General features: G+C 41.8%; 4 protein-coding genes across 7 annotated transcripts in view; all 4 read right to left on the bottom strand.

Annotated features, from left to right (window-relative positions):
- Positions 1–62,709, bottom strand: part of JHY (junctional cadherin complex regulator) — a 65,697-nt gene extending 2,988 nt beyond the window's left edge. The window contains exons 1-8 of one of the 4 annotated variants that reach the window (XM_079104504.1): positions 62,607–62,709; positions 59,949–60,363; positions 45,823–46,342; positions 31,186–31,299; positions 18,497–19,155; positions 10,300–10,594; positions 2,254–2,334; positions 1,464–1,592 (exon numbers count right to left, since the gene is read on the bottom strand). In XM_079104504.1, coding sequence (XP_078960630.1) covers positions 1,464–1,592; positions 2,254–2,334; positions 10,300–10,594; positions 18,497–19,155; positions 31,186–31,299; positions 45,823–46,342; positions 59,949–60,283 — 2,133 coding nt within the window. In that variant the 5' untranslated portion in view covers positions 60,284–60,363; positions 62,607–62,709. Of the gene's footprint in view, positions 1–1,463; positions 1,593–2,253; positions 2,335–10,299; positions 10,595–18,496; positions 19,156–31,185; positions 31,300–45,822; positions 46,343–59,948; positions 60,364–62,606 lie in introns of those variants that run through there. The other 3 variants (XM_079104505.1, XM_079104506.1, XM_079104507.1) reach the window with 3 other exon arrangements.
- A 22,328-nt stretch (positions 62,710–85,037) lies between these two features.
- Positions 85,038–117,864, bottom strand: CRTAM (cytotoxic and regulatory T cell molecule). The gene is made up of 10 exons (XM_079104515.1): positions 117,387–117,864; positions 106,204–106,350; positions 103,877–104,029; positions 101,947–102,090; positions 98,919–99,080; positions 94,618–94,698; positions 91,273–91,356; positions 89,219–89,365; positions 87,359–87,445; positions 85,038–85,531 (listed from the first exon to the last, which is right to left on the bottom strand). Exons 1-10 carry the CDS (start codon positions 117,430–117,432, stop codon positions 85,401–85,403), a joined length of 1,182 nt encoding a protein of 393 aa, XP_078960641.1. The 5' UTR covers positions 117,433–117,864; the 3' UTR covers positions 85,038–85,400.
- A 9,832-nt stretch (positions 117,865–127,696) lies between these two features.
- LOC306640306 (engulfment and cell motility protein 2-like) lies at positions 127,697–131,376 on the bottom strand. The gene is given in 4 exon segments (XM_079104486.1): positions 127,697–129,826; positions 129,828–130,587; positions 130,590–130,770; positions 131,206–131,376. Coding segments are annotated over 3 exon segments (1,794 nt in total). The 5' UTR covers positions 130,750–130,770; positions 131,206–131,376; the 3' UTR covers positions 127,697–128,952.
- A 4,587-nt stretch (positions 131,377–135,963) lies between these two features.
- Positions 135,964–279,382, bottom strand: UBASH3B (ubiquitin associated and SH3 domain containing B). The gene is made up of 14 exons (XM_079104508.1): positions 279,085–279,382; positions 172,890–172,943; positions 171,971–172,157; positions 169,660–169,858; positions 165,603–165,772; positions 160,330–160,538; positions 155,912–156,044; positions 154,141–154,261; positions 152,731–152,853; positions 151,385–151,477; positions 150,184–150,328; positions 144,761–144,867; positions 141,912–142,021; positions 135,964–140,352 (listed from the first exon to the last, which is right to left on the bottom strand). Exons 1-14 carry the CDS (start codon positions 279,243–279,245, stop codon positions 140,215–140,217), a joined length of 1,950 nt encoding a protein of 649 aa, XP_078960634.1. The 5' UTR covers positions 279,246–279,382; the 3' UTR covers positions 135,964–140,214.
- Positions 279,383–288,358: the final 8,976 nt, after the last annotated feature.

Genomic DNA, 288,358 nt, shown 5'->3' with positions numbered 1-288,358 from the left:
AGCCACACAACATTATGGTATGGGGGGAAGTTGAATAATGATGAGTACAGCTGTTGTGTCTTCTGGGTATTTTCTTCACAAAACTGTGTTTCTTCAAGTGTTTGAAACTAGGTCTCTCATATGTTGGATCTACTTAGTCTCTGGCAATCTTATGAAAATCTAGCTTCTGGTAGGGATATCTTAGCAGAACTTTATACCTAAAGAGGACTAGTTATAGCTTGAGACCAAAGATATCTCTGTAGCTGATGTAAAACTGAGCTTCCTTTATTAGACCAATTATTCTTATTCTAAGGTTCTTAGAACTCTAAAAAGCATTAGAGGCTGATTTCTTTTCTTTCTGTAGTATATCAATAGAAATCTAGATGCTGGAAAAAAATGCAGTCTTTTTTTTTTCTCAATGATGTCAGTTTGACCTAGTGTTATGATAAAAATGAGACTACTAAATATGATTTCTAAATCTGACTTTGTATCACTTTTGTATTTTAATAGGCATTTATGCACTGAAATGTGAACAAATAGGTCCTAGGAGGGGAAAAAAATTCTAAAACACAGAAAAAAAAAAAAGTCCAGACGTCTCAGTGTATGTGGGTGGAATATACAGGAATTTCTAATTATAGATTTGTTGCCTTGAAGCTCTTCATGAAAATATGATGGATTGACGAGAAAAGAAAAAGTGGCACCATGGAAACTCAGTTGAGAGGTTTGAGGTCTTCAAGGTCTGGGGAGGTCTATGAAAGAGAACATGAAGTCCACATTCCTGCAGACTGAACAAGATCACTTAGCTCTCGTGCAAAGGTTGCCTGTCCTTCCTGGGACTGGGCCCATCAACTGAGGTACAGACCTGCCCTGCAGAGCTCTGTGACTCTACAGCACACACTTCACTCACATCACGACTCCTGGTTGGATGACATCTGAGAGGAAGAACATTCTGTATTTCTTGAAATAATTTTCTTTCACTAGAGGAACCTACACATTGCAATTCCTATGGAAAAGTGTAGGGTCATGAACTTGAGAGAAATGAGGAAGGAGTTTTCTTTGACACATGAATAGTAAGAGACATTAATTCCTTTGAGACTTATTTAATGATAGAGAATGGAACTGACAATTAGGATTGCGAGTTTCTTCTAAGAAATCATCTTATTAATTTTTATGCACAACAAACTTAATATTCTATACTTGGCAGAAAAGATGTGGAGACAATGAACTTTAGGAAAATCAAAGGGTTTTCCTTACAGCACTGAGTGTGAGTGCATGCACATTTGTGCATATGTGTGTGTGCACATGCATGGACTGTATAGATATCACATCAGTATCTATGGATGATGGGCAGCTGCAGGAATGGCAGCTGCTAAAATAGATTCTGCATGCCAAACACATGGGGAACCTTTTTTAAGTTAAGAAGTAACAAAAGCTTCCTTTTAATTTTGATTGAAAAAATAAATGTCTTGATGAGAATTTCTTACCTTCTGCCGAGGAATGGCTGATGTATTTTCAGTTTTTGCTGTTTGTGGTTTGGACAGAACAGATAGTGTCTTCATGTTGTACTCCTTAACTTGTTTTGCATATTCCTTTTGCTGTATTAATTTTTGCATCTGTGCAGAGAGACAGGGTTATGACGAATCACAGGTCCAGCTGATATTTCTCCGAGAGAGCCTCTGCCATGAGCAACATCACTGCAATAGCTCAGTGTTCCCTTAAAAGTGGCTAAATCACATTCAGTCCCTTCTTTGTTGCATTTACCCAATTTGTTTTCATTTTTGCTTCCAACTTTGAACTATACTCTCTTTTTATGCCTGAGTGCAACCGCAGTTAAAGCACATTAAATGAAGATCTCCTTTCACTAGAGGAAAAAGAATAAAATGGATGCACTTCTCAGGGGCCAGGGAAGTTGTGCCTAAGTGTCTTCTTTGTAGCCACTTTTCAAAATTATCCAGATAACTCTTTCTGGAAAGACCAACAACCATAGAACATACACATCCCTTTTCACATGCATGTGTGCTACTTATCTGTGCAGACCTTCCAAACAAACTGAAGGGCAGTGGGTGTATAAAACAATCTGGATAAATATTTTCATATGATCGTAAAAAGTGTGTCTGGGCTTCTCTTTTATTACCCATGCTATTTCTACAGGGTCTCCATTCAGTGTGAGACATTGCATAGGGGTTCGATTCTGGGGAGCATCTTTATGCAGTTTTGTGAAAAGACAGACCAGTGGAGTCAGGTCTGAAAACACTGTGTGCACATCTCACTCACTTTCTCTCTGACGGATTCTAAGTCAGGTCCCAGGCCTCCAAGCTTCACGTCTCTCTTTTGATAACCTTTCAGCTTTGAACTCTAAAAACAACCACAGAAACAGTTTCTTTTAAGAAATTGTGCTCTTTTAAGCAATGATAAGCACATAAGGGAAGAAGGAAAATGAAGAATGGAAGCTTGCGTGGATGGGGGCGTTTCTTGATAATTTTTCCATTTTAATGGTAGTAAATTGGTAATAGTCTCTTAGGGAATCCGTGGCTGGTTAGCTAATGTGTTTTGACTTTCCACGTCTGCAATAAGGGAAATTGAAATTCTGAAAATTATAAATAAAAAATTTCAAGCTAGTAATATGTCATTTTGTTGTTGTTATTATTTTGGTACTGGGGATTGACCCAGAAGCACTTAACCACTGGAACTTTACTATAGCCCTTTTAATTTTTTGTTTTGAGACAGGGTCTTATGAAGTTGCTGAGCCTGGCCTCGAACCTCCAATACTCCTGTCTCAGCCTCCTGAGTTTGCTGAGCCAAATGACTTCCCTGAATGAGGCAATCTAAACACATCAGATGAGCGCATTGCTTCAAAAAGAGAGAACCTGTCCAATGAATTTATAGTACTGCATGTTACAGATAAGATAGAAGACAAGCAAAGAAAGTAGGAAATTTTAAATTTTGCTATTGATTGTTGGGAAAAAAGATAATTTTAAGGAAAAAAAAATAATTACGATTCATTCATAATACTCAAAAGAAAGTCATTATTTAAGAATCTTGGCAAGGACCACTTAGAAATTCATTTTGTTCAGTTAGTATGATTTTGGATATTTTGAAGAACACAAAGAATTTTACATTGTAATTCTTACAGTATTACACACCTAACAAGACTGAGCAACAGCAGGAAGCAACTTAACTTAATTCTTAGATTATGAGCACAATGGTAAGCAGGGAAAGCCCCAGGTTTCTCTGGACCACAGGATGAAGGAAGATATACTCAAAACTGCAGCTGTCCACTTTAAAACTGAAGTTTAGACTCACTACTTCTCCTTGCGGGGAAACCAAATCCTTTTATTTTTTTAATTCATTAATTAACTTGGTTTCCTTTTCTGGGAGGGGCAGGAAAAACAGTATCAGAGATGATTTATATGACAGGGATGGTTTTAGGGTGCATCTAAATTTGTGCTTAGAATAGATAAAAAATAGCCATAGCAAAGAAGATATGTTCTATGCTGACTGTGCATATTGTCAGTGTCAGGCACAGCATCTTCCTAAAAGTTGAATGTTCCTGTTAATTATGACATGAAAACCTATGAAAGACATTATCTAGTGAGCCCTTTTCTAAGATAGAATTTGACAGAGATAGTTCAAATGACAGAAAACATTTTACCATATGTGATAAAATTTCTTCATAAAACTCCACAATCTTAAGAAGAAACTGATGTATACATGTGATACCAACCATTATAAAAATGTGTCCTACTCACAGCAATCTAGTGTTCACCCAGACAGCATTTCAGTTAGCTTCCTCATCACCACTCCCACTTTAGAGACTCAAAAGCCAAGTACAGTTGTACCTCAATGTCCAAGGGAAACCAGTTCTAGGACACTTTGCAGATAACAAAATCCAAAGATACTCAATCTCTTACATTAGGTGGTATGGTATTTGCATATAACCTATACCCATCCTCCTAGTTTGCTTACGATACCTAACACAATGTAAATGCTAGGTAAAGACCTGTTGCATTGTATGGTTTAGGGGATGACAAGAAAACAGTCTGTAAATGTTCAATACAGATGTGATTTTTAAAAGGAATTTTCAATGAGTGGTGAGAGGACATTTCAAAATCATGAATCTTCTTTAAGAAAAGAGAAGCCACTACTAGGCAAAACTACTACGGCTGCTTCCTTCCATTTTATCTGTCTGTTTGTACTTTTGTAAAATTGTCCACATGTGCTGGGTATGGTGGTGGACTCCTATAATCCCAGTGACTCAGGAGGCTGAGGCAAGAGGATTGCAAGTTCAAGAACAGCCTCCACAACTTAGTGAGAGCCTGTCTGGGAAAAAAAAAATCACAAAGGGCTGGGCATGTATCTCAGTGCCAAAGTGCTTCTAGGTTCAATTCCCAGTAACTAATAAAATAAAATTGTCCACACACTACATATTATCTTAGTTTTTTTCACTAAGCATTTCAGCAGTACACTGTATTTTCCACTAAAACTGGTCTTCAAAAATGTGACTTGTAGGCATAATATTCTATAGTCTAGTTATAGTTAATTGTTAAACTACTTCTCTAGATGTCTAACATTTATGATGTCCTGGGGGTTTGTGGGATACTCTATTTCTTTGAGTAAATTAATAGAACTGTAATTATTAAGACAAAATGAGCATGTTTAAGACCATAGTTAGCATTTCCACTAGCAATGGAGTAATTAGATAGCTCTTTTTGTCCAAACCTTTAAAAACCTTAAAAACCTTTAGTAATTTTTAATTGGTGAGTGAACTCAGAAAACTAATACTTGCATCTGTGAATTTGTTCTTCTTGCATATGCCATCTGCATCATTGTTTTGCAATCACCTAATCACTATTTGCCAGAGTCAACCAATAATGAAAAGGAAGAGAAAAAAAATCCCACTCATCTCCAAGTCATAAATCCAATTTGTCCAAAGATGATGAGAAAGAAATGATCAGCGCCCAGAAATCTCATCCTTAGTCTGAAGCAGCTTAACTTTTAATCATTCCGCTGACTCACAAAAGACACACTATGAACCATGAATAATTGCTCACTGACCTCCAGCCACAGTTCTTACCATCACCTCAAATAACATCTTGGTTAGCACAGAAAACCAGAGCCTAGGGCCCAGCACTGCACATACATATCACATGGAGGGAGAGCGTGTGGCCCAAAGGGGCTGTCCCTCAGTGCTGTCAATCCCTTTACAAGACGAAGTGCCCCTAGCAAAGAGACATTTCTCAAGGGACCACGGTGGTCCCTCCTAACGAAGCTTGTTCTGGATGACTGGCAATGAAAATCCTGGATTTGCTTAAGTTTGGCGCAAGTAATCTTGAACTGGTTCTCAGCACTGCGATTTTGTTTGATCTCTCTCCATCTAAGTCTTTTTTAACAGCTTTATTGAAAAATAATTCACATGCTACAAAATTCATCCACTTGAAGTTGTACCATTCAATGGTTTGTAGTTTGTTCACCAAGTTGCATGAAACATCACCTCAATCCAGTTTTAGAACATCTTCATCACCTTAAAGAGAAACTCTTATACCAAATAGCACTCACTCCCTTCCCCCTCCCCCTCTACTCCTAGGCAACCACTAATCTACTTTCTGTCTCTTCAAAAGTCTGTTATAGAAAATAATCCCCAGAATTCACTTTGATTTACCTCTCTTTGGCTTTTTACTAAGACTAAAAGGTCAGAGTAGCACAATGCCAAAATAATCAACATCATCATCATCATCATCATCACCCAGCACTGATAGCCCCATTAAGTCTCTGAACACAGGGGGATAAATTAGAAAATACCGGCAAGCTCTCGACAAACCCTTGACTGCTGCTCGTCTTTGCATAAGACACACAGCTGACACGGACCCACCCCTGCCCCATCCCTCAAACCAGCCCCGCTCCTCTGAACCGATGTTCACAGTTCATGGCTCCAGCAGTGGAAAAGGGCTTTTCTGATGGAAGGTTTCTACCAGTAATTAAGGGCAACTCTTCTCTAGCCAGACCAGTGGTTTTTATTGTAAACTCGGAACACAGTGAGCCTGAAATGGGGATGACATTGACTTCCATGAGGACTTGTTTCAACTCTGAAATGTACCCTGCTGTGGGGGACACTGCAGGGCTATTCTCCAGAAAATTCCTCGGATGTGTAAGTGTGAGAAAGTTACTGAAAAACGGGACACAAGACAATGCCTCAAATACTCGGTAACAGCAAGTGAAGGAAATTTGCTCTGTGGTTGCTAAACTTAATCCAAATAAACCTCTTCTTCAAAGCAGCCAAGCAGCAATGCCCAGATTGTCTGTGATGACAAACACGTGAGTTAATTACTGCAGCTCGACAGTCAGCTGCTGGAGAATGCTATAAGCAGTTATTTTGTGGTAGGCTGTGACACCACAAGTATAGTTTTATACTGTTTGTCATCTCTTGCACTATGTTAATCTCTTAGTGGCTGATGTCTGGATTGAATGGCAGGGACAATAGCTGGTATTCATAAGTCAGTCACAACAGACTTGCCAAAAGAAGAAGGGGGCTTGGGCCTATTATCTTTACAAATCCTCAAATTTTTAATGTGATTCAGGGTGATTCCCTTGGAAACCACGAGATTTGATGTGACTAATAAATGGGCATGACCTGGATAATGACTCCTTCTGTCTGGTGCCCTGGCTACCTGCTGTCCTATACAAATAGCTCAGTTCTAAGTCATTTTAGCTTTTGGAATAGCTTAAAGCACAAAGAAAGCTTCTGTGTATTTGTCAGATGCAGGTTGAAGGTATTGACTGAGAAAATGGATACATAGGGATTGCAGAATTCCAGACAGAAAGCAGGAAGGAAGGGATTTGCCCAGTTGGAAAGAGTGTTTGGGAAGCAGTAACTGGAAATCCTCCTTCCTCTTCCCTACCTTCCCATGCTCTTAGATTTCTGATGATGCGCACTGTTACCAAGGTACTTTCTTCTACCTTTTCTCAGTAAAACATGAATTCAAATTAGCAAGAGAAGGAGGAGACTAAGAAACTAAGAAAAAGAAACTAACATTTGGCTGATGTCTATTCTTTGCTAGGAAATAAGCTTTTAATATATTATTTCACTTATCACTCTGAATCTACAAAAAGAAAGAGTAATTCTGATTATGTATTTAAGGAATCAGGGGTTCAAGTAAATTAGTAACTTGCCAAACATTAGGAATATTAGGTAATAGAGCTGAGACAGAACTTAGCAATGACTGAGCCCATGACTGCCATTAAGTCCTCTCACTGAGAACTGAGTTTAAAAGTGCATCTTCAACAACAGTGCAATGCTGGACTTTGAACTAACCAGGAAAGAAGTCTAGGGTAGTGTGTTTGAGCTGCATTTTAGGCCCTGGTAATTTATGGCTCTGGAGGAAACAGGCTACCTTCACCTTGACTGTGTGTTTGTTCCAAGTCTCTGAATGCTTTTCCCCATAGAAATAATAATATGATGATGTCCAGCTTCCTAGTCTAGTCTACAAAACCATATGAAATACTTGAAAACAGTACTAATGGTGCCTTAGAACCTAACTGCTGAGTAATGATGTTTCTGTGGGAAAACAAGTAACTGCAGTGCCAGAAACACATGTCTCCTTACTTACAGTGCAACTGGGGATTCTCTTAACTTCACACTAGCTTCAAACTGGGGATTCTCCAGCTCCATCCCTGGGCAGGGAGTGGGGACCCCAGAAGAACAGAGAATGTGGGGGGATGCAGTTTAGACAGGGAGTTCAAAGAACCTTTGAGTGTGGGTGCATGAAGGAGCTGGGCTGAGTACCCTAGGAGTGGGCTGAAGACCCAGATGGAGAACAGAGGGCTCCAAGGCAGGAGCTGCAGGCATGAGCTGCCTCATCTCCCAGTACCAAGCCATTCTGCTTTTCTTCTCTAACAATATGATGGCTGTTCACTTTCAACCAGCTTCCCCCTTTTTCTCTTTGAGACCACCCCTTTTCTTTTTCTCTGAGAAACCACATAATAGCTCTGTTGACTTCATAATCCTGTAACTTCTCAGTATGTCTTGCACCTGCCCTGCACACTGTAGCTCAAGAGATCTTTCTAAAATACAAATCTGACCATGCTTAAAATTCCTCAGTGGTCCAACTCTGGTCTTCAGAATAAGGCCCTTCTCCTTTGAATTAAAGCAGAATCCTCTAAGACTTGCCCCTACCTAAGTCTCTGCCTGCATCTCTCCACACCCAGTGCTTCTCAGCTTCAGTCCCAGCAACGTGAAGTGCATCTTCCTTCCCGGCATGCACCATGCTCTCGCAGCCCAAGGAGCAGTGGTCCAGCCAGTGCCCTGCCTGAAACGCTCTTTCGTCTTTCTTCTTGCTCTTGACTATCTTGTAAGACTCAGCTTGGAACTGAAGTCAGAGCTTTGTGTGACCTGCAGGTCAGGACATGTACGCTCCTTGTGTCCCTTGGTGTTCCTTACGAATCTTCATTTGTCGTTTACGTGACTCTTTCCCAGATCCACGTAATCCAAAGCTGCTTTTGGGGGAGGGCCATAGCTTGTTCATCTCTACATTCCAGCACCTGCCACAGTTCCTAGCAGGATTTAACGACTAGATATTGAATTTGGTTGAGGAATCGTTTTCTTCACCTCCCCCACCCCCAAAATTTGATGCCTTTCTGGACTGGGGCACTCAGTGACCCAGCTGCTGGGAGGGCTGCCTACTGATGGCTCACAGTTGAGTCTCTCCCTGAGCACTGCCTGCAGCCAAATGGAGCTGCTGTGCCCAAAGACACAACCCTTTCTCAGGGTGGTCACTATTCAATGTCTGGTTGATGAAGGGGAGCGAAAGTCTGGGTCCCTTGCCTTTGAATGACCATCCGAATTCAGAGTCCTCTCAGAACCTTGCCTGAGGCTTCTGTCGCATCTACCCCACTGCCTACTTCCTCCCTCTGCTCAGTCTTCCTCCTGCACTCCCTTATAAGATGGTTCCTGAGGGCACACTCAATAAACCCCCTGTACTCAAATCGTCATGCAGAGTTTTCTCCCAGGAAACCTGACTCATCACAGGCCTTATGTTTCCAACCAGGCCTTTGCCAGTTGACCTGTAAATCAGAATATATCTTCCAGCTGCTTCTTTACTACTTATTATGATTGGATATGGTTTAATGGTGTCTCTAAGGGCTCATTTTGAGTCCCAGTCCTTAGTATGACAGTGTTGGGAGGTGCTATCACCTTTAAGAGGCAGAGTCTAGTGGGAGGTTGTTGGATCATTGTGAGCTCTACCCTCAGAAGGAAGTCAGGTAGTTCTCTTATGAGAGTGAGTTGCTACAAAAATGATCCTGATCCCTGAATCTCTCTGGCTTCCTGTCTTATAATATGCTCTCTCCCTCTTGCACAGATTCCCACCATAAGGACCTCACCACAGCCAAGCTGATGCTGGTACCATGTATTTGAGCCTCCAGAACTGTGAGCTTAATAAACCTATTTTTAAAATAAAGCAGGCTGCCTCAGGTATTTTGTTACAGTAATAAATAACAAACTAATACACTATGATACTAGAACCAAGTCATCTTTCCTGAGGTGTTTTTATTGTTTTTCACAGTGGAGAAATATATAGGACATAAAAAGATTTGAGTACACAAAGATACTAGTGATGTCAAATCTTACTGTAGACAAAGAATTCTGTAAATGTCAGTTAACATTTTGGAGAAAAGGTCAGTCATTGACTAGCCTAGGTATTTATTTCCTTGTAAAGCTGAGGTGAGATGAGGGCCAGAAAAAGTTCTCAGGGGTGAGGAGTTAGTATGGGGTGGTAGGAGAAATGCAGTGGCAACAGGGACTTTCACCCACCTCGATCCTACTTTTTCTTCTTTTTTTTTTTGGCGGTGCTGGGGATTGAACCCAGGGCCTTGTGCATCCAAGGCAAGCACTCTACCGACTGAGCTATATCTCCAGTCCATAGTTTTTCTTCTTTTAAGAAATGAAAATATACATAGACTTAGCTTAGAATAGGGGTTGGGGTGGGGGGGGGGAGCTTTTTGGAGGAAGTGATGTTTAACCTGGGGATTAAAGGAGATCATTGCCTCTCTATAAATGCAGACCCCTTCCCTGAGATGACCTGAAACAGAGGTGGAAATGGACATCCCTGGCAACAACAACTTCTAGAAAGAAGGGGAAGGAAATTCCAGGGAGAAACACAGGCCAGAGGAATGACATTCCTGGGACCCTGGGTCACCTAGTTGTGGCAGCATTTCAGTAATAACCATCCCTATTCTAGGGCTATAATTCAGGGAGACAAAAAAGTCCAGGTCCATCAGTATTATCAAAATTAAAAAGTTACTTGGTAACAACCAGTGCTTTCTCACCTTGACGCTGTCCCTTTTCCTATGTTTCTTTCCTTTCTCCAGTTGAAACAGATAGCCTTCAGAATTGCTACGGATGATTTTCATTTGGTTTCTTTGGCTTCTCTCTGAACTGAGTTGGGATTCACTTTCTACTCTTGACAAGATGGGGGGGAGCATGACACTGGAAGAGGACCCTTCACTGGGCTGCACGTCAGTCAGCTGCACCAAGGCTTGCTGATGCTGCTCCATTATCTGAGTGAGCCGTGAATCTGGGGAAGCTCCAACAGGTTGGCTGTCCGAGGAAGAATGGAATTTCCTTTGGAAAAGAACACACATTGTAAATAAAACTTCACCTAAGACCTCTAACAGTAAAGTTATGAACCATTAACTTGATGTATTTATCATTCCCCAACTCAAATTAATTAACTTTTGACCTAATTCATTTCATTAATATATTAATTTCTTATCTTAAAATCTTCTTTTTCTTTAGGATATTCTAACTCTTCTTGGAACTTTCACTTAGTGCATTCAGAATAGAAATATATCATTTTCAAAAGTCAAAGAGCTTCTCACTACAAAATACCAAGAAATACTGGATTAAATGAAACCAATATCCTTTAAGTACACAGTTGAATGTATGAGAGGCAGAAAATCTCCAGGGAGGAAAACCAAAATGAACTAAAACCAAAGAAGATTTTGGATGAGCTGAAGTTATGGCTTTCTTTGTGGGCTGTTTGGGTCTAAGGGCTTCAGTTTTAACAGTAAATATGGTACAGGATATGTGAGATTTGGAGTCAGTGTGAACATAAGTTCATCATCCAAAAACCTAGTACATAAGAGGAAATGATCTACCAAGTATGAGGGTCAGCAGACCACACACACACACACACACACACACACACAAATAGCAGTAGTAGACTTTTGCAAACTTTAGATAATAGAATACAATAGCCAGCAGTCATAATGTATAAAATGATTAGAAACATAAGAGAAGAAAGGAAAATTCTGAGAAATACATTTTTAAAAACTTATTTTGAACAAAGAAGAGAGAGGTTTTACTCATAACCAGTAGAAATTCTAGACATGAAAAATACCATTATCAAATTTTAAAACCCAATGAACAAATTAGAAAGTATATTGGACACAGTTGAAAAGGAAGTTATTATGCTGAAATACCTACCTGAGGAAATCTCTCAGAAAGAAGCATAGAGACAACATGTAAAATAAGAAACAGAGTTAAAACACACAAAGCCTAGAATAAAAGAAAAATAGAGCCAATTTGGGAGACATAATATTCATAGGAAAATGGGTGATAATTATTCAAAATTTGTGAAAAGAGATGGATCTTCAGATTTAAGAATCACAGAAGAGATTCAAGTAGAACTACAAATTTCATTCCTATATACATCATAGTGAAACTTCTGAACACCAAAAACAAAGAAGAGGTTTAAAAGACAGAGAAATAAAGATAAAGTGAAAACAAAAGGAATGATAATTACATTGACAAAAACTTTCAAGACAACACAGAAATGAAAAGACAGAAAAATAATGCTTTTAAAAAGGTGAACTGTATACCAGATTAAACTATAATTCAAGATTATAAAAGAAAGAAATTTCAGATAAATTCCAGAGACATACACTTGCCGAAGACAGAATAAAAATAAAGAAAGAATGTGAGGCAAAGAAATTAATAATTTGGTTAAATCTAAAATGCCATTAACTCTATATAATAATAAAAACAATGACTAATTTTTGAGATATAAAGTGCTGGACAAGTTGCTAGACCAAGCAGTATGTGTGACAGGAAAGGAGACTGTATTTTTAATGTAATGATTCTGAACATGTCTAGAGAAGGGCAGAAATATTAATTTAACACGAGATTAGTTAAATATGTAAGTTGTGTGTATGTGTGTGTGTGTGTGTGTGTTTTAATAGAATAGATCTGGGTGTGGTGGCATAAGCCTGTAATCTAGTGACTCTGTAGGCCTAAGCAGGAGGATTGCGAGTTAGAGACCAGCCAGGGCAACTTAGTGAGACCCTGTCTCAAAATAAAAAAGAAAAGGACTGGGGATGTAGCTCAGTGGTAGAGCATCCCTGTTTTCTATCCCCAGTACCCTGCCCGCCACCACACAAGAGTATTTGCAAATAAGTAGAAGAAAAAAGAAACAAAGAGAATTCTATCAGTTTAATAGAAGGTATAAAGTAAAAAGAAGCATGGCAAAAGTAGGTAATTAGAGTGCTCAAATTAAGGTGGTAGAAATAAATCCACAATGAATGTAAGTAAAGCCAGTAGATACAAGTGAGGTTAAGATTGAATAAAGAAACAAATTACAACAACACACTGTTTTTAAAAGACAGATTTAAAATATAAAGATACTGAAAATTTTGAAGATGATAGAAAAAATGTACTAGACCCAACACTAATCATAAGAAAGTGAACAAAGCTATATTAATATCAGACAACATAAACTTTAATCAAATAGCATTACTGGAAATAAAACTAATCATTATATCATGATTAAAAGAAGAATCCACCAGGAAAATATGCAATTATTCACCTGCATAATAAAACTCAAAATACATAAAATGAAACTAATAGAATTATGAGGCGACATTAACAATTCTTTTTTTTTTTTTTTTTCTTAAAGCACAGGATTGAACCCAAGGCCTCACACATGCTAAGAAACACTCTACTATTGAGTTATGTCTCCAGTCTTTTTTTTTTTTTTTTTGTTTAGAGACAGGGGCTCTCTAAGTTGCCCAGGTTGGTCTCAGACTTGTGTTCCTCCTGAGAGGAACCTCCTGAGTTGCTGGGATTATAGGCATGTGTCACCACACCCTGTGACAATTCTTAAATATAGGGAAATGCCAATTCACCATTGTCAATAACTAACATATCAAACATGGAAACCCATTTGGGCTTCAGAAGATTTAAATGACATGTTTAACAAGCTTACCCTAATTTAAGTTGTAGTCATATGCTGCATAACAAGGTGTTGGTCAACAACAAACTACATGTACAGAGATGGTCCCAGAAGATTATGTCACCGGGTGACAGCATAGTCATTTTAGTTTGCATAAGGACACTCCGATGTTTGTACAATGATGAAATTGCCTAAAGACACATTTCTCAGAATATATCCCCACTGTTAAGTGGTAAATGAATGTATACAGAATGATGTGCCCTGCAACTGCAGAAAATACTTTCTGGGTATTTTGGAGCCAATACCAATGGTTTGGGAACAATGACCAAAAATTAGACCAAAAAGCAAGTATCAACAAATCTTTAAAAGACTCATAAACTGTAAGTGCTGTTGATGGTGAAAGTCTATGTCAGAGTTATTTAAATAAGAATTGGTTGAACTTCTGCTTAAGAAGCAGGCACCCCTCTAGATTTTCTCCCCTTTCTGTACAGTGAGGCAACTATCGCTTCTCCATCTGCACAGCATGCTGAGAAATGGGGAATAACTTAAACAAACCCTCTCACTTCACGTATTCTTTGTCAACTTAAAAATCACTAATTTTGGAGGTCACACATCTGGATAACACATTATTAGTTTCCCTCTAGCTTTGCTGTAGGTAACACCTTGGACATGTTGGTCACGATGGTAGTAGTTGCCTCGGTTACTCTCCAGGGAATTGAAGGCCACTTTTGCTAAAAATCCTCACTCTTCACTTGAGTCTAGAGATGTTGAATGGGTGACTGGGATAGCATGAAATGGCTTGGCCTCTTTGTCTTCATATTGTGCCTGTCCCCTTTGCTGCCTTAACTTTTGAGTCAAATTCTACTCAGCTCTGCATGCAAGCATTACTCATGGAGCTGGTATGACTTTTCTTCTGCTCTACCCTGTACTCTTCCAGGAGTTGTAGCAGGCCAAGGACCTAAAGTCCTTCACTCTGTCAAAAGGCCCAGACTGAACCACAATGCCAAGATGTTTGCACACAGGATGATGAGACCAGTTGTAAGAACAACTCAGAAGTTCCTAGGACAAGTTGACCATTACCACTGGTGGTCCAAATCCCATGCAAGGAGAAACCTTGCCTCTGGCCAGTGGAAAATTACTGGACTTTGGCCTACTCTAGCAAATCAATAAAAAGCTGTTACCTCCCTTTCTTCAGAGAGTAGCCTGGTCCCCTCTCTATCAGTGCTGTCTCCCTTCAACTGAAGCCACATTTAAAAACTCTACTTGTGTGTTTGCAATACTTGGCTTGGTCTTTTCTCTACTGTTTCTATGCCAAAAGATCCTTCCTCCAGTAACAAGAGCATAGGAAGGCTGGAAGCTAGAATTGAGAAACTCTTACAGAAAGTAGAGCAAAATGACAAAGAAATGAACAAGAGAGGAAAGAGCATTGTAAGAACAGTCCTAGAAAAACACCTGTGAATAACAGGGAAGAGGAGAGCTGGAAGGAGTGACCCAGGAGAGGATTCATGACCTTTCCCAGAATGAAAAGACACACATATCCAAGCTAAAAGGCCCAGAACAATCTATGAAAATAGAACTAAACCAAGGCATGTTATTATGAATTCTCATTTTACTGGAGAAAAAGAGAAGATCTTATAGCTTCTAAAGAAAAAATAAACAGGTCAAATATAACAATACTGGAAGCAAGAAGACAATTGTAAGGGGAAATGATTTTCAATCTAGAATTCTACAACAACCTGCCAGCTATCAGTTGGGAGCAAGGGCAGAACAAAGTCAATTTCAATCATCCGCGGTCTCAATACATTACCTCCTAAGCAGTAAAGGATGTTCTCTACCAGAATGAGAAAGGAAGCTAAGAAAGGGAAAGAGAGTAGATGGAGAAAACAGGAGGGTCAACAATGGGGAAAAATGAAGGGCATCCCCATGATGAAAGGAGGTCTGCAAGGACAACATGGGCACTGTCACAGCAGACGGCCATGTGGAAAGGAAGCGCTACACAGGACACTGGCATGCTGAGAACTGCCCATCACCCCATGTTTCTAATAGGAAGAAAATACCACAGGATGTGCTCAAACAAAACAAGGAAAATCTGTGATCCTGAAAAAGGGATTCTGGTCATAAGAAAGGCAAAGGGAATTCTTAAAACAGTTTTGTAGTAGGTCTAGCAAGATGAAGAATTTAAAGGTGTGTTAAAAGGCTGTCTCCAAGAAAGAAGAATCGGAAGTGTTTGTCCTTGTGAAAAATCTGTTTTGAGAGGCCACTGGAAAGTGTGGGAACAATTAGCCACATGTACAAAGAAAAGTAATCCAAAGTAAGCAAGCAAACAAACAAATCAAGGCAATTATGAACTTTTGGAAAAAGATTAAAAATGAAGCATAGTCATAGAATCTCCAAAGCCAGATCATGCATTATAGATGCATTGGCATAATAACAAAAGCACTCAATATTGGACCAACCAAAAATTGCAATGTAACTACTATTTTTGCAGGATGGTTGAAGGGAAGCAGACAATGATGGGGATGTCAGGAAGCTCTATCATAATAGAAAATCAATCAAAATATCTAAAACTGAAGAAGCAAAATGTAACAATAAATAAATATAACTGAGAATAGTGGCAAATACTAGAGGAAGCAATAAAAGTCAAAAGGGGTTGCTGATAGTCAGGATTTTCATTATTATACCAATGCAAATATTATTCATAGCCAAGCACTGTGGAGGGGATCCTTGGGGAGAGAAAGCAGTGTACTGCCAACTGACCTAAGTGCTATCTGATTTTTTAGTATATGTACATGTGCTATCTTGGTTGGAAAGCTAATTTAAAAAACAAGAAAGGAGATGTATTGGAAATAAAAAGAGGGATATTATTACAGATGTAGGAGGTTGAATAATACGAAAGTTATGTAAAATACTGTAAAGAGCTCTATGACAGTACATTTTTATTGAATAGGTTTTTAATTTTTAAATGCCTTAAAATGCATTCTGACATAATATTTGAATTTAAAAGTTAATGAAGTAAAACAATACCCCCTCCCCCACCCCTGGGTATGTTGAAGATGCACCAATATTCTCCTTGGGTGTGCTCCTGAGGACTGTATTCCACTTCCTTTCTGTACGCAGCTGCAGGACATTCAGTAAAGCCCCCAGGCTCTGTTGTTGAACTCATGCACTGTGCTTCACTGTATGTAGACCTATTCTGTGGACTAAATCTCACCAGGGCTAAAAACACAAATAGGGGGAAAATCACCTTGTGTAGCTGGTAGAGGAAGCTCAGCCTCATTAATTTCCAGGGGTACTGGGTCTCACACAGGAGCTATGAGAAACACAGCTGAGTCTACAGGTGCAGTATTGCACCATGAGATCTGGTAGAGCTCAAAATAGCCCAAGTATGCCTCAAGTCACCCACACTGAGGATATGACAGTAATTTTAAGCTTAGCAGAAGTTGAAGTTTGGGGCTGGGGATATAGCTCAGTTGGTAGAGTGCTTGCCTCCGAAGCACTGTGAAAAAAAGGTGAAACATTTTTTCTAGAAAATATATTTATCAGATGATCAAAGAAAAAACAGAAAACTTGTAAAGACCTATAGTCATCATAGTAAATGAATCAGGAGTTTAACACAGCCAACAATCATAAGAACAAAGTCAAATAAAAAAAACACCCATGTTCCCAGTAGTTTTACAGGAAAGTTCTATCAAACCCTCAAGTAACAGATCATCCCAATAGTGTATGAAGTGTCCCAAATGATGTACAAAAAAGGGCATAGTCCTTAACTCATTTCATAAGACTGGCCTAATCTTGATAATACATCAAGGCCCATGGCAGATAGGAAAATTATGGCCAATCTCACTTCATGCAGTGAATGTTAAATCCTAAACAAAGTGTTAGCAAATCAAATCAAGAAACTTATTAAAAGTACATTATGATAAGTTAACCCCAGAAACAAAACAATGGTGTAACATTAGAAAATCTGTTACTATATTTCATTACTTTAAAGGATTAATGGAGAACATTTTTCAACTGATGCAGAAAAAGTATTTGATAAAATTAAATTCTACTTATGACAAAAGTTCTTTGCAAAGAAAAATGAGAACAGGCATAGGAAGGAGTTTTCTATTTACCAAAACCTAAATATTTTTCACACAAAAACCATTAGAAGTAATCTTTCTGAAGCTAGAGAAAAAAAGAGATGGATGCTGTCTCTTGCAGAAAGCTAACTTGGAACCTTACTAAATGTATATTCCATGCCACCAAGTGTAGTACTTAAATGTCCTCTGATCAACTCAGATGTATGAAACTGTCCCATTTTGGTGAGCTCCTTGAGGATGCCTCATGCATCAAACTTTTGTACTTTCTACAGCATTTTAGCTTTATATTCAGTCCATGTTAGGTATACAGAAAGCATATTTGATTAAAGAATATCAAGAAATATCAAGAGTGACTTAAAAAATAACTTTCCTTTTCTTGTCTATAGAAGTAACACATCTACATTGTAGGGAACTTGTGCAATTTCACAAAATATAAAGGAGAAATTAAAAACAACCTCAATCTTTCTTGCCTGAGATACAACTATTGACATTTTGGAACATTTTTCTTCGGTGTACATTTTAACCCAGTACAGCTTATACTCCTTAGGCATAATTTTTTTTAAATTTATTTTTTAGTTGTAGGTGGACACAATACCTTTATTTTATGTGGTACTGAGGATCAAACCCAGGACCTCAGGCATGCTAGGTGAGCGCTCTACCACTGAGCCACAACCCCACCCCCCCTTGGACATAATTTTATATTTTACTAGTTACTTTTTATAGAAACATTTCCTCCTAGCCAGAATTTTAAATTATGATATTAAATATCATAATTTACCTAAATATGTCCCCACTGTTGGATTCTTAGGTTGTTTTTATAAGTGGTGGTATTTTTGTGCATACATTTTTCTGTGTTTTAGATTACTTTCTTAGGAAAGGCCATTACAGTGCTGGAGATAATTGGTTTTCTCCAAATATTATTTATATCCTTCAAACATAATGATTTGTTTTGACTGGGTGCCTGTATCCTTTTAAATTCTAGTTTAACTAGAGTGAAAAAAGTAGAGGAGACAGGGAAGAGGAAAAGAAAGACATCCAGTGTGGACTGTGTTGGACAGGAGTCAGAGTCAGGGAAGCTGTTACCTGAATTTTCCCCTCTCACCTGACCATTCCCAGGGACTCCCCCATCCATCTCCTTCTCTCTCACCTGTCTTTCTCCAGCAGTCTCTTATTTCTTCTCTAGGAAACCACTAGAGAAAAGAGAATTCTTACCATAACATTTCTAAGTTCTTATATTTTGTCTCTGTATAAGGTTGTTTGGGTTGCTTCTTTTTTTCAGCCGATCTTTGAACAGTCACGTCATAAACAGACTGAGACTCTTTTTGGCTCAGGAACATGTGTCTCTTAGAAAGTTCATTAAAGTTCAAATCTGAATTAGAAAGAGGGTAGATGGGTAGCTGCTGATATGGAAATCTTCTCTCCTCTTCATCTCTGTGTTGTCCCCTTTCTTTATTAACATTCATCAAGTGATATCCAGTAGAGTTTTTATATAATACACTGTCGAAAGCCTGCTTTGGTGGAGCAAATTTATTGGAGGTCACTTTGGAATCCTGGATCCTAAGTGCTCTTGAGTCTTGTAAATCATTGTTAGAGGCATACATGAGCACAGTTGATCCATGCTTTATTGAAGGATCAATAGGTTGATTTTGGTTTTGTTGCTGTCTAGAAAGGTCATTCTGGTTTCCTTGACTGACAATGAGTTCTTTGGTCATGAAAGACTTAAGGCCAATCTGGCGTCTATGCTGTCGCCGAGCCTTGGGCTTGGCTGGTCTTCTGGATGGTTGCTGGTTGTTGGCTATTTCAGAGGATTGACTTCTTGGTACATTGCTTGATTTTGTACCTTCATATTGAGACCAGTGTTCCTGGTAAATCTAAAAAGATATTTTTGATTAATGTAAAAGTGTAAGATCGGCACTCTTTATACATTTTAAACCAGTGTTTTTAACTGGGAATTGAGACTTTTTTTTTGGTACTAGGGATTGAACCTAGGGGTGCTTAACCACTGGGCCACAACCCCAGACCTTTTTATTTTTTTTTTTTGGAGACAGGATCTTGCTAAGTTGCTTAGGGCCTCTCTAGGTTGCTGAAGCTAGCTTTGAACTTGTTATCCTCTGCCTCCTGAGCTGCTGGAATTACAGATGTGTACCACCATGCCCAGCAGGAACTGAGATTTCTAAGAAGGTGACCACAAAATTGAAAACAGATAAAAGAGTACCAGAGGATCCTTTCCTAATTTCAGGCAACTAAAGGTGAACAGGAGTGATTTGTTCAGAAAAAAATTAGATCATGAGCCTAGAAGGAGATCAAGAACTTAGAACGGGCTTTGTAATAAGGACAAATCTTTGACCTAAAAACTCTACAGGGAAGTGTTACCAAAACTGGGCTTGAGGTGGGAAGAAACTTTAGGGCTAAAGAGTTTTACAGGAAAAGAGGAGCAATCTACCTTAAAGTGGGTAAGTTTATTTTAACTAAATGAATATTTCAAAAATCCTAACGGGAAAAACATCAATGATTTGCTTTATTAACCAAGTTCAAGTTTAATGCGAAACACTGGATTATCAGTTCTTTCTCATACAGGTCAGAAGCGAGAAATGACCTCTTCACCAGATGAAACAAATTAGATTTTATTCAGAAGATTATAAAAGAGTCTGAGCTGTGACAGGACATCTGTGAAACCACAAGGGTTGTTTTGCTTCTGTTCCTTAATATAGCCTGTACTTAGGCAATCAAACATCTGGGGGGAAAGATTTCAATTTCAGAATAGTCTTTATGCTTTTGAAAGCCTGACAACAACAAAATGTACTCCCAGTATAATAGATACACTATGCAACTATACTGTGCTATAGCCATTTAGGAATATTTCCCAAGGAATAGAGCACTCATTACTTTGTGAAAAATTGGCTGAGTTAAGAGGCCTTTGGAAGGAATGATTAAATGCTTACTGAAAACAATAAGATGACCATATGCATCAATGTGTTGTACAACTGCAATTTATTTCTCCCTTTCTGAACACATATTTTAAAAACCTCTGTGTCCTGTATCTATGCAACGTTAATTGAAAAAGAAACAGTTAACTAGATCACTGGAGAAAAAAACATATGGAAGTGAGTAAAGCATGCTTTTTGTTCAAACTGTTCAGCTTGCTACAGAAGCATAATCACATTATTGTGCTAAGGATTCAGTTCTTATTTCACTTTTCTGATCTAGCCCCTAAGACTCATCCTGTTCCTTTATAATATTAAGTAGTGTTTAATGTGTAATGAAATCACCCTCAAGCTAATGATAAGCTAATGATAAATTTAAAACGGGAATATGTACTATTGTTATTTCAGATTTTTAAGTAAGAATAACTTCTAATTGAAAATTTAGAGGATAGTCTCTTTGGAATTTGGGCTTTCTGGGGGGTGGGACTGGCTATACTCTGATTATTTCCTATAAGCTTTTAGTTTTTATCTGTGGTGTTCCATAAAAAGAAAATAATTGCTCCTGTATTCAGGTAAGTAAAGGTTCTTTCTTCCACACAGTACACTGAGCTACATGGGGAAACATGGGCAAAATGGCTCTGTACCCACAACCCAAGAGCATCCTTCCTTGCCCTGGATCCAGAGGAAAACCACTGTTTTACAATCTTATGGGAGTGTTTGTGAAATACACTGCTCTTTTCAGGCTGTCATCGCTGTTTACGGAGGTCAGGACAGTCCCCGCTTTGCTATGATCTCTAAATACTAATTGATGTTGATAACGCCATTCTTTTCAATATTTGCTCGGCCTTTGGCTCAGTAGAGAAATAAGTGCCTAGGAACTCTTTTTCTGTTTCCATCTGACTGTAAATCTCCCAGTCTTCCCTCCCCATCCCCACCAAGGAAAAAAACCTACCAGAAATTTCTTCCCTTGGCTGCCAGGTCCCGAATCCTGGGTTGTCACTTGACTTTGACTTTAATCATGTCATTACCTTTGCTGCTAATGACTTGGATCACAATCGCACTCTTCACAGGGTGCTTTGTCAACAAGGCCAAGGACTCCTCATTTTATGAAACTTCAATTGTCTCAAGTGTTAAATCCTCTGCTCAAGTAAATATAAGTGCTCAGAGATGGCATTTCAGTCTCCAGAAAAGAAGACATTTATGGGCTTGATATGATTTCTCTCACCTTCCAAGCTGCCTACTTGAGATCTGCAGTTTACTGAAGATTTATTACTCTACAATTGAGGCCTCAGGTGTCACTCTTTAGGTGGCAAGACCTGAGCTCCCTGAAGTTAATATACAAATCCATTCTCAGGCTATTTAATCTCCATCAGCACTGAGATCCTCTATTTCATCCAGCTCTCACTGGGGTTCTTTTGTTACCCACATTTGCGATCGGTACATCCTATATGCACTCAGAGTAACTGCTTAATGGCACTGGGTTTTCACAGCACACACGGAGTGTCAGCACTGGGAAATCTCCATGTCTAATGCTGGAAGGGTTATTTCTTGGTGAGACCCATCCTTAATCATTAGCGTTTATTCATGCTGCACCATTCGAGGGAAGCCTGCCTCCAACCCTGTGCAGACAGTGTCTGTCCTAAGTAGAAAAAAAGAATGTATGCTCTGATCCTAACCAGAAAGTTTGTCTGCTTTAACACAAAAGCCACTCTTGCTCTGGGTCACCGTGTCTCAACCCTAGGGTCCCGAGAGTTGTACCTGAGCTCCTAGATCAGCTCTTATGTACAGAAACTCTTACTGTGTTTGTTTTTCTGTTGTGTTCATTAACTATGAAACTCAAGTCCTTGGAGCTTTAGTTATAAATTCTACCTGATAATATTAAGAAAATTTTGAGCACAGATATTAATTGGCTCTAATTTTCATTGTCAGTAAGAAAGAACTCTCAATTGAATGGAAGAAGCATAGAACTATTTTTTCCATTTGCTCATTATAGTTAAGTACAGATTGGTAGTTTAACCAATTCCCTGATAATACTGTTATTTCCTCTTATTCTATCTCATATCTTATTTTTGTAGTGCATATTAATACTTCATATATTTTAAATCTCCAAGGTTTTGCTTTTATTGGTTTGCAATACAACCTTTGTTTTATTTATCAATATATTTATGCTTCCTGCTCTTTATTCCTCCTATATTAGTGTTTCTATCTCACAACATTTTTCTTCTGTCTAAAAAACCATTTGGTATTTCTTTCAGTGAAGCTCTGCTGATATGTTCCTTTTAGTTTGTTCTAGTCCAACTCTCTTCTCATCTAAAGATTCCAATTTGATTGTTCTTTACTTTTTCTCCTATAATTGGGATTAAACTAGGCCCTCATGCATGCTAGGTAAGCACTCTACCACTGAACTATATCCCCAGACTTTTTAAATTTTATTTTGAAACAAGGTCTAAATTGCCCAGGCTGGCCTCAAACTTTCAATCCTCCTGTCTCGACCTCCTGAGTTGATGGGATTATAGTTGTGTGCCACCCCACCTAGGTCCCTTGATATAGATCTGTTGGAAGTGCTGGAGGCAAAACTGAATTAACAGTTCTTTGGAAAGGTGGGAAATTACTTGGAAGTGATTAAAGGACCTTGATTTTAACCAGTGAATGGTCCTACAGGCTTTTAAACCTTTTTTTTTTTTTTTTTTTTTGGTACCGGGAATTGAACTCAGGGGTGCCTGAGCCACATCCCCAGAACTTTTTACTTTTTATTTTGAGACAGGGTCTTTGCTAAGTGCTTAGGGCCTTGATAAATTGCTGAGGCTGACTTTGAATGTGAGATCCTCCTGCCTCAGCCTCCCAAGCTGCTGGGATTACGGCTATGTGCCACTGTGCCCAGCCTTTCATACTTTCTTTACCTTTTCCCTATCTGCAGCTGAGAATTATTTTAGAATTGTAAGAAAGAAAAATCCGATTTCAGCCTTTTGAACGCTTTACCAAGTTGGGAAAGTTTCTACTTTTTCTCCTGACAACATGTTCTTCACCTGGTGTTATAGTTTGAATGTCTGTGTCTCCTCCAAAATTCATGTTAAATCCTAACTGACAAGACAATGGCATTAAAAATGGGAGGTGATTGGTTATGAGGGCAGTGCCTTCCTAGTGGGTCAGGGCCCTTATGAAAGAGGCCCAAGGGAGCTCTTTCAACCTTTTCTGCCAGGTGTAGACACTGCAAAAAGGGACCCAGGGGTGAACCAGGAAGCCCTCACCAGAGGAACCTGATGGCTCTTGATCTTGGACTTCCCAGCCTCCCAAACTGCAAGAAATAAATTTCTGTTGCTTATAAGTTGCACAGTCTATGGTTTTTAAATAGTAGCCAGAACTCAGAAACCTAGGAAGGATCTCCTGCCAGTGGGAGAGTGCTTCCTTGTATTGCCTGGCATGGGTCATGAGCAAACTGCTGTGTTCAGTCTGGGCACACCACTGAAATGGGGCTGGCAAATTCTGTGACAAATCACAGAAACCAGGTGCAGTGGCACATGCCTATAATCCCAGTCACAGGGAGGTTGAGGCAGGAGGATTTCAAGTTTTAGGTCAGCTTTGGTGACTGAGTGAGACCCTTTCTCCAAATAAAAATAAAAATGGGCTGGGGATGTAGAACACGGTAGAGCAACCCTAGCTCATTCCCCAGTACTGCAAAAAAAGAAAAAAAAAAAAAAAAAAAAAAATTCCAGGAAGCACAGAATAATTCTGGACAATAAGAGGTGGAAGAGTTAAATGATAAGAGATTACTTGGCTTGAAGTAAAGATTTCAGTCATATACAAGAATCTCCCCCCCAAAATGATGGTTTTTTATTTGCAATATTTGCAGATAATATTTTTTATTTATTTTTTTATTTTTGCAGTGCCATTGATTGATCCCAGGATCTTGAGCATGTTAGGCAAGTGCTGTACCACTGAGCTGCAACCCCAGCCCTATTTTTAGTATTTTAAAAGTGAAAACACATGGACTTAAGTCTCAGGCATGTCTTCTGTCTCTCCTCACCCTATCTCTAGTGTCTTAAATTTTTTCCAGCATGTAAATGTGTTTAATCTTGACTCTGAAAAAAGTAAAAGGAATCTCACACAAACCCATTCTCCGGTTAAACTATTCTTGAACTCACATTCAAGTATCTTGATAGTGCAGGCTGTGCTGGTCGCCAGCCCACCTGTCACTGGGGACCTCTGCGCCCTGCAACGGAGCGTTCACTCTTGCTGTGTTCTCACCACCCACAGAAACAGCTCTACTCAGGCCACTACTGTCCTCTTAGTGACTAAGCCCTTTGGCATTAGTTTTCTACTTTGAAATCATTTGAAACTTACAGAAAGATTGCAGGCAGAGCACAGAAACTCAAAGATCCTTACCCAGATTTGTGAATTTTAACACTTTGCCACAGTTCATCATTCGCTGTAACTCCAAACATAGAAAACACACAGATATGCATATACATGCACATGTAACTTACAGTGTTGTTTGCATTATTGCTCTTTTCCCCGAATCCTGAACCTTGAACATGGACGAGTTGCATATACAATGCCCCACTCATGACACTTTTCTTTATTTGTCTTCTCTGCTGTGCTCAAGTCTGTTTACTAACTCCTCTTGCTTGAAATTTTCATGGCTCAGGCTCCCTGATACTGTTTTATCTACTTAGCTTTCTACCTCTCTGGCGAGCCCTTCTGAGACTTTTACCTTCTGTCTCCTTCCTCTACCACTGCCCACCCTTAACACTGTACTGAGGGGCCCGTTCTCGTTCTCCACACTTTCTCCCACTCCACACAATGCCTGGGTCATCTCAACAATCCCTAGAGGTTCAGTCCACCAGAAAGAGCTCATGATGCAAGTGAACGTGTCTGATTCAGATGACCCTCCTGACTTCCATGACCAGATCACATGTCCTTTTTCCTGTAGGCATCACCAAACTCAACATCAGCCACCTTCCTGTCCTCACACCTTTCTCCCTTTATCTCCAGCACTCCAATCCCTCCTCTTCTTCCTCAGTGGTACCAGTACACCCCCCTGCTGACTCTCTTACCTCCTGTTTAAGCAATTACTGTTTGTGGATTCTACTTCCCCATCACCTCTGTTCAGGGGCTGAGGGACCAGGTGCCGCCCTGACCTATAAGAAGTTCACCTGAGTGGGTAGAGTGACCACCACCACACATAAAGTTAGCTAACTGCACATGGAGTGGATGACAAAGAGCCAGTGTGACCACCATTCCATGTCCTGCAGAAACCACAGCAAAAGCCATCTTCCTGGCTTGGCCATCTCTCTAGTCTTATTCCTTTCCATTCTCAGACCACAGACAAAGTGAATTTTCTAACACACAAGTCTGATTTGTTATTAGCTTGCTCAAAATGTGCCAGTGGCTACCTACCTCCTGTCCACAGAGTAAAAATCTAAAACTTTTTGATCGACATGAAAGTCATTCAGAATCTGGCCCCTGCTAACCTGTCCAGCCCCATATCACACAACTCTCCTCCCTTGTCTTCTCTCCCTTAGTGACTGAACTGTCTGGAATTTTCTGCACACACCATACTATCTTCTCTCCCACCCCCTTACCTGCACACTCTGTCTGCCTGGCACCCTGCGCTGCATCCTTCTGGGTCATCTCAGATGCTGTCGTTTCTGGCAAGGCTTCTTAGTCTTCTTATGGCAAAATTAGGTGCTCTTTTAGTTATGCGCATTTTGTATTTACTTGCATATTATTGTACTAGGATGATTACATGACTGTATGCCCACTAAAGTTCTGAATGCCTAGAGGGGAGGGGACCATTCAGAAAAAAATCTTTCTTTATATTTTAACCATTTATTTTTTGAAGAGTTTTTTTTTTTTTAAACTGGTTATTTGATTGGTTATAAAATTGCCTATCCCAGGCAGAATCAATATTATCAAAATGATCATACTGCCAAAAGTACTATCCAGATTTAATGCAAATCCCATAAAGATCCCAATGATGTTATTAATAGAAATAGAAAAAGCAATTGTGAAATGCATTTGGAAAAATAAGAGACCCAGAATAGCCAAAACAATCCGTGGCACGAAAAGTGATGCAGGAGGCATCACAATATCAGACCTTAAATTATATTACAGAGCTATAGTCACAAAAATGGCATGGTATTGGCACCAAAATAGACATGTAGGCCAATGGAACAGAATAGAGACACAGAGACACACCCACATAAACATAGTTATCTCATTCTAGACAAAGGTACCATAAACATACATTGGAGAAAAGATAGCCTCTTCAACAAATGGTGCTGAGAAAACTGGAAACCCATATGTAATAGAATGAAAAACCCCTGCACAAAAACTCAACTCTAAGTGGATCAAAGACCTAGGCATTAGACCAGAGACCCTGCAATTACTAGAAGAAAAAATAGGCCCAACTCTCCAACATGTTGGCTTGGGAACCAAATTCCTCAACAAGCCTTCTAAAGCACAAGAAGTAAAACCAAGAATCAATTAATGGTATGGTGTCAAACTGAAAAGCTTCTTCACAGCAAAGGAAGCAATCAAGAATGTGTAAGAGGTCCTACAGATTGGGAAAAAATCTTTACCACCAGTACCTGAGATAAGATATTAATTTTCCAAATATACAAGGAACTCAAAAATCTAACAGCAGAAAAATAAATAACCCAATCAATAAATGGGCAAAGGAACTGAATGAACACTTCACAGAAGAAGAAATACGAATGGTCAAAAATATATGAAAAAATGTTCAACAACTCTAACAATTAGAGAAAGTAACAATAAATGTTGGTGATGATGTGGGGAGAAAGGTACTCTCATACATTGTTGGTGGAACTGCAAATTGGTGTACCACTATGGAAAGCAGTATGGAGATTCCTTAGAAAACTTAGAATGGAACCACCATTTGACCCAGTTATCCCATTCCTCAGTCTATACCCAAAGGACTTAAAAACAGCATACTACAGTGATGCAGTCACATCCATGTTTACAGCAGTTCAACTCACAATAGCCAAGCTATGAAAACAAATTAAGTGTCCTTCAGTGGATGAATGGATAAATAAAATGTGATATATGTACACACAATGGAATATTACTCATCCATAAAGAAGAATAAAATTATGGCATTTGCCTGTAAATGAATGGAACTGGAGAATATCATGCTAAGTGAAATAAGCCAATCCCCAAAAACCAAAGGTCAAATGTTCTCTCTAATTTGTGGATGCTAAACCAAAACAAGGGAAGTTGGGGAGAGGAATAATAGAAATCCGCTGAACTAAACAAAGAGAAATGAAGAAAAGGGAGGTGGAAGGGAATAGGAAAGACAATTAATTGGACATAACTTTCTTAGCCTTATATTTATATACACGACCAAGGTAACTCCACATCATGTACGACCACAAGAGTAGGAACCTAAATAGAATACATTACATATTATGTATGTCAAAGCCCTGGGTTCGATCTGCAGTCCCCTGCCCCCCAAAAAGCAAAAACAAAAACAAAAATAAATGCAGAAAATAAGGAGCTTCTAGTATGGTTGATAAAATAAAGCAGGCAGCAAGTATTGAGACATGGCAACTATGATCAGCCCTCAGTAAGCAGTACAGACATCAGGTTCCAGAGGAGCTGAGGCTGGCAGAGCAGAGGGTAGGGGAGCTGGGAGGCCTTGCAGAAGACTTGAGGCCTTGCTGGACACATGAGAGAAGACAACAACGAAGGCACTGAGCTTGGATAGTTGAAGAGGAAAGAGAAAGGCAGCCAGAGTGTTTGCATGGAGGGTGCCCAGCCAGCATGCAGGCCACAGAGGGCGGGTAACAGACCTTTCTAAATAAAGGGCAACTTCCACTCTGTGTTCTGTCATTTTATGTCTAACAATCTTTAGACGTTTTTCTCTACTTTGTCTTCATCCAGGAGTGGGTTATAAGCACATTAATTACAGCATACACAGGGAATAGAAAGCATTTTTCTGGCTTTCTTCAGACTGACTTCCATACAAAGCTTTTTATTGCCTCTGTCTAGAGTTGTGCCATGAATCAAGCACTGTCATTTTACCTTGATTATTTTATCATTGGCAGAGAATCCTGTCATCTTCCTTAGTGACAATTATCAAAGCTATGTGTTGCAATAATCTTAAGTACTTCAAATATGTTTTCTATAATAATTTAAATAACTAGAAATAAATGGTCTCAGAATCATAGCATTTTGTAGCTAGAATGGACCATAAAGGTCATTTATTCCAACTCTTCATTTCATAATGAAAAACAAGGCTTGCAGGGAAAGTTGAGCAAATGACAGGTCAAGGACCAGACATTCATATCTCTGACCCAGTCCACTGCCCATAATGCAGGACATGCCTTAAGTGCTTCCTCTGTTCCCTGGATCCTGCTGGTCAAGTTCCCCTGGCCAGCTCTCTATCAAGTCTGCTGGTAGATCCAACTATCCCCCATTCCACTGCCAGGAGATAGTTCAGTCCCCAAGCCCCCAACTTCTGGGTATGGCCCCCGGCATTAGTTTTCAGGAAGCTCTGGGAGACTTACAACATGTTTGATCAATTGATTTACTTCATTATGAGCAGCCTGGAGGCCATAGGGAGGAAAAGACAAGACTTGGGCTGCCCCTCTTTTCTATCTTCTTTGAACTGGGATGAACTTCATTATTTTTATTATTACTATTTGTAATGATTAATTTTAATTGTCAACTTGATTGGATTAAGTGATGCTGATGATTAAGAGGCTTCTGGGTGTGTCACATCAATGAGGGAGTGTCTAGGAATGACTAGAATGTGGGATAGTGGAATGAAGTGGAGCCCCTCCATAAGCATGGGCAGCACCCTCCATTAGGATGGCAGCTTGGATGAAATAAAAGTTGGAAGAAAACGAAGTAGCATCAGATGCAAGCATGACTCTTCTTGAGCAGCTTCTTGATTGCTGCTTCCATCGTCTGAGGATATTGAACTCTCACTTCTTCCCTCTTCCATAGTGGACTCTGCCAGTGATTCTCCAGGAGTTTCCAAAAGCCTTGGTCTTGGACGAGGGTAGCACTGTTGATCCCTCTGGTTCTGGGGCTTCCACCTCTTGGACTGCACAGCTGCTGGTTCTTCCACCACTCCAGCCTGCAGACGGCCAGCGTGCCAGCTTCTGGTTGTGTAAGCCAATCTAATAAATCCCCTTTTTATAATCATACTACCTGTCGATTCTGTTCCTCGAGAGAGAGAACCCTAACATACCATTACTACATATATAGTTTTAACTGATGATGTCAACAGGTTTTATAGGCTCCATGATTTCAAAGGGCTCATCCCTTCTTAACTGGGGATAAAACCTGATCCAAGAGTGACTCCACATAGTTCCATAAGTTAGTTCAGGAAAAAAAAAAAAAACAGCTGCTACTACTTTTTTTGTTTATTCTAGAGAAATAGTCAGTAGGCACAGCTGCAAAAAAAAAAAAAAAAAAAAAAAAAAAAAAAAAAAGTTCCCCAAAATCACACTTACGATTTTAAAGCAGAGCTGTGCCCTGCTCTGTTACTCCATGATGTATAGAACAACAGTTTTCAGGCTGTGCAGAGACCTTTCCTGCTCCATTTTGTAAAGCAGTAGTTTGTCATAAGCTACTCCATTTTGAATTTAAGTGCTGAGGTGGAATGATTCTACACCTTGTTTGTATAGGTAAACAACCACCACCTGCCTGGCACAACCATAAGGAATAAACTGATAAACTAATAGTGCTAATGAGAATGATCACCTGCATTCTTATCAAATTCGTCAGAAGCACATGGATGCATGGGCACACAAAACTCACTGGAAAAGCCAAGTCCACAAGCCTGTCGAACACACCAGATCACTAGATGATGCAGTGCCCTTCCTTGAGACCCATAAAAGGAGAAGCACCCTGAGACTGGACACGGCAGCACCCTGTCCCTGTCACCTAGTCGCTTGTCAGGAGCCTCGCCCAGGAAAACTGCCACAGAAACAACCCCTGAATCTCTGTCCTTGGGCTTTAGCACAGTGTGATCTCTCCTGCCAGTGATGATCATGCAGGGCCCACTCCAAGCTGACATCTCAAGCTGACACTGTGATGGGCCTGACCTAGAATAGGTTCCTGCATTTTGACAGCTCTGCACCCTGAACAAGTTCTTTGGCTGATTCGTAATCTTATCTGACCACCTACAGTGACTTTTTGCATCCATATCTTTTCTCTGCCTTTGCCCTTCGTTCAGCCTTGAACACCTATGTCCGCCTTAAACCTTCCTCAGCCTTCTCATGACTTACATATATTAATTGTCAAGTGTGATATATGACTTTGGTGTTAGAGATATCAGAAATCATCTATAATTGGAATTGTTGAAATAAAAGAACCTGTGATTGACTGGCTTATAATTACCAGTGACCCACAAATATTCAGTGAACTTCCACTGATAAAAGTGGTGTAGACTGTGAATTTATTATTATTCAATAAATTCTGACGTTGTGGAAAGGCATAAACGTGTTTTATCTGTTAGTGACAGCTACTCACCACAAAACCCATGGCTTAAAAAGATATCCACATGCTAAATGACAAGCTGGTAAGCTTTCACATTCTGCAAATGAGGGTCTGTAAGGCTCTGAAGACTCCCATACACCTCAATCACCTAGGGATAATGGGTGACTGCCAATTCCCAAAGGAACCAGACACGGGGGCAGCACAGAACTGGACGACACTTTGGAACTACGATTTCCTGATTTTTTTCTGCATTTCCCCCTGCATTTCCTTCTGTGAGAGGCTTTAGTTCTATGTTTAAAGAGTGATATGATGATCTTCTGAGAAAAAGAATCTGTGGTAAAACAGGTAGAGTTGGCTGGCTGACCAACCATGGCTCCCCAGTCTCCCCCATAAAGGATGGTGGTGCACTAACTATTCTCAGGCATAAAAATAAGCTTTCAAGAACTCAGTGACTTATATTTAGCAGTATCGCCTGAAACACACTTAACATGCAGTCTAGCCAGTAACCTTTAACTGTTGTGCTCTTTGATGCCACTTGTTCTCAGGATCGATGGCAGCGTTTTCAATCTCTTTGGCATTCTGATCAGACGTCTTGCCAGTTACTCTGATGGGGTAGGAGATCTGAGAGGGTAAAACATATATAGTATGTTAACTGGGTTCATTTTAGAGTCATGAGACTCAAGTCTGAATTCTAGAAGGGATGCACGGAGCTGGATTTTCTATTTTCAGTTTATTTCAAGGATTCCTCTGCAGTCTTTAGGAACCTGGATTATTTCCAAGACAAATGGGACTAAACAATGTTTTCTCTTGCAGGCATTAAGGGAGAACTGGTGCTTTGAGGTCAAACTACTCCTTACTTTAAATGCCCCATGCATACTCAGGGGACCCAATTTTAGACTAGATATACAAACAGGTTACTGCAAGAAACATTTGATCATGTCAACAGATCTGTGATGGAATAACACTACACAAATGCTCCTTGACTTACAATGGGGGTGTGTCCTGAAAGCCTGTCATAAATTAAAAAGGTATTTAATGTACCTCACCTACTGAACATCACAGTTTAATTTTGCCTACCCATAAACATGCTCAGAATACTTACATTAGCCTATAGTTGGTCAAAATCATCTAACAAAGCCCATGTTATAACAAAGTGTTGAATATCTCAACTAATTTTTGGAATATTGTGCTGAACGTGAAAAACAGAATGGCTGTGTGTGTATACTTCTGCACTGTCATAAATTTTGTCAGGACATCTATACTCCAAGTTGATGATAATAACTACAGAAATAACAATATCTAATATACATACAGAAGATTCATGGTATGGAAGCACTTGTCTTAAGCCCTTAGCATAGGATGTATCAGTTAATCCTCTTAGCAACCTTATCAGGCAAATCCTATAATTACTATTTTTGTTTTTTTGTGGTACTGGGGATTGAACCCAGGGGGCTTTATACATGCTAGTCAAGTGCTCTCTCACTGAGCTATATCCCCACTACTTTTGTTTGAGATGGGGACCTCCTAACTTGTCCAGGCTAGCCTCCCACTTGAGACCCTCCTGACTCAGCCTCCTGAGTTGCCAGGATTACAGGTGTGCACCATCACCCCTGGCAAGAATATACTATTATTATTCTCCTTTTTGAAAGTGAAAAAACTAACAGAGAGAGTAAGTAAACAGCCCAGGACCAATAATTAGAAAGGAGAATATTCAAAGTCTGAATTTAACCATTCTGTTAAACTAACTCACTTATTAGAGATATCATCCCAGACCTGCAGAATTTATACTTTTACCACAGTGAATTGGAATGATGTAGAACAGTGGTCTCTTAAAGTCAACTTTAGTTAGATATTAGAAAAACTTAGGGTGTGTTTAAAAAGTACTAATGCCCTGTTCCCTCCACCCCAAACTAATTAAACTGGAAGTTCTGGGGGTGGCTTCAGAGACCAGTGAAGAAACCATTTATTGGAATTCAACAGCTTAATCTTGTTTTAGAAATTAACTTTTTCTTAACCAAATGAATTTAAGAAAGCAGGCCAAGCGTGGTGGCACATGCCTATAATCCCAGTAATTTGGGAGGCTGTGACAGTAGGATTGCACCGGTACCAAACATGAAAATTCAATTTGAGGAGGTTTCTCCTGAAGTCCATCAGTGCAATACACAAAGAAGTCCAATTTGTTTATTTGTTTGTTTGCTTAACATTTTCATTTGTTGGTTTACTATAACATATTTAATTTTGAAAAATAATACAGATTTACAAAAAAATTTGGAAAAATAGTGCAGAAAGTTACCATATATCCTCTTCCCAGCTTCCGTGGCATTAACATCTCACACAGCCATACTCCAGATTGCCATAACTAAGACATTAGCGCGGCCGGGCCCATGCCTGTAATCCCAGTGGCTCCAGAGGCTGAAGCAGGAGGATTGTGAGTTCAAAGCCAGCCCCAGCAACTTAGTGGGGCCCCAAGAACTCAGCAAGACCCTGTCTCTAAATAAAATTTTAAAAAGGGCTGGGGATGTGGCTCAGAGGCCAAGCGCCCCTGGTTTTAATCCCTGGTATCAAAAAAAAAAAAAAAAAAAAAAAGAAGTTGTTAAGTTGTTAGCATGGGCTGGCTTTATAGCCAGTAATTCAACTGTGGACTGTGTTGGATTGTACCAGATGTCCCTGCCCAATGTCCTTTTTCTATACAGGAGCCAATTCAGACCCAACACAGAAGCCCAGTTTTTTTATAGTAGCTATCTGCTTCTTCATACTGTTTGTCTCATGTAATCAAAAGCAGTGTATTTTTAAGTTTTCCTATGTATTATTTTAAAAAGTAACAAATGGTCTCCAAGTCTGTCTAATCTGTAGTCAGATTTAGGAATAACAGATTGAAGGCAGCAGATACATGGGGTTTCAGATTCCAGATTATTCAATGACAAGGCCCTACACTGCCTCCATTGGCTACCTGTTTTAAAACAAGAAAAAAGGCTCTGTACCATGTGAATTCTAACCATCGAGATATAATTAAGAAAGCAAATTTTCTTTTTTCCTTTTCTTTCTTTTTTGAGATGAGGTTTTTCTATAGAAGTTGCCCCTACCGGTCTTGAACTCACAGGCTTAAATGATCCTTCTGCTTCAGCTGCCTGAATAGCTGGGAATCTAGACACAGGTCACTGCACCAACCCCGGTAGATGTCATCCGCTCTTTGCCTGAACACATGCCTGATCTCCTGGTGGGCATTACCCACTTGTCATGACTAGGACATGTTTAAAAAATCAGCCTAGGAAAAGAAAGGGACCTCTGCTTTTTGCATGATGAACACAGTGTTCCATAACTAAGCCACCCAGAGGCCAGCTCTTCCTTACACAAGCTAAACTAACACCTTCCCATTCCTGTCCCTCTGTTCCCTGGAGAAGCACAGACTACCATAGAGTGGCCACTCTTTGGTCCCTCAACTGTAAATGTCGACAAGTCTTTGCTTTTCTGGACTGAGGTAGTTAATTTTTAAGTTTGGCTCCAGGCTCTGACACTGTTCTGTTACACTTCTCTGGAGGGCTGCGTAGCAGAAGTGGCCGGGTGAGAGACTGGAAAGAGCATGGGATTTGGAGTCTGTCATGCTTGTGTTCACATGTGCCCCCTGCAGCTTGCTTTCACTTCATGCTTACACAGTCTAGCACTCAACACAGAAGAGGTAAAAATATGTTAAATATTAAATGAAAGTAAATACTTGTCAGTGAAGATAACCTCATTCCTGACCACTCTATGTGGCCTCCATGGCACAAGGGCCAACATCTTATTTCTTCTGAGTGTGACCTCTTCTATCCCTGAACTCTCTCTACTAAATCCATTAAATAGACATCACAATTACTGTGCTTATATCCATACTGTAAATAGGTAAAGTGGTTAGGTGGTACGGATGGTTAGACACTCAAAGGTAGATCTGAAAGTGGGAAAACACGAGGAAAAAAATTTTGCTTGAATTTTCATTCCTAAAATAGGCAACAAAAATGTACTATTTGGTTGTGGAATTCTGATTACAAGTGAAAGTAAAATGTTTTCATTTTTCCCACTTTTAAATCAACCTTTAGGTATTTAAACATCCACACCATCCACCTGCCTTATCTATTTACCAATCTATATGCAAGTATTGGTTTGAATGATTAACCTCCTTTGCAAATGGAAAACTTCACATCAAGGAAAAGTTTAATTTGGACCAGGTGCGGTGGCCTACAATCGTAAACCCAGTGAATCGGGAGGCTGAGGCAGGAGGATTGTGAGTTCAAAGCCAGCCTCAGCAAAAGTGAGGTGCTAAGTAACTCAGTAAGAGCCTGTCTCTAAATAAAAGACAAAATAGGGCTGGGGATGTGACTCAGTGGTCGAGTGCCCCTGAGAAGTTCAATCCCCGATACCAAAAAGAAAAAGAAAAAGAAAAAGCTTAATTTGTACTGAAATGAAAAGTTTAGGACAATAAATGCTGCTGCTCAAGGTCAGAAGGTCAGATACCATTTCTCAAGTTTCCATCTTGGTTCCTCTCACCGTGTGGGTTCACCTGATGACAGGGAAAGATTAGTTTTTACAATATTTGTTGGTGCTCTTGCAAAGGTTTCCATCCCTTAGTACCATGGTGTTAAATAGAAAAGTCACTCATTTAAGAAAGAAAAATCAACTGTGTCCTGGAGGAGAAATGAAGATCAAGAGAGTGAAAAATCTAACCAGGCTGATTAAGTAGGCGAGAAAGTTGGCAATGAACTGTCTCTAGAGGCTGGGAGAAAGAAGCTGACACTGGGAGAAAGATCTGTCACTAGGTTGCCAATTCCCAGATTTGTATAAATGCCTAAGATACAAAGGGACCTTGGGCTTAGTTAATTCAGCTTATCACTAGCTGATATTAATTGCTCTATAGACAATGATGGGCTCTCTTATGCAGTTCTGATGAAAAGTCTGCCTGATAAAAATATAGTGTCTGCTGCTTCCTTTCCCAGAGAAGGGAGGATGTGCAATCAATATTCCCTTCCATAGGCTCTTTTGGTGGAACTCAGTGGCTGAATCACCCCAGCAAGACTCACCGGGCAAGTAAAGCATACTTCTACATTATCTCTTTGAAAGTGGAATGGGACACAACCTCTGCCAGCTATTTTTTTTTTTTTTTTTTTGTGAACCATTCTATTAATACCAATCAAATCGAGAAAATGATCAAATGAAATTGCATTTTGAGCATCATAAGCTGTGTAATGCCTATTCTGTTAAATTGGGGCCTATAATTGCTTCTCTACTGAAAAGATACAACAAAGACAGCAATCATGGCATGTCATTATCCCAGACTAGAAAACCGGCCTTTGCAGGGAGGACTTCAAAGGCTTGTGGTTCTCGAATTGCATTTGGCTGCTATTGTTGAAGCGCAGGCAATCTTGATTAGGTGTTTACACTGAGGTAAGGCGCAGAGCAGAGAGTCTGAGTGCCTGGGTCTAGAGCCATTAAAAAATTGTACATTATGTTCCTTGCTTTGAAGTGAGGGTTTGTAGGTAGGAAAGCAACTGAGATTGAGTACAGCTGAGCTAGACTGGGCTGCTACTTCTCTCTCAAAGAAACTCTTCAGGTTCTTAGAGAATCAGACAGTGCCACAGAAAACAAAGTTGATGCTTTACCCGGAGCTGTATGTGAATTAGTGATCTGCATAGACACACACTGAAACAAGCGTCAATAAGCATATTAATTCTGCTGTCACTGGGAGCTTTGCCCCTTGGTCCCCTTTTTATTCTGTTTTATTATTGATCTTACGTTTACACGAAGTGAGGAGCCCCACGTTAATTTATTAGGTTCTTTGTTATGCTCATTCCGTATGGACAATTAGCATATGTCCAAATTAAATAAGCCCAAGTGTCTGATTTTTAAAAGTGGTATTTGCTTACCATCATTCCAACACATTCTTCTCTTGGAGCACTATCACCAGATTCAGGGACCATTTCCTTGTTAACCTGGCTAATGCGTGATCTCAAGTATTTATTTCTCTGTCCTATTTCTAAGGCATTTTGCTATCTGTCAGTTTGTGCCTGCTAACATGGGCACTGCTACCTCCTGTATTTATACATGACCCGTAAAACAGGTGGAGGCACCACGACATTTATCATTTCTCCCATTTATCAGGCTGCCTCGCTGCTCTTAGCACGGCTGCGTTGATTCTCAAGGGATTTGTACTATTCAGCTATTTACAGACAACACAATGAAATATTTGGGCTCTTCTTTGGCCACGTTATCCATTCCTGTAGGACATTCCTGATGTGTTTAGCACGTGCATATTCAACAAGAATTTGATGGCAGTGAAATCATTGATCATATTATTTTTTACATTCTTTTTTTAGTGTAAGATACTTGAGCTTTAGAATCCCCAAATTAATTGTCAGTCACCTGCTTAAAAACACTGCAATTCTTTCTCATGTCCTGAATCTTCACAGGTGTACAAGGCTGGGTGGCCACAGGCTCCCAACTATCACAGGTGTACAAGGCTGGGTGGCCACAGGCTCCCAACTACTGTCTTTGCTCCCCTGCTCTGCTACTTTTCAGTCACAAGAGCCACAGGTACCACCATCTCTGAGTCTATGCATACACCATTTCTTACTTGGAAATTTCCTTTACTTCACTCATCCTATTCACCATTCCAGACTTAACTGAAGTGTAAATTCTTCCAGGGAGTCTTCCCCAATCCCAGAGGAAGCTGTGTACATGCATCCAAGCTTGTGGCCTTGAACTACACTTTTCCTTTTGTAATAAGTTTCACCCTGGTATCCACATTGGATTTCCTTACTGGACTTGAAATTCCATGAAGGCAGGACTATTTGCAGGACTTCCATGCTGTACAGCTCCGGGGAGCTGCTCACCCACCCGACCTGGTGGCTCTGAATATGCCTGGCATTTAGATGCTCAATAAATATGACTGAAAGACAAGTTCAATACACATTGCTCACTGAACTTCCCATCTCCATCAGAATACATATAATCAGCTCTGCACATACACAGATTCCACAGTCCAGGATCCAATCAATGAGGGGCTTAAAATATTTCGGGGAAAATTAGGTCTGTGTTGAACGTGTCCAGACTTATTTATTATTCCCTAAACAATACAGTATAACAACTATTTACATAGCGTTTACACTGCATTAGGTATCACAAGTAATATAAAGATGATTTAAAGAGTATGTAAGGATATGTGAAGGTTATATGCACTATTTTATACATGGGACTTGAACATTTTAAATTTTGCTATCTCTGAGGGGTTCTGGAATGAATTCTCCATGGATACATTGGACAACTGTACATCTGCTTATTTTTATCTTGTTAGATTTGTGATTTATATTAAATGTGGGCAGCCAACTGTCAATAAAATAAGGTAGAAATGAAGACCTGGTCTTTCGTTCTTCTCCCCCTCACTGACTAAACCCCAAGCCCACTGGCCTGTCAGCTCCTCAACTTTACATTTGTTGTCCCCTCTTCCAGGAACCCACTTTTCCCAAATACTTGATGGTACACTCTTTTACCTCCTCTATAGCCTTTCAGGAGGGATATATAATAAGCTCTCAATAAATACATATTAAAGGAGTAATTGGTCATTTCAAGAACACAAAAGAAATATGTAAAAATATCCCATGTAACTTATAGCAAGGTTGATTACCCATCAGTCTGAACCCGCCTGAACAAACCAAGAATATGTTCAGTGTGACTTATGGATGGTCAAGGTAGAGAGTTAAAAAAAAAAAATCATTTACTATACAGCCTACACACTGCACTCAAATTTCTCCCTTACTAAAATCCTTCAATGATTGCATATCAATCAGAGGCAAGGATTAACTCTTTAGTACAGAGGTTCTAAAGCTTAAGCACTTATCAGAATCACTTGGAAAACTTGCTAAAACACATTACTTGGCCTTGCCCTGAGTTTCTGACTCAGGAGGTCTGGAATGGGGCCAAGAATTTGTACTGCTGATACATCCCAGGTGACTTTGGTGTGGTGGGTCTGGGGAACTCATTTTCAAAGCTTCTCCTTTAAAATGACATACAAGGATCTATGTCAAAAGTACCAGTAAATTTCTCTACTCTAAATGCCTGCATTCCCCATCTTCACAATCTGGTCCTATAGAGCTACAGCAGTATCCACTTTCTCCTTAACCAACTCATGGGATTAGGAACTTTCCCATCTTTCTTGGAGCTATCCCAACCAGAGCCCGTGGCTCATGGGCAGTGGGCTCCCTTAAGGTTGCCTTAGAACCTCTGCTTCCACTAGTTGAGTTGTTCATTTGCCAAGAGTCTTACATTTGTTCCCAATGTATTATGTACTTGTGTTCCTATTGTGCTTGTTACTAAAATTATGAAATTTATGTAAAGATTAGGTAATCTGGAGAAATCTGAATATGAACACAGAGGTGTGATTTTCATGAAAATTAAGTCAAATGATCTAGAATGACCCAATAAAAGCAAATGGCAAAATAACATGTAGGGAGGAAATAAAACTAAAAGATTAGGGGAAACATTCATACAAATCCAGAGAAACTAGGTTCTTGGATTGTTCCTAAAGGTTTCCTAAATTTGTGCTTTGCTTTTACGAAATCAAAACTGGAAAACACAGATATTCTCAAATTGATACAAAAAGATGGAAAACTCCAATCAGTAGAATCGACATTGACAGAAAAGGTCTTTGGCTCCTCCATAAAACATGGCAATTCAGCTGGGCATAGTGGCTCATGCCTATAATCCCAGTGACTCAGAAGACTGAGGAAGGAGGACCTCGAGTTCAAAGTCAGACTCAGACAAAGCGAGGCACTAAGCAATTGAGTAAGACCCTGTCTCTAAATAAAAGACAAAATAGGGCTGGGGATGTGGTTCAGTGGTTGACTGCCCCAGAGTTCAATCCCCTGTGCCCCCAAAACAAATAAATAAAACAAATAAATTAAAAAGGACTTGGGTTGTGGCTCAGCATTTAAGCACCCCTTGGTTCAATCCCTGTACCAAGAAAAAATTAGCAATTCAACATGTATATTTATATAGTTTGAGTGAACACTCAATAGTTAAGGTATGTAGTTAACATTTTCCATGTTAATTTATTTGATATAATTAAACAGCTACTAGTTTCTGAGTAGCAGGACAGAGCGTCCTATGGCACTGGCAGTTTTCCACTTAAACAATGTTCTTTCACAACTTTAGACCACTGCACATGCTCCCATTACCTGTAGTTCCTCTATTGCCACCTTCATTGTTAATAACTACTTCTCTATTAAGACTCGGTTCCATGATTGCCTCTTCTGGGAATTCTCTGATTTCCTTGAACAGAGATGGACACTTTTTCTTCTGGGTTCCTTACGTTTCTCACAAATTTATTTATGTTTCCCATACCACCTTATACCTATGGCCTAAAGGTAATTTTATGCAATATTTTTAGTGCACCTACTTTTTGACTCTGACACATCACATGAAGTATGGAATTTTCCACCTGTGGTATCTTGCAAATGCTCAAAGGTTGGATTTTGGAGCATTTCAGATTTTGTAGTTTTGGATTGGGGGTGTTCAACCTGTATAGCAATTTTCACTTTGTACTGACTTTACATTTTTGCTTCCCACAGGGTCAAAAGCTCCTTAAGAACAGATACACTGACAAAGCATAAAATGGTCATGGATTCATGGCAGTCTGGGTTATTTAAGAGGCAGAGAATCATTCATATCACCACAGCTTCTGACCTCACTACAGGACAGTGCAATATGCCCTGGGTGAGACAGCTCAGAATTGCTAGGTATACTAGATACACTTTGAAAGCTTAAAAATGATTAATCCTTAAAAATGAATAATTATGTTAAATTTCCAATTTTCAAAAGGGCTTTAGTTACATGGGAAGTTTTCTTTTTATGGATCCCTCCTCAGTAATGTGAAATTAATGAAGTATCACTCTATAGGTCATAGAAATTGGTAGTTTAAGCAACTAAGTGCTGAATAGCACACACAAGAAAGATGCCTTAAGAAATGTCTTTATTGAAAAAACCATAAAGTTCAATTGAAATTATACTTCCCTAAGTAAGTGCTCTTGTGTGCTACGCAGGGCAAAAGAAGAAAATCTGTCAATCAGCAAACATCTACAGAGTTCATACTCTGTAGAAGAATCATTTCTACAAGTGTAACAGGAGAGATGGAACTCAAAAGCTATACCAAACTAAGCTTTCTATAAAAAGAAAAGAGTTCTATGTTTCTAACCAAATATAATCACCAAAATGATCCCAATTTAAGTAAAGATAAGGCTTAGTCCTTAGGGACAACCCAAAGTTCGACTAAATTCAAAATGGGAAAGAAGAACAGTATAGCACTTAGACAGTAATCTTATCCAGTAAGAGACTGTAAATTCAAACCAAATGTTCAATAATAAATGTAACATATATATGTTTGTAAAAAGCTTTCACATACAGTTTCTCATCCGATCGTTCCAATAATTCTGAATCTATAGTAGAAAGCAAACATTTATAAGTTCACATCAATGAAGAAAAATAAGGCTTAGCAGGATTTTTGATTTGCCAAAGGTAATAAATGGCTCCAATAATAATGGGGTTTGAATCAAGTCTTTTGACTTCAAATTCCAGGTTAAGTCAACAACGCAAGACTTTTTTTTTTTTTCATTTTAAAAACATTCAAAATTTTGCCAGCATAGTGAGTGGCATATGCCTGTAATCCCACCGGCTCTGGAGGCTGAAGCAGGAGGATCACGAGTTCAAAGCCAGCCTCAGCAAAAGTGAGGCACTAAGCAAATCAGTGAGACCCTGTCTTTTAAAAAAAAGAAGAAGAAAAAGAAGGAGGAGGAGGAGGAGGAGGAGGAGGAGGAGGAGGAGGAGGAGGAGGAGGAGGAGGAGGAGGAGAAGAAGAAGAAGAAGAAGAAGAAGAAGAAGAATTTCAAAATTACATTTCTTCATCAAATATTTAAATAGTGCCTATTAAAATGCTCTGGAGTCAGAGATGAACTGGGCCATGACTTTAAAGACATACAAATGCACACAGGAAACTGTGCAGTGTGGTGTTGTGGGTTCTACCGTAGATGCTTGGGTGCAAGAGACATTTGAGCTGAATCTCAAAAGGAAGGTAAGATTTTCTGAGGGAAACAAGCCAGGGAAGAGTGAGCCTGCACTTGAAGAAAGGTTATGCCAGCCCTGGGAACTGTGAACGCTCAGAGAATGGCGGGAGCACAGGATGCAAGGGAAGGAGTGATAAAGGATGGGACTAATCAGGACTCACATCTAGTTTGTTGAATTCTGAATCCAGTGACATTTCCGTTATAAACCATAATTGTCTTTCACAGGAATCAAAGAATTTTTAAGAGCAGTATTGAAATAACTATGTGTTATCTTTCTTGGACAGGAGGGAAAGTAAAAATGTCCCTGAATATAATGTTTTCATCATATTGTTCCTAAAAACTGATTCAATGAGTATATGTTAATATCAGCACTAGGGCTTAAGAGTAGCAGGGTGATTTTTTAAAGTAAACTATGAAGCTATAAAAAGAAAAAGGATGAAGTTAAGGATGTAGGTATGGCTCAGTTATAAAGCACCTTTCTATCACTCCAAGAGTTTGAATTTTACCTTGAATGTTACATAAAGTCACATTAAGCAGTATATAGATATGATCAGAGTTGTATCCAAGATGACCATTGGGAAGGCAGAGAAGCCAGAATGGAGGAGGAGGTGTTGAAAGAATTATGATATAAAACCATACTTAAAGCCAATGTACTAGACACTAGATAGATAGAAGTTATTCAGAAGTAATTTATCATGAAGTATCAATATATGACACCGTATCTGAGCAATCAGCAAAGAAATATGCCAATTAGTTGGCTATGAGATCATAGAGTTCTGTAATCCATGGGACAGTGTTTGATTGACTGGGGACCCTCAGGAGACAGACAGCACAGCAAGTGAGAGGTGTGCCTAGACAGATCCCCTTTGCAGATAATTTTTGAGGAGCCACACCATATGAGGGGCTACTGAAAAATATACAAATGCTATCCTTTTTTTTTTTGACATAAGCTACATTTTGTCTTTATTCTATTTGAAGATATAACTTTTATTTCAAGGTAGTGTAGCCTGAAAAAAGAAAAAGCTGTTTAGAAGGACCTATGCACGGGGTCCTTCCTTTTCCTTTTCCATGCCTAAGGAATGCCCAGCTTCCATTCACTGAGGGTCTGCTGTCATCCTTCAAAGAGCATTGCAAGGAGGAAACTGACACCTTGCAATAGATGAGGAAGGTGGGGTTTACAGAGTTACTTGCTCAAATATAGAGTAAGGGCTAGGGGCTGGGGAGATAGCTCAGTTGGTAAGAGTATTTGCCTTGCAAGCACAAGGCCCTGGGTTCAATCCCCAGCACCACTTTAAAAAAAAAAAAAATCAGGTAACTCACTGCACAGTTACTATAGTAAGGGCTAATCTGACAACCTAGAATTTAATCCTTGATTTCTGATACCCCAGAGAATGGTGGGAGCACAGTACTTTTGTTTTGGTTTTACTCCCCCACAACACACGCAATTGGGTTGCTCCCTATGGTCTCAGTGGGGCAAACCACACCTCTTCTCAGATCGTTCATGCTTTTCCATTTCTCCTCCTTCCACACCTCAACCTGAATGAGGTGTCCACAGAGAAACCTTCCCCACACACCTAGCTAAATATTCCTAGATTACATTCCCCACATTACTTTATTAAATAACGTTTATTCAGTTGCCTTGGAAGTATTATCAGTACCTGAAACTATTTGATTATGCATTGCCTGGAATGTAAGCTACTGTAAGGAGTGCTGCATGCCCTATTTTCTGTAATATCCCTAGCACTCAGAAGAGAACCTTGCACAAAGCTGGTGCTCAGTAAATATCTGATGACTGATTGACCTGCTGTCTTAGTAACAGCCACAAAGGTGTGTTGATCGGCAGAATGGATAGTGGATCTGGATAACAGATTCTATTTATGGCTTTATATTGTCTTGAAGACTATAGGTGATTGAATAACCTTTCTATATTAACATTTGTAAAATATCTGTAATTTCCAAGAAATTACTAGGAAAGAGCCAAATAACATGTATAAAGCACTTACAACTCCTCTGAACCCATACTAAATTTCACCTTCATCTTCAAAGTCATATTAGAATGAAGATAGAAGGGTGGTTCATTTTTCAAAAACACAATTTCCTTTAATGGTAGATCACAAATTGACTCAGACACTAATGAGTTTCAGACAAATAACTTTTGGCTACTGAACAAATCATGAATAAAAGCAAGCACGGAATATTCGCCAGCAAAGTTATTGCCTGACCATGATGCTCAGGTGCCCTCTAGTGTGTGCTGGTTTTCATATCAGCTCCTTGCCTCACACATTGTGTGATGGAGATCTTGTCATGTATTCAAAGTGCATTTTATTTATTCATTTTTATTATAGTTATTAATATCAAAGTGCATTTTAGTTTATAATCAAGAGATCTATGAAAACAGCAAAAAGACTATAAAGCAATTGAATTTAAAGGTCAGTTGTACTCTGAGCTCTTATGTATAAGCAAAAATACAAGTTAGGTGGACCCCATGCAGTCAGGGGATGTGATGGTATTTGGGTTACTACAAAATGCATATTGTAAAGGTCTCCTCCCCCATTTTTACTGCTATTTTTCTATTTAAGTTTTAAAAGTTAGCACACAGATATGGCTCAAAAATAATAGATTTGAAAGTTATAAGTTGAAAAGCTGCGCTCCCAGGAAGTCCCACTCCACCCATTGCAATTAGCCATCTATTGATATGGTCTTCGACAAGTTGTTATGCATATCAAGCAAATATGACATATATTTTTATTTTCCAATTTTAAATACTGTGCACATGCTGGGGAGTGATATTGGCCAAATTATATTGTTATATTGTGTGCATGTACAAATAAATAACAAATCCCACCAATGTGTACAACTATAATGCACCAACAAAAAATGTGGAAAAAAAAGTGCTGCACATACTGTTTACACCTTGAATTCTTCTTAATAATAAATCCTGTTATCTATAAGAGTTGATGGAAGATAACCTTATTTTTTGTCAGCTGCAGTATACCTTGTTGTATGGATATATGATAAGTTATTTAACTACTCTCCAACTGGCAGATAATTGAGTGACTTTCAATCTTTTGCTATTACAAATTAAGTAGAAATGAATGATCTTGTACAGGTGTGATATGTAACAATCAAATAAGGGTAATTGGCATATCTCTGATATTTATATCTTTATATTGGAAACAGTGTTAGCTTTCTGTTGCTGTAACAAAATACCTGAGATAATCAACTTATAAAGAGGAAAAGCTGACTTTTGCTCACAGTTTCTGAGGTTTCAGTCCATGATGGATGGACCCTGTTGCACAGCATGACATAGGGCATGTGGTAGAACAAGGTTGCTCTTCTCATGGTGGCCAGGACGCAAGAGACAAAGAATAAAGGGCGGGGACTGTTCCTGTAAAGACTATGTCCCCCAGTGACCAGGAAACCTCCCACTAGGCCTCAGCTAGTTTCTGCTTTCTCCCAGTAGAGTCAAGCTGGAAACTGAACATTTTGGGCCTTGGGGGCACATTTCCGAGCCAAACTATAGCAGGAACATTCAAAATCCTTTCTGCCAGCTATTTTGAAATATTTAACTGTTGTCAATCTTAATTATCTTACTGTGATGCAGCAGCAATCTGCTTTAACAGGCTAGTATTTGGGAGCCACACTGCTCTAGATCAGATTCTCAGTCTTGGCTAAACATTAGGACCACCTGGGAGTGTTGACAGAGCCCCACCTAGGGAGTGCTAGAGCAGCGCAGCACTCCCTAGGATTTCAGTTGTTAGCCTAGGAATCAGTATTTGAAAGTACTCCAGGTGATTCCTATGTGAAGTCAAGGCTGAGAACCACCACCCTCCTCTGTAAACCACTTATGGCTTTGTTTTGCTTTTAAGAATCTGCAGAATAAGTCCCCTCACTCCAGGAGCACAGGCTACATACAAAAGTTTGTTTACTATGGAAGGTTTGTTTACCCCCAAATGGGTACAATGACCTCATCATCCCCAAAGAGAGGACAGTCACTGAAAACAAATGCAAATTCCAGTTTGGTGTTTCCAGAAGAGAAGCTTAAGTTGTCACCACTACGTACCTGTTCTAGGTGAGTTTCCCCCCTTTTTCTATTGTGAAGTTGAAGATAAGAGTCTGTTTTAGGAGAGGGTAATCCCAAAGTCAGCTTGTTCTTTTCCACAAAATATTGCTTGGACTTCCTTCGCCGAGGGCCACGTGATCCCGGCAGGAAAACCTCGCTATGTGAACTTGAACTCTTCAGGTATTGAGAGAGGTTGCTCGACTTCTCCTCCACATCACTGCTGCTCAGCTCTGAACGTGGCCCTCTGTGATGGGCACCAGGCTCATAGTTTGGGCTTAAAAATTCACTTCCAAGTAATGAAGTTACGCTCTGAGAGTTCTTTCTCTGTTTGCCTTTTCCCTCTGAGAGTTCCATTGAAGTCTCCTTGGAAGGGTACAGTGGATTCAAGGGCAGATTTTCTGAAGAACTGGCAGCAGACCCTGGCAAAGTTTCCACCGTCAACAACTGCCCTTCCTCCTTCTTATTCTTCCAGTTTGGGTCATAGCGGAGGTCTGAATATTTGTCTTCTATAGGTTTTTGGCTGCCCAAAGCAGAAAGAAATGGCAAGTCCTTAGTCAAAATAAATTCACTCACTGTATTCAGTTGATCATTTCACTTGAAATCAATCTCAATCTTTCTCCTCTAATTTCCTTATTACTCTCTATATGTTAAAGATGTATCTCAAGCTCAGATTAGAACCATGCACTACACATAAGCACAAAAAGTTCTTACTTCAATTTCATTGAAATAAGGAATAAAAATGAAAGCCAATTAAATTCTAAATGCCTGAAAACAAAATTTCTACTACATTAAGCCAATGAATCACTATTGTTCAGAGAACACTATCACTTGTGCACACAAAAGTGATCTAGTATTTCAGCTAGTGAAAATAAAATCAAAATCATACTTTAGCTGATAATACACATATTTGACTATTTCTCTAGGGAGGGAAATATGGATTGTTGCCTAGACAATATTTGTCTTAGCTTGCACCCTCTGGGAGGAAAGTCAGATTTTATCCCAATTTAATATCTACCTAGGTTTATCCTTCTTTTCAGTAATTTTGCTTTTCATATCATTTCATCTTGGGGATTTCATCAAATGTATTACAGAAAGAGCCCCATGGCTTAGAATTGGACTGTGGCTCACTGAAAGGTTCATAGTTTCTCGCTTATCAGGTCTGTTCCCACAAAACTCAGTAGACATGTCAGTGTGCACTTGATGCTATAGGACAGTCCTATTTGAATAAAAGGTTAAGCATATGGTCCTGTCGGTGGGAAGAACTAGTTCATAATGAGTGCAGATGACCCCAAATAAAGTCCTCCCTTTTCTCCATGACAATCTCAATCTGTAAAGTATCCTCTAGTCTTAACCAAAAAAGAAAAAAAAAATGCTGGTAATATGGCATATTTAATGGCCTCTTTGATCTTCAAAAGCTAAATGGGAGAGATTTTCCTTCCTTGAGTACAGTGGATGCAATCCTGTAATCAAAAAGAAAATGTAAATCACTCCGGCTTTTTATGCTATTTGATATTCCCGTTTACAGAGGATGTAATTTTATGCTGGGTAAACAAACTAATGGTCCTCCTAACACTAATTTACTCTTCTTAATGTGAACCTAGATTTCTTTGATTTGATGGAAAGCAAAAGATGGAAGAAAAGCCAAAACTCCCATGTCTTGCTAAATTGCCACTTTGAATTTTTTGGTTTGCATATTAAGATGGAAAACTTTTCAAAATAGTCCTCCAGCAAAATGCTTGAGAGGGAATGATCCATTTGCCAGGAAATGGGATGTCAAACTGTATTCCACTACTTCCTGAGCATGAGAATGACCTGCCTCCAGGCTTTGATGGGGAGGTTTCTCTTGGGTACCATTTCTATGAACTCACAGTATTTCTTGGCCTGGCTTGTCACCTGGCTATTTAAGAGTCATGGCACATGCACATGGGACAAGCAGAGCATGGACCAGCAGAGCACAGACTAGACATGAGTGGCTCAAGTTCTGGATGTGCCACTACCTGTTATGTGTCAGTTGCCAAATCATGTCATCTCTGAGTCAGTTTCTTTGATCTCTAAGTAGAGGTAAGTTATATTTATTTTGTTTTGTTTATTTCTTAAGACTGAATAAGGATCAACAGTGTATCTTACAGTGCTCTGAATTGGTTCTTATATCTGGTAATCTTGTCTCCTTACCTAAAGGAAGATCAGGGCAGCAGGGCCTATGGATTACCTTCCTTCCCTAGCCTCTGCCCCCATGTGCAGCACCATGCTATGGACATAAGAATTCTAGAATAAATAACTGCATCTCTTAAAATACACTAGTCAGCACAAATAAATATTAGATACTTATTTTTTAAAACCAATAGTAATAAATTAGTATCTAAACATGCAGGAGCTTCTTGCATTGGACCAAATTAGTGAATGACTTTAGAACTTAATTTTGTACTGACTGAAACACAAAGTTCAACTGTGGCTGTTTAGCAGATGTGAGGGTGATCTGGCTCTAACACCTATCGCTCCACTGATTAGCAAGGTTGATTTGGCCGAGCTGCTGTGGGGGTATCCCCTTCCTTTCTCTCCACTCCAGGTGCAGCCCTCCCAAAGGTGTGCTCCTCCCAATAGAGGAGGCCAATTCTTTTGTCAACGGCACATGAACCCTGCTAGAACCTCCAAATAGGCTCTCACCGTGGTCGTTTAGGTGCAGAAGAAAGCTCAATTATTATCTTCAAGTAAATCAAAAAATTAATAAAGAAATGTGCTGATTTCTCATATCCATACTATAATTAAAGGAATAACTGAATTTAACTTTATTCTTGATTCATTAGGTCACTCTTTAATTCAGTAAGTACTAATTTATTAAGCACTTGCTAAGCCAGGGGGATATGGTGGTAAAAGGCACAGTGCTGGACTCAGTCTAGAGGGGGTAGAGACAAGCTAAAAAGCAGGAAGATGTCTGCTCTTCTGATGAGAGACATGGGGCCATCAGGTCGCAGCAGGAACTCCACTCCTGTCTTGGGAGGTTGGGGAGAGCTTTCTGGAGGAAGTGATGGCATTGTTGAGACCTAAGGCTAAAGAAGCATGTGCCAGACTGAGGGAACAATGTGTAAAAAGGAATGGAGGGGCTGGGCACAGTGGCACATGCCTGTAATCTCAGCAGCGCAGGAGGCTGAGCCAGGAGGATCGTGAATTCGAAGCCAGCCTCAGCAACAGCGAGGCACTAAGCAACTCAGTGAGACCCTGCCTCTAAATTAAAAATACAAAATAGGGCTGGGGATGTGGCTCAGTGGTTGAGTGCCTCTGAGTTCAATCCCTGGCATCCCCACCCTCAAAAAGAGGAATGGAAGGGTGAGGAAATGTGTTTTCCAAGAATAAATTCTGAATGAATAAAATGGAGGGTGATAGGAAGGAAGGCTCAAGGTCAGGCAAAGTTCAGATCTTTAATGACTTTGCAAACTCTATGAAAGCATCTGGGCTCTATAAATTAATCTGCACGTTTAATTGGAGAGAAAAGATTTTAGCAAACATTTCTGGACAGCCAAAGTACTGAGTTTCTGGTCTACCCAGGCTATAAGTCTTTGGGGGGAAAGTTCAGAACAGGTAGTCCTCTAGTTTAGAGCGGGATGGCCACCTCTCACTATTCTACCACTCAGTAGGGAGTGAGATATAGAAAGACAGCACATTTCATTCTATGTTGATCTAAGGAATGCTTGCAGTGAATTTTTAATTTTTGCCTTAAAAAAATTCTAGGGAATTATAGTACTATTATTATCCCCATTTAACTGATGAGGAAACTAAGCCTAACAGAGCTTATGTAAGTCTCCCAAGGTCACAGAGCAAATGACTGATGAAGCCAGGATACAGACCCTGGCAGTCTGCTCTGGCTCCTGGCTCCTGTCCAATAAGTTGCGATGAATCCCACAGCTGTTCCCATAGGTGGTCATGAAGCTAACCTGGTGCAGTGTCTGCCTAAGGTGAGAGAATTGCTCAGTAGGCCAGCAATTGATATGTACGGAGCAACTCCCTGTGTACAGGCAGAATGTTAGGCACAGAAGATAAAAAGATAAAGCAGTACATTAAAGAGAAGCAGGCTAATGAATCCTCCCCTTCAGTGAGGAGGTTTATGCACCAGGTGTAATGAATGAGATGAGTGAAGATTTAAACAGGATATTGTAGTTATTTAAAATAGGAAGTCAGGGCTGGGTGCCTAGCTTAGTGGTAGAACACCTGCTTAGCATACATGAAGCCCTGGGTTCTATCTGCAGTAATACAACAACAATAATAATAAATAAAAATAAAATAAGAGGACATAACCTTGTTTATCACTGAAATTGTTAACCTCTTATTTCCAGATTCAACAACTAGATGATATCTCAAAAGTCCATTCCAACTCCATTGTTCTATAATTCTATGACAGACTCAAAAGACAGTAACTGATAATGCCCACTTTTCTTTCAAAAAGTACTTGCTATAGTGTGAATTATAAAGTGCCCCTCAAAGGCTCATTTGATAAAGGCTTGGTTGCCCTCCTGTGACACTAATGGAAGGTGGCAGAACCTATAAGAGGTGTGTCCTAGAGGAAGGAAGTTAGGTCACTGGGTGTGTGCTCTAGTAGGGAATATTGGGACCATGCTCCTTCCCCTTGCTCTTTGCTTCCTGGCTGCCATGATATGAACAGGGATCCTCCACCACATGCTCCTTCCATGATGCTCTGTCCCTCCACAGGGCCAAAGCGCCAAAGCAACAGGGCCAAATGACTGTGAAGTCTCTAAAAATATGAGTCAGGGTAAATCTTGCCTCCTTATAAGTTACTTATGTCAGGTATTTTGTCACAGGTATTTTGTTAGTCACAAGCTGACTAACAGTAACTTTCAATGGTCAAAGAAAATAGATTTCTGATTTCCATGTCTGCAGTTACACCAAAAAAACTAGTATACTGAAACTGGTCATCATATTTCACCAGTGTCAGCAGAAAATGGCATCATGTCTGCAGACATAGCTAAGACTTCCTTCAGTCACATGCAAGAATCGTGGTGCTTTGTTTCTATGAATGATGACATGGAGTATTTGTAGTTCTGAACTATGGCACAGCAGAGTATCTAAGGGTAAGTGTCCTAGAATCACACTGCCTGCACCAAATTCCTGGTGCCACCATTTGCTTTGTGAACATGGGAAAGTTATTTAACTTCCGTGTCTTGCACTGAGTCAGGGTCAGTAAGAGCTAGCTATGAAAGCACATGTCAGTGAGCTGTTACTGGTCTCTACTAGCTGTGTGACATTCAGACACCATGGCACGATTTTGTTGTTGTGTACTGTGCTTCCTGCTGATGGATCTCAAGGGATCCTTCTCTCCCCAAGGCTTCATGTGTTTTCAGGGTATGAAGCTATCTTGTGATGCTGTAAGTGGTACTCTCGTGACCTGAAAGAATTAACACCCATCTTTTAAAAATCCAATTTTCAGTTCTGATTTAGGCACTGTGGAGAATGTCTGAATCATAATTTAGGACATGGGATTGAGAAATGTCAGTGTTTCCATGCGACAAAACATTTTGACAACTGCTGTAAGATAATGAAGAAGATAAAACTGGGAGAATTATTTTAGAATTTCCACAAATGTTGTAGTCTCTAGCCTCAACAAATTTCCTCTCTCAAGTGGCTACAGAAGCAACATCACATGCTACAGAAGACTGATGTTTTAAGTGGAACCTGGAAAATGCAGAGGGTTTGGAAACAAACCAGAGACAATAAGTCGCCCTGGCTGAGGAACATGTTTTTTGAACCAGGGTTTCTGAAGAGAAACCCTAAAAAATGTGTACAAGTAAGTGTAGTGTTTGAAGAAGTGGTTTATATGAAAGCTTTAGCCACACTGTTTATACCTGCAAGACCTATCTTAAAACCTCCCCTTCTGCCTTTCTAGATGGAAAACCTATGTTGAAACAAATAGGAGGTAATGTTTTGCAAAATCATGAGCACTGAAAGCTGTAATGCTTCCCAGAAACAAATGTAATGGTTGAAATAGAACATGATACTAAAGAACCCCATTGTACTGAGCTTGTGTGCTGAGAAGTCCCATTGTGTTTTGTGGTCCAGGTCAACACACTGGGACAAAATGGGTGTGAAGTGCCCTTTCATCAGTAATCATCTGCACACAAAATATGCACCCCTTTCCTCCTCATTTGGTAGAAAGGTTACACAGACAATGAGTACACAACTCTTTTGTTACCGCTCAGACAACAGATGCCGGGTCTCCTCTTCAGAGGACTGGGTTAGAAATGGATGCAGAGAGGGGGCGGGGGCGGGCTCACATGCATGCGCCAGGATATTTGCTGGCTTTAATAGACCATATTTGAGTACTCACTGTGATAACTTCAAACAAAATAAAATCAAGACTCCATTTAATGAAGAGCTTCATATTCAGTTTTGTATTCAATCAAAAAATTACTAAAATTAGAGCATGTTTCTAGTACAATTAACATCCTTTGCACTCACAATAAAATATTCAATAACTGGCCATTTTGCCTGTTGAGGAGGTGAATAAAAGCATTGCTATTAATCATTTAGCTGTTATTTATTTGCCACTTTATTTTAAGTAGGCAGTTAAATTGAAACTGCACATGTTATTATTGATTTAGGTTTAATTTAATCCTTTTAAACAGAACAATTATTCCCAATTTATATGCCATTAAATCTTTTATGCATATGAGCAGTAAATTCAATTTTTGTTTAAGTGTAAAGTTTTTAATGTTTCTTTAAGAAACTATAAAAATAACAATTGTTTCCAAGGATTTCTGAATTCTATGCTCATCTTAATCTTCTTATCAATGGCTTTGAAGTAAATGGAGTGAAATAAATCCAAAAGATTAAAAATTCACTTTTGCAAGTCAGTTTTTTTTTTTTTTTTTTTTTTTTTTTTTTTTTTTTTTTGGGTACTGGAGATCAAACCAAGGGCCATAAGTGGACTAGGCAAATGTTCTACCACTGAGCTATCTCCTCACCCCCACTTTTCCAAGTAGGAGATAAAATGGTTCCATAAATATACTGAAGTGTTTTGTGGAGATTATTTGCAATCCAGAAAATTTCATTCAATGAAGGAACTTTTTGATTTTAAAAAAAGATGGTTTAATGAAATAAAGGTCAAACACTGTCTACAGAAACACACTAAAGTGAAGGGGCTGAATTGTTAGTGAATTCTGTTTACAGTAATTATATAATTTGGTAATTCCAACCAAAGTCCCCTTTTTTCTTCAACAACAGATTTGTGGCCAAAAATCAACCAAATATTTATTCCAAGTTGTTATTAGTACTGATTTTGATTCAAGGACAATCTGTGAATTAAAAAAAAAATTATCTAAAGAGGTATTTTAGTAATGGCAATGTAAAATTCTAGTGCCTCTTTCTATTAAGATTAAGCTATGTGATGCCAAGGCTGCCTCTTCACAAGGGACATGCTGAATGACACAGCAGAAACACAGTTCCTCTCAGTGAGCCCACCATGCTAGTAGCAGGCGTTTTGCATGGAGCCTCCAGTATTCCTTTTATTCTCCCAAAGCAATGGCTAAGAGAGTACAGACCTAGATTTATGAAATTTCCAGGTGCTTATACTTACTTTAGATAGAGTTTCTTATATTTCAAATGTCAGACTGATAGCACTGGAATTTTAGCTGTGACATCATGGGAAAAGCAATGGACCTGAGTGCAGGCTTTGCCAGTGACTGGCAGTGTGAACTTGGGAGAGTCTCCTCACCCCTCTAGGTCTCAGGATCCTCCTTTGTACAACAGGGAGTAGTTTGACCTTCCTGGACCCTATAAGCCCTAAGAATCCATCCTTTTATTAGTTGGATTGGGCCTGCTATGCAGAAAATGCCATGATGTTATTAGTACTGGGGGAAAAAAAATTTAGTTTAAATTTCATACAGTAAAAATACTAACTAGTCAAAGTTTCATAGATATCCATACTAATCAAATTACATACATTAAAATACACTAAGCAAACTATATTTGCAAACTTGTCAGGGAGGGGAAATTACTGTAGATGGAAAGGTCATAAATTAAACTATCCCTTTAGTAACTTGGTTACAATCTTCTTGATTTTGTTGATAGACTCACAGGATTGTAGGTTACATAAATTTAAATACATTTTGTGAGGTTTCAACCTATTTGCTTATTTCAACACAACAATGCATCCTAGTTTTGAAATAGACAAGAAAGAAACTAGTGGCTGTCTCTGAGGGCAACAAACCCCAGGAGTCACCATGGTTTTAGCATTTCTGGCGGGGACTCTGCCTTTAATAGACATGATTCATGCCCATGCACACGCTTTACTTCCTTCTGTGACTGCTCAGCTGTCACGGTGGCACGGTGCCTGCTCTGAGAAGCACATCAGGGCTTAACTAAGGCACAGTTTGTGAGTAAATGAATGAAACTAAAATAGAAATAACTAATACTTATGACAAAAAGTCACTTCTCTGATAAATCTATTTCCACGTCATCTGAAATAAATAACTAAAATGCTAGTAGCTATTTCTCAAATACTGTGTGGAAACCCCTGGAAACATCACACTGGAAGGCAGAGTAATGTATCTGGAAGAGGTTGACCAACCAATGCCTTAAGGTGGAAATCTACCAAGAAGAGACAATAGAAATCAACATGATGAATGTTGCTAGATATCAACAGGAATGAAAGTGACTCCTGGAGGCTTCTGGAATGTTCTCCATAGTCCTAGAATATTAGAACCAGCCTTGAATGTCTGCTTTACACTCCCAAACAGTGCAAAAACATCTACAACAACTGTAAGAGACAGTATTCCAGCCTCACCTTAAATATTTACAAAGAGTTCTATAAAACAGCTTGAGAAGTCTGGGAAAAAATGAAAATCCTGTTTTGGTCTTACCAAGTCTCCCATTATCCACCAGTATCTGTTTTGGTCTTCAGGCTGCAGAACTCATTACTAAGTACTTCTCATGATTCTTGCATTATTAGCCAGAAACAATACACATTAAAACAACAGAGAGAAAAATTATATACCACAACACAATCAAGATGCAGACTGCTATGATAAGTTCCTTTGGATTTTCAGGCAATTCTGAATACTTAATTTAACTAGTAATTTTTTGTTATGCCTATCTGCCTCCTGTTAATAACACAAGTGATTTATTAGACAGGATCTGGCCCTCTATAGATACTATGGTTCCCAGGTGATGAGAGAGTTAAACTCCTGCAGAGCTTACCGAATGGAAGCAGTCTGTTTCCCAGAGGAGATGATGAAGTATAAAGGCTACTATGATACCACTGTTCAAGGTAAAATGCAATCAATATTTATTTATTCTGAGGGTAGAACATCCTTTAAAAAGTTTTATTACTTTACTAAAGTTTATAATTTTATATGCATATTTACTGTGGCCTCAGTTTAGTCCATACTGGAACCATTTCCTCTTTAATTTTTGCTAAATAGTAAGGCAGAATCCTTCATCAGTTCAATCCATGATCAGCTATTCAGATATTCATAATTAAAGGCTTAGGTTTTGGAATTAGGAGAGACTTCAATTTGATGTCTAGTTTTTCCACTTAACAACCTATACACCTACAAAAGTCTTAGAGGCTTATCTGTGAAATGAAGAAAATAATGACCAGGGGTTGGAGTGTTGCTCAGTGGTACAGTGTGCACCTTGCATAACCAGGCCCTGAGTTCAGTCCCCAGCACCAAATAAATAAATAAATAAATAAAGCCTACCCAAGCAGATCTTGTATGGATAATGAGATAGTATGTATAAAGTAAATAGTTCCATAAATGGTAGTGATTATATAAGTATTATTGTAAGCAAGACTTTATAAAACACATATACTGGGTACTAAATTGCTGCTGCTTTCTGACTTTTTTTTTTTTTTTTTAACATAAGACTTCAGAAGTATCCCTGACTTAAGAGGTTATTTCTAATGCTCTGGGCATTACATTGATCTCTTTCTTCATGAGTGCCGAGTGTCATAAGGCTCGTTCTGGAGTGGGGTTTAAGGACCGTCACATGAAGATCCTCTCTCCACTCTTGATTCATTCACTACAGTCAATATTGCTCCAATTTCTATTAAGTAAAAGGTTTTCTCTAATCCATATACACTCAGCTATGCTTGACTTTGGTGAGATACAGGGGAGTAATTGCTTTGAGAAGGTTCTAGTAACATCAAAACACAAGAGTAGGGCTAAGTGATTTGTCAGGCAGTTTTTAAAATTATTCATTATAAAAGCAAGAAGAAAGAGATTTGCTTTGGTTTAAGGCAAGGCTTTGACTAATTTTTTGAACTACAATTCCCAGAATGCCACCTACCTTACAGAAATGAAAGTCTACTTGCATTTCATATTGAGAATCTAAGATGAATTTATTTCTGTATGTCACGGTTCATAACAACTCAAATATGAGCAACAATACACCTCAGAGAGGTTTCTAAGATGAATGTGAGGCAGAGAAAGGAATAAATAACTAAACTGCCCCTGAATAACATTTTTGAAGCATTATTTAACTAACTGCCTCAGTTCTGTTTTCCTTTACAGTGTGAAACCGGTCCTCCTATGTTCAATGAATGAACTATGTTCTGACAATTACAGAGTTATAACCCATTTCCAATCCGGCCCCATGTTCATAGTCTGTCACTCACCATTTCCAAGGCAAGTCAATCTGAGCAAAACAGAATTTTATTTAAAGAAATCTGAATCAGAAGGCTAAAAATCTAATCATAATTTTGATTTGATTTTTGTAAGCATTATTCTTTACCACTTCAAATATATTAAGCAGTATTTGGCTTCGGTTAAAAAAAAGAAAGAAGGAAAACAGGGTTAAAGTCAGGTCCTCCAGCATCAGAAAAAAGGAGGAAAAACTCAACAATTGGGAGAGAAGGACGCCACTTCATGGATTCTTGCCTTTTTTTTTTTTTTTTTTTTTTTTTTTAATCTTAAAAGTACAGACAAGGACACGTTGTACAAGGCAAAAGATTTTTCCTTTCTGATGCCCTCATCTCTGTAAATAAAACTACTACCATTTACTATCTAAGAGACTATGAATCTCTTAGACTAGAGTCAGGATAAAAACATGGTTTAGGACAGAGCAAGAATGCCTGAGCTTTCTGCTCCAGTACTCACTAGTCCCCATGAATGGTATAATAGAACCTCCTAAAAACTCATTTACGACCTTCAAGACGTGATCATTACAGTATCTACTTATCAGGGCTGCCACAGGGTTTAAACGAGGTGATGCATGTAAAGTGTTTAGCACAGTATGGGCTTTCGTTTAGCATTCTCTATATGCCAGCTATTATTACATTTACTCTGTGACTGCTCTTGTTCCTTCAAATTCCATATCTAAGCTGTACCAATCTCTGTGAGTTATTTCACATAACTTTCAAATAAAACATTGTTTTAAAAAAAAACCAAAAACCTGAGAACATCCCATGTCCTACATGTGATCAGATAATTATGCCATGGCATCTCTAGATACTGGAATACTGTGTAGCATGAGGTAAATTACAACTACAAATACAGAAAAATACTCAATACTCATGACATTTAAATTAAATAAACTGGTTGCCGAAGAGTATGTCTAAATTGATCTCCTTTGGCTGAAAACATGCTCACACGTCATCAGGTAAAGTAGTTTAAATTCATAAAAAGAATTTTATAAACTGTCAGAGTGGTAAAAGATAGACGAGGCAACTGTGAGAACTGAGGACTTGCAGGTACTGTGGGTAAAGTTAAAGATATTCATTCTCCTTCAAAGCAGCAATCCCACTTCTGGATATTTACCCTAAGGAAATTCTTACACACAGACACAAAGATGTGCACAGAGTGTTATGTTAAATAAGGAAAACTGAAAACAACCTAAAGGCTCATCAATAGGTAAGAGGTAAATTGTATGTTCATACAGTGAAACTTATTGAGAAATTTCAAGATAAGTGAGCACAGGCCTTAATTTAAAAATATAATGATAAAAATGTCAAGAAAATGATGTGGACTGAACAGGGATATAAATACAATACACCCATACCTACTAATTACTGATTACTTTGAACAAAATGAAGATTGGAAGAGTGCAAACACACATAAGTGCATTTTGGGTTACCTCTGAGGAGGAAGATAGGGAATGGGTTTGAGAAGGGGTAAAGGAAACTATATCTGTAATGTTTTATGACATTAAGAAATCTGAAACAAATATGGCAATCAGGGTTATGTCATCTTTTCTCCTGCTCTTTTCTGTAGGCTAGAAGTTTTTCATATTTACAAAAAATGATATTAATAACAAAACAGGTATGCCTACAGAGCACTATGTCCTCAGACCAGCTATTTCACCTCTGTTAGCCTCACTTTTCCTCTCTGGAAAGTGGAGCTAGCAACACTTTCCCTGCAAGGTCACCGTGAAGAGCTGAGTGAAACTATAGATGGGCCTTTAAAAAGTGGCATCTTTACTGTGACACTCTCATTACCATCTGGGAGTCTCTCTCTCTCTCTCTTTTTTAGGAATAAAAGAAAATTTATTTAATGCAGTGAGTAACTTAATAGCATTGTTAGTAGTATATTTTTCTATCACAATATAGTTTACAAATCCTTCATCTCAACCTCACAAGAGCCCATCTGGGAGTCTCTTTGCCCACTGAGTCTTTATTCTGTAATTCAAAATGCACCACCTTGCAGAATAACTTCCTTGAACACTGCTTCATCTCGCTGCCCTCCCCAGAACCTGTCCTCTTTCCTCCTGGCTGGCCCAATTCAGTTCCAGTCAAGGGTGTCTGTCTCACTGAAATCACCCTGGAGCACCTCTATGGCAGCATTTATCACTTACACTATCTTTTGAGATCCCCTAAGATGCATATGAGATTCACTTCACTTGATATCCCCAGTAAAAGGAAGAGGAGGGGAAGAAAAAAGGAAGAAAATGACTTAGGATTGAGCTCCAATTTTGGCTCCCACAGGAGTCCTCACCGTTAACTGCATCCCTAGGATGAATCCTTTGAGTTCTGTGGTGTGGAGCGACTACACTTAATGACCTGTAAATCTGTCTTCCAGTATTAGTGGTGCTTTCTCCAGGCCCCTATTTTCAGGCTCCTACTCAATCAATTTTCCCTATGCTATAAGCAAATTAGGTGTAATCCCAGTCGATTCCCTAATGTGCCACAAACATGTCATTCTAATTGTCATCTATTATCCAAAACTTGACTTCAAAATGATGCCCAAGTTCTAGGCCTTTCAATAAACTTTCCTTAATATATTTGACCCCTCATTGAAAAACAATATGATTTACAAAGAGCAATTTACTGTATATATTATTTTAGATTCATGATAATTCTGTAACTATTGTTATTATGCCCTTTTTACTGATGAGGAAACAGAGGCACAAAAAGCATTAAATGGACTTGGCCAACATTGTACAGCTAGTAAGTGGCAGAACCAGTATTTGAACCCAAGTGGTCTGTCTGCTTTATATTCTATGAACTTGTCCACCATACTAAAACTCCTACTTAATAACTTCTTCTGTAATGAAACTGTAATCATATAATTTACAGCTTCATTAAAATGGATTACTCTTATTCCCTTACATTTTTTAGTAGCTCAAAGCATAAAGTTAGATCCCATAAGTACTGATTATTAGATGAAATCTGTATGTGATCATACAGACCCTGGGAGGTTAACCTCTATTAGCTCTGAAGAAAGGGGCCAGATAGGATTCTACCACCAATTATTTGTATTTTATTGACATTCATAGCAATTCTGTGAGAAAAGCAGTCTAGATCAATTAACAGAGGAGAAAAAGCGGGCTAGAAAAATTAAGTAACTTACTTCAAGTGTGACACTAAACAGCACACTTAGACCAAATTAAGGCCATTAGACTTCAACTTATGCACTTTTCTATATCAGGATTTCCAGGATTTCTCTAAGGTGAGGTCATAGCAATAAGGAGTATAAGAAATGCAAAGGCCCTTTTAAAATGCCTATTGCATTTTTTTTTAATTAAAAAAATAAATAAATGTGGCAAAAAAAGCAAAGAGCCATGCTGTCCTTAGTGGCTTGGAGACCTGTCTCACATACATTATAAGGTGTGCTCCAGGAAAGCCTGTCTCTACTGGTACAGGATTATTTCACATTAAGACTGTATACAAGTCAATTCCTTACCTGTTGTTCGTGCCATTGTCCTGGGCCTGGAGGTCTCCCTCAATGGCCAGCTGAGCTACTTTTCGGCTTGCTTCCCCTTCTGTTTCACTCAAGCTTTCCTCCTGAGGACTGTCCTCTAAGCTGTCAGGCTCCACATCTTCCTGGATTTGGTCCTCAAGTTCAGACTGGGACTTGAAATCTTGACTGAGACTTTCTGAATCTGATTCCAAGGAGTCTTCTGAAATCTGGTTTAAGTCTTCTTTCTTAAAGAGTGGGTCTGAGGACTGGACATTTAAGTTGGTATGATGGACAGGAGACTGAATGGAAAGCTTGGGAATTAGTTTACTCTTACTCATTTTGAGAAATTCAGAAATCAAGAGGAGATCGTCTTGATAGGAACAGTTGGCTGATAAGTTCTGGTTCACAAAATCATTACCTAAAAAATTTACATTTATGTTACTCTGTGACTACCGCAAACTCCTTAATGCCAATGTTTATCAAAAATTTCAGCGAGTAAGAGAACCTTGTTATATTATCTGCAGGCTTTTATATGTAGCAATATCTATTGGAAAAACAATTGTGTTTCCTCTCTTACACAAACACATCTGATTTAGAGCTCATAAACAGCCCCAGTATCGAATGCTGTTTCACTGAGGAAATCTAATGGTTGTTTGAAATCAAATTCCCTTTTCCAGCTTCCAAGGGCTTGCTACAGACAAGCCAGCACAAAGCCAATGTTAATTATGGACAGTACCTTGATGGTACTTTATTTCATTATGAACAGTACCTTATTTCAAATGGCCCAGTCAACAATATATTTATGTCCTGTTCAGCAGTACTCATGGGTAGGGTAAAACAGGTTCAGAGTCTACCTTTTGGAAAGTAAAGGACGGAGAAAGAAGAGTGTGGTTTCCACAGGTGGAGGTTGTTTTGTTCCTAGACCTATTTTGGCCAGCTACATCATTTGGAAAAGACTTTTTGATACCCTGGCTGCCACAGAGAGAAATACCTAATTTAGGTCCTTATAAGGAAATCAACCTCATTATACAATGAACAGTATAATAATAAATAAAAATATAATAATAATGATTAAAATTATTCAACAAAATATTTGATGGCCTCGTGAATCCTCCCACTGAGCCATTCAAGGCAGAGGGTGGAAGTCACCCAACTGAAAGGGATGCTGTCCTGAGGATAGTTGGGTGGGTGGGAGACTGACCTGAATCACTGCTAGGAATTAGTTGGAGTCCCATCCAACTTGCCTAGAGTGTGATTCCAAGTGAACCCTCACTGTCTCAAAGGGCTCTTACAGTGACCCATGAGATGGTTTATGGAAAGGGTGCTTTGAGTTCATATAGGATTGAAAGGAGATGATGTTTTTGGATTGTGTGCTTCCTTTCATCTTTATCTAGCATTTCTATTTTGGTTGATCTTGTATCTTACTACTGCCTTTATGCCATTTTTTTCCCTGTAAGTCACATAACAAAAATCTTCACCACTAGAGAGTACTGTAAAATTCGTTTTACTGGCTTGCTTGTGTTCTTGTGGAAAATCCTAATTTTAATTAAATAACATAACCTCAATCACCTTATTCCTATTCTGGGATTACTTATTATGTTGACCTTGTTGCTAAGGCTTCCATGGAACAGCAACTCCTTGGAGGAAAGTATCTTAACAAACATAACAGACAAAAGATAATGTTTATACTTAAATACACATGAAATAATTTTCTATTTAACTCAAAGTTCCCCCTGTTGGTAGACTAACATCATTGCCTAATTTTACAAACTGATTTGCTGTATTGTTTCTTATTTTAAAGACGAAAATTTCATCCTGCCATATTATTTTAATAATGTCAAGCAGATTGTTGCTTTGTAGGGCGTTTTTAGAAAGCAGCAAATCCAGCAGATACTAATGTATTTAAACTAAAAGTTTGTATAAACATTGGTTCCACCGTAGGAGTTAAGATCACAGTATTGGGATCTCAAAGAACAAGCATAAAATAATCATTATAGTTCCATTCTAAATTGTGCTTTCTCAGTTCCTACAATTCTGAAATGAGAGGCCAGGGTTTTTTGTAATTAATAGTAATAAAAGCTGGGTATGCTGGAGACCTGATCTTTCAAAAGCAAGGGATTATATGAAAGGAAAGGCTGACAACTCGAACAAATCAATAAGTGGGCGTTTGGCATTTAATGAATGTGGCTCTCTAGCACCAAGAAGTGAAAAACACTGTGGCACTAACATTTCTGACCAAGAGAGGCTGACCGGCCAGTCAAAATTCCTCTAAGTAAACACGAAATAGGGGGACATAGCTCCTAGTATCTAGGGACTAAGAAATGCCAGCTGCCTAGTCCTGGGACAAACGAATTCCATTTACAGATGAATGGCAAAGAAAAAGTTGCCCTAGCGTGGAGCAGGGCGGAAGCTGGGGTTTTCTCTCTGTGCCAGTTTCTAGGGGCACGACCCGCCACAGGGGGCGTTTGAAGGTCGGGTGCCCTGGGCGGCCTCGACTGGCGGAACAGGCGGCCGGGAGCCCCTCCGCGCCGCGGCCCGCGGCCTCCTGGCTCCCGAAGCCTCGCGCCGGGCTGGGCTCGCCCGCCCGCAGCCCGCTCGCTAAGGCGCCTTCCGCGGCCCTCCCGGGCCAGCCCGCCCTGCCCTCCCCGGCGCGCCGCCCACCTCGCTCCGGGAGGCAGCTGCCCGTCGCCGGCCCGGAGCGCCTCGGCGGCCGCGACCCCGGCGCCCCGCATCCTCCGCGCCGTCGCCGCCGGCTCCCGCGGGGCTCCCGCGGGGCTCCCGGGCCCCCGCCCGCCGCGCTGCCTGGAGACCGGGGCCAACACAGGCCGCCCGCGCCGCGCGCTCCCGAACGCACCTGCCGCCCTGCCCGGGTGGGGGCGGCGGCAAACGGCCCCGCCGCCCTGACAGTCCCACGCTGCAGGCCCAAGGAAAGGAGACCGTGTGACACGTGAGACTGCCAGGACACCCGAAGAACCCCGACAAGCCGGGGAGCAAAGAGCCCCGTCAGTGAATGAGTCCATGACTGCACCGGGTATTTAAAGAAAAGAAGAAGAAGAAAAAAAAATCCAGATGACCAATAAATACCTGCTGTTTTTATTTTTTTATAGGTATTAAAGTGACTTTTATTTTTTTGATACCAGGGATTGAACCCAGGGGTGCTTAACCACTGAGAAACATCCCTGCCCTTTTTACTTTGTAGTTTGAGACAGGGTCTCACTAAGTTGCTGAGGCTGACTTTGAACTCGTAATCCTCCTGCCTTAGCCTCCCCCAGCCACTAGAATTATAGGCATGTGCCACTGTGCCCATCTTTTTTTTTTTTTCTTTCTTTTTTTTTTTTTTTTATTGTAAACAAATGGGATACATGTTGTTTCTCTGTTTGTACATGGAGTAACAGCTACCATTTGTGTAATCATAAATTTACATAGGGCAATGTTGTTTGATTCATTGTTATTTTTTCCCTTCCCCCACCCCTCCCACCCCTCTTTTCCCTCTATACAGTCCTTCCTTCCTCCATTCTTGCCCCCTCCCTAACCCTAACTCTAACCCTAACAGTAACCCCTCCCACACCTGCTGTTTTTAATTCATTAATAAACTGAAAAGGCAAAATTAAAATCACACCGGAGACAAAAGTCATCAGACAGGCATAAGTTGAAATGTTAAGGAGGGCATGAGGCAAAAGAACCCTCATTTACTGCTGGGGAAAGTATGAATTGGCACAACCGCTTTGAAACATGGTTTGGTCTTATCTGGGGTATGTATACCTTAGGATCCAGCAATTTCACTTTCAGGTATTTGCTCCAAAGAAGTGTGTCTTGGAATATGCTTCCAAACTGGAGAAAAATAAAATGTCCATCAACAACAGAATGGTTCATTAAATTGTGATATTCCATACACTGGCATACTATGTAGCAGTCCGTGCAAAGGAATGAAATACAGCAAAGATGAACCAGGAATGAAATATGCAACAACATGGAAGTATTGAGCAATAATTAAAATTGGAATACCGAGCAATAATTAAAACCATTAAGACTCAGAAGAGTATATTCTGTATTATTTTGTATATGAAAACTAAAGGCAGGCTAAAGAAAACTGCACTATCTTTATAGATGCGTACTTAGTGGAGAAAACTGTGGAAGGAAAAAAGCCAAGTAGGGATTCCCATGAAAACAGGATTGTAGCAGGTAAGGTGAGGGTCGTAGAGAAGAGTGCTTTTAAGATTGTATTTCCAGACCTTAATGGTGGTTACGTAGGCATTCATTTTATAACACTTCATTAAGATGTACATTTATATATGTGCAGAATTTTTCACTATCAAAAAAGATTTCAAAGAAGAGTAAAGAAAAGGAATGTAGGGAATTATATTCTCATTAAAATAGCATTAAAATCTCAAGTTGATCTGAGGAACAGTCTTCAAAGAGGCAAGAATGCTTTAATACATTTGCTGCCTCAATAATAGAAAGCATAAGGAATTGGAAAATGCCCTTACCACCTAGTTTTGCATTTTTATTCTGCTTTTTTATTACAGTTGGATTTTTTTAAACTTTTTTTTGTTTTACAGTATGGAACTTGTCTTATGAGTGTATGGTTTGACCTCAATGTTCTTTTGAAGAAATAAAAGTGAAGTAGCTGAAAGTATTAGTGTTATTCTGCCCTGTGTGTTATATAAATTATTATAACAACTGCAAGCATGCAAATAAATCCTAAGCAAACAAATCCAAAGAAATTGCCTCTCATGGCTGCTTCCAGAATGTTATTCCATGGAATCAATGTGGAGTCATTCACCCTCGTCCACTCTCTCATCCGCTGATCAGTGGAAATTGATGCTGTGTTTCCTCAGGTCCTTCAAGTTCTTTCTGCATCATCCAGAAAACATTTTATTGTGTTTTTCTGAAAATGAGTGATTCTCACATGGTTCAGGAGTCTATCAACCTGGCAGCTACTGTCAGAGACTAGTCCACACGCAGAACATGGGAACCCGGAGTTTGATTTGCCTCTCTCCCTCCTCTGTGTGGCTGTTCTGATTATTATATAAAGTGAGTAAAGGCTGGAGTAATAGGCTCAGGGTCCATCAGAGGACAAAAACCATGCTAGGTATTTTAACAGAAATAATCTAGTATGAAGATTTAAAGCTGAAAAGGGAACACAAACAGCCTGGTACAGTAACTACGGGAAACAGCTTCCATCCCTGTGACTTGGGGAACACAGGATGAACCTGGACTTATTAACACTTAGAAGCTCAGAACCCACACAGTTGGGTCCAGGCCTCTCAGGAGGATGACGTCCTAAGCTGGTGGGCCTAATGAAGCTGGTTTGGGGACTATAATGAAAACTGGAATCAATCTCTTATACTGAAACAAACTGAGCTGCTGGGGTAAAGAAACATTGTTCCAAAGGGGAGCAGGAAGCAAGGGAAGGAGCAATCCCTTTTCTCCCTGCCTTGATCCTTGACCTCTCCCTCTACTGCCCTCTACTGGACCAGTCAAAAAGAGGGATCTGGCCAAGGAGAAAAGAGGTATGCAGAGGTTGCCCGAACTTCCTAATTGAAGAGTCTGAGTGTTTTTGAAGCTGAGAGACAATCGTTTAATAAACAGTGCAATAATACTCTATTCTTCAGAATTCTTGAGGATCACAGAGTGCATACAAGCAAAACAAAGCTATAAAGTGCATTGTTTCCAGTTGATGTTATGGTAATAATAGATAATTTACATATGAATAGCACTTCCTGGGATTTGCAGAGTGCTTTTGCATTTATTATCTGTTCAGAATTCAGCTGTCAGCCTGAAACTGAACTAACCAAAACACAAAGAAGAATGGGAAAAACAAGCCAGAAAACAATCAGATTGCATAGGTTAGCAATACTGAACTGATTTGACTACTTTCCCACTGCAGTCCCTATTCCCTGTCTGGCTTTCCTGTGCTATTACCCAAGCTCTGGTAGCCAAGTCCTTTCCTCTACCCCATTTCCCTTCTTGGTCTTCCTGCTACTCAATCTTTCAGCATCATCTCCTCCAGGAAGAATTTTCAGACAGCCTCCCTTCCCTGTCATGTCCCCTCACCAACCCTGCCTGGTTCTTAGACTGGGTAATTCTCACAGAGGCATTTTTTTGTTCTCCAAGAGATATTTGACAATGTCTGCAGACATTTCTTCTTGTCTTAACTTGAGGGAGTACTACTGGCATCTAGTGGGTGGAGGTTGGAAATGCTGTTAAGCATCCTACAGCAACAAATATTATACAGTCCAGAATGCCAGTAATATGAGATTGACATGCCAGGTGCTAGGCTAATGGCCCTTGCTCTGTGGTCCCAAGGCACACAAGTTCCTGTTTCTAACCTTAGACATGTTTATACAGTATAGCATCAAAATCATCTGTGTGCCTCTTTCACATTCTTAACTATACTACAATTCTTGGAAAACAAGGACTAGCATTGTGGTATATACTTAATAGCTGCTCAATAAACATTAAGGAAAAGCCGTACTTCCTTACACTTTAGTCTTTAAGTGGAAAGTAGGTAAAGGTAGCACACCAGGCCGCTTAACAACTGATGATTGTGGCCCATCATGCCCTTTAATTGGGATAGTCACTTTTTTGGGCATATAACTATTATTAAAATTCAGAATACATTCAACAATTTCAAAGGGGGTGCTATTAATTGATTATACCAGAAAAATACGTAAAAGCTGAAAATGTCCTGGGTAACCAAGAAGTGTGGTCTTTTTATATTTAATTGCACAAGTTAAATTGCCTGGTTCCTTCACTCATGTGTTAACTTACCATTAGAAATCGGTTGGGAACTTAGTACTAAAATAAAGAAGGAAGGAAAGAAGGAACAAAGGAAGGAAAGAAAGAAAAAAAAAGAGGGAAGGGAAAGAGAAAAGGAAAAGAAAAAGGAAAGGAAGGAAAGAGGATAGGTTTGGGGAGAAAAAAGGGGCAGTACCAGAAAGCAAAGGGACAGAAATATCACAAAAAAGAAGAGATCTTCAAACAAACACAGCAACGTGGGATCTTTTGGTGTAAGCAAAAACAACCTTATACTTGCATATCTTGTTTGAGAATCACAGTAATACAGCAAACTAATAGATTAATTTTCATAATGATTAATTTTTTAAAACCTATGTAGAATAAATGTCTGCCTGAATAGACGGGCAAAAATAATGTCACACATTACACAAGTTTTTTTTTTAATCCAAAATACTAAAATATTTAAAATCTCAAAGAGTAAACACTGAATCATACAAAAAAGTACATTTACTTAGAATATCTCAGCCTCCAGGATTTTGGAGGGCAAAGTGTCTACATATATGTTGATACAGATGATGCAACTCAACAGACAGAAATATGAGTAACTGATACCCTTCTTGAAGGATGAGCCAAGAGTAACCCAGAGGAAGGCTGGGGGACTGTGGCTTAGCTGGAATCATAGGTTGTAGGGAAGCAATGACCTGGAAGGATAGCTCTGATGGATACAAATTAACAAATTATCAATGTCAGTCTTTCAAATTATTTTTTATTCACTTCCTTAAAAACCACTTTAAAACATTTTTATTACAGAAATTTAAAAAGGTATTTGCGTAGGTAGAGAAGTATAATGAATGAGCATGTTGCCCTCACCCAACTTCAACAAAGAGCAACCTGCAGCCAGTGCTGTTTCTATACAGTGTGCTCCTCTCACCGAATTATTTAAAAGCAAATCCCAGTCATCACGTGGTTTAATATTTAAGTGCTTAGGATTGTGCATCTAAGAGATCATATTTAAATAACCACAGTGCCATTACCATGTCTAAAACTAATAACTCCTTAATATCATTTACTACTCTGTGCTCAGAATATAGATCATCTCTATATTCTATAGCTGTCACTATGGAATATCTCCATTTTGGGGAGATAATCTCGTTATATGTGGTTGGTTTGAGTCAGGATCCAAATAAGTTCTACAAAGTGATTTTTTTTTTAAATGTCAGCTTTACTGAGGTGTAATTCACATAGTACGCAATTCGCCCTTTTCAAGTTTACAGTTCAGCAGTTGCTAGTATCTTCACAGAGTTGTGCAACCATCACTACTAATTTCAGATTCTCTTCCCCAAGGACACCTGCATCCATTAGCAGCCTCTCCTCCTTGCCCACTTCCCCTCAGCACTTGGAAAACATGATGTGCTTCTGTGGATTTGCCTGTTCTAGACATTTTGTGCAAATTAAATTATATAAGTTGTGTGTATATGTATATTTTCTCTCTCTCTCTCTCTCTCTCTCTCTCTCTCTCTCTCTCTCTCTCTCTCTCTCTCTCTCTCTCTCTCTCTCTGGTACCAGGGATTGAACCCAGGGGTGCTTAACCACTAAGCCACAGCCACAGCCCTTTTTCTATTTTATTTAGAGACAGGGTGTCACTAAGTTGCTTGGGGCCTCGCTAAACTGCTGAGGCTGGCTTTGAACTTGTGATCCTCCTGCCTCAGCCTCTCCAGCTGCTGGAATTATAGGTGTGCACTGCTACACCTGGCTGTGTGTATATTCCCTCTCTTAACATAAAATTTTCAAACTTCATCCATGTTGTAGGATGTATTAGTACTCCATTCTGTTTTATTGCCAAATAGCATTTCACTATACATATACCACATTTTATTTACCCATATATCAGTTGATGGACATTTGGATTTTCACCTTTTAACTATTATGCAGAATGATACTATGAATTCTCATGTATAACTTTTTTGATGGAGGTGCGTTCCATGTCTCTCGAATATATTACTAGGAGTGGAATTGCTGAGCATATGATAATTCTTGATTTAACTTTTTGAAGAACTCCCAGACTGTTTTCCAAAGTGGTTGAACCATTTTACATCCCCACTAGCAATGTACGAAGGTTCCCATTTCTCCATATCCACTCCAAAACTCATTATCTGTCTTTTTTTAATCATAGTTATTCTTGTCAGTGTGAAGTGGTATCTCATTGTGGTTTTGACTTGCATCCCTTATGGCGAGCATGTTAGTCAGCCGTCCATTGCTGTAACAAATACCTGAGATAAATCAACTTCTAAGGAGAAAAAGTTCACTTTGATTCAGAGTGTCAGAGGTTTCAGTCCATGGTTGCTTAATCCTGTACTTTTGGGCCTATTGTGGCACAGTACATCTTGATAGGGGTGCATGGTAGAGGAAGCCTGTTCTCCTCATGGCAACCAGGAAGCAAAGAGAGAGGAGAGAGGAGAGAGAAGAGAGAGAGAGAGAGAGAGAGAGAGAGAGAGAGAGAGAGAGAGAGAGAGAGAGAGAGAGAGAGAGTGCCAATAGTTCCTCTAGGCATGTTTCCTAACAGTTCCACTACTTCCCAGTATCACCCAAGGCTGGTGACCAAGCCTTTAACACTTACCCAAACTAAAGCAATGCGTGAGCATCTTTTTATGTGCTCATGGCCATTTGTATTACACAGTGACTTTAATGAGACATTCCAAATGTCATTTTTATTTTTATTTTTTTATTTTTTTAATGCATCATAACTGATTTTTTTTATTGTAAACAAATGGGATACATGTTGTTTCTGATTGTACATGGAGTAACAGCGTACCATTTGTGTAATCATACATTTACATAGGGTAATGATGTTTGATTCATTCTGTTATTTTTTCCTTCCGCCCACCCCTCCCACCCCTCTTTTCCCTCTATGCAGTCCCTCCTTCCTCCATTCTTGCCCCCCTCCCACCCCTCATTATGTGTCATCATCCGCTTATCAGTGAGATCATTCGCCTTTTGGATTTTTGAGATTGGCTTATCTCACTTAGCATGATGTTCTCCAATTTCATCCATTTGCCTGCAAATGCCATAATTTTATGATTCTTTATAGCTGAGTAATATTCCATTGTGTATATATACCACAGTTTCTTTATCCATTTATCAATTGAAGGACATCTAGGTTGGTTCCACAATCTGGCTATTGTGAATTGAGCAGCTATGAACATTGATGTGGCTGTATCTCTGTAGTATGCTGATTTTAAGTCCTTTGGGTATAGGCCAAGGAGTGGGATAGCTGGGTCAAATGGTGGGTCCATTTCAAGTTTTCTAAGGAATCTCCACACTGCTTTCCAGAGTGGCTGCACTAATTTGCAGCCCCACCAGCAATGTATGAGTGTACCTTTTTCCCCACATCCTCTCCAACACCTATTGTTGCTTGTATTCTTGATAATCGCCATTCTAATTGGGGTGAGATGGAATCTTAGTGTGGTTTTGTTTTGCGTCAAATGTCATTTTTAAAGAGTTGATGTCTGAGCAATCTTTAAAGGTTATCATTGCATCTTAAAAATATCATATGATTCTTGAGCTTTAATATATTTAACATGTTCCAGGTGATTGATGAATTTGTGCTACTATGAATTCATAGTTTTAATTTATTTAATATGTCTTTGTTCTTTTTTGTTCTCCAGTTGGCCTGTCGCAGGCTAGTGGAAGTATACGTAGATTGGCTCCTGGGCCCTTTAACGTAGAGGCCCCAGAAGAATCCTTGATAGCTTCCTTGGTTTCTGTTATAAAATATTCTGAACTCATGTGGTACATTTCTTTTCCAAACCTGGAATTAGCCATTTCCCCAAGGAGTCTGGGTCATTTATTGGTAATAATAATACTTACAGACCACACTGTGGCTGCTAAGGCTGTTTTTGCTTATTGCTTATGGCTACAGGAAAGGTTATTGTCTCTAGGCCTTAGGCCTTTTCAGTGGAAAAAGCTAGAAAATTCTTTTTGTTTGTTTGTTTCTTTCTTTCTTTCTTTTTTTTTTAAGAGAAAAATAAATTTTGAGTGCATACTTTTGTTTCCAATTTAGATTTGGGGGTGGGTACTGGGGATTGAACTCAGGGGCACTTAACAACTGAGTCACATCCCCAGCTGGCTTTTGTTTTGTTTTGGGTATTTTATTTAGAGACAGGGTCTCACTGAGTTACTTAGTGCCTTGATGTTGCTGAGGTTGGCTTTGAACTTGCAATCCTCCTGCTGCAAGCCTCCCAAGCTGGCGGAATTACAGATGTGTACCACTGTGCTTGGATTCTATGCTAGTATTGTGACATATGACTACTGAAAACAGTTTAGGATTCATTTGCCCTCCTTTTTGTCATTAGGATATACCTTACTGATTGTTTTAGTCAGTTTTTTTGCTGCTGTGACTAAAAGACCTGACAAGAACAATTTTAGAGGAGGAAAAGTTTATTTGGGGGCTCACAGTTTCAAAGATCTCAGTCCACAGACAACTGGCTCTATTCCTTGTTGCTCAAGGTGAGGCAGAACATCACGGCAGAAGGGTATGGCAGAGGGAAGTGGCTCACATGATGATAAGGGAGCAGAGAGAGACTCCACTTACCAGATTCGAAATATATCCCTCAAAGGCACACCCCCAGGACCCACCTCCTCCAGCCATACCCTATCTGCCTTCAGTTACCATTGGGTTAATCCCCATCAGGGGATTAATTCCCTGATTAGGTTAAGACTCTCATAACCCAATCCATTCACCTCTAAATTTTCTTGCATTGTCTCCACATGAGCTTTTGGGGAACTACTAATATTTAAACCTTAACACTGGTATATGCAGTCAGTCTCTTTTAAAAAGTAACTTGAACTAATTCTTCCCTGAATTTTAGGATTTTTAAAAAGAATTTTAAATTTTGATTTATTTTTATTTAATTTTCATGTAAATAATTCACATTGTTGCAAATTTAGAATGACAAAGACAGGTAAATTTAGAGAAGTCAAACTTCCATCCTCATTCCCTCTACACAGTTCTTTCTGTTTATATAGGTCATGATTTTTGCTAGCCTTTAGTTTAGTGTTGCATTTAAAAAAGTATATCCCAATATGTATCCTTTTCTCAGGATAAAGGAAATCTAATACATACTTGCTTTTTTTCACCCAATAATATATCCTGAAGATCACTCCATAGACTTGAAATTAACTCCCTCATCATTCCTTCATGGCTGTATAATACTCCATCATGTGGCCACCCAGGACCCCATAGGGATAGATACTTGAGTTGTTGTAGATGATACTAGAATGAATAGCCCTCTGCACATGTCAGATTACAGTTTTATTGTTTACCTTTGGTATAGATTCCCAAAAGTGGAATGACTGGGTCAAAAGTAAGTGCTGAGGTACTTTTGCTGGATGTTGACAAATTCTTAATAGATGTTCTACTATTTTATATTCCTAACAACAATACAAACACGAGAGTGCTTGTTTTCCTATAAACTTCTTTACAAAGCATGTTGTGAAATGATCATTTATTACTTTTTTTTTTTTTTGCTATGGGAAGGCATTTATTTTAATGTAGTCAAATTCATTAATCATTTCTCCCCTTTTGCTGCTGAATTTTTGAGTCATTATTAGGGAAGTAGATCCCACTTCCAGGATATAAAGCTGTTAACTTGTTTTCTTATTGTTATTTCTATGGTTTCATTTTATACATTTAAATCTTGCATGCTTTGGATTTTATTTCTGTCTTACAATACGAACAATAGATCCAAGTTTACTTTTTTATAATGGCTACTAAAGACGTTTCTGGGACTTCTGTGTCAAAGGACCCAGAAGCCAATCTGTGTATACTCTTTGGGAACTTCCACTGGCCAGTCAAGAAACAGTTGCTCTGTTCCTCACAGATTTAAGAAATCACCTTTAACATAAACATTTTTAAAAAATTTTGTGGGATCATTATTGAAACATATTCCTATAGCTGTTAGTGAGATCATGATGAAATGATATGATCAAGTTCATTAAAAGGTTTTAGTCCCATTGAGTACTCCTATAAAATCCTTAATAGCACTGTCTACTTACCCTAGTGGTTTTGAAGTTAAAATTCAGTCAATTCAATAATCAGGGTTTTCTCAGGAAATAAAGTTAGTAGCCTGGAGACTGCTGTTTTAGATTAGTTCAGGAGAAAACAGTCAATCTTAGGTGGAGAAAGAAAGTGTATTCATCACACACTTACTCATAATTAATACTGGCCTGCATTATATTATCTCACTTAACCCTCATACTAATCCTGTGTGTCAAGGGTTGTCATCTCCATTCTACAGATGAGAAAACTGGGGCTACAAGAGAGGTTATTCCATGAACAAATCCAAATGGTCACAATTTGGGAGTAAGAAATTATGGGGAAACAAAAGAGAGAGCACCCCCTCATTATAAATAGCATGTTTAAAAACTCATTTTATGTTGGTCTGGATAACTGAGTCTTACTAATCTTCCTCAAGTCACAAGTCACAGAGTTCCAATTATCTTCTTAAGGAATTTTTGTTTTCCTAAGAAGCAACTTTTTGTTCCACAGGGATTTTTTTTCCAAAGAGGTTTTCCTGGCTTAATTAAAGATTGTGACCTATTGTTTCTTGGAGTGGGAAAACAACCTGGCAGAATTATTTTCTTTTTAAATATCAATACATAAGTCCTACCAAAGTTAGGTCTCCCTACAATCAGTCAAGATAGATTTTTAAAAAAAATAAAATAAACTGCGAAACATGTTTTGTGTTTACTTGCTGCCTTAGTTTTGGTTCTGTCTGAAAATGAGACAGAGAGCAGAAAAGGTAAGAAAAATCAGCATATTTTTGCTGGTCTACAGTAATGATCAGAGATGAAGAATTTGCTCAGGAATGCATTATAGGAAGGATGGGGACTTCTCCCTTAGGAGATGCAACACTGTACAAATAGAACCACATTTCATCTGGATCAAAACCCGTTATAAGTATAGCAAATTACCATGACTTCAACCTGGGAAGTAACAGGAGATTATGCCATCAGCATAGATTAGCAGGTTCATTCATGACCAGCAGTTCAAACCACTTCCTCATCCACAGGAGGCCACACAGCTTGGTGGGTGCCCCGGTTGTCAGCAGTTATCATCTCTCTCTGTTGTTTTGAGTTGACGCTTGAAGTCAGAAAGTTCTTTTTCTTTTTCCTTTTTTTGTTATGTGAGAAAAAGTAATACAAGCATCCTTTGACCTAGTCCCTAAAAGGCAGCACGGAGAGGCTCATTAACTAGAGGTTCATCAGTTGTTCTTGGTTCCACCTGGCGATGAGCAAGAGCGCGCTTGCAACGCTCTCCCGCTCGCTTGCAACCCTCTCCCGCTCGCTTGCAACGCTCTCCCGCTCGCTTGCAACCCTCTCCCGCTGGCTTGCAACGCTCTCCCGGATGCACTCTGCTTGGAAGAACAGAGGCACGCTCCTGCTTAGGAGCCAGGGCACCACCGTCCTGTTCCCACCGGTTTGCTCCCTCGTCGTGTGGTCTGCGGTGGGTGACTCAACTTCCTTGGGACTCTACTCTTTCAGTCATGAAACAGAAAATTTGCTCCAGATTCCAATGGTGTTCTGAGAGGATGTTTCTGGAACAATGATTTTCCGCAAAACAACTGATTTGTAGTTTAAAGGGGCTCCATTTGGGAATTGAAAGTAATGGAAATCCCCGCTCACCTGGCTTATATAATAATTAGCTCACTTCCCAAGAAGTTCTGAATTATTCTCCAGCTTAACAAAATCATCAAGGACTGAGGTTCACAGAGTCTCTTTCTTATGGTGTCCTTATGGCAGCAGTTCAGACCCCTGTTGTGATAAAATGCTAGGTCTGGGCATGGTTGGCGGTTATGACAACATTTTAGGGGGAGGAGGATGTTTTGGTTCTGAGTGTCTCTTTTTATCATTAAGGAAAAAATTTTTTCTAGAAGCCCCCTAAGATCTTCCACTCCTGTCTCAATGGCAGCATTGCTCGATGTGCCCAGGCCTCAGCTGACCATCGGCAAGGGGAACAGGACCACTGTGACGTCTCAGAAGATTTCTGTTTTTGGTTGGGGACAGGATTGCTTCCCCTGGAGCACATGACTACACAATGTGGGAGGATACTGGAAGAAAACCATTGGTTCATTAGAAAGGAGGAAGGTACTCAATAGGTGCACTTCACAAATTGCTGCACAGTTGGTCCTCCACATCCCTGAGTCTCACACACATCTATGGATTTGACCAGTCTCCGATGGAAAATACTTTGGGAAAAAAAAATCTTTCTCAATGAACATGTATAGACATTTTTCTTCTCATCATTACATCAACAATACAGTTTAACAGTTATTCATGTAGCCTTAACATTGTATTATGTATTACAAGTAAGTTGGAAATGATTTATAGTAATGCAGGATTGCTTAGGTTCCACGCAAATATGCCATCATTTTACACAATTCTCATGATTTGAGAATTCGGTATCATGGAGGAGGGATGGGGGGTCCTAAAACCAGCTCCCCACAGTAACTGAGGGATGACTCTATATAGCCAAGTAGTCTGAGCAGTGTGGTGTTAAACAAAGCAAAACAGATTCCTTAATGAGATGATTGTTAATGTGCAATACCTTTATAAGGAGATATAATGTTCATTTTTCAAACTTATTTGAGCCCAGAAAGCTTTTCTTTCCCCAATAGAGTACCTAGTAATATTTGTAGGCTATTAGCGTTCCTCAAAATGCATTTTGGGAAATACTTGACACAAATTCTTAGTCCGTTCTAATTATAATGTCTATGATTACCTATAAAATTAGATTCTAGTTTTGTTGGGGTGCAAGAAATCTGTAAATGTAGTAGTTTTCCTGGTCAGGATCTCTGCAGGTCACAGATGATACTGTAAGGCCCCCCAAAAAAGGAAACCCCAACTCTGTCCCATGGATGGACGGCAACCCCAATCAACCGCAGGAGGCGTCACTTGATGCAAACCGCAAGAGGTGTTTATTCCAGCGCGCTGGGACCCAACTCCAGGAGTCGAGTCCCTAGCAGAAAATCTTGTAGGTTTATAAAGGCAGAAACCACACATCGGGAGGGGTCACACATGAAAGGGGGAAAAGGGGGACAAAGCTGCCAGGAAGTTTCAAAGGGGGTCTGGGTTTGCTGACAACATGTTTCACAATGTTTTACAACAGGCTGTAGATTCTGGTCAATAGTTTCTGGTAATCCTACTGTTTGAGCACTATCTAGCTATCTGGCTCAATTTACTCTTTTACTCTCTGTTTGGGAACAGAGAACAGCTTTAAGGGCTTTGTTCCCATTACTGGGAGGGAAACCTTAGGGAGTTGAGATAAAACAGACAGCTTAAAAAAATGTCCATTCTTTCATTTCCCCATTTTCTTTTCTGGTAAGTTCTAATCATGGAACTTCTGTCTCTATATACTCTTCTCCAAAGCTATTTCCATGGCAGAGGGACTGTATTATTGCCTGAGCATTAGTACCTATACAGCACTTACTCTTTCCCTGATGAAGGTGACTAGGCGATTTCAGGCAGGCAAGAGCCGAGGGGGCGGGCCACCAATTAGCAGCCCCTTGTTTGCAGTCCTTGGTAAACAGTCCTTGATAAAGGCAGGTAAATTTGGTAATCAATGGGCTCCGGAGATCCTTGACATTCCATTCTTCCAGGGGCAGTCTCCAACTTCCAGAGGCAGATGATTTCATGGCCATTTCCTCAATTTGACCTGATCCCCTATTTCTACACTAACTACCTGTTCCCAATTCAGGCTTCATTCCCCCCTCTAATCTCAGGAACTCCATGCTGCTGGGGAAGGAGGTCGATGACCGCTCTAGCTTCTTCGAGCTGGAAGTGGGTGGCGTGGGGCAAGCAGCTTGGAGTTCCTTTTCTAAAAATCGGGTCAATCAAGGGGTCCCAGGAAGAAGCCTGGTTGGGGAAGAGCAGGTTGTAAAGTCATCTGGGGGCGGCTGCTTCTATGATAGAAGAACAAAAAGACATGAGTACTGAAATGAGATTAGCACAAAGTAAATGTTGCAGCATCTGAAACATGCCACTGAGTATCATGAAAATGGCAGAAGTTAATCTCTCACCAGGAGGTGGAAGAACTGAGAAATTGTTCCCATAACTAGGCCTAGCAAAGGCTGGAGAGAACAAGGCCTTTATTTGGGGACTTTAACATTGTCATAGATGTCCCCAGAAAATATAGTTAAGCTACTTAATGTCATCTGATTTTGTAAAATATCCCTTTATTGGTATAACTTGTGTTTACTAGAGATCTCTATACTTCTGTTACTTAGGAATAGATAATCATACTGGCAAACATAGATTAAGTCTACCTGTGTAGCTTAGGAAGGTCTTAAACTGACTAAAAACTTCTGACTCTGGCAGTTTCTCTTGATAGTTATCAGGCACATTTGCTGAAGAATCTTTCTTTCATTTGTAGCTTCCAGCCTTTATTCTAGTGGGCTAATACAAGTGTACATCTTAAGTTACATTTAATTATTATTTCCTTTAAATGCCCAAGAATGGCTATATTTTGGTTTTAACTGTTTTGCTGGGTATCTAAGATCAAGCTGGTCAAATTGACCTGGTTCCTGTCTTGTTAAAGAGTCAGCTGAGTTCCCACAGGGGTCACTCGTACAGAACTTAAGAGCGGCTCCTTAGCTCCACCAGTGACTTTGGTTAGGCAGGGTCTCTTGATGGGGTGACTTCCTTTAGAAACATCAAGGGATGTTTCCCCTTTTCCATGACCCTCCTCTGCAGCAGATGCACTGGATGATTTTTCATCCTTTAGTCTCAACAATCTCCTTGATCAGGAGGTTGTGTGACCCAGAGTTGCAACGCTCCTTAGAGAAGTTCTCTTATTCCCTGGGTTCAGGCTAACGTTGAGGGCAAGACCCAAATATGGACTTTTCTTGACCTCTGTATTTAACTCCAATTTCTAAGTTTGATCTTAATTATCCAGCAAGCCAGTCTCACCAGTCATAAATTAAGAGTAATGGGCTTTAACTTTAATGTCCATAACTTTACAGTTATTTACCCTTTTATCTAACTGGAGTCTGCATTAGTACTGGAAGTTACCACTATCTATTCTATAGGTGATGGCTTATTATCACAAGTTACCTAGGTTGTTTGTTCTTGGAGCAGCTACTTCTGCAAAACATTAACAGGTAACAGTTTTACAAAATGAAATTAGCAAGAGTAAAAATATATTCAGCTTGTATAATAGCTATCTTGAATTTTGATTGAGAACTACATTCTATCCCCTATTTGAGATCACAGTACTTTTACAACAAGAACCAATCTTTTGACTATAACTTTAAATAAGCTGAAGTCTGGCTTATTTTGGAGTCACTCTAACATGCAGTAAGGTGGGAGGCAGAGCCTTATCTCAGGTAAGGCAGGGCTCTTTACAGATCTTAAGTGTTCTAATTCTGATGTTGATCTTTGCTTCTTTTCCTTAAATACCATTAAGTAGTTTACATATACTGTTTCCTGAGTCTATATAAACTTTATAATTAACACAATTTAACATAGTATCTAAAACATGAATCAAAGAAAGGCTGAGAGAGCTTTTGTTATTTCCACAATCTGAGAGTGCTGGGACTCAAACCCAGGCCTCCCGCTTGAGAGTCAGGAACTCTACGACATGAGCTAAATGGCCTGCACTGAGAGAGCTTTTAACTTTCCTTTTGTGATTAAATGGCAAAATGTTTTCATGTTTCTTTCATATTTCACAATATCAACCTTTAAACAAATCAGACTCTAATGTTTAGAAATACATTTACATTTGAAATTCTTTATCTCAGTGTAAAAAGTAACAAATTTTACACATACCCTATTGATAGCAGGTCCTATAATAGAACATTAAATGATAGAAATAAATCCCCAATAAAATTTACCCTTTATAAGTTTAAGATTACCATTACAGACAAGTTTAATCTGGAGGATAGCAGAGCTTAATAAATTCCTTGCTTTAAAAACTTGTGGTCCTGAAAAATATGAACACATTTAATATACAACTAGTGACCATTTCACAAATACCTTGACACTTTTATCTTACCAAATTGAGTTTTTAAAGAGAAATGTATACTCTGTAACAAAGTACAGTACTCTATAATAGTTGTTTAACCATAATTGTATCCACCCCAATTTTTAAGACTAATTGTTCTAAAGAATAAACTTAATAGACACAAAATTAAGAGTAAATTAGTGTTTCAAATCCTTGTCATTTTACCATGTCATTCTACCATATAGATTAAACTTTGGTTTATATCAGAACGTTAGTATTTCACCTTAGGAAAAACCTTCAATAGTTTTAGCTGTCTCACATACATATAACCAACTTAGTTACACACAAACTTGTTGAAACTTGCCCTTTACTTACACAGACTTTCTTAGCACTTACTTAGACCCTCATGTATTTCATCACACAAGCACTTTCTTACCCAGAAACATTTCCTTTTTCCTTTTACTAAATATATTTCCATACCCAGAACCTTTTATTTTCTCTTTCCTATTCGTTGTCCCCTTTTTGTTCACATTCTGAAACAACTCTTATGAAATTTCTGAATTTAGATAAATTACTCTATTTTAATAAGATTAAATATTCTGTTGTTTATAGTACTCTAATTGAAACACAGTTGAAACTTTTGGGACCCTTTGTATATAGAATTGCACTTGTTAGGACATAACTCTTAGTAACCTTGTTTTTAGTTTAGTGATGACACAAAGCAAGTTTAAACCCTTTTATTTACCAACCTATGAAAACACCAATAATGTTTAAGTATGATACCCCATGGAATTTAAGGAGTTAAAAGTACTCGATGTTATTTAACAATTAGCATTTTAACTTTGTAAATTAATCAGATGTCTCTACAAACACATTAGAGTAATCCCATACATGTTAACTCTAATTCACTTATTCTGTAAAAAACCAAGATATCAGACAAGTGTCCTGAACAGTATTTGCTGTCTCTTCCCTGTTGAAGAAAAGTCCTAGAAACAATTGATATTAGACATTTTATTAACATCAATATTTTATTAGCTTGACCACCTAGAGACTTGCAAGTTATTTTCAAAGACATTTTACTCTTATTAGTTTACCCAATTTGAACCTTTTTTAAATCACGTGAATTAAAAGTATCTGGATCCATTTTTAAATTTTAATTTTAGGAGCGCTCAGTTTTGATACAGACAAAACATGACATCAGACAGCACAACATACAAATAACACAAAATCAAGCCCTTGTAACTTTATAGGTGAATCTCCATTGCAGTGTAACAGATGTTCAAAAACTCTAGTTGAATAAGAAATAGAACTGATCAAAAAATCATGAGCTCAAAAAAACATATAATTAAAAATATAGCATTTACTTTGCTGGAGTTTTAAAGACTCTTTTTACCTTTTCTTTCCCTGGGTTTGAGACCGGTCTCCTACTGAGCCTTTAGGCTTCTTTTATTTATATTTCAATGTAAGCCTTGACTGAGATCTGGAAGGATCTAACAGGTTTTAACAGAAACTCTGTGTCTAAGGCATTTTAGCCATCTCATCCAGACAGGTTGGATGTTAAAATTATGAGACCTTATTTTTCATTACTTTTGAGACTGAAGCTACTTTGCTAAGTTACCCTTCAGGGCTGTTCGGAGCGGGAGTCCAGAGAAGGAACCTTTGGGGTCCACCCGAGAGTAGCCCGGGCCGAGAACCCCCCAGTTGTTCCAACCCTTCCTCCACCTCCGCCACAAACACACAACAGAACCAGAACCAGATACAGACGGGCGCCAATCTCTGATCCACCAATTGAACCCCATCAGCGCCCTTACCGACGGAGACTACCAGGCGTCCCTGGCTCTCCTTCCACCCTTAGGGCGTCCCCCAGGGCTGCAACCTGTGGCCCCCCAGGCACGTCTGCCGGCCACTGTTCAGCCACTCTCACGAGTCACTGAACGGCTGCCACCGAAACCGAAAGCGCGCTCACAGAACCAGACCAACTAACAAAACACAAGACAAAGACAGACAACTTCGGGGTACCCCTTCTTACCTCCAAGGTCGACTCCGCGGATGAGGGGGGGCCATCTTATCCCGGACGAGCCCCCAAATGTAAGGCCCCCCAAAAAAGGAAACCCCAACTCTGTCCCATGGATGGACGGCAACCCCAATCAACCGCAGGAGGCGTCACTTGATGCAAACCGCAAGAGGTGTTTATTCCAGCGCGCTGGGACCCAACTCCAGGAGTCGAGTCCCTAGCAGAAAATCTTGTAGGTTTATAAAGGCAGAAACCACACATCGGGAGGGGTCACACATGAAAGGGGGAAAAGGGGGACAAAGCTGCCAGGAAGTTTCAAAGGGGGTCTGGGTTTGCTGACAACATGTTTCACAATGTTTTACAACAGGCTGTAGATTCTGGTCAATAGTTTCTGGTAATCCTACTGTTTGAGCACTATCTAGCTATCTGGCTCAATTTACTCTTTTACTCTCTGTTTGGGAACAGAGAACAGCTTTAAGGGCTTTGTTCCCATTACTGGGAGGGAAACCTTAGGGAGTTGAGATAAAACAGACAGCTTAAAAAAATGTCCATTCTTTCAATACCCTTAAATCTGGCAGTTTGAGGTAATTTAATAACCATAAGATTCAAAATTTGGGTGTACTATAAAAGTGAGCTTAGAATCCTCTTTTGCCTGATGAGGTGAAGGAAGCAGGTAGGTTCTGGAATCAGAGATGGAGAGGACTGTCTAACCTGAGTGGTGACCTCCAGTTGGGGCACAGTCAGTATCAGCAACCCTGAGCCTCAGGTGTGCCCTGCTCACCTGCTGGTACTCCACATTCCCCAACTGACATCAGAGAGAGGGCAAGTGAGCCCAGTGATGAGACCCAAAGTGTCAGTCTCCCAGGACAAATGGAAGATATTAGCACAGCTCTCTAACATCTCACTCCATCTAAAATGTTCTCCTGGAGTCTCATTTCAACATAGTAGATGGGTCACAACATGGAAGCCAGACACACCTGGATCAGCATCTGTTTCCACCCTTACTTATATAATTTTGGAATTCTTCTAAGTCATTTTGTAGAGTTTAAAGCATCTCTTATGTGTCAAATGTGTGCTTTAAGACCTACCATGCAGGATTGTTATGAGGATTAAATTAGAATGCCCACTAAAAATCACGTGACTCATAGGAGGTCTTCCAACAATTGTCATTTTTCTTTTCCTGTCTTCCCTCTGCTCTTTGCCAAACATGAATGGAGACACTAACATGGGTTTTTATTCACAGAATGTGTTTCACTTGTTTTTTGGGATATCGTTCCACATTAGGTAGGACTGTATGACACTGATGTTGTTCTTTCTGTCTCCGGACACTATGAACCCCTTACAATGATCACTGGTAAATGATGGTCACCTTAAAAATAACATTGATGAATCTATGCTTTGAAAAGTTTTGGTTAGTGCTACGCATGCCAGGGTTCCCCAGCTTGTTGGAATTATTCAAGAATTTTTTAGAAAATGCAGATTCTAAAACTTCACCTCAGGTCTCCTGAGACCAATCACTGGGAACGAACCTGGGGACCCCTCTTGTAGGAAATCCTCTTGGGCAATTCTGACAACTGACTGACTCTGATTACCTCTGCCTTGCATGTTACTGAAATGTTGGCACATTAGTCTGGTCTCTTGAGTTGGAACTGGAGAAATGGAAGCAGTCACATTTAACATCCTTTGGGAGGATTCTTTGCAAACATAGACTCAGAGTCTGCCAATACAATAGCAAGGTTTAATCAGCCATGACAAGCACCATCTCTGAAGTGGAAGTGTTCTTCCCTCTGGGTTGTTCATAGAATACTGATAGTATTGTGAATGATTTCTGACTCAGAGCCACTACAAAACTATATAAATGGCATGCCTGACCTTGATGTCTTTACACATTAAAACTCCGTTGAAAAGCAAGACATCTGCCTCATTCCCCATCTCCCAACTCCTTTACTTCTTTTACCAAACAATTCAGCCCTAAAGTCTTTAGATAGGGTGGAGCAAAGCAGGAATCCATGGTGGTGGTGGCAGTAGAAAAACTATAGAGGCAGTGCCCCTGGGTGAGCTGCCCAGCATGCTATACCTGAGCCTGAGTGGGTGAGAAGGGTTGACATGCAGCAGTGTGTGTGCATGCATGTGTGTTTGTATGTGCAGATGCACCAAGGTTTCCATACAGCAGAGCCACCTGATGTGGGTGTCAGGGCCCAAGCATGGTGAGCAGAGCATCCACATGGTGGGGGTGGAGAGAGGAACACAAAATGGAAAGTCAGAGGCTGGGAAGTAAGAGGAAGACTTCTTGAGGAGAACAGGATGATAGCAGAGGTGAGAGATGACCTTCATTTGGGGTGTTGATCAAATAAGAAATTATTATGGATAATAAAAGCCAGATTCTCAGAGAAGGGTGTTAGAAATACATAAAGGGAGAAAACTAGAATAAATTTGTGGTTTTCAATAGATAGGCATAAATATAAACAAGTATATACACATGTATATATGTACATACATACAACTACACACACCCCTATGTAATTTATCATCTATTCTGCTGCTCTTGAGAAGTCTTGAGAACAATGACAGTCCAAAAGCAATGAGTACACCTAGCCCTGATCTTGGCTTCTCAATACCATTTGCCACTGAATGGAACCAGAAATTCTAGGAGAAATGGCTGATTCCAGAGCCAGGCAGGAAATGTTTTAAGATTAACCTGAAAAATCTGATATCAGAAAACAAGAAAGTGCTTAAAGATTGAGGAGGATATTTTGGACAGACATAGAAGGCAGCTTCTACAGCTCCATATGAAATTAGCAATGGACTAACTTGATAGTAGCAGATTATAACGGGTGGAATATCAGAGGAAACTGTGAATTCATACACACATAGGCAAATAGATGACTAACTTTAAAGTTCGATGTGGAACAAAATATTTGCATAGTTTCACAGTATCTCCCCACAAAACACTGACTTTCAAAGGAGAAGAAAGTATCTTTACAAGTGGAGGAATTTGGCAGACACTGTATGAAACAAATGATCAGAATGAGTGCCATCAATAGAATGGAATAAATAAAATGCAATAAAATAACGTGGCTTCTTGACAATCCAATGAAAGTTGTATAACTTGAATTTTATCATGCAGAAATATCAGACAACGCCAAACTAAGAGATGATCTACAAGATACTTAGCTTGTATCCTGCAAAAATATCTAGGTCACAAAAATAAAGAGAAGATGGAGGAACTGTTCCAGAATGAATTAGGTAAAGATGAAGTGTGAATCTGAGCTGGGTCCTTTGGGACAATTGGGATAATCAGAGAAACTTGAATGGCGTCTGAAGACTATTAGCAGAAACATAACAATGTTAATTTCCTGATTTTGATGGTTGCATTTGTGGTCACAGAGGAGAGCATCCTTGTTTGTAGGAAGCACACACTGAGGTATTTGACAGCCGGGTGGTGGGCATTGTGTCAACTCACTCTTAAGTAGAGTGAGTTGTGCTTTGTGCTATCTTTAGGCTTTTCTGAAATTCTGTGTTTGTTAAAAAGTTTTGAAAATCAGCACAGTGGGATCTGTCCCCTGTAACAAATTACAAACTCGTATATGGGTGTGCTTGTGTGTTATTTTAAAATTGGTTTATTCAGATCCAAACACTGAGAAATATTCTACATAATGCCAGTTCACCGTGCCTTAAATAAAATAATAGGAAACAAAATAAGAAGACACGTCACTTTTATATGTGAAAACAGGAAGTGCAACTTGGATCACAATCATTAGGAAAACAAGTATACATTCTTCTCTTTATTAAATAATTTTTAAAAATGTTTAATTTTTGGCACTGGGGATTGAACTCAGGGGTCCACTGAGCTACGTTCCCAGCCCTTCTTATTTTTTTTATTTAGAAACAGGGTCTTGTTAAGTTGCTTAGGGCCTCGCTAAGTTGCTGAGGCTGGCTTTGAACTTATGATCCTTCCATCTCAGCCTCCTCACTGCTGGCATTACAGGCATGTGCCTCTGTGCTTGGCTTAAAGAATTTTTAAAAACCATTCATTAGGTCAACAATCAGTCAATTGAACTTATTACCTTCTCTTATACATGGAAACACCAGGTTAGACCCTTTGTCTATCAGGTCAGCTCAAGTAATTTAGGAATAAAGTCTAAGAAATTCTAATCCTTGGGCCTTTCTTGAGCTCACTGCTTGTGTCTTGGGCTTTTGTGTCCATCCTGGATTCATTCATAGTGATGCACGACTCCTCCCTGTCGCTCATGTGTTGGTTATATCTTCTTAAAGTCCATCTAGAAAGTAACCTCTTAGGATCAGAGATCTTCTTTAGGTACTTCTCATCTCAAAGATGACCAGAAGAAAAGATATTTTAAAGAATTATTTTTTAAAAGTAGTTCTACTGGAGCCCAGTATCTAAAAACTCCTGTTCTCTTCAAGGTAAGATATTAGCTGGTCACATTGACCCTGATCCACAGGCTCAGGAGCTCTGAAGTAGTATCAGGAATAATAGGTTCTTGCTTGCTTGCTTTCTTTTCTTTAAACTATGAGCTTTCTGTCCATGGTTTGGTCCCCATGTTGCTGCCCTGACTCAGAAGACCCCGCCTCACACTGCACTCAAAGGATACTTTTCATGTCACGGTAATGATGCTCCTTCCCACAGGCTGCTCTGCTGATGGCACGGCTGACTGGAAATCATCTCCTATTTCAGGGAGCACTACACAATGCTCTCTGGGATATGAGTGTGCTTTCCTTCTAATTTTGAGTGTTCTGCATTTTCCTTCCTCTTTGTTTTTGCTTCTGAGTACAACCGCGTGATGTAATTCATGCAGCGCTTAGAGTGAGAAGCTGAAAAAAAAAGGATAGAAAAACATTTCTGCTGAACCACTGTGCACCCATTTATTGAAACGCTTTGAGGGATCTTCATGTTTTTAAGGTCCATATGTTAATGTTTTATGAAACTGAAGATTCCCTGAGACACATAAATGGTCTGAACGCATTGTTATGCCTTAATTTTAAGTCTTGTTACCTAAACAACATACTACAAAACCTGAAATGAAATATATCGACATTTATGCTGTAATATAACATGTGTGTTGCTGAAAAAAGCACATTGCTTTTCAGCACAATTGCATATTAAAAATAACAAGGCTTATGGAAAATATAGGGCTGGAGGAAGACCCCTCAAAGCCTATGCAACCGGATGTGGAGGCTAGAGACAACTGTAGAGATGTCTTTTAAATGTGCAAAAAAATACAGCGAAAACACTGGAGGCAGGGAGGATGAAGAAAGAGATCTGAACCCAAAAGAAAGCCCAAACTCCTATGAACTTGGTGAATCCCAGGGATATCCCTGTCCGTGCAGGTCCTCATTTTAAAATTTCCTTTAAGTTGAACTGCAAGGGGTTCTGCTTTTCAGCAGCCGAGCTGAGGGATATTTTTTTTTCCTGCTAAAGGGCATAGTTCTCTTCCCGCTGTTTGGTTTCCCTCACCTAGGAAAGCGACCCAGTTTACACATCATACTAACATCATTCTCCATGCTTTGTCACCTATTGTCAGTCAGATGTAGTTTACACACATTTTTTCCTCCCTCCCCCACCATTCTCACAGAGTCAATTCACTGTGTCTCTCTTTTTGCTAGCACATCTCTTCTGTCTTTCCATTTGCACTCTACTAGGTCAAAACAAAAGGAAAGGCAGAGGTGTTACAAAAGACTAGCTTGCTACAAAAACCTCAGTTAAACCAAGAGAATCTGGAGACAAAGCTCACTGCATTTCTTGCAACTTCTGGAAGGCAGATTAAAGTAATTTGCATGGAGGACATAAAATAGTTGAAAAGTTATACAATTCTCACTCTTTTCCCTAGAAGTAGCCTACTGAATCTTCATCGAATTCCACCCCCATTTTCCCCACTGCCCTCCTTCCCATTAAGATTCTTTTCATTTTCTCTACTTATTTTGCCTAAAGAATCACAATGAAGCTACCCCAAAGGACCTGAAACATTTCTGCTTGAATTAGTTAAAGCTGGTATTCATTTATTCAATACAACTTTACCAAGCATTGCATTTGTGCGAGGCCCTGTGCTAGGATCCAAGGATACCAATAAATTCAGTTACTCAAAAGATGAAAGAATATTGTGGTAGTAAATCAAATCACCAGAAATCACAGTATGGTCTAGGAAGTGCCTCATTAACAAAGGTGTATGTAGTACACTCTGGGGCACAGGAAGGGCACACAGCACCCCAGTGTGTGACAGGAGCCAGCATGAAATATCTTCCATAACAGGACCTTATCTTCTGATTGGTTTTTGTTTTGATACCAGGGATTGAACCCAGGGGCACTTAATCACTGAGTCATATCCCCAGTCCACCACCGCCCCCCTTTTTAATTTTTATTTTGAGACAGGGTCTTGCCAAGAGGCTTAGGGTCTCCCTAAGCTGCTGACTTTGAACTTGTGATCCTCCTGCCTTAGCCTCCCCATCTCTGGGATTACAGGTGTGCACCACTGCACCTGGCCTGATTGTTTTTTTATGATGCACTTCCTTAAATCTTCAAAGTGATTTGAGACATTGATTTTCTAGTGCTGAAGATTAAGCTTTGATATTCCCTCCTTCTCCTTAAAGGGAACTGACAAATGAATCTCATTTTTCTAATATCAGTTTACCCAGTTGACTTACTTTGTCCATTTTTCTCTTGGGAAGATGTTTCTTCATTATTTGACCTTGATCTGTAACTTTCTATGGTGTGTTCTGAAATCTCCTTTTCTGCAAGAAACAAAAATTGAGTTGTTAATATCTGGCACCTTGGACATGTTTCGTATGCAGAAATGTTTATTTGAATAAGCTGATGCCTTGGTAACAGATCAATAACTGTCTTATGTCCCTGCTGTACTCGTTCTCATTAACTCAATATGTGACTTTTAGTCTTTACTAGGATTCCTATAGACCCTGTACAAGGCACTATAAGAATTCAGTGACTGCAGAATAGAAGCAAATACTGTCCTTCAGAGAGGAACAAATGTAGGAGCCCAAAAGAAAGATGGGGGTGAATAGTAAATGGGGAATTCTGAGATGATACTATGACCTTGGCCTACTGGGCAGGCCCAGGTACAATGAAAAGTGAGGTCCTACCTCCAGGCTTACTTATAATGAGCATATTAGTGTATTAACAGTCCAGAGAATATATTAAACTAGCAAAAAGCCAGAGCTCTTCAAAGTTGTAGTATTTTGCTTCGGGGCATACGCACTTCTCTGTTGCTGGAGGTGTTTGGGCCGAACGTGGCTAGATCAGCACTGTTCAGTAGCACTGTAGAAGCCACACATGAAATTTAAATAATTCCACTAGCCACATTCAAGAAGTAAAAAGAAGCAGGTAAAATTGATTTGATAACATATTATTTGACTAGAACATCCACGATATTATTGTTAGGTATATTATATTCCTGGTTGAGTGTACAAGCCTGTGTACTGAGTCTTCAGAACTGGGTGTGTATTTTATCCTTACAGCACATCTCCTTGGGGACTAGTCACACCTCAAGTCCTCAATAGCCATCTTATGGCTCCTGTACTGGATGGCACAGGTGTAGATAATCCCTTGGAAAGAAAGGATTGAATCCTGCTCCATGTGTATGGAATAAATTGAATAGACAATTATTCTGAATAATTTCTAGGGTTTCTTTTAACTCTGATATGTGTTGAATCTATGTATTTTATAACTTATTTATTTACTTATTTTATTTTTATTTTTTTTGGTACTGGGGATGGAACCCAGGGGTACTTTGCTACCCAGCTACATCTGCAGCCCATTTTTATTTTTTATTTTGTGACAGGATCTAAGCTGCTGAAGGTCTCTCCAAATTGCCAAGACTGGCCTTGAACTTGCAATCCTCCTATCTCAGCCTCCCAAATTACTGGAATTACAGGCCAGAGTGTGCCACTCTGCCTGGCCAGAGTCTATGTGTTTTAATAGGTATCTCCCATACTAGCAAAATAATGTTTTTTGCTTTCAGTAGTTTTTTAATTAGTACAATTAAGGGAAAATTACTAATATATTATAGTTGAGGGAGGATGAATGCATTCATACAAAGTAGCAATGGGACCAAAACAGTCTATTACATTCAACCCTCATCTGCAACTAGAATATAAGCTCCTTGAGAGCAGGGACCTGTTCTGTCTTGTTGACAAATGTGTCCTTAGTGCCTAGAACAGTACCTGGCACACAGCAGGTGCTCAATGAATGTTTATTGAATGAATGAATGTATTAGCTCTCCATTTTGCATCCTTTTGTGAATAGAAGTATGTGTAGTTTAATGCCATCCCCAGAGCAACTCCAGCTTCTGTTGGTCATGTGCTCTCAGACTGAAGTCACGGAGATTCATAAGCCATAATTACTGGAAAACAAACATTTGCTTATTCGAGTCCTCATTTATCAACTAGATTGTGCAAGAACTCACAGGAGAGCTTTAATTGACAGAATTTCTTTTTTCTAGCGGATCGTTTGGGCATCTTGTACCTCCATCAGTTTCTCTGCCCACTCACCCTTCTTCCATATCACGTGTGCTTTCCGCAGCTTCATAATGAAGAGCTGCACTATGATGAAGAGGATGAAGATGAGGAAGGACACCAGCGTGAGCAGCAGAATGCCGCTTTTCTTCCTCGTCAATCCCATATACTGAGGATTTGCTTCTACAAGGGAAATGAGATGATTTTAAGCATTGTTCTTTTTGTCGCCCTTCAATTATTGAGGGATATATACGATACTTCCACAATGTCATATAGGCTAAACAAAGAGATGGGGCAGAGCTCACTCCTGAAGGTAAAGAGCACACTTTATTCACGTTCTGCAAACAAAGCAATTCAACAAAGCAATCCTGTAGGATGATTTGAAAATTTTTTTAAAAAGTAACATAGAAATATTTGTTTTTCATTTCTAGAGGAAAGCAAGTAAGAATATTGACTTATTGTCAGGGGATTCAAATTAGCTATAAGAAATGGCTTTTAGCAAAATGAAGTCAGGTAGCAAAAGGGATTGTTAAGAAGATTGGAGAACTAACTAAATCAAATGGAAATTCACTTATTTTGGCTGGGTTAAATATGGCTCTTCATGAAGGCATTTGGGGATAAACTACATGAGCCCTAAAAAGTGTTTCTAAACCTAGAATTCTGATTCTATGGGCTATAATTTTGCTCAGTGTTCTACATCTCACCCAATAAGTAATTCAGGAGTGCCAGCCATGTGGAGGATATCATGCTTGGAGCTTCTAAGACACGATTCCTATAATTGAGGAGGTAGTTTTCTCTATATGTAAATAAAGTAATTAATTAATAAAAACAAACAAAAGTAAGATATCTTTTGCAAAATTCTAGGTCTACATGTGTTATTTCCACAATCCCACAGTGCTGGGGACTCGAACCTGGGCCTCGATCATGCGAGGCAGGCACTCTACATGATGGGCTATATCGCCAGCACAACATGTGTTGATATAATAATGTGTTCTGGGATTCAGAGTCAAGAGTGGTTGCTGAGGGCTGAATTGGTCAGGAACGTTTTCAGGGAAGATACTGGCCTTGCAGGAGAAGCAAGGATAATAAGGATGCAGTTTCTCCTTCCAATCAGGGCTGTTAGGATAAACGAGGGGAGTGTGACGAACACGATATTTTCAGAGAAACGTGTGCCTCTCGCAGGGATTCTTTAGAGGTAGGACTGCAGAGGTAGGACGGGGTGCACCTTACAGGATGGGGGAGCTCAACTCTGTGTTGTAGACTTTGGGAAGCCATAAAGGTTTTCAGAACACAGGTGTGCAGAGTGCAAAGGGATGTTTTGACATCCAGTGCCAAACATGGACCAGAGAATGAGAAACTAATGTTATAATATTGCATACAAGAGATTTTAAGGTTCTAAATCCAGGGGCGGCAGTGATAATGACAACATACCTGAAAGAGAAAAGACTCAAAACTCCTTGGAAACAGGCTGTTTTTATATAAGCTGGGGAGTGGATATGCACAAATGTATGTGTTTGAATCTGTACAATGAACCCACAATTATAAAGGATAACACAGATTTGGGGCTCTACTTTGGACAAGTTGAGGAAAAAGGTGTGGGAAAAGTTGCTATTTGGTTTTTAGCGATATTGAAGAGATGAAAGAAAATTAGGTTAGAGATAGATAGAAAATGAATCGGGGACTAATGCTCAGAAGAATGTTCTGGAAATACAGGTATGGAAACCTTCCTCCTACAGGCAACAGGAACAATCACAAGAATGGGGGTGGGGTGGGTTAAACTCTTTAAGAATTAAGAACAAAACATGAAGCAGTAAAATCAGAAGTATACCCACATTTAAGAAGTCAGGAGGAAATGGAGTTAGCTAATGAATATAGAAAAACTGGGGTTAGCAAAAAATAATAGGACCAGGCAAAGATGTCAAGGAAGGCAGGAGACAATGAAGTCAAGAAGGGACAAGAGAGTGATTAGTTCATTGTGTCATAAAGGGCAGAAGGGTCAAGAAAATGAGGACTGGAGAAGGCCATTGAATTTTTCTACTAAGAGGTTACAATGTCAAGTATTTCTTCTAAATGCAGTGGGTGATACTTACCAGTGGTCACGTCAAGGTACTGAGTAGTTTGCTCTTTCTCTTCCATGTCAATCTCTGATATACTAGAATTTTCCATGATTGAGACTATGGTGAAAGAAAGTAAGAAATGTTTTATACCTGTAGCTTCGATTCATGATTCTTGCCTATAACTGCTAGGGCTTGAATGCCTGTCCCCTCCCAAACTCATATTGAAATGCAGTTGCCACCGCAGTGTAAGGAGGTGAGACCTTCAAAAGGTGTTTGAATGGTGGAGACTCCACCCTCATGAATGCACTGAGGCCATTAGTGCAAGGGAATGAGTGGGTTTGCCCTTCTTGCTCTCTCTCTCTTGCACTCTCTTGGCTACAGCAAGAAGGTGCTCATCAGATGTGGCCCTTCATTGTTGGACTTCCCAGCCTCCCAATCTGTGAGCCAATCAGTTTCTGTTCATTTTAAATAATCAGTCTATGGCATTCGGTTTTAGCAGCATAAAAAGAACTGTGAGCTGGGTTCAGTGGTGCATGCCTATAATCCCAGCAGCTCCGAAGGCTGAGGCAGGAGGACGAGGCTATTCAAAGCCAGCCTCAGCGAAAACGAGGTGCTAAGCAACTCAGTGGGATCCTGTCTCTCAATTATTTACAAGATAGGGCTGGGGGTGTGGCTCAGTGGTCAAGTGCCCCTGAGTTCAATCCCTGGCACCAAAATAAATAAATAATAAATAAATAAATAAAGACTGTAACTATATATACTCTGGCCAAAGCAGTTTGAGAGCCAAATTAAGTGGTCCTCATTTTTAAAAAAATGAGCTCATTTTTGAAAAACTAATTTAAATTTTTTAAATTTTCTTTTTAAATAACATAATAATTATACATTTTTATAGGACAGTGTATAATGACCAAATCACGGGAGCGTTTCCATCTCATCATTTCTTTGTTTGAAACCTTCACACTCCTCTCCTCTAGTTCTTCATAAAATACATAATAGTTTAATATAAACCATGGTTATCGTACTGTGCTGTGAAACACTAGAACTTCTTCCTACTATCTAACTGTATTTTGGTGCCTGCAATCAAACCTACATCTAGCCCCATTCCTAGCCTCTAGTATTTGTTATTCTATTCTCTTTTACTTTTGGATCAATTTTTTGGGGGTGTGCTGGGGATTGAACCCAGGGCCTTGTGCTTGCGAGGCCAGCACTCTACCAACTGAGCTATATGCCCAGCCCTGATCAAATTTTTAAGCTATTACACACGAGAGAGAACTAGTAGCATTTGCCTTTCTGTGTCTGACTTATTTCACTTGGAACTACTATTTCTTGCAAAAATAGTTGCAAATGGCTAGGTTCCCTTTGCCTTATTTTTATTTTTTAGGCAAAAGTTTATTTTTATTTTACTTATTTATTTTGCAGCATTGGGGATGGAACCCAGGGCATTTCTCCTCTGAGCTATTTCTCCAGCCCTTTTTATTTTTTGGCAGGGCCTTGCTAAGTTTCCAAGGTTGGCCTCAAACTTGCGATCCTCCTGCCTCAGTCTTCTAAGTTGCTAGGGCTAAAAGTGTACCACTGCACCTGGCAAGGCAGACGTTTATTGGAGACTTACCACATACCAGGGCCTGAACTGAGTGCTTGGTATCTTTTATTTCTCACTACAATAAGGTTTTGGGAAATTAGTACATCCCCTAAGGTCCTGCAGCAAATAAGTGGCAGAGCCAATATCAAAATGGTATGTGGAACCCTAGAACCCCAAATTTACACCACGATCTCATACTTTCTTCCTGACCAGGAATATTAGGAAGAAGGTCCTTAGGATGATTCAAAATAATCACAAAACACGGGGCAATGGCATCCCAAGCTTTTGAATAAGAACCTACAATCCAAAAAATGCAAAAAACAATGCTTTTTTTTGTTGTTGAAATAAAAGCCTTAGTTGTCCTTCAAGCCTTAGAAATAAGAAGTGCTATGGCGACATTGCCTGATAAGACAAATCATAAAAATAAAAGATGGCTTTTTCAGATTTTGTTGCATATTTTTGCAATTTTTCACTTTCCCTGCTTCTTTTTCTTTTCGAAGTCTTTTTAGCCCATTGCACAGCGCCACCGTGTGGACCTCTAGGGGAATGAAGCCTTCCATGCCCCTGAACGTGGGAGTTATTAGCAGTAATAAAATCACAGAAATTGGAAGCTGAAAGGAATTTAGAGACCATATTTCTTAAATCCTATGTTGTATAAGAAAACGCAGAGCAGGAAATTGAGTTGCTCAGTAGAAGTGCAAGCCAATTTAAAGACAACTAGATTCTAAACACGTTTAAAAATATTGCCTTATTTAAGCAAGTGATGTGGCTGCTCCACTTCATAATATTTTCAATTTCCATTGCCTTGGAAAAACTCTATGGTACATGTTGTATTTACCAGTGTTTAAAACTCCCAAACATTTGCTTTTAAATATTATTCAAGATACACATTCTTAAAAATGTGATCTGATACTCAGAACTATGAACATGATAATGATCTGAAAGCACTTATCTTACCAAATGAAATTATTATAGAGACACCACAAGAAATAGAAAGGGATCATGGAGGAATTTGTAACCTCCTGAATGAGGCTGTCTTGCTCAAAACACCAAAACAAATTATCCATCCATCCATCCATCCATCCATTAAATAGCATTCATTCATTCTGCATTTTCTGAGCACCTGCTATTTAGCCAGAGACTATACTGAGAAAAATACAATGCTAAATTAAATATATGATTATTGCCCCAATTTAAACATCTAGTGGATTCACTGTCTAAAAATCTGGAAATTAAAAAAAATAAATAAAAACTGTAGTTGTGATCCAGGCTATCTAAATTCTTATTATAGCTCAATGCTGTCATAAAAAAAATGACCTAAGTTTTTGACAACCAAGTAATTGATGTGTCTTCAAAGGTGATTTCGTTATTCTGTGACAACACCAGATCCTAGCTCCTACTTCTGGGCTCTGTGTTGAATGAAATCAAATCTGTGTTTTGTGTTTGCTCTGTTCTAGGTGGGGAAAACAAAGAATGAGTCTCCTCATAAATGAATTCAACCTTGTCATTTACCCCAGAGGAAATTCAAGTTCATTATCGCATGTGCAATTGTGTGTGTGTGTGCATGACATCTCAAGCAAAATAGGACTGAATTGTCAAAGCATCCTGTGGCCCTCTGGTCCTCCATTAAGTCAGCCCTCCTGACGTAGCCCTATTTCAGGACAACACAAAACTGGAGCCAGTGGGAGGGGTCTTGTGTAGTCTTATTAAAAATTAAAATAAAAATATTCCTAAAACTTAATATGACCTTCCCAAGCAGGCACAATCTTTTGTCACGTTTCATTGATTTTGACACTTACCAGTACTCGTGGGCTGCTGAGGGTCTTGAGAGGAGAGTGAGCTTTTCTCCGGAGCATCTGAGGCTGTCTCTTGATCAGTAACTACGAACGGGGAAAAACAAAATTCTGCCACTACAGAGAGCAATTTTACCCACATGGTGCTCAGAAGAACAGAATGTGTTTGCCTGCTACCTGCTTGTGGAGGTTTTCAGGAACCTCAGAGCTGTGTGTTCCACAGCTCTTGCTCTGTTTTTTGAATCTGTACCCTGCTGGTCGCCCATCTGTTAACCTGACCAGCTTGCAAATACAGCATGCTGGACTTCTGTGTGTTGATGCACTTGGCAGTAGTGGGTAAAGGGTGTTCACTGCCTCTGTCTGTATCCATCTACCTATCTCTCATTCCCTCTACCTTTTTGTCCATCCGTCTACCCAGCCACACATCTATCTTCCTATTTATCACTTAGGTGGCTCTGGAGTCCCCCTAAGCCTGGGTTGAATTCCAATGCTGCTATTTGCTGGACAAGATGCTTAATTTATGTAACACTTGGTTTTTTTTTTTTTTTTCTTTCTTCTTCTTCTTCTCTGAGTAGCGGAAATCCTGCAGCACTTACCTCTTTGGGTATTTTTATAAGAATTAAGAAGCTCATTCAACAACCTAGTACAATGTCTTGCTGTTTATGGAGCACAGTGCTTACTAAATATTATTGTATAATATTAAGAATTACTGTGAGATATTTCCAAAGGTTCAGTTTAGGATGGATTTCACCCATCAGTGAACAGGCCCATATCCAGGAAGTATGTAACAACTACCTGTCAAATTACTAATATGTGACAAGTGGGTAATATCTCCATGAAATTTGTGTGCTTCTCAGTGTTTATTTAATCGAGGAATTTTCTGTGGTTTTGAAAATGTACCTTATTAATCACATATGTCTAATTTTTTGGAAAGTATAAAAGCCTGAGTTATGCCTAAGAACTCTGGGAAAAGAAAGAATTACTGAGGAAATGTTAGAGAACTGGTATTACATGTCCCCCCTTATCCATTGGGGATGTGCTCCAAGACCACCAGTGGATGAAACTGTGGATATTACCAAACCCTGTATGTACTGTGGCTTTTCCTACACACACATACCTATGACAAAGTTTAATTTATAAATTAGTCACAGGAAGATATTAATTGCGATAAATAATAGTAAAAAAGGACAATTATAACAATATATTATAATAAAAGTTATGTGAATACAGTTTCTCTCTACATATCTTATTTACTGTACTCAGCCTTCTTGCTGAACCACTGGTAATGGAAACTATAGGAAGCAGAACCACAGACAAGAGACTGTTGTACACACTATAAGTCTAAAAGAAGAGGGCTGTTGACAATGGAAAGAAGCAAAAGCTTGAAATCTAGTCAAACAGAAATGCTGGAAAGATATGATAAGAGTGGCATCCTGTGGGAAGTACTGGGGACACGTAGAACACAATTTATCAAGAATCATGGAAGTCTTCTAACATAGTAATTACTATGTGAATTCAGATAATTATATGTTTGTGTGCATGTTATATATGTATAACTTGCATATGTGTATATTTGAACTATTGATATATATTTAAAACTAAAGTGTCTGCTGGACAGTTGTATTTAGACTGTTGTTTTAATTATAGCCACATTTACCTCCCTAGTGGGCCAGAATGTCATACACCTCTGCTCTGCACTGTGGTATCCATGAACTGCACCTTCTTTTAAAATTTTAATTAATTAAAGTTAAATAGTACTTAAAATGTTGTTCCTCAGTTGCTTTAGCTGCTTTTCAAGTTAGAATTCTGTACAACTCATGTCTGCTACTGTGAACTTGGCAGCTTTCAAATACTGGGAGGCTTCTGATGAGATCAGTGACAGTATTATGGAACATGATTTTGATATTGAAATGTGGCAATGTTTGAAAGAACTGTATAACTCTGTAATTTAGTATTTTCCAAATGACCAAGGCATAATGCTATGAAAATCATGCCCAGGTAAAAGATTCATTCAAAATGCAAAATAATTCAAAGAATTTTAATATAACAGAGTATGAAAGTTCATTTATAGGGTCCCGGGTCAACATAGCAAATAACCTTTAAGAAGCTACATCTTGTTGAGTTTTGGTATAACCTCAGAGAAGAATATCCACAATCATAAAAATAATAAAGCCTATTAAATGCGCTTCTCTTTCCAATTATATATTTGTGTAAAGTTGAATTATGTGTAGTTCAAGCAAAACACCATATTGAATGCAAAAGTTAAAAGAACCTAATTGTTTTTATCAAGTCAGACATGAGATTTTCAAAATGTAAAACAATGCCATTTAAACTAATTTTTGGTATTACAAAATACTGTTTTTAAAATAAAAACATGTCATTTCTGTTAACATATAGTGGATTTATTATTTTTAAATAAATGAATACATATTTTGGATCCCTCAGCTTTACTTTTTTTTTTTTTTTTTTTTTTTTTGTGGTGCTAGGGATTGAACCCAGGGCCTTGTGCTTGCAAGGCAAGCACTTTACCAACTAAGCTATCTTCCCAGTCCTCAGCTTTACTTTCTGATAGGTAAACATCAACAGATAGAATTTAAATAAGTAAAAGTTCTTTGAGGACCTCAATTATTTTTAAGCGTGTAGAGGGGTGCTAAAGTAAAAAGTTTGAAAACTGTTCAATTTTTTAAAAATCCACAGATAAGTAACAGGAAATTAAAATTCCTCACTTGGAATATTAAGAAGATGAAATAAGTGGTTCTGAAGAGTCTAATTGACTCCAGAGTTCTTCTTGGCTAGCGTGGCACCTGGAGGACATGGTGAGGGTGCCATTTTCATTTCCCCAGGGGTCCCACCCCCAGAAAGGGCAGAGATGAAAGGGTCAGAACTCTAACTTGCAAATGTGTTTTAAAGCATCCTCATCTCGTAAATGTTTTAACCTCATTGGATGAACAAAATATTTGCTACATCAATATGTCAACCTAGACGTAATTCACCAAAGAAAGAAGGTGATCAACAAATGAAAACCACCCACAGCCGCCACTGATAGCCCTCTTTGAGATCTGACTATGGTGCTAGATAGTCAATAGATCACAAATAAAAGTCATCTTAGCCTATTATCATAAATATTTATAGATGTGATTTTGAGACATATAGAACTATAGTAGAAAAGGAAGAAAGAAATTTTGTAGGTGGCTTCAACCACTGCTGAAAAGTAGAAATATGGTCCCACCCAACATTGCTGGCTCTCTTATTTAAGAATCTGAACGTCTATAAGAAGCGTGTACCTTGATAGTCTCATATGCTGTATTCCAATTCCACTGGCGGAGGGGATGTGGGGGCAGGAGTCATCAAGGGGTAGGAGAATGTGCACAAGATTACAGTGAAATCCAGTCTGTGGGTCCTTGAGTCTTCTACTGCAGCTTCCTCAATAAACTGCTTTCAGTTTGGTAAGAAAGGGGCCCACGGAAGCATGTGGCAGTTTGAAGGAGTGTTAATCACAGCAACAGCCCACATGGACGAGCATGGCAGCCTTCCTTAGAAGGCTCTCCTAAGCAACATTGCCCTGAACAAATGCCTTTTGTTATAAATTATTTCATTTAATAAAAGAGATTTTTCACTGAGGTATCCTCATCCTACATTTTCCTCTTCCATTTATGTAATTCCTTATACTCAGGAATCTCTTTTTCCAGCAAGAAGTACCTTGTAAAACAAAGAAGCTCAGAGTTCCACTACTGACTGGCCTGTGATTCCCTGCAGCTTCTTACAGGATCTTTGGCTTGAAGAGTTGTTTGGGGGTTTTTAATGATTTCTTGGACTTTGGGGGAATCTTTAAAACAGCCACAGCAAAGTAAATATAAAGAGCAATCATCTCAATGTAACAGTGCAAGTATTTTGTAAGAACATAAAATGATATTGGCAGATTTAGATAAATTTCAATTCATATCTCCTTCTGGGTCAAGTACAAAGATGCAATATGCTTCACAGGGTCTCTCCAACAATGCAACTGCAATAAAACTACCTGTAGTCAAGTTATGTTAGCTATCATTATCAAACAGCAAGAATGGTGCTATTTGCATATGGCTCTCTGCTAGGCCTCATGCCCAGCTGGAATTCTTTTGGGCACTGGAAAACTTACAGTCCTGACCTCAGCTGGAGAAATTTCAATCATTGCAGAAACATGCTATTAAGGGGAGCTTTGTTGACAGTAATCTCACTCTGAAGGACTTTGCCCACTCCATTTCATTTTGTTTGAGAGTGCAATATGAAGGTGAATTTAAAAATGATTGAAGACAATCATTCACCCTTACCCAAATTTTCAAACCAGAAGGATGCAACCAGTTTCCTCCCTTGCAGGCCCTCGTGTCGGATAACGCAGCCCACCGTTGAGTTTTTGCCATATGTGTGCACTACGAGGAGGCTGGTCGTGTTGCACTTCTTCCCATCAGTTTCAAATTCATGGTGGGTTCTGCCTACGTAGAAAATTAAAGAGGGATAAAAAGCATGGTTATTTAATGCTATTGGATGGATTTGGTCAATGGCTTAGACTTTGTGGCAAACATGTTAAATTTCTGAAATCCATCTAACCTCTGCCAGCTGCCTTGTGTGGGGGTCTCTGGTCAAGAGGAGAACAGGTGAACAAGAGAAAATGGGCGTCTATTAAACCTTCACTGCCAGGGAAAAAAACTCAAAACTTACAGTGATTTCACAAGGATACAAGGATCAGGAGCTTATTCAGGTTGTATGAATAAGGCAAATAAAAGGATAAGCCGTATTGATAAAGTAGAATTGGTACTGGACTGGGAATCAGATCTGGGCTTTAGGTCTTTTCTCTCTAAAACTCTATTTGACCTTCAGCATTTTCAGCTGTGTGGGGTCCTCACAGTTCTCAAGGATGTATGATTACTTAGCTTTGAAAGGCAATGTATATCGAAATGTAAGCAAATTGTAAGTAGTTCCCATAATATAAAGCTGCAATCATTTACCGCTGCCCTGACCTTTTGCTACAGCTATTCCACCCCTCCCATCTTACAGTTAGGGCTGGCACCCTTAGTTGACCTTATCTGACGGGTGGGTCCCCGATCTTTATGGTGGAGAATCTCTCTCTCTGGATTGAGGTTCACTTTCTCTCTTGAAACTCCTGACGTCAGGTCCTCAACTCTCTGGGCTTTTGCTCAGCACACACTGATGGTCGGGTGACGACCCCATCACTGTGCTACCTCCTCATCTTCAGCCAACTAGTCTATGACCTCAGGATGCTTTGAACACTGACTTGGCTGCTTCTTAGTCTCCACTGTGGAATCTAGGTCTTCACAGGCAGATTCACCCTTGGGATGTTTACTAGAAAATCTTAAATCATTTCACCTGATCCCTGACCTAGAGCCATCAAAACTTATTTGCTTGTGTAATGTTTGGCCACATTATCCTTTAGATAATCAATCAGAATGGCCAACTAATGGTACCCTGGACCCCAGGACTTATACAACTTCTGTGAGCGAGCAAGCAAGGAGAAAGAGAGTATTTATCTTCAAGTCTTTTCTTTCTTGTGCACTAATTGTTCTTTGCTCTTCCGGCAAACCTGAACACCTTCTTTTGGAAGTTCCCCCACCATTCTCTCTCTCTCTCTCTATCTCTCTCTTTCTCTCTCTCCCCAGGGCAGACACTCTGCTTGTCTGCCTAATAAAATCTTTTGCGTGAGTTCCCGCATCCGGAGTGGTTGTTGTGGGTGCTTTTCAGTTCCCAACACCACAGTGTTAATGTTAGCCTGTTTCAGTTAAAGGTCCAAAGTTTAGATTCTTTGTTCTCATAATATTTTTAATCTGTCATTGTGAGTGTGACTTGGTACTACATTATATAAGGAAGATCTTATTTGTTCCAAATACAGACAGTCTTTGACTTATGATGGCTTGACTTAAGATTTTTCATGTTTGCAATGATTGAAAGCATACCATATGGCCATTCTGTTTTTTCCACTTTTAGTAGAATATTTATCAAATTACACAAGATATTCAGCACTTATTATAAAAGGGTCTTTGTATTGGATTTTTTTTTCATGTGTAGGCTAATGTAAGTGTTCAAAGTATGATTAATGTTTGGTAGGTTAGGTGTATTAAATGCATTTTTAGTTTAAGATAATTTTAATTTATGGTGGAAGTATTGAGACGCAACTCCAATGGTAAGTTAAGGAGCATCCATATATGTATTTTATTATTTTATTTTTTAGTTTGAATTTATTTTTAAAATTTTTACCATTTTAATTATTGCATTAATAATTAAACATATAGTGGGATTCATGCCATATTCATACCCGAAAACAACATAATTTGATCAATCTCATTTCCCAGTAACTTCCCTTTCCCTCCCCTCCTCCCTTTCCTAATCTGCTGGCTCTACTGACCTTCCTTCTAGTAGTTATCGTTATTTAATTAGTGTATTCTAATCATAGACATATGTGATTATATATATTATATATGATTATTTGTGGTACATTCATATAAGGAGCATAATTTGGTAGATTTATTTCCCTAGTATGTTCTCATGCCCTCTCCTCCTCCCTCCCTCTTGATACCTTTCTCTACTCTATTGGTTTTCCTTCGATTTTTGGAGATCCTCCCTTTTTTTAAATGTTCTTTTTTTCCCTCATCTCTCTCTATCTCCCTCTAGCTTCTGTATATGAAAGAAAACATTTGACCCCTGACTTTCTGATGTGCTCTAATACCATCCATTTACCTGCAAATAACATGATTTAATTCTTTACGACTGATTAAAACTCCATTGTCTACATGTACCACATTTTCTTCATCCCTTCATTTCTTGATGGACACCTATTCTGGTTCAATAACTTGACTATTGTGAATTGTGCTGTTATAAACATTGGTATGTATGTATCATTATAGAATGCTGATTTTCAACAGTGGAATAGCTGGGTCATACAATGGTTCTACTTCTAGTCTTTCAAGGAATCTCCATACTGCTCATGTACGTCATTTATAAAATATATTTTCAACTTTAGGCCTGCAAAAAACTTTCTGTTCAGAAACAATAGCTATATTACACCCCTTACCTTAGGAACTGTTGTCAAATTTTAGGAATATTATAAATATTCCGCTTTATTTCTACCTTGTTTTAAGCAAAAGCATTTTTATTATCTGCGATTAGCCTTTCAGCATCAAGACAACACTGGTTTGGTTATAAGAATAATTTCTCTGGGAACAGAATAGATAAATTATTGAACGGTATCTTTTGACACCTCCTGCCACCAGAGGGCGCCAGAACATTTAAAAATTTCACCGAAAATCTAAGTAGGAAGGAAAACAAAGAACCTGTTTTTCTCCTTACCGTGTATCTCCATGCTGTTTCCCATTAGCCAAGTTATCTGTGGAGGGGGCTTGCTTCTCACAGTGGAGCATTTAAGTATGACATGGTCTTCTCTATTCAACCTTCTGATAACTGAAGCTTCCAGGGTTGGCTTCACAGGAGTTGCTAGAAGGAAATTGATTTTTCTATGCTTAGTTGGTCATCATATCTCAGCAAAGCACAGAGCCTAAGATTCTGTAGGGATTGTTGTAGGACACAGTGCAATGCATGGGCACATTTTTCACTTTATCTTTCGCTATATCCAACCATGTTGAAGGGCTGTTATGTGCTTGCCAAGTTCCTTTAGCTAAAGTCAGAATGTTTGTCACTCAGGATGTAATTAGTCCCCGAAAATTCCCAAACAGATGATTTTACAACAGCAATTCAAATGTGATATACTACTGTATTTGGTTGGTAGACACCAGGTGAGGGAGAGATCTGGATTTTAGACCTGCCTCTATCACTGGCTGGTTGTAAGAACTTTGGTAAGTCCCCCAGCTTTTTGACACATCAGTGTTTTCTCACCTGTGACAGGAAGGAGTTAGCTAATGAGATGGCTCCTTCGGCTCTAAATTTTCCTGAGCCTATGATTTACCTCAAAGTCAGTTACTTCTGTCCCCTCCTGATATCAAAGGCACATCTCTCTCATAAAGGACCCATTGGTCCTTTTTCTCTATGCTTTTGTTTTGAAAATACTTTTTAGTTAGACTTACTTCTTCCTCTTTTCTATCCCACTCTACTTTGGTCCAGAACTGTGCTCTTCTACCTTTATTTAACTTATCTATCTGCCATCTAAGCACTGTAAAGGCACTTATGGGCTCCAAGCATGCGCTGGATGTGTAACATTCTGGCAACACAAAGATGAAAAAGATAGGGCCTTCTGAGGATCTAACAGTCTGGTGGTGCGCTGAGCCCCTAAACTCTTAATTAAAGGATCATGTGTTGTAGCTCAGTGGTAGAGCAGGTGCTTAGTGTGTGTGAGGCCATGATTCAATTCCCAGCTCCATAAAACTAAAAAAAAAAAAGATTATGTATTGAGGGCTATGATAACAAAGTTTTGAAAGCCCAGATGTCACGTGACCAGCCTGAACCAGGCTGGCACCACAGGTGGCCAGTCACACAGGGAGAAGACACTGAGCTGAGTCACATTGATTCTCCAGGCACTCAGAGAGTTACTCCTTCTGTTACTTACCCACCATACCTTTCCCTTATGACAGGCTTCGCCCTGTAATTCAACAAGAGAGGTCTGGGGAATTCTTTTATGTGAGTTGTGGTATTATGTCATTTAGAGATCTATATGAAGCAATGGTTTTTAATTGACCTGTTCTGCCACCAAAAGGCAGTAAGACATATCCTGGCTACAACTGACCATCTGCAAGACTGAGCTAGTCCTTGATGATCAGGAGATCGTCACTTCCTGTACACACCCCCCCAACAGAAAAGAGGAATTGTTTTGGGAGAGGATGTGAGCAGATTATCCAGTGCAACTATACATGACTCCATCCTATCTTAGGATTCGCTGTCACCAGGTTCTACTTTATTTACACTGTTTACCTTCCTAAGTAGAGTGCAAACCCTATGGGCAGAGGCTGCACCTAATTCCTCTTGAATCCCCTAGAATCTCACTTGGCACCCAGGGCATAGCCATAGCTCATCCAGTTTTAATTGTTTTTCCTTTTAGTTTCCTGGAAAGAAAATTCAGTTGATGCCAAAGGCAAATAAATTCACAAGTTCACAGTTTAATCTAGAGCTTGCCACTCAAAATGCTCTATTTTGTTTTCTTTTAACAAAAGATAGCAGAGGTGTCCCAGAAAATGTTTTCTTATTAGGAATCCTTTTTAAACGAAAATGTCAAGTTTTAACAATGGTAACGGTATCACCCCTGCCTGGGTTTACTTGCTGGGGTACCCACCTAACACAACCACTTTCACTTCCTTTGTGCTCACGGAGTCGCTGTACCGCAAACACTTGTATGTTCCTTCATCTTGCAGGGTTATGTTGGGCACGCTGATGGAAAGCTGGGTGGCAGAGTGATGAAGAAGCTGGTATTTGGAATTTTTTAAAGCTGTACAAGAAGAAAATAGAGCTGTTATGAGAAAAGGTGTCAGATGAATACAGATTGATCATTCACAGGAATAGCTTTTGATTTTCACACTTTAAAGGAACAAACGTCTTTGTTTGAGCTGCCCTCCAAATTCTAGTGTGATCAGCTGGGTGCTTCTCAAAGATAGTTTAGGAAATAAAATATTTTGATAGTGAATCTGTGAAATAAACAAATTGCTTTGTTTGTGCTTGTAGGAAATTAAGGATTAGGAAAGATTCAGATCGCAGGAGGATTCTATTGTTTTTCTAAGGCAAGTGCTCCACTGATTTGCCTCTTTGAAATTTGATTCATTGGAGGTCATATTGTCACAGTGAATTCAAGAATGGAGATGTATGCTCTGATAAATGCACCAGCTAAGTGTTTTCTTAAAGCTATGTGTTTTTTTTTTATTTAGAAATGTTCATTATTGTTTGAAGATTCCCATAGATTATGATTTAGTTCTTCCAGGTGTTTAGTCAATGGCAAAAAAGGAAGCCCTAAGAAGTTCCAACTGATTACAAGCTCTCTTCATGACTATGAGTGACCTGGGGTTTCCATCTGAAGTCAGATCCCTTAATAAACAGAGACTATGGAAATGAGTGTTTTTTGTTTTTGTTTTCGTTTTTTTTTTTTTTTTAACTGTTGAGATACATAACATGAACAAGCCTAAAATAGTTGAACCTTGAATAGCTGAAGAAAGATATTGTTTACCTGGAGCAATGGTAATGGTCATGTGTCCTAGGATGCTGATATTATTTGAACTAGAATTCTGGGATTCTCAATCTCTACTCTGTTGATATTTCAGTGAATAATTCTTTGTGATGAATGCTATACTGTGCATAGTAGGATGTTCAGCAGCATCCTGGGTCTCCACCTGTTCGATGCCAAAAGCAACCCCCTGCCCTTTTTCTAACAACCAAAACCGTCTCCAAACATTGTCCAGTCTGCTGGAGGGCACGACCATTCCAGGTGTAGGACCATGGAGACAGATCAAGACCTTATGCAGCAGAAATCCCAGAACAGCCATCCTCTCCCAGTTTCCCAAAAGGAAAATCAAACCAGACACCAGAAAGCATTATTTAACAGAAGCATCTCTACTTAAAGTTTATTTTTTTAGAACTTTTAACAATTAGTACTTTCTGGGCTGGGGAGATAACTCGGTTGGTAGAGTGCTTGCCTTGCAAGCACAAGGCCCTGGGTTTGATTCCCAGCACCACAAAAAAAAAAAAATAATAATAAAATAAAAAACAGTTAGTACTTTCTTATTCTATTGGAATCTGGTATTAATAGTTGGTTTAGCTTGAAATGATATATTTGGTTATTTTATATTTAATGTATCAATATTTCACGTTTTCAAAGCATATGTATTTTTGAAGGCCTCTGCTTTGTGAGCAAGAATGGCATTTGCTGTCTTAGACACTATTTCAAGTATCTGGCAATTAGGAATATTAAATGAGACATAAGATGGTCTCATGATGAAGGGAAGGCTTTAGTAAAATCTTGTCTGAAGTCCAAGAGATGATTAAAATAGAGTTTTGAGATTTGCTTTTCATTCCAGGCATCTAGTGCTCATTGAATGTGTGCTTGGGAAGAGAGGAATGGCTGTCGATTTCTACTGCTTAGAAGTCTTGATTTTATGTTCAGACCAACAGGAGGAAAAAGAGATCTCTGAAAGGGGGCTTTGTAATGTGACTTTGGATTGCTCAGATGGATAACAAAGCAGCTGGCTTCAGATGTGGGGTGATCATGTGGGCTACGTGAGGCCTAGGACCCCTCAAGTCAACCCACTGCCTGTTTCTCACTTGGCTGTGGGTGTTTTATGGTCACCAAGAGTCAAAAAGTGATGTGGGGGTGAGGTGGGGATACGGAAAGGCGCTTTGTAATTTGAGCCCCCTTTAACAACCATTCTGGTGGGGTTTCCATTTCAGACTTCCTGCGCCCAGAAAAGCAGCCATGTGTCATATGATGGGCTTCAGAGTTGTGATTCACGTGTGTGGTAGGTGGGCTGAGCTCACCCTTAGGGTGACTCATGAAGCTTTCTGTCCCACTAACCTGCCAGGCTGGAAAATCCCTTAGGTCAAGGTCTGGTGAGATATATATATATATATATATATATTTTTTTTTTTTTTTTTTTTTTTTTTCTTTCATTTGCTTACCAGGATGTTCATTTAAAAAGATGGTGAAGCCTGAGGGGGCCAGCCACTGGAGGGAGGCGTTCTTCCCCAGAGAACTGACACACTTCAGAGTGAGCGTCTGGCCTTCCTCCAAGGCGATGGTTTCCGTGTGGTTCGTCAGAAAGGCGTCTGGGGAGGAAGAGACTCTAGATGGTCAAGTTGTCAGTGCCTGGCCACACCATGCGGAGGCAGGGATTTCGTCTCGACACAACCACTCTCAGTCATTCAGTCATTTTTTGCATGTTCTTGTAGAAATGGAAATACAAGCAAATACCCACAAGTGTGAGGAGAGAGCCAGCACCGTGTGGGGGAAGAGTAGAGACGCCTGGCGGAGGAGGGGTGATGCAGTGGGGTCAGAACAGAGGAGGAATTGGGTTTTAACAGGAAGAAAGGGAAGTTAGATGACTGTTTTTGGGCACTTGCTCTGTCACAGACTGGGAACCGTGCCTGTTTATAGTGCCAAAACATAATATTCAAACTAATCCTATAAAGGAAGAATTGTTTTGCTCACTTTACAGATGAGGTATGAGAAGTTCAAGGTCACAGAGGTCATGGAACTGGACTTTGTACCCAGGGCTGCGGATATCAAAATACATGTATCTATAACTAAGTCGTTCTTTCTAAGCGATGAGACCCAAAAAGATTCAGCTTCCTTGGCCTCAGTTTATAAAATGGGTAACTGTCACATTTTTTAGAGTTCTATGAACAAATGCTGGGGTTGGGGTGTAGCTCCACGGCAGTACAGCTTGCCTAAAATGGGCAGGGCACTGGCCTGCACTGGCAGGGCACTGGATCCCCAGTGCTGTTGTGAATCATGGAGCTGCCCTTCACTGACAGTAGGCAAACTGCCAGGGGGGTTCTACCCAGAGGAAGGGTGTTCTGAGATCTCCAATTCAATATGCTACAGCAGCACTTTCTACAGGTAAACCCGAGAGTCCAATTTCTCTGAATCACACCCCCCAGAAAATAATTAACAATTAGTGCTAAGTAGCTGCAAACTTATCCCCCCAGAAAGAAAATGACGGCGAAATAAGCTGACTTTACTGATCATATAATACATATATTTCCTCTCATTTTTTCTTTTTTTCTTCTTTTTTTGGTACAAGGAGTTGGCCCCAGAGGGGCTTTAGGCACTGTATCGCATTCCCAGCCTACCCCCTTCATTTTGAGACAGGATCTCACTAAGTTGCTTAGGGCCTCACTAAGTGTCAGAGGCTGGCCTTGAACTTGTGATCCTCCTGCCTCCCCCTCCTGAGTCCTTGGGATTATAGGCATGCAGTGGCACCGGGCTCGCCTTTAATTATTTCTTCACATATTAAATTAAGAACACTTTTTTTCTGAGAACTGTTCTTATCAGTGAAGGTATAAAACATTTTCATAAGCTGAAGAATACCATAGGATTATAAACGATGAATAACAAATATAACATATTTTACTGCATTATCTTAAATCCCCAAAGAGAAAAAGAAACAAGAAGGGAGTTTATTGCCTTGTGATAGATTTTAAGTATAGGAAAAGTGCTTTGGGGAGCTCTGGAAATTAATTGGTGCAGCCCTTTTGAGTGTTCCATTCCTAGGTCATGAATTTCCATCTCATCTAGCCTCCAGCGGTAATAACCGGGAATTACTCTGTTGTATTCATGTTGACTTTCATGAGAAAACAGTTTCCTTGAGTCCTAATGGAAAAATATCTATAATGCCAGCCAATACTATAGTGAACAATGAATCAATGAAAAGATATTTATGGGGATGCGGGTGAAGCCTGCTTAACATGCCAGAGGCCCTGGGTTCTATTCCTAGGGTGTGTAGAATTGAGGGGAGGGGTGGGGGGGGAGGAATGAATTGTGTTTTCAAAAAAGCCATTGAGGCCTCAAATCAAATTCTGCTTAGGTTTGGTCATTGGTTATTTGGAAATATTCTCATTTATAAAATCAACCCATAATTGAGTAATAAAGATAATATTCATAGAGATGTTTTGAAATGATAGTGGAATTTCACCGAAGGGAGTTTTGTTGATAATAAAAATTTGGGAAGTCATATGTACTTAGTACTATAGTACTATTCTAGGTTTTTCACATGTCACTTGAAAAATCTCAGCATCTCTATGAGATGAAATATATATATATATATATGTATGTATGTATGTATGTGTGTGTGTGTGTGTGTGTATTTATGTTAAGAAAACCAAGACACACTCTTTGCCCAAGTTCTTACTGTTAGTGGAAGAGCCAGGATTCCAAACCAGGCAATTTGGCTGAGAATTTGTGTTTGCTTTTTGTTTTTGTTTTAGTTTTTTCAGTGCTAGGGATTAAACCCAGGCCTCACACATGCCAGGCAAGCACTCTGCCAATGAGTTGCACACCCGCCCCCCACCTGAGTATGTGTCTTAACCATGTCAGCATGTCATTCATGTTAAAGATAGAGATATGAATATAATATCAACGAAGGAAAAGTGGGCAAAGGAAGACCCTGGTCTTGAAGTCAACTACCCCTTAAGACAGAATTGGGGTTGGAGTGGGGTAGGTGGTAGTACCAAGAAGCTGAACCTGTCATTTTATGACTTTACACTTTAATCTTGGTTCCTTCTGTCCTCTGAAGACAAACTTGTCTACTGGCTTTTCCATGGCATGACCAAATAGTTAAAGAAGATAAGTCTTTAGTTTCTCTATCATTTCTTTACCTTTCCCCATCTGCCACACCTAACTATACCATGGTTTGTCAATGTGTCCCCCCCAAATATTACTCTATGTTTGCAGGAGTGGACTCAGATGTCCTCTGAGCTGGCCAGAGCCCAGGGGGACTTTCACTTGCCACACCATGGAACGCTTGGTCTCCCTTTTACTATTAAGCCCAGTGCTTTGCCCTTAAGTTTAACACCTTGCCAGTCTCATGCCAAGTCTGTGGTCATCAAAAACACTCAGATTTCTTTCAGAGAACTTGTGGTCACAGCAAATTTCTCTCAGCAGTGTTGATACATTTCACTTCGGAAGCAAATTCCAGATTTTGCGTTCTCCCTAAGTCAGGTTTATTTGGTTACTTTGGACTGAGAGTTCAAACTTTCTGAGAGCATTTTGGCTCTTGATACTCTTATCTATCATTGGTCCCCTAGGTTTGGTCCCCTGGCTTCTCCACTAACGGTATGAACTTGGGCAAGTTGTTTCTTACCATTAAAAATATATATATTATTCATCTCATAGAGTTGTAGAGATTTTCAAGTGATGTGTAAAGAAAATAGAATGGTTCTGAGAGCATAGTATGCATCATGTACTTCTTTTATTTTGTAGGTAGTTCCCAATAAGTAGTAGAGGAGCTAAGGTGACCCTCGACTCTTGCTTTAAAAAGAAGAATTGAAAAGGTCAGTGTCAAAAGACAAAGCCTTGTAGCTCTGCAGCTCTTCACCTGAGACCTCCTTCTCAAATGTTTCAGGATTGTTCCTTCCTACACACTCTGGAGTCCTCTGTAGATGTTAAAAGAAGTCATTAGAGTGACAATATGTTTGCTGTAACTGGATCAGCTCAGGAAGATTAAGGATTTTGAGGATCATATAGTGATATGATATCATTCAATGCATGGCAAACTATCATAATTTGATGGAGAAAAAGAGGGAAAGGTGTGTGTGTGTGTGAAAGAGAGAGAGAGAGAGAGAAAACATTATTAGAACTCTGAAATAATCAAATCATGAAATTCCCTTCCAATTCTCTCCTCTTTTCATCACATACATTTTTGCTGTGGAAACACTAAAATGTATTTGCAGATTTGTGTGCCAACATTGCTCTAAAAATGTGCTGCTCACCAAAGGAACCTCTGTTTGCTCCCACTACCAAATCAAATCCAAAAATTTTAGACTGCGCATTCCACTTGCCTTGTCACTGGGGGTCTGGGGAGGACTGGCCGAGATCCTGCACTTGGGCATGGCCTCTATCCCTCTTTGTTTGCTGAAGGCTTACCCTCCTGCGTGGCCCCACCTCTCCTCTGTATCATCAGTTTTTTTCTCTAGAATTGTACCCTTCTCATCAGCACACGAAGAAGCTTTCTCTTCCATATGAAAAAGCAAAACCAAAATGCTATGCCACCTGTCTCTCCAGCTACTGCCCTATTTCCCTCTCTTTTATTAAAACGTTTTCTGAAGAATTACCTACAGTGTTCATTCTATTCTTCCCTTTCTGATCAGGCCCACTAGTCCACTGAAGCTGCTCTTTCACGGTCACCAGAGTACTTCTTTTCGCCCAAATCAACCATTCATTAGCAGAACTTACCTTTCCAACCTCTTCTGTGCCTTTGCTGTAACTGACCACTCGCTGCTCCCTAGGACAGTATTGGGTCCTAGATCTCGGAGTCCCTATTCTCCTTCTAACTTACTGCTCTTTCTGTTTCTCAGTCTCCATTTCTGGGGTCTCCTCATCCATCTGCCCTGTCCACACAGAGGTCAAATCTCAGATTTCTTCTCCATCTTACACTTACTCCCTAGATCAATCATCTCATCTGGCCTCATTATGTTGCTAGTGACTCCATTTAGATTTCTAAAAGGTGTTTCAAGCCTAACAAGTAAAAATTAAACTCTCTCTCCCTCTTCCTCTCTCTCTCTCTCTCTCTCTCTCTCTCTCTCTTCTCTTCTATTCCTGTGGTGCTAGAGATCAAACCCAGAGTCTAGTATATGCTAGGCAAGTACTCTACCACTGAACTACACTCCCAAAGCAAACTCTTGAATTTCTTCCCTGAAATGTGTTCTAGATTTCACCAATCAACAAATAGCTAGTCCAAAAACAAATACTCAAGCCAAAAACCAATAACTCTGGAGAAAGTGTCATTATTCCCAATTTAGAGATCAGGAAATAAAAATTCAGGCTGGGGAGATAGCTCAGTCGGTAGAGTGCTTGACTTGCAAGCACAAGGCCCTGGGTTCGATCCCCAGCACCGCAAAAAAAAAAAAAAAAAAAAAAAAAAAAAAAAAAAAATCTGAAGCTAAGCAGCTTCCCAGACAAGATTTGAATTTAGAACTAACTTCCATTACATTATGACGGTTATGGTGATTCTTGTGCACAGTTCTTGTTTATGGTTTTGCTTCCCAGAAACACACTGAAGTATTTGTTTTTTTATGAATGTTTTATATTTCTCTAAAATTAGTTCCTTGCAGAAACTACTATAGTGTAGCTTGAAAAGTAATGTCAGTTTTCATCATGTCACTATAATGCAGGCAATGCACAAATTTTTGTCTTCTTGTGTTAATAAGAACACTGAGAAACACATGAAATCAAAAGTGTCCAGTAGAGTAGAGAAAAGGGACTGGGGGACGTAGGAGGAGAGGGAAATGGGAGGTATTAGGGGATGAAATTGACCAAAATATGTTAGGTGCATGTACAAATATGTCACATGTATCTCACTGTTATGTATAATTATAATGCTCCAATTAAAAGTGAATTTAAAAAAGAATACTGACAAACAGGCAAGTTCCTGGAAGAAAGTTACACATTGAATTAACAATAGAATTAAAACTGGGGTTAAGAAACATGCACTAATTTAATCCTTTGGGTCTAGAAGTAGGTACTTAGAACTTTTGCCAATGTTACCTTTGATAAAATGTGCACGCAGAAATTCTGCACTTGGTATGAGAGTGGTGTAATTTATAGGTGCCTGTTTAGGAATAAATGTCTTCCAGGTTAAAGATGTCTGTATTATTAGTCTTTCTGTTAGGATGCATACTTAGGAATTAAATTGTGTGTGTGTGTGTGTGTGTGTGTGTGTGTGTGTGTGTGTGTATGAGCGATTGAACTCAGGGGTGCTTAACCACTGAACCACATCCCCCAACCCGCCCCCCCCCCCCGCCCTTTTTAATGTATATTTTACTTACTGACAGGTCTCACTAAGTTGCTTGGACCTCACTAAGTTGCTGAGGCTGGCTTTGAACTCCTGAGCTGCTGGGATTATAGGCATGTGCCACTGCGCCTGGCTTTTCTTGACTCTTGAAAATTGTGAAACGCAGTCTGACATTTTAGCATACTCTGAAGTGCAGTATATCCTAGGATTAATATTTGCTCTTGCTGTTGAGAATTTAGTCTCAGGTCGCCAAGGAGACTGCACACATCAATGGATACCTGTGCTGCACATGGAAGGGGCTGGGTTTGGAGCAGAGAATATTACAGGTTTCCTCAACACCTTGCTGCAAGGCTTGCTTTTGGCTATACAGGCCTATATACTTACAGTCTTATCATGTAGACCCTGTGTTTGATTTAGCGACAGGAAATCATTGTAGAAAGAAAGAATAGCCTCACCGAGAAGCCACAGGCCCACCCAACTTTCCTTTAACTGGAGTGTTTAAAAATATTGTTCAGTGTGCGCAGGTATTGTTGAGGGGTGGGAGAGGAGTGTGCTGTGCTCATGTCTGGTCAACTCCTCTTCTGAGTGCCCATGTTTCTCTCATTACCTTTGGAGACTAAATTATAACTTGTCTTTTTAGTTTTCTTTCACTTAAGTTTGGAGTCCAACTTTCACCTTTTTTGGGGTGTGAGGTATTTTTTGTGTACACCACTTCCTCCTCTGTAACTCTAGAGCTTTGTACAGTATCCTGATTCACCCTGAGCCTTTCTGTTGTAGTCCCTGAGTGCCACGCACCTACTTCCTGGTCTTCTCTACCTGAGCTTCAGAGCTCCTACCTGCAAATTTTCCATACATGGTTCCACACAGAACTTGATAATGAATAATGTGGAGTCTCTCCTGTGAGGTCACCACCTCTTACTGGTAGGTCATGTTGACCGGGTGGATTATTGGCTTTGGGGCTTGGTTGTTATTTCTATGACTGGGTGCATTCAGCCTTGCACGGCCATGTGTTGGGAGGCTTCTATTTGAGCTTGGAGTTATAGATTGTTATTGGTTTCTACTGTCATGTATTGTTTAACACAGGGATACATTCTGAGAAAAGAATCAGGAGATTTCATTATAGTGCAAATATCATAGAGTGTGCTCACACAAACCTTGGTGGAATAGCTACTACACACCTAGGCTATGTTCTAATCTTATAAAGCCATGATTACATATGTTATAGACCAAAACATCATTATGGGATGCATAACTCAATATAGACATGGAAGCTGTGACCTTCACCATCATCTCTGCACCCAGTCTCACCTATAAGTGGATGACTTCATGCCAAAGCACAAGTGACCAGCTCTCAAGCAAAAGGGCAAGCAACAGTCACAGCCACCTTCCAAAGCACACACAGACAAAACCAGCACACTCTGAAGAGTCCTTGGTCTTTCCCAAGATTTTGGGAGTTGTTGTGTGTGATCTTTACCTCTATGATAGGTCATCATAGTAGATTGAAAAAAGAATAAAATATTCTTTTTACATTGCCTTAATAGTACGATTATTGCATGTAGTAAATTTAAAAACCATTGCAGAGAAACATTTCCAATTGGAACTCATTCTGTCTCTTGGCCCCTGTGTTCTCCCATACCTGATAAAAATATATCACCTGCTCTGTCCCAGTGGTCCCTTATATGATGTCATCACCAATGGCTGCAAAACAGATATTTGGCAGGCACCCTCACCTCTTGTCTCTCCCAAACATCTCTTTAATCCATGTATTCCCCTTTTTCCCACGACCGTTGCTGTCTTAGTTTGGGCTGCCATCACTGGGCCATCACGACAACTTTTTAACTCTCTCCTCCCTAGCATTCATCATCCTTATCTGCTTCTAGAATTACATTTTAAAATCATAAAGTTGATGATGTTTCTTTCTTCATTAAAATATTTGCCATAGTTCCCATTGCCTATAGGAATCAGGACAAAATTCCCAATGACTTTTCTCCTGTGATCTCCTCCAGTATCATCTGCAGATATTTTCTTCCAGATATTCTAATCATATGGTCACTTACTGTGTCCATATGATTTCAGGCTCCAAAGATAGTTTACCTTTGTCTGTTTTGTTTTCCTAGCCTAGAATGCCTTTCTTATCTCCTCCAAGACTCAGCTTGAAGAATGAACTCACATTACACCACTTTTATCAGAACTTCCAACCAGCCCTTGGCTTCCCTCCTCCTCACCATGTCTTATTCTCTCCTTTGGATGCTGAAAGACTTTGCATATACTTCTATTACAGCACTTGGCACATTACTTTATATTAATTTGATTACAGGTACATCTCTGGATAGATTACAAACTTCTCTTTGAAAATTTGTTTGCTACCCATCCATTTTATATCATAGGGCTGAACACAAAATAAGATTTTAGATATTAGTTGAGTGTATGGGTAAAAATAAGTGGATATCTTCAGAAGTAAATATTTTACTAGGATACTAATTTTTTTTAAAGCACATGCTCTTTATATCTTTGTTGTTGTTGTTGTAGTAGATGGACAAATACCTTTATTTTATTTATTTTTTTTAATGTGGTGCTGAGGATCGAACCCAGTGCCTCACACGTGCAAGGCAAATGCTCTACCATTGAGCCACAACCCCAGCCCTAGGGTGCTAATTTTGTTCTGTAATTATTATACCAAATAATAGACACTAGAACTAAATTCAAACCAGGAATACACAAGGAGTTAACTCTTAAACCAGAATCTTATTTACATGACTGTTATGAAGTATTAAGCAAACATGTACTTCAATTCAGATCATTACAAAAAGAAATTGTTATTATTTTCAGATGGAATCAATAGAGAAAACTATAAGTGTGGAAAAAAATGAGACTTTTCAAAATCAAATTATTTCCAGTATGGCTTGAAAGAAGCTGTCTCAACCACAAAAGAACAAAATAACTGTTCCATTTTGCAATTTTTCTTTACATTTCCTGCAGCCTACCTTACACTAAGTAGCCAGAATAGACTGATGAAAATTGGATGCATTTGATATTTTCATTGTCTACAATGCAAGTAAGTGAAATTAATTTTGAAAGCTTTGTTCTTATTGTGTTTTGTCCATCCTAGATATTATTATTCTGGGAGTAGCTTTGATAAGAAGGCAGGGTTCAAGATTATGGGACTTTTTTTGGTCTAAAAATTCTTGGCAGTCATAGAATTTGTGCAGTAGAAACAGCCATGGTGATCTTCCTATCACTTAATTTGCTGAAATAGGCTGACAATGGGTAGCTTTGCCAAAATTGATGATTTGCTGACAAGAAAGCATGGTTGGTGACTTCCCTATCTGGGACTCTGATGGACATGACTGAGTTTAGGGTGAACCATAAGTGTTCAGATGCATTGAGCCTCCATGCCTCAGGGTGATCACTTGAATGACTCTTCAAACTGGGATATTTTTCAGTATTGAATCTTTCAAATTGTACAAGTAGGAAGCTTTCAAACTTTCAATCCACATTAAAGAGCACGTTTTTCTCTTGCAACACAACACACACACACATGCGCACACATACACACACGCCTTAAAATGTCATGAGATAACATGTTTACTATGAGCTTTACAGGTTGATATTTATGTTACTATTCACTGGCCATGAAAACTTGGGCAGGTTATTTAACTTCTTTTAACCTCAATTTCCCCATTTGTAAAGTGGGGAAACACCTACCTCAGTATTTTTGCTAGGTTAAATGTAATTAATACCATGTGCCTAGCACTGTGTGTGACATACAAATTTTTTTCCTCTTCATATAAAAAGTATTTGGATAGCTTATATTCTAGAAAACTTGTCCCAGATTTAGTTTAATACACCATTTTTGCTGTTTATTTAAAAACTTACTTTTATGGGGTAATTTTTTTTAAATTAAAAATCATAAATTTACATAGGGCAATATTGTTTGATTCATTCTGTAATTTTTTTCCCTTCCTCCCCACCCCTCCCACCCCTCTTTAAAGTAAGAGGTGAGAGGATGGAGTGTTGGGAGGCTCCGATTTGGTCTTGTTTGCTTGTTTGTAATTTCTGTAATCTAACAGTGCTGGGGTCTCGAACCCTGGTCTGGAGCATGGGAGGCAGGCTCTCTACATGATGGGCTATATTGCCAGCACTGGGGTAATTTTTAAATGAGGCAATTACTTGAAGCCTGAAAAAGTTAAGATCAATTAAAGACCATTAAACTTTGGAATAATTGAAATCATTCTAATTTTAGCTGTCTAAATGTACTCTCTCTAAATCTGTCAGTTCTTCTTAATTCCACTTATTGAAGAAACTAATATTATTCGTTACTAAACTGAATCCTTGTTTAGTGCCTCAGGGTAAAGGGACCAAAAAAGAAGGCACTAAATTGAAGTGCATAAAACAGGGAATTGAAATGCTATGTAAAATAGGGAATCTAGTTTTTTGAAACAGCATCTTTCAGATGCCATTCTGCAGTGAATGCAAATTTAGGAAGGTAAGTGTGTTTCATAAACAGAACGACAGATTCAATATTTGGAAACAAACACATAAACATAAAATGATGGATTAATAAGGGGTTTCCTCTGCATGCATCTGATACAAGGTACAGTCAGGCTCAGGGTCACCAGGAGCCATGCCCTATATCTTTGGCTCCACTTTTGGGGAGGAATAATTTGACCCTAGCTGAAAAGGTAACTGTGTTACTCTTTTTCAAACAGCCTGTACTATCTATTTTTAAACAGTGTTCTCTACAGGCACAGGTGTCCTATGGAGTACGTCAATTAATTTTCATAGTGCTACATTAAAATTAAACTCAAAAAACAAACTTATATTAACACGGGCTCATTATTATCTATAAAGTAAATATAAGTTATGTAGTCCTTTACCAAAGTGCTTTCACATTTGAAATTTAATCCTTATGACAATCCAGGGAATTTGATAGATCAAACATCATTATCATCTTCATTTCAAGATGCAGAAACTGAGTTTTAGAGACATTAAATTATTTTACTAGGACTTATATAGTCAGGAAGTCTTTAAAACCAAAATGAATGCTCTCTCACTGGTAAGCCCTTTAAAAACAGAGCTTAGTAAGCTTGTTAAATTTTATCATGACAGATCCCAGAGAGACACACACTAACATGTTCTTTTCTGTCCACATTAGCAATTGAACAAGAGATTCAACAAATGTAATAATATTCCTTGGGTTTGTGATTCGGGTGTGGCTTGAAAAGCCTTAGCAAAGTCACTTACTTGTCTTTCACACTAGATGCCTGATTCACGCAGTTGACAGACTGATAGGTAGATTTGGCAAAATATTAAGTCAGCTGAGCAATAAAAGCATTCACTCTAAGTCCTTACCTTGCAAGTGGAACCAAGACAGCAAGCTGAGGACTCTCCACCACATATCGTGCCTGTGCCGTGCTGCTGTAACACTTTGTCAGCTTCCTCTAGATTCTGAAGTAAAGCAGGAGAGTAGTTTCTTTTGAAGGGGGAGAGGTAATATCTCTGTGACCTCATGGTGTCAAGTCCTTTGTCTTCTCTAGGAGCCCCCTCCTAGTTCGCTGCCCCCAAACACCTCCTGGTGGAACCTTTTGGGGACCACATTTGTCATCCTGATTGTGGAGAGGTGTGAGTGATGTGTTGGTGATTAAAATTATTCTACCACAAGTGGGTAGTACTGGTAAGTTCACTAACTGCAAGACTTCAGGGGCTGGAGGTGTGTGTGTGTGGGGAGATATTAAAATGTCCCTGTGTAATGATATCACCCTTATTTTTACTTTTCTAATTCATTAGATATTATAGTTAGGTTATTTTTACTCAATCTTTGTAAATAATTTATATTTCTAAATATGGCATCAATTTCAAATGGTTATCAGGAGACAAATTCATTCACGTATTTACTTATTTTTGAAATCTGCATAATTATCCATTCATCCACCCACCCATCCACCCATCCATCCATCCATTCATCCATCCATCCATCCATCCATCCATCCATCCATCCATCCACCCATCTGTCTGTCCATCCATCCATCTCTCCATCCATCCACCCATCCATCCATCCATCCTCTCATCCATTTTCCATCCACTATCTACCATCTGCCATCCATCCATCCATTCATCTGTCTGTCCATCCATTTCTCAACTTATTCAGTCAGCTAGCATGCACCTAAGACATGATCAAATATGAAAGATTAACATCCTTGTTTTTTAGAAATAAGGATTTTATGATCTGGTGAGTGAGAAAATAAATACAATTTTGGTGCTCATTTAATTCGACTTTCTCCCTTTTTTCATTTGAAATGGGGTGTCAGAGTGAGTGAATGAAAGAATGAATGGACTTGCCTTTTCTTTTCTTTCTTTTTTTTTTTTTTTCTTTTGCAGTGCTGGGGATTGAACCCAGGGCCTTGTGCTTGCAAGGCAAGCACTCTACCAACTGAGCTATCTCCCCGGCCCTGGACTTGCCTTTTGAGAAGTATACACTACTCTTTTTGTTCTGAATTCTAAAAAGTTGTTTGATTTATCATTTTTCCAGAACATTAAAGAAGATCTTACTTTAAATTGTATTTTGGTCAATGGTGAGTGTAACTCATTCACCTACAGGTATGATATTCAACTGGTTGAAAACCTTAACTAAAGCCACAATAGTCCATTGAACTGACATTAAAAGCAGACCCTGGGGAAGTGCTGCAAGGCACTTGTGGTTTGCACAGTCCTTCCTACTCTCATTAAACTCGGTTAGCCTGCAGCCCACAGTGCGTTCAACGGGGGAGGACAGCAGATTGTGGCTGCCCAGAGGTGGAGAGAAAAGATGAGGTTGGAGCACAGTGGTCAGAGAATGACCTATTTTCTAATGGAACAGTGTCTACTGACCACCTTGTAGGTGGGAGTCCTCATAACTCTGTAGGGAAAGAAAAAACAATTTTCCCTTTATCTTTATGAATTCTTAGCTGGGACCTCAATAACAATAGGTAGAGTAATAAGAGAAAAAGTGAACAATAAGTTTATTATCATGTATATTTCATCTATGCATGGGAGATACCCAGAGAGTGAATAATTCTTAAGGAAATGGCTTAGAACTCTGGTCTATGGGGACGAGACCAGAGTTTGGGGAAGGCAAATATGTTGGGAAATTCTTGGTCCAAAAGGGCTGATTAGTAAAGCTTGCTATGAAGGTTTCTCTGGTGCCCTGTCCAGACTAATAAAGGTCTAAAATCAACTCCAGTAATCCTTGGTACCAAATTGTCCTTGGTAGAGAGGGGAGGAAGAACACCTTGGTAAATACACATCTTTTTTTCTTTTTCTTTTTTTTTTTTGTTTTTTACAAGTGGCATATTCTGCTACCCTTCAACTGACTGCCAAGTTGTCATTTGATCCCTATTCCATGAGATTCTTTTTTTTTTTTTTTTATTGTAAACAAATGGGATACATGTTGTTTCTCTGTTTGTACATGGCGTAAAGGCATACCATTTGTGTAATCATAAATTTACATAGAGCAATGTTGTTTGATTCATTCTGTTATTTTTTCCCTTCCCCCCACCCCTCCCACCCCTCTTTACCCTCTATACAGTAGTTCCTTCCTCCATACTTGCCCCCCTCCCTAACCCTAACTCTAACCCTTCCCTCCCCCCCATTATGTGTCATCCTCCACTTATCAGCGATATCATTCGTCCTTTGGCTTTTTGAGATCGGCCTATCTCACTTAGCATGATATTCTCCAATTTCATCCATTTGCCTGCAAATGTCATAATTTTATCATTCTTTATGGCTGAGTAATATTCCATTGTATATATATACCACAGTTTCTTTATCCACTCATCAATTGAAGGGCATCTAGGTTGGTTCCACAGTCTGGCTATTGTGAATTGAGCAGCTATGAACATTGATGTGGCTGTATCTCTGTAGTATGCTGATTTTAAGTCCTTTGGGTATAGGCCAAGGAGTGGGATAGCTGGGTCAAATGGTGGTTCCATTCCGGTTCCATTCCAAGTTTTCTAAGGAATCTCCACACTGCTTTCCAGAGTGGCTGCACTAATTTGCAGCCCCACCAGCAGTGTATGAGTGTACCTTTCTCCCCACATCCTCGCCAACACCTGTTGTTGCTCGTATTCTTGATAATCGCCATTCTAATTGGGGTGAGATGGAATCTTAGGGTGGTTTTGATTTGCATTTCTCTTATTACTAGAGATGTTGAACATTTTTCCATATGTTTGTTGATTGCTTGTAGATCTTCTTCTGTGAAGTGTCTATTCATTTCCTTAGCCCATTTGTTGACTGGACTATTTGAATTCTTGGAGTAGAGTTTTTTGAGTTCTTTATAGATTCTGGAGATTAATGCTCTATCTGAAGTATGATTGGCAAAGATATTCTCCCACTCTGTAGGCTCTTTCTTCGCATTGCTGATAGTTTCCTTTGCTGAGAGAAAGCTTTTTAGTTTGAATCTATCCCAGTGGTTGATTCTAGCTTTTATTTCTTGTGCTATGGGTGTCCTGTTAAGGAAGTCTGGTCCTAGACCAACAAGGTGAAGATTTGGACCTACTTTTTCTTCTATAATCTGCAGGGTCTCTGGTCTGATTCCGAGGTCCTTAATCCATTTTGAGTTTAGTTTCGTGCATGGTGAGAGATATGGGTTTAGTTTCATTCTGTTGCATATGGATTTCCAATTCTCCCAGCACCATTTGTTGAAGAGGCTATCTTCTCCATTGCATATTTTTGGCCCCTTTGTCTAGTATGAGAAAATTGTATTTATTTGGGTTTGTGTCCGTGTCCTCTATTCTGTACCATTGATCTACCTTTCTATTTTGGTACCAATACCATGCCGTTTTTGTTACTATTGCTTTGTAGTAGAGTTGAAGATCTGGTATTGCAATACCCCCTGTTTCACTCTTCCTGCTAAGGATTGCTTTAGCTATTCTGGGTTTCTTATTCTTCCAGATGAATTTCATAATTGCCTGCTCTATTTCTGTAAGGTACGTCATTGGGATTTTAATTGGAATTGCATTGAATTTGTATAGCACTTTAGGTAGTATGGCCATTTTGACAATATTAATTCTTCCTATCCAAGAACATGGAAGATCTTTCCATCTTCTAAGGTGTTCTTTAATTTCTTTCTTTAGTGTTGGATAGTTCTCATTGTAGAGGTCTTTCACCTCTTTTGTGAGATTGATTCCCAAGTATTTTATTTTTTTCGAGGCTATTGTGAATGGGGTAGTTTTCCTAATTTCTCTTTCTGAAGATTCATCACTTATGTATAAAAATGCATTGGATTTATGGGCATTGATCTTGTAACCTGCTACTTTACTGAAATCACTTATGAGTTCTAAGAGTTTTCTGGTGGAATTTCCAGGTTCCTCTAAATATATAATCATGTCATCAGCGAACAGGGATAGTTTGAGTTCTTCTTTTCCAATTCGTATCCCTTTAATTTCTTTGGTTTGTCTAATTGCTCTGGCCAGAGTCTCAAGAACGATGTTGAATAGAAGTGGTGAAAGAGGGCATCCCTGCCTTGTTCCAGTTTTTAGGGGGAATGCTTTCAGTTTTTCACCATTTAGAATGATATTAGCCATGGGCTTAGCATAAATGGCCTTTACAATGTTAAGGAATGTTCCCACTATCCCTATTTTTTCTAGTGTTTTGAGCATGAAGGGGTGCTGTATTTTATCAAATGCTTTTTCTGCATCTATTGAAATAATCATGTGATTCTTGACTTTAAGTCTATTAATATGGTGAATTACGTTTATTGATTTCCTGATGTTGAACCAACCTTGCATCCCTGGGATGAAACCCACTTGATCATGGTGTACTATCTTTTTAATATGTTTTTGTATGCGATTTGCTAAAATTTTGTTGAGAATTTTTGCGTCGATGTTCATTAAGGATATTGGTCTGAAATTTTCTTTCCTTGATGAGTCTCTGTCTGGTTTAGGTATCAGTGTGATATTGGCTTCATAGAATGAGTTTGGGAGGGTTCCCTCCTCTTCTATTTTATGGAATACTTTGAGAAGTATTGGAATGAGCTCTTCCTTAAAGGTTTTGTAGAACTCGGCTGAGAACCCATCTGGTCCCGGACTTTTCTTTGTTGGTAGGCTTTTGATGACTTCTTCTATTTCAGTACTTGAAATTGGTCTATTTAAATTGTTTATGTCCTCTTCATTCAGTTTAGGCAATTCATATGTCTCTAGAAACCTGTTGATGTCTTCGAAATTTTCTATTTTGTTGGAGTATAGATTTTCAAAATAGCTTCTAATTATGTTTTGTATTTCCATCCTGTCTGTTGTGATATTTCCTTGTTCATTCCGAATTTTAGTGATTTGGGTTTTCTCTCGTCTTCTCTTTGTTAGTGTGGCTAAAGGTTTATCAATTTTGTTTATTTTTTCGAAGAACCAACTATTTATTTTGTCAATTTTTTGTATTGTTTCTTTTGTTTCAATTTCATTGATTTCAGCTCTGAGTTTAACAATTTCCTGTCTTCTACTACTTTTGGTGCTGTTCTGTTCTTCTTTTTCTAGGGCTTTGAGCTGTAGTGTTAGGTTGTTTATTTGTTGAGTTTTACTTCTTTTATTAAATGCGCTCCATGAAATAAATTTCCCTCTAAGTACTGCTTTCATAGTGTCCCAGAGATTTTGATATGATGTTTCTTTGTTCTCATTTACCTCTAAGAATTTTTTAATTTCCTTCCTAATATCTTCTGTTATCCATTCATCATATAATAGCATATTGTTTAATCTCCAGATGTTGGAATAGTTTCTGTGTTTTACTCTTTCATTTATTTCTAACTTCAATCCATTATGATCTGATAGAATACATGCTAGTGTCTCTATCTTCTTGTATTTGCTAACATTAGCTTTGTGGCATAATATATGGTCTATTTTAGAGAAGGATCCATGTGCTGCTGAGAAGAAAGTGTATTCACTCTTGGTTGGATGGTATATTCTATAAATGTCCATTAAGTCTAAATTATTGATTGTGTTATTGAGATCTATGGTTTCTTTGTTCAATTTTTGTCTGGAAGATCTGTCCAGTGGTGAGAGAGGCGTGTTAAAATCACCTAGTATTATTGTGTTGTGGTCTATTTGGTTTCTGAAATTGAGAAGGATTTGTTTGACATACATAGATGAGCCACTGTTTGGGGCATAGATGTTTATGATTGTTATATCTTGCTGATTTATGCTTCCCTTAAGCAGTATGAAATGACCTTCTTTATCCCTTCTGACTAACTTTGGCTTGAAGTCCACATTATCGGAAATGAGGATGGATACTCCAGCTTTTTTGCTGAGTCCATGTGCATGGTATGTTTTTCCCCATCCTTTCACCTTTAATCTATGGGTATCTTTTTCTATGAGGTGAGTCTCTTGCAGGCAACATATTGTTGGATCTTTCTTTTTAATCCAGTCTGCCAGTCTATGTCTTTTGATTGATGAATTCAGGCCATTAACGTTCAGGGTTATTATAGAGAAATGATTTGGTTTCCCGGTCATTTGGTTCATTTTTAAAATTTTGTTTATTTATTTGTTTGACACAACTTGTTTCCTCCTTTATTTGACAATTCCTTTAGGATAATTCCTCCCTTTGCTGATTTGCTTCTTTGTTTTTCATCTCTTCCTCATGGAATATTTTGTTGAGAATGTTCTGTAATGCTGGCTTTCTTTTTGTAAATTCTTTTAGCTTTTGTTTATCATGGAAGGATTTTATTTCATCGTCAAATTTGAAGGTAAGTTTTGCTGGGTATAAGATTCTTGGTTGGCATCCATTTTCTTTCAGGGCTTGAAAAATGTTGTTCCAGGACCTTCTAGCTTTTAGGGTCTGGATTGAAAAATCTGCTGATATGCGTATTGGTTTCCCCCTGAATGTAATTTGGTTCTTTTCTCTCACAGCCTTTAAAATTCTGTCTTTATTTTGTATGTTACGTATTTTCATTATAATGTGCCTTGGTGTGGGTCTGTTGTCATTTTGTGTATTTGGAGTCCTGTAAGCCTCTTGAACTTGATTTTCCATTTCATTCTTCAGATTTGGGAAATTTTCTGATATTATTTCATTGAATAGGTTGTTCATTCCTTTGGCTTGTTTCTCTAGACCTTCCTCAATCCCAATAATTCTTAAATTTGGCCTTTTCATGATATCCCATAGTTCTTGTAGATTCTGTTCATGATTTCTTACCATCTTCTCTGTTTGTTCAACTTTGTTTTCAAGGTTAAATATTTTGTCTTCAATGTCTGAGGTTCTGTCTTCCAGGTGTTCTATCCTATTGGATATGCTTTCTATGGAGTTCTTAATTTGGTTTATTGTTTCCTTCATGTCAAGGATTTCTGTTTGTTTTTTTTTCAATATCTCTAACTCTTTATTGAAATGATCTTTTGCTTCCTGTATTTGCTCTTTTAACTGTCGATTGGTGCGATCATTCAATGCTTGCATTTGCTCTTTCATCTCATCGTTTGCTTCTCTGATCATTTTAATTATGTACATTCTGAACTCCTTTTCTGTCATTTCTTCTGCCATGCTGTCATTGGGTTTTATTGATGTAACATCTAGATTTGTTTGCATCATTTTCTTTCCTTGTTTTCTCATATTGTTCAGGTATCAGTGGACCGCTGAGATATTGCAGATTTCCTCTGTTGATTTACAATGTCCCTGAAGATTTCTATATATATCCCCTCTTAGCCTTCAGTAGGCTGAAGTCTTGGAGGAAGTTGATAATGCGGTGCTCCACAAGGAAGCTGCCTCTCTAGGAGTGGTGGCCTTCAGGTGGGGTATATTCCCTGCTAGTGGGCAGAGGTGCCTCCACTTGTTGACCAATGGTCATCCAAAGGGGACCTAGGCTGTGGGCTGAGGCAAGGCCTGTTTGGGCCTGTGTCTCTGGTTTTACCGTCCTTGTGGGGAAACCTCACCAGGCAGGGAAGACTCACCCAGTGGGGAGGTCTCGCTGGTCAGTTTCCTCCTAGAGGTTCCCCTCAATTTACAGCTACTGCCTGGGCTGGGCTGCCTTCCTCTGCAAAGTTTCCAGGGGCTCGGCCCTACCTCCTGGGCCTGGGAGCCTCACCCTTCACAGATGAATCTCCTTAGGCTGCCCCTCCTCAGAGAATTTGCCCACAGGCCTGGAACCTTCGCTCCGCCCTAAGCCAGTCTCTGTGCGGCTCTTCCACCCAGAAGCCTCCTAGATCCTGGGACCCTGCTCTGCACCTAATCGCCTGGCTGCGTGGCCCCTCCTCTGAGCAGCCACCTGTGGCCCCGAACAATCGCTCTGAGTCCCAGAGACCCGCCACAGGCCTCTTCCTCCAGACAGCCGCCCAGTATGCCGGTGCGGTCACTAGGAGTCCAAGAAACTCACTTCGTGCCTCCTCCTCCCACCAACCACCCGTAGCCCGGGGCAATCAATCACTTCGAGTCGAAGTGACCCTCCCCGTTCCTCCTCCTTCTCCAGATAACCCCCGGGGTGTTCAGGAGCAGTCCCTCTGAGTGGCTCTGAATCCAGGTGACCCGCTGCACGGGTCCTCTGGGCACCGCCCAGAGCTCAGGTGCGGCCACTCAAGACCAAGCGTCCCACCACGCTTCTCCTCCAGGCAGCCCCCCTGTGTTCAGGAGCTGTCACTTTAAGACCAAACAACTCACCACTCGCCTTCTCCTCTGAGCAGCCGCCTGGAGCGCTAATGCAGTCACTGCGAGTCCAAAGGACCCGCCGCGCTCCTCCTCCTCCTTCTCCTACTCCTCCGGGCAGGCCCCGGGGTTCAGAAGTGGTCAGAGTCCAAACAGCTCGCCACGCAGCCCCTTCTCTGGCAACCGCCTGTAGCTCTGGTGTAGTCACCCGAATCCAAGCGGCCGCTCCTCTTCCTCCTCGTCCTCAGGGCAGGCCCCGGGGTTCAGAAGCGTCGTTCTGATTCCAAACAGCTCGCCGCGCAGCTTCTCCTCTGGCAACCGCCTGCAGCTCTGGTGCCGTCTCTCCGAATCCAAGTGGCCACGCTCCTCTCCTCCTCCTCAGGGCAGGCCCCGGTGTCCTGAGTCCACGCAGTTCTCCTCGCCACTCTTCCCCTGGGCAGCCGCCGGAGCCCCAGTGGCTGCTCCGAGTCCCAGCGCTGTGCCGAGCCTCCATGAGATTCTTATGTTTCTTTTACCAACAGGAAATATCAGTTGGTTGTTGGTAGAAGAAGGTCATGTTTTAGAGAAAGAAGCAAATGTCCTATTTCCCATGGTCACTCTGGTCCACCTGGGTTACCAGAGGGGAAAAACTGAAAAAGGAGATACTTATTAAATAGGCTAGAGATGCACGGTTTTAAGGGTCAGAACAAATAGGGGATTTCCCCATGTGTGGAAGCCACTGGGGTTTTTGTTGTAATTACAAGAGGGGTCTCAACTTTCTTCTTGACCTTTCATGGCTCTTGTGGAGAATCATGGCCTTTCCCAAGGTCGGGGAGAGAGATGGACTCACCTCATTTCCCAGCACATGCTGCTGCTAATTTGCACCTGGGGTGGGACTCCTTGAGCACTGTTTTAAAACTTACAATGGAGTTTCTAAGCTAGACCAGCAGCTTTTGAAATTAGTTATTGATTCAGAAAAAAATTTTTTCCTAGGAGCAGCAAAATAGTGGGATAAATGTGGGTGTGGGAAGCAGAGATGGGCTGGTCAACTGGGCTTTGTCTCTCATAGCTGTGTAGCTTAGCACATCACTTAATTCTTGGAATTATCTTCCTCATCTACAAAATAGGTAGACAGCCTAAGGTGACTGGGAGATTTGAATTTAATACAGTCCAGAGCACCCTGCTGTGTGGTACATACAGGAGCCTACATAAATCTATAGACCTAGGTGGCTGGGTAGCATCTCAGCCCTGCAGGATCCATGCTAGGTTGGATTTTTCTGAAAAAGGAAAGAGACAACTAAAGTTTTTGCTCTTAAAGCTTCTGCCTAAAAATCCAACAATTGTGAACCTGGGATTTTGTGGAAGAGGGAAACTGTAATCTAATCAAATGGATCATTCTGGAAACAATTTGGGCAAGAAATGACCTGAGACCCTTCACCAAATAGAAGAAAAAGTAGGCCCAAATCTTCATCATGTTGGCTTAGGACCAGACTTCCTTAGCAAGACTCCCAAAGCTCAAGAAATCAAAACAAGAATCAGTAAATGGGATGGATTCAAACTACGAAGATTTTTCTCAGCAAAGGAAACAACACTGTGAAAAGAGAGCCTACAGAGTGAAAGAAAATCTTTTCCATATACACTTCAGATAGAGCACTAATCTCCAAAATTTATAAAGAACTTAAAAAACTTTACACCAAAAATACAAAGAACTGAATCAATAAATGGGTTAAGGAACTGGGCAGACACTTCACAGAAGATATAGAGGCAATCAACAAATATATGAAAAAGTGCTCATCATCTCTAGTAATTAGAGAAATACAAATCAAAACCACCTTAAGATTTTATCTAACTCCAATTAGAATGGCTATTATGAAGCAATAATAAGTGTTGGCATGGATGTGGGGAAAAAGACACACTCATACATTGCTGGTAGAGTTGCAAATTTGTGCAGCCACTCTGGAAAGCAGTGTGGAGATTCCTCAGAAAACTTGGAATGGACCCACATTTTGACCCAGTTATTCCACTCCTTGGTCTATACCCAAAGGACTTAAAATTACCACAGTGACCCAGCCACATCAATGTTTTTTTTTTTTTTTTTTTTTACATCAAAGAGTATTTATTGAAAACCTGGTTACTGACAGGAAGCTCCTGGCTGTTCTCTGGTTGCTCTTGGCTCATGATTGGGAGTGTTACTTTTTTCCCATTTTACTGCCCTGCAAACATTCTGTCCTAGGATAGGTAGATCTTATATAAATATATATACATGTTCTGTATAAGTATGGCCTATAGTAAAGAAAATATATAGTACGCTCTTCATTGGGTAGTACCTACCATGCTGGGTTATCAATACTGAATGCCACTGTGTTAACAGGCCCAGGGGGAGAGGATGTGCATGTGGTTCAAGTGCTGAAGCACCAGGGAAGCCCCATGGCACAGCTGTGGCCTTGGCTGACCCCAGCCAGCTCCCTGAAATCATGGCCAATGGCAGAAACCACAGCACTAGGAAGGAGAGAAGGAAAGGCAAACTTCCTACAGTCTGGAAGGCCAAGGGAAAACAAACTGGAGGGGCTGCAGCTCAAGCCAATGGGAGATTTCCCCAGGAAGGAAAAGATACAAATGTAGGGGTGACCAGGTGGAATCTTGTGACATCACCACAGTCTAGGCCTAGGCCTTAATGGGGCTTTCCCTGCAGTGTTCCTGGAGAGTAAGAGGGCAGGACTTGGCTTGGAGGTCTCTGCCTGGCCAGGATGAGACTGAGAGCTTGTATGGAGAAACTTCCATCTGTCCTGATGCCTGCATGGACAAGAGAGATCTGATAGCTCTGGAGATCAGAGATGTCAGAGCCAAACCTCAGAAGCAGCAGCATCTTGGCACCGGATGAGGCTGGAGTGAGCCCTTGTGAAGACAAAGCGAAGGCCCAAGGCCCACATTCAAATCCACCCACAGGGACTCCAAGGCTCTCAACGTGCCCTGTTCACCTGTCCTCTGCAGGCAGCTTTTCCTGAGCCGTCGCTGGCTCATATGGGATCCTGCCAACAAGAGCAGGCTCAGGAAGGAAAGGTGGGTGGCTGCTGTTAAGCCCAGTTCAAGACACAGTTTCTAGGCTGGAAGGCAAGGGCACCTATCATTCATTCCTCATGGCCCAATCCCAGGCTTCGTGATGATGGGAAGGCAAAGCACCCGGTCTCCATGACTCCTATGGACAGGGACCAGGAGGAAGCTCTGGGTGGTCTGAGGTGAGTTTACTGGCCACCACCGTCACTGTAGTTTCTGTACAAGCAAAAGACAAGGCACCAGAGCTGAGTGTCTCTCGTGGGCCCAAATCCCTCCTGGGTACTGTTGTCTGGCTCCAGGCTCAGCCGTAATGATAGACGAAGTCATAGCTGCTGGGCTCTTTGGGGATTGGTGGCGGTGCTTCAGGAATCTGGATGTTTTCCAGGTCCAGGAGCCGCAGCTTCATTTCCATGCTCAGCAGGGTATCCAGGTCACTTTTGGTCAGCTCACTGGACATGTCCTTACCCAGAAGGGCACTGAGGCCATCAATCCAGATGCAGTACTCATATTTATTAGGAGCGATGAAGTTCAAGGTCTCATCAGGGTCATACAAGATGGAGAAGGCCAGTTCCAACACCTCCTTGTTCTGTTTCAGAGCACTTTTCTCTTTCATGTGCAGACAATCTTTCCCAGTGACGATGGCCTTAATGTCTGCAACAGGAATTTTCTCCTGCAGGGATTCAAATGTCACCTCTCCTTGAGGGTTGTCATCCAAGTCACCATAGTGCAGGACCTTGTGGTTCAGTGCTAAATGGCAGTACCAGAACCGTTCTTGCCTTCGGCGGTTCCCGATTTTTCGGAAGCTGCTGCCCTCACAGAGCCTGTTCAGGCGCTGCTGCTTGATCAGCTCAAGGATCTCAGGCTGGATCTTCTCCCTCAGCTCCACAATCGGTGGGGACTGGAAGTCATCCTGACTCATCCTCTCAGACTGGCGCAGCCTTAGGATCTCAGAGTAGCTTAGGCTACGCAGTTTGCTCTTGAACTGATCCAAGGAGTTGGGTTTGGAGGGCAAAGCTCGAGTGATCTGCTCTCGGACCACTTGCATAACCTTGTTGAAGTCCTCTGCTATTGCCCTCATCTCTTTCCAGGTCTTGTTCAACAGCTGGATGCAAATTCCAAAGAGCTCTTCAAATGCTCGGTCATGGGTAAAGAACATCGGGTGATAGTCATTGCGCCTCATTTGGCAGTTCCCCAACCTGCAGGATTTCACAGAGCATTTTGGTGAGTTCAATAGCACTACGGCCAAAGGGGCATTCATGTTTGTCTTCTCGGCTGCTGTTCTCCAAGACGATCCGGATGTAGGTGTCCTGGTGAACTTTAGCCAAGTACAGCATGTAGTCCAAGGCCAGCATTCCAGGTGGAGTCTGGGTAAAGTCCAAGGCTGGGTTGATATGGTTAGTAAATCCCAACATTTTGTAGTCCTTGGTGTACATGGCTTTGCGTTTTTCGGTCCCACTCCCAGGAACACTGCTAGGGTCAGACTCAGCATCGAAGGCTATCCTCCTTAGTTCGAATATAATATCTCTTTGAGCCTGGTCATTAGGGTCCATCTTGGTCATCATCCTTTCTTCCAGAAGGTTAAAGGTCAGGACTTGAAGGACATAGAGCTGATGGGCCATCTCCGTTTTGATTGGGCGGTTCCCTCGGATCACATGATTCAGGATTATGGATCGAAGGTGCTTCTGCGCAAATGCATTGGCCATATCCTGTTGTTTGTCCTCAGGAGCCTTCAGAAAAAGTGCATTAATCAGTGCGATGGCGTAGGTCTGAATCTCCTGGTTGGAGACCTGCAGGTGCGAGATGAGTTGTCCAACGGTGATTTCCTCAGCTATCTTCTGGTACAGACTCTGGCTGTTCAAGACCATGCTCTCCAGGATGGCCAGGGACCTCTGAAGGATTGACACGTCCACCATGGGCTGGCTCACATACCCTGCAATTGAGACAAGAGCTTGGTCCCACTTTCCACAAGCCTCGTCAGCACAACGATGCCATCCATGTTGATGAACTCAGTAGCAAAAGTCACATCAGCTGAGAGCTTGGCCAGTTCCTTCATGGCATCCAGTCGGGTCTCCATGTTGGATGACTGGGTCCTCTCCATCAGCTGGCGTGCAGCCCGGGACTTTAAAGGGCTGCTCTTGCAGAAGTCAGGATTAGGGTCAGGGTTAAGGTCAGGGGTCATCTTGGATTCTCCCTTTGCCGTCTACATCCAGTTCTTCACCAAAGTCATCAAGGTTGTTTCCTAAGGATTTCTCAGGTCCATCCTTTCATGTCCAGTGGCCTTCACTGGGACGCTGAAGCTCCTCACCAGCCTCTGAGGCACTCCTTCTTCCACCAGCCTTCCTTCTTTTAGCCCATCTTCCACACTCTGCACCTTTGACATCCTGATTTCTCTGCTCGGAAACTTTCATTTTCTTCTTTCTCTAGCAATTCTAGCTTATCCTTTAGCATCTCAGCTGTGTCCCATTCTCTGGGAAGGCTTTCTGGAAACCCTCAGGCTGAGAAGATGGTCCTTCTCTGAGTTCCCACAGGTCCCTAAACAACTCCCTCTCGAGACCAGGGATATAGCCAATTGTAAGATTGTCCCATTCTTAATGTCACTGCGAGTCTGTTCCGTGATGTAGAGCTGGGGACCATCTGCATATCGCAGGGTGTAGTACTCTGGGTTTGGCAAAGACCACCCATCACAGACCTCCTTAATGATGGATGCTAGGGGCCGTTTCTTCCTTGGAGGGGCCAGGCCCAAAGCTCAGCCTTCCTGTTGCTGTCCTTACTCTTCATGCCTAAAGACATCCTCTGCCATGCACCCCTAGATCCCTTTTCTTTCAGGGCTGCTTCTCATTTCTGGAGCATACCTGTAATCCCACCTACGAGGGAGGCTGAGACAGGAGGATCACATGTTTGAGGCCAGCCTCAGCAACTCAGCAAGACCCAGGGCGCAGACCAAGGCCCAGCTCCCGCGCCCGGGTCCCGCCACCGCGGCTCCTTCAGCCTCCGCCAGTCCACATCAATGTTTATAGCAGCTTAGTTCACAATAGCTAGATTGTGGAACCAACCTAGATGCCCTTCAACAGAGGAATGGATAAAGAAACTGTGGTATATATACACAATGGAATACTACCCAGCCATAAAGAAGAATAAAATTATGGCATTTTCTGGTAAATGGATGGAGTTGGAGAAAAGTGAAATAAGCCAATTCCAAAAAACCAAAGGCTGAATGTTTCTTTGATAAGTGGATGATGATGATACATAATGGGGTGGGGTCTGCGGGGGTAAGAGAAGGGAGGCACTTTGTATTGTGTAGAGGAAAATGAGGCAAGAGAGGTGGGGGAAGGAAAGATGGTGGACTGAGACAGACATTATTACCCTATGTACATGTATGATTACACAAATGGTGTGAATCTATATGGTGTACAACCATAGAAATGAAAAGTTGTGTCCCATTTGTGTACAATGAATCAAAATGCAGTCTGTAAAAATAAAAAAAAAAAAGATTTAAAAATAAATAAAATATTTAGGGATTTAAAAAAATGATTTCAGAAGGAAGTTGTGGTTCAGGTGACTGTATCAGAGAACAGCAAAGGCCACCTTTGGGTACCAGCTCATGGAGCTCTGTCTGGAGAGGTGGCCAACCTTAGTGGCTTTCTCTGTAAGTGAGGGGGTTTGAAGAAAGTTGGGTTTCATACCTGTGTTCTAAAAACCCAAGCATTTCCCAGATGCTTCAGTCTTTTGCAATATTTTTATATATTTGCAATATTTTTATATATTCATATATATATAATACATATATATATTATATATATATATGTTCCAGGGATTGAACCCTGGGCACTCAACCACTGAGCCACATCCCTAGCCTTTATTTAATTTTAGTTTTGAGACAGGGCAGGGCCCTGTTGCTTAGGGCCTCACTATATTGCTGAGGCTAGCTTTGAACTTGCATCCTCCTGTCACAGCCTCCCTAGCCACTGGGATTACAGGCGTGCACCACCATAGACAGCTTCTTTTAAAAATATTTTAAACTTCTACTTCAGGCTCTGGAACCAGGTCAATGAATTGGTGTCTCAGTTCCAATATTTCTTAGTCATGAGATTCTGAGCAAGTTATCGAATTTTTCTAAGACTCAGTTTCTTCTTTCATAAATCAGGAACTAGTATCAACTGAATAGGGTTGTCAAGAAGATCAAAGTTTACACATGCAAAGTACTTAAGTATCTGATAAATACAAGTGCTCCAAAGTGCTAGCTGTCACTGTGCTAGTCCCTAGACACCCGCAGTCTATGAATTTGTTATGCCAGGTAAGCTGGTTTGTGTCCAGATTCTGTGGCTGTAGACTAAAATCCAAATGTTTGACCGTAGTCTGCGTTAGATTCTTTCTGTAAAGGGTGAAGTAGTAAATATTTTAAATATTTCTAATACTGAACTATGTCTTTGTATCGTCATAGCAGACACAGGCAGTGTGGCCATAAGTGAAGAAGGTTGCATCCCAACAAAACCACCCTAGAATTCAAATGTTATATAATTATCATGGCATGAATACTCTTGTTCTTTTGTTCCATTCTTAGCCTGTGGGCTGTACAAAGACGGGCTATAGGCCAGATTCTGCTCCGGGGTGAGATTCAATTTACTGCCCCTGGTCTGTAGGGCTGCATGTCGTTGGATCAGCCCACCTGTCTAGTCTTGTCTCCCCCCGACTTGCTGTCATGCTCACTAAGCTTCAGGTCCCCAACCGCTTCTGTTCTAACCCAGTCTGTTCTTCAGACTGGGGAGTTTCTGCACTCATAATTTCCTGAAACCCTTCTTGTATAGTTTGCCATGACTAGCTCCTGCTCAGCTGGTTTGATGGTCACCTCTCAGGGACCCCATTCCTGACCATCCTCTCCCAAGGAGTTCCCCCTGCCCCATCCCTTTCAAAGTTACTCTCTATCATGTACCCATTTACTTCCTAAACAGCATCTATGAAAGTCTATGATTATATGGTTCATTTATATATCATGTCTCTACTCCATAAGAGCAAGCACCCTGCTTTCTTCTTTGCCACTGTAGCTCCAGTCCCCTGCCTGCTAAGATACAGCATCCAATAAAGATCACAGAAGGATGAACAAGTCCACTGCCTCAATATCTTAGTTTCTTTTATAGAATGAGTTAATAATACCTGGTCTTCTTACCTTGTAAAGTTGTTATGAGGATCAAATGAACAATTTGTTTTTTAAATTAAAAAGAGTTATACAAAAGGAAGGCTAATCAGTCAGCTTGCTTTCTAAACAAACCACAGATTTCAGCCCACACACACCATTCTTCTCTTACTACAGAAACTCATTTAAGCGAAAAAGAGTAAAGCAATAACCATATAAAAGAAACCGTTTTTATTTCTTGTCCCTGATATTCCCCATAGCTGAATGGAATGGCTCCATGTGAGATCCTATCTTGACCTTAGCAAAGACTTGAATTACTTATAAGTATGTAGTCTTTTATTAGTATTAGCATGTAGTACTAGGTATTTAATATTCATTATCCCACTTGAGTCTCACAACCACACTGGCAAAAAAAAAAAAAATATTGTGCCCATTTTACAGGTGAAATGAGTGGAAGGCATGTACTAAGCAGCCAATCCGGGATCACAGCCCAGCTCTGTGACTTGGGAGTGGTTCTCTCACTACAACATGGTGTTCTTCTCCAGAGACACACAGCCCTGTGGATTGCCCTAAGAAGACAATGGCAGCCAGAAAGCTAAGTAAGCAATGACATCTCTCCATGGTCAGAGGCAAGTTATCTGCATTCCACATGTGCAGTTCTGGTAAATTGAAGTATTCTGTTTCTTCAGGGGAAACATATATATATATATATATTTTTTTTTTTCTTTGTCTTCAAACAACTCTCCAGAACAATAACACAACACATTTTGCTACTTTAAGCTTAAACAAATTCAAAGTACATCGACTGATTTTTCTCCGGATGTGTAAGTAGCCTTTACGTACATTACAAAAGGGTGAAATGAGTTTGGGAATCCATCAAGCAGAGAATGACTGAGAACTAGCCAGAAGGCTAAACACGGTCTGGTCTTTTGTCAGACACCAGCATTAGCTGTTATGTTTCCTCAGGAAGCAAACCCTGCCAGGGCAGTAGATGGTTGTAATGACAATGAAAATCTGTATTCATGTCCCTGATAAAAATTTGCATTCCAGGCTTATTTTAAAATCTTATTAACTCTACATATTATTACGTTGATTATGGGGTCTATGGATCATAGTGGTGTAGAACAAAATTTGAGTTGGATTTGCCCTCTCTCTTACCCAAATTCTTGCTCTATGAATCAGACCTTGAAGTGGCTGTTGGAGCGGAATGAAGATTCCCATGGGATTCAGGATACGCTACCCCAAAATATGGCACCTAGGTATAGTGTATATTTAAAGTTGAAATAATTTGACACAATGGCAAGAAACAGGAAGGTCCCTTTGACACCCCCTTAACCCACTCCTGTTTTCTCCCCTGAAGCAGATCATAAGACCCTCAAGTAAGAGGTGTCCTCCCTATACCTGGCTGAAAGACGCACACTTATCTCCTGAGACAAAAGGTCACTGGGAGGAATCCAAACAGGCATTACTGTTTTTCCAAGTTTGTTACCATTAGATCATGTTCTTTATCATGTTTCTTCATGGTCACCCATTCTTCATCAAACAGCATAAAAATATTCAAGCTTAACAATTTCTTTGGGTCTTCATTTCCTCATAAAGTTTCCAGATTGTTGAAAACATAAACCTGTATGTTTTTCTCTTGTTAATTTGCCTTTTGCTTAAGGGTCCTCGACCATGAACCTAGGATGGTAGAAGGGAAGATATTCGGAGGCCATAGAAGAAGCACACTGGAGTTTGCTTTTTCATTAATGGCTGGGTTTTCACCTCGCCAGTCTGGATGACTCAGAGACTCAAGGCCTGACCAAAAGGGACCTGAGACCTCAGAGCTGCTGGAGCATGTTCACCCTTCAGTCAGTTAGCAGCAAGTGTCCCCAAGGCCCTGTGAGAGAAGAATCACGCTCTTAATGGGCACTTTTGAAATAATAATGACCACAATAACATCTGAGAATAGGATAGGAATAGACACCACTCAGAATTTAATGTGAGATTGCTCTGGATTGACTGAGGACACAGTTTCTTTTTATTAAATCATCTATGAACCATTTCAACGGAGATGCTCCTGGAATAGAAAGAACTAATTACAACAGTGCCATAGCTGTATCAAGAGGGGACAGCTCTCAGCCAGCAAAGCAGGTGTGCCATGGGTAGTGGACAAGAAAGTTGGCAATACAGTTAAATATGTGTTTTTTTTTTTTTTTTTTTTTTAATAAGTACAAACCTTTTTTCAAATAAATACACCTGAATCACATAAAAAAAAAAAAGATACAATAGTTTTATAAATGAGAAAGAACTCAAATGCCTCCCCCAAATAGCAGGTTTAGGATGGACTATGCATTGACCAAAAGGCTTTGTGATGTTGTTCCCATCTTGAGTGGCAATCAGAGAAAGAACCAGTACACATTTTTCATTATACATATGTATCCTGTACAGAGTCCATGAATAGTTGAACAGCTGCAAAATTCTGATTTTTGTGTGAGTAATGGCAGCTAAGTGGTACCAGATAAAATATTTGTAAGGAATTACTGTATATTACGTTTGACTACTCATCACTATAATTTTAAGCCTACTTACACCAAACCTAATATTACATGTATTTAAAATCAAGCTATTTTCTTTGTATTTAGAGGAAATCTTTTCCCCCTTTCCTTGAATTTTTATTATAGCTAGTCACTTTCCAAGGAAAATTCAGTATATTGAAATAGTAAAGAGAAGTAAATCCAATTTTAATCCTACATTTTAATCCTACATTTAAAAATGGAAACCATCTGCCATCACCTCCCAAAATATCCCCATCACCTTTGTAACATGAACGTTAACCTAAAGAGATGTTAAATCGCTCTTTTTCCTGCCCTCCTCCGCCTGTCTCCCCTCCCCTTTAGCAGCCTTGTCAGCTGAGTGCCTCTTCTTTCTCACACATGTGCTGGATTACAATTTAAATGCAAATCATCCCAGCCTCATTATCTAACTTCGTGCAGATTCGGTACAGTTGACTGTGCTGATTTCTGTGAAAATTAAACGGAGGTTCATCTGTATTCCAACACATGCATTACTCAGAGTAAATTCAAAAGAGCAATTCATCACTGCTTTTAAATTAAACACTGGCGTCGCCAAGTGCCTAGGTTACGGAGGAACGTTTTCCTTTTACCACACAGGCAAGCCTTTCTACAAAGGCAACAGATAGGAACTTCTCTTCCTGTAGCTGTTCAATTAGTTCTCAGTGACACTAGGTAATTGAAATAAGAAACTTCATTTTAATACGAATACAGCTAGTTAAGTGGAAAAGATACATTTATGGTAATGCTATGCACAACGGGATGACAATCTACATGCGTCTGGAACACTACAGACAAGAAAATGATCAATGATGACTTACCAAACTGATATCACTCCAGAAGGTATATTTTTTATTTTTTATTTTTTGCAAAATCATCTTTCAAATATAAGATAACTTTAAAACAATTCTTTGGTTAAAAGTATAATTAAAATAAAAAGTAGAAACTCCTCCAAGCCTTTTACTACAGGGTGAAAAATACCCCCCTCTTTCAGCCATCAGCTGGCTATTTAATCGGCCATTCAGATTCCACGAATCTAAATGTAATGAGCAACACTGTAATCTCAACTCGGTACTGGGGCCAGGCAAGAGGCTCCTCACTAGGACAGCAGTGACGGTGGAGAGGGCCTGGGAAAACGGAGCCCTCAGTTTATGCATTAAAATGTGCCAATTATTCTAGTCCATGGAGGAAGAGATGTGGCATTTTAAAATCACAGAAAACAAAGTCCTACCTATGAATAATCCTGGGGCATTAGCAGATTGATGTGACACATTTGTAGAAGCAGGAAACTGTTTCAGACTTGCAATCCCAGATTAAATCCTTTACTTAATTCATTTCCCCTAGTTTATTTCAAATAGCTTTCTACATTAAAAAAAAAATTGTTTTCCCTCTGTGTAAGAAATCCATTTGATTCTTCTTTTCTGGCATATCCTTTCCTTTTTTCTATTTATCTTTCCCTCACAGGTCATTAATTTTAATAAACATCAACCTGAGATCAAAAAGAACCAGCTTCAACTGTAGTTTGTAATGTCAACTTAGAACTTTTGTACAAATATGAAATCTGCTAATACGTTGTTTCTTTTCTTACACATAGATTCAATATGATTTCCAAAGAATTCCTAAGTTGGAGTCCACAGTTAAAATTTTTAATAGGTTACTGTGCAAAGAGAATTTAATGTGAATTCAGATCATTCAGCCATTTTGATAAGCAATTTGGATAATTAAAGTAGAGGAATAAACGCTTGTACTCAGGGTTCTCTATCTAAATTATTCAGAAAATTGTTTTAGATCTCTGCTTTCTTTGGCTCACGTAGGTAGTTGCCTAAGGCTGTGTCTGTATTGGACTAATGACATTGGAATGCAGCCCAGTCAAACTGATTTATCAGGACATTATGGGACTAAGACAACTGAGAGAGATGGAGAGGATAACCTATCCTGAACTCAATTTTACACAAGTGCAGACACTGTCTAGAACACACTTCAAAGTGTCAAGGAAATCTGACGTGAAGTGTTCAAGTACTATTCTGAACACTCAAGGCCAGGAAAACTTATGGTGAATTCAATAAACATTACAGATCTGATTAAATGGTGGATTTGCTTCATTACAAATACCAGAAGAATGAATGGCAGGGACATTACATTAGCTCTAGTGTGACTTTTCTTTTAAGACCTGTAATGGGATATGTCCCTCCCAGATGTTTTAAGGTTAAAATACACTAATATGTCAGCAAAGGGTTATTTTTATGTCTCAAAGTTCAATAGGCATTTGTGCAGTGCTGAAAGAAACCACAATCCGTTTCTTCAAATGTAGAATTCATGACATATTTCTCTAAGTGTCTTTTAAAAATACAACCTTAACCCTTTCCCTGATTAACACATATAGTTAGCAACTTTTCACTTCCTCTTCTTTCCAGGGGTCATCGAATTTCAATTTTAATTACCAGCCTAGGTCTATTTTTACATACCATATGTTTGATGTGTCTGGGTTTTAAAACTTATTCTACAACATATATAGATTTGCTTTACACTAATGGTCCCTTCAAATGCCTGGGATTTCATTTTGTACACAAATTCTACACAATCGACTATGTCATACCAGATCATTGTCTGCAGCCCTAACAGCCAGCTATTCACACAATTAAATAGACATTGATAATTGATGTTTTGGTTTGATTGTCATTTATTTTTGTTTTAAATATAGGAAGTAGGTGTAATGAGAAACCACAGGATGTGGCTCTTCAATTTTCTTCAAGTGGGTCTACCTCCTATAGGTTTTAAATTACCATAGAAAAACAAAAAGAGGGCAGCACAAGCAGCAGTGCATTGTGACTGTCAGCATTTAAATTAGTTCCCTGACTTCATTATACATCCCTGGTATAACTGGTTATTTGCCACATTATAGTTAAAGTGTACTCTAAGTGTCCAACAACCTGACCCTTGGTATGGTTTATAAAGATGTTCATATTGCACAGAATGAGCTTCTTGCTTATTCGAATAATTTATTGAACATACATTCTTTCAAAATGTCAACATCCTTAACTAGTTAGCACAGTCTAAAGTCTAGGGGCAAAGACTAGCAAGTCTTGTGATTTAGAAGTGCTGTGGTTCGTTAGGCTATGGTATGGGAATTCCAATTCGCTTTATATATTGCAAGCTTTCTGCACCTACCATTGAATATGTCACACATTTTATTTATCTTTCACCTGAAATAAAAGCACTTTGAGAGCAAAAATGCTTTGTTTCCCCATTTCATAGATAGACGCAAGAAGGTCCAGCTGCCCTGGGGAAAAGGTGGCAGTACCAGGGTAAACGTTAGAGTCCTCCAGCAGGTGTCTTGAGCCGGCAACGCTTTGCATCGAATCTGCTGGGGGTGGAATTTGATGTGTGACCTAAGGACCATTCTGTGGGGCATGTTTTTTAAATAACCTTAAAAGGATTCCTCAGCTTGGCTTTGCCTATCTTGAAAATGAAGTTCCAAAGAAAATCCCATCCCCAGACTGCATCCTTGACATACTCCTTCCTCTTGCATCCTTCCAGAGAGCAGGCTGGCAGCTCCTTCGGGGAGGAGTGAGGCTCCTTAGCCATGCATAGGCGGAAGGGGGACAAGGGCATCTGCTGCAGTGAGTGCCCCAATTTAGGAAGACAGTTCTCCAAAGCCTTGTTAGCTGGGCAAGAGTCCAGGGAGAATGGATTTTTTTTTTCTCCCTGAATCATGTCTTTCTTTCATTTACACGGTTTCATCATTAGAACCTTAAGCATGAAAGGAAATACGCTAGATTATTCTGAGCTGTCCATTTAGAATGCGGTGTGGAGTTTTCTACTGTTACTAAACACCTCAAAGACTTATCCAGAAGGCCTTTTCTTCACTTGCTCATGTGGCTTACTCTTGAAGTAAGGTCTCTCTCCAGTTGAAGCCTCCAGTTGGTCCATGGGTAAGGGGAAGGATGGGGGGATCGGTCAGCTGCCATATTCCAGTTTCTCCTAGTTCTTCACAGGAGCAAAAGCCTAGGTATGGGATCTGAAGTAAAAGTAGTAAAAAAAGGAAAAAGAGAGGATAGAAGGTCGATGCTTAAATTTTCACCTAGACACAAAGATATGCAGGTGGCTCTAGAATAGGGGCTTTGTAGAAATACATCCTCTTTGAAAGTCGATAAATATGAATAGAACTGATAAATGAGAGGGAAGAGTATTTACAGTGCAGCAGGATTCATCAGAAGGATCTATCATACAGTGAATTCCCCTGCTGTAAGTAATTGTTCATAGATTGCTGCTTGATAGGGTGGGAGACAAGAGAACAAAATGTATACAGTAGTTCCCCACCCCCACCTTATCCACTGTGGATATATTCCAAAACCCCTAGTGGATGCCTGGAACCTTAGATAATACTAAACCCTCTCTATACTGTTTTTTTTTTTTCCTATATGTACATATAGATAATAAGGTTAGATTTATAAATTAGGCACAGTAAGGGATTAACAACAGTATAAAGAAAATAGAAGAACAATACACGGTAATAAAAGTTATATGAATGTGGTCCTTTTCTTTCTCAAAATATCTTACTGTGCAGTATTGTATTTTAGGATTGTGTTTGGTCACAGGTAACTGCAACTTCAGAAAGTGAAACTTGGGATAAGTGGGGGCAACCAGAAGGCTGAGGTGCCAGGAGTTAATCCTTAATTTACACATCAATCCCCAATCACACTGTCAAGTTAAAAAGGCACCTTGAACATTTCTTTTTTCTTTTTTATATGAACATTTTTGAAATCGTACTTGAACACAATGGGAAAGATCATTTAAGTTTTAATAATTTGTTCCACCCTTGCTTTATCTGTTTTTTTTTTTTTGTTGGGGAGGGGCACACATATCCATTCAAAGCAAAAGTTCTACCCTTGCTATTACCAGTTGTTATGGCAATTTTAAAATTTATTTTCATATTATATGTCCAGAGCTACATTTATAAGAATTCCTGCCCTCCAGCAGCTTAAAGACTAATAGGAAGGACAGATGCGTAAGTAACCTGTTTAAAAATGAGAAGAGAATGCAATTGAATTTGAACTAGATCTCTGGTGGCACAGAAAGGAAGTAGCTGCCTTGTGTGGGAGCGGACTGACCAAAAACCCTTTCTATAAGATGAAAAGGAAGAATCCAGACATGAAGGTCAACCTCCTGGGGTTTTGCCTCCTTGCTGGGCTTGCCTCGCAGCCTGATCACTGTCACTTGCTGCTTTCCTTGGCCTGCTGGCTTGCCAGAAACACCATCTAGCTAAGCTGTCAGTTGTTCTGGAGTCGCCTCTCCTTATCCACTCTGAGGTCCCTCATTGCTTGTGACTCTCAGCTGCTTCCTAAATTTTAGCTTAGAGAAGCTGGAACTGTCGTTAAAACATCTTTTTCTCTCACGCAAGGTCTAATAAAGTGCCTTGCAGAGTCCACTCAATACATCTTGGCTGAGTAAATCAATAAGTGAATCTTCCTGGCATAGCATAAATACATGCTTCAAATAAATGAGCTATCGGCCAGTCACCAAACTGCTATTAAAATACTAGGCACCATGGGTCCCATAAGTTCAAGATTGAATTACCTTTCGGACCATTTGCACGAAGTCCTTGGAATTCTGAGGTGACAGGCCCTGAAGCTGGCAGGTACATGCTTCAAGGGAAGAGGCATGGGCCACAATCAGAATGTTATTTCCTGGGGACAAAAGCAAAGAATGGGAAGACCATTTCTATAAAGATATATTAAACTTTGTAAATTCTAGAAGATTCATGTTCTGAGGAGGGAAACATTCTCAAAAAGAAGACAAAGCCAGGCATGGTGGAGCAAGCCTGGCTGCTTGGTGTAATTACATGGTGGTGTAATTCCAGGGATTCAGGAGGCTGGGGCAGGAGGATTGCAACTTAGCCAGATCCTCAGCAAGTTAACTCAGCAAGACCCTATCTCAAAATAAAAGAGATTGGGGATGTAGCTCAGTGGTAAAGCACCCCGAGTTCAATCCTCAGCACTGAAAAAAATTTTAAAAAGGCCATTTGCCCAACCAAGCGATAGTTTGAAACTTTTTCATTAATAAGGAAATCTATTAAAACACACACACACACACACACACACACACACACACACACACACAACAACTTTTTGTCTTTAAATAATTTTATGCAACACAGGGACTGGGGAGATAGTTCAGTTGATAGAGTGCTTGCCTTAAAAGCACAAGGCCCTGGGTTCAATTCCCAGCACCCCCCCCCAAAAAAAAAGAAAGAAAAAAAATTGTATGCAATACAAAAAAATGGCAAATGTTTAAGGAGAGGGGAAAAGTTAATTACAATGATTAAATCATCGTACATTGTATACACATATTGAAATATCATATTATAACCCATAAAAATACAATTAAATGTCAATTTTAAAAAATTTTAAAAGGGACTGGGAAGGTAGCTCTTTTGCAGAATACTTGCCTAGTGTGCACATAACTCTGGGTTTGATTCCCAGTACCAAATAAATTAACTAATTAATAAATAAGTTAAATAAAAGAAGGATAAACAAGAAAAAGTATTATAGAATTATAGATGCATCCACAGGAGGTTACACATATATACAAATATACATACATACAGATGGAGGTCTCCTGAAGCCCTCCCTAGTGCTTACATCTTTCATAATCATGCTATGCTATCAAAACCAGGAGGCAGACACTGTTACAATCTGCTTGGCTTATTCTGTCTCAACAGGCTGAGAAGCACTCACAGTGTATGAGTACATTGTTCTGTGTAGCTTTCCCACGTGTGTGACTTTGTATAACCACCACCACAATCAAGAAGATCTTTCAAAATGTATAAATGCATTCTACTGTCATGTACAACCAATTAGAACAAATAAAGTAAAAAAAATTAAAAAAAAAAGAAAAAAGAAAAAAAGGCAGTGCTCGTCTACATCCACAGGGCCCCTGCTGCCAACCCTTCTAATGCTGAGTTAAATGTTGCCACTAGAGAACTGTGAGCACTGGAGACCTCTTGGCTGTTAGCACAAGCTAACATGGTAGTGAGCAGCTGATAAGTGACAACTGGAACGGTAGATGGACAACCCATCCACTGTTGCTCAGGGCTATCTACTATCGACATTTTTTTTTTAAATTTTATTTTATAGTAAACAAATGGGATACATGTTGTTTCTCTGTACATGAGGTAGAGGCGTACCATTTGTGTAATCATACATTTACATAGGGTAATGGTGTTTGATTCATTCTGTTATTTTTCCTTTCCCCCACCCCTCCCACCCCTCTTTTCCCTCTATACAGTCCCTCCTTCCTCCATTCTTGCCCCCCTCCCACCCCCCATTATGTGTCATCATCTGCTTATCAGTGAGATCATTCATCCTTTGGTTTTTTGGGATTGGCTTATCTCACTTCGCATGATATTCTCCAATTTCATCCATGTGCCTGCAAATGCCATAATTTTATGATTCTTTATGGCTGAGTAATATTCTATTGTGTGTGTATATATATATATATATATATATACACACACACACACACACACACACCACGGTTTCTTTATCCATTCGTCAACTGAGGGGCATCTAGGTTGGTTCCACAATCTGGCTATTGTGAATTGAGCAGCTATGAACATTGATGTGGCTACTATCAACATTTTTTGTGCACATAACTATAGTTTTTGCTCTATGACTATAAATGTATTAACTTAAGTTTATAGCCAAGAGTCAGTTTGAAATATCATTAAATATTTGAGCCCAATCTTTGGAAAACATAATAACAAATGGACATGAGCCTTACATACCCTTCTTGGTTGGTGGCAGCATGGCTAGTATGTGTGAAGATTTTTTTTTTTTTTTTTTTTTTTTTGGGTACCAGGGATTGAACATAGGGGTGCTTTACTATTGAGCAACATCTCCAGCCCTTTTTAATATTTTATTTAGAGACAGGATCTTGTTGAGTTGCTTAGGGCCTCACTAATTTGCTGAGACTAGATTTGAACTTGTGATCCTCCTCCCCCAGCCTTCTGAGCCACTGGCATTACAGGCGTGTGCCACTACGCCCAGCTTGTGTAGATGGTTTTATGTGTGGATGTCCATGCTCTCAGATCAATTGTAGGCAAACAGTGTTATTCTAGAGACCTTTTGGAAATCACAATAGGGAGTCCTCTTCATAGGGTGCAAGATGACTAGCTACAGTGCAGAATATAAGTTATTAAGTATTAGTAATTAAATCTAGTGTGCTCCCTGGAATTCCGACCATTTTAGGTACTCAGACAATGTTACAAATTCAATGTCAAAGAATCTAAAAGAAAGTCAGAAATATATTTCTTTCCTATTGAGCAAGTCTGTCAAAGCAACTGTAAGCATCTTGATTAGCCCTATTAACCATGATGGAGAAATGGTGATATATTTAAATATGGAGTCCAAAGTAATACCACCTACCTTTACTTTTACATTCACTTATAATTTCTTTTGTTACTTGGAAACTTCTATTGATATAAGTGTCATAGGATTCTGAAACCACTAATTTGCTGACTGGAATGTGAGGTCTGAAACAAAAGAATGAACAAAAGAAATGAAAACATTTGGATCTTGGGATGAAGCAATTGATATCATTCTAAATCATTTTTTCAAGACCCTTCTAAAGTTCCCATATATCTATCCATGACCCTAGAAAGAAGGGAGGTAAAGAGAAGAGTATTTCCACTATAAGGTCATGGGGTTGAAATGTACAGAAACAAAAACTGTCTGTATGGTGTCACAGTGACCTGTTGAAAAGTGAGATATTTAGTTCATGCTTCATGCACAGGATGACATACCCACAGTTAGATTACTTTTACTGATTATTGGCCATTAATGGACCTAATTATATACCTTATAGGAAGCAAGGTGAGATTAGATTTTACTACCTATTCGGATCACTAGGATGCCCCATGCCTCTCTTTAGGAGACTTATACACAATTAGCTGCAAGGACAGGTTTTAAAAGCAGATGTTTAGTCCATCTGATTTGTGACCTCATAAAAATTTCCACCAGCCTTTTCCTTCTCTTTGCTTCTTATTTTAAGACGTAGATCATACACCTGGCACTAGGAGAAGCCCAGAAGACACAAAGATGAGGAAAGCTCAATTTCTGGGCTTGAGGATCTCTCTGTGTGGACTAGGTGGGAAGGCTATTGATGCAAATAATAACTATGATGTAATCTACAAAGGCATTTAAAAGAAAGATCAAAGTGCCTGACCTGGTGACCCAGTCATCCAATGCCCTTGGGGCCCACCTCCACCTGCTCCTACCTCCCTTTACTATTCAGAGTTTCTGGTCCATGGTCTTGTTCTTGAATATGACCATGTCCTTTATTTTTTCTCTGTTCTTGTTTTGTTTTTCACCGATGGGTGTTTTGTACCTAGTACAGACGGTGGTAGCTCTCAAAGTGAAGTCACGTGGCATTTCCTTTTCTTTCCTCCCTCCCTTGCGCCCTCCCTTCTCCTGGGCATTGAAGCAGAGCCTCACAAATGCTGGGCAAGTGCTCTATCACCGAGCTACTTTTGCAACCCCCGTATGGCATCTTGATCTGAATTACAACCATTAGTACGACACGTATATCCTGAGGGGTTCCAGGGGTCAGGCTCTGCAAGCGCCCTGCCTGTATTTTTCAGTATAATCTTCCCAGTAATGCTTTTTGTAAATCCAAGTTTCTGGATGACAAAACCAAGGCTCAAAAAGGCCACAGATGACTTGCTCAGACTGTTAACAACTCTTAGAACCTAGACTTCAACCTGGGTCTCAGACCTGGTCTGTGAGCATATTCTCCACACTGGAGACCTTCCGACAGTGTCCTTGTCAAGGTGGCCCTTCTGTGCACCAGGTCTTATTGTCAGGGCTGGTGTGTTTCCATCTGAAGGAAACCTGCCCCTATGGAATCATCTTCCAGCATGTAGCAATCTCACCCTACCCTGGGCAATTGGCAGAGACACAAATCACCACTGACAGGGCTAGACCTGCTTATTCTGGAACCATCTCTCCTCCTCTTCCTCCCTAACCCCACCTCTCATTCAGTTCCACTACCATTCACATCATTGGTTCTCCTAGGAGCTGCTTTCTTCCCCTCATTGGGACAACAGGCCACTTCATGCGGCCCAAGGAGTCACTTCAAGGGTTATATCACGTTGTGACGTGTGAGATTTATGTGAGTGAAGGCCAGGATAGATGCTGGGATCTAGTTTCTCCTGATCAGTTCTTGCCTGTGGTCTCTCCCAGCACCTTGAAGTAGAACCTTTGAATGGCTGCACTCTCTGATCCGTCGGGTTGGGTATGGGAAGACTTCTCATTCCTGTCAGCAGGACCTATCATGCTGTTTGCCACACCTGCAGGGTCCTGAACTCATGGCTTCTAACCATCCAGTGGACCTGGAACTCAGTGCTCCAGGTTCTTGGGTGGCATCTTTGGAACAGCATTCTCCCTCATCAACTCTCCACTTCCCTGCTGCTCTGATCCAGTCTGTAGAGCAGGCTTCTACCTTGGGCCCCACCAAATCTTGATTTGCTGCCTCTCTAGCACTCCAGATTCATGTCCTCTTCCAATCCCATTTTCCGGGTGTCAGGGCCCTGTTCCCTGCTCTGAACCTGCTCAGTTGGTATGTGTTTTGTTTTTCCTGCATTGCTGCTCTGGCCCAGCTTGCTAAGACGGGGACTGCTTGCCACCCCCACCTTCTAGGCTGCTCTTGCTGCCCAGGGATGAAGCTTAAGTATGACTCACCAGTCTAGTATGTTCCCCTAACTTGACTTCCAGTTCCCCTCCCTCCTGTTCGCTGCTGGCCCCTGTTGCAAGGTGACAGGGCTTTTTGCTGAGTGCTCTCGGCTTATACTACCCTGACTCCCAGGGAGGGCTTCTCTTCTTGTCACGGTGTCTTCAGTCCCTTGGGTTCCACTTACTTGCTTCAAAAGGCCTGTTCAATTTGGCATCATTAATCTCCCGGGGAGTTTAACTTGAGGGTTGTGTCTTTCACATATTATAATTTTGGCTTTCTCAAACAACTGAGAATTAGAGGCTTCATCTCCCTCCCCCCATGACAAACAGAAAATGGTTGACTTGAACTTTGATTTGCTGAAAAGGGAAAAAAAAAAAAAAATCCGGAATAGGGACCATGTCCTGATTTCCCAATTCTTGGCATTCATCCTACTTGCACTGCTGATGGGGCTGTGTTGTCTGTGGGTGCATAGAAGGCTCAGCTAGAGTGACCTTGGAGAACTCTGCAGGTCAGCTTGAGAAGCACTGCAGAACACACCAAAGGGGAAACAGAGGACACGATGGCCCAAAGAAGCCAGGCTGGGGCTGGATGGAGTGTGACAAAAATCACTTCGCCAGTGTTGGCAGCAACTCAAAGTTTCTTTTCTGACCAGGTGGATGATGGCTGTTGACGTAGAGACAAAGGCTTGCAATAGCCCCTGCTGCCCGAAGGATAGAAAAATAGTGACCAGAGAGGGGACAGAACAAAATGTCAAGTATGCTAGGGGAGCAGACTGTTGATTTAATTTTTGTTATTTATTTATGTATTTATATAGTACCAGAGATTGAATCCAGTGGTGCTTAACCACTGAGTCACATTCCCAGCCCTTTTTATTAATTTTTTAAAAATTTTGAGAAAGGTTCACACTGAGTTGCTGAGGCTGGCTTTGAATTCGTGATCCTCCTGCCTCAGCCTCCCAGGTTGCTGGGATTCTAGGGATGCACCATTGCACCTGGCACCTTTTGTTTTGAGAAAGGGTCTAAGTTGCTGAGGGCCTCACAAAGTTGCCCAGGATAGCTTTGAACTTGCCATCTTCCTGCCTCAGCCTCCTAAGGTTTTGGGATTACAAGTGTATACCAGGGCTCCTGGTGGAACTTTATTTTTGAGGACTACTAATTCTTTTAAGGCAAGAAGTATCATACAGTTAAAGAAGGGGTTGTCTGACATCTTAGCTGCAGAGTAAAAATATTAGTGTGGAAAAAGGATAACCTCTCCCACCTAGCCAGAAAAACTCACATTGCTTCATTGGTGGTTTGGGTAGGTATTTGAAATGAAAGTGCAACAGATATCTCAGGGAAGAGAGCTGGCATTAATATTGGTCACTTGTTCCAAATTCTGCTCTAAGAAATATGAGTTTAATTTCCCATTATCATGGTTGTGCCTTTTGTCCTTCCTCAAAGAGAGTTTATATAGCTTGAGTGAATTTTTAATAGTCAATGTAACTATACTCTCATTGGTTGATTCTTTTTTCTTTCTTTTTTTTTGTACCAGGGATTGAACCCAGGGGCAATTAGCCACTGAGCCACATCTCCAGCCCTTTTTTATATTTTATTTAGAGTCAGGGTCTCACAAAGTTGCTTAGGGCCTCATTAAATTGCTGAGGCTGGCTTTGAACTCATGATCCTCCTGCCTTAGCCTCCTGAGCTACTGGGATTACAGGCGTGTGCCACCATGCCTGACTCACTGATTGATTCTTAAGTGTACATGTGAATTATCAGCTGGAAACAGTCTATACTTTAAAGAAAAAAAAATCCAGTACAGCCAGACTAATGGCAAAAGCAACAGAATAGGAATAAGAATGACTGTAAAGAGTACATAGTACTTGGTATGTAGAATTTCATCAGTAAATTTTAGTTGTCATTATTATTTTTATGTGTGGCCAGTCACTATATACATAACTTTAGGTAAGCCACTTGAACTCTTTCATATGTGAGTGGCTTGCTGGGCTCAGGATGTAGTTCAATGGTGGAGGGTTTGCCTAGCATGTGTGAAGGTCTAGATTCCTTCCATTTCCAAAACTGTAAAAAATAGGAAAGAAAAGAAAAGAAAAAAGTGACTTGCTAACCTTCTAGGGTGATATCCCTAACAAGTGAACATAAGAGGGAGAATAATAAATGCTTTGGAAAATTAAAAGTGAAAATCCAAGGTGGGACATTGTCACCTCCCTTATTTTCCAACAACCTTCTGAATTGCATTCCATTAGCTGGTACATGTTCCTGGAATGCAAAATGGTTTTGTTATTATACTGAAATAAGCATAATAAAGTCAGGAAAATCTAACATGGGTTGGGATGAAGAATATAATTCACACTATCCTAATGTTAGTGGTTTGAATCTTTTTTTTTTTTCAAATACTCTTTAAGTTATCAATCAACCTTTAGTTTATTTATTCATATGCTGTGCTGAGAAATCAAACCCGATGTCTCACAAACACCAGGCAAGCGCTCTACCACTGAGCCACAACCCCAGCACAATGGTTTGAATTAATGTCCTTAGAAAAGCTCCTCTTAATAGAGGCAATGCAGAAATATTCAGAGATGCAATGATGAGATTATGACTTGCAACCTCATCAGTGGATTAATCCATTGAATGGACTACTGGGCGGTAACTGTAGGAAGGTGGGCATGACTGGAGGCAGCAGGTCACTGGGGCATGGTCTGGACTATATCTGTCTAAGGTCCCTTCCTCTCTCTCAGCTTCTTGGTTTCCATGAACTGAACAGCTCTCCTTCACCACACCCTTCTGCCATGATATGCCTCACCTAGGGCCCAGGGTGATGGAACTGGCCAACCATGGATTAAACCTCTGAAACCACAAGCTCAAAATAAACTTCCTCTTCTAAGTTGTTCTTGTCAGGTATTTAAATCCCAGTGATAAGAAAATTACGAACATACCTAATGCAAGGGAATGCTGGCTTTTCTCCAGATTTGTTTTCTCAAATCACAGCTTAGTCTTCCCCATTATGGACAAACTACCTGCAGGCTATGCCTGCCCTTCATCTGCTTGATTAGCCTGGTCTGGTGATAGCATGGAAAGTGTTTCCACACTGGCTCCAGGAAGCAGCAGTTTTAGAGGTTTACCTGTAGGTTGTATCAACACTCAGGTTGGCTGCAGCTAACTCTGAAGGAGGTATCCATGCAGGTAACGTGTTCCCAGCAACCCATTTTGTCCACTCAAATAAACCGGGCTCGACGCGAATCTTCAAGTGATTCTCTTGTTGTAAACCTTGGAGGTAAAATAAAATGAAGATGAAGGAAGTACTATTATGTTCTCAGTGGAAAAATAAGTTCTAGGCCAAATTATCACACAATTCTGTTAAAGCAGCTATTCTTTTCCCCAGAAGCTACAGGTAGCTGAAGGAAGTGGAAGCCTGTGGGTTTAGGCAAGGCCTATAATTTTTGTGTTCTACTGACACATGAGTTTAATGCTCTGGCTGCACCTCCAGAACGTATGCTGGCTTTAAGGATGTATGGTGTCTGATTTCAGGACAAAAACCACAAGCCATTATCCATGTAATTTGTTCAATTCTGTGACTACTGTAATTCCTCTTTCCAAAATAAATTCCATGATTGTGTTACTAAAAAACTTCAGATATTCTTTTAGCATCCACTACTATACAATAGCTTCCACTGAATTTGAAGATCATGTAAATTATTCATTTTTCCTATCAGAAAATCTAATATTGAATATTTAAAAGTACCTGTGCACAAGTCTTGGATTTTACTGTAGTGTGATTACTCTCAGGAATTGTCCCTATTAGCTTAGCTCTCTTTATACTACATTTAGTCCAGTTTTTCTATGCAAACTTAATATATAAATGCTTCATGGTAGTGCAGGGAAGGGGTAGGTTAAAGAATTAAAGACTCAAATATAGTGTCAAATTCTTTGTTGGCTTGTCCATTTATGGTTCATTTGTTTGTTTAGTTTAAGTATACAGTCCATTCTGTCTCTAAATATAAAAAGTGTGGGGATGTGGTTCAGCGTCCCTGAGTTCAATCCCTGGTACCAAAAACCAAACCAAAACAACAACAACAACAACAAAAGAGCTTTAAATTCTCAGGGAAAACATTTTTGGTAAACTTTGTTTCATCTGGTTTATGCTGTCCCAGTTTGATTTTGTGATTTGTGCAAGATCAGTCATCTCGTGAAAGAATCTTTGCTAAAAATTTCAGATTCAAAGCTTATATTTGGTGAATATCCCATAATGATAATTATCCTCTGATAATTAGGTGCTTAGAGATAGAAGGATGGACTAGTTGACTTTCAACCTCAGAGTCTTACCTTTCAAGATATTATGTGCGGTCTGAACGCAGCGTAGGGATGGGGAGCAATAGACATGATCAATAATGGTGTTACTTTCTAATAAGGCTTCACCTGCAAAGAAAATCCGAGGAGAATCAGCCTGACAGAGTCACTTGGCTTTCACTTGGTTGCTAGGACGACTCCAGAGAGCTCTCTTTCCTAGTGGGGGTTCACGAAGATCCAGGAGAGTCATCCTTGTTTCCAACAAACCCCCTCATCAGTGTTTGTGTGGAAGAGGCCAAGCAACAGGCTGTCCCCTTCTTGGCCTTTCCTTTCCTTCTCCCTCATGCCAGCAAGTTGTAAAATGTTTCCCTTGGAGAGACCTATGAACAGGATGGTGCTCTAACCTCTACCTTGTGATAGAAGGGGGAGGACTGCCCTTGCTTCTGTGTCACTCTGTGTTAACCAGTCTCTCCACTGGTCATGTTCTTGCACACCACGGATAAAGCACATCTGATGCTTTAACTCTTTCCTCATGAAAACCACCTCTTTTCTCTTTTAGGCAAACTCTAGACACTTTAATACAGTGGTCAAAGTCTTCTGTGAACTTGTCTTTATTAATCTTGCCAGTCCACTTCTTGTCCTGCCTCTCAGTTTATGCTCTGGAAACAAGACAGCTTGTTTCCCCCACACTCTGGATGCTATTAATCTCTGGGACTTTGTTTACATTGTCCTGGCTACCAAGAATGTCCTTCTCTTCCTCCTGCTGATTCTTTACTCGGCTACTTCCACTTTATAGCATAGCTTACTTCTTTTATGTCTTTTGTGTGTGTGTGTGAGCTCCCACAATACTTGATGTATAGCTTATCCATATATGTTGGTTTCCCTTAGAGTGAGGGACACATGGGTCACCAACACCTAGCTCATTAAATAATAAATGTCTGTTAAAGGAAAGAAGGGAACACAGCATTGCCTTTGCATAGTAAGTACAGAATAGGCCTGCAAAGAGCCTTCAAAGCATCAAATGGCCCCTATAAATTCAGCAACCCCAAGGTTCCCTCCTCACCATTACCCTGTTTTTATAGCTAAGTTGGCAAATGCTGCTGTCTTAAACTAGAATCTGCCCTTTCTGCCACACCAGTGATGTAAGTAAGTAAAGCAAGCTTGACCTTTCCTATTATGCTCCTCAGTAAGGACCATGTCTTGTTCACTTTGGTAAATCAAGCCAGAATCCTGAGTTATGTAATAAATCCCTTTTGAACTGAGGAAAGAGATCACATACAGGGAAGTTACAGAAAATCCCAGGAAGTGTCCTGGTATATAGTTTGTACTAGTCTTTGAAAGAAGGGGTCAGGAAATACTATGTATTGCCCCAGGACTCTTACCTACTAATCTTGCTTGCATGCAGCCAAACACAGTGATGGGAGCATCTTTCTCATAGTCCCGGAAGCCACCACTCCTCTGAGGTACGCTATGAGGCATGTTTAGGTTGGTGCGTATGTAGCGGCCTGGGGAAAATAAGAAGGTCAAATAAAGGCTACATGAGTTTACTGTTTCTTGAGGACTTCCCTTGTTGATCTTGGTACATCCTCCTAAGTCAAAGACTCTGAATTCTCTGGAGCTGAAGGAAAACATTGACACTTTCTCTTCATTAAACTGGCTTGGAACCCACTCTTCCATTCTGTTAACAGAAGTGACAAGAGATAGTTTCTAAGTGATGATAACAACTAGACATTCTAAGTAGGTGGACTTTTCTGACAGGCAAGTCTCTATCTCAAAATGTCACTCAAATGAAAATGGAAACAGAAGAGAGAGACCTACTTTGCACTTTGCAGAGTTTAATGGAGGAAACTCTGGCCACGGAATCACTATGTTTCTTGAACAGACATTGCCATGTGACCATGGGCAAGTCATTTACTCTTTAGAACTCTTGTCTCCGTTTATAGAGCAGAGACAAGAACACTTACCTCTTTCCTAAAATTCAAGAATCAGGAAGGACTTATGGATAACATGCATTTTTCAATAGTATCCAAACCCATAAATAACTCCATATACATAAATTACATAGCTTGACTGTGCCCCCTAGAGGCCGTGATAGGTATACCAATGCTAAGCAGGCCAACCAACTACATAGAGCAAAGTCTACCTTATAGGCAAGAGATGTTAGAAGACCCCCAGGGGATGCTTGAAATCACAGATAGTACTGAATCCTATGCATCCTATGTTATGTCCTTCACAAACGTGCCTAGGATAAAGTTTAATTCATAAATCAGGCACAAGAAGAGATCAACAATAACTAATAATAAAGTAGAATACTTGTAAAAATATACTGTGAACAAAGTTACATGAATGTGGTTTCTCCTAAAATATTATACTGTATTGTATTCATCCTTCTTATAATGTGAAATGGTACAATAGCTGTGTGATGAGGTAAAGTGAGGTGAAAGATGTGGCCGTTGAGACTTAGCATCAGGCTAGTAGGTAAGAAATGCTCAAACATAAGCACTATGATACTATGACAATAGATTTTGAAAATCAAGCCAGTTACTAGGTGACTAACAGGCGGGTAGCATATATACTGTGTATACACTGAACAAAGGATAATTCAGCAGGCAGGATGGAACTGGACACTGGGATTTCATTATACTATTCAGAATGCAGTGTAATTTAAATTCTATGTCTTGTTTATTTCTGGAATTTCCAGCTTGATCTTTTCAGACCATGGTTGACTGTGCTCAACTAAAACCAAAGAAAGAGAAACTCTGGAGAAAGGGGAGTGGAATCAATGGGCTCACCTTTGGCGTCAAAGCACTGGGACAGCCAGTACTTTCCAAACACAACATCCATCCTCTCCCCGTGCCGACACACAAAGAGGCATCGTTTTTGAGGTCCAGGCTGGCTGTTGACCCGCAGGGGCTGCAGAGGAAGAGAAGTGAACAGTGAGGAAACATAGCACAGTACTGAGTATATGGAGTCAGCTGCGCTGAGCTCCAGGACAAGTCTGGTAACACATAACTTGGACAAGCCTCTTAACTGCCTTGGATTTAGGTTGGTCTGACTGTAAAATGGGGATAGTAAGACTCATTCTGTATACCTCACAAGTTATTTTGAGGCTCAAATGAAAGAAATTGCAGGTGCTTTGTGAGATAAGAAGGGTTATGAAAGTGGAATTTTCATGGCGCTGGTGCTATTTTTAGTGGGAGTAGCATTTGGCAGCTACTGAAACATCAAGGTCACTTCAGTTATAGCTTAGAGGTGAAACTAGCCATTAATGAAGAGCCAGGACAACTTTCTCCCCAAAAGGGATGCTTCATCAGCTTCTTCAGGGAGCAAAGACTTCTGTTGTCACAAATGTGCCCATCTCACCTCTAAAATGTGTGGTGACCACATTGTCCCATAGGAAAAAGGAATAGTCCTAATGCTAATGCCAGTTTTACAGTCAGTGCTCTGTGCTCCAGCAGGGAATTCCTGTTTTATCTATTCCAGTAATCACGTGGGCTCTGGTCTGACCATGTGGGTAATCTGGTGTTCTCAGAAATGGCTCAGGGGGGACAGTTGTCACTTCTCAATGATGAAATAGACAAGTCTCATCAATGGCATGTCCAAGTGACTTTGGTTTGTATAAATGCTGGTGGATCCTTCTAGATATTTCTATACTCTTTCTTTCTGATATCATCAGCTGTTCCCAGTTTCCTCAGTGCTGCCAGGTTCACATTAGCCAGCACTTTTCATTAGCTTCTAGTTGGTCTAACAAGGTTAATATGTGAATTGGAGATGAAGACTTCCCCATCTCTTTTCCTATTCTTCCCTCTTTCCTCAAACTCTGGGCTCTAGTGTAAGTGCTCTACTGTCTTGATCTCTTTTAAGATCAAATAAAAACTGCAGAGGTCAGCAAGCTCGACCTTTCCACTGGACTCTGTCTGTAATACTGAATGACAACTCTTGTTTTCCTGTCACCTCCAAACTTTCTTGGAAAACTTCCCATATTTTAAGCACTCATTATATGCCAATTATGGTGCTAAGAGTCTTATTTTATTATTTCCTTTGGTCTTCATGTCAATCTACAAAGCTAATACAACTTGGGTATTATTCCTGTATTAGGGATAAAATCTCCTCTCTATAGGCCAGACTCACATGCTGATGGTCACTGTTAGCATCACTCATCTGACTCTTTCAGCCTTGAATTGCTGAATATATTTTATAATCTTTTTTGTTTGTTTGGTTTTGGTACCAGAAATTGAACCCAGAGTGCTTAACCACTGAGCCATATCCCCAGTCCTTTTTATCTTTTTTATTTTGAGACAGTTTCACTAAATTGCTTAGGATCTCATCAGGTTGATGAGTTTGGCCTCAAACTTACGATCCTTTTGCCTCAGCCTCCCGAATTGCTGGGATTACAGATGCATGCCACCACACCTGGCCATATTTTATAATCTTGTGCACCTGCTTCTCCTCAAGAGATTAGGGACCCTTTGGGGGCAGCAAGAGCTATGCTCATACTTAATAAACAGGTTCTCAGTGTATACTGATTAGCCGGGAGGATGTAACCATAACTACTGGCCTTACCTGCATGGGTTGACAGATGATGGTAAGAGGTGTGGTCTCCCCCAGTCCCTGGTCTTCATACTGCCGCCTCTCTAACACTCCATCACCAAAGGTGAGTGAGTTTGACGATGATGTATTTAAGATGGAATAAGAACTGCAAAGGAAGATGAGGAAGATATTGACTACTTTGGCCAGGAATCATTGGCCCTTGACCTGGGGACCTACCAAAAGTGGGAATTAGCACATCACACTCTGGGTAGGACAGTGGCTGGGGAACATGAGCACAGGGCCCCCGTCCCTGGGGAGGAGTTCTTTTTTTTTTTTTTTTTTAAATACTGAAGTCCTGCGGTTAATAAATTTGTAGCAGATGGACTTTTGTGCCCAGAACAAATGCATCCCATCCTCCTGGTGAGGGATGGGGTCCAGTGATTTTGTGCTTATCAGGATGCCACAGGCATGCTTGGCACCAAAGGCATGTTAAACAATAATGAGTATCAATTATGTACCACTGTTTCCAGCTATTTTTCTAGTTCAAATGAAATAAACAATTCCCATTGCCCTTCATCTTTTCCATGGCAATTTTCATCTGAAGGAAAGAATGAGAAATTTTCGAAAAATTGTTTAAAAAGTTTTAACCATCTCCACCACTTTGCCAGTGGCTCTTTAGGGTCAATGAAACTTTATGGCCATTATCCTCTACTATTCTAACTTCTTCAGTCTCCAACCCTATTCCCACCTCAAATGACAAGATGATTAAGGATCGTTGTATTTCAGAGGAGACCACTCTCACCAGATGTTTAGAACTGTGAGCCAAGAACTTTCCTTTCTGCATGTACCACTGTAACTACAGAGGCCCAAAAGAGATCTTGCTAAAGGGAAACCTGTCAAAACACGCAGCATTTAAATTACTGTGCTAGTAAGACTCCAAAAGCTTTAGCTAATAAACACTATTATTTAGGTATGGTTAGGCAAATCCAACAAACATCTCCCTCTGTTTCATGGGGTAGTGTTAAGGAGGAGCATTTAAATCAGATTTCTCACATCTTTACAATGTGTATGGCAATATGTCCCCCTGTGTCCAGTAGACTCCTGATTGATGCCTGTGGACCCAGTAATCTGTGCAGGTTTGTACCTGTTCAGGATTATTCATTTTTAGCATAGCATTACTATTAAAATTTTATTTTTGAAAAGGACTTGTTATATTCCCCAATATCATTAAGCTAACCAGGTGTTAAGTCAATTTTATTTTTCAAAAAATTATAAAATTTAAATATTTTGGGACTCCTTTTACTCTGAGAAGTGGTCCTTTGCAGACCAGGAATGATAGATTCATTCTATTTAAAAGCAAAGGTCTCAGAAACCTCACGCCCTGAAGAAGTAATTTTCAGACCTTTTGCATAACAGAATCACCAGGGGACCGTGAAAAAGTATTCCTGCCCCCACCTGGGTCCTACTCCTCACAGATTGTGACTTGACTTGGTGGGCGTGGGGTGGGAACCAGGAACCTATAGTTTAACAAAGTTGTATCAGTAAGACTGATGTGCAGTCAAAAGAAACCTGTTATGGGGAAACTTAAGTAACTGTAGCTCAAGGATATCTTGTGCCATTCACACAGTCTAATAGGCCAGCTGCTCTCCTGTATTTTAAATGGAGACTCTCCTGAACATTATGCAGTTGAAGAAAATTCAGTTTTCCTATCTGGTTCATCAAAGCTTCAGGGCCTGAAATGTCTGGCTCTCTGGAATCATGCTGACATCTCGCCTGTCCCAGTCTCTAATTACTGTACCTAGGAAGACATGGACAGGATCCCTTCTCTCCCAAGGAAAATGCAGCCTTCTTCCCTTCTTAATTGTCACTGGAACCAAAGGACCTGACTCTCTCTGAGATGGGCGTGGGGCTGTCAATTCCAAAAGAATAATAGAAGCTTTATATTAAGAACAGGGTAGAGAGGGGGCTGAGCATGACACCTGGTACCTCTTCTGAAGCACCAGGGAACTCTGGCTCCTCTCTAGAATACACTAGGCCTGCGGCAGCTGGCCCCACTGTAGAAGATACCCTGGTGCTTCATCAACTGGAAAATCCCTAGGGGGACTCAGAACCATGTAAGACAGTCCCACAACAGGAGTGAGAAAACATTTCCTTAGGAGGGACCCAGAGAACTGAGAAGCATGGGGTGGGGATGGGTGAGAAAGATAGTGATGCCAACTCTCCAGCTGCTGCCTGGATCCCCTCTGCAACCTCCCACCAACCAGCCAGGTTGTGCTGCAGCCTCCACTTTGTGGCTCCACCTCCTCCAATCTGTCTTTGGTTAGGAGCCAGGGAAGGCCTATCTTAGAATGGATCTCTGTCTCCTTGAGTCATTTCCACCTCTGGAGTTAAATAGCAAAGAGAAGTTTGTGTCTAGAGGATCACCTTTGTGGAAGAGGCATTAGATTTGATAAGTATCTTAAACATAAGACAGAAAAAAGACTAATCATAACTCTCATGGCTATTTTATATTCAGTGCTGATCTGTATAAAGCTAAGTGCTTTTCACTCTCCACAACAACCCCATGAGGTAAGTGTGATTATTATCCCCATGGTATAGGTGAGCAGACAGAGGCTCAGAGAGGTAAGGTAACAGAGCCAAGGTCACAGAGCTAGTAAGAGGGAGTCCAAGACTATTGGAATTAAAACCAGAATTCTTAATTACAGTGTTTCTGTGCCTAACATTAATATTTCTCCACTCTGGCAGGATTGGCTGTGGATGATGATTGGTGACCTTCAGACACAGTTCCTAGGAAATAATATCACTAGTAACTTTTAAAATAAAAGGAGATGATGACATGGATGTTGGTGTGACCCACTGCCTGAAGTCACCTGGGTTCACCTGGGCTTTGGCCTGAGCTCTAATGGGGGAAAAATGGGTTTGAATGGAGGGATCTTAAACAGGTTAGCAGATCTTCTCACATACACTCTTTTCCCACACACAGCCCTACTGTGAAGAAAGAGACCTGGGAACTGTGCTTCATCAAGCAAATAATCTCTCAGTTCCAAGTTTATTCATCTATAAGGCCAAGTGTCACTGGATGCATTCTGAGAAATGTGTCCTTGGGTGACTTGGTCTCTGTGCAGCATCACAGGGTGTATTTAAACGAAGCAGCCTACAGTGTCACTGAACAAGCTGTATAACTTTATAGGACCAAGGTCATATTTGCAGACCATTATTAGCTGAAACATGATGTGGTGCCCGACTCTATTTTACCTTCCCTGTTTTTATAGAGATGGTGACTCTAGAAACCCAACTCATGTATTTTGATCTTCAGAAACATTTCTGAAAAAGCAAATGTTTGGGGAACATGAGGCAACTTTGACCTTCTAAGGCTGGATGTTCATGGGCTGGGGTGGAAGAAAAGAATGTAAGGCAGAGGAAGGAATTGCTGGGTGGGGATTATTGAGGAAGAAAATGTTCTTTCTCATCTTTGGGTTTGTGGTTTGTCTGGCTGTTGCTCACCAGGGTAGGGCGCCTTCTTTTCTTTTCTCCCTCCAGGCAAAACACTTGGAGAAATCACCCTTCTCTACCTTTTTTTTTTTTTTTTTTTTTTTTAAATGGCAGTAATAATAGTGTTAGCCACCAGGCAGCTGGTGCTCAGGGCTTCCGCTTCTCAGCCCATGTTACCACACAGCAAAAACAACACAGAAGAACAACAAACCAGCATGCACACTCTGGCTGGGTGCCCAGGCATGCCAGGGAAGGGCTGCCTTTGAGCTGCTTGGGTTAACAAAGAGAAGGTAACTTTTGTTCCTTTTTTTTTTTTCCCTATTAGGACAAAGCTGGCCGTACAACACAGGCCACTTGGAACGTGGGACCAGTATGGGGGAGGGGCAGTAGTGAGCGATGGGTAGAAGTCATCACTATAAAGAAGAATGGGCTAGGCAGCCAATGTGCCCTTTTTCAGTTCTCTGCTGTCTAGGTAATGCATGTGCCAAGTCTGAGAACTTGCTCAGGGTCACCTAGGAAGTAAGAAGCATAGTTAGGGCTCCAGACCCTTGAAACCCCTTCCACTACTGATCTGGTAGGCATAGTAGGAATCTACCCGGCTGCCACTGGTATAGTCTGGGTAATGACTCAGGACAAGGAGACAGAGCAAATGAATGAAGCAATGAAGACATAGCACTAGGATTAGCTAGAGAGATGAATCCCTAGGCAGACTGAGATTCATCGGCATCAAAAGGGGAAGGAGAGTGAGCATAGCAATCCGCTTCTCCATTTTCTCATGTCCCGTGTCAGCTCCTTTCCTGGAAATGTGGAACAAATGAGTCTTTTTCCCCAAGGGCACCATTTGCTCTTACTGCCACCCTATGGGTCCAAGGTCAAGTCCATTTCCCTGCCACTACCTAGAGTCTGCCATAGCAATGTTCTTCAAGAAACAGCAGGCTGAGGTCCTGGAGTCTGCTTACCCATGAAATATCCAGGTGCTGCATTCATCAGCCTTGGTGATGTAGTTCTCGGGCAGGAGGCCAGAGCAGCCAGTGGTTAGGGAGGTGCCGTAGATCCAGCCCTCGCTGGTGCTGGTCTGCTCCATGGGAGACATGAAGATGAAGTCTCCAGGGACCAGCTCCAGCTCGTCGTCATTCTGTGGGGTGTAGGGGTAGATCACCTGTAATGTCTGAAAGAGAAAGAGAGGGTGTGTGAGACCCATGTCTCCCCACTATCTGAGTGTCTGGAGGGCAAGCCTGAGCATTCTGTATAAACAGCACCCGAGGTGTGGATATGTCCAGGAGACCCTGGGGACGGGCTGGCTCTGAGTAGACCTAGATTCTAATCAGAAAGCACTTCATCAAAACGATTTTGGCACTTTGTGCTCCTATATGGTTCCAGACTTTCCTTCAGGCATGTCTTCACTTCTCATCAGAATTCAGACATGGTTTCTGGAAATATATCTGAAGGTTGGAAGGCTCTCCAGTCAACGGCTGTACCAATGGACTTGGACCCGGTTTCCCCTGCCCCATCTGCTGTGGGATACACTAGAGCAGATGTGAAACTCAGCTCATAGAAAGCAAGGGGGATCACAGAAGGGCTGGATGGGGAATTGCTCCTATCGGAAGGACTTGGGAGCGAAGGGTTCCCTGACTCAGCTGTTCAAACAAGACCTGGTTCCTGCCTTCAAGGAGCTTTCTTTAAACCTACATTTTTAACAAAGACCCTGGAAGGAAACTATTCTTCATAGACATCAGTGTGTGGCTTGGCGTGTAACCAGTTGTCATCATGGAGCAGCTGGAGACCACATGTTCCTTCTCTGAGCACAGAGAAAGCCTCCAGCACCCAGCACAAGGCCATGCCACTTGGCTGGCTGACTCTATTTTAGGGGCCTTCCTTTCCTGCCATATTAACATCATAGGGATAGGCCTGAAGGTACTTTAGAAAACATTAGTGATTTTTTAAATTAACAGCAGGAGACCTCAATAGTAAGGAAAACATCCTCTAACCTATTTGTTTCACAGGGAATGGCAAGATGGTAAATGCTTTCCCACCTTCCCTCCAGTGGTCCCAACACTGTTGGTGATAGACCACGTATTCTAGTTCCCATTTAACTCTGGTCTTGGTTTTCTCATCTATAAAATAATACCAGGACTATAAAAGTTAAATGAGATAATCTAAAAAAATGCCTTAGGATGGAGCCTTGTACACAGAAGGGGCCTAATTGTTTCTACTAGACCATGAGCCTGATCTTCCAAGTAATACCCTTCCTTGCAGCCTACCCTGGCCCCTGGGCCCTAACTGGGTAGGCCTGTGAGCTGATTAGCTCAGTGGTACAAGAGTCACTGGAACAAGTACCACAGAAAGATTTTTCTATTGGAAATCTCCAGTAGAAAGAGCCAGTAAAGTGATTTGTCTCCGAGGATGAAGGGAACTTGTTTGCACCACTGCCTTCTTCATAAGGCACCTGTTACCCTAAGTATCATTCTAGCTTCTTTTGGGGCTAGATCTTCCATCTAGATTGCCTCCTTTCTCCTTCTCCTGCTTCCTCTGCCTTATATATATTCAAGCCGCTTTTCCAAACAAACCAGGAAGGTTTCTGCTGGGCTATTTATTTATTTATTTTAAAGCCAGGCATAGAGGTGCACAGCCTGTAATCCTAGTGACTCAAAAGGCTGAGGCAGGATGATCTCAAGTCTGAGGTCAGACTCAGCAAGTTAGTGAGATCCTATCTCAAAATAAAAATAAGAAAGACTGGAGATAAGAAATAATAAGAAAGCTCAGCGGTAAAGAGCTCCTGGGTTCAATTGCCAGTACTAGGGGGAAGAAAAAAGGAAGAAGAATTTATAAGGAATCTCTTAAATCAAATCTCAAAGTTGGGCATGTGAGGCCCCACAGAAAGCAACATTCCTTTTCCTGGAACATGGTGGAGAGAGGTGGCAAGTCATAGTGAGACAAGTCTAAACTCAGCCTCTCTTGTTTCAGCATAGCACAGGCATGGCTAGCAATCCTTTTAGCCCAGCAGCACCTTTCCTTTGAAAAGCTTGAAGCAACTCAGAGAACTCCTTTGTCCCATCAGGAAGAGGGCTGAGTGTTCTACCTGTAGGATTCCTCAGAAAAATCAAGGCGCAGGAAAGGTTGGAGACAATACAGCCGGAGCGTATAGTAGCTGAACAATAACAGCTTTGGTTTATGGAATGAACGAAATAAGAATTAAGGTACTGCAGCAAATCTAAAATTTTAACTGTGGAGCTAGGAATGTAGCTCAGTGGTAGAATGTGTGCTTAACGAGCTAGCTCCACCTCCAGCACCACCACCACCATCATCATTATCATCAAATTAAAAAATAAAATAACAACTGGGACCCGTATCCCCCTGCCCTTTCCCACTTTCCAAAAGCACACAAAAACAGTCTAAATGTAAGATATTAGGACACATGCCTAGCTTGTACCACATTATACTAATTCTTTTATGCTTCACATCTGCTTCTGAGAATTCTACAGTCCATCTTGGGTATGTTTTTCTTTCCTTGCTGAAATTAAACCCCAAGTTTGCTGACTGAAGGGCCATCACCGCTCCATGTGACAGTAACAACTGAACAGCATTGCCTTTGGAGTTCTTTTCATTTTTAGGAACAATAATAGCTGCAGCACTTTCTTTGTTGCATCTGCCCTGTGTTAGATATTACCTTAGGGTCTTTCCATACATCCTCTTATTTAGTTCTTGAAATAGTTCAGCAAAACATTATCACCATTTTACAGATGAGAAAACCAAGGTCTGGAGGGTTATATAAGTTGTCAAAGTGAATCTAACCACTGATGAAATGAGGGAGTCAGGTTTGAAGCCAGGGATGCTAGGCTCTAAAATTAACGCATTTATAAAACCCTGTCCTTCCTCTAGATTTCTGTTACGTGGCGCATATAAGTTGTATGGTCCAATGTCATCACAAATGAAGAAGAGCCCACGTGAAGTACAAACGGGTATTTGTAAGACTAAATCAGTTGAAAATCTAAAATAGCAGAGGGATGAGACCTTGCAAGTTTCCTAAGCATCACTGTGCCTTGCCAGTGTCCTCGCTAAGCTGATCGCCTTCTTTAGGCATCTGTTTGCTCATTGGAACAGTCAGTCAAATCTGCTTCTTGGAGACAGAGTGAAGGAAGAAGAAGGCAAGAGCTTTGCATACACAGAAAGGCACAGGTAAGTCTGCAGGTAAAACGGAAAGATTTCAGAGGGAGGGTCCAGTCCAAGGAGACCAGGAGTGTTTTATCAGAAGGAACAGTAATAAATGAGCTTTTACAAATAAGAGATAAAAGAGGCCAAGTTATTTTTAGAAAATAATTCATGTGGGCGCTTGCTGCCTCTTTCTTTTCATGCCAATTGGGCAGAATGTGGGTCAGGCAGAAAAGCAATTACCCTTTGAGCTAACTGGAGGCAGTGTTGATTAGAGGATGTGCCTTGTAAAATTCCATTGTCACCTTCTCCTCTCAGGAAGGTGACTTCTCAGAGGCCATCACAGGCAACCCTTGACTTTTTTTTGTCTTTGGGAAGTCTCCAATCAGCCACACCTTTCTCTTCATCTTTAGGGCCGATCTTAAGTGATCCCAAGAGATGTCAGAATTCTTAAAGAGGATCAGACCTAGTCTGCTTAATTCATCTTTACAGAAACTTGCATCAAGTGACTGGAAAGGAGGACATGACATTCTGATCAGCAAAGTCAGGCAGAACTTCGAGTCCCTGACACTCATGGGCCACCACACCCTGCCCTGAAGCTTTGATTCAAGGATCAGGCTCTTCCCAATACTTCCAAAACAAAGAGGTTGCCTGGTTTCAACATTGACGTTTTGTTTCTCATGTTTTTTTTTTTTTAAAGCCTAAGAGATGTTAAAAGTTTGTGTAAAGTAACAAAAGCCTCAGTTCTTTTTGATCTTGAAAAATTGGGAGACAAATGTAAATACCGCTTAATAAATGTTAAATTGGAAGACAAATATTTCATCTAACTAGAGTTAGATGAATCCCCCATTATTCATGGGGGATTCATTCCAACACCCCCAGTGGATGCCTGAAATTTCAAATAGTACCAAACTTGATGTCAACTATATTTTTTCTTATACTTACATAGCTGTGGTAAAGTTCAATTCATAGCTTAGAACAGTAAGAGATCAATACTTGTAACTAATCATGAAATCGAACAACTATAACAATACGCTGTAAGCTGGGCATGCTGGCCTGCAACCATATTCCTGCTACTTAGGAAGATGAGGCCAAGGACTGTGTGAGCCTAGGAGTTTGAGACTAGCCTGGACAACATGGCAAGACCCTGTCACAAAAACTAAAACAAAACCAAACCACAAGCAATATGCTGTCATAAAAGTAATTTAAAACACATTGTTTAATTCTGGAATTTTCCATTTGATGACTTCAGACTGCGAATGATCTCAGGTAACTGAAACCAAAGAAAAGGAAACAGAGGATGAAGGGGGACTACGGTGTGTAGCATCTTTTCTGGATGGGTTGCCTATTTTTATTGGGCTCTGAAGTCAGCTCTGGTTCTCAATTGCTCCTTAGCTTTGAATCAGAAACTTAATCTGTACGTTGTGTTCTCCTTCAGGACATAAAGGATAATATGATTCTTCTACATGGCACATGTCTAAGTGGAAAGCAATGCTGATTCCTCAGGAGAAGGATGCTAGGATCTGTTTATAATAGAAATCAGCTGCCCCACTTTCACTGCCCATTGCTCCACACACAAATGCTCCTACAACTTTTTTTTTTTAATTATTATTTCATATTTGTCTGTCTTTCTTTACCCTGTGAATTCAAAGCTCCTTGAGGGCAGGACTATATTTAAAAGTCTGGTATGTTCCATGATACCTTGCAGGCCATAGACATCAGCAAACAACTGTTCATTTTGTCTTCTATCAAAATCAAGAATTTATATATAAAACTAAAATTTTTTCCAAATCTTCCTTCTTTTCTCTATTTTACTTCTATATTCCTCCAATATGTTTGGCAAAGCAGAAAGAACCCTGAGAATGTTACTTGGATGAACCACTTAGGACCTCCAGGGGAGGGCTGCATCCAAAAGCCTCCCAAGGAGTCTGCAGAGCCTGGACAAAATCCGAGGTCAACTGGTTGCTTGCTTCCTGTTCCCCTTTGGCTCCCAGCTCCCTGAAGTAGCCAGCAGCAAGCACGGTGCCTGGTTCTGATCAGAATCCTGTACCCAGCAGCATCAGGAGCCACAGTGAGACATTACCTCATGATTAGCAAACCGGATGTCCCGAGAGAATATGGTAGCTACCCAGTCGCAACCCAACTTGACATCAATGTTCTGTGCTAGTTTCTCCAGAGTGGATAGGTGGCTCGCCTGGAAGTGGTAAGCCAGGGTCACGTGTAGCTGCTTCTTATGAGGTTCCACATGTACTTCTGGAAAAATGAGGAAAAAGGTCAGTGAGGAGAATGTGGGGATCCTAGCAATGGTCAAGAACAAAGAAAGAACAAGGACGAGTACCCTGATGAATTCTGCTTCCCAAATAATGGAGCGTCCCTTGGTGAGAAGAAAGCCATTTTTTCCCTTTCCTTCAAAACACCAGAGTAAATGGGAAAGGGGTCACAGACTGAATCGACCCATTAATCAAGAGGTACGGGTTTTCTGCAGGAGCTATGGATTGGCTCAGGGGCCAATCCTTTTGGCTGGTTTCTCCTCACAATTCCAGCTGATTATCACCAGCCCTGCCATTCTGATGAGGAAATGGAGAGCTAAAGGGATACAATAATTTATGTAGAAATACAGAGCATGCTTTGTAATTGTGCGATTCCCAGGGTGGTATTGCCTTCACTTTGGGATCAAGTCTCTTAGCTTCTGAGTGAGTCTTGTGGAGAACTGAGGGGGAAAGGAGGAGGATACCTCTACAGTTTAAGGCTGGGTTTCTCTAGCATTTTGAGTAGAATAATTTTTTGTCTTAGGGGGCATCCTGTGTATTACAGTGTTTTACATCTACCCACTAGATGCCAGTAGCACCTGAGTTGAACTGAAAATGACTCCACACATGGCCAATTGTCCTCAGGGGGGCAAAATCACCCCTGGTTGATAAACCACTAATTTAAAGTATGTCTCATTTTAAGACACCCTAAAAACAAAACAAGCCTACATACATGTGGGAATGGCTTTAATTAATTTTTGTACTTTAATTGAGGGAGATACATCTACTTTCCAAGTTTAATAATGAAGAAGATGCAACTGGAAGAAATTAGGGAATTGGAGAAATAAGGGGCTAGGTCAAGTCACACAGAGAATTCATAGCTAAGGTAGAAATAGAGGTTGTCTTTAGGTTTTATGTGCTTTTCCTGTTATACTGCATGGCATTTTTTACTTTTTTTTGGTACAGAGAATTGAACCTAGGGGCACTTAGCCACTGAGCCACATCCTCAGCCCTTTCAAAAAAGAATTTATTTATAGACCGCTAAGTCACTTAGGGCCTGGCTAAGTTGATGAGGCTGGCATTGAACTTGCAATTCTCATGCCTCAGCCTCCCGAGACACTGGGGTTACAGGCATGCAGCACCATGTCTGGCCTGCATGATATTTCTGTGAAGTAAACCCCATGAGACAAGGTGTTTTGCCTCTTGTCCACTCTGTATTTCCACTGGCTGTACTATCCACCTTCTCAGTACCTGTTAGTGAGCCTCCCTAAGTTACCCAGAGTGCAGAATGACAATCTATTGGCTGAAGGAATCTAGGTGTGCCAACAACTCTAGGATGCCAAGTTGTTGGGCAAAGACATGATGACCTGCTTTCCAGAGACCAGTTATTAAAGATCAGGACCAGCCATGTGGGGCAGGGACATGCAGTTCCCCCAATCACCACCAGGAGGCCTCACAAGGGCAGAGAAATGAAGGGGGCCAAGTTCTTAGAGAGACAGCAGATTCTTGGAGAGGGACTGCGCTCCCTATTCCCATGTGGAAAGTGAGGGCCTTGACTGCCTCTCATTCCACATGTACTCTAAGAATTTGCCACAGGCCTGGCTGAAGCCCGCTTTTCTGAAGGATTAAAGTTTTGTGGTACAACATTAGTTTAGGTTTTTGTGGGGATTTAGTGGTTCTGACAATAGCTACTGTGGGATTAAAAAAAAAAAAAAAAGACATTTCCTTGAGGTCAAGGGAAAAAGCAGGAAATAATTTGCCTCCCTGTTATGCTGTTTCTCTGAAATATCCAGCTTTTGTGAAATGTCAGGCATTGAAGTTAGAAATTCAAGGCTGGTCCCTGGGAGGAAAGGAGTGCCTGAGGGAAGGTCGGGGTAGCCTAAGGAACCCAGGGCCTCATTCATGCTAGCCAAATGCCCTACCACTGAGCCCTGAGAAAGTGTCTTAAGGCCTGGAGCTGCTTCTGATAGCAGAGACGTACTGAGATCCTGCAGGGACCCCTGACCACACTCTTTCCAGGGTCCAAGCCCCATGTAGGGCTTTTGTGGTAAAGAGGGACACCAAGCAAGAGGGCCCAAGTTGGTGATGAAAATAAGCATCAAGGAACAGTGGCCGGTGAGGATGGTACAGGGTTGAGGCTGACACTTGGTGGCTTTGCTGAGCCCTTTTCCTCCAGGCCCTCCATAGGATGAGGGAGCTGGCAAGCTCTGGTCTCTCCAGCTTGCCTTCAACATGAGGATTCAGCTGTGCCATTTACACCCTCCCTACTCTGCTCCCTTCACCCTTCTTCTTGCCAGCCCTTAGACCACCTGCCCCCTGGAAGGGCCCTTCCTTCACTTTCCTGATCAACATCTTCCCAGCTCCCTTTCTTCTCTGAAGACGGAACCATTCTTCTGCAGTGCCGCTCTCTCCTCAGTGCCCAGGTATCGAATAGTGCCTGAATCGGGTTTCCTGACTGGGCCTCTTTCAGGGAAACCACTTTTTGTCGGGGGTTGGGGGGAGTACTGGGGATTGAACTGAGTACTTTACCACTAAGCTACACCCCCCAGATCTTTTTAAAATTTTTACGTAGGGGATCACTAAGTTGCTTCGGGCCTTGCTAAGTTGCTGAGGCTGGCCACAAACTTGTGATCCTCCTGCCTCAGCCTCCTGAGTCACTGGGATTGGCAGGTGCTACTGCTTCTGGCTAGGGAAAACCACTACTTATTCTCTTCTCTGTTGCATAAACACACATGCCCAATAAAAATCTGCTGACTGTGATTTCATTCTGGGGGGAGCCAAGAGCCCCCTCCCACTGTGGATTGTCTGTTCATCCTCTACTGCAAAAGGCTGTCTTTGGCTAAAAGAGTCTGTCTGCCTCTGCAGTCAGACGGGAGAACTTTGCAAACTTCTCCCTCTTGTCCATAAACACCCTGAGTACTCCTAGAAGATAAATCTTTTCACAGGAAACCAATTGGCTTTAACTTGGAGCTTCCATGAAAAGAGCAGGGAACATCTTGAAGGGGTTACAGTTTTGGACAGACTTTTGAGGTCCAGGGGCTCCTTCAACAGGTTTCACCCTGTTGATGGGTATTGGCTCAGTGGACTTTATTATGGTATACTATGAAGTGAGTCTACTCTATCCCCTATGCTACGGAGTGAATGGTGAGATCCAGATTAACACCTGGAGGGGAGAGGAGTTTGGGAGCAAGAAAGGAAGTTTCCTTACTTCCGAACCGGGAAGAGGTGGTGGAGAGTACAGAAGTATGATTTGTAGTTCAGTATTGAGTAGTCACTTGTGCACCTTCAACCTGGGTGTTCAGGAGTAAGCATTGGACGATCTCTCCAGGAGGTTAGCAGACTGAAGTAGACATTTTTACAAGGGAACAAAGGGTTGTGGGGTAGTCTTTGCCATGTGTGACCATTCCTGAACAGCCTTCCCCTTCCTAATTCCAGCCTGCTTCTCTATGACTATTATGGTTTGGATCTTAAATGTGCCCCAAAGGTCATATGTTGAAGGCTTGGTCCCCATCTTTTGGGAAGTGGTGGACCCTTTAAGCGGCAGAGCCTAGTAGGAGGTTTTAGATCAAGGAGCATGTTGAAGGGGATAGAGGGACTCTGGTCATCCCTCTCCCTCTGCCTCCTGGCTGCCATTGAATGGACAGCTTTACTCTATCATGTGCTCCCTGCCATAATGTTCTGTCTTGCCACAGGTCCAAAAGCAACACAGCTAACCAACCATGGACAGCAGCCTCTGAAATCATGAATCAAAATGAATCTTTCCTCCTTTTAAATTGATTTCTCAGGTATTTTGTGACAGCAAGGAAAACCTAATAATCATTTCCCATCCCTATCCTTCCCAACTCTGAATATCAGGAGCCAGGGCTGGGCTGTCAGTCGGTGTGTGCTCACCAGTTTTGGAAGCAGCCTCTGCAGCAAAATCGGCAGCAAACTTTTTGAGGACCTCTGCACTGTCTTCCTTCACGAAGAGGCCAATGAAGTTGGAGGAGGTATAGAGCTCCAAGGGTAAGGGGGCTGAGAACTTGCACTTCCAGCGGCTGACAGTGTTCTGCAGGGCTTCCCCCAGGGCGTCCACCTTGCTGTCCTCACACTGGAAGGGGAAAACAAGCAGGCTTCATTTAGAGTCTAGGGGACAGAGAGGGCTGCTGCCACTTGCTGGTGGATATCCTTTTTCCAGAGATGGGAGGCTGATAAAGCAATCAACCATACTCTTTTCTGTGTGGCAGAACAAGAACTGCAGCCTCCCAATGATCTGGACACAGATTATCCAGCAAGTTAAGCTGGGGAGGGTGTGACCTCTATCCTCATTCCTTTGCTTTGTACCTGACACTGTCAACTCTACCAAAATGCAGCAGGACTGGTCAAGCAGAGAGCAAGAATGAGGGTCAGTATTGGAGAAATTTTGGCCAAAGGACACTAAATTTCATTTGGATGCAAAGAATAAAATCAAGAGAGCTTTTGTACAGCATGGTGATTGTGGTTATTAACAATGTAGTGTATACTTGGAAATTGTTAAGAGAGTAGATTTTGGGGCTGGGTGTAGCTCAGTGTTAGAGCACTTGACAGGCGTGCACAAAGCCCTGGGTTTGATTCCCAGCACAGCAAGGAAAAAAAAAAAAGAAAGAAAAAAAGACATAGGGAGCAGATTTTAAGTGCTTCACCACAATAGTAAGTACGTGAGGTAACACATATATTAATTAGCTTGATTTAACTATTTATTGCACAATGTACACATATATCAAGCCACTGTGCCATATTCCATGAATATATTCAACTTTTATTTGTCAACTAAAAGGAAAGTTTTCTGTTGAGTGTGGTGGCATACTCCAGAAACTTGGGAGGCTGAGGCAGAAGGATCATAAGTTCAAGGCCAGCCAACTTAGCAAGGCTCTAAGCAACTTTGTTAGACCCTATCTCAAAAATAAAAAATAAAATGGGCTGTGGAATGTGGCTCAGTGGTTAAGTGTCCCTAGGTTCAATCTCCAGTACCATAAATAAATAAATAAACAAATAAGTAAATAAAAGGGGTTGGGGACTTAGCTCAGAGGTAGAGAGTCCCTAGGTTCAATCCCTGGTACCTAGTACCAAAAACAAGTTTACTTTGCTCAAAAGCAAAAATAAAAAAAAATAAAACAAATAAAACCCCAAACCAAAACAACAACAACAAAGAACCCAGGAGGAACATCACAGGAAAGTGTACAGCATCCCAGGATAAATTGTATATTTGTACTCTTTTGTATCATCTGTACCTTTTCCGTTCCTTTTAGATGATCAAAGTAGTCCTCTCCCTCCACCCCCATGGTAGTTGGAAGAGCGAGGCTCTGAGGACTGTGACATCATCCTCCTACCCTCTTCAGAGCATTGGAAGGAAGAATGAGTGTCTCTGCAACTCTGAATGTTTTCAAGAAAGATCCTGGGATGACTAAGAGGAAGTGATAATTACTTTAATTTTCAGAGTAAATGGTAAAAGGGAAGGTGTTAGGAACATGTTTTTTACCTAAGAGAGAGAAAGAGAATATCTGGAAGAAACAAAGCAAAATATATTTTCTAAAAATTGTCTTGAAACGCTCCCATTCTGCTTTGTCTTGAATATATGTGTACGAGTTAACTGCTCTCCATTGCCCTGGAAAGCTGAAGTAGATACGTGTATTTAATGTCTATCACAGTAATGGGGATTTAATGAATCATTGAATAAGCTTCTTGATGGTTAGGATTATGGACTAGGTCCGCTGGCAGGTGAAAGCTATCTTTGATTTCTCTAGAAAGACAGAGTGAAAAAAACCCAGTGGCAGTGCCCACGAGGCTGAAATGGCTTTGCCTGTCTGTGGACAACACTTCTTGTTCCCTGCTCTGTGTCCTTGTCATGGGAGGCAGAGGGTTGACAAGGAGCAAGAGTGAAGCAGTATCAGTGACTGCTCCGGCTTCCAGGCCAGTGTGTCATCCACAGAGTGCCAGGCTTGTCCCTAGGGTCTTGAGGAGCCACTCCAAACCCAGGGTACTCCTGGGCCTCAGCAGATGTAAGTGAAGAGGAACGGGGCGAGACCCTGGCGGTGGGCCCCACTGATCCCTGGGGGCTCCACCCTGTGCAGGAGGCCAGGACTATTTCCAATCTTCCTGAGCAACTCCTACTTTTTCTTCAAGTCCTCAAGGGCTGGCTGGGAAACTGGGAGCCAGGCTCCCCCAGGGAGGAGGGGCAGCTCACCATAAAGAACTGGCAGAGGGTGATGTGGGGGAAGATGTTGTGCGCCTTGTTCTTCCCACAGATCTGCTTCGACTGCTGCCAGAAGTCAGAAAGCTTCTGAGCCAGGGGGCCTGTGGGGCGGAGGTAGAGGACGTACTCCCGGGGCAGGGGGTCATCCAGGAAGGGGTCACCGACGTGGGAGAACAACCTGGAAGAGAGAAGAAAGCCCAGGAGGCCTCACCCGAGAATAATGGAAGGGAAGAAAGAGCTGAGACAGATCCCCCCTCCACGGTGCTCCCCACCCTGGGCACCACAAGGAGAAGGATTTTCATTTGTGCTGTGAAAAAACACTTCTCGAATCTCACGCTGACCAACTCTTAGATGCATCAACTTCTGTTCTCCTGCATGTTACCCCACAACTCCCTAAAAAAACCCTAAAGCTGCTCTTTCAGGAAGCTTTCTCGCATTAACACCAAATCTTTTCCCCCTCCACCAGTACCATTCCAACGCATCCTGTCTCTCAGTCTCTGATTAAGCCCACAGTGCCTCACAGGAACAAGGAAGCTGCCAGGAGGGTCACCTTGTAGGGTCTTCCCTGGGAAATGATATCCTGAAGGTAAGAAGGATATTTTTCTAAATTTATTTGCCCAGCATCTATGCACCAAAAGTGAATCTTTAAGTGGCTGGAGGAGGGCAGATGTTGGGAGAGGGGACTAACTTGGAAAGACTTTGAATGTCTTTAAACAGCTCCAAGGAGAATCACACCCTGAGGCCAGGGCAGAGGAGGCAACTAACTTGATAAATGGGCTTGTCACACAGCATTCTGGTTCATTTCCCCCCTGGAAGGGTCTTTTAGAGAAAGCCTGCACATCTCCACTCATCCACATACACTAAGAGCTAATTATATGCTATTTTCTCAATTTATTTATTTCATACCGACCAGTCACATGCCGCCTGAACGCTTCTTCCTCCCGTGGATGCCAAGGCTTTTTGTCTGGAAGAAGAAATCAAATAGCTATTGTTAGTATTTTTAGCAACCTCTCAGTTTTCCTCAATGCAGTGACAAGAGCAGATGAAGGAGGCCACATCAAAGCCCACGTCCCACTCCATCCTCTGGTGTGCAGGAGACACCTGCAGCAGGTTTTCCCCAAGGGTCACATCAAGGCCCATGGAAGTTAGGACTTGTCACTAATTTCCATGTAATTAGCATTGGATTTGCATGCAGCCTGACACCCAAGCAGTCTATTTTCGGCAGTCTCCACATTAGAGTTTTATTTTTGCTTCCTAAAAGTTGTCATGTCTTGGTTTTTCCTCCTCCCTTTTCACCCACTCATTTTTTTACTGACCCAAATCCCCTACAGAGCAGATCCTTATTTGCAGTCCATTGGCAGAATGGGTTAGAAGGTTATTCAGACATTGGGCTATGCCAGGCTTGGTGGTAGACGCTTGTAATCCCAGCTACTTGGGAGGCTGAGGCAGGAGGATCACAAGTTTGAGATCAGCCTTGGCAACCCAGTGAGACCCTGTCTCCATACTTTAAAAAACATTTTTAAAAAGGGCTGGGGTTGTAGCTCTGTGGTAGAGCTCCCCTGGGATCAATCCCTAGTATGGGGGTGGGGCTAAATGCCTACCAGGACAATTGGGTTGGATAAAGTCATTATCCACTTTCATCCCTCTCCTACCACCATCACCACCACAAGCCTGATCCATCTCCTTTGACTATTTTACAGACATTTTTGGAAACAGCACTGGGTGTAAGAAAACCCACGAAAACCACGCAGGACACGGGAAATCACATAAGGGAGTTTATTAAGCAAATAGTGTCTCCCTGCAAGGTAAGAGAGAAAATGAGAGGAAAAGAGAAAGGAAAGAGAAAGGGCAGAGCGCTAGAGAGAGTGGAAAAGCGAGGAGGAGAAAGAAAGTGAGTCAGGGGAGAGAAAGCATGAGAAAAGATGGCGGGATAGCTACTCTGAAGCAGTTGAATTCTGCCGGGCTAACAGGGGACCAATAACGGAGAAGGATACTTGCAAGCTGACTGATGAACCAATAGCTAGCTAGGATGTTCACAGACTGACAAGTGGTTGGGAGGCGGGGAAAATGGGTGCACCGGAAAGGGCGGGGAGAGCAGCTTTCAGACTGACAAGCTAGGTTGTGATCCAACGGAAAGGGCGGCGGAGAAGCTTTGTATTACACTGGGGAAGAGTGTGGACAAAGCAACACTGACATTCCCACGTTGGGAGGAAGAACGAAAAGCCCTACTACCACCAGTAGGTGGGTCAGTAGTCACAAGATGGTTGTAATAGTGAGGCCCTTGTGCACAAGCTTACAAATGGAGTCTTCTGAAATTTTAGACATTTCTGCAGGAGTCAGGTATTAGGGTTCAGATCCAGTTTTGCTCTTCCTCCATCCTAGCCTCAACTGTTTTTGTGGGGACAATATTGGGTGCTAGGAATACAATAAGGAACGGGACTTATATGGTATCTACCCTCATGAAGATTTTAGTTGAGTAGGCATGAGACATTCATTGTATGGTTAATTGTTTAATAACGTGAGAGGTAAATGCAATGGAGGGGAAGCACCGAGAGCCATGGGGAGATCTTGTCTCATCTCTGGTTGGGGAAGGTGGCTTTGAGGAAGTGGCATTTCAAATGAGACCTGAAGGATGTAGACTCATCTGAGTGAGGGTGGGTGGGGTTGCTTCCTGGTTGTGATGGTGGAAGACACCTAGTACATCTACCCGATGGTGAGACAGAAAGTTGAAACAAGCTAATGGATGTGGAGCTTTGGAGTGACCACATGCCGCGGGTGATTGGCAAACATCATTCTTGCCCCCTTACACTCTACTGACCCAGGGTCCTCAGGAGGGAGACAGCAGGGAGTGAATCCAAATTAAACTGACACTCCTTCGGAGCCTCCTTTTCCCATTTGGCTCCAGAACTCAACCCTCCTTCCTTTGCATACCCTTTAGGGAGCAATTAGAATGGCTGAGGTTGCCAAGACCTCCGGGTCAGGCGGGAAGGACCTCAGAGATCATCTATGAGTCCAGCTTCTTCATTTCACACAAGGAAAAACTCAGGTGGAAAGAAGTGAAGAAACTTGCTGAAAAGCAGCCTGGGTAAGTGACAGTTGGGTGAAGGCCAGGCTCTGCAGCTCCACTCCACAGCTGAAAGTCATTCAAAGACCTTCCTTCGCCCCCATGAAAATCTGAGCAAATACCCAGAGATCAGGATAAAGACATCTGGACAGTGAGTTTGAACAGCATTGTAAAAGGCAAGCTTACTCACAGTAAGATGAAGTTATGCAAAAGCAAGACAGACCCTGGAACAGCAGCACAGTGACCCCCACTCTCACTCCCCCACCTTGACAAGGTGCTTCATTGCAGCCCAGCTGCACCAGCCAGAGGCCAGGGACCTCGTTTCTGTCAATAGAGAAGCCACATACCCACAAAGGCAGGCCAACTACAATCTGTTAAAGGTTAGAATCTCCGCCGGATTAAATTCACCTAAAAAAAGGACCCATTGTTTAAAAAACAATTGGGAAAAGCAAAACTCATTTGTGGCACAGGCAATGTGCTATTTATATAAACCATACGATTTCTTTTTCCTACGCCCTTTCCTCAATGAAATATATCTGACTGAAATTTAATTTATTTCTTCTGAGGAACTAGGAGAATCCTCTTGAAATGAAAGATCTAATTAAGTTATGAGCTTTGTAACTCAAAAGACATGTTTTTGGAGAGGGTTCAAAGAAAAAAATTGAGAGATAATTAAAGGTTTAGGTGTGATAAGGCCGTGGTAAAAGGTTAAGGAAATCCAAATTCTTTCTAAAGAAGACAAGTCTGAAAGGGCCTTAATTTTGTGGAGAGTTATCTTATCCGATGAACCCTCTCTAGTGAGGATCAGCCAAAATAAAATAAGTGTTGGCTAGGACAAAGGGCTCGAGTTAGCTATCAGAAAGAACTTTCTGGAACTCATATGCTTGAATGTTTCTGAGTGTATACGTAAATTTCTAGAAAGTAGTTACCAATCTGAAATAAGAGAATAAAATTTCCTAGACAGGATGCAAGAAGGGTAAAATTTCCTTCTCCCTCGAGCCCTAGGCAGACCCTGTAGCCTCTTCATCCACCATCGGGTTGGCGAGGATTTGGGTTGTTTGTTCCCAGAGCTCTGCCCACAGAACAGACCCAACACTGGAATCAGTAGTACAAGTCTCCTCCTCTCCACCCAGCTGAAGAAAGACTGTTGCCATAGAGCGCCACCTCCACGGACATCCACTGGGGCCATGCCGAGAGGAGTGGGAGTGTGTGGGGTGGACCCCAGACCCTAAGCCGAGCCAGAACATCTGCTACCCTCTGAGTGACTCAGAAATTGGCTGAGGATTCTTTTCAGAGACTGTCTGAGACCTCAAGCAGATAAAAGATTCTTTCTCGTTTGGTACTGAACCCAGGGGTGCTTAACCACTGAGCCCCATCTGCAGCCTGCTTTTTATTTTTTATTTTGAGATAGGGTCTTGCTAAGTTGCTCAGGGCCTCTCAAGGTTTCTGAGGCTGGCTTTGAACTTGCAAACCTCTTGCTTCCACCTCCTAAACCACTGGAATTACTGTCATGCACTACCTCACCTAGCCATCCGCAACACTATTTATTTTTTATTTTGAGATAGTGTCTTGGTAAATTCCCCAGGCTTCAAACTTGGAATTCTTCTGCCTCCGTCTTTCCAGTCAGCAGGATTACAAGCATATGTCAGTGAGTCTAGCTAGAAGGACATCTCTTTAAACTGGGATACCAGGAGCCCTGCTATCAGATTACAGCAAGGGATTAAAGTAATGGACAATTTCAATGGGATCTCCTTGGTTAAGATCAGTGGGCTGTGTGAAACATGTAAATTCTTTGACATGCAATGCAAATTTGACTTCTGATTCTGGTCCTAACTTTCTCAGTTATGTCTAGGGTTCATTTGTAGCAGACTATGAAGAAAATAATACAAACTTTCATGTCTACCAGGGATGGGAAAAACAGCACAAAAAAGACAAAAACAATGGCTAGTCAAAAAATCAGGCATGTAACTAAGGAAATTAGCCAAACGGGGAGGAACCAGCCACACGTATGGATGGCCTTGTTGGCTTCGATGGGGTTCCTCCCACTATGCTCTCTCAGCTCCAGTGATCTTAGTACTGGAGGTAGGTCTTGTCCCAGGGTCACACAGATGATCCTGTGCCTTTGAACACAGCTTGGAAAGAACAAATCCCTTTCCCCTGAGTTTGCCAGAGATAAATAGCATCCCTTCCTCCAATCCTTCTCCCTCCCTTTCTTTCTCTCCCTTCTATTTTTCTTTCCTTCCTTCTTCTTCCTCCTTTTTTCCTTCCTTTTTTCATTTACTCTTAAGAAACTCTTAACAGGAAACCAAATGAAAGCCTAAAACCAAATCATGAGTTCGTCCTGTTGCACTCTGATTGGCTGGCACACTTCAGAGACAAGAGCCACTGTCTTTGCCTGAGTTAGGCTGCTGCTATTTCCAGGTCCAGCAGGATTCTCTTCTCCATCAGAACCACAGATTTTGAGCTTGACAGAATCACCTGTTTAACTCTCATGTAGGATGAGTCCCTCCGAGCCACCCTGGTTCTCTGGCATTCCACTGTGGCTCTGGCCCTCCTGCTGGTTGAGTTCCTGTCTGTTAGACACCAGCCATGCATACAAAGAGGACAGCTTGGGCCTTGCTCAGAGAGGGTCCACATAGAGGAAGAGACACATGAGCAGCTACTTATAATGCAGTATGTGAAGGGCCAGGTCAGCTGCACAAGGGCCCAGAGAGCCCAGAATAGGGGGTATAACTCCATGGTAGAGAGTTTCTAAGTCTGGGCTTCTCATATTTTATCCAATGCTCCCTCTGCCAGGACGACAAGGCAAACACAAAGAGGTGCCTTCAGGTCTTTTCAATATATATATATATATTTTTTTTCCCTGGAGTTTTGAAATACTGAGCCACATTCCTAGCCCTTTATAAATATTTTATTTAGAGACAGGGTCTCGCTGAGTTGCTTAGGGCCTCACTAATTTGCCGAGGCTAATTTTGAACTCAAGATCCCCCTGCTTCAGCCTCCCGAGTTGCTGGGATTACAGGCATGCACCACCGTGCTCCACAGATCTTTTCAATTTTTGAGGTAACAATGCAATAGTCACCATCCACTGGAACCAGCTCAAATTTCAATATTTGATTGTGTTACATTCCTCTTGATTTCCTATTTTGTGAAACTAGGGTTTTGGTAATTGCAGTAGTGAATGTGACAACAAATTCCACTATAATGTATATTTAATATATATATGTACAAATATATGTATACACACATATATATTTATATATTATATATATAAAGCAGCAATTACTCAACAAAAATCCATGTGATACAGAAAGTGAGAGTGGCAGTGGTTTGAGCAGTTGTACAGTGCCCAACAGATACACCCATCCCATTAATAAATAGTGGCGGTTATTAAAGAATAAAAAATTCTATTTTTTTCAATGTATGTGTTATTTTTTTCAAATGGCTCCTCTTATGTTATTCGGACATAAATACTTGCTAAGGTGTTTGAGTTTACTAAATAAATAGAACCATTAGGTATTTATGTTGGACCGCAGGCTCTGTGTAAAAATTACTGATACATGAAAGGTGCTGTGACCTGAGAGTTCTGGAATTTGTCCTAGAACAAATGATGCAGCTAGCTTGATAGAGGGAAAGAAGAGAGACTCTGAAGGAGCAAGAATGCTGTAAGCAAATGAAGGAAGGTCAGAGACAGTACTGTATGGAGAGGGAAATCAGAATTAGGTGATGCTAGGGCAAAACTGAAACACTGGAAGCGGGTAAAGATGAAGCTGAAGAGGTAGGCTGGGGTCAGCTCACAAAGGTCTCGCGTGCTCTGTTAGAGAGCTCCACCTGATTGCATCTGCAGTGGGCAATGGAGAAGGATGTTCAGCCCGAGTGGCAAGCTTGGATTTGCACTGAGGGATAAATTTAAGGGAGATAAGCTCCCTGAAGCCCCGTCTGTGTGGCGGGAGACTGGAGAAGGCCTGACTACAGATCAGAAGGGCGCCTGGAGGGCGTGCACTAGAGCAGTGGAGGTGGGGACGTTGGAATGATGTCTGGATTATGGATGGAGTGACGTTTACAGGCTTTCCTGGGACTGCAGCTTGGCTATCTGTGTGGATGGTGAAGTTCTGGGTTTTGGAACATTTCAGAGGAGGAAGAGTGCAGGTTTGGGCAGGTTTGGGCGGCTGATGGTAGTTATTGCTCCAGGTGTGACGAATAGATCCACCTTGTTGCTAGGCATCTCCTTCCTGGGATGTTATCTTGACTATGAATCTTTGTCCCATTCTTTTTGGGATCCAGACATTTCTTTTGGGCCACTATTGAGTTCCTACGTTCTGTCTAAGGAATCTGCTCCCAACTCATTTAATATTGAGACCAATAAATACTCAAGACATCCCTGACACAGGTGGGTATGACCCCTGCTTTTCTAGCATGAACCTTCGTGTGCCTTCAGAAGGAGAGTCCTTCCCTTATATTATTGCCATTTGACAAAATTTCAATGTCTGATACCTGTAGTAAAAAATAATAGGCTATATAAAAAAAAATATATATATATATGGAAATGGACATATATTCTCTCAGAACAGCGAGACCTTGATTCAATTAAGTAGAAAACTAATTTTTTTAAGCTTTCCAATTACAGGATGAGTATCCCTTATTCAAAGCACTCGGGACCAGAAGCGTTTCAGATTTTGAAGATTTGGGGTTTTGGAATATTTGCATATACTTTACCTCTTGGGCAACCCTACTCTGAAAATCTGAAGCCTGACACAGTTGAAAATGAAAGACATCATGGTGTCAAAAAGTTGTTTTGTTTTTTTGTTTTTTTTGTGTGCTGGGGATTGAACCCAGGGCCTTGTGCTTGCAAGGCAAGCACTCTACCGACTGAGCCATCTCCCCAGCCCCTATCTTTGGTTTTGAATTGGCAGATGCTAACTCCTGGCCTCTGGCATGCCATCTGCTCTATGCACTGGTTCCCTGTGACCAAGGAGCTATTTGTGAGGAAAAGAGAATACATAGGGTCAAGTACGTGATCCTCCAAGTGGATAAAACTCCCTATGAAACCAAAATTTAAATTATGTATTTCCTTTATGTAGCCAAGACCATCACAAAATTTTGAATTTCTAATACTAACTATAGGACTTAAAAAAAAAAAACAAAAAACACCTCAACCTTCAGGGTGCCAGTTGTGCAATTTTCCACACCTAACACTTTTAATTCAATTTTAAAATGGCCTAATTAATGAGATGACTCATTTTCTTCCCTCAAAATCGGCTCTTAACAGGACGAAATGGACTGGGGGATGGGAGACTTAGATAGAACCCAACTCCTGTTTTTCATGGTGGGCACATCCAGCTACACAAAAAGGTCACTGGTATCATGAAGGAAAATCGAGGGATTCTTTTAGGGTATACTTGAAAAACAATGCTTTTTTGTAAGGTAATTTTAGATAGAAATGTCAGAGGTTTTCCTGTGCTTTCTGAATTGCCTGCTCAGTATAGACCATCTTCATAGGCTGATCTGCACCATCTTGAGGCTATAGCCACCTGAGCATCAAGGACAAACATGTAACCCTCCATATATTTGTTTCTCTAGGAGGAGAAAAATGGAGACATTGATAGTGATGAAAATATTATGTACCCTGGACTTCACAGATATTAAACCCTCATCACAAACTTGGAAGCCCATACTGTTAGGCCTGACTGCACCTGGGTGGTTTGGCCCCAAGAGCCAGAGGCCCAGGCATCTATATCTGTGACTGTCCCATTCCAAAGGTTGGTTCTGGAGGTATAACTAAAAGTCATGAATCAGCAAAAAAAAAAAAAAAAAAAAAAGACAGTCACCCCCTCCCTTCCCCCACGGGGGAGGCTCCCCCAGATTGGGAGCTCAGTTATACCAACTCCAGAACCAGATTCTTGCCACCACAGCACAGGCAGGTCTTCTCTTCAGCAGACCATCTTTGACGCCCAATGAGACCTGACTGCAGTCACAGCTTTGAAAATCTCATTCTCCATCCTTCTGTGTTGCATGACTTGGGGAAAGTTATTTGCTTCTCTATTGTCAAGTTCTACCACCTCACCCAAACTGCCTTGAAATGTAAAGAAAGCATAAGGATCCTGGGGCTTTGAACAAAGCTCTTAGCATCTGTCAAGTAATAAAGCTGTGGGGGAAGGATATTTCCTAATTTGTTTTAAAATTATTTCTGCCAAAGATTACTAGAAGTCTCTGCTCTTCCATACTCACATTTGACTCTGACCCTGGACTACCATCAGAATTGTTTCAGGGAAGGGGTTGGGGACATGGGTTGAGGGTGGGGAGAGTAGAAGCATGATTGAGTCCAGAGGGGATTAAAATAATCCCATGCAAATGCATGCCAGCTCCAATTAAAAACATCCTATTACTATATGCTATTTATATCACTCATGTTTCTTCTGACTCCTGCTTCTATATCCATGGCAGACCAGGATCCACAGTTCATGATAGCTCTTGACTTCTGAGGCCACAGTGTCACTCAGAGATGCTTCTTGTCCTCTCAGTTCTGCTGAGAAGGACCCTAGACACCCTATGCAAACCTACCACTCTCTATGAAAGGTGCTACTTTCACTTTTCTCTTTTGCCACAGGAGACAGGAAGTCTCAGCGAGAGGCCATCACCTCCCACAGTGTACCAGCCACATGGGGTGCTTAATACGGGAGTCTTCACTCTGCAGATAAAGCCTTATCTGCTATGGTTCTAAATGGAGAAGGAGAAGATGTCTAGTGTGGTGACGAACGATGACATGCGAGTGAGGTGACCTTGTGAGAAGCCGAATGAAGTGAGGGTAAAGACACTGATGCCACATACTAGCCCAGAAGCAGCCTGGGTGCAAGATCCTGGACTTAAACATATGTGAGCTCCCACAGTTTCCAAATGACTCAGACCTTGGAGATAAGGTCTACAGATGAAGAATGCTGTAATTCAATGGGCTGCCATATCAAACAGGGGTCACCAAAGTGGTTAGTTAATTATCAAACACTTCTAGTCTGATAAACTTCCTCCTCTAAAGTGGAAAAGTTGTCATTTCTCTTCCAAAATAAAGATCGAATATCCCTTATCCAAAATGCTTGGGACCAGAATATTTCACATTTATTTATTTATTTTTTAGGTTTTTGAAATATTTGCATAGATATTACATTTGTAGCTAGCCTCATGGTTATCTTTGCTTGAAAAAGCCTTTTCCTCCCTGAGTATGCAATCTTGTTTATCATCTAAACTAGCAGCATAAAGTTGATTTATGTGAAACTTTTCTAGTCTCATTCCTTCTACTTCAAGACTGATGTAAGTCAACAGACTGTCAGTTACCAGGTTTCATCAATCATTTCCTCCTACAGGTAAAAGAAGCTTAAAAGTTGTGCTAAGATGGTCTTTTAGGACAGCATTCCACCATCTTCTGGGTCTTGCTGGCTTACTAAACTTTTTTCCTTGCAGGAAACTATGTTACCTTGATTCATTAGGGTCTTTTATAGCAGCAAGTAAGTGAACTTGGGTTTGGTAACAGGTCGAGCATCTGAATCTGAATTTCTGAAATCCCAAATGCTGCAAAACTCCTCAAATTTTGAGTGTTGTGGATAGCTCAGAAAGTTTCTGACTTGGGGAGCTTTTCATGTTTTCAAATTTTGGATTAGGAACACTCAATCTGGATATGCTGAGTCCTGGAATCTTGGAGTCATGAGCAAGTAGTCCCACTAATTTTCTCCTCCCTTTTGTCCCTTAAAGGACTTGGATGATTGTACACAATGTATATTCACGCCATCGATGTAATCGTACATATATATGTTTCATTCTACTGTTTTTTGTACAACCATAGAAATGAAAAGTTGTACCCCATTTGTGTACAATGAATCAAAATGTGTCTGTAAAAATAAAAATATTTTAATAAAAAAAAAGGACTTGGATGAGCTGGCATCCTTGAGTCTCCATGCAAGAGCCCCACTTACCAGTGTGGAAGGACGGAGCCCAAACCCTAGGAAGTGTCTTGGCTAATGTACTCCCAGTTCTCCCTTCTCTGGAAACCCAGGGGAGAGATGGTCAATAAATTTTTTATTGTGTGTGATCATGGGGACCTACTTCAGACTCCTGGGGTGACTTCCAGGTAGGATCAGGGTTTCTTGGCAACAGAGGGATGGGGATGTGGAGAACTTTGGTGTTGGCTGGTCTGTAAGCTGGTGCCCCACACTTATCTCAGTCATAGCAGAAGAGGCCTTCTCTCTTATCTTCCAAAAGATTGGGTAAAACCAAACCTATTCTCTGTAAAAGCAAGTCTAGACAGGAAAAAGGCTTTTATGACTAAAACCCAAACAAACTCTGCTAATCTAAAAGGGAGAAGATCTCGTTACCATTTTTTCTATGAATTGGAATTAACTTGCTTCTCTGGCTTTTGTTTCATGCCCATTCTTCCTGGATTTTACCTTCGTCCTTAGATGAAGGTTTAGTACCACCCAAAACTATATTCAGCATGCTTCCTTTTTCTTTCTTGTTGGTTTAGGTCGGTTCCAGGAATGGCACTTCCCCTATGTGCAGAGCAACTGTTTATGAGAAAGGGCAAGTGCATATGAGATACAGAGCCAATGTGATCACATGCACTCCAGTGGCCAAAGCTAGGAGAAGCCTGTTGTTTTAGTCAACTTTTTCACCACTGTGACCAAGATCTGACAAGAACAATTAAAAGAGGAGAAATCTATTTTGTGGCTCATGGTTCTAGAGGTCTTAGTTCAAAGATGGCCGACTCCATTCTTTGGGGCCAGAGGTGAGGCAGAACATCATGGTGGAAGAAGCAGAAGTAAGCAATTGACATCATACCAGGAAGCAGAGAAAGAGACTCCCTTCACCATGGACAAAATATAAACTCCAAGAGCATGCCCCCATCAACCCATCTCCTCCAGCCACACCCTATCTGCCTACAGTTCCCACCCAGTTAATCCTTATTAGAGGATTAATGCATTGCTTAGATTAAGGCTCTCAAACCCCAATCATTTCACCTCTAAGCTTTCTTGCACTGCCTCACACGTGAGCTTTTGGGGGACACCTAGTATCCAAACCATAACACTTGCCAAGTAGCCAACTTAATTCCTTAACTTCAAGCTCTTCAGCTCCTCTCATCTATTAATGCCCATTCATTGAGAATTCAGTTTCTGATATGGTCACCCTCAGCTGCCAGTGGCCAATAAGATTCTGTTCCACTTTTAATTAATGATAAGAGTGTGGGAGAAGCATTTAAGGATGAGCTAAGAGCCACACAAACCAAGGAGAGCAGCAGTGGTCATTTAGCCAAAACAGTCCCAGTAAAATCTGGGATTGGTAAAATACTGTGGCCCTAGCAGGTCCTTCCAGGTGTAGAACATGAACACTGGTTTTCAGGTGCCCTTTCTCCAAAGGAAAGGTTTGTTCGTCATCAGAGAAGAGGTGATGAACAAGGGAGGTTGAGAAAGAAAGATATAACATCTATAAAGTGTTTTGACGTCCTTGGAAGGAATCTTAAATGACAGACAGCAATTCCTTGACTACAAAGTATCTTGAGACAATCCTTCCCATCCCTCCTTATGGCCAGACAAAATTGTATTTAAGACCATCCTAGATTTTTGAAGGAAACCTCTGCTCTTCTTACAGAAGAAACCTCTGCAGAAACCTCTGCTCTTGAGAGAAGGAGACCCAACAAAGGGTTTTGATCACTGAATGGCTCTCACACTCAGAAAATTCTGCCAATGGGTCCAAATTCCTTCCAAGTGTACTCAAATTCTTGCCACCATTTTCTATACTGATGTCATAAAAACAATTTATTCTATCACTTTCACACAAGGAATTCTAGCTACAATTTGCCACCAAGGCCAGTAAAATAGGCTTGCCAAGAGTCCAAGCGGTTCATTTTAACTACCTTATTTCCCACATTTTGCTCCCATCCCCAGCCTTCTCCCCATGAGGCAGAGAGACAGCCATGGAGAAGCCTGTCAATAAGCATCCACCATAATGGTCCTACCCATTTCCTTTGGAGGAAATGAACCTAATGGAGAAAGATATATTGATCCTAAAGTCCCAGTTTCAGAATCAGTCTCCTGGCGGTGAACCCTTTCAGTGAGTTGGGGTTAATGGCCTCTGCTTTCAGCCGTTGTGGCCTGTTTGAGATCTGCACATCTAACAATCAATGGAATAGCAAGCCTGCCGGGGCCGCTACCCCTAAGGCTAGCCAACAGGAAGGAAAATGCACTTTAGAAAGCTAATCAGAGAAGAAAAAATTACCGAGCTATTTGGGGGCTTAAGCAGGCCTTCCAGATGAAGAACTCCAACCTGCAGCCACCCCCATCCCTATCAACAAGACTCTCTCTTCCAACCATAAAGGGCCTATTAAGCAGATCTCCTCAGGGGGTGGTTAGCAGGGAAAATGCTGTTTAGGTTCCCTGATGTTTTTATGTGGTGGGGCCCAGCAGCCCATATGGGAGGCCTTGTTTAGTTCTTGCTAAAAAGGGGCTGGAGCTCTGGCCTCTGCTACAGGGAGGCAGCAGTTTGTAATTGGGAAACCAGCCATTAGACCATGGGTGGTGACATAATAAAACACATTTCTCTTTGCCTCGGTTGTAAGTCTCTCTCAGATCTAGACAATTCTTTTCCTCCTCACAAGATCAATGTGTTTTTGCACAGAGGCACAGGTGGGAGTGTTGCAGCGTAAAAAAAGTACATTCTTTGGAGCCAAATTCTAACGGTAGAGCTGTGGACAAATTAATTATCCTAAGACTTGTTTGCCCAATCTCTTAATTGGGGATAATACACCTACCTTGCAAGGTAGAATGATGGTTAATAGCAGACAATGTATTTGAAGGGCTCAGCTCAGCACAGTGTCAGGCATACATTAGGCACTGAACAGAATATTGTACATATACCTATGCACATGACCTAGTCAATCTTTGCAGTTTTCCTAGAATAAACACAAGTTCCATGCTAACAAATATTTTTCAAGACTGGACAGTGAGTGACGCAGATTCCTTCTCTGTTAAAGCCATCCAAGGCCATCTGGGAAGGTCTTGAGGAGTGTTTAGGATTTGGGGAGAGAAGAAAAGCTCTCCAGATAAGGCAATTACACAAGGGAAGGCTCAGAGGTGGAAACTAGTCAGTGAAGGGTGACTGCAGCACAGGAAGTCTACTTGGAGGAAGGCAGATGACACAGATTATTGGGAACTAGGCAGGGAAATTAAGATTGGGTCAGGAAGAAAGTAGGGAGAGACTGAAGAGCTGCAAGCAGCAGGGGAAGGACAACAGGACCATGGCCATAGTCATCCAGGCTGCCACTGGAGGATATGAATTTCTGCCCAGCAAAGGATCCAAAGAGAGGCACCAGGGCTGTGAGCTGGGGGGCTACGGTCATCAGGCAATGGGGAAAGTCTTGCTAGGGCTGCCTCTCCTCCCAAAAATCTTAGATCCTAAGTTACTAGAGTTCCCTGCAGGACCTTTATTCTGTGCAGAGTTCACTTCCCAAGGGAACAGCAGAATAGCACACAGGTTTCAAAAGTTCAATCGATCGTACACGTTGAAGTAGTATTGTTGCCTGAGCAACTGAGGGTCAGAAGCTGCCTCTGTCTTGCCCAAAGACACCAGCAAGGCAGGGACATGGTGGGCCCAGGATGAGATCATGGATGTTTTCTCATAGAACAGTCTCCTGCCCATGACAGGAGCTCAATAAATATGGCCATGGCTCATATTCTTAGGTGTATCCTCTCCAGGACTGTACCAGTTCTTTTCTTTTTTTTTTTTTTTTTTGCGGTACTGGGGATTGAACTCAGGGCCTTGTGCTTTTGAGACAAGCACTCTACCAGCTGAGCTATCTCCCCAGCCCCCAGGACTGTACCATTTCTGCAGGCTTTCCTGGGAGATCTCTGAGAGCAGAACGTGGGTTAGTCCTCTAACAAGTCACTGGGTTCAATTTTACGTTTAAGGCATCAGGTCTGACTCCTTGTCAGTCCAGAAGATTCTGTTTCTAGGTTACAGGTTCTGTAGAACCATGGAAATCAGGCCCCCTGAAGCAACAGCATCTGTTGTGCAGAGTCGCTGCAACTTCCCGGAGGACAGCCCAGCTAGTTTGGGGGCAAAGGTGTCCCTGTGGGGCACTATGGAGGGTGGGAGGTTAATGCAGAGCCATGGAAATCCCAGACACCTTCCAAGGCCAGCAGCTCAATGGGGGAAAGGCTCAGGGATGCAAAGGTGGCAAATGTTCTGGGGGAAGAAGAACACCAGGAAAGCAGTAGCTGCCCCGAGGGAGGAGAAGCATGGTGCTCACTCATGAGCAAGTGCCACGCCAGTGCTGTGGTAGTGTGGGAGCTGCACTAAAGACATTTATATAATCACTCCTGTGACTCCTCAGAACAGCCCCGAGAGCTGTAGAGCATTGCGGGTATTTTCATTGCACAGAAGAGAAAAAAGTGGCAAGAGAGAGGTGAAGAGACTTGCTCAGTCTTTCTCCGTGTAGGACAAGCGTGTGCCTGAATTCTGTTCCCTCATGTCCAGAGTCTGAGATCTGACTAGGCTGAAGGCACAGGGCTCCAGGGAGTCACATGAAATTAACCTCAACACCAACCATCAATTGGCAAGGGGGATTGAAAAGGGGAGAGGGAACAGCCCCCACCTCACTCCACCCCACCAAAAAATAAAAAATAAAAAATAAATAAAAGGATCTGAGAGAAACACATGATCATGAGGAGTCACTTCAGGTTGCAGATGACAATAGAGACTAATTTTTTTTTCTTCTCCCGTCTCCACCCCATCACTCTCTGAACCACTAGAATCAGCTAAAAATACTTAAACATGGATCATTTTTTTAGTGCTTCTGAACTGGGTTCAGCCCAGAGTGGCAGAAGAGGTTCTGTCTAACTCACAGCTTTAGTGGGTCAGAGAAAAGCACACAGACCAGATGGAGCCACTGTCCTGCTCCTGGAATTCTACCCAATAAATAAGGCACCGTACCTCTTGCATCACACAGCTAACACGTCTGGAGTTTACTAGGCCAGGCGTTGTATGAAACACTCAGTGCTCTGAGAAGGTGCCATTATTTCCCTCAGTCAGTGAACTCTTAAGGAAAGTGAGGCCTAGAGAGATTATGTATGACCTGGTCAGGTGGCGCAGCTCAAGAGAGAAGACTAGGGGTGGGGCTGGGGATGTAGCTCAGTGGTAGAGCACTTGCCTAGCATGCATGAGGCCCTGGGTTCCATCCCCAATTCTGGGAAAAAAAAAAAAAAAAAAAAAATGAGGAGGATATACTCTCTTATATGTGCTGAGCCACTGGGCACTGGGCCACATTTCCTCCAGAGACAGGGGGCCAGATAAATGTCAGTACTGGCAGAGGTTGCTTTGTTTCTGAATGGTGATAACATTAGGTGAAGAGATGCTCTTCTATTGCACTTTCTATAAAACATGATGGTGCTGCCTCTCAGTCCACCACTAGCTCGTCCAATCACCCATTCATTCAACTACACATTCCTTGGACAAGCATGTATTGAACTAAGGTCTTTTGCCAGACACTGTGTTAAGGGCTGCAAATGTATAGACAAGGGAAATGTGGCTCTTGCCCCTTAAGGGAAATCATCATACACCACTTAAACAGGTCAAGGAAGGAAGAGGAGCCGACGTTAATGAGATGACTGCTGTGTGCTGGGCCACTTATGGGTATTGTCTCAATTCTTAAACCAGTTTTGTGGCGTAGGTATTACTGCCTTCGTTTTACACATGATGCAAACTGGGTAACAGATCAAGAACACTGTCCAAGGCAATGTCTTTAGTCAGCGAGGGATCTGGGGTCAAACCAGATCTGGCTTTTCAACCCACGTTCTTGTCAGGCACACCCACTCGGACCCGCCTTTCTTTACAGAATGATTGAAGTCAATGTGAGTAAGTAAAAGTGAGTCTGGGGTAGAGGAAAAGTGGGTGAGTAGAGTAGAGGAAGAGGAAGAGGCCGGCGAGAAGGAAAAGGGGAGGGGCACCAGAGACCGAAATGGCATAAGTAAAATTCTATGCCTGTACAATTATGTCAAAACGAAGCCAACTATTATGTATAACCAGAACACACAAATAAAAGCAAAAGAAGATACAGTAATTTGAAAAAAAAAAAATGAACTTGAATTTGAGAATTAAGATGAGGAGTTTCTAGCAGGAGGTTGAGCTACAGTCCTGAGATTCTTGGGTGAGCCTTCAAGGACAGTGGAGATGCCACTGAAGAGAGGCCATCCACCACCGCTTCAATCCTGCCAAGTGACACTCTGGAAAAGATTGAAACTATTCCAAATCAAACTGTAAGTCCAATTCTGCCAGAGAAAATACTGACTGGCATGGCAAAAACTCTTGTACAGTCAATCCCACTCTCCGCTCATCATTTATCTCAAAAGTTAATGATAGAGAATAAAACCCAGGCTAGGCAAAAAAAAAAAAAAAAGGGAAAGTCATTGAGTTCCCAGTAGGAAAGATGACCAGAAGAGTTATGAGTGGGTATGAGGGAGCAAAAAAGAGGAAGTCATGTTGCAAGGATTCAAAGTAAAGCAGACAGGCTGGTTTAGACACCTGCTGCCATCCAGGATTCAACAGCAAGCATCAAGTCCTTTTTTGGGGACTCAAGCGGGGTAGTCTACTGGAGATTGAACCCAAGGACACATTACTACTGAGCTATATCCTGATCCCTTTTTTGGGGGGAGGGTACCAGGGATTAAACCCAGGGGAACTTAACCAGTGAGTCACATCTCAGCCCATTTTGAGACAGGTTCTTGCTAAATTGCTTAGGGCCTCACTAAGTTGTTGAGGCTGGCCTTGAACTTGTGATCCTCCTGCCTCAGCCTCCCAAGATGCTGAGGGATTATAGGCATGTGCCACCATGCCCAGCTTCTTAGCCCTTTTTAAAAATTTTATTTGAGACGGGGTCTGCAAGTTGCCTAAGATAGTCTCAAATTTGTGATCCTCCTGTCTCAGCCTTTGAAATGCTAGGATCACAGGTGTGTTCCCTGGCTCAGCAGATCCTATTTTTGAAGTCTGTCACCTCTGGAAACATGTATAAACTCCTCATAATGGCACACTGAGCCCTCCATGACCTTACTCCAGTCTATCTCTTTAGCTTCACCCTCAAGCCTTCTGCCCCTAGGCTTTGTCTTATACGGAAAACCTTTCTCCTCTTGATTCCTTTTTTTGCAAGATCAACTCACCTGGCCAGTTCCTGTCCATCCTGGAATATTTACTTGGGTCTTATCCCTTCTAGGAAGCTGTTCCTGATTGATCTGGGTGCTCCAGTCACCCTGTTGTATCCTAGCCCCTTCCAAAAGCTATTAAAATGATGTCTTCTGCAATGGGTTGTTAAAGGGATAAGGAAAATGCTGAAGATCTTCCCTGTTCGTGTGCCTGCCGTGACCTTTGCACATCCTTGATGGATCATTAAAGAATGCTGACTTCTCAGTGGATTTGGCTCACTCAGGAGAACTCAGTCATCTACTTATCTCAAGGCCATCACTAAGTCACACTGGTTGTTAGAACAGAGCTTTCTTTGTTCTAACTTGTATTTAAGGAACCCCACGGAGACTTCGGAGTCTCACTCATGGAGAGGAGAGGATGCTCTGACCGGGTCTTCCCAGTTGGGACCCTGGAAAGCTGCTCCAAGATTCCCCAGCTTCATGACTTCAGGTGTTGTGTTTCCCCTGATCTAGTGATATATTTTTTTCTCTTTCTTTCTCACCTATCATTTATGCTTTTGCTCTTTCCTTCCCTAGTATTACTAAAATAAATGCTATCTTACATAAAGAGAATGTCTTTACTGTCTATAGGAACTGACCTGCCAAATTCAGTAGCTGCACCCATATGTAATGTTTTAATGTTACAGTTGTGAACTAGTTGAAGAAGAGATCATTGCTTATTTTCTTTGTAGTTCTAGTAGTTGGCACAGGATTGGGTAGGTTGTAGGTGATAGCTTTAAGAAATGTGACCTTCACAAAGATGTTAAAGGTTTATGTATCCAGCGTGACAAACAGACCCCTAAGGTGGAACCCTTGTAATTCTGCCTTCTGGCACTCATGACTTCCTGTGATTCCTGTCTTCTGGAGCATAGGTAAGACCATGAGTTACTTCTATGCAACAGAATATAGCAAAGGTGATGGCAGGTCTGTGAGTCCATTAGAAGACACGCGTGAGGCTCTAAGTGACTGATGTTCCTGCTGGCCTTGCAGCAGCAGCACATTGTGTACTGTCTCTGCAGAGACGCACGTGGCAGGCTCTAGGTGGCCTGTAGGACCCAAGAGAAGCTTCGAGGCAACATTAAGCAAAAAGCTGGGACCTAAAAGGAAATTAATCCTAATCATCGAGTAGCTTGAAAATGGATCCTAATCAAGCTTCCAGGTGAGAACACAGTTGACAGACACCTTGATTAGGACTTTGGGAGATTGCAGGCAGAGACCTCAGCCATGCCTGGACTCGGCCTAAGCACCTATGAAATAATAAATGGGTTTGTTCTTAGCAACTAAGTTTAGTGCTGAGTAATAGAAAATGTATATACACCTAGAGTTTCAGGCAGGAGAAATGGGCAGAAAAAGAACATTTGATTGATCCTTGGCTGGTATGAGCTGGTATGACCAAGCTCAACATTATAGGAAAATTAGGCACTTAATGCAGGATCCGAAAAGTCCCATCCCCAGACCCAATGCAAAGCACTGTACCACTGAGCTGTACATCCCCCAGTCCTTTCACTTTTATCCCTAACAGCTCTTTTTACTTTCATTTTAAGACAGGGTCTCACCACGTTGCTGAGCCTGCCCTTGAACTTCTGATCCACCTGTCTTGGCATCCTAGGTTCCTGGGATTAGTGGCATGTGACACCGTGCTTGGTTCGTATGGAAATTGCTGCTTTGATTTATTCATCATGAACTCTTTTCATCCCATTCCCGCTACCAGTGAAAACTTGATGTAGGTCATTCTAGGCCAAGAGTTACAGTTTGGTGACTTAAGAGGAGAGAGTAGAGTGGCTAGGACACAGGCTTCAGAATTATACACCTACCTTCTCTATGCTAGGTGCCCACAGGTATGCACTAAGGCTGAGGACAGTGTCATGGTTCTGTGGAATGCAGTAAGGAGGTGCTAGCTCAGAGCCTAGCACAGGGCCTGTGTTCTACAGACCCCAGGTGCCCCCCAGCCCACCACTGCCCTCCGCAACTTTCCAGACTAAGATTATGCCTGCTTTGGGACAATCCTGGATGAAACCCTTTAGCAAAATAGTTATTTTTTTCCCACACTTTTTTTATTGGTGCATTAACAGAATAGTTCTTAATGAATGCTTTGGAGGTTTATTCTCCAGCTGAAACCCTAGGAAATTCTACGTGGCCTCTTTTAACACTGCTGAGCTAAGGGAGGTCAGCCTCAATTTCCTGAAATGATGTGCAGTTTCCCCCTTTATGGGGGCACTTAGTATTGATCAGCAGGACCTTATCAAACACATCAGGAAATAAGAGGGGTCCAAACCCTCCATGCAGCCATTTGTTGGCCAGCCCAGTGGACTATATCCCACCCCCCCTCGCTTACCACAACCTCTCCTTCCTTCTGGGACCCAGGCATCTTGAGCTCTAGTGTGTGGTAAACACACTAATGTCCTTTGCAGACTGGGGGCTCTGAGGAATGGCTGAGTTTTTATTTACGTCTTGTCTTTCCATTGGGATAAAACACACAGCCTGGAAGGGCTGCCTTCCACTTGCTGACTGTTCACTTCTCCTTATATCCTCTCTTGGTGGAAGGAGGGTGAGGGAGTTCTCTAGAGTCTTTTATAAGGACGCTGATCCACCCTCACATTCTAATCACTTCCCAAAGGCCCCACCTTCAAATTCTATCCCAATGGGGGTCAGGATCTCAATATTTGAGTTTGTGGAGGGGCACATTTAGACTATGACATCTATGAAGGCCCAGTATCCTGAATGTGAGTGTGTGTGTGTGTGTGTGTATGTGTGTGTAGGCCAAGATATTTAGGATCTGATAATAGTAAATGTGTTAAGATATTTAGGATACAACGCTCACAAAATTTTAGGCCTTGGAGACTAAGTTCAATCCTTAGTTCAATTATCTCGTGTTACAGATAAGAAACTAAGATCCATAGAAGTAAGTGGACTAACAAGGTCTCCCAACTCCCTGAACTGGGCTCTCTGTGAATGACAGAGCTGTCTCTCTGTCTTTTCCTCTTGGACCATGCTGCTTCATTTCCTTTTGATTTAGTTGCAACCTCTTGAGCTCCTGAGCAAGTGCTAATTTAGTGACAGGCCTTGGGACCCCCTTCATAAGGAACAGCAAGAGACCCCTCAGCTCCCCGTGTGGTCGTGGCTGGGCAGATGGATAGTTCCTTCTTCAGAGATAGCACTTCCGCCTGGGATCCAACTTCCTCCTTTGACTTCCTCCATGTTGTTGGCTCCCTAGGCCCTACCAGAGCCCTCCACAGTGGGGCACCATAACCTTTCAGAGCAGCTAGGACCATCTAGGATGTGAAGGGATCTGAGTCTGCAAGGAGCAAAAATGACCCTTTTCCTGGCTTTAAGAACAAGACACTGAACATAAATGGGGTGCAGAGAGGAAAGGACAGTCTGAGATTAAGGAAACAGCCCTACTTCCTCCCCTTGGTGGGTAGAAGGAGAAGAGAATTTCAGCACAAAGAAACACAGGGACATTAGAACTGAAATGGACCCTTGCGATTTCATGTAAGTGGCCCCTTTCCATTTTCCAGGATCCCTAGAAGGATGGGAGAAAAAAGTGAGGGAGACATTGTGGGCACTTTTGTTCTTGTAATAATATCTGATTTAATTCTGCTGCCAGAGCTTTGAGGTGATTTTTAAAGAGAAGGAAATAGGCATTGAGAGGAAGAGAGAAAGAGAGAGAGAGAGCGAGAGAGAGAGAGAGAGAGAGAGAGAGAGGAGAAGAGAGAGAGAGAGAGAGAGAGAGAGAGAGAGAAAGAGAGAGAGAGAGAGAGAGAGAGAGAGGCAGGCAGTACTGGACTTCAATTTACAAAGGTACATGCTTCACAATCCAACCTAGCCTCTGACTTTAATTATGGAAACAAGGTCCCACATTTCTGGAGTACAAAGAGAACCTGACTCAGCTCTAGATGACTTTGTGTGGGTTTCAAGGCAAGAAGCTCTTGAGAATTTTCCACACAGTTCATTCTTATTGCTGCATTCAAATGCCACCCCTCAATGCAGTGGGCCTTGATTCCGGTTAGACCAACACGTGGTGGTGCGTATGCCTGTTTCAATTAATTGACTCTCTTCTTTAGTCAGTACATGAGTTACCCAGGAACACCTGGGCCCAGTGCCCTTCATGATAAAGCAGAAAGAGGGTACTGCAATGTTTAGATACAAAACTGCTGTAATGAGCTCCAAGCTCCAGGAAACAGACAATCAAATTAACTAGTGAGGACCAGAAGCAAAGCAGATTATAACTGACCTGTGTTTCTACCACGTTTGTCTTTACCCAGGAGATTTTTCCAGAAGCACTTTCTGGTTTGTCTTCATTTATTTCTCTCCCTCTCTTTATCTCTCTCTCTTTCTCTTCCCATCCCCGCAACCCCCCAGTACTGGGAATTGAACCCTGAGGCACTTCACCGCTGAGCCACTTCCCCAGCCCTTTTTTTTAGTTTACTTTTTATTTTGAGACAAGGTTTCACTAAGTTACTTAGGGCCTCTCTTAGTTGCTGAGGCTGGCCTTGAACTTGAAATCTTCTTGCCTCAGCCTCTCAGGTTGCTAGAATTAGAGGCGTGTACCACTATGCCTGGCTTGTTTTCTTTTCTAAATATAAATCCAGTCTGACAATTATAGGACCTTGGGCCTGAGTTGAGTTCTGCCCAAGTTGAGTTCTGTCCCTAGTTCAGAGGAGGATCCTAATGACTCACTTCCTCCCGCCTCACTTCCTCTTGGCTGATAAAGCCTCCCTACCCACTTGGGTAGGATTTGGGAGTAGAGGGCATGCCCTGCTCTGCAGAAACATCTTCATTCACATTGGAAGATTTTCTGAAGCATCCTGAGTAAAGCCCCACAGGCCAGATGGACGCTCCAAGTGCCACACCTTCTTGCCACAGGGGCCCCTCCTCCCCAACTGATAACATGATCTTCACTTTCTTCACTTCCACTCTCCTTTTTATTTTTATTTAATTTTTTTTTTTTTTTGCGGTGCTGGGGATCGAACCCAGGGCCTTGTGCTTGCAAGGCAAGAACTCCACCGACTGAGCAATCTCCCCAGCCCTCCACTCTCCTTTTTAAAAAGTACAAAATGTCTGAGTTTGGGCTGGGGCATGGCCCAGGAGTACAGCACTTGCCTAGCATGCTCCAGGCCTTGGGTTTGATCCCCAGCACCACAGAAACATCAAACAACAAAACACAGCCACTTAAAATATTCTGGTCCTTTCCACAGAAGGCTGTAAGCCAAAGGGCCAACTGCTACCCGGGTGTGATCTGAGTCTTGATTACGGATAAGGGCGCCGTGGAGAAGCTGAGAGTGGAGAGAAGAGCTACAGAGTCCTTTTGCTGATGGATTAAGCTGAATCCATGAGTGTGAGGCTTGAGAGTGACCATGAGTGTTAACTTCTGCTAAATATGCTTACGAGCTGTTGGGCAACACTGAAGCCTGCAGAGAGGCAGAAGGGGGAGAATCATGTCATCTAACTTCTCCATTGCACAGCATAGGGAACTTAGGCTTAGAGAAAAAGAATGACTTCTTTCGGGTCATGGTGAGTCACTGCAGAGTGAACACTAGAAGCCAGGCCCCCCAACACTCCACCCTGTGCCTTCTCTCCCTCCCATGGCCAACTCCTGCACAGCGGTAATACACCCAGGGTTCTGGTCCCAGCTCTGTCCCTCACTCACAGTGTGACCTTGAGTAAGTCCCCCAACCTTCCAGGGATTGTGGAAAATGAATCCATGGATCTCAAGGGCCCTTTCCTGTTCTAATAGCATGTGAGTTTCTGTGCACTGTGGGTTCTCTTCTTCTTCCACCCACCAGGGGGAGGAAGTTGGGCTCTTTCCTTAATCTTGGACTGAAATGAATGGATAAAACAGAGGTGGGGGCCAGATGCAGCCTGATCATGAAAAGCAGGCTGCAGGAAGTGAGGGGGGTCATGGAGAATCCTTGGTGGGAACTGATGCCAGATTCCAAAGCGGAAGTGGCACCAAAGGCTAGGTAAAGCAGCCACCTCAAATTTGGGCCCCTCTGCAAGGTGATAGCTTCATGCCTCTCACTCTGCTTTGTCACAGCTGGAAGGGACCACATACTCTCCAAGCTGCTTGTGTACACAATCTGATCCTTCCAGCTGTTCTCCCAGATGCAACGCAGGTTAGGTTACTCCAGTTACAGTCATCCCTCTATCTTTAGGGGATTGGATCTAGGACTTCCAGCCCCAGATACTAAAACATGCAGATGCTCAAGTCCTTTAAGGAAAATGACATTGTAGCCTGGCACAGTGTTGTGGGCCTGTAATTCTAGAGGCTGAGGCAGGAGGACAGCAAGTTTGAGGGAAATTTAGTGAGACCTTGTCTCAAAAAGAAAAAAAGGAAGGAGAAGGAGAATAAGAAGAGAAAGAAAGGAAGAAAGCAAGCCAGGGGTGTAACTCAGTGACAGAGCACCTTGGGTTCAATCCCAGTGCTACAAAAAAGAAGGGGAAAAATAAAAATGAAAAGGGCTTGGTATTTGCATATAACCTATGCACATCCTCCCAGATACTTTAAACCGCCCCCAAATGACTTATAACACCTAACACAATGTAAATGCTATGTAAATAACTGTCATACTATAGTGCGTAGGGAATAATATCAAGAAAAACGTCTGTACATTTTCAGTACAGGCGCATTATTTTTCCTGAATATTTTCAAACCACGATCAATAGACTCCACGGACAGATCCTTTATATCTGTGGACACAGAGGGCTGACTGTACTTTTTTAGGTTTAGGAGAATGATTCTTCAGGAAAACAAGGTGCCAGTTTTAGCTTAGTAGGAAGATCACTTGCCGGAGGAGGAGAAGCGTGACGGCTCAAGGGCCCTTCTTCACTTCTGGAGTGGTAGTGATATGCTAGAAAGCCAGCCTCCATTATGCTCAGGAAAAGACTCATTTCCCACTGCGGTTGGTCTGTCTTTGCAAGTGAGGGAAACTTTGGCATTCCTCTCACTATTTATCTGCAAAACCACTCCATGAAAGCAGTGTCGGCCAATGTACTAATCACTGGCCACAAGTTAAATAAAACTAAAAGTTCAGTTCCTCATCACGGTAGTCATACTTCAGATACTAGTGACTGTCACGCTGGTCATCCCCCCACTACCGCAGAACCCTCAGCTGGACAGTGACAGGCTAAGACCTAAGTTCCACAGGGCAGAGACTTTGCCTTCATCAAGTACCTAGTGCAATGGCTGGCATGTAATTGGCTCTAAATTTGCCAATACATTTATCGAATTCATGGCTCAGCAGTTAGGGCAGAGAGTACTGTAGTATCAGTCCAGTTGTGTGGAGAATATAGAATTACGCAGCAGGTTTCTTCCAAGAAACTCAGGCTTTGTCTTGTTCTGCTTTTGCCCCTGGTGTTCATTCTCAAAGTTTTTGAGCATCCATTGGCACTTCCCTAGGCTGGGTGCTAAAAGGGACATAGAAATAAAATGATAAAGGAAGAAGCAATCAAATGTATTGGAAGGGACAGAGAATTGGGAAAGAGAAGACCCAGGGCACAGTTCTAGACCAGGCTCCAAACAGAAGAGCAAGCAAGAGTGAGCCTAGTTATCCCACTCCTCGGTTCACACACAAAGGACTTAAAATCAACACACTACAGTGACACAGCCACATCAATGTTTATAGCAGTTCAATTCACAATAGCTAAACTATGGAACCAACCTAGATGTCCTTCAACAGATGAATGGATAAAGAAAATGTAGTGTGTGTGTGTGTGTGTGTGTGTGTGTGTGTGTGTGTGTATGATGGAATATTACTCAGCTTTAAGGAATGAAATTCTAGCATTTGCTGGTAAATGGGTGGAGTTAGAAAATATCACGCTAAGTGAAATAAGCCAAACCCAAAAAACCAAAGACCAAATATTTTCTTTGATATGTGGAAGCTAATTCACAATGGGAGGGATGGATAGGGAAGATAGAATTACTTTATATTAGATAGAGGGGAGTGAAGGGAGGGAAAGGGGTATTGGGGAAGGAATGACAGTAGAGTGAAACACACTATTACCTCATGTACATATATGACTGCATGACCGATGTGATCCTGCAATATGTATAATCAGAAAAATGAGAGAGTACACTCTACTTATGTAAGATCTATCAAAATGTATAAATGCATTCTACTGTCATGTACAACTAATTAGAACAAATGAAATAAAAAATTAAAATAAAAAATTTAATAAAAAATTAAAATAAAAAAATTAAAAAAAAAAAGAGTGAGCCAGTTAAGTCCCTGTGAGTCTCAGTCAATGAGAATAATGATACCATCCGCAAGGGGATATTTGTATGACTCACATGAGATAATATAACATGAAGCGCTTGACAGACAAGACAGGGATAGGTGTTTGTGTTATTGACCTTGTTTGTGTCAAGTTGCTCTTGTGTTCCACAGACATAATGCTTGAGGATACTTTGCTGCCTCTTCCAACCATTCGCCCTGCCTTGGGATGATTACTCCAGTCCATCACTCACCTCTCCAAGGAAGCACTTCTGATAACAAGACCACTATCATCATGCCTCTATGTGTCAAAGGCTGAAGTGGCTTCTCAGTGCCTCAAAGATCAAGACCAGACTCCTTCCGGTACTTTACACTAGGAAGCTCCTATTTTACGATGATCAGGTAGGACCTTCCTGAGGCAAGAAGCCTTGCTTCTGTTACAAATGTGCTCTTATTCCATGCTGGTCTTTCCTTCCTTGATGCCTCCAAATGGTACCCTCTCCCTTGAGTTTGCCTTGTCTGAAACTCCAGCCCCAACAACCCTGCCATTCTTATGCTCTTCTAACTCTACACATTAGAACACATTCTCCCAGCCAGGTTTGTTCTCTGATTGTTTTGTGTATCTTACCTCCTTAGCAACATTGAACAACAGTCAAAGGCAGGATTGGTTCTTAAGTAGTGCTGCGTACCTGTGATGGTTTGAATGTGTCCTGCCAAAGTCTGCATGTTGGAAACTTAATTCTCAAATTCAAATGTTAATAGTATTTGGAGTGGTGTCTTTGGGAAGGATTAGATTAAGACATGAAAGGGTAGAACTCCCGTGATAGCATTAGTGAATTTATAAGAAGGGGGGCCTCCAGCTAGCATCTTGCTTTGCCTCACCATGTGAGCCCTCCATCATGTTATGATGCAGCAAGAAAATCCTCATAGATTTTGAGCGTCTATTTTGCCATCATGCTCTTGGACTTCCCAGCCTTTGGAATTATGAACTATATGAACCTCTATTCTTAATAAATTTCCTAGTCTCATGTATTTTGTTATAGCACCAGAAAATAGAGTAAGATGGTAACTTAGGGGTACCCAGGGATGAGGCAGGGTGGTTGGCCCTTAGATTGACATTTTAAATGGGGTCAGATAAATGAGGAGTGAGGTAAACTAGAAAAAAAACTAGGTTTGAAAAGACAGCTTCGTATAAGTGGACTACACTTTTCCTTCAATGGATTCCAGGTTTTAGTATAAAAATTTCAAATACTTGCATTTAATAATAATAATTATTATTATTAATGAATTCATTAAGAATTCATTCCCTTTTTTTTATACTTTGACAATAATTCCAGTCCAGTTAAAGGAACACAAAGTCTTAGTTGCTTGTGGCTTTAATTTAGAGAATGAACTCCTGTTGGTTGCAGCAGTTGGTCTCACCCTGGATCAAACCTCTATGACTTCACTGTTCATTTAAACATCAACCTCATCTGGAGAAGCCTGATGGGTCCAGGATGAGTTATAGCAATGTGTATGATGTGGAGCCCAGTGACTTAAAAATAGCATCCCAGGGAAATGGGGAGCACAGTTATTAGACAAGATCATCCAAAAAAGATGAGCCCAGGCTCCTAATCCACTGCAGAAGGCCTGGTATGTGGCCAAACTCCATCCTCTTCATAATAAACACGATTTTCTCAGGAGAGCAGGTTGCAGCCAGGTAGCGCTGCTGATGTGAGGCCCAGCCAGCACAACAGATTACCCAATCAAAACACTAATTTCAGGGCAGACTGGAGTCAGGAGGGGACTTGTTGGTGGCCTTGACACCAGAAGATAGCCAGGCTGCCAGCTTGTCCCAGACCAGCCACAATTGATCTCAGACTGGAAAAAGCCCCATGAGGACAGATGCTAGAAGCTCTGGACTGTAGACAGCAGCTGGGCACACCTCACTGCTTCTTATCCTAGTGCTATGGGGAACATTCTCCCAAGGAACTCAGGCAGCTTTGGGGAAGACTCCGGAGAGACAATGCTCTTTGGTGCAAGAGAACTGGGATTTCACTTTTTGGGGACCTAGTTGCCTCATCTACAGAGAGTCATAATATCTAATTCATAGGATGATGATGATGATAAATGCTTGCCAGGCAAAACTTAAAAAAGCTTTTTGCTGTTGGCCACGCACCAAAATAGACAATGTATTTTCAAAAAACACTGAGAGGTAAGGAAACATTGTGAGCAACAAGGCACCAAACCCAGGCTTCTCGTAGAGTCCTGTGTTCCTGTAGGTGTTCATCCTTCTGGCCAGGCATGAAATTACTGATGTTCCCTGAACTCTACCTCAATCATCACGCCGGCAGCATTTACCTTTCTCAGTGACACTAGTAGTGAAATGAGTTTCTGTACCTTTCTCCCTAAGACCTCAAAACATGGGTCAGATGGTTGTCTGACCTTCCTAAGAGAATGACAAGAAGGGTGAGCATTGGAATCACAATGATGGGGCATGGAGGCAATATGTTCAGCTGACTTGTCCCCAGCTCCCCTAAGACAACAGAGGAGGAGCTTGGACAAGGATCTGAACATTCAAGCAATTATAGCCATCCTCCTGAAGCCCTCTGGGTGAGTCTCAGGGCTCTGCTGAGAGTGGATAGTCCGGAAATGCAGACCCAAGAGAGCCATCACCAGTGGAACTCAGCAGAGCTGGATTCTCAGCTTCTTCAGTCATTTCATCAAAGTCCTTGGGGAAGAATGCTTTTTCTCTTTCTCTACACTACAAAAGGATGATGGATTTGACCCCTTACCTCATGGATGATGCCATTATTAATCAGGACCTCTTAACCCACATAGCACTGGCTGAATGGAGGCCTCTGTAGCTTTGGGGGTTTAGATCCTGTGAAATAGAAAGTACCCTGCCCTCTAATCAGCCCGAATAATAAGCCTGGAAAGAAGAAAGGCTAGCATCCTACAACTGGGGTCCCAGCTCAGCAATGGGCACCCATATTGGTGAGCCTGTTCCTTTAGCTCAGAAAGCCTCTGACTGAGGGACAGGAGCTGCAGTAACAAATGCACTGAATAATGAACTTTGAGCCTTGGCTCTGCTGTTTACTAACTGGGACTTAGGGAAAAACCTCTTTGGCCATTGGAATCTCATCCGTAAAACATGAATAATAATGATTATTCACAAAGCTATCATTAGAGTTAGAAGATAGGGTGATCAAACCCATGGGCCCAGGTTTAAATATTACTCCCCTGCTCACAAGTTGTGTGACTTTTGGGTAATTCACTGAACTTGGCTAACCCTCAGTTCCTCATCTCACACAGAGGGTGTTAACAACACTAGAGTGTTACCTGAAGATTTTTACTGACACCATGCCTGGGGCACAGGGCACTCAATAAACTTTCTCTGTGAATATTCTAGAAGATGCAAAGCACATGCTGGGTGCAGTGGCACATCCCTATAATCCCAGCTACTCAGGAGGCTGATGCAGGAGGATCACAAGTTCAAGTGCAGCCTGGGCAATTTAACAAAATCCTGTGTCAAAATTAAAAATAAAAAGGGCTGGGGATGCTCAATGGTAGAGACCCTCTAGGTTCAATCCTCAGTATTAGGAAAAAAAAAAAGATGCAAAATGAAATGCAAATGCAAACAATTGTGATTATTTTCTAGACTGTGGGAAAGTGTTGCAAATACATGAAACGCTCTGCATACAGCAAATGCATAACAATTATCTGCTATGCATAATTATGGCATCCATAGAAGTAGTTTCACTCTGGAATTCAGTTCAGAGATTAGTATCATTTGCAATTTCCAGGCTGCCAGCCCCACAGATTAGACACCCACTAAAGACATGCAGTGCATGATTCAGCTATATCTCAGGGGAGGAGTTTTGATGACAGCAAAAGCCACAAGGGACTCAACCTGAGTACTTTTATGTGTCAGCAAAAGGCTCTTCCTCTCACAGTTAAAACAGACATACTGCCATGGGTGGTTTAGGGTGCACGCTGCAGGAGAACTGCAGGTGGAACCTGGAGAACATTATAACCATCCTGGGCTGTCTTGACCATGAAGATGTTCTCCATATAAACACAATTAAAATCGAGGGATCTCTTCTCCATTCTTCCTTTCCTCCAAGGGTGATCCCTGATTGACAGCTCAGAGCCTTGTTAAGCGACAAATCAGTATTAAGCACACTATTGTGTGCAAGGGGCCCAGGGACAAGGACATGATTCAGGGCTGCTAAGAGCTTGTAGTTAGGTAGGGAGCGGGTCTTACCTTTACCTTCACATCACTGTGATCCTTAGCTTGACCTTTCACAAGACTCTTATTCTGGGTTTAAAATCTATGGGCAGGAAGGAAATGGAGGTATTCCAAGAAGACTCCGGAGAACATAAAAATGTCAAGAGATGCTTGGTGCTAATAAGTTCTATAGGCTTAAATTATTTTGCCCAATGAAAAGAAAGCTAAACCAAGATTAAATGACACCTAAGAGGTACTGTCCATTTTCACCCAGAGAAGAACAAGCATGGAGAACTGGGCTGCTGCACAGAGTCAGGTCAGTGAAGTCCCCATCGAGAGGGGCAGCTGGAAGGAAGCAGGACTGGCCATATGTTGATGATCACTGAAGCCGGATGAGGATGCACAGGGGCTCATTATTCTATTCTCTCTACTTCTGTGAATATTTGATAATTTCCACAATAAAACAGTAAGACAATGAAAGAAAGGAGACAGCTGCTACTCAGCTCCGGCCTACTGCTCACATGCAGGATGAGAATCTGGAAAGGCCCATCCTGATTTTTTTGGAATAAGGGAGTGCATCAGTTTCCAGTCAGTGTGTGAGGCTGCTCTTCATTTTCTTTGCCGCCCTGTATGTCCTCACACACAGGGTGGGTATTCTGGCTTCCAGTTTTGCAGGATTAGGAGACAAAGAATGGAGACCTCCCTCCCAGTTAATGGTTCCATACCTGCTGCCTGATTGTTTACCCCTGGGTCACCTTGTACTGGGCTCTTTACTTGCATCATGTCATTTCATCCTTGCAACAATTAGGTCACTATTATGCCAGCTAAATCCTCACCACGGCCAGCTCCTTATTATCACCCTCATTACACAAATGAGGAAACTGAGGCTGAGAAGCTACCTGCTTGCCTAAGGCAATTTGTGGCTCTGAAGTTGCAGACTAAGGATTTGAAGGCCAGCAGTCTGACCTGAGTGAGTCCCTCTCCACTCCTGTGCTACAAAGTCTAAACTTGGGCAACCTCCCTTTGCTCTTTCCAAATTGATCAGCTCTCATATTTTCCTGTGTCTCCATAAAGAAATCTTTCCAGTCTTGTCATGGCTTCAGGGTCTTTCTCAGGACCTTCTCTAGCCTTGGTTTTTCTCTATTATTGTGCAGGAACTCAAATGACCCCACATCCCTGCAGGTGCCTTCTGACCCTATTCCTTATACAGAAGTTAAAAAAATGCATTATCTCATTTTATTCTCATAGCACTCCTGATGGAGTGCAGCAGGCAGGTCGGAGGATAGCTCCTGGTCACAGAGCCACCACTCAGCTCAGGACCCATGACTCCAGGGTACTTTTCTTTCCTCCTCCCTAATATCAGTTCTTGGTCCTGAGCTCTGCTTGGTTCCCTCAGGGTGCCCTGCGTGGCAGAAGAAGGACATTTCCCAGATCTTGCAGGCTGATGTCATCAGACCCATCCTGCTGGTTCTGGGTCCATTCACTTATTCATTTTACTCCCCAGGCACATACTCCTGCTTGGTTTCACCCTCCCTCCCATCCTCCAACCCCAAGTCCATCCTCCACTGGGGCCAGAGGATCATGCCACAGTCTTGCCTAAAATCCTTCAGAGGCTCCCGCATCCCTGGCTGCCTCTCCCACCGTGACACCCACCCCAACATGGAGCCTCTGCCACTGTCCACTCGTACCCTGCTGCTCTCACTGTTATGCTTCTGTCCACTTTCCTCTTCTGCTGGGATTATCCACACTCTTTTTTTCTGTCTCATCAAATTAAAGGATGACTTTAAGTCAAGACTTCACCTCCTCAGCAGACAACTTCCAGAACTTCCTTTCTTAATCACAAATCTGCCCTACCACCCCTCCCAGACTCTGCTTATCTACATCCCCCAATGGACTTTAAGCTCCTTGGAGATAAGGCTCTACGTCCGTTCAACTTTGTGCCTTCAGAACTGAGGGCACAGTAAAATGCTCTGAAAGAGATGTGGCGTAAGGATGGAATGAATGAATCCTCCCCGGCCATCCCCACCCCAGATAGCAGAGCTGCTGCCGCCTGTAGTCACAGCACTTTAGAATATTCTTCTCTTAGCCCTTGCCAGTCTTATCAACAATCATTTCCTTCTAGGTCCATTTTCCCCACTATGTGGGAACATTCTTCTCTGTCACACACTGGGATCAGCAAGGGCAGGATGAAGAGTCCTGGGCACAAACCCCAGCACATAGTAGGCGTTTAATTCACGGATTAAATGAATCGACTCCCAGGTCCTTGCTCTTTTCTGCCAACGCCAGTCACCCAGAGGCAATATCTGGACAGCTGCCTCAAAGCAGTCGTTTGAGTTCAGCCACTCCGCAGCCACCTTCCACTTGTCAGCCCACTCAGATCTTAGATCCTTCCGGGTCTACCCTATTGGTGTGGAACTTCACTACTGAAAGAACTCTGTGTCACCCAAAGACATGTGGGTGTCACTCTGAGGTTCCTCTTCCAGATCATTTATAAAAATGCAAAAGCAGCCCTGATTAAACATCAGCCACTGTTAAAATTCCATCCCTGGCATGGTTTCAACCTGGGCTGCCACCTCTTTTGTGTGTTTCAGTCCACAAAGGTGGGCAAAGGAACATTACACTCACCATCCACCTGCCTTCCCACCCATCCATCCCTTCATCCATCCACCTCCCATGCGCTTAGCATCTAAGGATGAGGCCTTGTGCAAGGCTCTGGGAGATTCAGCAATAGACCTAACAGAGTCTGTGACCTCTAAGAGCTCAGCCGAGACGGAGACAAACATGGAGTAGATGATCCCAGCACTTGCGATATGTACTCTGCTGGCCACCGTAAGCACACAGGTGGATTACCAAAAGGAGAGTCAATGCTCCTCACAGAGCCAGCAGGGTTTGGGACCTTGACAAAGTGAGTGGAATTTTGCCAACAAGACAAGAGAAGAGAAGAACAGCAGGTATGGAGTGGGCAGGGACTAAAGGTGCAAGAAGCAGCTACGATGTGGCCGGTGGGGGCCGAGATGCATGGTAGGATGAAGGACACTTATCATTTAGATTTTTCTCAATAAGGGAAATTTTTTGTTTTCAAAAATCAGTGGGCCAATAATATTTCCTTTGTAAAAGAAGAAAAGGTATATTGATTATGATCTTCACTCTACTGATAGCCAAACAGTGAGTCTCCGCTAAAAAGCTATGGTAAGAGCCTAAAAAAAAATTCATTTTCATCCAATATTAACAGCACCTGACACATTTCTGCATGTATATACAGGATGTGATTGTCTCCCCCCAATACTGCACATTGCCCAGGATCGAAGGTTTTATTGTGACCCACACTGAATCCCAAGAACCTCAACAATCCATGGGACACTGTCAGTACTCCATAGGTGTCTGCTGAAGGAGTTTACTGGGTCCTGCTGCCTGCCAGGAACTGTGCCAGGGACAGGGATATAGAAGCACTAATGCATTGCTACCCTGCATGCTGGGGGCTGCAGGGTCTAGTCCAAGAGTTGGAGGTCATTTTTGGAATTCTAAGAAACTCTGCCTTAAAGCTTGAAAAACAAAGACCTTCAAATGAGCTAAGAAGTGGGTGTTTTGGAGCTGACAGGAGTGGCCTCAGCAGCCTTCCTGCCCTGCTTGCAGGTGATCTTTAAGCTAGGTTCCTCCCTTGTGCCACTGGGTAGACAGGTCCCTAGGAGGACACAGCTTCCCACCAGGCAACCTGCCTCCCCTGAAAGGGCAAGCCCTTGGCCTCAGTTGCCCTTCCCTGGCTGTGCAGCACACTCGTGCTCACACTCAATCTCACACAGGATCACACAGTCACGTGTGATCACATTCACAATGCATGGTCACACACAATCACACAACACACAGCTGAGTACACTTGATCACACGCACACACACATGCACACACACACAGCCAGCACAGTATACCGCTTATACACACACAACACATGCCCACATACTCACACAACACACACTCATAGTCACCCACAGGCACATGTTCATTCATGGGTGCTCAAACACATATCTGTGTACATGCATGCTGTCACACTGGCAAACCCACACTTGCACATGCACACTCATGCATGCACATGCTTACTCACACAGCACAAGCTCCCACCCTCACACCCAGACCCAGCCTGAGCCGTTAAAGCAGCAGCACTCACATTTTCCATCTATTGGTGGTTTCAAAACAGGAAGCCCGAGTGGGGAGGGGAGGTGTTGGTGAAGTGAGAGCTGCTGAGAGGGACCCAGATGCATGGGCCGGACTCTAAAGGGATGTCTCACTGGTGCCTGTGTCTTACACAGACAGAAAGGCTGGGTGAGCGAAGCCCTGGCTTGGCCCAGGTTCGTGCAGCAGCATCTTGTCTATTAGCTCTTCTGATGCAGCCACCCAGGCCAAATTGTCTGTCCCTCAGCTGGGGGTTTTCTGTGAGGAAGAAGGGGACACCCTATGCCTTCCCATCTGCCACTATGTAGACCTCTCCTTTGGAAACTCTCTTCCCAGAGCCCCCCTGGACTACTGCTGGGGTGCTCCACCTCACCCCTCAGGCCTCCCTACTCATCTGTGCTCCCTCACAATGGGAACATTCTGCGTTGTTCCCTGCCCCTGTCTGCTCCAAAATGAACCTGACCAGGGACCTGCATTCTCATATTGCAGAATTTGGTGTTGTACGATGTTTATTCATAACCAGCCTCCCCTTTGATCCTTAAGACAAGATTGTCTGTGATGATAATAGCATACCCATTTTACAGATGAGGAAGCTGAGAAGAAAGACATTAACTCACTTTTTCCAGGGTTCAAGAAGCATAATTTAGTGACCAAGTCTCCATTTTAAGACTGTCACAATCTGTGTCTGTCATCCTGGCTCTGAACACAGGGCATGCCTAAGATGGCCAGGTATGTCAGAGCCAAAACAAAACTGGACGGCTGTAGGGGTGCTGAAAAGGAGTCAGGACTAAAGGTAGCTTTCATCCCATACCACCCCGTACCCCCACTACATGCCTGTGCATGTGCGCACGCGCGCGCACACACACACACACACACACACACACACACACACACACACACACACAAATTAAGTGTGGCTGGCCTGGCTAGCATTCCGGAGGTTTGGCTGCTCCATTTATGTACTTCAAATGCCTGAGGCAATTGGAACCAATTTCTACAACCTACAAAAATTGAGGGGCAGCCAAGGTAAAATGACATCTCTGGGGGTGAATGACATTTCTGGAACTTCTCTCTTTCTCTCTCTCTGAGAAAAGTTATTAAAATCATTTTCCGTCAGCAGTGACCTTCCAAAGGAAATGGGCCTCCATGCTCTGAAGCTGAGAAGGATCCCCCTTTGCTGTTTTCCAGTCAAAGAGGGTTCTGGAGGGTGGAGTAGGAGTGTCAGCAGGACACCCTTCCAAAGCAGCCCAAGATACCATGCACATGGCTGGAAGGAGATGGGGCGGGGGTGGGGGGGGGGACTGAAAAAACGAGAGCAGACTGGACTTTTCCTCCAGGCTAGCACTTCCCCTGTCAAACCATAAGTTCTTTTTACTACCTCTTCCTTTTAGCAATCACATATTTAAGAGCCAGGACCTGCAAAGTGGGACAGCAGAAATCACAGGAAAAGGGGTTAGGCTAGACCCAGGGGAAGCCCGGGAATTTGCCTTCCTGGAGATCAGGTCTGAAACCCGAGACTCCTCCACTTGGGGGAATTTCTTGCTCTTCTCCTTGGCTTGTCTTTCCTCCTCCTGTCTGGAATACTGTCCAGATCTTCCCTCTTTCTGCAAGTCTCACCCTTTTCTTAAAGGCCTCTTCCTGACCCCTCAGGCCTGAATGCTCTCTGAGGTCAGAGACTGTGATGATGGAGTCTCGCTGAGTGACAAGAGAGGAAGAATCTGCAGGAAGCAGATGCCTGAGATGACCTTGGAGCCCATCCCATTCCACTCTGGAGCATCTGTGGTTGCTGTACTATTTTTGTTGGGAGGCCGGGAAAGGGTTCTCTGGATTCAATTCCACCATCAGTCTAGCAGACTAGCGAGGTTAACTCCGGGCTTGTGGAGGCAGAAGTGGCCTAGGTTCCTGAAGAGACCTGGCAAAGGGGAAGAGAGCTGTCCCAAGGGAGTTGTACTGCTTAGTTGGGGTGAAACACCAAGGAATTGCTCAAGGTTTGTTTTGTTGGTCAGCAAAAGGGTCCAGGAAATAGAAGCTGTGGGAGGGAGAGAGGCGGAGGGAAATGGGTCTGCTGACTCCAGAATTGATTCTGAGCAGCCTGGCCACCCAAGTTCAGAGAGTTCATGATTCTAGGGCCTTGTGAAAGGGAAGGGGAGCAGCAGACTCCTTGCTAATGGGTTTGAGTTTTTCCAAGCTAAGCATCCTGGGCTTCACAGTGTAAATAGGTCAGCATTCCTACCAGAAGATTTTCGATTTGCAATATTTAATGACTTCTGCAGGTCCTCTGGAGTGGGACATTGGACAACCACTACGTGAACTGACTTAGGTCTTACAGTGAGGGACTAGAAAAAAAGCAGATGTAATTCTTAGGCTCCTTGCTGAATTCTGATAAGCACTCAAATGTTCATTTACTAGGAAACCAACACAAGAGTGTCATTGTTGTGGATTTGTATCTTTTCTGCTTGTTTGCATTTATTTTTACTGGTAGAAATACTTCATGGATCTATTTGTACTAGGATCAACTTGGAAATTTTTACAACTTGCTGTTGAAAAAACAGAACATGGAACTGTTCTGTGAATAGAAAGCAAATCAAATAGGTAATTTATTCTGTGCAGGTTCCTGTAGAAATCTGAATCATATCACAACCACAGTCCTTAAGCTATCTGGCAGTTAACGTCAGTCTGAAGTCCTTAATTTAATGGAAAATAAATTTCACCATTTTTAAGGTGAAAAGGACTAATAACTTGGAAGTACTTTCCCATTTGAGTGAGGGGTTTACTTTGATGACGGAAAATCCATTAATATGGGAGGATGCATTCTAAAGTTAAGCAGTAATCAAATTCCGTAAGAATAATTTTTAAAGTTAGATTACTAATCACTATCCCCTCGTCTAATTTACACAATTATTATCCCCCCAAAATGTATGACACCTGGTTAAACATGATCTAAATAATGGGTTCTAACTCACTTTCAAATAATACAATTAAAGATTATAAAAAATAAACGTAAAGGTATTTATCTATAACAACCCTTGCCTTAGGGTTCAGAGCTTTGAGTTGGCCTCAGTTTACCTTTCTGCCTTCAGCTGGCCTCCCACCCCCACTCTGGCGTACTGGAGCATATACTGGGGTGGCTCTCAAGCACGTACTCTGGGTAATAGGATGGCTTATATTCAAACCCTCGCTCATCGCTGTATGATCATGGGCAAATTATTTCACCTGTAAGCATCAGTTATGTTCGATGTAAAATAAGAATGATAATAGGACCTAACTCATGGTTGTTCAGTGAATAAAATGAAGTAAAACAGGAAGCATTTAGCACTGTGCATGGCAAAGACAGTCGCTCTCTGTATCCATGGGTTGCCTGTTCTCCATTCAATCATCTGCCTATGGAAAATACTCAAAACATATTGCATCTGTATAGAACATGTAGTTTTTTTTTTAATTGTCGTTATTCCCTAAACAATATAGTATAACAACTTTTCACATAGTATTTATATTGTATCAGGTATTACAAGTAACCAAGAGATGATTTAAAGTATATGGGAGGATGTATGTAAGTTATATGCAAATACCACACCATTTTATAAAGAGAACTTGAGTACCCTTGGAATTTGGTGCCTGCGGGGCATCCTGGAACCAGCTTGCCATGGACACTGAGGAAAACTGTACTGTGTTCCCAGTAAATAGCTGCTGGCATTCTAATGCTGGGCCAGTGAAGGATTCACTCATTTCAGAGCCAGCCATTCTCTTTCCAGTATGTGTTATTTCTTCAGGAAATGAACCAGGAAAGATCCCCCCCCCCCCAAGAACACCCCATTTTCTTCACCTGGGAAAAAACCCAACTCATACTTTGAGACAGTCTGAATGCCAGATTTACTGAATTTTTTTTTCTTGGGTCTTCCCAATCCACTTTAAAGCTAGTTGGTAGCTCCTATCTAACCTAGCCACAGTCTTTAGGATCGTTCGCCACAAAATATGGGAGCATTCGGGGTGCTGGCCTGACCTGAATGTTATTCTTCTTTGTACTGAAGATGCCAGGCACCAAGCAGACACTCGATAAATATTTATCGAATGAATAAAACTAAATGGAATCAAATGGCATCTGCGAGAATGTCGGGATGTATGAAGCATATGGCTTTACAGAAATACAATCCATTTTATAGCTTTTCCAGAAACCAGTTATTTCTGGGTGGAAAAAAAAAATTTCACCAAATCCGCTATCGTGGAAGACAGAATGAAAGGAGAATATTGGAGAAGAAATGAGGGGGGATGGCTTCAAGATTTTGCTCTTTCCAGGAAGACTGTGTTATCTACCTGCCTTAAAGGTTTAATGGGAATGAGATACTTTTTTGCCACTGTCCAGACCCAGACCCCAAAACCCTTGCCTTAAGATGATTTGATACATAGGAAAAAAAAATGATGTCAAGTTGCAAAACCAGAGAGTGAGCAGAGATAAAAATTGATTCCTACTCTTGAAAGGAATTTTTTTTTTTTTTCCGGAAGAGAAGATTGTTGTTTTTCTTTGGCATAACAGAGTTGGGAAACCAATTTACATGTCTTGAAAATCCTAGGAGAGCAAGATAGAGTGGGAGGACAGTGATGATGGAGAATGGGACTAACTGAAGCACTTACTGTATACCACACTCCATCCTAGCTGCTTAAGATAAAATGTAACACTCAAAAGAACCTCAGAGATAAATATTATTAGCCCCCTTTTACTGATGGGAAACTGAGTCTTGATGAGGTAAGTGAACTGGACAAGGTCAAATGGTGACAAGTGCTTTTTTGTTCTATAGTAAAATACCTTCTCCAGGAGCCACAAAGTGGACAGCTCTGACAAATCTTTCTCCTCTCTCATCCACCCTTCTCTTTACCAAGATTAGCTTTCCTAAAACAATCAAGGTAAACTTTCTACTCTTTTAGAACTGCAGTAGCTCCTCTATACTCACAGAAGACAATTTCAAATATTCAGACATTAATGTGACCTTCTTTACAGGCTCAGCTCCCACCATACCTCTTTCTGTCTCTTCCCCACCATCACTTGACCATAGTCCTTATGTTTCTGTCTAATTCCGCACACACTTCAGGCTCCTTGGCTCAAGCCTGTCCTTTGGTGATGCTTTTCTTCACTGCCATTTCAGGCCAAGCCACCCCGCATCTCCTCTCTCCTCCTCCCAGAGAACTGCTCCTTTACATTTAAACACTTTCTCCTAAACACTCAATCTCCCTTTTCCCTCTGACAAAATATTACCCTAATTTGGTACTTCACTAATTTGGTGCTTCTCCTAAAGTCCCCTAACAGTTACTCGTGTCACTGAATGATGATTGCTAATATTTACTGAATATTTAGATGCTGGTCTAAATGCCATCAATCATTCCAATTTATAGATGAGGCCTAAGGTCACCGAGTGAGTTGCAGGGGGAATTCGAATCCCTGCACTCTCTCCAAAGGGCTTTTTGAAAGTCATCCTCACCTGACCTCTCAGCAGCATTTCCCATGATGGACACTCTTTGCTCTCTGCTTTTACTTCCCTGACATGATACTCTGTTGGTTTTTCTTCTGGGGTTTTCTCAGGCTGTACCTTCTCAGTTTCCCTTTGTAAATGCTAATCTCTCTACCGGGCGTTTCATTGCTGGTGTTCTGCAGAGATCTGCCCAGTCTTACTCTTCACGTTCTACTCACTCTCTAGATCTCAGTCACTACCTAACAAAGTCCTCCTCTTTAGGTCCCATAGATTTCTCTCAACATTTCGGTCTCCATAATCTGCTCCTTATTGGAAATCCCCACTATCTTGCTTGCACTAAATTTCATGGGTCCAAAAGACTTAACTCACTCCTTTTCCTCCAAACCTGCTTCTTTCCTAATGCTTTTTCTCTTGGTTAATGAAACACCAATTTCCCAAGTCAGAAACTGAAGATCTATCCTTGACCTCTTTCTTTCTCTCACCTCTTACATCTGATTGACCATTAAATCCGTGTCTGCCTCCCATGCATCAGTTCCTATCACTCCTGTCTCCTGCCTGTGCTCAGCCACCACCACCGTCACCTTGACTATCCCAGTGCTTCCTGCCTGATCCCTGGCGGTCAGTTTTGGCTTTTCTAACACATCTCCAATTACACAATAATCAACATAGCAGTAGCTCCCTAAACCTTCAGGATAAAGTTCCTGAATGGTAACAAGGCTAACAAATCTGTGCGATCAACTTTCAGGGCTCTTCCTGTTCCTGTAGCTGCTATTCCTTCTCTATGTGCTCTGGCCACATGAGATTTCTTTCAGTTTTTGAACATCTTGTGTTTTTCTCACACTGAGCACGGGAACATGGTTCTCTCCTCAGGAATACTCTTGCCCCATGCCAATGTTTCTACCCACTTTTCCCATCTTCTGTGTAGTTTCCCTCATCCTCAACACTAATTTCCCAGTTTCACATTCTCGTGATAGTTGTATTTCTCTTTTCCAGCATTCATTATGCTTGCAATTAATGACTTCGTTAATATTTGTCTTCCTTCTTAATTGTGTGTATATTAGGCTGCTCTTCCCAGAGTCAAGTGTAGAACAGGGCATGAATGTGTGGCAAATGCTGAGTACAAATGAATAGCCTCATTCAAGCACCCCCTTCTAGAAATGTGACTCCTGAATTCTTCCCAGCCTTCCCTCTGTGGTCCCTGGTCCCTGTGTATTCATACTGCCCAGGTTAGTATTTAAAATGTATCTGTTTTTCTCTCCCATAAGCTTATGAACTTCTTGGAGAAAAAGACCAGGTCTTCATTCTGCACGCCTTATCTTCTAGCATGATGCCAGTGAGGTCTGCTAAATTAAAGAAGGAGCCGGGTGCAGTGGTGCCTGACTGTCATCCCAGCCACCCAGGAGGCTGAGGCAGGAGGATCACAAGTTTGAGGACAGCCTTAGCAACTTGATGAGACCTTCAGCAATGTAGTGAGATCCTGTCTCAAAATAAAAAGAGCTGGGGATGTGGCTGAGTGGTAAATTGCCCCTCAGTTCAAGCCCCAATATCACAAAAAGAAAATAAACAAATAAAAAAAGAAGAAGACCTAAAAGAGTTGTTTTGTAGAATGAAGTGTGTTCTGAAAAAACTCAATGAGTTACCCATTTCTTTCTTTTTTTTTTTTTTTGCAGTGCTGGGGATCAAACCCAGGGCCTTGTGTTTGCAAAGCAAGCACTCTACCAACTGAGCTATATCATCCCCAGCCCTGAGTACCCATTTCTGATGAGAGATGGAGGAATACTGAGAAACAACAGGAGTTGTATTTCAGCAGTAGATGTTTTTATAGGGGCTGTTCAAAAATGGGCTGCTAATTGAAGTAATTAGAAATTATGTAGGATTCTCAACTTTCCCACCTTCCTCCTTATATTCCTCGATCAGGTACCAAACCAAGTAGAGCGAGACTATATCTCCTGTGCTCCAAATGCCCCTCCACTATCTTGTACCAGCATATTTTCATTTTTCACCTAACAATTCTACTTGGTTTCCATCTTTTCTTCCCTCTTATACACCATCCACATTGCTGTTGGAATTATTATTCCAGAACTCACATTTAGCCATATCCTCTCAGCTTAATCCTCCAGGGACTCCTATAACCTACAGTATAAAATCCTTTCATATAGCATCCAAGGTGCTCTATGATGGCGCCCAAGCCAGGTGCTCCATAAATATTGAACAACTAAAGGCATAAAGTCTAGGTCTATGTGAGTCTTGTTGGCGGAACAGGTCTTCCTGTCTGTCCAGCTTTTCATTTCTTTCCCTAACTGGAAGATTGTACCTTTGGCCTGTCTTTGTAAAAAGATGTTCTTGTTAGGGAAGAGTTATATTACTCTAGCTTTCTGTTACCGACATGTTGCTGAGCTATCCACTGTAAATTTTGTGCCCATTTGTTATATGCATAATAATTGCAAATGAAGCTGTTTAGTGTGCTAAAAATAAGATTGTAAGTACGTTCCAAGGGCAGATAAACCAAAGAGGGAGATGCTATTTGGTATTATCCATGTGATTGCTCTAATGCCATTTTGCTGGTAATGTATGCAGTTCCACTCTCTACTCAACCTCTTAAGTGCAAATAATTGAAGGTTGTCAAAACATTTGGAATAACTGTGACCTTCATGTGCACAGTGCATAAGAAGGTAAGGAAAAGGACTGACCTCCAAAAGGGGGAAAAGTTCAGTCCCAAATGGCTTTAAGAAAGACAAAATGAGTTTATATAAAGCTTGCTAGGAAACAGGAAATTAGGAAAAACTATGATAAGAAAAGCCATAAAGAGAAAAATGCTGACCCAGAAAAAGACGGATCTGAAAATGCAGAGGGAAACTTTTTGACACAGATGCAGGATCATTTATTTGAGGCTTTTTTTTTTTTTTTTTTTAAAGACAGGGCTAAAAAAGTGAGAATTGAGCTCATCATAATTCTATAAGACAAGCATGTCTGATGATGGGGTGGGGGTTGATTATTCACTCTACTGGAATTGCTTTAATGGAATCTTCTTGATGAAAGCTGCATCTTAAAATACTCCATCCAGTGATGAGGAGTTATTTCAAGATGTGAATCAAGGCTGAGGGTGCAGTGAGGTTTGCATGTGAAGCAGCCACATCTTTAGGATGTTGAGCAGAGCCGAAGCAACAGTACTGACAACTGTCTGCGCTGGCTGTTCTGGACAGCTGGTTCCCACACCAGCGGCATACTGGTAAGCAGCAATGACTAGTAAATTCATGAACACTGTCCAAGCAAAGAGGGGGTCCAAAGACAGTGGGACAGCTTTTGAGCCTTTTCCTTTCTACTGGTAACCCCCATTCATTTGGCTCAGCCATACCAAGCTCTTTGCCATTTTCTCTCCTCACCCATAACCGTTGACAAGGCCCTTGGTTGATCACCAGGACATCAGCCCTCCTTCTATAATCCTGAAAGTCCAAAGCTTTTGAAGTGCAGATCTCAGGAGAGAGAGATTACACTTCAACTGCCCAATTCAGTTATCACTTCATGATCCAAGTTGCATGAAACCGACTCTAAGATATCATACTTAAGCCAGGCGGCAAGACACTACTTCTTCTGAATTTATCCAGTCCTATTCATATCTCTGTTATCATACAGTCTTGTCATTGCTATGATCATCTGTTGACACACCCAAGGGTGTCTGGAAGGCAAGGACTCCTGAGCTACTTAACATGGGTTTATGGAATGTGTGAATGAATGCAGGTCAGAAAGGAGGAGGACTGTGGGAAGTAGATTCTGTCTGTCAACACCAATTAACAGACAAAAATCAAAACATGGAATGGTAGGACTTACCAATGTGAAACTTGGATCTGGGCCGAGCTTGGGTGCAAGGCAATCGAGCCACATAAACAAACAAATTGAATGACTGGGATTTGTGTTGAGTGACATGTTGGTTGAAGTGAAGACTCCCCTTTACAAAGTCGATGCCCTCATCCAAGTCACTGCCAGACATCTTTCCCTGAAGCATTTATTAAACTGGGCACCGGGGAGTTCCAGAAATAATGGAGCTTGAACCAAGCACTTTGTATTTCTGATGAGATTAAAATTTAATTGGGCTTTGAGATGGAGTAAGCAGGAAGCTGCTAAGCTTGGTCACCTAGGGCAAAACAGGAACACATTTTCTGTTGTATGTGGAGCCACTTATTTGTTCATCATCCAAAGTCCTCTTGTATTTCTGTTTAGCAGGAGGGCTTTGTGTCTTTAAAGAGAGGAGGAGCAATTACTAAACCATGTGGGGTGGGAGACCTCTGCTCTGATACCCCAAAATGTCTTCAAAACCTTTAATATTATATATGTATAGTGATGAATGCACCATAATAAATCAGGAATTTCAATCAAACTCACTGAGATAGATGAAAACTTTTCACTGGAAGAAGGAAAGGAAGGTGGAATTCTGCTATCTGAGCAGAAGAGGCCATTTTAGGAAACTATAATTTCAAAAATAGCTCAATTTTGGTGTCTCTTAGTTAATATATAATGAAGAGAGAAGACCCCTAGAGCACAGGAAATTTCAGAGGAATCTATTCATGGTAAAGCTGTGGCACACACATGTCCTTCACTTAAAGCTAATTTAAATAACCTGTTAGCTTATGCACTTGAGGCTCACTGGGGATGGGAAGATGGAAAGACAAACCATGATTTCACCTCCTTATAAACACAGGAAACAAGCGGTACTACAACAAGACTTTACAAGCTGTATTTTACAAGTTGCAGGAAATTCCATGGAAGAACACAGGCCTTCCTAAGGCAAGATAAAGTCCAGCTGAGGGAAAAATTCCTGAGCCTCAAGTAGGAAACAGAATACCTAAAATGTACAGCACCTGGACAAGAATATAAAGGGAGCCCACATACCCAATGCATAAATGTCTAAAAGTAATATGTCGAGTGAACCAAATAGATGTGGTAGAATATGTCCTCATCTCCCATTTTGACTGCTGGGTCTTCATAATGGCCTGGTGTTATGGTTTGGATGTGATGTGTCCCCCAATAGCTCATGCAAGAGAATTTAGAGAAATGATTGGATCATGAGACCCTTAACCCAATTAGTGGATTAATACCCCGATGGAGATTAACTGAGTGGTAACTTTGGGGCATCTATTTGGTACCTGGCAAGTCTCTCTCTGCTTCCTGATTGTCCTGGGAACCGCTTCCCTCTTCCATACTCTTCCACTGTGATGTTCTGCCTCACCTCAAGACCCAAGGAAAGGAGTCAGCCATCTACAGACTGACACTTCTGAAACTGTGAGCCCCCAAAGAAACTTTTCTTCCTCTAAAATTGTTCTGGTCAGTCTTTTAGTCACAGCAGTGAAAAAAATAACTAAAACACCTGGTAAGAATGCTCAGACTCCTGCTGGGTGTGGTGGCACAGGCCTGTAATCCCAGGGACTAGGCAGGAGGATCACAAGTTCAAGACCATCCTCAGCAATTTAGAAAGATCCTGTCTCAAAACAACAAATAAAAAGAGCTGGGATTGTGGCTCAGTGGTTAAGTGTACCTGGTTCAATACCCAGTACCAACAAAACAAAACAAAACAAAACAAAACAAAACAAAACAAAACAAAAAAAAAATACAAACGAACAAAGAAACAAAGCAGGATAATAATAATGCTCAGACTCCTTGGTGTTCTGTGTTAGAATATGGCAGCTTGGGAAAAGCCAATGGCAGCTCTATCTGCTATCTACTCTATCCTGGTTCCTTTGGGTTCCAGGGGGCCCTAACATGCATGTGTAGTGATACCCCAGGAACAGAACGTCAAAGTTCTGTTCACACCCTCACATGTAGCTACTCCTTGATCAAGGTAAGGGGTATCTGTTTTCTGGAGGCTGGAGATAGGGGCGACCCAGGAAGCAGATCCCTAGTCATTTGGGGTTCTAATATTCAGAACATGGTGTGTGTGTGTGTGTGTGTGTGTGTGTCTGTGTGTGTGTGTGTGTGTTAGGGGTGGGTTGGAGTAGAGGGAATGCAGGCTCCGGACAGAACACATCTTTGAATTTAAGGACTCCTCATTCCACTGGGTGTGGTGGTGCACATCTGTACTACCTGCTACTCAGGAGGTTAAGGCAGGTGGACCTTCATCTGAGCTCAGGAGTTGGAGAAAAGCCAGGGCAATGAAGTGAGACCATCCCCACCATTCTCATAACAAACAAACAAACAAACAAAAACCTACGAGGACTCTTCATTCTGTAAAGGTGTAAAGGACAGGGCCATAGAAAACCAGAATGGAATGCCCTAGTTGGCATTTCATGGCCTAGTTTGGCTAGGTACAAAAACCTCACAAATGAGCACGGTAAGATATTCAGTGAAATGGACTAGTCATAGTAATATCCCTCTACTGCAGAGGCTATCTATCTGTAGAACCTTTAGGGGGTAAGGTAGTGATGGTATCACTATTAGGAAGGGAGAAAACAGAGGGAAATAGACAGACATAGAGGGTGACTAAGGATGAAAATGTTTGTATCCAAGTGGCCTAGAGAGAGATGTGTGGCAATGTGTGGTGTTGGCAAAGGCATTGTGTAACAGCTATGCTGTGGATCTGGCGGAGAATGGGCCTCTCTGGGTGAGTGCGGAGAGGCTGGCCTGAAACAGAGATGGATCATGGAAATCCATGTGCATGGAAAACACCAGGGTGGTGCTGAGTCCATCTGGCTGCAGAGGAAGTGGCTTCCACAGACATGACAGGGACGGGATACAGGGCATTGGGTAACATCATACAGGGCCTTAAACAAACATATTCACATGCAGCATATCAGATCTTCTATATACCCTCTTCGAATACAGGGACTCAGGTCAGTGACACAGGGGCCTCAGCATTGTCATCCTTACCTGGTCAGTCACTACAGTTCAAGTCTCCACCCTGCCTGGATGGGTTTCTGGGAGGTATAGAGGGCAAGACACCAGATCCAGCCCTATCTTTTAATGGAGAGTACAGGATAATAAACTCTCTATATCCATCATCCTGCCTCAAAAATTACAGTTAATTTTTTGTTGAATTGTACATGTATTCTTCAACATTTTTTTTCTGGAATATTTTAAGCAAATCCCAGCTATCATACCTCTCATCCAAAACACTTATAATGATTTTTTTCCTTTAGTCGAGAGTATTTTAAAATAATCCAGACATCAGTATACATCTCTCCTTGGTTAGGCTTATTTTCTAATATAATTACTTCTATTATCATATCTAACCTCATTCATCAATACAATTGAATATCAAGTTCACATTTATTTTCTCCTGATTTTCTTAAAAAAAAAGATGTTTTTTAATACTTAGTTAATTTGAATTCATGTCAACTAATGTCCTGGCCTGATTTTAGCAGGACGGAAAGCCATTGCCTGTGGTTCAAGTATGAGAACCTCTCACAGACCTCATCCTAAAGAAGAGCAGAGCCACAGAGTCAAAGCAACGAGGCTTCTGCATCTGGCTTGAATTTTTCCTCTTGTGAATGAAGTCCCAGTGGCCACTGCAGGCAGCTGGGCCCCTGCTGCCTGTGAGTAGCTCGTACTGCACTTCAAGTCCTAGAACCATGGTCCAGAGCTTCTCAGTACTCACAGGATTTAGGTCACTGAGCCACAGTAGACCTGAAATAAAAGTGGCTCCTGCCCTGTCTGGTACTGCCTCCACTTTTCATGATTTGATCCTTCCAGTTAAAGGCCGAACAGGAGTTGCATGGGGTGACACAAAGATGGGAGGGCAGCACCTACACACTCTCTCTGCCCCCATCTGACTGGGTGGCCTTGAGCAAGTCTCTTACAACTCAGTTTCTTCATTTCTGAAGTAAGAGGGAGGGACTTAGCAATGCCTAAAGGACCCTCCAGCTCTGACAATGTATGAATCTCAGCTCAAAAGCTACCAAGTGACCACGATGTTTCTACCATCATGCTAGGTGTTGGGAGTCCACAGATGCCTCTTCTCCAAAATTATATGTGGAGAGGGGCTCTCTCTTATTTTAGCTTTGCCAGATTCTGCCATGGTGTGACACATAGTAGGCATTCAATAAATGTTGCTGCATGATATTCTAATCCAAAAACCAATTCTGGAGCATCCACAAAGAGCCAGACACTGGGCTAGTCTAGGGGTCACAGAGAGGTTAACCTTTAAACAGGGAGCTGTAGTGTAGAAAAGGAAAGTTCTCGAAACTTAAGAGAAGTGGTTATGGGTCTTAATGGTTCAGACTTAAAGACAAGGGGTTGGTGGCTTCAATCTATGGGTTTTCTGCTCTTCAAGTTGAAATCCAAAGATCAGCTCTGCTTCACACACCCCACCCCACATTCCTGGCCCCAATTACTTCAACAGCAGCACTGTAAAAAGTGGCTTTAACAAAAAGAAAGGGCAGAAAGATGCCGATGCCAATTCACAAAGGGGAGTATCTCCTAACTAGCATCCAGAGTCCTTTCCGGGGTGAGTCGTCCAAAGCAAAGCCCATGAGAGTAAAGGAGACTGCTACATGTTCCTTAAGTGAACTCAGTGACTGCATCTTTCTGAAGATGGTGTGCAGATCCACCTAAGATGACTGCACAGTTCCACTTCAACGTGGGCCCAAACTACAGGGCAGGAGAGGGGCCCTACTTAGAAGTGCTTGCTCTAGTTTAGGGTGGGGAATATGCTACTGGTGGTCATCTTTCCGGGTTGTGCAGGGAGGGTGGAAGGGCTGTTCAAAGTCTCTTTGGGTCCTTGGGTGGGACAAGGATTTCTTGAGGTCACAAAGCTGGCAAAGTTTTGAATCACAGCACAGAATTAAGCTCTTGATTGCCAAGCCCACATCTGAGAGAAAATGGCCTCATGCTCTACCAAGAACCAAGACACACCGCCTCAAGAAAAGACTTCCAGGAAGCTTCCCAGTAAAACAGAACCCAAATCACTTCCAAAATATTAACCAGGTTCTGTGCTTTGCAGGCAAAAGCATCACTGTGCATCTTATGGTGGGTCATGGGTAACTCCTCACGTTGTGATAGGCAGTCCCCAAAGAAGATGCCAAAGAAGTGTAATTTTAGAACAGAAGGCATCCTGGAGATCATCTAGTCCAGCCCTTCCCCCGTTTCATGCACAACTTCCTTCCTCTGAGCCTCTCCAACGACCCTTGGAGAATGCAGGAAATTCTCTACAGTAAGCAAAGACCACAATGGCTTTATGATCAGAAGGAGTTTGCAATTCTAGCTAATTACAGTCAGCCCTGGCTCACTGCTGCGATTTGGAATCTTAAAGCTTCCGAGTAGCTCAGCACATGTGGCGGAAAAAAATAAAGAACTTTGTAACGGATACTGGGGAAGCACTTGTAGCCACATGTGTACAGCAGGAGTCTCCAGCAGAAAGCAGCTTCAAATCAGACACACATGGCCCTGGCAGAGATCAGGCAGCCAATTAAGGCTCCAAAGTTTAGGGAGGAAGAGCTTCAGGGAAGAAAAAAAACCCAACTACTTGTTAACAATTAGCAGTCTAAATGCTTTCTTTAAAAATAAGTCCTGGGACAAGTGAACAAGGGGGAAGTATTTGGCTGAGAAATCGTCAAAACGGCCCCACTCTGAGAATCCCTTCTGTTGGAAAGCTGGAAGAAGTGTATGAATGTGAAATTGCTTACAACTTTCTCACATGGAAGCCAAGGCAGACAGCATTGTCCCTATTATACAGAACAGGGAGACAAAAATCACTACAAATATTCTGAGTTTGTTTCATTCTAGAAGTAATAACTGGTATCAATATAGCTGATACAATATTCCAAAAGTGCCCATTTTTCTTTTTCTTTTTGTACCAGTGATAGAACCCAGGGGTGCTCAACCACTGAGGCACATCTCCAGCCCTTTTAAAATATTTTCAAATTTAGAGACAGGGTCTTGCTGAGTTGCTTAGGGTCTTGATAAGTAGATGAGCCTGGCTTTGATCTCGCGATCCTCCTGCCTCAGCCTCCCAAGCTGCTGGGATTTCAGGCATGTGCCACTGCACCCTGCCCAAAGTGGCCATTCTTATGAGGGAGGGGTTATGGTCAGAATCTCTATTTATATTTCCTCATATTTGCACAAAGAAATGCTAGAAGATATGCAAGAAATGAATGAGTGCCTGGGGACAACAGGGTGGAGGAGTAAAATTATGTTGAAGAATGGCTTTTTCTATCATTTCGCCTTTTGTACCATGAGAATGTAACCTATTACACAGTCGATTAAATGCAAATGAATTCTTCTGATCCCCACTTTTACTTCTAAGTAGACTGCACCTGGGGGAAAGGAGAACAATTGCTCCTCCATTAGCTGAGGATACAGGAGAGGCAGCAAGCAGTCCCCCTTGCATCTACAGAACAACTGGGAGTCTGGACCCTCAGAGGGCCCGTCTCAAGGTCATCCTGAATGTCCCAGGGAAGACTGGCACCAGATTCTCTCAAGTCTTGCCTCCTGGCCATGCTTGGTGTGTTGGGTTCTCTCTGAAATGGTACATGACCTATATTCCCATTTAATGAGGTGAGAGACTCAAGTTATCAGCTTCATTTGTTTCCTTTTCTCTTTCATTGTACCATGTCTTCAGAGCAGCCAGTGATTTTTATTGAAATACAAACCCAAAGATGTTGCTCAAATGCTCCCATGAGTCCCCAGTGTCCTCCCTTCAGCTGAAGTTCAAATCCCTCAGCATGGACAGTTCTGATGACGCTTGCTGACCGGAGGGGCCTCACCTCCCATCTCCCCTTCGGGCATCACATGCTCTGCATCATTTCCTGCACATGCAAGAGTTTGCATGCCTCTCTGGCCCTGCGCGTGCTGTTGCCTCTCCTTGGAATGCCTTTTTCTTTGCCTCCAGCTAGTGAATTCCTACTGATAACTTTAAGATCAACTGCTACTACCTCCTCCAGCTCAGGTGCATGACCAGCCCATTGTCTGAGCTCCCACAGCACCCCAAGTGCTCCTTTCTGACAGCTGTTCCCAAGGCACTCTGCAGCTTTACACTGCAATGGTCTGTCTCCTTGTTAACTGTGATCCTGCAAGTCAGTACTTCACGTTTGCTAAATAGTAGGGGCAGCACTAAAAACAGCATCTTCTCCATGCCTGTCTGGTTCTGCTCCACTCATAATTCATCAAATGCTTACCAAAACCCCCAGGAAGCAGTTTCTAATGCTATTCTGATCTTACAACTGAGTAACCGAGGCACAGCAACATGAACTGTAAAGCTAGTAAGTGGCAGAGCCAGACTTTGAATCCAGGTAGTCTTTCTCTAGGATATAGGCTTTTAACCCTTCATAATGGCATCTACCAGTAAATGAATGAATGAAATAAGTAGAATTCAAACTGCCATTGCTAAGGCAAAGGTTCTCTGGGTTTTAATTCCTAAAATCCCCAAATAGCAGCCACTGGGAAAACTGGACTGAAGAGGGCACCCTCCAAAATCACCATGAGCATTTCAAGCCTAGGAGTTCTCTATGGCCCAGGACCAGCTAGAAAAAAAAGAGCACACTGACAGCCTCATCCACAAAACCCCAGAACATCACAATTTCCCAGAGCCACCCTGCATCCTTCCTCTTATAATGCATCTTGAGATTCTGAGGTTTCTTGTGATGATCTGGCTCCAAAGCGATGCATATGGAAGGAGGAATGATTTGCCACTAACTCTCCATGCTGGTGTCCAGTGGTTTCTGCTCTCTATTCTTCAGAACTTTTTTCTTGGAACTGGCTGAAACATCTGTTAGGACATGCAGGCTGACCAGCCATGGCCTGAAGGCTGTGCCTGCTCCAGCGTGAGGCTGGGCCTACCTGTCAAGGTTGCCTGGTGGCTCCAGATAACTGATATGGATGGGTAGCTTCAAATGCTCCCCTGGAGCCCTGGCTTTTTGCTGGTGGACAATCAGAATATGAAACTCAAACAGCCCTAGGATAACTGAGAGATGGAGTCTCCAAGGGAGACTGTAGTGGAAAGGGAATCAGGTTTGGAGACAAGGGCCTTAGGCTGGAGACTTGGCTCTGCTATTCACTAACTTGGAGACTTAAAATAAGCTATTTACCGTATTTGAGTCAGATCTGCAAAGGAGGTTAATAGCTTCCCCATGTGCTGTGAGGAACAAATAAAATATTATGTACAAAAGGGCTTTGTAATCTAAACAGTGGTTTCCAAGCCTGGTTAATTGTCAGAATTGCCAAAGAATTTCCTTTTTTAATTATATATTTCTGGATCCTTCATAAGCTTACTTAATTAAAATCTCCAGAGGAAGGGGTCAAGGAATTTGTATTTGCAGAAACTTCTGGGTGCTCCCAAAGCACAGCCACAATTCAAAAGCACTGTATAAAATTGGTATTATTATGATTCCAAGGTGAAAGAAATATCAGGCCCCAGTATTATGTTTAAAGGGTAACATCTAGAACTGCCTGACCTACAAATGGAGAATTTCCAAGAGATGTCACTTCACTGTGGATGTCAAGAAGAGAAGCCCAATTTCCTAGGGAGCTGGAGCTTACATACCATGAGCTTAGGGAGGCAGCTCTCCATGGAGGTATAAATGGTTCCTTCTGCCACTAAATATTTTCCTAGAGAAAGAACAGTCCCCAAACACAGAAATGCTGACACTTCCCTTCTTTCTTTCTGAAACTGGCAGCAGGGAAACCAGAAGCAAAATGTCAAATCATACATGGAATCCACAGCAAAAGACAATCACCAAATATTTGAGGCCAGTCCTTGGACTCCTGGAGTGCAGGCGAGAAGTGAAGGGATAACCTATCCATCATTAGAGGAGGCGAAATGCAGAAATGCAAGTCCTTCAGGGCCAGGAAGTAAGAGCAGATGTCCTGAGATCTAGATGTGACTGGGCCACCAACCAAGAGAGGCCTCAGCTAGCCAGCACCTTCATTACCCCTTCTGTTTTCATCTGTAATGTCGTCACAACTTTACTACAGGAAGCATTCCAAGCATCAAACAAAAATAACAGATGTGAATGGTTGCAGGGCACTGGGAAAGGCCACGCAAATACAATGAAACATTTTTATTCTTCAAAAGTATGATGGCCAGTGCATCATACCACAGAAAAGAACACTCTCCAAAGAATTAAAAAAGTCTATGCGACTGGTTCACCCAATGAACAGAATACTCTGTGAATATCATTCTTTGATTTCTCAGGGAAAAGAAGCTCCCTCTCCTAAGAGAAGAGAGCAGCAAGTCAGATGCGGTGGCACATGTCTATAATCCCAGTGACTTGGGAGGCTGGAGCGGGAGGACTGCAAATTTGAGCCCAGCCTCAGCAACTTAAAGAGACCCTATCTCAAAGTAAAAAAATAAAATAAAATAAAATAAAACCCACTAGGGATATGACTCAGGAGTAGAATACCCTTGGGTTCAATTCCCAGTGCCAAAATATAAAAATAAAAAAATAAAAAAAGAAAAAAAGGAGTAGTGTGCCTTTAAATTTCACCCCACAGCAGATGAAGTGCACTTGGAGATCGGCTGATGAGCTACCAAGTGTGAGGTTATGTTAGGTGATTTGGAAAAGGGTTAAAAAGTGAGCAAACTGGGGAGAAAAGGAAAGAGATCCTGGAAGGTTTTTTGAAACCACTAAGTAACAAATGTAGCTCCCACCTCCCGCCCACACACCACTGGAAATAACTTTAAATAATGCATCTGAGAATGTCTGCAGATCAGGCAGTCTGGATTAAGGAATTTTAAAGAGATGATGTTCCAACAAGGATCCTTTCAGGGAAATCATCTTGGGAATCACTGAACTCTCAGGCAAGTTCACCCCCACAAATATCTTCAGGCAAGTTTTAAGCTACAGCTGAAATTCTGGTGTGGTAAATACTATCATATGGAAAAGTAATTTCTGGTGGTTCACTCAGCCACAGCACTTCCAATTCTACCTTTAATAGTGTGTAGAAGATTCACTTAACTAACCTAACAAAATTCCAAAAAGAGCTTGGCTGGTATTTTGGAACCCGTTGTCAAAACACATCTAGAGTCATTCATCCTTTTTAACAAATCTTAATTGAACATCTACTATGTGCCAGATATTGTTTTAGCTTTAGGAATACAGCACTATACAAAACTTAACAAAGCTCTTCATCCTCATGCAGTTTATATTCAAGGGGAAACTATGGATAATAAATAAACATATGCATCTCACAATAAGTGTTTTGGGAAAGAATAAAGCAGGAAAGATGGGAAGAGATTCATATTTTACATAGATCAGATATGGTAGAAATGAGTCAGGGAGGGAGCAGGCTGATGGATATCAATGTCAAGAGCATTCCTAAAGGCCGGCAAGCACTAAAGGCCCAAGGCAGAAGCATGTTTAGTGTATTCAAGGAACAATGAGTAGACCATGTGGCTTCAATTGATTGAGCAGAGGAGGGTAATAGGAAATGAGATCCACAGAGGCAGCAAGGGACACACTAGTAGTGACTTGAAGGCTTTTAAAGTTTACTTTGTAATGAGAAAAACACTAGAGCAGTTTGAGTAGGAAGGCAATCTGCCTTGCATTGTGAAAGGATTCTTGGATAGGTTGACAACAACAGACTACAGGAAAGCAAAAGCTCAAACAAGCACACTAGGTTGGGGGCCACACATGATGTGTGTAGTGAGACAACACTAGTGACTTGCCCTGGGTGGAAACAGAGAGGCTGACAGATTTGCTGGTGGGCTGATGTGAGAAAAAGGATGACTGCAAGGTGTTCCACTTGACCATCTGGGAGAATGGAGTTATCCTACCTGGGGGTGACAAATCAGAGGGAGGAGCTATGTTGAGAAGCTGGTTGGACAACCATAGGAAGACGTTGAATAGACTGGAAAACAGGAGGAAGGACTGGGCGGAATGTAAATGCAGGAGTCATTGGCATATGGATGCTACTGAGAGCCAGGAATCCAGATGCTATGGCCGTGGGAGTGAGTTTGGACAGAGAAGAGAAGGGGTCTGTGGTTTCATCCTGGAGCCCTCCGATGTTTGGAGGTGAGAAGAGGAGGAACCTGCCAAGGAGTTTGAGCAGAAGCAGCTACAGAAATAGGATGACCAAGAGAGAAGAGACTCCTGGAAGGGAAGTGACTTCAAGGAATCCTCAAGAGAGGAGGTGACAAGACCTGCATCGAATGCTGATGGTGGAGGCTGGAGTTGACCACCAGATACTGCAGTGCCATGGCCACTGGTGACCTTAACAAGAGCCGTCTGGGTGGAGGGGGTGACAAAAGCCTGACTAGGCTTCAAGAGAGAAGGGGAGAGGAAGCGGAAACAGCCAGTACAGACGACTCTTCTCTTTGAGAAGTTTTATTGTTAAAGAAGTTGTTTTAATGGTTTAGGTTTCGCAAGGAGAGAAACAGTTGAAATGATCTTTCAAATTAAGTCTGTCACCACTGTCAGTGGCCAATTCCAGGCTTGTATGAGGGATAGGCGCTTGAGTTTGGCCAGCTCAGAAGTCATGCTACCGCTGCATGTGGGGCACACGCCTATAATCCCAGCAGCTCAGGAGGCTGAGACAGCAGGATCACAAGTTCAAGGTCAGCTTCAGCAGCTTAGTGAGACCCTGTCTCAAAATAAAGATGGAAGGGCTGAGGAGGTGGCTCAGTGGTTAAACACCCTTACATTCAATCCCTGGTACAAAAAAGAAAAAGAAAAAAAAAAAAAAAAAAAGAAGGCATGCTACATGCTTTTCCTCTCAAAGACCAATTTTCAAGAGGAGGAAGAGGAAAGACAAGGAGTGAATAGTGGAAGCAATAGGCAAGAGAAAAATGTAGGACTTTTTTAAGTTTCTGAAACCATTTATTTTCCATTACTAATGTCAACTACCACAATTTCACATAAGCCAGTAAGAAGGCAAAAAGAAAGGAAGAAAAAAAGAGAAGAAAGAAGGAAGGAGAGAATTGTGATGAAGGAAGGAAAAGAAGAATTCTTTATTTCCCATACTAGTGCCACTAATATAATATTTAATGGAAACCCTTTTGAGCACTATGTTATTGCATTTACACATGCTCTGAGAGGTAATCATTTCACCATCCTATGAGGCAAATTAACGGTCCCATTTTCTGGATCAGGAAGCTGGCACTCAAAGGTTAAATGACTTGCCCACAGTCATATCGCTGGAGGTGGCAGAAATGGGGTTCAAATTCAGGCCTGTGGCCACCACACAAATCCTCCCAGCACTAAACACTGATGCCACATACAATCTTGGTGATCTGCCAGGAATTTGTGGCTCTCATTCTTTAGGTAGTTGGGGAACAAGAAAAACTCAATCTGAACCCGTAGTCGATATTAGACCAGGTATGTGTGCCTCTCCTTTCTTGGGTGTGTTTATAACTTGGGTGAGAAATTCACTGACAGTTGAGCTTATTCTCACCATACAAGCACCAGCCCAGTGTCATGGGGGCCGGGTCAGTGGAGGGGAGTAGGAGAAAGCAACAGGAAGTCATATGATGGTTGATTAGCAAGCCCCCTGAAACTTCTCAGAGTCACAGCCGACAGTCACAGCAGTTCCTGGAGAATGAGAAGCTTTGGTCAGCCAGAAAGCACCTGTGGTGATGGCATGGGTACAGCAGTGGAAAATGTGTACACTCGAGGGGCTATTTCCTCCTTTGCAGAACATAGGGTACCAGAGAAGCTAATTATAGCACCCATCTCCCCAACCCCCACTGAGAGCAACTGCCCTGGACAAGTGCCTTGGCTGCTTGAAGCGTTTCTCCCTCTCTTGATCTGTAGCCGCAACCATGCCTAATGCATGTGGTGGCAACCACAGGATCCAGGCAGCCTGGGTGTGGCAAGGACACCCACCTAGGCTATTGCCAGGAAATGTCTTTCCTCAGGTACAGGTCCACCATGTGCTGGCATGCTTGTCTGGTGGGACTGTAGGCTCTGCTTCCCTCGGAGCAGAGAGGGGGACTTGGCACTCTTGTCACCAGTCAGTCTAGGATGTTGCAGTTCTTGGGACAGTCAAGGAGGATTTGGATGACAGGCCTTGGAAGGAAGAGGAAAGGTGAATCTCCCTGCCCCTGGGCTTTGCTCTCTTATGCTGAGACTCCAGGGAGTCTGGAGATACTTTTTGAGACCTGGAGGAAGGGGTCTTTGCCACATGGCAGCAGACAAGCCTAGGCGGAGAGGAAGACCTGAAGCAACCCAGGAGAGTGGGCTTGACCAGTAGCCTTGATCTTGAACTACGTCAAGTCTTATTCAGCTGGATATTCTTTGACCTTGGCTGTGCTGTGGGAAATCCAGTGCCCAACTGTGTCAATACTTGAGTGGGAAGGAGAAGGGGAGATGAGACTATAATCTATGAGTCCCTCTATGATCTACACATCATGAGGCCAGGGGAGCCATGCTCAGAGTCTTCTACTGGGAGAAAAGGGAAGGGTTTTCCCCCTCTCTTCCTTTCAGCAAACCTCTCTGAGGCTTTCCCTCATCAGCCTGGCCTGGTGCTCAAGATTTGGAAAACTGGATTCCTCAGGAATTTTATCTTAATAGACAATATTATGTCACAGATGGAAAGAGCCCACATTTATAATTCAAACCTCCTCCTAGATCAGACCAAAGCTTTGAGCAAGGTTTCCTAGAGGCAAACTGGTCACATAAGATGAAGGATATCCAGATGTCCTAAGCACCAGAATGGACAGAGATTCCCCACACAGAACAAGTCCCTACTATTGTCCCCAAATTCCCTGTCCTCTGGGTTTCTCACCAGGCTCAGCTTGCGGCCACATAACTTTTCTGCCCCTACAGAGGGACAAGAAAACATGACTAGAAAATTTCACCTCCTAGTCCTCTCCATGGTCATCATTGCTTCTAAATCCAAGGCTGAAAGGAGAGTGCTGAAATGTTGAGAAGAAGGAAAAGAAGCATTTGAATCTCTTCTATTTCTGGAACATTTTCAAGGGAGGAAAATGTAATAAAATTAAAGGAACTGAACTCCATGACCCCCTAGTCTTTGGGAGAAGGATGCTGCCTGTGTCAGCAAATGGTCCCAAGGGCAAAGGGTCACAGGGGAGCCTCACGACCCCTTTCTGGTTTGCAGAACCTGGTAATGGCCAGGAAGCCATATGTTGTATTCTGAGACTCAAGCATAAACTTCTGCTGGATGTTTAGATTTTGGTTTTGTAATTATTCCATTTCGAGAAAGAAAAAAGGGGTATGCTATGTGTGTATGCTTTGAAAGGGTGAGGGAGAAACAGATGGGGTGGGGAGAGTAGAAAGAGGAGAGTAGCATTCATTACTAGGGACTTTCTCATTAGGGTTTCTCCAGCAATTTCTGTGTGCAATTTTAGCAATGACCCTAAAAGACACGCCAGTCATTGAGGTTCTGTTGATTCAGAAGCTTTCCAGCTGGTATATGCAGATGCACAGTAAAGCAGCACAGGTATAACCACATTCTTAATGGACACTGACAACAGCACTATGATTGTTCTGAACCAGGCAACCACCTCCCCTCAAGGGCAGCCATGTAAGGTCTGTCCAGACCATGGAGGTCTACCTCCAGCTGCCAGTCAATAATCACACGAAATAACCTTGCTTGAGTGTTATTTATGTGCGAAGCACCATGTAAGCATTTAAAATACATCTCCTTGGAAGGGGATCGAGAGGGGAGGAGGAGGAATAGAGGGCATGGAGAAGTACTGGGGAACAAAATCTATCAAAATATGCTATGTCCATGTATCAATATACCACAATAATTTCTGCCTACATATATTTACATATATAATTACAATGCACTAATTAAAATAATAATGACAACAACAACAAAAATAATAATAATAGAGGGGAGATCAGTGGTGGAGAGCAAATTGAATGGAGGGAGAATCGGAAGGTACCGGGAAATGAGATAGACCAAATTATGTTATGTGCATGTGCAAATATGGCATAACAAATCCTATTATTATGTATATTAAAAAGTACCAATAATTTTTTTAAAAAACTTTTAAAAAATAATAAATAAATAAAATGTACCTCATTTACTTTTAGAACAACTCTGTGATATAGGTACTATTATGGTACTGACTTTACCCCTGAGCAAAGGAGGAGGTGATAATTTGTATGAGACTATGCTAACAGTACATGCAACCCAAGCTCCAACTCAAGTTTGCCTGACACTGCTTGTTGTAGCCACCATGCTACCCTGCCTTCCCATCATCAGCTAACATTGCTTTGCTTTGAGCAAGGATGGAAGGAGGAAGTGACAATTTTGAGGTGTTCAAGCTTACTTCCCACTACCAGTAGTATCTCCAGTTTGACTGATGAGGCAACTGAGGGTCCCAAGTTGTTGAGCAATTTGTCCAAAGTCACACAACTAATTAGCAGCACAGCCAGGAGTCAGAGACAAGATTGGGTTGGATGATTTTATCACATTGCCCCTGGTCCAAATTCTTCAAGGAAGGGGTCTTCTCTCAGTTGGTTCAGATTTTAAAGTAAAGACAGAAGAGGAAGCTCAGAAGATTTTTTTCTTAAATGCACCATAAGTATGTTTAGCTAGCACTTGGAAAAGGCTTGAGCCTACTGGTCAATGTAAAGCAATTTTGGGAAGGCAGATTTAGGTTGCATGTGAAGAACTTCCTAGTAATCATTAGAGGTGTCCAAAGAGAGACAATGTACCACCTTGGAAGGAGGTGAGCTCCCCACCATGGAAGAGTTCAAGCAGTCTTAACCAACACTTGGCAACGCTGTAGAGAGCAACTGCTGTTTTGGCTCTCCAGTAGCTGGAGAATATGGTGAGAATATTCCAGAACCTCAATATGGGTGAGAGGGGTGCACCACGAAAGCAGTTCTCTCTTCAGCTTCCTGGCAGACAATGCCCAGGCAGATGACCTGGACTAAGTCAACCAACTGCTCCCATTTAGGACTTGAAACCTTAAGGCAGTGACCAAATGTGCAGGGGGTGTGGCAAGTGTTGGGAGTAGTGTTCCCACTTCCCACATGTTTTCAGAGTCTGGTTACCCAAGCTCTAGTCAGTTCTGTGAGCTACTTAAAATCTTTTTCTGCTTAACTTAGCCAGAGGTGGTTTCTGATGTGAGACACAAGCCTCTGACAGAAGGCTGGACGGTAATGGGCTCTCACACTGTCCATGTATCTGAATTATTAGTGGAGCACAGGAAAAATGCATATTCCAGGTTCCTCAGGAACTATGGGGTCAGAATCTTCCACTGTGCATCCTGAAAATCTTATTCTTAAAAACTCCCCAGAAGGTTCTGATATGTAGCCAGATTTAGGAACTAGGATAAATATGTTCTAAAGTCTCCAAGACAAAATACTATGATTCTCTGGAAAACTCTTACTAGGAATTTGGGCCCAACCTTCAGAAAAATGCAAGATGCCCGTAGTTTCTTTAGAGCTCCTAACAGAAAGCTTCCCCTTGGACAAATCACATGTACTCCTCAGAGGCCAAAGCTAAGATATTCCTCTACTTCCTTCAGATGTTCCTTTCCAAGGACTTTCACAAAAGATCCATGGCTTCCCTCCTCCAGCGGATGGAATCCCTGTTTTCCTGTGTATTCATCTGATGCCACAGTCAGTCTGTCACCTGCATCTTCCCTTCTCACACCAAGGCCTCTCTTTCTCTTGTGACACTGCTCTGAGGGTCTGTGTGTCTTAAGCAAAGTCTGGTCTCCATTCTGAACCTCAACTTGCCTGCCTGAAGATGAGGAACCAGTACCAGGTTGCTTTGTCGAGTCAAGAGAGGTTGAGAAGTTGGTACAACACAGTCTCCAAGTTCTTATTATGAAGGCTCAGAAAGAAGGTCTCTCAGAGAAGAAAAATGAACATTAGTCAACTTTTAGGCTCAGTTCGGAAGCACACATCCCTGTGCTGCCCTTACTCATTCACCCTGGAGCAAAATTCCCACTTCTCCAGGAAGCTTAATTGCTTTTATAAAGCTGCATTGAAGCCAGTGGAACTTTATCTTTCTGGGCATTTCAGTTTTGAACACCATGGGTAGGAAGGTACGTGTGAAGCCCATTGAGTCTTCCCCTTGCCTTCCAGCACTCAGATCCTTCTAGTCCAGGTTATCTGGATACTTTTTGGGGTGGGAAATTCCATAGCCTCACTTGATAGCCCACCTGGTGCTCAATAAGGCTGCAGAATATAAGAGAAAAAAGGCTAAGGCCATCAAGACCCTGGCAGTGCCAAATTGTCCCTCAGGGGCAGGATGGAAGGAAGCACGAGAGCCTCATCGTCCATTTGGGTTACTGAGAAAGCCTCTCTCATGTGACCTCCCTCCCCTTCTGGAGGGAATGTTCTTTACCCAGGTAAGTATCTGCCAGGAAGCTCCTTAGGAAAGTGAACTGATCTCCCACCTCTTCACCCCAGAGCTTTATATTGGCCACCACTCTCCCAAGGACTTGGAGGACAGTCTGGCCATCTGGTTTCTGCACAATGTGCATCCGTACAGTGCACATGAATTCAAATTCATCTTCCAGCTCCTTCAAAATGTACACAGCTGAATTCCACTGCTGACTTTGGCACTTGCTCCTGGTATCTGAGAACAGATTCAATTAAAAAGGAAGGAACAGATGCTGCAAATCACTCCCTCATTTCCAGAGAAGATTTTTTTCCCCCCAAATGCCCTGAATTACTTGATGAGCAGAAATTCAGGGGCAAAAAAAAAAAAAAAAAAAAAAAAAAACTGGCAAACAACTTCCAACTTGGCTTCAAACCAAGGGGAAGTTGGGGGTTCCCTTTCCTAGGTGGTCTTTAAGCCCTGGCACATTCTTTTGCCTGGTATGGGTTTTGTTGTGTAGAGAACTTGGCTGGAGGTGGAGGAATGGACAAAATGAACCCTGGAGTTTTTCTTTGCTTTTACTCCCTTGTTGTCACAGTATCTTTGGGGTGGGGTTTGGACCAGGGGACATCAAAGGCAGGATTGGTACTCCATAAGATAGAAAAAGGATGGACCAAGGACAGCAGGTGACTTGCTCAAATTTATGTATAGGATAGCAATTCTGTTAGGAAACCTGAGTTCTTTTTTTTTTTGGGGGGGGGGGGACCAGGGATTGAACCCAGGGACACTTAATCACTGAGCCGTATATATCCCCAGCCCTTTTTTATTTTATTAGAGACAACGACTCACTGAGTTGCTTAGGGCCTCAATAAATTGCTGAGGCTGGGTTTGAACTCATAATCCTCCTGCATCAGCCTCCCCAGTTGCCGGGATTACAGGCGTGTTGCCGTCACGCCTGGCTCTGAAACCTGAGTTCTTTTCCCAAATGCATCTGTGCACATTACGCAGAACAAGGTAGTAGAAATGAGGCTAAGCCTAGGCCAAAGTACTCAGCAAGCATGCTCAACAGGTTTATAGGCTTAATTATTCTTAGAACATGCTCTTGCAAGGCACTTAGGGGTTGCCAGTGTTCAACCTTCCTTGCCTTCCACTCAGACCTGATCACCAATTCCATATCCTGGCTGGCACTCAGACCCACTGTGCATTGTGAACTTCCCTAGGACTCAGAGGATGAGGGTGACCTTCTTGTCATGAATGACTTAGGATGGGACCTGCCTGGTTACAAGCAAAGAAAGGAAAAATGGAAGGAAGAAATAGACTTTTGAAAGGGATCTAATTGCTTCATCTCTCTTTTTCTGAAGTTCTTAAGTAAGAATTTCAGGGTTTGGGCAGAGGATGTGGGTCCCCAAAAAAATCTCCTGCAGAGATTTTGGGTACTTGGGACTGCATGGCTGAGAAGCTTCCTTCCCACAGTTTAAAGGAGGTCCCTTTGGGGGAAATGGCTGACAGGATCCTGTCTGGATTCAGAGGTACTTCCTTCTATGAACTTTGCTTCCAACAATCTTCAGGCAACAGGGCTCCCATACTTCCTAACTCTATGACTTTCCTGGAAACCTTTGTTTTCTAAAACAAGAGTCAAAAGCAGTATTTTGTCTAGAACCTGTCAATGAAATGGATGATTTTTAAATTAAAATTATCCCTGAAAACCCAGCCTAGCTATTCCCATGACCCCTCTACCACCTCCCCATCCATCCCAGGTGATAGACTACATACCTAGGGTCTCTTTCCTCATGGGATGAGTACAAAATTCCAAGGAAGTGATTGCAGTACAGGTTTTCTGTGTTCCCACAGTCCAACGATTCTACTTCCATCAATTCTCCTCGGCACGACCTTCCTGGGTAACTTCCACCCCCACTGCAAGTTCTGCTTTGGAACCTTTACTTTCTCATTTTTGGCCACATTGGGATTAGCTACCATTAACTGCAGCTCAAGATCACTTTCTTCTGGAAAGAAACAGTGGGGATACTGTGATCAGATGGATACGGGTTTGACTTCTGCCTTCACTACTTTTCAGATGGGGGACATCAGGTATAGTCCTTAATGGATCTGTATCTTCTAGAAAAAATGGGGGGAGACTTAGCCTGCCAGTGTTGTTGTTATGCAGAGTGAGATAATATATGCAAAAGACAGTATAGCACCTGGCATGTAATAAACAAGCACAGTAATACTGGCCCCATCATCTCCCCAACTACCAGAACACTCCAGGACTTGTTCTTTCTCCTCCTCCTGAATGCCTTTCCTATTATAAATTGGAAATTGCATTTAATTATAAGTTCTAACTTTACTTCTGTTGGCTTTATCTTCCTCCTATTGCGGGATCCTGGAAGCAAAGTCCTGTTGTTTTTTATCCATTATTTTAAATCTATGGCTGAGAATATTCTTTCAATCCTTTGCAACTCAATGAATGAATGAGTGAACCCATGAACAAAAACCAGCTTAGAGTTCTAGTTTCTGGGACTGTGTGATAATCTCTCCCCATTTGCAAAAATCCTTGGACTAGATGGTTCCATTTAGGATACCAACACCACGCATGTCCTCCGCTCCTCATGTTTAGTAAAGTTAAAGCTCACTTATCACCCAGTACGCTTGTTTGGTTTACTTCTATGGGGACTGGTCTAAAACTGGTGAACTCTCCATTCTCCTCCAAAATTCACTCTTGAAATTCCTTTATTACCAAATGCTTGCTGTGGAATAGATATTGGTCCTCCCTCTGAGCCTCTTTTACAAAGCAGACATAAAGATGGGACTGGGGAAAGGAAGGTGAAGAGTTTCCAGTCTCTCATACCGCAGAATGAATGAGTTTATCCTGTTTAAGTTGGCTGGGTCTTGGGTAGTCATGGGACTGCTCCCTGAGATAAAGGGAAATGATGGGAAATGGCTAAGTGTTGAGCACTTACTGTATGCCAGGCACCAGGCTAGATACATTACATACACTTTCTCATTTCATTTTCTCAATAAATATGACAGAAGGATTTTATAAACATTCAGCTGCTGAGAAAAACTGAAGCCCAGAATGGGAACTTGCTCCATATTACATGGCTCCTAGAAGATAGAGCCAAGACTCATACTAACATCAAATTTGGAGATGCCAAGACTGGGGCCATAGCTCAGTGGTAGGGTGCCATGAGGCCCTGGGTTCGACTCCCAGCTACTAGTTAGGAGTGTAGCCCAGTGGCAAAGTACCATGCTTAGCATGTGTGAGACCCTGGATTCCAGTACCTCCACTCCCCAGAAAAGTTACCGAAAGTCAAACAAAAATAAAGTTCAAAATTTAGTGAAACTCCCTGGAGAATAGTCAGCATGTCACCTCTGAGGTTCCCTCCCTCCCCACTTTCCTCCACAGGATGTTGAAGATGGTGAGAACTTTTGAGATATTCACTCTCAATCACTATCTTTTGCAGATAGAAAACTGCGTCTCCAAAGAATAAAAGTAGCTGGGGCAGTTTTCAGATTTCTGACTCACTGCTTTTCTACTAGTATTATTATGTCAAGGGAAAAGATGGCCAAAGAGGAACTCCATCATAGTATTCATGCACAGTAAGTTATTCTGTGAATTAGTTACTTACTGCTACTGAGGGAGACAAAGGAGACAGTAGGCTTTAACTACAAGTTGTGATTTAGGATACTTATTCATGCAACAAATGTAGCAGGCACTATGTTAAAAAGAAAGAAAGAAAAAAGAAAAGTTATCAGGGACCTCATAGTTCAGTAAGAAAGAGGCTTACTTAAATAATTCTCTTTAATCACATTAAGTGCTAATGACAAAGTATGGACAAGGTACCTGGGCAGGCCAAAAAGGGAGGAAGCAAGTTAGTTCTCTTGCAAAGGTATCTAGAAGTCTTTATTGGAAAGAGATGAGGAAGGAGAGCACCAGACAGAGAAAGCACGGCTACAAAGAAGTTCATGGGAGCTGGGGATATAGCTCAGTTGGTAGAGTGCTTGCCTCAGATTCACAAGGCCCTGAGTTCAATCCCTAGCACCAACCCCGCCCCCCAAAAAGAAGAAACTTATGATTTTTCTGTCAGGGGAAGGAGGAAAATATTGGTAAAGCTTAAAGAGTGGTGTTGTAGAGTTTTCTCTTAAGAAAAGCAACAGGAGAGTATCATCTGTTTGATGGCACACAAAGAGCTGGGTAGACCAGTTGGTCCCAGTTATTTGGATTCTATGGACTAATGCCCTGTGAAAATAGGAGCCAGTGGAGTGGATCATATGGATTTGTTAACTTTCAATTTTCTCCAGTCAGAATCTGAATCTCAAATCCCCACTTCCAGTTATCACCATCAGTCCATCAAAGAAGGATATTTTAATATGAAAAAGATAGGAAGAATACAATTTCAGCATAAAGGATACTTCCTTCCAAAGAGGATCACCTGGCAATTTTGGGCCGGTATTTCTTTTTACTTTTTTCATTTCATTGTGGACTAATGACAAGGTCGACAGGATTTAGGACCCAAGTCACAACTGAAGAATATAATCCATGAGTGCAGATAGATATAGAGAGAACTTTCACCTGAAATGGTGCCATCTCCTGCTGGTATATACATGTGATAATACAGGAATGGTACCTGAAATTCTCTGCCTTACATTCCCTTTTAAGTATATGAACCAAGCTACAAGTTATTATTTCACATACATATATGTAACTTCCTGGTATCCCTTCTAACCAAAAATTTCTATAATCATCCATCTATATAGTTCCTTTAAAAGTCTTTTATTCCATTTTAGATCCCAATATCAGGAGAGTGACAAACTTCAAACTCATTATTCAGAGCGCTATCCATGGGCCCCCTCCTCCCATTATACAGTCAGTTACCAAGACCACTAACTCCCTAAGGGAATCCTGTATCCTGGGTACTGAAGGAAAATGCAGAATGTACACTTTCTACCTTAACAACACAAGTTGTTAGCAACAAAGCCACTTCTCCAGAACTTTAGGGGAGGAACTTTCCCACAGTTAGTCAGATGTGCAAACAAGACCTCTGAATACCTTCTGAGTACTCAGATTATAGAAGCCACCATAAGTATATAGTTGAGGAGAAGGCTCTCAAATGTTTTTTTTTTTTTTTTAACAGGATATTGATTCTTCCAAACAACCTATGCTTTCTAAGGTCCTAAGCCTTAGATCTGAACCCAGCAATGGCATTAACAACCAAAGCTTTGGCAAATAAAGACAGTATGCTTTGTATCTCCTCTTGGATATTTTCACACCTAAGGAGCAGCCACTAGGGCATGAGCTGACCTGAGATTTAGACCCCTCAGCCACTAGCTATGTGACCCACAGCCTCAGTGTGACTCGTGGAGAATTATGCCACACCTCACTAGGATCACAGGATTCAAGGTTGGCCAAGTACTTTCCTCAGGAAAGGAGGAAATCAGCCTCTGAGGACTGAGTTAGGCAGAGCAAGAGCGGAACAAAGCCCCAGGATGAAGTTGGGTGGTGAAGAGAGAAGGTCAGGAAGGAATTCATTTGCAGTCATTTTCTCTTCACTCAGCTGCTCACAACACTTCACTGCCTCCTAGTTAACACAGGAGGTGTGGAGCAGTGGGGGATGCCCCTCTGGGTGGTGAGATTCAAGGTCCCTGGTGAAGAAGTCCAAGAGTCACAAGAACACTTGTGATGGTGTCTTCTGGGAAAGTCGCCTCCCCTGAGTCGGCTAGAAAGCAGGCTTGGCTTCAAGACTTTCTGAGACATTGCGTGATGTGTAAAGGAAAGGAAGGGCACTGGCCTCAGGCAGTGGACTGTGGGCTCAGGGAGTGTTGTTATAGCCCCCTCCCTTTGGGACTCATAAGTCTGAGTGGCAGCTAGGAAGGCAGCCTGTGTCCAAGGAGGTGGCATCTCTCTGTGCAGAGACGGGGTTGAAATCTGGTCCAGACATGTAATTTTGGTCAGGTCAGACAAGCTCCCTTTTGTAGTTGAAGTTCTGAGGTAGAGATCCCCCAAACAAATCCTTCTTTAACCCCAGGTTTTTCACATGGATGGCCTTCTTTTCTCTTCTTCTAACCCCACAAATAAAGGAAACATAAGACAATTGCCTATTTCTACCCACTGTCAAATCTAGGAAGTTTAGGCCTTTAATGAAATTCAGGAATGAAGTTCTATATTTAAAATAATAATTATAATAATAATTATTATTATTTCCAGAGTCAGCCATCTATAACCTCTCTGAGGAAAATGACCTCTATAATATGCCCCCAGCCTTAGACTCGGGGAATTCTCTACTTGTGTACCACAAATGTCCCCTTTAGTCCCTTGTGCTCAGATCTCCCTGGAAACTATTCTCATACCTGGCTGGCCCATGTGACCTTTCACAAGGCTATGACCCACCAAGGTAAAGAGCAGAAGGTGGTTTCAAAGCTGTGAAATGTGAACTTCTTCCAGACGCCTTCTTAGAGGAGGATGCTGGGAGGCTGTGATTCAGATGCTCCATATGACCGTTCAACTGGCATGCCAAGGACTCAGCCCATAAATAAAAGGTCAACCAGCTTTGGTTTCTCTGCATTCCTATGCAGCCTACAAAGCACTTGCAGAACTCTGCATTGGCCTATCTGAGACCTGTAGCCACAGGCACCTTGAGCAAGTCAAGCTGGTTTCCAAGTCCAAGTGAGTCATCTTTGAGGCCTTGACTGCAGGGAGGGCTCAGTGGTCCTAGAGCCAAGAGGTCCTCTTGTCTACCAAGATAAGAAGGAACAACCACTCCAAAGTCTGTAGGTACATTCCAAGGATGCCAGGCTATCAGAGTACATGCGCCATGTCATTATTATTCTCTTTTCTACCCTAGAAAAATGTCATTTTCAGCTAACCACTAAACCAATGCCAGGTCACCATGTTCTCTTTCTTTCAGAACCTCAGTCAATCATTTCCTGTGTGACAGGAGGTGGGATGTTTATCCACACAAAACAAGGAGTTCAAAAGAACAATAAAACACTACTTCACATTTATAGCAAGAACTTTGTGTAAAATCCTTGAGTGTTCAACTCACTTATTCTCACTTATTATTTTGGACATGATCTGAACTTGTTTTTGAAATCAATAAATTACCTATGTTCCTAAGCCTAATCTGTCACTCTCCGTCAGGCAGATTTTTCCATATTCTTAAAGGGGGAAAGCATCATTTCCCTATTATTTATTTTGAAAAAGAAATTTCCAAGATGTATGTGACATGTCTACAATGAACCTAATTCAATGAGCATCTACTAAGTAACTGCCATGGGTAGAGCTTGGCAGAGTGACGGACAAGCACATCCCCAAAATGATCCAGGCACAGTACGACTTTGAAAAGCACATGACTCACTCAAAGAGTGAATAAATAAATAAACAAATGAATGATGAATGAAAGCAGACTCAGGATTAGTGGTAAATTTTGTAGGAGCTCCACTTCACTTAATTGCAAAGAAGAGTGAGGACAACATACATTTTTTCTGAGTTAAAAATCTGATGATTTTTTTTGTCCTGTTAAATGGTTCATCTGTTCCCTAAAACATTTTTTGATTTCTGAACTCTCTTGCAAGCTAGGTCCTCTGAAGTCTCCAATCTGATCTTGAATGATGAACTCAAAAGGGTCTTTATGCCTTTGGGGGTTGGAGTCCTATATTCTACTTTATGTGATGATATTCTGCCTTCCTTTCAGTACTTTGAGGAGATTTACATTTCTCGCCACACTGACATCATCAGTATTTTGGTTTTTTACACGTAAGTATCTTGGACTTGGATGTGTTGCTAAAACAAATAATTCTGTTTTCCAAGGCACTTCTCCTAATGGGGTGTTTGATGATCATCCCTCCTTGTGAAGCACACACTATAGTACTTGAAAGGCATGTATTAGAACTAGCGTAGGCACACAGAAGTAAAGGACACAACCTCTGTCCCCAAGGAAATGATAGTTTCCACTGGAAGTCAAGGTTAAAACAACGGCAGTACAAGGGCTCAAAGGGGAGGAGGCCAACATATGGCCTAGGAGTTCAGAGGAAGTAGATGGTTCGTTGTGGGCAAATGCTGTCAGGAAAGATTTTCAGACCACAACAAGGACATCTTGAGGAGAGAGACGAGGGAAGGATTTCCGGTGTTTTACCCCCCAAAACACAAAAACGGTGGGGTGAGAACTGGTCCTATCCTCAGGCCTCCATCACTTCTACCCTGAATACCCTTAGTTCCTGGTGAGAAGTAGAGGGCTGATGAGCAGTTAATGCAATTGAAGGTCCTGTGATCTTGAGCAGACCTCACTTACCATGTAGCTCAGGGCCTTGCCATGAGAGGCTGGAGGAAGAACAGGCTCATTTTGAAAAGCCCACAGATGTCGGAAAATATGAGTATTATCCAAAAAGAGGCTTGAACAGGCTGACCAGCCGAACTTGCTACCACGAGTGCATCATTCTCCTTAATAAGAGTTCATTTTATCATTTCCATGCGATGTAATTTCTCCCATGGTCTTTTCGACGGGAATATTTAACTTTCTGCACTTCAAGCTAATTACCCTGGGGGACTTCCAGCCATGGCACACAATAAAAAGACCCAATTAGAACATTTCCCACTGTCTTTTTCTTTGTTATCCAAAAATCAATCAATATGATCCTTGGACCCTCCCAAGAAACAACTGGATCTGTTAATACCCTCTGACAAAGAGGCCGAGAAATTCAAAGCAGATGAAGCAGAATCATACAACCATGCAAATTAGCACCAGCCCAGAGGCTTGACAGAATCAGAATGTTGGGGGCTGAGAATTTTTAATGCAAAACAGAAACCATGACCCATGGCGCTAATGTGCTTTTTGTGATGAAACATGTTATTCTAGTTAAGTGTGGACCAATCTCCTGGAGTTCTGAGCACGTATAGACTTCCATTGCAGGTCATTGTCTGGGGCACTTTGTTTACCCAGGTGAAGTGTCCCCTCATCTGCTGGTTAACAGCCTTTCTCAATAACAACCCAAACTATTACCATCAGGACCAGAAGTAAATTATGATATGAACAAAATGAACACATGAAACTACAATATGAAAAACTAAGATAAAAAAATTAAAATGTAATGGTGTTTAGAAAAGAAATGTTAAGTTTATCCACCAAACATATAGCTTAACAAAATCCTAAATCTGGGAAATGATTTTTAAAATATATACTCACTGTCCTTAACTCAGGTCAGAGACCAAACCAAGGAAGAGACAAAGCTGTGGATATTAAGCCAGTTCACTCAGTTCTGGAGACTTTGTTCCAGCTTAAAGTCTTGAACCAGATCTGTAAAAAATACCTTCTAGGTTTTAACCTCATCACCAGGGAATGACCTTTCCCTCACTCCCAGCAGGTTCTGGTAAGGGTGATGATGGCTGTCATCTTCTCCTGGCATCCCGGGTGCACAGCACGCTAGGCCTTCTCTCTGCCCACCTCTAACTTCTCACACTGCAACCTGCTTACTGAGGGAGCAACCAGACAGGGAACCATCAACACGGCCTCTGGTTTTGCTGCCGTCCTGGGGGTGCTACTTTTAATTCCTTGATTGATTTCCAAAAGTAAATATTCACATTTACGTAGAGCTTATTAGATCACAAAACACTGTCATCTGGTGTGTTTCACATAGTCCGCATTTGAAAGGCAGACACCGCTGTCTGTAGGTATTTCACAGAAGAGGAGATGACACTGAGGAAGCTGTAGGAAATGCCAAGAACACACAGGGCACTGCCAGGTCATGACGCAAACCCGGTTCTGTGGCTCCGTGTGCCATACTCTTCAGTTGTGAGATCTTTGAAATCGGGGTGATGCTGTTCTACCCTCTGGAATATGTTGAATGTCTGTGCTCTGTTACAGCTGGTTATCGGTAAAGTGGAAATAGTATGGGCTCTAGGAGAGAATGCCCCATTACTGACTCTGGTCTGCCACCTGCTAGCTGGGAAACCCTGAGCCTCTGAGCTCACTGTGAGCCTCTGAGTCTTTCCCTCTGTAAAATGAGATTAACCCCCACCTCAGAGTGGTGCCTTGAGGATGAAATGAAATAACATGTGTACAGCAGGCACTTGATAGGTGCTACTGCTCTGCCTCTCCTGGCCCTGGGGCCCCAACAGGCACCAAGAGATTTAGAGCTGATCCCAGCACGTGGCTAGTGTGCATGACATATTGAAACACATAACTTCAGGTTAAAACAAACATCAGTGCCAGTGCTGAGGCAAACAGACTTTCAGATGGGTGAGGGGTCTAAGGAAGGTGGGAGGTGGAGGTTTGTGGGAATGGATCGGGGCGCTGGTCTTTGTAGCAACACAGTGAGCCCCACACAGGGCCCTGGAGGCATTCTGAGGCCTGGTGTCTAATATCGGCTCAGTTGTGTCTACCTGGCATTCAACCCAGGCTCTCTCATACTGTGAGTGCAGTTTTCACTAAAGGGAGCCCCTGTCTTCTTTCTCTACTTCAGGTTTATGCCACGCTGTTTTTCTATAGTCTCATGAGTCATCCAATCCTACCTTGTTGCAAGTTAGGAAGAAAATGCAAAAATCAAATGTTTAAATGGGGTGATATGTGAACAATTTTTGCCAGAGCCAAGAGGAGGGGCAGGGAACATTCTGGAAGGTGGGGAGCAACTTTTCATCTGCTGAGGCAGAGGGGAATCCTGACTTTAAGAGTAGGTTTGGTCTGCCAGGTTCACTGGCAAGAGCACTGGGTTCGTACTGCTGAGACCCAGTTTTGCCCTTGACCTGATGTGGGACAGAGCAGCTATCCTGCCATTCTGGTTTCCTCATCAATAGAACGTGGGAGTTGGCTTTGGAATCAAACAAACCCAGATTCAAGTTCAGGCTCCACCACTTATTTAATATGCAACATTGAACTTGTTGTCTTATGTCTCCAAACTTTAGACCTCTCATCTGTCAGGTGGGGATGAGAAAATGTGTCTCCAGAGGCAGTTTGAGGTATTATATAAGGATACCCCCTTGCAGTGTTGGGTCTGTGAAGTTCCCAGTACAGTAGTTACTTACTCAGTACTCATCTCTTTCATTTATTCTGTCTTTAAGTTGCTGTAAACCTATGGTTTTGGGGCAACACAATGACTCAATCTCCTTTAACTCAACTAACTATACTGCCCTCCCATTTATCTAGGCATTGAAGTGGCCAATGGACAATTCCATCTGGATAAGAAGACAAAAGCAAGGGTAAGATGATGGAGGGAAAAAGACCCAGAATTGGGAGGCAGTGGAACCAGGTTCAAATTCTAGCCCCCTCGGATACTAGCGAGCAAACACAATTTTCTTAATATTTCTGAACTTTGGTTTTCTGATCCGTCATACGAGAACAATCAAGAAAAATATTTTTGTGGACTAGAAGTGCAATTGGGAATACAAGCAGTCAATTTTATGCTAGGATTCCTGGTGTTGGATTTGAAAAGTCCAACTATTTGAATTTGAAAGTGTAATTTAAGTGTTAGGGAGCTATCTTTCTATCTTTAGCAGCCAAACAAAAGTTCAAACTTCCCCAAACCCTAATCTTCAAATTCAAATGGCTGTTATATGGATTGTTAATGTGTCCCTAAAAGAGTTGGGCTGGTTTTTCTTTGCTATAAACCAATCACTTTCGTGAACCATTGGAGTCACCAACTCCTGGTGGCCTGATCTTTATTTGAAAAATAATGCAATAAAGTATCCTCTTATTTTAACAGCTAAACACAGGGCAGGGCAGGAGGAACCCCCACCTACGCTTACTCTGAACAGAAATCATGCTGCTACCGATGTGAAAACAAGATAAGAAAAAATGTCTGTCAACAGCAGTGATCCTCCCCTATAGTCGGGCTGCTTTGTGAGTATTTTGCACAGACAGGAAGCCAAAGGCCATGCACTCACTGCAAGGCTGCTCTGATGTGGATTTGGTATTAACCATGGCCCAAGGAAGGTTGGGCAGCAGCTCGGACATACATGCAACTTCCTGATTCTGTTTTCTACTGAAAGTTTTTAAAAATATGTCGACATTTAGTGACTTGATGCCCTGTAGACATCATCATTAAAAAATTATGCCTGCTTAGAATTCAGAAATTATAAAAACATTAGACTAGATGGAATCATAAGCTCAATGTGCCTATTTAGTAAGCTCCCAATGGCTTTACCACAAGTAGCCCTAAACAAACATTTTCTTTTTTGCATACATTAGACACAGGACCCAATGAACTACTGTAAAAATCCTGCAAGCAATACTTCTCTGTCTTTTCTGAGCATTATAGGACCCCTAGGGAGTGAGGCACAGTAAAAACGAGGGTCCAAGCAACATATACAAGGCACTTAGAGAATTATAATGCATGAAACATGTCATGCATAAATATTTGTGAATAGCAAAAAGAGTGATAAATAGAGACCACGAAGTCTCTCAAGAGCTACTAAAATGGTAATTGTATCAGACGCTCATCAGCATTCACTATCTGGGACTGTCATCTCTCTGAGAATAATGGAGGGACCACCATAGGAGTCAGGGAGATATTCCCAGGAAAGGTTGAAGGATTTTTGAAACACAGAGTTGGGAGGACTCAGCACGTTTGCAGAGGAGGTCCTGGGTGCGCATGTGCACCAGCTTGTTGGCCTTGGTACTAGAAACCTCCATCCATGTACAGGCTCTTGACAGATAGTGCCAGTTTCTAGTTCCTTTGAAACATCCATGCAATTGAGTGATGATGGAAGTAGAATCAATAAATGCAAGGTTTTAGGTTTTAAAGCAATCCATTGTGAGTGGCATGCTCTAGAATACTCCAAATTAAGCATATGTTAAGTGCCAAACTCTATGCTAAGAGTTAAGAGTCTCAAAAAACAGAAGGACACACTAAACTTTGCACTCAAGGAGCCCATAGCCCAAAGAAGTCTTGTCCAGGTCTTTTTCATTCTTTGTGCTTAAAACCCTCTCTCCACTGCCTCTGGACATCAATAGCAGCCATTTCCATATCAGTTTGTTAGTTTTGCTTTTTCTGCATCTGTATGATACTTACATATTTTTCATTAAAACTCATAAAAACAAAACAAAACAAAACAAAAAAAACCTGGACATCAAGCACTCTTACCAAATTCTAGTTAGATTCTCTGGTCTGTCAGTGTTCTGAGCCCAAAGCCAATAGCCTTTCGATAAAAAGAGAGGTGAACAAGTATTAGAGAGGTACTGTAGGCCAACTAGCTCTGAAGTGAGACCCTCCCAGCTTTGTAATCGAAATGGGAAAAGAAGTCATGGTTAACTATGCAATTCACTGTTTTCCTGAAGTCATGTCTGTATATCACCTGAATCAGGCCCATGGTCCCCCAACACTAGGTGTGCTCCCTAGTCCTCTGAATGACTGGGTCTCCACCACTGCATCCTGATTCTAGGATATCACGTAGGAGAATCGTAGGCACTCGGCATGTATCTGTTGAATGAATGAGTGTGCAGCTTAGCCTCACCATTCTTTATGCTGGTCACACTTACAGGCTAGTTTTTCCTCATATGGTCCATGCCCACATATCCCTGCAGGCCTTTGTGCCCTCTATGGAATGTTTTCCCTTTCCCTCCACTTCCTCCAACTGGTAACTCTACCATCTTCAAGTGTTAGATTGTGTCATCTTCCCTTAATGATTTCTCCTTATCACTGCAGGCTGAGAAGAGAGATCTTTCTCAATCTGCCCACTACACAGGAACCTTGGTCATAGCACTTACCACATTATAACCATGAATTTGCTTGTCCTTTCTCTTCATCCAGTCTCTAGACTCCCTGAGGGAAGGAGCTGTTTCACCTCCATCATCAGTGTCTGGCCTTAGCTGATCCTCCACCAATGATGTTAAACGGAAGCACCTCTACGTATTTCCCCTTCGGCTCTTATGGTACCAGACCACCCAGTCTTTCCCTTTTCAGATTGTACAAACTGTGTCTTTGCTGGAATGCCCTTGATGATATGCAAACTCCCTTCCATGTTCCTGATGAGAAGTCTTTTAAGCCCATTCCTCAAGCTAAATGCAATATTTTCCCCTTCCATTTGCATCATACACTTAAATATCACTTCTATTATAGGACTTATCCCACATCAATGCAGTTCTTTATTTTCCTTTTCTTTTTTTCTTTTTCTTTTGGTCTCTCTTTTGTGGTGCTGGGAGTAGAACCCAGGGCCTTGTGCATGCTATGCAAGCACTCTATTGCTGAGCTATACTCACAGCCCTTTTTATTAATTTATTTTATTTTATTGAGATAGGGTCTTGCTAAGTGGTCCAGGGTCTCACTGGCCTTGAACTTATGAACCTCCTGCCATAGCCTCCTGAGTAGCTGGGATTACAGGTGCACACCACCACACCCAGTACATTCTTCTGTTCTATGTCGCTATGATTTGGTATACTAAGAGTGTCTCCTTTTTGTGTTCCCAAGGTCTAGGAAGTGCCTGGAATATAGTGAGAAATCAATAAGTATAATTTATCTAAAAGAAGGAAGGATACATAAAAGAGAAAAATATTTTTGCTATTTACTTTCCTTCTTTAATCAATCTCCAAAGCACCTGGATTTGAGCTCAGGAAAAACATAAAATATCAAATTGATTGCTGACATTCATAGAGTGTTTACTACCTGCCAGGTAATTTGTGAAGATGATCTCATTTAATTACCCCGACCTTTGTAAGATAGGTACTTCTATTGTTACCAATTTGCAGATGAGGAAATCTGGGCTTAGCGAGATGATGCCACTCGTCCAAGGTTCCATCACAGGGCATGGACCCGGGCCTGAAAACTTCCAGTGTGCTTAACCACCCTCTGGCCTGGTCTATGACTTATTTTGTCTGATCTACTGCTCTTCTTCATGATCAGAAGCAAAATCCTGGGCAGATGGCATTGATTGTACTCTTTGAGAGCACAATTAAATCACTAAGCACACCCTGCCCAAAGCACAGGACCCTGCCACACATGGCAATTATGGCCTCTTGCTTAAGTGACATGGGACTCAACAAAATCATGGCGCTCACCCAGCAGAAGGCAAACCAAAGCAGACTTTTCATTGATTCTAGAAGTGTATTTTTTCATTTGTAAAATACCCACCATTTGACATTTGGGGATTTTCCTGCAAGTGGTGGGTAGCTACAGCAATAACAGATGAACTGGTGTCTTTGAAAGCTGAATAAAAACACTTTTTTCATAAAGATTTTAAACCTTAAATTGACTGAGGAGTTTTGTGAGAGTCTAGCAGCACCCCAGAGGGAGAAAGAATACTGATACAATTTTTACTCCGCACAAGGAAAAGAGTTGCAGCTGTGCTCTTTGCTCAGAGTCTGTGTTGAAAGCAACTGCAATAATGAAGGCCAGTGTCTTCTTGCACCCAAAGAAGTGAGAGAAATGCTGCTTGCTTAGCTGCTGAAACTTTTCTCCAGAAAAGAGTGACTTTATTCTGTAAAAACCATCTCCAAATATTCGGATGAAATTTGGGAGGGGAGAAAAGAAATAAGAGCTATATTATAAAAGTTCCTTCTTTCTTCTTTCTTAATCTTGTGGTGCTGGGGATAGAACCCAGGGCCTTGCATATGGTAGGCAAGTATTCTTCTATTGATTTATATCCCCAGCCTTTACATCCTGCTTCTTGATGATAATTCCAGAATGCTCTAGAAGGCCCAGCAGAAGGCCCAGGGTGGGACACACAACCATGTGGTTTCATTTTTCCAGTGATGAAACTCTCAGGAAAAACATTCCATTTTGGAGTGAGGCAAACATATCTGGACAAGTTAACCATGACCTTTCATTTCTGGAAATGAGCATGGTCCAGGGGGTGAAACCCTGGAGAGGGGGAAGGAACCGGAAGACCTGAGGTTTGGTTCTGGCTTTGCCACTTATTTCTTTCATGGCTGTGGGCAAACTGTTTAAACACTCTTGGCTTCAGCCTTTCACAGAAGCAGGGAGGGGACCAGGCCCAATACCCAAAGATCCCTAGGTTTCCTTCCAGTTCTGAAATCCTATGATAGCAGAGAGCAAGATGGCACGTCTGACCATTTTTCCAGGGTCACAGCTTCAGGTGAATCCTCTCCCAGTAGCAGCCATAATCACACTGAGCCTAGCACACCACCCTCAGCCAACATTCCTATCATCAAGCAGAAAGATGTGAACAAGCATGAGGTTTGGAGGGAGAGGCAGCTTTGTGCTCTCTCCCTAGCTCTCCTGGTTATGTATTTAAACTTGCTGGGCCTGTGACACAGTGGATTTGAAGGCCAGAAGGACTTCCAGGGATGCTCAGGGCAGCAGCAGTATGTCTGCCATCTCTGGGCCCAGGGCTGCCTCACCTGGCTGGCTTATGTCGTGGCTGAGCTGATATGTCACAGAGGATTCCCATTTCACTTGACCTCTGGGTAGGCTAACACATGCTTCAAAAATCACAGATAGGGCTGAGAATGTGGCTCAATGATAGAGCATCTGCCTAGCATGCAAGAGGTCCTGAGTTTCACCCCCAGTATTGAAGCAGGGTGACGGAAAGCAGCCATGAGAAAGTAATTCTACTTCTTAGCACTTAACGAAATAATCAGACATATAAAGTAAGCTAACATAAATAGCTATCATTCATACACAGCTGACTGTGCACAAGACAACTGTGCAAAGTACTTAATATGACTTATTATCTATAATCCTTATCACAGGTCTCTGAAGTAGTTTTATATCTCCATTTTATAAAATAAAACACTAAGGTTTTTATTCTCACTCTGCTGGGCAGGACACAAAAATTTATATGTAAGTATATTAATCTCAACAAAATCACCCAGATTTCTAAAAATAGGAAGCTGATTAAATGGTATTATTATACAATGCACACTAGGAATGCATGAGCAATTATGTTAGGAGTATAATTTATGAAACAGAAAAGTGTTTAAAACAAATTTTTGAGTAATACCCCTAACTTTGTTTAATAGATAGATAGATAGAAATTAGGTAGGTATAGTATTTGTTTATTCTTGTTTTTTAATATTTTCCAAAATTTACAGAATAAGCATATATTACTTTTTAAATTGTGGAACTACATAAAGGCCCATCAGAAATAACAAAAGCCCATGTCCATCCCTCCTGGTGTCTGAATCCTGGAGGAGGTGATACAATGTGTTCAGATTCTACACAATTGATGTCTCCCCAATAGAACTGAGGCCCCCTCAGCTGCTTCCTTCTTTCCTAAGGTATGCAGTGAATGAGCAAGAGATGGGATGGAATTTCAAAAGCAGATGAACAGTTGTCTCTGTGAGGGTTGGACACCTCTCATGCCAGCTGGCCCAGACCTCTATGCCCTAAAGAAGTCAGGCAGAGAACCCCAAATGAAGCTACCTGCTATAGTTCGAATTTGAAGTGTCCACAAAAGGCCCATATGCTAAAGGCTAGGTCACCAGTCCACAGTGCCATTGGGAGTGATGGAACCTTTAGGAGGTGGAGCCTAATGGGAGGAAGTTAGGTCATTGGCAGCATGTCCAAGAAAGGGGTTATTGGAATCCCAGCCCCCCCTTTCTCTGTCTTTGCTTCTTGCTGCTGCAAGATGAACAGGTCTCCTCCTCCACATGTTTCCCTTTGCTGCCACAGGCCCAAAGCAACGGAGCCAAGTGACCACGGAATTAAACCTCTGAAACTGTGAACCAAAATGGACCTTTTCTCCTCAAAGGTTTGTTATCTCAGCTATTTTGTGACAGAAAGCTAACAAACTTGCCTAATACAACAAAACAAAATTCATGAGCACACTATCTCCATTATATATTAAAGTCATCATCAATGTTGTTAGTTAGATTCAGGTTAGGAAGAAGAGAGCACCGAGGTGGCTTCATGACTTGTCAAATGCTCTAAACTTAGAGGCACTGGAGCACAAGAGAAGCTGAAGTGCACAAGTGGCAAGATACCAAATGTGGAGGAAAGAATGTAAGCTAGCTTCAGGCACACCTGGGCTGGCAGGCTGATCTCATCTACTGAGTAAGCAGCAGTGGGAGAATTAACTTTCTTATCTGTAAAATGGGTATAAGGAGGCTATTGAAAGAAATAAAAATGGCATGTAAAACATGTGGCATAGTAGGTACATGCAGTAGGTGCTCAATAACTTCCTTCCAGCACCGCCCCCAACGATCCTCTGTTAGTCAACTTTCCATCACTATAGTGGAAAAACTGAGAAAACTAGCTTAAAAGAGGAAAAAGTTTATTTTGATTCCTGGTTTCAGAGGTTTCAGTTCATGGTCACTTGGTCCTGTTGCTTTGGGCCTTTGGCTGTACAGTATATCATGGCAGCAGGAGGGCAAGTGGAGGAAGAGTCTTTGCCTCAGGGAGGCCAGGAAGGAAAAAGAAAGGGAGAAAGGGTCCTGGCTCCCAATATCCCCTTCGAGGTCAAGTTCCCAATGACCTAACTCCCTTCTTTAGGCCCCACCCCCTAAGGTTCCACCATCTCCCAATAGCTCTACAGGCTGGAGATCAATCCTTTAACATAAGGACCTTCAGGGACATTTCAGATCCAAACCATTGTACTCCCCCCAACACAACATACCTGTTCTCCATCTTCCTCAGGTTCTAGAACCTTTCTCTTCACAGGTGAGTAGCATTAAACCTCCCATTTGAAGCTCTGCTGTGAGGGTCCACCTAAAATGGCAGGTGTGAATCAAATGCCAAGCCATTCATCAGTCATTATGCTAAATGAGAATGAGGCAGGATCCCAAACAGGTGGCAAGTTGCCATCTTTTGCGTATCTGAACATTCTATGACCTTATATTCATTAGACACTCCTAAAGTGTCTAAGGTAATGGTATAAAAACCATCTACACTTTGTGTGGCTTATGATAGACCTTCAACTTTTTATATCTGTTGCATCTCACCTCACTGGAGATATAACAAAATAGAAATGGCCTCATATTAGGAAAAAAGTGGGATTCAGAGTGATCCTTCTATGTGTCTGAGATCAGTTGTAGTGGAGGTGGAGAAAAAGTGGGATTAGGGAAAGGAGAGTCGAGGCTGAGTTAGCTACTTAAATGAGCCATTTGTGGCAGGACAGGTAAGAGAGACAGCACATTCAGGTCTCCCTCCCCTCTGCCGTTCCTGAGCTGTACTCACAACCCTGAAAGGACTTCCTCCAGGGTCCTGTTCTTTCCCTACACATCATGGTCAAAGGCCTTACTCACCCTTCATAGACCCAACTCCCAGACGTGTGTGATAGTTGCCTTCTTAACATTTAAGACCATCTCAGCACCATTTCAACCTTTTCCTATACATCTGCCACTTCAGAGTCCCCAGCATCTTTGTGTGACTGTTGTAGAGACAATGCCACCAGCATCAAGCCCCAAGTCAGACTTTCTCACTGAAGAGCTGGACACCAGCCTGCTGTTTCCACATTTGGCCATGGGTCGACCGGTTCACTTACATGTTTTTCCTTCTTAGGCATCTGTCTCTTCCTTGACATGACAGCTCAATGAACAGAAAGTGTGCTTCTGTGGGATCCACTTGGGTTTTGTCTGGCAGATTTTCTGTTGGGCGCTTAAGAAGCTCTAAATACCATGTTGTCTAAAGTACTCCCCAGAGGATTTTCCAGGATGAAATCTGCTCCATTTTGATCTTAATTTTCCATGAGCAGACAAAGGAACAAGGCCCAGGGTTTGAGTGTCAGGTAGGCCAGTTTCAATGCCTTCTTTATTCCTGCCTCACTGTATTGCCTTATGCAACTCACTCAGCCTTTCAGAGCTTCAGTTCCCTCATCAACAAATGGTGGTAACACTATTTGTTCAGATTTCAACCTGACAAGGCTAATGTGAAGTACAAGTAAGACCATAGAGATGGAAGTGCTTTGTCAACTGTGATGTGCTAAAAAATGGAAAGTGCTGTTATTATCATGGGGTTTTGTTTTATTATAACACTTTGCATTGTAGCAAGTCCACTTCTGCCTATAAGCTGGATGTGCTAGTTTTCATTATCATAACAAAATACCTGAGTTAGGTTACTTATAAAGCAAAAAGTTTTAGTCCCATTTTGGAGCCTGAAAGTCAAACAGCATAGTGCCAGCTTTAGATTTTCTTAGCTACATCACTTTATGAGGGATGACACCAAAATGGTAGAAACAAGTGTGAAGGAATAAAAGATAGCATCTCTAGGCAGGAAGTAACAAAGTGATTTAGGGATTGAGTTTGCTCTTAACAATTCACTCTCTCCAGAACTCAGGGTCACAGGAGAACACGCTCCCAATAATCTAAGGGCCTCCTACCAAGCCCTCACCAACTTAAAAGTTCCACCACATCTTCACCTGGGGTCCCACACTGGGGACCAAGTTTAAAACATATGAACCCTTGGGGACAAGCTATAGTCAAACCCTAGCCCTGGAAGACTCATAGGAGGAAAGCTTCCGAAGGAACTTCTAGCCAAGGTAAGGATAGGGAGTGAACCAAGGTGAATAAATTAATCAAATCTACAGAATTTCTTGAGCATCTGCTCTGCAGCACTCTTCTAGACCAGAATCTGAGAATCTGAGTGATGAAGAAGACAGACAAGGTTTTTCCACTGTGGGCACAATAGACTTTTACCTTCGCCATTTTGCTATTCTGAAGCTATAGGAATGCTGACTACTGCATTATGGGTTGGATGAGATGTCCCCCAAAAGCTCATGTGTGGGACAATGCAAGACTTTTCAAGAGGCGAAATCATTAGATTATGAGAGATATAAACTAACCAGTGGATTAATCCACTAATACCAATTAACTGGGCAGTAACTGAAAGCAGGTGGGTGAGGCTGGAGGAAGTAGGTTACTGGGGCATGCCTTTGGGGTCCATATTTTGCCCCTGGTGAGTGGAATTCTCTCTCTGCTTCCCTGTTGTCGTGTCCTGAGCTGATTCTTCTGCCAGCCCTTCTACTGTGATCTCCTGCCTTACCTCGGGCCCAGAGTTATGGAGTCAGCCAACCATGGACTGAAGCTCTGAAACCATGGGTCCAAATAAAATTTTCTTCCTCTACATTGTTCTTGATAAGCCTTTTGGTCATAGTGACAAAAAAACTCTGACTAAAACAGCTGCAAACTGTTAATCCAAGGAGGAGACCCAGAATTGGTAAAAGAAAGATGTTAGCTTCCCTTTACTGAGACAAGAAACATAGTTTCAGACCCAGGCATATGAAAATAAGTGGATGGTCCAGAAAAGTTACCGAATGAGAGTTCAGGACAAATGATTTTCCAATTCTATGCAAATTTCAAGCCTCTGCTTGTAATCCTCATTGAAAATCTTTCTTAAAAACTGAACTCAAGCCTACAGTGCTTTGGGTTTCTCTCCACTTTTTCAAATGCAGGAAACTGGATCAAATCCTTTCAGTTCTAAAACTGTTCATATTCGATTCTTCATGAAATGTCATCTCCTCCAGCGGTTCTCAGGTACCTGTTAATATGGCCTGTTCCCCTCAGCTCTAGCATCTGTGAACTCACACACAAAGCATTTTCACTGTGTATCATCACCCCTGACTTAATGGCTTGTCCCTCGTTCAAGGTAGAGCATCCTCTGGGCCTTATTTGATTTTGAATCCCTAATACTGAGTATCATGGTGACAGTACATAATCAATAAATCCTTATTCATTAGATCATTTCTCAGTGGTCTGACTTAATTTCAAGAATTGACTTACTAGATGGGTTGAATGTGAACCCACACTCCAAAACATACTGTACAAGCTGGCCTGTGTAGGTCAGATGCCTCATCTCAGCCTATATGATAATCTTCCTATTTCTCCTAAAAAGATGTGACGTCTTAGAAAGAATCTTGGTCAGGTGAGGTTTTGATCCAAATGATATTTTGCTTTTCATCTAACTAGTAACTTATAAATAACTATAGGAAACTGATGTCCCACGCCTTCTGGGGCTGCAGTCAGCATAAACCAAATTATGGGAATTTATAGACATATGATTTAGTTATCAACAAGAAAGTTACAAATAGAATGTCAGAGAAGGATGAGTGGGAGGGTAGCTACACAGACACACAACCCGTCCCTGGTGTCCTGGTTAACAAATTCTTGGTTACAAAGATGTGTATCTCAGCCTCTGGAAACTAAAGGAAGTAGAAAGAAGTATTTCTCAATGTTTCATATGGAAAAATAAAAGCCCAGGAAAGAAAAAGGAACTTGGAGTTGGCGGTTTGGATGCACTCCTTCAACTCGGATAAGTGAACTTCCCTGTGCCTCAATATTCTCATCTACAAAATGGACATATCACTACCATTTATGTCAGAACTGCTAGGCTAGGAAATTTTATAAGGGAAGATGAGAGACTGAGGGGTGTCGGGGATGAGACTTGAGTCTATCGGCTCCACTGGACCATGCACACAGTCAACTACTAAATAAATGAAAACTGTCATAGTCAATTATTTAGGAAAAAGCAATTTGTTCCAGGCTTCAAAGTGACTCAGCAGGGTCCTACTCAGGAGGAGAATTTGACTCTGCCATCCTCCCCAATAACCCTCTGAGATTACCCCTTGGCTCTATATGGGCAGATGATACACAACTGGTAGCTTTTTTGACAAAGCAGTGTGAACAGAAGGGAATGGACCAATCTTGTTCTGACAGCTGGGCCACCCGTGTGGCAGTGATGAGTCAGCTTAGCTGCTGTTGTGCTCAGCAGACAAGGCTTACCAAACCCAAGCAGAGCATGGCAGACCCGACTGACGGGCTGTTCTATGGTAGCAACTGATGACTTGTCTCTTTGTGTTCCCTCATCAAGGATACTCCTAACCTCACGGGCTTCTCCCAGCCTCCAAGTGGAAGCAATACACTATTTTCAAACCCTGCAGGAGTCAAGCAACTAAGAGGAGTGTCTGTGTGTCCACAAGCACGTGCATATGTGTATACCTGTGTATGCATACATGTACAGGAGAATGCACATACATCCAAACCTATCACCTCAGTAGGCAGTGTGCCATCTGGGTGGCACAGTGGAAAAATAAGGGAGGGCACCCAAACAGTGGATGGCCAGACCCTGCTTCCCAGGACCTACCCTTACTTAGAGGGGAGCTTATCTGTGTCTACAAAGTCCTCCTTGAGTATGTGATTTCAGAGTGCGTTGTTTACTTTGGCTTATGTTCTATGTTCTCAATCTCCCCATTGGCTTTCTGTGTTGAAAAGCAAAGCAGAAGTATAAGAAAGAAAATTTCCTTGTGAGGAAATGTTTCTGTTTGAGGAATTGGACTAAGACAAGACAAAAAGGGTCAGCGCTAGAGATGTATATAATATATAGAGGATGTGGAATTTTGGGTGGATTTTTTAAAAAAATCTACTGCCTTAGTTTGCTAAAAGAATTACTCAGATACCCTATAATTTTAGAAAAGAAAACAAGTGAGATGATTGATTTATTCTATTATGCTTTTAAATAAATATTACAATGGATTATATATAAATTACTAAAAACAAGCAAGGAGTTTGTCTTCTTCTTTTTGGTACCAGGGATTGAACTCAGGGGCACTCAACCACTCCCTATTTTTTTCTAAGTATTTTATTTGGAGACAGGGTATCCCCAAGTTACTTCAGGTCTCCTGAATTGCTGGGGCTAACTTGGAACTTGGGATCCTCCTGCCTCAGCCTCCTGGCTGCTGGGATTACAGGTTTGCACCATTGCACCTGGCAGGAGTTTCTATTATTTTCATGTTTGTTTTTTGTTTTGTTTTGTCTTGTTTTTTGGCAGTGCTGGGGATAGAACCCAGGGCCTCTCACCTTCTAGGCCAATGCTCTATCACTGAACTACACTCCCAGTCCCTGAGTTTTCAATAAAAACCAACAAGTGGGGGACAGGGGGAGGGAAAAAATAACAGAATGAATCAAACAACATTACCCTATGTAAATTTATGATTACACAAATGGTATGCCTTTACTCCATGTACAGAGAAACAACATGTATCCCATTTGTTTACAATTAAAAAAAAAAGGTAAAAAAAAAAAAACAGTTATAAATTAAATAATTTATAGAAAAACTAATTGTTGGAAGAATAACAGCTAATTAAATGTTTATTTTGTTAAATAAAAAAGAGCTTTAGTGTCTTATTTCAGTTGTTGAGATACCTGGGTCTTGCTTTGCACAATACATTTTCCAGGACAGGTTGCTCACTGCATTCTGTCTTCCACAAAGCAGTTTTGACATTAAAAAGCCCCTAACTAACCATTGGGGGCATTGAACCAAGGATGCTCTATCACTGAGTTACATCCCCAGCCCTTTTTATTTTGAGGCAGTGTCTCATGGAGTTGCCCAGGTTGGGCTCAAATTTGTGATCCTCCTGCCTCAGCCTCCAAAATAACTGGGATTATAGGCACGTGTCACCTTGCTTGGTTTCTAGCTCTCTTTTCAAATCAACTACACATAGAAAAGGGCAGAGAGCCTGCTTGAATTCAGCAGGCCTGTTTGAGTCCTAGCCAGTAATGAGCTTTATAACTTTGAGCAAGTTGTGTTCCCACTGCAGTCTTTGGTTTCCTCATCTTTTCAGACAAGCTTGCTGGATTTTCACAATAACTCTCTGAAGCATATAGGTCAAGGGGTATTATTTGAAAGCTGAGAATCTGGAATCCTATTGATCAGGGCTCGGCAAACTAAAAATCCAGCCCACCACCTGCACTTGAACAACCTGTGAGCTTGGTTTTTATATTTTTAAATGGTTTTTTAAACATCAAAGAATAACAGTTTGTGATACTTGAAACATGAAATCAAACTTCAGTGTCCATAAATAAACTTCGGTTGGAACACAGCCATGCACATTTGTGTACATATCACCCATGTCTGCTTTTGCATGACAACGGCAGGGTTGAATAGTCACCACAGAGACCGCATGACTTGCCAAACCTAAAATATTTACTCACTAGCTCTTTACAGTTTGCTGACCCTTACTGTGAGTCAAGGTGTCTCAAATTTTGAGTATAGTTGTCTCTTAGTATCTGAAGGGACCTGGACATACCAATATCTGTGGATGCTCAAATTCCTTAGGTTAAATAGTGTAGGATTTACATAAAACCCACTCACATCCTCCCATATGCTTTATATCATCTCTACATTATGAATAATGTCTAGCATAAATACTATGTCAATAGTTGTTATACTGTATTGATTAGAGAATAAGAACCAGAAAAAAAGTCTACATATTTAATGCAGATGCATTTTTTTCCTGAATATTTTTGATCCATAGTTGGTTGAGTCCATGGCATGCAGAACTCTTAAGAGACAAGGGGTCCACTGTCCATGCCAGTCACCCAGAGATCTTACTAGAGTGAGTATTGTAATTTAGTAGATTTGAGGTGGAGCTGAGCTTGCATGTTTCTAACAAGCTCCTGAGTGGTACCAAAGCTGCCTGTCTGAGGACCACAGTTTGAGTCGCAGGAGTAGGCTCTCTCAGATCTGATTATGGCACACACTCACTCAATATCCTTTGGTGTCTTTCAAGAGCTTTCAAAATAAACTCAGACTCCCACCCATAGTCTCATGCATATAGCACCAAACACCCCCACCCCAAGGTGCAGATTTTTCATTCCTTGTATCTATGCACATAATGACTTCTGTCTGGAATTTTCCTTCCTCAACCCACTCTCCACCCTCAGTATGTCCTTCCAACCCTGGCTCATGGGGTATCTCTTTGAAAGGAGTTATCCTGGAGTCACCAAGACGGGCTAAGTGGACTTTCCTGAGGCCCCTCAGTGCCTTATGTCCTTCTTCATAGCCTGAATGATGTGGTTAAGACACGGAGATACTCAAAGGCAGTGTTGCCTTGTTTATTCCCATATGCCCACTTGCCAAGCACAGTTTTTGACAATACCACACGGGATAATGCATGCTCTTTGGAGTGGAGCAAATGATTGCCCAGCATCACCCAGCAAAGTAAGTGAAAAGCCCAAAGCAGACCCCACACTTTTTGTGCCTGTTGTGTGATTTCTTTTCTCTAGGCCGTCCCTAAAAACACATACCCTTTGTCCTGCCTGAGAGGAATTCCTTCTGCATTTCATGGGGAGTCTCAGTCTGTGCTCTGAGACTCTTGGAGAGTTTGGGAATAACAGCCTCTTCCAGCGCTGGCCGCTGTGTGGAGCACAGGGAACTCCTGAGCCCAGGGTGGGTCAGGTCCTGAGGCCTAGCTCTGGGCTTCCCAGCCTCCCAGCAGCAGGTCTGGGGAGCTGATGGTGGTGGTGTGGCAGGATGGGCACCCACACCAGTGAGTCATATGGGAGCCACCACGGATACTGTGCAAAGCGGTTAGTGAGAAGGCTTGGGAAACAGAATCAGCCTTCACCGCATTGATCCCAGAGGCTGCAGGCACTTCCCTCTCACTTCTTGTGGTTTCTATTTCCTTACTGGTCACCTGGACTCACAGGAATGTGGGTCAGCCAGGCAGATGTAGGCTGAGAAGAGCCACTGTAGAAAGAAGAGCAGAGAGCAAGATCCCCACCGTCCCCCAGCTAGCTGAGAGAGCTGGGCAGGGTGGAGAGGGAGAGTAGGAGGCCCCCATGTGGAAGAAGTCCTATCCTGCCTTGAAAATGCCCCCCATTCAACATGACATCAGATTCTTACCTTTACATTCATGTCAATATTCTCTCTAGAAACCTACTGATGGCCACCGTGGGCTGAACTGAATTGTGTCCCCCTAAAATCCATGACTGAAGCCCTAACCCGCAATACAGTGGTATTTGGAGAGGGGACCTTCTGGAGAATTATGATGTCGTGAGGGTAGGGTCCTCATGGTGGGATTAGTAGTGCCCTTATAAGAAGACAGTAGAGAAACCAGAGCTCATTTACTCTCACTGTTTCTACTTTCTAATAACACAATGAAAAGGTGGCCATTAGGGCTGGGGAGATAGCTCAGTCGGTAGAGTGCTTGCCTTGCGTACACAAGGCCCTGGGTTCAATCTCCAGCACTGCAAAAAAAAAAAAAAAAAAAAAGAAAAAAAAAGAAAGGTGGCCATCTGCAAGTCAGAAAGAGAGCCCTCACCAGAACCTGAACCCTGCTAGACTATGATCTTGGACATTCTAACCTCCAGAACTGTTAGAAAATGAATGACTGTTGTTCAAAATCCCAGTTTGTGGTCCTTTGTTGTAATAGCCCTTGCTAAGACAGTAGCTTTGTTCTACAAGTAAGTGGATCCATTTCAGTTTCCTTTTATGAAGGAAACTTTTATTAAGCTCATGAAGACAAGTCCAGTTTTGCTTACCATTGCTTCACTAGCAAAGGGCCCATGTATCATGAACATTAATAATATGTTAATAGAGGAATGAATGAATGAACTGAGTTCTTACTATGTACTAAGCAGCAGGCGAAGGCCTAGGGAAATAGAAAACTCTCCGACACTGCTTTCATGAGTCACAGCCTAGTCCCAGAAAGAGATGTAAGCCAAGTGTGACAATGTGATCCAAAAAGTGGTGCACCAGAGCTGTGGTATGGTGTATACACAATGTGTTGGGGCAACACACACACACCCACACACGCACGTTCTGGGGGCAGAGAGAGGTGGGTAGAGAAGTAAGAAATAAATAATGCAATCTGAAGATTTTTCTCAAAAGACAGAATATTTTAAAAGGATATAAAAGATCTTACCTAATATGGTACACAATGGGATAATACTCAGCCATAAAGAAAAATGAAATTATGGCATTTGTCATTAAATGGATGGAACTGGAGACTATTGTTCTAAGTGAAATAAGCCAATCCCAAAAAAACCAGAGGCCAAATGTTCTCTCCAACATGTGAATGCTGATGCACAATAGGCAAGGAGAAGGGAGAAGTGGAGGTTCACTGGGTTGGATGGGGGTGGAAGGGGTGGCGGGGAGGGAGAGGGGGTGGGAACGGGAGAGACAGTGGAATGAACTGGACACAACTCTCCTATGTTCATATACGAATACACGACCAGTGTAACTCTACATCATGTACAACCACAAACATGGGAGGTTATACTCCACGTATGCATATGTTAAAATACATTCTACTGCCATGTATAACTAAAAGGAACAAATTAAAAATTTTTTAAAAGTAGGGAAAAAAAAAGAAAAAAGATCTCACCTGAGAGATAAAAATGCACCCAGGGAGAAAACATTCATTGATTGATAAACGAACTTGAGCAAGACCCAGAGGTACTGAAAATGCCACTTAAGAAATCAAAGGGGCTGAGCTGCACAGAGGGTATGGTTGTAGGGGGTGGGGGTGGAGGAGAAGGGGATGGAAAGGCAAGTGGCAGCCAGACTGTGACTAACTCCTGATTGACAGCGATCATGATCCTCAGACACATAGAAAAGAGCCTTGGGGAAGGAAATGGAAGACAACTCTATAGCGGAGGAATGTCAGATTGTCAGTATTTTGAAACTCTAAAATGGAATCTTCAGCTATGCATGCCTGTAATCCCAGCTACAGGCAGGAGGGTCCAAAGCTCAAAGCCAGCCTATCTCAAAATAAAATAAAATAAAATAAAAGGGACTGGGGACAGAGCTAAATGGTACAGCACTTGCCTAGTATGTATGAGGCCCTGGGTTTAATCCCCAGCAACATAAAAAATAATAAATAAGCAAATAAAATGGAATCTTGAGGGGATGGATGTGTGGCTCAGTGGTACACTCCTTGGATAGCAAAAGCAGTGACCTCAGTTCAAGACTCGACATTGGAAAAAAAAAAAAAAAAATGACAACCAGAACAAACTCAGTTCCCCCAATAAAATGAAATCTTCAAAGGGCTTTTTGGGTGAGGTGAAAAGGCAATGGGCTGTGAACCCAGATAAATCTGAGTACATTTGTAGAGTTACTTCCAAGTCGGTAAACCATTTTAATGTATCTGTCTCAGTTTTCTCTTCTGTAAAACAGAAATACTACTTACTATTTTCCTCAGGATTGAGAAGAGTACAATAACACAGTAAGGGTAAGCAAGCTCTCACTGTCTTTAGTTAATTAAGAAGTTCCAAATTTCCCGCCATACCAAGTTGGTCCTTTGAAAACCAGACCAATAGCCCCCCTTTCAACCTACTTTCTTTTGTGACTACCACTTATGTGTCTGTGCCTTTCCTAATTGCAGGGGTTACGGTGTCCAGGAGGCACATTGTTTATCTCTGGGGTCCACCGACCTATACCGTGCTTGGCTCATTAGAAATGCTCCTTGCAACTTCGGAGAACTAAATTGCACAGATGGGCAAGGCAGACATAAACTGTCTCACCCCAAGTTCCAGGACACATCAACAGCTGGGCTAACACTAGAACTTTGACCTCACAGTCCATTGATTTCATAGACCACATGCTCTCAGACCAAACAGAACAAAGGTTCAGATCTCATCCTGTGACATATGAATTCCTCTGCAAACCCCCAGCAAATGGGAACTGCCACTGAACACTGAGCATCTCACGTCACCTTCTTCTTTCTCAGAAGCAGCATCCACACTTTTGCATGGAGGAGCAGACGCAACACTCAAAACAACTCTTAAAACACTTCCCTGCAGTGTGGTCTCTAAACACAGGAAACAGCAGCTGCCTTCGTTGCCAAGAACATTTATTTGCCAGTCAGGGTGCTAGAGCTCAGTTTGTGCGTTTAAAGCTGTAATCCAGGAATGAAAATAAACCAGCGAGCAGAAACCAAGGCATCCCATCCATAGGTCCAGTGACAAAGCCTTTGGAGTCAAGAGAACTTGGGTTAGAAACCAGTTCTGCCCCTAATCCACAGTGCATGTGCGGCAACTTTTTCCAACTTCTGTTTCCTCATTTGTAGGTGGATTTATTCGTGCTAACTGCCTAGGTTTGCGGGAAAGGATAGAATCGTGTTTATAAGGCACTATGGCTAGTGACTGGTACATAAAAAAGTGATTAAATGAGGCTTGGGTTGTTGCTTGGTAGTAGAGTGCATAGTTGGCATGCATGAGACCCTGGGTTGAATCCCCAGCAACCCCCCCACCCCGCAAAAAAAAGGTATTTATTGCCAACACTTTTGAGGACCTTGTATGAATTCACTTCCTGCTCTTTGGTGGAACTAACAGTGCCAAGGTGGAGTCATTAACTAGAATCTGTGTGATTCCATAGCATCATTTATACCTCTTTATTTCTAGGCACTTAATAAAGTGTGCTCTACTTATTCATTTATTTTTCACTTCTTTTTATAATTTTAACTTATTTTGCATTTGTCTTCCCTACCAGACAGGGAGTGCCAAGGTAGCAGAGATCATTTCTTATTCATATTTGTTTCTTTTGATCCTAGTACAGGAACCTATTAAGCAGGAAATTAGTAGAAAGAGGAAAGAGACATATCCTTAACCCTGGGCATGCAGTTCTAAGGTGACACTCCACTACTGTGGCAGGAGTGAGCGTATGCTGAGAAGGTTGAGGACATAAGCGAATGCTTTCTTCTTTCTTTAGCATGATCTTCTCCTTTCTCTTTGCGAGAGGAAAACTCCCTTTACAGAAAAGCCATTCAGAGCCAAGAGGGCCAAACAAGGAAAGAGACTTGAGTTCTTAGCCAAAAAAAAAAAAAAAAAAAAGATGTGTTGCAATATACAGTCTCCTCATCCTCAGAAACTATAGTGATGACAGAAAGAATATTGGCCCTTCTGGAATTTTCTATTGTAAGGAGTTAAAGGGCTGACCTACAGCTGAAAATTCCAGCCTCCTAACTCTATTACAAATTCAAAGCCATGCTCAGAAGCCCCAGGGCCCACATTCCTCTCCTGTCCAGCTCCAGAGTTATTTTTCTTCCTTCTTTGGGTGGTTGTTGTTTTCTCACTTGGTTACACTGGATTGGTTTGCCATCTTTTTTCTGATGCCTCTATAAACTTCCACCCATACCACTCCCAACCCTCTAGTACCAACATGATGGGCATGACTCACTGTTACAGGCTCAGAACCCAAGCAGGGATTGGTACACACTGGTAAAGAGCTGCCCAGCAAGAACATGGTCAAAGCTGGCCTCTCCAGAGGCCCTTGCTGGACTCCCATCTGCTCATCACTACCCACCCCTTTAGCCCTGCTGTATGGTTGACCCCTTCCTAATCCCTGGGAATCATGCACGTGGAAGCAGCTACCCAGAAGCTGATCCATAAGAGATACCCTTTAATGCCACGTCTTCTCCCATAGGCCTCAGGTCCCAGCTCGATTTTCAGTGACATCAGACATGTTTCCAACTCCAAATAGAACACTTTCTGGGGGCAATGACCAGAAGCTCAGCTGAGTTTGATCATGAGTAGACTGAGAAGACAAGACCTCAGGACACAGAGCAATGTGGCATTGGGTTGCTGATTTCCAAAAGTTGTTTTTCCCCATGAACTCAAATCTGGTCCTGTCCCCAGCAATTATACCCACCTATTGGAGTTCACAGAATAATCATACCCTTTTCACATGACAGTCTTACAGATACTAGTGGAAGATAACTTCCCTCCCTATCTTATCACCTTATGTCAAAGTCATCTGCTTGACTATCTTCCCGAGAGGTAGAGAGCTCCTTGTGGTCAGGCACTGGGTCTTATTGCTCTCTGTACTTCTAAAACTTATTACCAAATTCCTGGGTGCCTGGCCCAGTCATCTCTCAGCAAATTTCTGTTGACGAAACCGAACCCTCTTTGTGCCCTGCCTCAACATCTTCCTTACCTCATCAAGTCTTCTCCAGACTAAACATACGCAGCCCCACATTACTGTTTCCCAGGACAACTCAGAAAAGCAGAGACTAGTTCCCCAGACTACAGCAGTTGGAGAGGAAAAAATTTTTAGAAACCAAACAAAAAGCAAAACAACTTGACATGCTGAGATTTCATCCTCCACATCCTCAGAGCCAGCTGCCTAGCAAAGAGCAAACTTCTCTGTTTACTTGAGGTCCCCTGAGAGTCAGCCTGCCCCACAGCCTCTGGCACTCACTGAGCAGGACATGGGCCATCTTGCTAGGGTGCTTTTACTGGTGTGCAGACCCTCCTTTTATATAGGTTACCTCTCTGCTCCACTGGTCTGCAGGGATGGCAGCTGCAGGCTACAACAGAACAGCCACCCTTGTCACCATCCTGGCAAGGCTTGATGGATGAAGTGATGCTAAGAGCTCTGTGATGCCTGACGTGGTCAGATGGCCAGGGGGCAATGCTATCTTTCAGCCTGTCACAGGAGGGCCTATGAGCTTCAGTTTGGATCAAGATAAGCACATCAGACATTTTCCTTGATCCAAATGCACCAAAGTTGCTGAAGGTCTGGGGTCTCCAGGAGGCTCATCTTAATGGATCAGTTGATTTTCAAGGTTTACCTATAAGCTGGTTCCCACAGGGCCCCCTCGTCATTATCACCACCAGACTATAATGTGTCATGGGTTCTTCTTGATAAAGAGAACAGCAGCTCTGTGCACTTGGGAGGCCAGGCAGAAAGTGGGCATGGTGTGTTGCCCAGGTGCATTGAGGAAGACAGCCATTCCACACCCCTGAGCCAGCTCCCTCATCTCTCATCCCTCCCCCGGATGCCTATCAAATTGACTGAACACAATTTATACCCAGGCCTTAAAGAGGTTGGAGAGGGAACTTAGAAACACACTCCTGCCAAAGATTGGAAATAACTTGTTACACTTAGAATTCCCTTCTGCACCCTGCTCAACACAGTGATTCCAGAGATCAGGACCTTCCCCACCATATCTACCATTTATTCTGTACTTACAGGTCAGGCCCTACACTGTTTTTATATGCATCATCTCCTTTAGTCATTTTGACAATTCCTTGAGGCAGATAGCATCACCATCATTTAAGAGATGAGAAATATGAGGCTTAGAAGAATTTTGTAAGCTGCCCAAAGAGGAGTAGGAATTTGAATGTACATCAATCGGAGCACAAACTCAAGTACCAGACAAACCACCATGCACTCTACCCTCAGAACCTCTCATTGAGGACATGGAAAAGGGAGCATGCTTCCTGTTTCTACCATGTTCTTTCAATTGGCAGCAGCAGGCGGAAGCTGGGATCCCCAGCTGTGATTCCCAAGTACAACCCTGTTCCAGTTCTCCCACAGTTGGGAGCTGAATTGGATGGTATACACACACACACACACACACACACACACACACACACACACACGCATGCACACAGACTTCCAGAAAGGGAGATAACATCATCCTGATTCCAGACCACATCACTAGACAGCCAACCACACTGCAGTTACTACAGCCCAGAAACAGACCAAACCAAGGGGCAAATCAGGTTACACTCTTGACCCCAGTTCTGGGTAATCTAGGGACATCACGTCACTTCTTTGGACCTCAAGTTCCCTTCCTTCTGTTATTCATCAAGCTTCACTAGACACCAGCCACATGTCAATAATGTGGGTGCTGGATAAGAACTCCAGCTCTGGAGTCAGACCGCCTGGGGTTTGCATCCTGCTTCTACTGCTTACTAGCTGTGTGATCTCAGGAACGTTATAACCTCTGTGTTTTAGTCTTTTCGTCTTTAAAATGAGGATAATAGCTGTTCCTATCTCCTAGGTTTATTATTAAGAATAAACAAAATAATACCCACAAGAAGTGTTTAAAATATTGTCAGCATCCAACAGGCACTCAGTAAATGTGCAGTGCTTGAGTTGGGAACAGTAAGGGTGATGAGGCAAGGTGGGCCTAGTAGACTCCCCTCCTGTGAGAAGTGTCACACACTAAGGAGACAGGCAGGCTAACTGCTCACACACGTGCTGTGATTGATGGAATGAAAGCCTCCTGAAGCAGTCCATGTGATAATCCCTAGCACTTGTGAGTATGTCGCTTCACATGGCAAGGGGGACTTTGCAGATGTGATGAAGCTAATGTCCTTAAGCTGGGGAGATGCAATCATAAGAGTCCTCATAGGGAAGGAGTGAGGCAGGACAGTCAGCAGAGGAGCGTTGGCCACTGAAGCAGAGGTTGGAGCAATGTTCTTGGAAGGTGGAGGAATGGGCCCCTAACCCAGGAACGCAGGGGACTCCAAAAGCTAGGAAAGTCAAGGACACCGTCGCTCCTGGATCCTCCAGATAGAATGCAGCTCTGTGGACACCTTGATGTTAGTCTGTAAAGCCCATTTTGGATTTCTGATACCCAAATTGTAAGAGAATAAATCTGTGTTGGTTTAGTCACTGAATTTGTGGGAATTTTTTTACAGTGGCGCAAAGATACTGTTACACATGACTTTGGCCATACTTGCTGTAGTTCAAAAAACCTCTCCTATTTCACAAAAACCACTTGCTAACTTCTTATGATTCATGTCTCTAGTTCTCAAAAGAGATGAAATGAAAACTGAAGCTTCCAGAAGGAAGTGTTCATTTTGGTGCAACTGGCTCCTCACCCCAAAGGGATTAGCCTCTGAAATAAACGCACTTTGTGAGGGTCACCCAGCATCACACAGAACCGCAGCTCATAGGGTTTTTAGGAGAGCCCGAAAGTACCAGGACCCAACTGCTGATAACAAATAATAGTATCACTTTGTGTGTGCATGACTTTTTGTAGGTTTTACTTTCATATCCATGCTTCATTTTGATTCATCCAACCTGTAGAAATGACTTGCTCGAAACCACACCCTTCGAAAGGAACAGAGTCAGTCTTTTGTCTCTCCAGCCAATATTCTTTCCCCTATAGCAGTATGTTCTTACCTTCCTGGGATGTGACTGAGACAACTATAGGCCCCCTCTAACACATCCTCCACTCTCTTGTGTGACAGGTACTTCCTCACCCAACCATCCCACCCTCAGGCATACCCATTCCAACTGGCCTATGGACAAATGAGTTTTGTCCTCTATCAGCTGAGATGCACACAAATAGCCAGCAGTAGTAAAGAAGCAAAGGGAAAAGAAAAGACAAAGAAACAATAAGAAAGGGCTAATCCAAACAATAGATCAGTCCATGCTTTCAGAAAGCAGAGTCAAACCTTAAAATAAGTCTATTTCTTAGAGCCTGAACTCAGGGTAGCCTGATATGGGAAAAACAAATCATGGTCTACACTGTGGGTCAGCAACCCACGCTTCCATTTGGCCACAGACTGGTTATTAAATCTTGCAAGTCACTTCATTTGCTAGTCTCATTTTACTTAAATTTGAAAACAGCATGTTGCATTAGCTAAGCTCTAATAGTACTTCTATGTCCAAGATTCTACCTCTCGAGGATTTTCCCAATGCAGTATTTTATACTTGCATAGATAGGTCGAGTATCCCTTATCCAAAATGCTTGGGACCAGAAGTGCTTAGGATTTTAGATTTATTTTTTCTTCAGATTTTGGAATATTTCAAAACATGAAATTCATTTATATTTCATATAAACCTCATATGCACAGACTGGAGGTAATTTTATACAGTTTTCAGTATGCTCGATTTTGATGGTTACCTGTTCCATGTCAGGTATGAAATTTTTCATTTGTGGTGTCATGTCAGTGCTCAAAATTTCAAATTTTGGAGCATTTTTGATTTTGGAATTTTGGATTAAGGATGCTTGACCTGTAGTATGAAATTGTTTGAATTGTCTACTGGTCTTTTCAAACTCCTCCTTGCAACCTGAAGAATACTAATCCTGTGGTATTTGCACTTCGGATTTAATTCAACACTCCCAGTCTGGTTCTATTCTCTTCTTCCTCCTTTCATACAGTTGTGTCTTCTATTTCTTGCATTGCATTTACCACACTTTAACCCAACTTTCCATCTTCCACACTGGGTTGTCAGTTCCCCAAGGACAGAGACTACATCTAATTACCTACGGGCTCCCAAGTCCTGTACTCACAGGCTAGAATAGTTGCTAATGAATATGTAGTGACATGTCTATTTTTTTTTTTTCTTTTTTAATGGCATTACACAGGGAAATTCTCAGGCAGAAAGTGGCTGAGGACCTTGAGAAGATCACTTTGTATCCTTGTAGTAATATAGGGATAATCCCCTTTGTCTTGCTTGCTTCACGGGGGATTATTGATGCTTAATGAGGTTTGAGGGAGATGAGATGAAAAGACAGAAAAGGAGAAAAGAGAGAAGGGGAAAGCAAAGGGAAGGGAAGCCAAATGTGGTATGTCTGAACTAGTTCTCAAAGGTGGAGAAAATCTGATTAGAAAAAAAAAAAAAAAAAAAAAAAAATGACAGAGAGAAAAGATGAGCAGGCAGGCAGTTCCAGGAGAAGCTGATTGAGAAATAGACTGCAGGTGGCGCTGTCTGAGACTCAGCAACCTGTGCAGCCGCACACGAGTCTGTGTGTGGTTAGACAGTGCACACAAAGGCAGCATGGAGGCAGATTTCTTTCCCATTCTCTAAGTGCTTCCGACCCAGGATCAAAGAATAAACATTTAGAAAGCGAATGTGCTCAGTAAATATTTTTTAAAAGGGCACAGTCCACACAGAAGTAGGATTTCAAATGATCCTGATACCTGATTCACAGAAAGGGTTCCTCTAACAAAATCTGAAAGCAATGGAGAACATTTGGCTGCCTCTGGCCATCTGTGCTGTCAGCTTCCCTGTGGCATTTTCCGGACTGCTGTGAGCTGCTATGCTGGAGTTTCTTTCAGCTTCCCACTCTGTGCGGGAACAGCCCTGGCCCTGGTGGAGTTCACCGCCATGGTTGCTTTATGTACAAGAATGTTTATGCTTCCAGAGGGGCCAGGGAACACAACGGGAAGTGTTACACAAACAGCTGGTGACTCCACGGAAGGAAAGATGTCCCTTTAATTAAAAAGGTGTCCATGAGCAATTTATTTACTACAGGTGCTGGGCTCAAGGCACTAACCTCCTCTCTTATTTAACCAGCCCTTTGGTTGCATTTTGCAAGAAAGCACATTATGTACCAATTTGAAAATTATTCTAATGCATGCTAGTTAAATGACTCCCTACTGGTGTAACTGCCTCATATCTTTCTTTCTTTCCATTTATTTACTCTCTGGAATATCAACAGTCCTGAAGAGCTTTCTTTAAAAGACGAGGAGATGAATTTGATAGTAAAGCACCATGGAAAACGAGACAAAAACAAATACAGAAAGGCCAAATTTCCAGAACAGAAAGAATACATGATGCAGTGAAAACATCCTCCCGCTTTCCAAAAACCCTTGTCCTTGTCACCTGGTGTAATTACAACTGCAAAGGATCTTGGGATCCTTTTTACAGTTGGGACTACTGAGGCCTGGGAAGGAAAATGATGTATATGAGTCCAAACAACTGATAGGACACAAAGTCAAGGTCTGAAAGAAAGGTAACCTAGCTTGTCATCATGGTGTGTTACCATTGAGCTCCCTGGGGGGTGAGACAGAGTTCAGAGCCTTGGACATTCTGGAAATCTGTATTCCCTCATACCTGGAAAACATACTGTTCAGAGGACCACTAGGGACCACTTTGGTGGCAAAGAGCGTGACTGCAACATCATCAGGAAAATGGGGATGTTAGCAAGATGGAACAAGAAAGGGATCACCTATCACGTGACCTGAGCTCCTGGCAGAGGATTCTGGCCACTGTTACATCCATCTGTCCATCCTCTAGGGAAAGGAGAAGAACCAGTGATTCTCCCGGAAGTCTTTGGGCAAAATCCCAGTGGCCCCTGGGAGAATCCTCAGAGAAGTAAACAAGGGCTTTCAGTCCATAAGAGGGCCGCGGGCATCATTCTCCTGGCACTGATTCTGTGTCCTGCTTGGGGCTGTGCCCATCACAGTGCAAACAATCTATCCTTGGGCATGCTTCTCTCCTCTCTTTCTCCAGGCCTTGATTCTGATTCCATTTGAGAGTAATCAGAAGACAACCATATGGTATCCCTTTGAGTCCCCAAGCCCGGCTATTTATTACAGTCAGTGGCTTGGGCAGGGCTGACTCTACTCTGGGTCTGCTTCTGCTTAGGCCTGGCACCCTGTCAGGACCCTCTATAGAGAGAGAGAGGCACATGGGAGCAGAATGCAGTACTAAGGCGAAATGCATATGTTGTCCTCTACCCCATCTCACTACTTTGTGTCCCCAGCTCAGAGAGGACCGAGGAAAAGCAGAGGACAGCCAAGGCCACAAAGGAAGCCATGCAAGATATCAGCACTTGAGTGGCAGGAGAAGCTGCCCTCAATACTGAAACCCAGGCACTCCCTAATGCTTGCATGAGCTGACCCTCTGCTCACAACATTCTCTGAGGTCAGCATTGGTATTGCCAGAATTTTAGAGACAGAGCTGAGCATGGTGGCAGGCACCTGTAGTCCCAGCTACTCGGGAGGCTGAGGCAGGAGAATCACTAGAGCCCAGGAGTTCAAGGCCAGTCTGGACCACATAGCGAGACCCCCATCTCAAAAACAAAACAAATATATAGACAGGAAAACAGAAGCTTGGTGTGTTCAGCAACTTGCCCAGGCTCACCTGGCTGGTGAGGGGCAGAACTAGGATTTAAACCCACTGTCTGAACCACTGCCATGAGTTTAGACTTCTGTGCAGAGGGATTGGACAGATAAAGATGGGGCTCTTCAGATCCCGATGTTCCCGTAGAGGGACAGCCCCTACATGCCATACCTGCCAGGATGATGAAGGTATTGACAGCACCACCAAGCCATGGCCAGCTGGAGCAGTCCTGGCAGGACACAAAACTCCCTAGGTTTGCTGCCTCTGGGACACAAAGACTGTTTACAGGCAGCTGGAGCCTGAGGCAGCTGAGGCAGGGGTGGGAGCCAGAAGACAAGATGCTCTCCAACCTTCAAGGCACTTAATCTTCTGACCCTCCATTTCCTCGTTAAATTATGAGTGAGACTTGATAGTGATTATGGATGTGAATCCGCTCTGTCATCTCTAACATGGTATTATTAGAAATTAGGGCATAACAGGGAATTTTCATAGAAGCTGTGTGCAAGAGGTTATAATTATGCTACTAGCACATCTGAAACCTCAAAGTCAATCAAAAGGGACAAACTACTGATACATGGGGAATATGGATCAAAAATTTTATGCTGTCGTCCCAGTGACTGGAGAGGCTGAGGCAGGACTTCAAGTTGAAACCAGCCTCAGCAACTTAGCGAGGCCTAAGCAACTTAGTGACCCTCTCTCAAAATAAAAAGATCTGGGAATGTAGTTCAGTGCTAAAATGCACTCAGGTTCAATTCTCAGTACCAAAAAAATAATAATTTAAAAACGATAATGTTGAAGGAAAGAAGCCAGGTGGTTGTGTTGTATTGTATGACTCCTGCCTGCAAGCCTAGAAAATGCAAAGTGATCTATAGTGATGGAAAGCAGACAGAAGGTTGCCCAGGACTGACTGCAAAGCGATACAAGAAAACATTTAGGGGCAATGGATGTGCTGTGTCTTATTTTGATGATTATGTGGTACACTCATTTGTCCAAATGCATCAATTTTAAGTAGGTTTAACTTATTGTGCATAAGTTTTACCTCAATAAACTTAAAAAGAAAGCATGTCCAGGTCTTTCCTTTCAGCCAGGCACAGTGGCATATGCCTGTCATCTCAGCTACTCAGGAGGCTGAGGCAGGAGGATGGCAAGTTCAAGGCCAGGCTGGGCAATTTAGCAAGACTCTGTCGCAAAAGTTAAAAAAATAAAGAGATCTGGGGGTGTAGCTCAGTGTTAGAGAGCTTGCCTATCATGCGCAAGGCCCTGGACTCAATCCCCAGTACCACAAAAAAGAAAAAGGAAAGAAAGAAAAATAAAGGGTCTTTCCTTTTAAATCAGGACCTCTGTGTAGCCTAGAAAGTTCTCTGGACTTGAAGTTTTAGCCTGACGCTGTTAATGGCAACAGAGTCTCTGAGTACTAACTGTGTGACCCTGGGCAAGTCCCTAAGTTCCACTGAGCCTTAAATCTCCTCATCTTTAAGATAAAGTGTACTCAACCATCAAACTTTTGGGACTGTTGTGTTGATGGAGGGGGATATTTAATGCACATGAGAGCAATTTTTAAATTACATAAAAACACACAAATGTAAGTGTGCATGTTTATATGGTTTTATGGCACATAGATTAGACTCCATGCCATGCCCTCCTATAGGACCTGCCCACCGAGAGACTTCCCTGCCCTGCCTTTCATCCCCACGTGGGCCCCCGTTTGTCTTCTCTTTGTAACCAACGCAGCCACTGGAGTCACAAGGAGTCACAGATCCTAGGCCAGAGTCAGAGGCATTTCAGAGATGCTGGTTTGACCAAGTAAGTGCTTTTGGAGGATCCAGTGTCAACCAACAGGTACCCTGGAGAAAGCCAGAGAAACTAGATCCTTTAATTGCCGGGCCCTGCAGGTTGCTTCTCAATTCCTCCTAGAACTTGTTTCGAGCTGCCTTTATCTTTGGGCAGTGAGGCATAGCTAACAGAGCTCACTGTCCAAAGCCAAGTCGAAGGCGCTTATTCCAGCTCTTTCCTTCTGCTTTGCTCCTTAACATTGAATATTGTTCAAATAGTCTCAGTCGGAAAACAAAAAGACAATCCAATAGTTCATGTAAATCCTCACCAGACACCTCCATTACCATTTCCCCTCCTTGATTTTCTTCCAGTCCAGCATAATAATGTCTAGTGTTCAGATTCTATTTTGTAAATTTACAAGGCCTTTCCTATCCATTTTCCCGTTTTGCCTTTGCAAAGGCTCCTGAATTAACAGGGCAGGTATTGCTACACACAGAAGCCAATCAGGATACTGAGGAAAAGAGGTTAAATGCAAGACCTAAAGCTTCAAGTATCAAGCTGAACTGGAACTTGGGAAACCCAACTTCTGCCGGTTCCTTTCTCAAGATGACTATTTCATTTTCATTTTTATTTGTTTATTTTTTTGCAGTGCGAGGGATGGAACCCAGGGCCTTTTGCATGCTAAGCCAGTACTCTACCACTGAGCCAGACCCCCAGCACCCAAAATTAGTATCTCCCATTCATTAAGGAAACATACCCAAATCATTTGCTATAGTCAAAGAAAGTTCCAGCCATAGGCAGCCTCAAAAATTAAAAAAGAAAACAGGTCAGGGTTGTATCAGCAAAGACTCCTAAGATTCAATTATTTAGTGTCTTGCTCTAAGGATCACAGCTGGCCCCAGGCTACAGAAGCATGAGAGCCTTTGTCCCCCAAAGGCCACAGAGGACAGAGGGGACCTTGGTGCTCTGCAGGAAGTCGGGGTGCACACCACACAGCTCTTATCAGAGTTCCTGTCCTGCCTTCTCAGGCGTCATACTCAGCCCCTCTCCTGGCTGAGGCCTCCACTTCCTGGGGCCTCTGCCCATGCGTCCACTCGACCTTTTCCTTCCAGCAATCTCACTCGCCTGGAGGAAGCTAGACTTTTATTTTTAGAACTTTTGGAACAGGGAAGTGCTAATGAGTATAGAAAGAAAAAGGAAGGGATAGGCCGTTTTGGCCCCTTGAAAATTTCCTTCCTGTTGTGCGTCCCTAATACCTCCTTGCCCCACACTCACGCACATGCATCCCATGAGATGGCCACTGTCCCCCTTTCTCCACATGCAGTTTCTTCTACAACGATGTCTGCATTGGCTTGAAGTTCTTATGGGATGAAAAAGCCCAAGCCCAGCTCTAGGAGAAATGAGCTAGAGAGCACACGCCACGTCACCCTGCTTGGGCTCAGCCCCGCGATCCTGCCCTTTAGCTCTGTCAACACTTAACAAGCATACACTCACGGAGCATGTTCCCAAGGGGGGGTTAAGTGGCTCTTCAAGCCTGCAGCACAGCACAGCATAGGTTGAAATGGGACCGGGCCTTCCAGGCTTCTGTCCTCTCTGCAACCCACCCAGAGCCCAGCCAAGGTGTCCCTTCTTGCTTCTCACAACTCCAGACCCAGTTACACCTCCAGGAAACCCCTGGGCTGTGCTGCCACCACTCTTCCAAGGGCCATGCTTGGGACATCATTCTCATCCCTTCCCATGTCCTCCTGGGACATGTTCTTTCCTGCTTTGGATTTTCATCTTGCTCCTCCCTCCAAGCTGAAGGCTTGAGAAAGAAGCTTCTCATCAGCAAAGCTTGATGTCCTTGCAATCTTTCTTCTCAGGTCTTCAGAATGAAGTTAAAAGTCTGCTCTCTGAAATCTGACCCCTCAGGTTATGGATATGAGTTAAATTATTGAGGGGGAAAGCCAATTGCACTGGCCTTTCTGGGGTAAGGTAGAGAAGATTTAGGCCTGTGCAGGGAGTTGAGCTAGATCAGATGATCTCCAAGAGCCCTGGGCATGTTGATGCAGAATTTAAGAAAGACAGAACAGAAAACCCCACCTCCCTCCCACCAGGTCTTCTCTGTGTCAGCTTTGGTAAAGAAAGGCAGCACTAGGAACAAGGATAATAGTAGCTGTGATAGACTAAATAATGACTCCCCAAAAGATAGCCACAACCTAACCTTTAGAACCTGTGAATGCTACCTTACATGGTAAAGAAAGGATTTTGCAAATATGACTAAGTTCACCATCTTGAGATGGGGAGATTATTTTGGATTATTCAAATAGGCTGAGTGCAAACATACATATCATCTTATACGTAATGGAATATTATTCAGCCATAAAAAAGAATGAAATCCTGCCATTTGGATAGAAATGGAGATCATTATGTTAAGTGAAATAAGTTAAGCACAGAAAGACAAGTACTGCAGGTGAGATCTAAAAAGTTATCTCGTAAGAGTCAAGAAAGGGGCTGGGGTGGTGGCTCAGTGGTGGAGTATTTGCCTCGCATGTGTGAGGCACTGAGTTTGATTCTCAGCACCACATATAAATAAATGAATAAAATAAAGGTTCATGGGTAACTTAAATTTAAAAAAAAAGTCAAGAAAAATATTAATTATCAGAGGCCAGGGAGAATAGAGGAATGAAGAAATAGGAAGAGATTGATCAGTGTGTACTAAGTTACAGTTACATAGGAGCAAGAAGCTCTAGTGTGCTATTATTGCATAGTATATATATGATTATAACTAACAATAATATACCATATATTTCAAAAAAACTAGAAGAAAGGATTTTGAAAATTTTTCCCATAGATAAATGATAATTCTTTTTTTTTTTTTTTTTTGGTGGTGCTGGGGACTGAACCCAGGGCCTCTGTGCATGCTAGGCAAGCACTCTACCACCTGAGCTATATCCCCAGCCCCCACAATGATAAATGTTTGAGGTGATAGATATGTTTAACCTGATTTAAACATATACATGTATCAAAACATTACATATTACTCCATTAATATGCATAATTTTTGTTTTTATGTATCAGTTAAAAAAATAGCTGTGTGCAACAGCATATACCTGTAATCCCAGCAACTTTGAAGGCTGAGGCAGGAGGATAGCAAGTTCAAGGCTAGCCTCAACCACTTAGTGAGGCCCTAAGCAACTTAGCAAGACCCTCTCTCAAAACAGAAAACAAAAAGGGTAGAGGATGTGGTTCAGTAGTAAAGCATTCCTGGATCTAATCCCCAGTAGCAAATAAATACAGTCAGGTGCAGGGGCACATGCACAGCTTCTCAAGAGACTGAGGCAGGAGGATTGCAAACTCAAAGTCAGCCTGGGCAACTTGACAAAATACTGTCTCTTTAAAAAAAAAAAAAAAGTGGGTGGGGACTGCTGAGGATGTAGCTTTGTGGTACAGTGCTTTCCTGGGATGCAGGAGGCCTGGGTCCAAGTCCCAATATGAACTAAATGTAATGCATAATTCTAAGAGACATGCAAAGGGAGACCTGGAACAAAGAGGAGATGACAATATAACAATAGGAACAGAGATTGAAATAAGGTGGCCACAAGCCAAGGAACGCTGGCAGCCATGGGAAACTGGAAGAAATATGAAATGAATTCTCCCCTACAGCCTCCAGAAGAAGCATGGTCTTGCTGACACCTTGATTTCAGCCCAGAGATACTGACTGTGGACTCCTGAGGGAATACATTTCTGTTGATTCAAGCCACACAATTTCTAGTCACTTCTTACAGCAGCCATAGGAAGCTAATAACAGCAGCTAGTACTTAAGGACTGTCTCCTATGTACCAGGAACTGCTCTGACCATTGTACCTACATTTAATCATTCACATTTTGTCCCTAGATGTGAGGCCTGGCAGTGCAGACACTGGGTTTCAATTCCAGCTTCACTGCTTACTATTGTGACCCTAAGCTACTACTAGACTCAGTTTCCCAATTCATAAAATGGGCATATAATACTTTTCTCATTAACTTGTGAGGGAATAAAATAGGTAATAAAGAAAAAGTGCTCAGAATAGTACTAGTAAGTATCCAATAAATGCTAGCTCTTATGAGATTGCCTGGAGTAGAACAAGTTAAAATTAGACCATCACACTAATGTATCAAGGACCTGGGCAAGGCCTTCTGGATTCAGTGCAGGAAAAAATGTTCCCTTAAAGCCTGCTGAATAGCAAATATGACAGTGTAAGGAGTCCAGCTAAGTATTTTTTTCCCTTAATTAAGCAACTCAGGTCTTTAATGCTGGCCTCATTTCAGAAAAGAATGAGGCTAGGATTAAGCTAATTCTGCAGCATTCCCAGATGCTACCTCCAGCTCTAAAGAAGAGTTATGCACATTGTCGTCCTTAGGAAGGACCTAACTTGCAGCACTCACACCTGACACACCCCAGCAGAGACCACCACATCTTCTCGCTGCAATTCTGGCATCCACAATTGGAGCCTTCATGCTTGAAAGTCAATGGAAGGCAGAACCCTTTGGTCCAGGTTGTGACCTTCCACAAAATGCGGTCAACACCACCCCAACGTGGAATGAGAAATCCAGGAGTTTGCTTTGATGAAGAGGTTAGGGTACAGTCAAGTTAGTAAAGAATAAAGTTCACCAGGGACAAGGAAGGGAGACCTAGAGTGGACCTGGAGGGGAAAAGCGGGGGCAAAGAAAGAATTTTCATTTGCTTGGTCCTTTCTGATAAAGTTTGCTCAACTCTCCTGTTCAGGTGATGTAACTGAAAGACGTAAAGGAGCAGCAACGGACCCACCTCCCCAGCTGGGGAGAGGGGTCTGGCCACCGCGTCTGGCTTCCTTTTAGGCAGAGTTCCAGCCCTCAGATGACCAGCTTCTGAAGGCTCCTGCTGCTGCTGCCCAGGTGCTGGCAACCAGGCATCTTCTCACCCAGCTGGCTGCCCCGGCAGCCACCTGCGCTCTCTCTGCCCTTCCCTAGCCCACCCTGGGAGGAAGAAGGAAAAAGGAGGACAGCTCCCCCTCCTTATTTTCAGGCACCCACATATTTCTGCACTGCTCCTGCAGGAATCGCTTCCCCTCATTCCATCCTCCCTATCAATGAACACGCAGCAACACCCACGTTCCCGCTCCTCCTACTCCGGAGGGAGACGGAACCAGAGACCGACATCCGGAGCTGGAAGACGCTACAGTGGGGACGCCAGCTTCCCTGTCCCGCAGTCCCTTCCCCTTCCCAGTCACCAGAGGGTCTCAGCACCCCGGATGGAGAGGTTGCTCGAGTCCTCCGAGGGGCCTCTCCTCTTCAGGGACTCAACGCAGGAGACCTCGGGAAGCGCGCCTGAGAACCGCTTAGCTCCACGCGCAGGGCCCGCGCGCTGGGTACTGAGCACCCTGCCCGGGACTCGAACACGGTACCTGTGCCTCCCACCTTTAGACATCCCAAAGCACGCCCTCAACCCAGGGCTCCTTCGCCGCTATTCCAGTACCAGGGCCCGGAGAGAAGTCCGGGGCTGCTCGCGCGCCCATTCTGCCCCCAACAGGTCGTGGGCAGCGGGGAGCGCGCCGCTCGTCAGGCAGACGCAGGGAGGCGAGCCGGAGCGAAGCCGAGGGCCCGCCGTGCGGGGCGGGAGAGGTCGCCGGGACTGCCCGCCGGTCACTTACGCGCGGGCTCTGGGGAACCCCATGGAGAGGAGCACGTCCAGGGCCGATCCGTGCTTGATGGTGCCGGGGCGCTGCTGGCGGTTCCTCCGGGGGGTGACTTTGCTGTACAGCTCCTCTCTCGCAGCCATGCCGAGCGGGCTGGGGTTGCCGTACTGAGCCATGGCTTAGCGGCCAGCCATTGCCGGGGAAGGCTCCGGAGCCGGTGGTCCGGGAAGGAGGCGGGAGCCGGGCCGGGGAGCAGGGGAGGGGGCTCCGCGACCGCGAGCCAGGCGGGTGGCGGCGGCGGCGGAGGCGGCGCTCCGAGCTTCCCTGGTGTCGAGACTCTGACGCTTCCTGGTGAGGCCACCGGAGTCAGACGCCGGCGCGAAGCTTCTGCGGGACCAGCCGTCAGCCAGGCGGGCCCCGGGTGCTCCCAGCGCTGCGCCTGCGGTAGCCCTCCCTACTCCGCCCCTTTCCTTCTCCTCGGCAAGCAGTCCGGGAATTTGCAATGAGTAATTTTTGAATGGATCAAAAAGGAAAAGGAGCCTGTGGGCTGGCCCTGCCTGGCCTGTACCCGGGCCCCGCCCCTCTCTTAAAGCGGCAGCGCTGTCCCAGGCTACTCGCAGCTGGATTTGGGACTTCTGTAGGTCGGCCTCTGGTTACAGTGTCCCAACGACCAAGGTTGCCAGTGTGCTTTGGTTCGGAGCTTCACTTCAGCGGCCCACCTTGTCTTGAATATCGACCTGCTGGGCCTCCAGACTCCAGATCAACCCATTTTAAGTTTCATTTGGTTCTTGATGGGGTTAAATAGTGGAAATCGGATGCACTGATGAATGACGTTAATGGACCAGAAGCCAAGACCCGTAAGGCCCAGGTAAAAGGTTTTGCCTCTAAATGATCCTGCAAGACCTAGAGAGTTGTTAACGACCGTTGGAGGCCAAGTTCTCATCAGCTAGCCAAGGTCTACCTACACTGAAGACCTACCACACTCTCCGTGACTGAACTGTGATTGGACAGTGACTTCTGGGGAAAAATGGAACCCTGGCCCTTTGGAACTGGCTGGACCAGGGAGGGGAGAGGACAGGGTGGAAGGGAGAAGAGAGAAGGGAAAAAGACAGGAGGAAGGAGGAGAAGAGGAAGGAAGGCCAAAGAGGATAGAGGGAGAGGGAAAATTATACCAACGGTCCAATTCTCACAAGGGAGTGAGTATCCTGTCAACAAAAGTATTTGAAGAAAGACTGGATCAGCTGGGCATAGCAAGGCCCACCTGTCATCCCAGGAACTCAGAAGGCTGAGGCAGGAGGATTGCAAGTTCAAAGTCAGCCTCAGCAACGTATGGAGGCCCTAAGTCAATTAGCAAGACCATCTCTCAAAATAAAAATAAATAAATAAATAAATAAATAAGGCTGGGGATATGGCCCAGGGGTTAAGTGCACCTTGGTTCAGTCCTCGGTACAGGAAAGAAAATAAAATTCAGAACTGCACAGCAACACAAATGAGTTGCACCACAGGTTGGACTAAATGCCTCCCACCCCACCTCACAGTTGGAAGTCATAATTACCCTTGCTTCATGCCCTACATCATGAATTTGGCTGAGGGAGCAGGGCTCTTTCATCTGGATACAGACATTGTCCTCAGTCTGGGACAGAGCTCCACTTGGTGTAATAAAAGAGGCATGGAATAACCCAAGCAGATCCTCTTTTCTGGGTTATAATAAAGCTTAACATTTATCGGGCTCTTGTATGTGCTAATCATTGTGCTACGTATAATGAATGAATTAACTCATTGAATTTTTACAATGCCCTATGAAGTATGTAGTTTTATTTCCCAAGTTTTATAGATGAGAAAATTCAGTCCCGAGACCCAAGAAAGATCATGCAGCTCATAAGTGCATAGCTAGAACTTTTACCCGCTGTGGTGCCTGGGGCAAGTTATTCTCCCTTCCACAGCCCATTGGCTCATTGTCTGTATGGATCATATTAACCTAGTATTGTACACGCTGAATTGTCCAGAAACAGCAGCTCCCTATCCTTTTCCCTCCCTGCTTGGGGTGCTGGGGAAAGATGGTGACCAGCTCCCATGGACTAGCTTTTTGATGTCACTTTGACCAGGGAAAAGGTTTGACAAGGGGAAAAGATACAGCTTTATTTCCTGAGTGACTCCCCCTCAACCAATGGATTTTCTACAAAATATCCAGCAGTCTTTGGAAGTGGGGAGCTAAGACATATGGTGCTTCAGCAACAATGTGCATAATTCTTTCTGGTGCTGTAAGGGACAGTTCTTACTTCCTGGATGAGACAGTTCATATTTCTTCCAGAGCAGAGGGGATGCCCTGGAGAGCTTGCAGAACACTTCAGCAGGCCATGGAACAAAAAGACAAGACCAGAGCTGGGAAAACCATACCTGGTATTCTAACCTCTTTGGATGTGTTTGGTAAAGCATGCTGAACATTACTCAGTATTCTAAAGTCTTTCCAAATGTCTTGGCTGAGAGTCAAATGGTCTGGAACCTAATCAAGAGAAAATAATATCTGTGGAAGTGAACCACAAAGCACGACAGAAATCATAAATTTACTGAGCACTTACTATATGCCAGTGCCATTCTTGGCTTCTGATGTGCGTAATTCATTTAATTCCTTGACAAAGCTATGAGGTAGCAACTACCATATTATCAGACTCTTTACAGAGGAAGATGCCGAAACAGACAGAGGTCAGTATCTTGTCCAAGATCATATGGCTCATAAATGGCAATAAGGATTTGAACTTATAACATTTGGCCAAACAACTAGTGTTGCCATTGTTAGGATAACAAAGAGAATGCCAAATTTTAAGACAGCTGATTGTGATTGCCTTTTTGACTCCTCCTATGCCCCTTGACATAAAATTGCTGAAGCTCTGTTTCTCCAGAAAGATTGAATTAATTGTCTTTGTCCCTGCCTCCAGGCACACCGTGAGACAGAGGAAATTATGGGCATAAAAATAGTTTTAGGTGGCCTGGAAAAAGCACTATGGGAAACCATCTTAGATGCAAACCATTTTGTCTTGGGCACTTTCACAGAGATCCCAGCTTGGCTTTCCCACCCTTCTTCAGTTCAGTGCCAGAGTTTGTTTTCCTGGGACTTCTGCCCTTTGTTCTGTAAGGGCTAGGGGGCTGGCAATTAAGATGCATTGTGCTTTAATTTATTGACTTGGAAAAACTGGGAGAAGCTTTATAAACATCCATATTGTTATGTTACAAAGACAGAAGAAGAATGACTATTCATCGGACAGTATATCTTACAGCAGTGGAGAGGGAGGGGGTGGGAGGGAGGCCTTACACAATAATGGCGCTGACACATCAGCATTAAACTGCTTCCTTAAGAGGGAGGGAAAGCAAGTTGTCATGTCCCCTGCCCACTCATGTCAGAATCCATCCTGGACCACAAAGCACTTTTGTTCATCTCAGCGCTCTTCAACTTCATGCCAATGACCCTAGACACTTTCTTGATATAGCAGCCCTTCTGAAATGACCACAAGGATGCCCAGCATGCACCCAGTTGACCGAACTTGTCATTCTGAAGTGCATCCTGTGTCTTTTCCTTGAGAATAGGTCAAGTGATTGCATTAAGAACAGAAAGTAAAGTCCACAGGACGTTTCCAGTTCTGAAGACTGGGGTATCTCCTTGGTGAAGGAGGGCAATTTTTGAACTTCCGGGAATGACCTTAACTCCTGGATTTCTTCATGGCCAGAGGATGTTGAAGCCATATCCTACCATTCTCTGTGTCTGGGTTTCCTCACCTGGCACATGAGGGCACTCATTTACCTCACCTGCTGCATCAGGGTGTTCACTTGGGCTGGCAATCACTAGGACTTTGGAACTCAGGAACTTTGCAGGGGTTTCCCAATTGCAAGTCAGGTGGATAAAGCATGACATTCCCTCTTGCTCTTTTAGAGCTGATACTTTCTCACTTTTCCTTCTTGGGAGTTTCATGTAAGATTTTCTGTGAGAAGAGTTTGGAAGAAATAAATTTGAAAGCACAGAACTAGAGAATTTTTAATGCCCAGTTTAGTTTTGACAGACCATGATTGAATACAAGAAAAGCAAAAGGGAATGGAGTGGGATTGGCCATGGAAGGAAGAGGTTTCTAGGAAGGAAGGATAACGGAAAATTGGGTTGGGGAGAGAAGAAAAGGGCCACACAGGGAGTGTTGGAGTGAAGTGGACTTCACAAGGTCAGGTCAGTCCTCTGCTATCCCCAAGCACAACTGAACCAGACCTAAGGACCTGGAACTGGTGGCCAGTTCAATCTCTTAAATTTGTCCCTAGGATTCAGCATAGTGCTAAGCATGTAGAAAGTTCACAGAGGCCTGTGTTTGATTACCGATTGCTTGTTTAATCTGCGAAGCCAAGCTACACAGTAGGAAAGGCCAAGGTTGAAAAAAAAAGTTTGGAGCATCAGTCTAAACCAGTAGAAAGCTTTTATTTTTCTCGTATAGGGAAAAAAATTAAAATCATTCTCTCAATTGCAAAAGAAAGAGGACGTTTTTTTTTTTTTTTTTTTTTTTTTTTTTTCATTGTTTGCTTTTTGTTTTGTTTTGGGCTTTTGCCATCTCTGAACAAAACCCCCAGCACATCTACTTTGGAATCCTTGTAGGAGACCCTCATTGTCCCTGTTCCTCCTCCTAAAGGGCTCATCCTGAATGCCACTGCCTGGGTCTCTGTCCACAGTTTGCCACATAACAATAGATATGTTGTGAAATAAACAGGACAAGCTAAAAAGGGAGGAGATTTGCTTTTTTCATACAATTTCCTTTTTGTACACAAAAGGAAATGTATAGACAACAGAAGAGTAAATTTTATTTTTAAGAAATACATTAAAATTGAGTAGCTATATAAAAAGCCTAAGTATGAGGCAAACAAAACAAAACAAAACAAAAAAAACCAACCAACCAAACAAACACAAACCCTCTTTCATTTAAAAGACTTGGAACAATAATCACTGAACAAGATACTTGTAAAAATATTTTTTCACCATTTAAAATTTTAGAGTAGTCTCTGGAGTTGCAAGATCTAGTATCCAATTTTTTTTTTAATGTAAGTTTACTTTAAAAGGCTATAAAATGCATTTTAATGAACCTCCATGCAACCATGCACACTGTAGTTAGATATAGTTTTCCAATTCATCATATACATAATGTGAAGACAAATAACATTTGGCCTATGAAAACATGAATTGGAACATTTCTTTCTGCCAAGCCATAGGTAGAATTTCTGGGAACTCTATCCAGTGATATTTCTTCCATCTTCATTCTAGAAATTGAAAAATTAAAAGTGTCAGTTACTGCCTCCCTTATCCACAGCCTTCTCAATCCCCTACCCAAAAAACCACCCTAGAAAATGTTTACCCATTCTTAATGACAAATTCCATTCTAGAGTTGGATTATAGGTTTGGGAGAATAAGCAAAATAATTCATCTCAGTTTCCTTGTCTTTAAATTGATATCCATACTTACCTCATAGGGATTTTGTGATAAATGAATCATGAATGTGAAAGTGTCAAGCAAAGACCTTGTGAGGTTTTCTTCTGGACACACCATTCATCTTCCCATTCTCGTGATATTTGTGCAGTTTCTTTGTTGCCTTGGACTTGTAGCCACAGAATTAGATTATTCATACATGACTTACTCATTCTTATTTAGCTAGTTATTCAATCAGTCCATTTTTAATAATACAATAAGCACCCACAAACACTTCACCTACATAAAAGTACTTGACAATAACCAATATCTATCCAGATGATACCTCCCCCAAGTCCATCCCTGCATCCCAGCATCCCAGATATCCTATCCTGTACCCTATGTTCCCAGATCCTGTTTTTCTTTTTATATAGTTGTATTGAATTTATACGTAGTCCTCAAACACACACCAAACTTGTAAAGATGCTTTCAATATCATAAAAGCATATAATGCTGTTTGTAATCTTTTGGGATCTCATTTTTTTTGCTTAATGGTATGTGGTTAAGGTGTATCCATACTGTTGAATATTGGGTAGGTCACTCGTTGTTAGATATGTAATATTTCACTTTTCCTGTTAATGCATGTTTGGATTATTTCCAAGTTATTACTTTTATGACTATCCTGTTATGAACATTCTTTACATGTCTTTACCTGCAAATGTGCAATGAATTACTCTTTTGTATGTCCCGGGAAGGACTGTGGGTCACCCTCATCTTAGAAAGGAATAAAAAAGGTTTACCAAAGTAGTTATACCAATTTTTATTCCCACCAACAGCACAGAAGAGATCTCTGCATTATAGTTGCATGTAGCTATACAATCTGGATTCTTCTATAGGCCACTTGAGGATTGAGTTCAAGAATGTGGGCTTCTATGTTTGACATCTATTTTCCTCTTTATTTTCCACGTGACCATAAACACATTCACTTATTCACTCAACAGTCATTCAGTGAGCATCTACTCTGTGCTGGGAACACAGAAGTGAATGAGATGAAGTATCTGTTTCCTAGGAGCCTACATTCTAGTAGGGGGAGACAGACAGTAAAAGAATAAATATGATATCATACAATAAGTGCTACAAAGAAAGGGAAACAGGCTGGTGTGCTAAAGATCAACTGAGGATGGGGAGCTACTTCAGCAAAGGTGGATAGGGAAGGTCCCCCTGTGTGGAGGTAACATGAAAATGAAGTTGGGGAATGATAAGGAGGCAGGCAAATGAGGCAAGTGGGAGGGAATTTTCGGCAGAGAGCACAGACAGTAGAAGGGATCCAAGGAAGAGAATGCTCAAAAGAACAAAACAGGCTAGTGCAGTTGAAGCGGTGAGTGACGGGAGAACAAGACAGGCAGGGGGCTTGCCTTGGGCAGCTAGGGTGTCTGGGGAGAGCCCAGGGGTGGAATTTCAGAGTACCTAGAACTAGTTGTTAGAGGGTCAGCAGTTGGAATCAGTGGAGATGGAAATATTTACACCATGGAAATTGGCAAATGCTTCCTTATCGCTTCTTCCCTCTGGTCCTGGAAGCTGGGGTGGGAGAAGGGGGCTCACACTAATGAACAGATGCAGTTGAAAGGTGAGACAGTGTTAGCCGATCTCTGGGAGCGGCTGTGAGAATTAAATGAGTTGGTACTCAGACAGCGCCACGCAGAGGCTGGACCCTTAGGGAAGAATGAATTTGCCTGCTTCTCCCAATTTTTGCATTCCTTCCCTAGCTTCCCTCCAAACCTGTTTATGGCAATCCTGGGAGGAAAAAGGACAAACACGTGGGGCAGCCACTACCTTAGGACTTTCACATATTATCCCATACCATCAGCAACACTGTAGAACAGGTATCTATGCAAACCATTTACTGAAAACTTTCTGAGAGCCAGGCATGGTCGTGCACACCTGTAATCCCAGATATTAGGGAGAAAGAGGCACAAGGATCCCAAATTCATGGCCAGACTGGGCAACTTAGCAAGACTCTATCTCAAACTTTTAAAAGGGCTGGGGTGTGGCTCCGGGGTACAGCACTTGTCTAGCATGTGTGAGGACCTGGGTTTGATTCCATTATAGAAAAAAAAAGAAAAAGAAAAAGAAAAGAAAGAAAGATAGAAAAGAAAGGGGAAAAAAAAAACACTGCTGAGGTTCAGATAGGTTATGAAACCTGATCAGGTCACCCAGCTCCTAAGTGGTAGAACAGCATTGGAAACTAAGATACCTGAATTTAGGTAGAGAGTACAATGCAATGGAGTTTAATTAATTAATATCAATTAAAATATTTTAATAGGCACCTCATTTCAGTAGATAATTTGTTTGGATATGCTAGTTAGTGAACCAAAGTACTCTTGAACCCACAGGCCAAGACTGTTGCTGAAGATGTGTGAATGATCTTCACTAAACTCATCAAATCCTCCCATGACTAACAAGTAAATGACAAATAAAATTCTACCCCCTCCCACACTTTACTTCTACAATAACTGGAAAACTACTATCGCTGGGTATTGGGCTCAATGATAGGGGTGACTTGAAGTCACGAGATGTCTAACAGGAGACAGGAGTAACCAGGACATGATAGCACATGATATTTGAGAGACATTGTGGTGTGCCCAAATTGCTATAGAGGCCAAATGGTGGGACGATGACTAGGAAGACTTCCCCAGGACAGAGGATGTCTCAGCTGGACACTGGAAGATGAATAGAAGGCGACTAGATGAAAATGGTTGGGAGAGATTGAGGAGGAAGAGGAGCGTGAGCGAGTTCCAGGCAGAGGAAACAGCACATGTGAAGGCCAGACACTGGAGAGACCAAGTCACTTCTGATGACGCATGTGGCAGGAGCATGGAGAGCTCAGGAATGCAGAAGGAGATTCAGATACTGCTACAGTGTGGCAGGATTTGAGTAGTTGCAGAACCAGACTTCTGTACAGATCGTGGCTCCCTGACCATGTCTGTCCAATTTCACAAGCCTTGCTGAGAAATGTAGCACTGCCCAATGAGATAAGCAATCCCAAACCACTTAGGTCCAAGGACAAAACTCTGATTGCCCATTCTTCAGGTTCAGCTAAGGACCTGAAATTTCTGGAAAGTCTTCCCAGGGCCCCAGTTACTAAGAAATCACAGAGCACTTTTAAAATCTCAAATCTCATGCATAACATATAATACGCCATCTTTTATTTTCTCTTTTATTTTTCATTCCCTCTTTTGACTTAATTATTTAATTTGCTGATTTGTCTGTGGCACTGGGCATTGACCCCAGGAGAGCTCTACCACTGACCTACATCCCCAGCTTTTTTTAGTTTTCATTTTGAGACAGGAACTCATTAAATTGCCCAAACTGGACTCAAACTTGCAATCCTCCTGCCTCGACCTCCAGAATACCTGGTGTATGCCATTGTGCTTGGTCTCATGCTCTCTTTTTAAATTTAAATGTTTGGTTTTTTAAATTATGGAAGCAGTATTGTAGGATATTTTATCATAGAATTAATGTCAAAAAACAAAGAAGGGGGGCTGGGGATATAGCTCAGTTGGTAGAGTGCTTGCCTCATAAGCACAAGGCCCTGGGTTCAAATCCCCAGCACTGCAAAAAACAAACAAACAAGGAAAAGTATCATTCCAAATAAAAGTGATCCATGGTATTATTCTAACATATTTTCTTTCATCATTTTTAGTAAAACTAAAGCCAAGTCAGGTTAATTTGAAATTCCTTGAAAGATTGGATTAGGTACTAACATATGCTTTTATTTGCCTCCCATATGAACCCTAAATATTTGTCATTGATGGAGATAGTGCTCGATGGATTATGAACTCTCAGCTGGTTGGGAACAGG

Source organism: Sciurus vulgaris (assembly GCF_902686455.1).
Source record: "Sciurus vulgaris genome assembly, chromosome: 11".
Classification (NCBI taxonomy): domain Eukaryota; kingdom Metazoa; phylum Chordata; class Mammalia; order Rodentia; family Sciuridae; genus Sciurus; species Sciurus vulgaris.
The sequence above is the reverse complement of the archived record's forward strand: the minus strand, read 5'-3'. Positions and strand labels throughout refer to the sequence as shown.

Bases quoted from the DNA above. Each gene is read 5' to 3' on its own strand.
- CRTAM (XM_079104515.1), bottom strand. From the start codon at position 117,432: ATGTGGTGGAGAGTCCTCAGCTTGCTGTCTTGGTTCCACTTGCAAG. The intron at 104,030-106,203 runs GTAAGCAAATGA...CTTCTTGTACAG, and splicing joins CTTTTTAAATGAACATCCTG to CTTTAAAAAATTCCAAATAC. The intron at 102,091-103,876 runs GTGGGTACCCCA...ATTTCCTTCTAG, and splicing joins AGTGAAAGTGGTTGTGTTAG to CAACTCCTGTGAAGCCAACC.
- UBASH3B (XM_079104508.1), bottom strand. From the start codon at position 279,245: ATGGCTCAGTACGGCAACCCCAGCCCGCTCGGCATGGCTGCGAGAGAG. The intron at 172,158-172,889 runs GTCGGTATGAAA...TCTCTCTTCCAG, and splicing joins GTTCAGGCGGCATGTGACTG to GTTGTTCTCCCACGTCGGTG. The intron at 150,329-151,384 runs GTAAGACTCTGA...TTTACCTCCAAG, and splicing joins CGCACATAATATCTTGAAAG to GTTTACAACAAGAGAATCAC.